The following is a 245791-nucleotide window of genomic DNA, read 5'->3' on the forward strand; positions in this document are numbered from 1 at the left end:
CTGTTTCTTTTATGGCCTAGATCAGTCTACTCTAGGCTGGTAGGCCACGTATTCTCAACAGTTCAGTTCAGGTGCTCAGTCGTATCTGACTCTTTGTGACCCCATGAACCGCAGCACACCAGGCCTCCCTGTCCATCATCAACTCCTGGAGTCCACCCAAACCATGTCCATTGAGTCGGTGATGCCATCCAACCATCTTACCCCCTTCTCCTGCCTTCAATCTATCCCAGCATCGGGGTCTTTTCCAGTGAGTCAGCTCTTCACATCAGGTGGCCAAAGTATTGGAGTTTCAGCTTCAACATCAGTCCTTCTAATGAATACCCAGGACTGATCTCCTTTAGGATGGGCTGGTTGGGTCTCCTTGCAGCCCAAGGGACTCTCAAGAGTCTTCTCCAACACCACAGTTCAAAAGCATCAATTCTTCGGTGCTCAGCTTTCTTTATAGTCCAACTCTCACATCCATACATGACCACTGGAAAAACCATAGCCTTGACTAGATGGACCTTTGTTGGCAAAGTAATGTCTCTGCTTTTCAATATACTGTCTAGGTTGGTCATAACTTCCCTTCCAAGGAGTAAGCGTCTTTTAATTGCATGGCTGTGATCACCATCTCAACAGTAGTGTGAATATTTCTTGGGGATGAAAAACAGCTCTTTTTTTCCTTAGTTTTAATTTTTTGGCTGCTCGGTATGGCATGCTCGGTATGGGATCTTAGTTGCCTGACCAGGGATTGATCCTGTGCCCTGTGCAGTGGAAGTATAGAGACTCAACAACTGGATCACCAGGGAAGACCTACAATTTAATTTCTTGAAGTATGTGTATGTATATGTGTGTGTCAGTCGCTAAGTTGTGTCCAACTCTTTGCAACCCCATCAACTGCAGCCCACCAGGCGCCTCTGTCCATGGAAATCTCCAGACAAGATTATTGGAGAGGGTTGCCATTCCCTACTCCAGGTTCTTGATGTATCAGTTCAGTCAGTCTCTCAGTTGTGTCCGACTCTTTGCGACCCCATGGACTGCAACACGCCAGGCTTCCCTGTCCATCACCAACTCCCGGAGTTTACTCAAACTCATGTCCATTGAGTCCGTGATGCCATTCAACCATCTCAGATGTATAGTGAAGATATAAATACTGGGGTTCCCAGGTGGAAGGAGATGACAACCCACTGCAATATTTTTGTCTGGAAAATTTTGTGGACAGTGGAGCCTGGCGGGCTACAGTCCATGGAGTCCTAAAGAGTCGGACACAACTGAGCGACTGAGCATACAGGCGCATAGATATAAATACAGAACTTAAACTGATACAACAATTATATCCGTGGTATTAAGATGTTATGGGGGAGCAATTAAAAATGTTCAAAAAGGATCCTTAGGAGGGCAACAATGAGAAAAAGGGTAGAGAAACACTGTGAAAGGTGTTAAGGCTTAAATTCAAGAGCCAAGAGAACAGGACAGTGGATAGGAAGGAAATGGAGGTAGCCATGGGTGGTTACTTGACTGAGAAGCAGATTGTGGAGAAGATTTCAGTCTACCAAACACACTTGGAGCATTTACTATTACGTGCCATGAGCTGTGTGAAACACTTTCACATTTGTCAGCAAAAAGCTTCTCTTTATTTTAGTCCCAATGGGCATGTTCCTTGTGAGAACAATAGCGACGTTTTCCATTGAGACAGTGGCCCACCTCTCTCCTCTCTGCTTCAGTAGCTTTCATGCTAATTAAACACTTGGAGGTAACTCATTCACATTTTGCAACATAATAAAATGAAAAACACAGCCCAGCTTGTGTTTGTAGAAGCTCCTTTCGTGGCAGCCTTTCAACCTGTTGGGCAATTTAAAAGATGCAATTGTAATCATGACTAACTCATTAAGATGCTTGAAGGAAACCTGAACATCCTTAACCTACTTTTGAAAAAGAGAGGCAAGGGAAATACAGGAGTGGGAATAATCCAAGGCAAACATTTTCAAGTCTTTGAACAAAGGGCAGACTCTGGGCCCTCCTGGGCTGGGCTTGAGGAGGCTGGGACAAGAAAACAGAATGTTTCTTAAAGAAAGCCTAGTAGTGTCTGCTTGCTCTTCTAGAGTGTGACCTTTATTTGGCTGTTTGTTTTGACTTTTAAAGTGCCCCTCTTTGTTCTCTCACTGCATTCATTAAGAATTTACCACTGAGTCCTGGCTTTTTATCCTAGTCAGATCATCTCTTTTCTGTATTCAGCCCATGTACTTGACTCCTGAGCATTCTTGCTTTCCTTCTTTCCTGCTTTTGTCCTCAGTGCTGAAGCTGGGATGGTGGTGGTGGTGGAAGGCTGAAGGGTAAAGATGAATGAGCCACAGTGTCCACTGAGAATCCATAGCCAACTCTTGGCAACTTATCGGGGGTAAATCTTGTCTTCAGCTTCTTGTTGACTTTATCACCCACTCAGCGTGCTTAACTTTGATGGATGTTATCATCAGCTCTGTTTGTTCACATTGCCAAGAACACCAGTTGAACAGGGAAATATTCAGGAACACATACTCTTTAAGTGTCAAGCTGACTTGAAAAGAAGGAACATCATTGTTTTACTGAATTTGGCATTGTTGTAGAAATAAAAAGTCATTTATATTTTGTCAAACTACTTGTGCATGTAGTCACAGTTTTATTTCTTCTTCCTGGTCAGATTTTGTACTTCAGAGGATGGAAAGGAGGAGAGGGGAAGATTTTTAAAACACTGCTTTGCATTGGGCTGGGGGTGGCCTGAGCCATGGGCTTCCCAGGTGGCACAGTGGTAAAGAATCCACCGGCCAGTGCAGGAGTTTCAGGAGACTTGGGTTTGATCCCTGAGTCAGGAAGATTCCCCATTCCAGTATTCTTGCCTAGAAAATCCTGAGTGACTGAGCATGCATGCACAAGTCTGAGCCACAGATAAAGGTATCACGTTAGGGGATAGGGAATCATCTCTTTTGGGGAGCACCAACTGATTGGAGCCATTGGCCACAGGAGAAGAGAGACAAGGGTCACTGGTGAGTAATCAAAAACAGTTTCTCCCATTCTGGGTCATTTTTACATTGTAGCCTAAATATATTTTTTAAGTTTTGTAAATTCTTGGAACATCGTATATACCCAAACAGGTCTTTCAATATAGTGGATATTTGCAGACTGACCTAGAATTTAGGACACCTTGAATTTAATCCCCGCTGTGACGCTGGCTGTGGAGAAGGAAATGGCAGCTCATCCCAGTATTCTTGCCTGGGGAATCCCACGGACAGAGGAGCCTGGCGGGCTACAGTCCACGGGACTGCAAAGAGTTGGACATGACTGAAGTGATTTAGCCCGTGACACTGGCTAACTCTGTAACTTGCAGTTATTTTTGGTTCTCCAAGATAATATGAATACACTAGTGGAAAACGCACAGGTGTTAGAATTCTTGCAACTATAATTATTACAATTGTAACAATTATTACAATCTTACCCATACCATATATTAGCTTGTTGCCTAAGAAGTTCTTTAACTCCTTTGCCTTGGTGTCTTTGTTAAATGGAGATAAAGATATCTGCCTTGCAGGTTGTTGTGAGGATCTAATGAGATCATGTATGTAAAACACCTCCTCCTACATATAGGAGTCACTAAATAAATGGCTGCTCTCATAGGAAGGTCTGTGTGGAGATGGGGAAAGGCTAGGTGACAAAAAGCATGGGTGTTCTGAGCTCATTAGCTGCTCAGTGGTTTCTTAACCTTATGGCATCATTAGAGAATGAGGAGAATGCAGCCTGGTTCCATCGAAAACCAGGCCTGTTTTATTTCTGCAGGATCTGGTCACCTCGTAACCAGGATTTACAGGAGTAAGGGAGGTAAGGAGGAGGAGAGACAGAGAGGGTGAGAGAGAAAGAGGGAGGGAAAATGGGAAGCACGGAGGAGAGCTGTGCTCTCCAAAGGCGGAGACTCTTTAGCTTTCCGTCAGCAGTGGGACCGGAATGAAAAGCAAATGGCTGACGGCTCGTGGTGTGATCACACCACGCCAACCAACCAAACTGTTTCCTGCTCAGTCTCCACAGATGTTGTTCCTTAGTCTGGATAAGTCCCCTGGAGAGTATTTTACTGAAAGGAAGAGGCAGCTGCATAACTGCCTGGTTCATGGAACTGACAAACCAGTGTGTCATCAAAGAAAGAGAGAGTCATGGGAAATAAAAGCCTGTGGTCCAACCTCCCAGTCACAGAGTCAGGTGGCTGTGAGGTGGCACGTTGGACTCTAGCTCATTAACACAGTTTCTCTGTATGTCCTCCTCCTCCTGTTTGCCTGCCTACTACTGGGCTCCACTGGGTAGGCAGTGAGTGTCTACCCCGATCACTATTTATTCAAGTGCTATGTACTTTCATTCACACACCACCGCACACCTACACTGAGTGTCTTCTATGAGAGTAACAAAATAATAAGATAGACCCAGACTGTGCACTTAAGTAGGTCCCAATATATTAATAGTGATCATATATTCAACTAATTGATAAGCGGTATGTGTAATATGGGCTTCCCAGGTGGCGCTAGTGGTAAAGAACCTACCTGCCAATGCAGGAGACGTGAGAGAAGAGGGTTCAATCCCTGGGTTGGAAAGATCCTCTGGAGGAGGGCATGGCACCCCATTCCAGTATTCTTGCCTGGAGAATCCCAAGGACAGAGAAGTCTGGTGGGCTACAGTCCAAGGGGTCACAAAGAGTCAGACATGACTGAAGCAACTTTGCACACACACACACACGCATGCGTAATGTGCAGAGATCAACTGTAGAGGGGCTCAGGGAAAGATGCAACAAAGTTGAGGAAAGCTTCACAGAGGAGGTGACATTGGAACTAGTCCTTGAACTAGCATTCCACAGGTCAAGGGGAAGACTGGTTGGAGGAGAGGAGGGAGAAAGGCCATGGCAAGCACAGGAAAGTGCAGGCACAGAGGTGAGGGGCATGTGGGCCGCAGCACTTTTGGGAACAGGCTGGTAGGTTGATACACCTGGAATGTGGGCTGTACCATATCGGGCAGCAGCAGGAGAAGAGCTAAGTATGGCTGGAATGCCAGAGTTTTCTGTGGCAGCCTGTAGAGTTTGGATTTTACTTGTATTTTGGATAGTCCTGTGGGCATCAATGCAGCGAATGAACTGCAAGAAGGCGGGACAGGAAACCGGGAGACCCGTTAAGAAATCAATTGTGTAGAGTGCAAAGTGGTCAAGGAGAATGAGATTGAAAAGAAATTCTCTGGATTTGACAATAGGTTTCCGGTGATATCTACAAGTAATTTCACTAGAAAAAGTCATGCAGAAGTCAGGTTACTCAGCCAATGGTTCACAATGTATGGTCTTCAGACCAACAATATCAGTATCACCTGGGAACTTACTAGATATGCAAATTGCCCCCCAAAACAAAACACTGGAGTCCAGAAATTTGTCTTCACATGCCCTCTGGGTGATTCTGAATACATTAAAGCTTGAGAACCAGTGGCCTAATCAAATCTTTCTTCATCTCTTCTTTAAGGATTCCCTACTAGGAATGCTATCCTTCCAATAACTGAGCTGTCTTGTCTTATTGCACTGTGTTGTATGCTTTACCATCTGTCTTCCCCAATAGATGGAAGACTGTCAGGAGTAGGGACTGCTTTGTTCATCTCTATTTCCACACTGTTTTCACATAGTAGATGCTCAGTAAATGTAGGAAGCGGAAGCTATAGTGGGTTAAAGAAGAACGAATGAAAAGGGAAAACTACTCCTTGAAGAAATTGGAGGTGAAAGGAAAGAGACCCATTTCTCACCTTGCACACTTGTGCAAGCATGAGTTAAGGCTGGAAGATTGTTGGCTGAAGGGATTAAGCCAGGAGGAAGGGAATGACGGATGTGAGTGACAGCAGGGCAGATGGATAATAAACAGCAACTTGGTCTTGGAAAAGGCAGAAGAAGATAAAATCAGTGGCCAATGTAGAAGGATTAGCATTGGAATGAAGGAATGGCTTTTCTCTGAGATACAAGAAAAGGAAGCGAAGGTAGGAACATAGGAGATAAGTTGTAGAGTTCAAGGGAGAGATGTTGGGGAATTTTTCTATACTGGCAGATGGGCTGCCAGTATAGAAATGGGGGAGGGCTAGGAAAGGTTACAAGGGAGGTGATGCCTGAGCTAGATGTCTTTAGTGAAATGGGAAGTAAGGCCTTTTGCTGGGAAGGAAACAGAGAACAGAAAGAGGCTAGAGGAGAGTGGTAAGGGCTTGTAAAACCACGGAGGTGTGGTAAGGGGTGCAGAGGCAGATGGACTGAGGTTAGAGAGCAGCAGCAAGGGATTCTTAGGGGCTGATTCATTTCAGCTGCTGAAGGGCCCACCCATTCACCCCACTGGCTTTGGCAATGGAAGCAGTATGGGTGGATTGTTTGCAGAGGCTGTTTCTGAATAGGATGGACAACTCTGGGTGCAGGTCCCAGTACTAACATAGAAAGCGTTCTAGCTCCACACGTCATCAATGCTGTAGTATTGTGCAGACAATGACAATGTTACTTGACGTGTGACAACTATGTACAACAGAGGGAGAGATTTATGGTATGTGAAGCAGCCGAGAAACTTAGAGAGATCAAGGGAACATGTCATGTGAAGACGGGCTGGATAAAGGACAGAAATGGTCTGGACCTAAGAGAAGCAGAAGATATTAAGAAGAGGTGGCAAGAATACACAGAAGAACTGTACAGAAAAGAGCTTCATGACCAGATAATCACGATGGTGTGATCACTCACCTAGAGCCAGACGTCCCGAATGTGAAGTCAAGTGGGCCTTAGAAAGCATCACTACGAACAAAGCTAGTGGTGGTGATGGCATTCCAGTTGAGCTATTTGACATCCTGAAAGATGATGCTGTGAAAGTGCTGCACTCAATATGCCAGCACATTTGGAAAACTCAGCAGTGGCCACAAGACTGGAAAAGGTCAGTTTTCATTCCAATCCCAAAGAAAGGCAATGCCAAAGAATGCTCAAAATACCACACAATCGTACTCATCTCAAACTATAGTAAACTAATGCTCAAAATTCTCCAAGCCAGCCTTCAGCAATAGGTGAACCGTGAACTTCCAGATGTTCAAGCTGGTTTTAGAAAAGGCAGAGGAATGAGAGATCAAATTGCCAACATCTGCTGGATCATCGAAAAAGAAAGAGCGTTCCAGAAAAACATCTTTTTCTGATTTATTGACTACGCCAAAGCCTTTGTGTGGATCACAATAAACTGTGGAAAGTTCTGAAAGAGATGGGAATACCAGACCACCTGACCTGCCTCTTGAGAAACCTATATGCAGGTCAGGAAGCAACAGTTAGAACTGGACATGGAACAACAGACTGGTTCCACATAGGAAAAAGAGTACTATACAAGGCTATATATTGTCACCCTGCTTATTTAACTGCTATGCAGAGTACATCATGAGAAACGCTGGGCTGGAAGAAGCATAACCTGGAATCAAGATTGCCGGGAGAAATATCAATAACCTCAGATATGCAGATGACACCACCCTTATGGCAGAAAGTGAAGAAGAACTAAAAAGCCTCTTGATGAAAATGAAAGAGGAGAGTGAAAAAGTTGGCTTAAAGCTCAACATTCAGAAAACTAAGATCATGGCATCTGGTCCCATCACTTCGTGGCAAATAGATGGGGAAACAGTGGAAACAGTGTCAGACTTTATTTTGGGGGGCTCCAAAATCACGGCAGATGGTGATTGCAGCCATGAAATTTAAAGACACTTGCTCCTTGGAAGGAAAGTCATGGCCAACCTAGATAGCATATTCAAAAGCAGAGACATTACTTTGCCAACAAAGGTCCATCTAGTTAAGGCTATGGTTTTTCCAGTGGTCATATATGGATGTGAGAGTTGGACTGTGAAGAAAGCTGAGCATCGAAGAATTGATGCTTTTGAACTATGGTGCTGGAGAAGACTCTTGAGAGTCCCTTGGACTGCAAGGAGATCCAACCAGTCCATGCTGAAGGAGATCAGTCCTGGATGTTCATTGGGAGGACTGATGCTGAGGCTGAAACTCCAATACTTTGGTCACCTCATGCGAACAGTTGACTCATTGGAAAAGACCCTGATGCTGGGAGGGATTGGGGGCAGGAGGAGAAGGGGATGACAGAGGATGAGATGGCTAGATAGCATCACCGACTCAACGGACATGAGTTTGGGTGAACGCCGGGAGTTGGTGATGGACAGGGAGGCCTGGCCTGCTGCGGTTCATGGGGTCCCAAAGGGTCAGACATGACTGAGTGACTGAACTGAATTGAAGTAGCCGAGAACGCAGGAGTGATTATAACTATTTGAAATGTCATGTGAAGGAACAACTGAATAAATATACCAAAATGCTATCAGTGGTGATATTATAGGTGATTTTCCCTTAATTTTTAAATATATATATATAGTTTTGGGCTTCCCTGATAGCTCAGTTGGTAAAGAATCGGCCTGCAATGCAGGAGACCCCGGTTCAATTTCTGGGTTGGGAAGATACCCTAGAGAAGGGATAGGTTACCCACTCCAGTATCCTTGGGCTTCTCTTGTGGCTCAGCTGGTGAAGAATCAGCCCGCAATGCGTGAGACCTGGGTTTGATCCCTGGGTTGGGAAGATCCTCTGGAGAAGGGAAAGGCTACCTATTCCAGTATTCTGGCCTGGAGAATTCCATGGACTGTATAGTCCGCGGGGTGGCAAAGAGTCAGAAGCGACTGAGTGACTTTCACTTTCATATAGTTTATAATTTTAAAAATATATGGCAATAAATAGAATTGGTTCTTTCTCTCCTGGCTTTATCTCTTATTAGGTACACATAGAAGGCAGTATTTCAGAATAAAAAGTTGTCATGTGGAACCAGCCTACATAATTGTCTGACCTTCTCTTATGTGGGAGGCAGAAGCAGGGAAATAAAGCCCTTGAGATGCCCTAGGGTTTGAGGCTGACAAGCAAGATATTGGGCATCATGCTATAGGGGGCCACAAGGGAGGTATACCATTAAGCTCTGTCTCACAAGAAGCTTGGGAGACCAGGCTTAAAATAAATGAGATGAGGACAACTTTTTCACTTCTTAAGTGGGTGGTCTGAACAATAGATGGGATTGGATCTGTCAGGCAGAGACTTGTGGGCAGGAATATATACCATGCAGCAGTCAACCATGTGCCACTGGGGGTGGCTGGTCAGCTACATGGGCTGTGCCATTGCTTGGCAGGTGTGATCCTGGGCAGATTCTCAGACTCCACTTTGTTTGTGCAGTAGGAGTAATAATGACTACTCATAAGCTGGCTGGAGCATTATAAACAATGAAGCAGGTAAGGTGCTGGATGCGGGGCCAGACTCTCAGGAAGTGCTCCATAAATGTGAACGGCTGTTATCATTACTAATGGTTGTTGTTATTACTGTCTATAAATATTTATGATGGAGGAAACTGATTTAGAGCAGGGGCACTCTGAGTTATTGGGAGGGACTTCTGGGAGGTATCCTGAGTGAGGTTCTCTTTTACCTCTAGAATGATGCTGTGGCTTTACCCCTGCCCTTTAGGAGGGAAGAGGGGGCAGAGTAAGGAGGAACTCCACACTGGTTCTTCTTTTTCTAGCGTTCGTGCTACTTCCCCACTTCTACGCAGGTGCATATTACTCCAGGGCACTCTTTCACCTTCCTCTCCCACTCTTCCGTTCTGTGTTTCTTCTCTTCAACCATTCTTACTTCCCGTTTCTTCTTAAAACCCCAAGTTGTGGACGACCAAGGAACTCTACTAAATCTTGCATGTTCCAAGTTGGCCTTTTCAAAACTTGAAATCTGTCTACTAATTCCAGTACTTGGAGCTTGCAGAAGTCAGTTTGTGTTCACCCTATCTACTCCTTCCCTTACTTACCAGTATGTCTATTTTCCCAACCATTGTCTTGAGTAAATACTCTAAAATTATAGTCATCAGTAGATAGGCAAATATTCCAGACCATAGGAGTTCAAATAAAGAAGGCTCTTTTGAGCTAACTATATCTTGCAAAAGAAACCAACGGATGTGTAAACTGTCCACAGGGCTCTTCTCAGCAATGAGGTATACTTTCCTGGACTCAGACATAGATCCTAATGTGGAAAACATTCTCTGTCTTGCTAGCATCTGTTATTTTCTTGCTTAAACTTTCAGTAAGTGTGAATACAAGGGAGAGAGTCAGCGGTTTGAAAGAAAAACAATTAGGCCTATGGTCTGAGCAAGAGAACAGAGTATTCATATTACACTGTTCTTAACAGAAATCAGAATAATTAAAAACAATAAGTTCGTATCCAGCAGATCCACCTACTGAATTCCGAGTTCACAGTCCACGCCACACTGGCAAATAATAATGATGTACTTTCGGCTTTGTTGGAAACTCTATTAGTATATTTACAAGGTCATTATCTTCAGCAACAGATACCTACTCTGAGCCCAGCAATTACCACCTCTGTCTCTGCACATATTAGCACACATACACACCACTGATTTGTACTTTCCTATAAAATTACTCTTTCCCTTTTTAATTAGAATGTTTTCAGAGCAAACCCCATCGTTAAGGCCATGTACACTTTCATTGTAAATACCTGCTGCCACCCATTAATTATCTCCTGATGAATTACTCTAGAAGGAACTTTTTTATGCTTACTTTCCTTACTCTCGATGCTCCCGTCCTCATACTTAGTTATTAACTAGTTTGAATTCCACGTTAGTGGACTTGGATATGAGCTGCATTCAGATAGTTTAAAACATTTTTCCAGACTTCAAGGTGGAAACTTTCTGTATGCCTGGACCTCACTGCTCAAGAATTTCTTGGCTAGTGAGGGAAGAAAATAAGAATACTGGGTGGAAACAACTGAAGAGTTTATGAGAACAAACACCTTAACATTTCACAAATATATCTGGAGTTGCATAACCATTTTAGTGACTGAAACACTGCAACTCATCCAATAATATTGTGGTTTGATAATTACACATTTGTGGACTTATGCTGTTCTTGAACTAGGGTGACATGCTGATACACACAGTTTAATTCTCTTTTACATCATTATATATAAAAAGTATATACTCATTTTGAAATTGAAGCATAAAATATTGATACTTAAAAGAAAATTTTAAGTCAGGGATGCTCTAAAGTGAGCATTCTCATATTAACTTTCCCGCTATCTCATGGATAGCAGGGAATTTTGGATTGCTAATTAAGTTTCATAGGTGATATTTTCATATGGTACACAGTACATACATATGTAGAAGATTTAACTATAAAAGGATAATCTTAAATTGTCCTGTCCTTGACATCAATTAAATTGAGATAATCACATTTCTAAAAGAGCAAAAATATGTCAACGAGCTCACATTACAATTTCTTAAATGACCCATTTGGGTCTATGTGCAGTTGAAGGGTCTGACTGCCTCTTAATTCTCAGAGCTAGTTTAAATCTTGAGATTAACTCCTGCCTTCTGTAACTTATCCTTTGTTTGGCCAAACTCATGGACCTCTCAGAATGCGTCTTTATTGGACACTTATTCCATGCAAGATGTCGAACTGACTACTGTGGGATTATAAATATGGATAAGAAATGGCTCTTCTGTTTATACCATTTACAGTCCAGTTGTATAGGCCACCTCAGGTCATTTCCATATTGCTGGATAGAGACAAGACGAATTGAAAGCAGCCCCAGAATTAACCCCAGTGTTCTCTACTTTCCCACAGCCCATAGCACTTTATCAGCGCTGTCATTGTGTTGTCTGTGTGTTGGCCTCCCACACTGCGCTGTGATCTCTGGAGAACAGGGACTGGTGCTGATTCCTGTCTGCACTGCCATGGAGTCAAGGACATGTTTTGCAGAGGGTAGGCTCTCAAAAAATGCCTTTAAATTAAAGAATGCCTTCACTTGCTTAGGTTTCCTAGTTATAAGTAGGTCAGCTTGTTCTGTTCCAAAATGGAAGTGATAAGAAGCTGTGTCCAGACCTCTGCCCAGAGGTCCACACCCTAAATATTATTTTGGATGTGCTTCACAGGGCTGCAGATGGGATAGTGGAATGAGACAATAAGAAATCACAAAGAGTGGGGTTTTTGTCTCAGCTCTGTCACCAATTACTTCTATAACCTCAGGCAAGACACTTAAATGCTCTATCTCAGTTTCTTCATCTGTAAAATGGATAATAATGACTGGCTTGGCTATTTCCCACGACTGCTTTGAGGATCAAATGAGATAATACACTTCCAAGTGTTTTGGAAAGCCTAAAGCACTGCACGAATGCAAGGCATTATTTTCCAAAGAAATCTTCCTTTTAATCCCTGCTTCCATAAACATTTCATTACACATTCCTGGGTTCCTGGGTTGTATGGTGAGATGTATAGAGTAGCTTGATATGTCAAGCTATGAAGTAGATTGATATATCAACCTATGCTGGATACGTACTACAGAATCTCTTCTTCAACATGTATAGTGCTTAACCAATTCAGCATTGGATTGTCCAAGACACCTAAGCTTTCTGTCAACACTGTACCTCTCCCCAGTTCATATATATATATATATATATATATATATATATACACACACACATATACTTTTCATTAAACATTTATTTAAAACATGTATTGTTGGGCACTTATGTGCAATAACTACTATAATACAAACTGGGGCAAAATAGACAAATAACACAGGATCTCTGCCATTGAGGCTTTTTTTCCAGCTTATTGGATCTGATAGAATAAATTGAGAACAAGTGCCTAATTCTGCATTTGTCTTGGGAGGCAATTTTATGTGTGAGTTATAATTAGTAAAGACATATATGTATATTTTCAGTTTTGGCAAAACCAAAACTAGTGGTGGCTTTTATTCATGTTTTTCTACTGTGGATGGTCTGTAGATTTTAGTTTGGTCTTGGAGACTGAGGTTTTCCCCTAGATGAAAGTTTGTGGGATCTCATTTTCCTGTCTATTAGTCAAGTTATAGAAATTTAAGAAATGGCAGTAACTCTGTTTAGTTACAGGACCACCTGAATATTTTCCTGCCAGTTCCTCCTATACAGTAGAATTTGCTTTGACTAGAAGCACTGTCCTTGGGGGAAGGCCATTTGCCAATCTAGTGGAGTATTTAAACTGCTGAATACATTTTGGGTTGACATCACCAGGTAGATCCTGGCATCTTATGTCCTCAGATGCACCTCAAGATGGTGGTGTTTGGAGACACCACCACAAGACCACTCGCTTCTGATACGGATCATCTAAATGCACACAGTGGAATTTAGGTTTAGCTTTGGGGAGAGACTAGTAGCAGAAAGCATATTTCACTGCAGTTCCATTTTGGTAATCAGTCAGGCTCCTCCCAGCTCTCCTTAAAGCAGTCAACAGCCATGGCTGCTACTCTGCTGAACAGTTTTCTCACTTCAGCTACGTTGCTCTTTTGCCTACTTATCTACTCCACCAAACCTCCTTTTCCTTCTCCTGTCATTCCTATATCTGGGAATAGCTCAGTATACTTCAAGACACTGAGGTCACTGCTGACTCCTTGGTCTACCCTTCCTCTCTCACCTAAGCAGTTACTGGACTTAGGAGTCAATGCTGGTCTTTTCTGTACATCTGGAGCCCCTGTCTAAGTTCTTATCTTCCTGGTGTAGGGAATAATCTCTCATCTCTATTGTCCCCCTGCCACTATGCTTGTTCCCTGTCCTTGATATAGATTAGACCTCCAACCATGAGAATTGTCTCTTCTTTACCTCATTCATCGTCTGGTCCTCCAGTTCTTAGTCCAGCTATTGTGGTCTGCCAGGAACCTTTCCCTGACCACCCATGTTCTGGGACATGACACATAGTCCCTCAGCTGTGAACTCACAACATTCCACTTGTCACATTGGATATTGTCAGTTATTAACACTTGTCTCTCTTTCTTTATCCCTCAACTCCTCCTATAAAATTTAGACCATGGTTAATATTCACCAAAATGTCAGTTGATGGGTTAAACTTACTTGCTCTCATCTCCCAGTCTTTGCTGATTTCAGTTTCTTCCCTTGATTTTTAAGCTCCCTTTTTGTTTCATTTTTGCCAGTTTATATTAATAGCTTTTTTCAAAACACATTCTTTCAAATACCTCTTCAGTCTTACCCTTCTACTTCCATTCAGAACATTTACTCTGTATTACTTTTGTCCTTATGGGGTCCTATGCAATAACTTTAACACAATAACAAATCCAACAAAATTTATATGTGAACAAAATAATTGCTTTTCTTGAAACAGTCACCTTGAGAAATCACATACTTATTTTAATAACATTGTCATAGCCACAGTCATTTCTGCAGCTGCTCTTTGGAGGTGATTACTTTTACATTCTTCTAGGTATATTTTAATAGTGACAAATCTAATCTTTGCAGGTGCTTTTGAAAATTTGTATACAGCCAAGTCATTAGGAATGGTATTTAGTGAGTAAGACAAATGATCAAACTGGTAACCCCACAGGTCAACAGCTAAAAAAGTAATGTTATCGACTCTTTCTGAACACGTTTGTAGAAGGGAAATTCCAAAACTATTTTGACTAATTACGTTATTTTTGAAAAGAGTTTCTAGCATCTCAAGCTGACTACTTTCAATAATAGCACTCACTTCTCTATTATAAAGTGCTTATTAAAATCCAGTTTGGAACTTCACAGACCTGTGATTATACTTGTTTTATTACACTTGTTTGGCATTGTTTTATTGTACATTCTAGTTCTTATGTGGGACTTCCCTGATGGCTCAGACAGTAAAGAATATACCTGCAGTGCAGGAGACCTGGGTTTGATCCCTGGGTTGGGAAGACCTCCTGGAGAAGGGAATGGCTACCCACTCCAGTATTCTTGCATAGAGGATTTCATGGACAGAGGAGCCTGGTGGGATACAGTTCATGGGGTTGCATGAGATAGGTACTGGGAATGAATAAGGCCATGGTCCCGGCCCTTAAGAACTTCTGATCTGGTTGAGAAGATAGAAATACAAATGATCTTGTGTGAAAAAATAGGTAACAGTGGAAGATAAAGAAGCAGTGCAGTGGAGGGACTGTCTGCGGGGTACAAATTCATCACAGTGTCTGTAGATCCTTTTCAGGACTGAAGGATGAACGATTAGAAGTTCACCAAGAGGAAGGGCTACAAGAGTCATTCCAAATCTGGGGACAGAAGGTACAAAGACTAAAACAAGAAGTTATGTTTGGGGGAATCTCAAGTCATTCAATACTGTTAATGCGTAAAGTTCACAGTGGGGCCGGGAGGATAAGATTTGGAGCCCAGTCAAGTAAGGGCCTTATATTTACCATTTTTAGAAGTTTGGCTCCCTATAGGAGCCAGGGAGAGGCTCTGTGGGTAAGATTCTCCTTCCCAACAGGATATAAACTCCCACATCCAATTAGTAATAGAGGTTTGCCTCCCCTCCCTCCCATTTTTTTTTCCTTCCTTTCCATTCTGGCATTTACCTCCTTACTGCAGGCCTTCATCACCCCATGCCTGGACTGTTTCACAAGCTCCTGACTAGTTCTTGGACTCCAGTTCACCTTTTGCTCCTGACAGTCAATTTTGTACAGGATCATCAAGCAACCTTTCTTTCCTTCAAGTCTCACTCCTGTTCAAAAACCTTCAATGGTTTTCTATGACCTGAGAGATAACCCTACCCTCCATCCCCTGCTTGTCAGTCAGGGACCTGCATAATCTGGTCCCAGCCTCCTCTCCCTCCTTGACTCTGGTCATTGCTAATAATGCCAGACTCATCTACTGATTCTCTTATTTGCTTTCATGATGGCTCTCCCCTGGAATGCTATGCTCACACAAACTTTTTGTTTATTTCAGTTCTTTTCTTACAATAACAAGCCCACTTGTACCCATACCTGATCACACCCTCCACTCTCCTGTCACGAAAGTAAGCATTATTTTGGTTATATTCTTTTACTATATACTTTGTGATATGCATCCATAAATAATATAGTTTTTCTTTATATCTCCTTCTTCAGTTAGCTTTTTAAAACTATCAAGATTTATCTCTATCTCTCTAGATAAACTTCATATTTATCTCTATATATGAATATAGTCTTTTCCATTGTATTACATTTCATTTTTAAAATATACCATACATTATTCATCCATTTCTTCATGGGTGGGCATTTAGTTTGTTTCCAGGTTTCAGATATTATCATCTTACAATGGGATATCCTTAGCTGATCTCCTTGTCCTATGCAAATTTTACTAACACGATTCTGCTTTCACCCCAGCTCCTTTATGAAAGAAGCAGCAAAGTCTCGGTCCTCAAAGCTAGCTTGTACATCATGTGTCTTTAGTATCAGTCCACTGTACCAGGCACACTGCAGGCACACTGCCACACAAAGTAAGGTGCTTAAGAAATGTTTGCTAAATGAATGACAGACTGAATGAATGAAGGGTGCAACACAGCCCATTCGATGGCTCTGTTCATTTTAAATGGACTTTGGCGCCGTGGCTCCCATAGCCTTCTTTGACAGCACTGGTCCTTCTCTGTTGCATTCCTCCAGCTAGCCGGGGAGTGTGTGGATGTGTGGTTGTATATAAGCGATACCCATCTCGCTGGATGATGTCTGTCTCTCCCGGAAAGTTCACTACCCTAGTGATTCAAGTTCAGAGTCCTAACACCACCCCTGGCAGAGGCCCGGCCCTGAGAGACGCTCCAGCGCCGAGTGAGTTAAGGCGCGTCCGGACTCGACGCGGGTTGGCAAGGCTGGGGGTGTCTGAGGACTCATAGTAGATCACTCCGCGCGCAGCCCGGGCCGGCGCTTCTTCCTGCGGGAAACCCCTGGGTGCCGAAGGCGGCGGGGCCTGGCCGCGGCGACAGCGGGGCGGGGTTTGCGGTGGGAGGAGGCGGCCGAGGCGGAAGGACACACGAGGCTGCTTCGCTGCACACCCGAGAAAGTTTCAGCCAAACTTCGGGCGGCGGCTGTGGCGGCGGCCCAGGAACGGCGGACTTGGGGTGCAGGCAGCGGAGACACTGAAGTCTGAGCTTCGGAGCGCCGCGCGAGGCCGTGAGCCGCGGGAGTAGGAGGAGGGGAGGAGAAAGTGGGGGCTCCCCTGTCGGGACCCCCTCCCCATGTGGATCTGCCCAGGCGGCGGCGGCGGAGGAGGAGGCGACCGAGAAGATGCCCGCCCTGCGCCCCGCTCCGCTGTGGGCGCTGCTGGCACTGTGGCTGTGCCGCGCGGCCCCGGCGCGTGGTGAGTATCCGACCCAGGGGTGCTGTCCCCGGCGCCCCGGCTCACGCCCCTCTGGCCCGGCTGGCCACCTGGGGCGACCATTCCCACCCTTCCGTCCTCCGCTTGGCGAGAAGGCCGAGCTCGGCCGTCGGCGTGCAGTGAGGCCACTTAGTTCCTAAAGTTTGGACAGCATCGGACCGCTCCCTGGGTGCGCCCCCTCCTCCTCGCCCCTCGCCGCCTGTAGCTCCCCTCCGCCTTTGGGTCCCACACACGCCTCCTCGGCCGGAGGGAGGCCGGGCAGCAAGCCTCAGAAGCTCCCTTTCTTGGAGCATTTGAGTTCGGAGATTTGGGAAATTTCGCCCATTTGGCTCCGTGTTTCCTGGGGTCGGGGGAGAGCCGGGGGCGGGCTGCCTGGGACAACCATCGCCGGCCGCGGACCGCAGATGGGCTGAGCGCAGGAATGCCAGATTCTGGCGTGGAGGGAGCGGGGGCAGGGCGTCCCAACCCAGCGGCTTGCACCTTCACAGCCAGACTCAGCAATGCTGAAGGAAGGCCCACGGTGTGAATGGGTGGGTTTGGTTTGGATGGGGACAGGCTTTTGCGGCGCGCCCGAGTTCTGACGCTCTGAGTTCCACGGTTCCCCAAGAATCCGGTGTGTAAAGTTTGGCTCGAGTCTTTGAAAGGTGGAGGCAGGAGCAGTAGGAAAACTGGTGTGGCTGCATGCTGAACCACATGATTTAAAAATCTCTACTGCTGTTATTCTTTCCGAGGCGCAGAGCTCGGGCGCAGTTTCAGAGTCTGTGTCCAGCCTCAGGAATGTGGTGTGACGATCACCAACTCCTCCAACCTGGCAGCAGCTAAGGCTGTTCTTTTGGCATGGTTGGGGGTGGGGCAGGGGCGGGTGAAGAAGAGTGGATACGTTAATTCAAAGTGGTGCCTTCTAGAGCTTCTTTTTGGTTGGATATCTGCAACAGTCTTTCTGAACACGGTTGGATCGAGGAAAGGAAATCCAATCGTATCTTACCCATCCCACCCACTATCGTAGAATCCAAATTTCTTTCCATACTGTTTCGTGGAAAGAACCTGGGCTTTGGAGCTCTGAGCTTTAATCCTGGGTTCAAATCCAGCTCGGTTGTATGAACTCACCAATAAAATGGGAATGAAATTACCCAACTAATAGGATTAATTACGAGAATGTATATTACACTAGTGGCAGTCAAAAGGTATTCAGAAAGTCCTTTGCAGGCAGGACTGTGTGTTGTTGTTGTTGTTGTTTGTGAACTCTCTGCTTCCAGTGGGATGGTGGCTTGTGCGTGTTTGTTGAACTGGAAGTGGCCCCTTCTTTTCCTAGCCTAATCTGAAGAAAGTTTTACCTTTACCAAAAAACTTGGTACTTGAGCTGTGACTCTTTGCAAAGAGAAAGTAATGAAGATGATGGGCTTTAGAAAGATTTGCTCTTTGTATATTGTTAACAGGCAGTCTACATGCCAATCACAGATGTTGAAAAGACATCAAAGTTATTTATCACAGTGCTGGGTTGTTCAACCCCAAACCTTTCTTGGAAAATTCAAAGTCCATACACCTCCAGGTCCCTAAGAATTTCAGAAGTGGACCAAGGTGCTGTGTGATGATGAACCAAAACATATGATAGTATTTTTGCCTTTCCTTTTTCTTTGAGCAAAAGCTTTAGTAAAGTGTAAATTTAGAATAGAGGAGTATAAACAATGGGCTAGTCTGAACATTATAATCCTTGGTCTACCATTAGCTTGTTTTAGTAAATTAGCTTCATGTTCTGTCATCTCCTCATCTGTGAAAGAGAACCAGAAATCACTTATTTTAGAGAGTTGGAGGGAATAATAAATATGTTTGCAAAGTGATTTGCTAAATTAAGTGTTTAATGATAAGACATGTCAGGAATAGGATAACTCTGACACACGGGGCTTCTCTCATTCTAGGACCTATACTTCTGCCCTGATGAAGTACTGCTCTTACTAGCTAGCTTTAGATGGACAAGTCTAGTGTTAGTGTTAGCTCAAAGACAGGATTTAGATATTTTGATTTCTAGACAGGTGTTCTTCAGAAGCTAAACTACATGGGAATGGAAGAGATTAAAAAGCCCTTTTCTTGGTGCAGATTTTGAAACTTTTCAGAGTCTAGTAGTGAAAGCTTCTTGAATCTTCTCAATTTATTATCATTGTGTTTTGCCAAGGTATCAATTATAACACACCCTTTTAAACTTTTGAGTGTTCCTGTATTAGTTTAGTGGCCAGTTGTTAATTTAAACATCACTGAGTTCCTGAAGCAGGGAGCTGTCAACTCATCTGTCTGATCGTCTAAACAGCTATCCAAGACCACCCCTTGCTCCTTGTTTTCTTTTGCTTTGCAATGGGAAGTCACTCCCTGGTTTTGCTGCCTGCTACATGATTTCTCAGTTGAATTCTTTTGCTTTTTTTTTAAAAAAATCACAAAGAGTAATTGTTTTTTCTTTCAGATGAAGATAAAATTTACCCTAGAACTTGTTTCTTCTTGTTCTTTCTGTTTTATTATTATTTCTTTTTGGGGAGGGAGGATGAGAGTGATTTTTTTTTTAGTTTCTCTTTTTCCTGATGTTTTTGATTTTTTAAAACTATCTACCCACATTCTTGGTATCTCTGTGCCATTCCCACTCTGCTGCCTCTTCTGTGAGCTGCTTATAGCCTAAAACAGTAACTTTGGGTTCACCTGAACTATAGTCGCTGACTTCAGGACCTTTAGAAAATGTTTGAATTCAGTGGGATATGCTTGGATGGTTCAGACCAGCCTTACAATACATTTAAAAAATATCACACCCACAGAAATTCTATTTTGCCCACAAAATTTGCATTGATCTAGTTCCCACTCTCTGATGCCATTCCTAGTGGTCTCACTCCTTACCTGGTCCACTGTGATAGAACAAAGTCTGCATCCTGGCTGCATCAACATCATCTGGGCTGCCTCTTGGCCTCAACACCCAAGGATTCTGGCACAGTAGGTCTGAAATTCCGTATTTTGAGATTCTGCATTTTTCAAGGTTTACAGGTGATTCTAATGCAGTAACTTGGTTGGAGCCCAGTCATAATTCATTATTCTCTATCAGGTGTGTACCTGGGGGTCTTCCCTTTTTAATGTTAATAATTTCCAGAACGAATGTATCCTTAATCAGCCATTCCAGTTTTTAACCCTTCTGACTTCCAAAGATTTTTGAACTTGGTGACATAAAAGCTGTAGAGTAAATAATATCTTATAATATGTAAGAAATAATAAGTACTGTTTCTTCTTGTTCATCTGAGCACAGTGGGTCCACATTGTCTCTTTAGAAGGACTTCTTATATATATTTACATGATATTATTATAAACTGGCCCCTCCCTTTCCTCTCTGTTATCTCTTTTTCTTCAAGTTTCATTCACATGTATCACTTTTGGACACATTGTCTATTGGTCCTTAATGGTTTTAGGGCAAAAAATTCTAAGCTATGATTTGAATGAGAATAGAATCAGATTTTACCTGATACTGATACTGTGCATATACTTTTAAGTGCTTCCTTTCTTGACCTCTCTTTTATTTATTTATTTATTTTTTATTTTACTTTACAATTCTTTCTTGACCTCTCTTGAACCACAACTTAACCTTTTATTTCACTCCCACTCTTTCCTTATTCTCGTTCTTTCATCTTTCCTTTCTCTGCAGATGACTTGAAGCCAGAGGGTTTTCTTCTCCTCTACTTTTCTTTCTTTATCTGTCTGCCATATGCATTGTATTTTGGGAGGTTCACTGGTCTAGGAGCCAGAAGACCAAAATTTTTCCTCCCGGTCAGCTGTTAATTAGTCTTGTGATCCTGTGGGAGGAGCACTACTTTGGTCCTCCATTTGCTTAGGCACTTTGTTTATAATCACTGAGCCCATTATGGACAAGTTGAGACAAGAATCTCTCTCCTCTGGTCCTCAGTCTAGCGCCTTGTCCACTCTCCACACCTCTTCCATCTTTTGTACAAATGAGCTCATGCACACACACATAAATCCTCAAGTGCTTATTGTTAGTGTGCCTCTTGAGGAAAAGAATTGTGTCTTTTTATTTGTGTTTGTTCTAATACTCGCACCCGACCGTGGGGTTGCAAAGAGTTGGATGAGACTGAGTCCGCACAGCGCACACAACCCTTGTACCTAGAATGGTGCCTTGGCATCTGATAGGCACTCAGCACATATTTGTTTCATTGAACAATTACTTTTAGTAGTTTTCTTATTCTGGACTACTACAATACTTCAAGACAGTTTTTTTAAAAAGTAGTATTTGCAAAAGTTATTGCTTACCTTACATTTGGGGGAAAACCGAATTTTCCCCTTCCGCAGATGTTTTATTTAAATTCGCCGTTTTGAATTTCTGTGCGTGCGTGTGTGTGTGTGTGTGTGTGTGTGTGTGTGTGTGGTGGTTTCTTCTCTCTTTTTCCTGATCACTTCTGCAATTCATAAAGGTCACTTTTACTTTGGAATTTAACCTCAAAGATGCTGGCACCCACCCTCTGCCTCTCAGTTGAGTTGCCTCTTTTGCTTCCTGTATTTCTGTATTACTATGGCAGCAATTTCTATAATTTTGTCCAGAGTTGCCACGCCCTTATTGTAATTTGGACATTTTGAGGATTCTTGGAATATATTATTTTTAAAGTTCGAATTAAAAACACCCTTTTTTATATTGGAGTATAGCTGATTAGCAATGATATATAGGGCTTCCTTGGTGGGTCAGTGGTAAAGAATTAATTCACCTGCCAATGCAGGAGACATGGGTTTGATCCCTGATCTGGGAAGATCTACATGCTGCAGAGCAACTAAGCCTGTGCACCCCAACTATTGAGCCTCTGCTCTAGAACCTGGGAGCCACAACTACGGAGCCCATGTGCTACAACTACTGATGCTGGTGCGCCCTAGAGCCTGTGCTCCACAGCAAGAGAAGCCGTCACAGCAAGAAGCCCGTGCATCGCAGCTGGAGAGGAGCCCCTGTTCTCTGCAACTAGAGAAAAGTCTCTGTAGCCGTGAAGACCCAGCACAGCCAAAAATTAATGAATAAAATTATATGAAAATGATCTATTAGTTACAGGTGTACAGTAAAGTGATTCAGTTATACCCATACAAATATCTTGTGTTTTTCAGATTCCTTTCCCATGTAGGTTATTATAGAATATTGACCCAAGTTTCCCTGTGCTTTATAGTAGGTCCTTACTGGTTATCTACTTTAGTAGTATGTATATGTCATTCCCAAATTTACGATAATTTGTTTAGATGATTTTTTTTTGAGATTTATTTCCTTGTGAGCTGCATATTGTAAACATGAACTAGACCGAGCAGATATTTACATTTAGTATATTTGGTTTTTTCCCTCCAAGAGGGTTCCATTGAAAATCACCATCACCAATAAAAAGCAAAAGGTGACACATGGTAAATACATTTTTTAGAGAACCACAGAGGGTGAGCTATCTCCAGAACGAAATTTGCTCCTTGAGGGCAGAGACCATGTCACACGCACCCCTTCCCTGGCCTGTGCCCAACATGTGGTCAGCCGGGCAGCAGGTCCTTCCTGGTCGCGGCACCTGTGACTCCTGCTCTGCCTGCCCCAGCTTTGGGACATTCTGGAAGACAGGTGATGGTGAGTCAGAGGTGTGTCCTTACAGTCCTTTCTGCTTTGAAAAGATCAGTTAAAGGTGGACCCCACCTATACGCTTTTATGCTATCTCTTTTTATTAATTAATGGGTAGTTGGAAGTTTCCTCTTTGTTGACTTATTTGTTGGGAGGAACTTTAAAAATTCACCTAGTCCTTCTATCTGTCCCATGGTGATTCTGATCCTCTTAGAACATCCTGGTTAACGTGTAGCCTGCCTTTTTTCTCCTTGATCATCTCTTCTGATAGACAGCTCCCTCTTTCTGGAGGCAGATGAGTCTAGATTTGGACAGCTGTAAATCTTTGAAAGATCTTCTTATATTCAGTTGTCATCTTCCTCCTTATGACTTGCACCCACTGGCATCTTCTTAGGAATTTGTCTCAAAGAGTCCTGAGCCTTTTGTGTTAGGGATCCAGAGGTACCCTTTTCTGAACTGACACCCACCCTTCCGTAAAAGGAAGTAAACCCAGTGAGGACCTTGAAGATGATCCCATCGTGGAGATTGCTTGGGTTAATCATTGTAGCCCTATATGTTTTGTACCACCCTTTCCAGATGGCAGTGGTGGGAGGGAAGCATTTGTTGAGCAGTGTTTCCCCAACCTGTTTTATGATAAGAACACTTGAGGTCTTCTCCTGGAGATTCCGATTCAGTAAGTCTGGAATAGTGTCTGCGAATTTGTATATTTAAGAAATGGCCAGGTAACTTTTATACTAGGGAAATTTTGGAATCACTGCAGAGAATCTAGGAAAGCTAAGGGCTTTTTTGTTTTGTTTTTGTTTGTTTATTCTTTGATAATGCTAGAGATGGGTTGCTTTGACTGTGGGTCCTGTGGTCACTTTTTTCTCCCTTGAAAGTGCCTGCTTCTTATTGAATGCCTAGCTCACTAGGGAGAAGAAAGCCACTCTTGTATCCTTAAAAGGCTAATAAAATTATTTAGTTGTAAAAAAGTGGGGTTTTTGGGCAGTCTATCCAAAGTCTTAGGACTGCCATGTGTGTGTCACGTATGACTTTGGTGGATGCCTCCTTGTTCCTCCATCAGGATATTACCTGAGATGCCAGAATACATAAAAGTTCCAGTTTTCTTGGTGTCTGTTAAGGAATTCTGACCTCAGCCCTTGTGAATGATGCTGGGTCTTTGAGGATGTCTGTCTTGTTGACCCATGAACACATATCTGGTGTCAGGGATTTCCCTCAGATATGTTAGTGAAAAAAATATAAAGGTCGTTCCTTTCAGGCAGTCCTGCTTTTGGGGTGTCTGGGCTGCTGCAGCAAATAGAATAAGGAAGGTAAGATAAAGGGGGTCTGGAGGACTTCTTGAGCAGAACTGAGTAGTCTGCAAGAAGGGGCTCAGAAGTGCGCCTCTAACAGAGACACTTGGTGTTGCTGTTCGTGATAGGAAGAAGGAAGTGGCTTCAGATCTGAAAGGATACGCTCATGGCCTCTAGATGGGACAAATAGCAGTGTTCGTTGGCAGTGGTAGGAAGTTGGCTGTAGGTCTGTTCTTTCTTTTCTCCTCCCCTGGAGAACCAGCTGTGTGACAAAAAAATACATTGTGACATTAAAAAGAATAGTAAAGCCAAGAAGCGGGAATGATACAAACCATAGCTAGGAGTGAACAACACAAAGCAATTATTGTGTTAATTTGCTTATGTAAGTAAATATATACATTTCTATATAATACTCTAGTAGGAGCCTGACTTAGCTCTAAGCTCTAAGCTGTAAGATTTATTATCTGTGTAGTTGTGCTGTCTTAGTGGTGTGTTAGGGAGGGCTGTGGTGTGTTGTCAACCTTAATTTGTGTGTTTCCCCTAGCATGGCATGGTAGGCAGTAAGGGTATTCTACTTTTCTAGCTGTGTAGGAGTCATTGACCAAATGGAAGATAGAGACCTGCCCCGGAGGAGCTGACATCATCATGAGGACAAGACAGATGAGCACACACAGTTAGGAACATGAAGTACAGTTACTTAGTAACTTATCTATACTCCTGGAGAGCAGTTTCCTGCAGTTGGGGTGACTAAGAGCTGTAGGGTCTTGGGGGAGTAAATCTAGAAGCACCAGGGAACAGCGACCCCCAGCTCACCCCTGCTGGGCTTGTCTGCTGTTCTGCTCTTTCTCTGTTGGAATTTAGAAGTATCAAAACTTGACTTGGGGGGAAGACAAAGAGCCCTTTGTTTGGTGGGGGTGTAAATATAAATTTGGCACATGTTGTGGTGTCTATTATGTCTGTTCGTGGGTTTGTGGCAAGAGAGAGGGCTGTGTTCTCAGACTTGGATGCCTAGCCCGATCTTGGACAAGTTAAGGTGGAAGGAGCTCCTTTGGAAGATCTGGTTCTCGGTGGCGGTTGCTGAAGGAGCCTCTGGTCACAGCCAGGCAGTGACTGCAGTGCTGTGTGGACACACCCCGAGTTGCTGCCTCAGGTGGCATTGATTAATCATGCTAACATCTCCCTCACCCTCTTGTGCTTGTCTTGGCAAAACCTTGTCCTACCGGCTCCTCAGAGTTTGGGCTTTACTGGATCATTGAATGAACTCTTAAGGGGTTCATTTTACTGTCTCTTGGCTCTCTTAAACTGTAGGCCAGTTACTACCGTCCAGCTCTGGAGCCCGTGATCTCCCAATCAGGCGGTGAGGGGCCTGTGTCCCTCTTCCCAGTGCACTGAAGGGCCTTCCCCAGAGACCTCTAGGGAGGGCAGTTTCTGGTCTTCAAGGCAGTTCCATCTGCAGGGTATTGGCAGTGACTCTAGTTCTTTGTATCAGCCAAACATCATGCCAAGATGGATTCATCATCTCACAAAGGCAGGTTGTATCCATGGGCGTTGCAAAACCTGTTTCTGGGTTAAGAGTAGTGCTCTCACCTTGTATATTTATTTATAGGAAGAAAGCCTGGCTATATTTCATGAGGTAAGGAAAACATGATGATAATATTTTGGTTGGAGTCAGATATTGTCTCCCTAATAATATGGTATCTTTTAACAAATAGTATCCCTTTAAAATACAGTTTTGCTTGCTGACTAAAGCAACAAGCTGTGGTTACATTCTAAAGTATACTACCTTGTTCAGAGACAGGTGCACTTTAACATTGGTATTTGCTTCTTTTTCATCTCTTTTCACTCTCTTCTCTGTTTTGTGAGGAGATTCTGGGAGGCTTTTAAGCCTCAAAGATTAAATAATCTATTTTAACGAGTACCTAACAGGGAGAGGTTGCTATGCTGGCTTACTTCTTCGACATTCCAATAAGAGAAAAATTGATACTGTTTAAGCACTAATATGTTTTGTTGAGTTTCTGAATATGAATAGTCAGAACACTAGATAGTGTTAAATTGTTTACTTCTCTAAATGGTAAAGTGGTATGCTGCAAAGAAACTTTTGTTTAATTCTCTGCTTTCATGTGCTTTTGTTTATAAAGTGTAGAGACTCACTGAAGTTTAAGGATGTGTGTATTTTGATTATTACTTTTTATTGTTTTCTTTGCTGAGAATATGCCTTTATTTGGTAGATCTTTTAAAATTGGAACATGAAGGACATTTACTTTATTAGAACATTTAAAACACTTTCTAATCTTTATGAGGATTATTAGAGAAAAAAACATGTCTGTAAATCATGCACGTTTGGGATGTTAATATATAAAGTAGTAACAATATGTCATGGTTCCTGTGACATAAACTTTTAAGATATTGAAGGAAAATCTGGTTGTAACTGAAAACAAACATTGTAACATTTAAAGGTAGGTTTACATAGCAACAGAATTATTCCTTATGTTTACATGTAATTAACTCATATTTATGCTTTGTTGATTTTCTCTGGCACCTTTACAAGAATTTTTTTGGGCAGGAGGTATTGGGCTTCCCTGGTGGCTTATTGGTAAAGAACTTGCCTGCCAGTGCAGGAGACTGGTTAGATCCTTGGGTCAGGAAGATCCCCCAGAGAAGGAAATGGCAACCCACTCCAGGATTCCTGCCTGGGAAATCCCATGGAAAGAGGAGCCTAGCGGGCTGCATACAGTCCATGGGGTCGCAAAAGCGTCGGACATGACTTAGCAATTAAACAGCTTTTAAAGTAATTATATTTAAGGGTGGTTAAGGAGTTCATCACCAGCTCGATAAACATGAATTTGAGCAAGCTCTGGGAGTTGGTGATGGACAGGGAAGCCTGGCGTGCTTCCCAGGGTCACAAAGAGTCAGACACGACTGAGCGACTAAACTGAAGGACCTTTGAAAAGTATAAAAAAAATCCAGTTACACCACTGTTAATATTCTGGTGTACATCATTTGGTCTTTTTATCAACTCTTAAAAATTGTAGATTTATAATGTATATGTGATTTTCTGTTCTGCTTTTCTTTGATTTCTCCTTTGCTTTGGTTACATATTTGTCTCCATCATTTTTTTCTTTCCTGCATAAATGACACTTTATAAATGCCAGATTTTAAATCTGGCATTTAAATGCCATTCTGTATAAATGATCTTTATACAGAAATTCCCCTCTTTAGGATATTTCTATTAAGCTAGATTTCCAGAAGAGAAATTACTATGCCAAAGAGTGATTTTTAAAAATTGGGAAATAAGCAGAAAAACATAAGAGAAAATTAAAATCTCCAATAATCCCATCACCTCCAATCAAAATCTCAGTTAATATTTTGTTACATTTCATACAGTTGTTTTTCTGTGCCTCTTACTGTAATTAAGATTTTAGCTTATTATAGTTTTACTATATACTTCTGTACCACTGAAAATATTGTAAACACTTTCCTATATATGTAAATAAATTTCTTCTTCATATTTCTTTGTTTTTATTGAAGTATAGTTGATTTGCAATCTTGTATTAGTTGGGGCTTCCTTGGTGGCTTGTTGGTAAGGAACCTGCCTACAGTGCAGGAGACCTGGGTTCGATTCCTGGGTTGGGAAGATCCGCTGAGAAGGGATTGGCTACCCACCATATTCTTACCTGAAGAATTCCATGGACAGAGTTGCCTGGTGGGCTATAGTCCATGAGGTCACAAAAAATCTGACACAACTGAGCGACTAACACTTTTGGTGTATAGCAAAGTAATTAAAAAAGAATATATATACTCTCAGATTCTTTTCCATTATAGTTTATTATAAGATGTTGAATATATATATTTCCTGTGCATAAATATTTTTTAAGAACATGGTTTTAAAGGCTGCCTACTGTTTTATCTGAAGATTCTATTATATTTTATTTAAACTGAGATCTAGTCTTGGTTTCCAGCTTTCATTGTTATAAATAATGTGATGAACATTCTCATATGTAAATAATGGTAGGAATATGTATTTTCTTAACATAAATTCCAGGAAGTCAAATTATTTTATCAAAGAAGATGGACCTTTGTGTGGCTTTTGATATACATTGCCAAATTTCTTTTCATATAGTTTGACCAAGTTATACTGTATTAGTTGAATATGAGACTGTCCATGTTTCCAACTGTCATCAACACTGGTTTTATTTTTACAACTCTTTAACAATTTGATAAGTGGTAAATGCTGCTGCTGCTGCTGCTGCTGCTAAGTCGCTTCAGTTGTGTCCGACTCTGTGCGACCCCATAGACGGCAGCCCATCAGGCTCTCTCGTCCCTGGGATTCTCCAGGCAAGAACACTGGAGTGGGTTGCCATTTCTAAATGCTACCTCATCCTAATTGGTATCTGTGCTTATAGTGGTCTTGAAAGTTTTTCATGTGATCAGTGGCCATTTCTATTGCCTTTTCTTTTTATTTATTTTGGTAAATAAATTGTGTCTTATATTCATCAAGGTATTTCGTTTTTGGTTACTGATTTGAAATATTTCTTTAAATATTAAAGGTATTCTCTTTATCTTAAATGTGTCAAAACACACACGGATACATTAAACTACATAATATCAAATTGCTACCAGTATTGATATATCAAAAATTATTTAATAGCTTTTAAAAAATCCTTTGGTTTCTAATGCACTTGGTCAACTTTCTGTATATTTGTTAACTGGTATTTTCTGTAATTACTTTAAAATTCTAATCTGACTGTATCATAAATCAACAAGCTGTCAGTTGTGTGTGCCCAGAAAATGCACGTTTACTTTAGTGTCTTATAAAAAGATACTGGAGGAAGCAAAAAAAAAAAAAAAACAACAGTCTATTCTGAAGCAAGCTCTGTTTTTGGGTGGGTGGAAGGTAGCCTGCTTCTGTCTTGTCTTTTTGGATATCGAGGATCTTGGACCATCCCCAAAAGGCGGACCTGATATTCACTACTAAATCTGGCATTCTGACCTAATTTATAGTTGTGCAGTGGTCTAGCCGCTCCATTTGGTGAGCCAACAGGATGACTAAGATTCTTTCTCCTCTCTCTTCGCAAAATTGATTAGTTGTGGGACAGAACTGACTGAATCAACCTGTTGTTTTGGCACCCCACGAACACCACCTGTTTCTTAGATTTCTCCCTCCAGCCTCCCACTGACCTAGCTCAGTGCTGTGTGCACAGTGGGTAGGAGATCCGCGTCGTTGCTGAAGAATGTTGTAATAAAGAAGAGTAGATTGCTTTTTTTCCCCATGCTTGTATGTTCTTAAGGCATCCTGCTGCTTTTGACATAAGAGTTCCAGCTGAACTGCTATATGTGGCAGCTCTGTGGGTCGTAAGTGTTTGATTCAGAGTAATTTCAGGCAATATGAATGCTTTCTTAAGTATCATTGGAATTTACTGGGCTGGTTGTTTGCCAGCTATTACCATATTTAGCATGAGGAGACCTGGAGAACAAGGACATTTCTGACCAACCAAAGAAGGAAACCTCTCTGAAGGACTGCAACTTTTTTTTTTTTAAGGCATAGGTTAAGAGTTTGTGTCCTCTGGTCTTTGATATTCTGCCCCATCCACAAAATTAACTTATGGATGGGAAGAGAGGTTTGATGGTGAAGCTCTTTCTCACCCTGAAGTCTATTAATACTGTTTCTGGGAGGAAATTAGAGAATTCTTACTCATAGACTGCACTGAGAGGCTTAATCAGCAGGTGAAGTTGTTGCTTAAAAACAGGTTAATGGGTATTTATTCTCATCTTTCTTCTTGAAGGCTTATTACTTTTCTGCTTTGTCATGATCTGAATTTATTTTGGCCCGATCGTTTTCTCTCTCCTACTTTTGAAATTATCAGCCTTCTCTCTGTGGCTTAAAATTTCTCTGCCTCAGTTTTTCCATTTTAAAGATGAAGATAGTATTTGAAAGGACCACTCGGTACAATTAACATAAAACATAAAACGACCCTAACATTTACATAGCGATGCGGAGTTTACAGAACACTCTTACACAATTGCCTCCTTTAATCTCACAAAATTTTGGTTGAAACTGAGCCTCTGAGGGGTTAGTTGGCTTGTATACCATTGTTTGGCCCTAGATAATAAGTGACGAAGCTGGGACTTAAACTTGTGGTTTGACTTTTAAAACCTCAGCTTTTTTTTTTTTCTTTTTAAATGTTTGATTCTTACTATGTGTCATTCTCTTAGGGCTTTATATATATTTTCTTGTTTAATTCACATGGCTGTCCTTTGGGGTAGACAGTAGTTAGCTATACTACAGGTAAGAAAATAGGAGCTTGGAGTCATAGCTTTGGATGTTGGGGCGAATAATAAGGTGGTTAAAGGATGGAGTCAGGATGCAGACCCCTAGCTCTCGGGCCTCTGTAGTCAACCATGGCACTTTATCCCCATTCATACAATCATGCCTCACAACAACCTTTGAGATGGGGAGGAGGGGAAACTGAGACCTGTAACTGCTCAGGATAATGGAATTAGTAAGTGTCAGAGTTGGGACTGATTGAATGATTGATTTAGTCTACTTGTCTCCGTAACGCTTGCTCATTGTATACACTCAAAATACATGTTTTTAATCATTTGTATATTGATAAGATTGTCAGCTCATTGAACATAGGAGCCAGCTGTTAGAAATCATTGGTATATTCTGAATAAAAGGATTGATTTTAGTTGGCTAATGGCCCTGGCCTTTTCTCAGTTGATTTCTGTCATCAGGACAGACAGATTGAATTTGGGTTGAGAGAAAGGGAGTTCCAATTAAGGGGGTTTAAGCCAGAATGGGCCACAGCTATGAGCTCTTCAGAAGCCTGCTCTCAAGATCAGTGGCCCAGCTCTTGAGGGCTCTGCTGGGGGACATTTTTGTGTGTTTTGAGAGACTTCTCTTTGAGAGGGAGTTGTGAGCTTAGAGGGAGAAAGGGTGGGGATAACCCGGGCTCTTAACTCATTGGCCCTGTGTCCCTGTTTCTTAAGCCACTCTGTGCCAAGATTTCATTATTTTTAAAGTGAAGGTAATAGGAGCATGTAGTTGCTAGGGTTGTTATGAGGGTTCAGTAAGTTAGTGTTACATTCATGGTGTGGTGCCTGCATATAGTGACAGAGCGGTAAATAGTAGTTATGTTGGTGATGTTATTTTGTGTTGCAGTATACACTGGCTTTTTGTTGCTTTCACTTCTTTTTAATCAAAAGTGGATGAGTGATTCAGATCCTTGGTGAGAAATAGGAGCTTCATGTTTGCAGTATGTAGATTGTTCACTGGTTTCCGGTGAGCCTATAAATATTTAGGGGTATTGTATTTGAGTCTGTTCCTTTAATGGGGTGTACTTCCAATTTGGAGAATTTGTCTACCATCCAAATTGTATCGATAGGTGCTGAATCATTTCCCCTTATTTATTAACCAGACATTTGTGGTTGGACTAGTTTAGTACAGGAACTATGATTTTTTTTGCCTGAGATACAGCTTTGAGGAGAATGTCAGGGGGACACTCTTGTTCCCCCCTGACATGATAAACATCAGCCCGTGCCATCTGGTGTCACCATGCATTCGGTGCTTTAATTACACTTATAGCACTAAAGGAACTATCTCTGTGAAATAACAGAAGTACCTCATGGTCTGTTATCACAGCTTTGTGGGCTCCCGGAGATTTTGGAATCTCAGACTGGGAACCACCCATCTAGTCCATCCTTGATTTACAGACGAGGAAAGCAAAGCCTCCAAACTCATTAGTCAAATGATGTATCTGTAGGTTGACCCTCTGTTTTTGAAATCTGAGAAGGGAACAGTGAAGCAGTGGGAAGGGTGGGGTGGGGGAAAAGTGTGGCTATGTTGAAAATGTCGGTGATAGCAGAGAAAATATTTGCCTGTGAGACCCTGCCTGTCTCTTTGGACTTCTTTGTAATGGTTAAGACAACCCAACAGGGCTGGAGTCGTTAGTGATTCAGAATTAGATTAGCCAGGACTGGTGGAGTTACTTTCTCAGAAAAGGGTTTCATATTTTAACATTTGTTTCCCATGACAGTTTGCTTATTCTCAAGTTTTGGCAGCCATGAGCAGATGGTTGTCAGGTTTTTTGTTTTGTTTTGTTTTAAGACAAAACTCCAAATTTTATTTTGCCAATTTAGTAAACTGTATTCTACCTACCACTCCTTTCTGCTCCCTGTAATTATTTCTCAAACTTTGTTTTTCAGTTGTGGAAGTACTATGAAAGGTTTTCTTTTGTAGTCTGAAATATTTATAATTTTGTGTAAGCACACTGTTTACAGGTAATCTAAGTGGTGCATATGTTAACTCAAATACCCTTAAAACACTTAAAATATTTTCCAATAACTTAAATCTCCCCCCAAGAGTAGCTGCAGCCACTTACATTAAAAGAGAGGAGGTATATACTAAGGGTAACAATTATTTGAATGTAATTAATGTAGATAAATGGGAATGTTACTTTGGAGGAACTGGAGTATTTGCATCAAAGCTGACTGGGGCATCAGTTGAGTTCAGTCGCTCAGTGGTGTCTGACTCTGCGACCCCATGAACCTCCCTGTCCATCACCAACTCCCGGAGTTCACCCAGACTCATGTGCATCAAGTCGGTGATGCCATCCAGCCATCTCATCCTCTGTCGTCCCCTTCTCCTCCTTCCTGCCCCCGATTCTTCCCAGCATCAGGGTCTTTTCCAATGAGTCAACTCTTCGCATGAGGTGGCCAAAGTATTGGAGTTTCAGCTTCAACATCAGTCCTTCACATAAACACCCAGGACTGATCTCCTTTAGGATGGACTGGTTGGGACTTCTTGCAGTCCAAGGGACTCTCAAGAGTCTTCTCCAACACCACAGTTCAAAAACATCAATTCTTCGGCGCTCAGCTTTCTTCACAGTCCAGCTGTCACATCCATACATGACCACTGGAAAAACCATAAACTGGGGCATGCTTCTTCATTAATAGAGTGAACAAAACAAAAACTGCCCTCCTGGAGCTTATAAGAAGTAATGGTAGTTTCCATATACTGAGAGTTTATTATGTGACAGATGCTTGGGGGGAAAAGTGCTTTACCTGTTTGGCTTTAGACGGCACAGTAGGTGTTATAATTCCTACTTAGTGAAAGATTAAGGCATGGTCATCCAGGTCGCCTAGTTAGTGATATAGACCAGTAGGTGGTGTGGACCAGGATCGGGAACCCCCTTTGCCTGACTCCAAAGCTCACACACATTTACTCACTGTAAGAGATGCCATTGTCTCTTAAGTGAATGCTGTAGCCCTACAGATAATGTAACTTTGGATTTAGTAATATTTTCTGCATTAAATTGACTTAAGTTTTGCTCTTCTTAACATCCTACCTCTGAATGGACATTTGCATAATGTGGAAACAAATGTCAAAATTCCATTCTGAGGAGTTGCAGTTCTTTCTAAATCTTTTTGAAAATGGGAAGGATAGATTTATATTTGTTGTAAACCAAGGAAAGTGGTTTAGAATTGCCCTCCTGATTACTTCTTGATCTTAAAAGAAATTCTTTAGTAGATTAAGACTAGGAATGAATGTGTAGCTTAAAAAAAAAAAATTTTTGGAAAACTTAGAATAGCAATTCAGAGCCATATGTGTGCCAGCCTTTTAAATTGCAGATAGTTTTTCCTTGACTGGGCACTTGTATTGTTCTTGTGTCTTTCTGAAAGGGATATAAAAGACCATGTATTAATAAACTGATTGGAATGCCTCAGCAAATGAAAGTGGACGTAACCAATTACTAAAACTGCCCAGGACTAACCTATCTTGGCCTGGGAACTTTGAAATTAACTGTGTGTACTGTTTCTACATATGTTATTACAGAAAAAGCACGGAGATAACCTTGGCTTTTCTTCTTTTCTGTGAATCTTTTCCATGTTATCTCCTTTGTCATTGAAAATTGGTGGTCATCTGTAATAACAGATGAGAGAAGTATGTTTGACATCAACAGATAATCCCAGATAATGTCTTCTGTTTTAAAATGCAATCCTAAACATGCATGCTTAGACATGTGGGTCTTTTCAGACATACTGGACTTTCTTCTTAAGATTCAATTGTGTTTAGCTGCCTGTTGAATGGTAAAGGAGAGAATGCCCAGGGATATGAAGGATAATGAGAGAATAATGACAGTAAAGATTGATTATTTATGACTTTAGATACCCTTCCAACTCCATTTGGATGTTCACTTTAGCATAGCTGCTGAGTTTTGGAACCAGGTAGGCCTCGCTCTGAGTCTCAGCTAAGAGTATTATGCGAGTCACTTCGCTTCTCTAAAGTCTCAGTTCCCAGTTTTATGTAACAGGAATGATAATAATAATTAACTTGCAGGATTGTATGTATGTATTGGAAACAGCATACTTAATTGTATTGTTCTGGGTACAAAAATCGGTGCTCAAGTGCAGGTGGCCCCAGAGTTTAAACTTGATTAGCATCTTGTCAGTTTCTCATTTGGAAGATGTAGTCTGGGAATACTTGTCTTGTTTTAATTTCTTTTAATGATTTCCTTTGCACTGTTTCATTGCCAAGGCAGGATTATGGATCACCTGAAGAACAGACTAAAGCACTATCATCTAGTAATGGAAAGTTTACAGGATTAATTGTGTAAATTAAAAGCCTTTCTAATACTTGTGTCTGCCCAGTTTACAGCATCTTGCTCCTTTCACCTCAGAAAAAATTGATTCATAGAAAAAATTGTTTAATACTTCAAGTCAGAGTCAGGGAACTCTTTCAATAAGGAGGATCTACTTGGTTGGCTTATTTGTTTCCATCTTTCACCCCGGAGTCTTCATGGAAATCAGGTTTGAAATGTTAGAAGCAGTTGGTTTTCAGCATTGGGAAAGCTTATCTAATCAGGCATGTGAAGTGGCCTATGTCAGATTTCTGTGCCAGAGAAGGTTAGGGGAGGTTTAGGAGATTATCGCTTCTGCTTGTAATTCCTGAGCATTGTTGAGACACTAGGAGAGCAGTGGGGAAATATTTTTAAAAATTGTTGAAGTTGGCTACACCAGCCTAACACACATAATAACATCCCATCCCCATTTAGGCTGGTCTCAATATATAGGTGTATGGGACCTAATTTAATCGTGTAATTTTTTATCATTTGGGGACTAGATGGTAAAGCTTTTATGTTTCACAGATTTTTGAATTTACATACAATAATATTTTACATTAAATAGTGCTTCCTGGCTTATCATCACTTTTGTAAACATGATCTTATTTGAGTCACCAATGAAATCAACTAAGGAGAAGGGCTGTTGATTTTTACAGATGAGAACAGTTAAGTCTCATAGCTTAAGGGAACTCTCAGTCACACAGTGAGCATATGGCAGAGCCATGATTCGAACCTACATCTAATTTCTAGGGCAGTTCTTGTTTCATTATAACACATTGCTTGCTCTGTAATGTTGCTAACTTTGAGTTCTGACCCCTGTGATTTGAAAGGATCCTCTTGCCTTCTGTTTGATTAGTTGTGTCAGTTAGAGCTTGACAGCAGTGAAGCAGAGGTTGAGGATTCTTTCCCCAGGTGGATCAGTTAGCTTTTCTTAAAGCTGTTCTGTGCCTGCAGTAACCATTTGTCTCTGTTGCCTGGAAAGGATGTTGATCCAAAGTGAAACAGGCTGGAGAGTATGGCTCACTCCCCTCAACCCATCACAACTTCAATATATTCTGCCAGTGAGTACATATTGTTGTGTTCCTTAACATGCATTTTATGTGTTCTGAAGTCTGTTTCTTAGTATTTTTTCCTCAGCTGTTTTTAATGTCTCAAACCTTAGTTTAGTTCTCCTTGAATGGAGAATTTTCTTGTTTCTTGCATGCTAAGCCGCTTTAATCGTGTCCGACTCTTTGTGACCCGCCAGGCTCCTCTGTCCATGGGATGCTCCAGGCATGAATACTGGAGTGGGTTGTTGTGCCCTTTTCCTTGTTGTTCCTTACAGCATGGGCTACTCCTCTATGTAATTTTATTTTATCGCTCTCGGCATTTTTCTCCTTAATCATCATAACCTTAAACAGAATGTAAATTGTGTATACAGATAGGTGTGTCAGTCTTGCACTCTCACTTATGTAAGTGCATTTTAGCATTTCTTTTTTCCTTTTGATCAAAATGAGGAAATAGAAAATGTTTTGTTATGGTAGTTTTATGCATACACCCACAAGGAAATGCATAGCCAGCTTCTGTGGGAACTGTAACTGATACATTTTAGGGAAGAAAAGGCATGATAGCTAAAATTTTAACTCTGCCAAATGGTCATGGGGAAAGAAAGCAAAATGATGAAACACATATTGCACTTCAGTTTAGCTTACTAATTCTGAGGCTAAAAACATATGAGTCTGTGACTTGTTTACATATATTTGGATATGAAAGTATGTTGGGTTTTCCACAAAAATGCATTTCACAAGTTGTACTTTTCAGTCAAGGGAACCACCCCAACAACTGCTCTTTCAGGTGTACAGTGCAGGAAAGTTTACCGCCAAGAGTGGCCGAAGTTTTGACATGTCAGTGTCAACAGACTGCCAAATGGACCATTTTGTCTCCTCCAGCAGTCCGGTTGGATATTTGGTCGTGCCCTGTGGTCAGCTGAGAGCTTCCTCAATAAAAGCCACTGTGATCCAACCACATGGGGGGTGCACCTCTTTCACCAGGATGGACTAGGATGGACTAGGAAGAGTTTGGCAGTTGTGTATCATGAGAGCTGGGATTCCCCATGCTCCATCCTCCTGAGGAGAGTGTTGATAGTAGCACTGTTTTAATTCCTGAGGCACATAGATTATTGCAAATGCATATCATTTGTTGGTAGGATATTGGGAATTGATTAATTTTTTTTAAAATTTATGTCAGATTGAAATGAGTAAGCTTGTTATATTCACTGTAGTAAAGAAATATTTATGGTTTTGGTAAAGTTTGATAACTGGGATTTTTTTCCTTAAACAAACATGCCAACTTAAGTGTGTGTGTGTATGTTGGGAGGAAGAGAGATAAACCTTGAAACTGTTTTTTAAAAAAAACTGTTTTAAAATAGTGCCTAGTCTCAATTGGCACCAGAGAATAATTATCCAGAATGCTATTCAGTTACAGTGAAAAGGTTTAGGGAAGTTGTAATGAGTTTAATAACCATCTGCACAGTGACATAGAGGGACACACCCAGTTACACAAGACCTGAGTCTGAGAACTGTTGATGTGCAGTCGTCTCATCAGCATTTGCTCATCAGCATTTGCTCATCATTATCAACAGCAATAATGGCTCAAGTATGTCTTTGGGGCCACATGAAAAGACAGTGTACTCAGAGCTGAGGGCAAATCAGACCTGACGAAAACATAGTCTTCCCTGACCCTTTGTCCTCAAACCACCATTTTGTGAGGCTTTGAAATAATTCACTTTATTTCTTGTATGGCATTAATTTTCCTTTTTAGATACTGTGTCGTTCCAGTTCAAATTTTTTCTAGAACCAGGAAGGGTAGTGTACTGTGGGTCATTTTTCTAACCCATTTCCTTGTGATAGAGTTCATGTCAGTGGGTTCATGCTGTTTTATGTGTATGAAAGTGTTCAGTATCTTTTCTAGTTTACACCTTTGTTACACCTGTTGTCAAACCACGTATGAGCACTTTCTGAAATAAATCATTTTGGGCACTGTGAGTCAGAGGGAAGGAATCAGTTCATAGGAATAAACTGGCATGTTGAGAAGATAATGTCTAATAGATTGCAAAGCATTTTCATGTGCATTATATCTTTTATAAGGTCATGTGTTCATTTGTGGAGACTGAGGCAGAGACCTTGTGAGACCAAGTCCAAGGTCATACTGTAGGTACAAGGGTTAGTTGAAGAACCAAAATCCAGTCTTCTGTCTATTCTTTGGTGTGTAACAGGGTCATTATTTTATTGACAGAAATATGGGATCTTTCTTTTTTAAAACGATACCCTTTTACCTTTGGAAGGTATGTTAGCAGTTCTTTCCAGAGCAGAAAGAAAGTAGTTAATATTTTTCTGCTTTTTGATAAAAATCACTGTTTTCTCTAAATGTTTTTGTTACTAAGAATCTTATGGCACTGCACAGCTTTTGACTGAAGGCGCTTTTTGGAAAATTAAAGTTTTATAGAAATTAATGAGCTTTTCCATGTCTTTCTGAAGGAGTGGACTCAATCTAGTGACACAAATGTATTCTTTGACTTAATCTACAGATGACAGATTTGATTTTGGTGTTCTAATGTTTGATTGACTTCATTTTGGAGCATGTATATCTGTGCACAAAATGGATGCTCAGTGGGTTCTCATTAATTTGGTAAGTGGTCCAACACAAGGCGAGTGTGGGTGGAGCAGCGCCGTGTGCCTTCAGTGCCGCGGCCACTGTGTGCATACTGGCTGTGAGACCTAGCTTATCATTTCAGAGCTGATGGAGGAGGCGTGGGTTCGATCCCTAGGTTGAGAAGATGCCTTGCAGTAGGAAATGGCAGCCCACTCCAGTATCCTTGCCTGGACAGAGGAGCCTGCCAGGCTACAAAGAGTGAAACGTGACTGAACCACTGGGCACACACGCACACAGTTTCAGGAAGCACTCTGAGCTCTGCTTCAGAAGTCCTGAAACGGGACAGTGTGAGCCTAGGGAATGTGCTTAGGTAAGGGACCATTAAGAAATAGGTTTTGCTTTGCTTCTAAGAATGAGGCCTTTGCTTCTTTGTTGAGTTTAGACTCCTATTGGTGAGCTGAGGAGAAGCAATTCTTGAGAACTTCATGGAGGTTATAACTGGCTCTAAAGAGTCTTGGTTAAACTACCTGAGTAACTAGTTCCTAGGACAAGCAAACTTTGCAGGAGTCCTTTTGGTTGTACATACAGCTCCCTGGGATTGCTGTAAGTTCCAAGTCATCCTTGTTTGAAATAGTAGTTGTCCAGCTTGAATGGGCATCAAGTTTTGGAGGGCACAGATTGCTGGGACCACCTCCAGAGTTTCTGATTGTGTGGCCTGACGTGGGGAATTGATAATTTACGTTTTTGACAAGTTTCCAGGTGATGCTGCTGCTGTTTTGGGAACAACACTTTAAGAACCATTGGCTTGTTAAAAAGAATACATTTGAATCAGTTCTGATGAGATGGATGAAACTGGAGCCAATTATACAGAGTGAAGTAAGCCAGAAAGAAAAAACACCAATACAGTACACTAACACATATATATGGAATTTAGAAAGACGGCAATGATGACCCTGTATGCAGGACAGCAAAAAAGACACAGATGTGTATAACGGACTTTTGGACTCAGTGGGAGAGGGAGAGGGTGAGATGACTTGGGAGAATGGTATTGAAACATGTATAATATCATGTAAGAATCGAATTGCCAGTCTATGTCCGATGCAGGATATGGCACGCTTGGGGCTGGTACGCGGGGATGACCCAGAGAGATGTTGTGGGGAGGGGGGTGGGAGGGGGGTTCAGGTTTGGAAACGCATGTACACCCGTGGTGGATTCATGTCATTGTATGGCAAAACCAATACAGAATTGTAAAGTAAAAAAAAAAAGAACCATTGGCTTAGAGCATCCTCAGGTGTCTGAGTTTGGGGAGCTATGCAAGGTTAGTTGGGATCTTTACATAATTCCTCCAGTGTGTGGAGGTGAGCTTCCAGGTATATTAGTTCATTCAGTAAGTGTGAATGTTTCAGTTGTTAGAGGATACTGTGGAGAAAGCGCACAGAAATGCCTCCATTGGTGAAACTTTTATGAGCGTAGGCAGGGATTAACCTGATAGTAGTTCTTCTGGTTATCAATGCTTGCAGGTGAGCCTGTTTCTCCTCCTAGTTTCCTTCTACATATTTTACTGTCTTTTGGAATTTTCAAATTTAGCAATAAGGACATGATATTAATTATCACCATCACTTTTGAGTATTTGTTCTTGTCAGATACTGTGCAGCTAAGTGCTTTTCATTCATTATCCCATTTAATCTTTAGAACAATCCTGGTGTTTTCATCTAGATCTAAAAGATGAAGAACTTTAAAAAGGTTGGTAACTTACACAAGATTATGCAGCTAGTTAATGGTGGTGCTAGGTCTGTTTGACTGCAAGGCCATCCATACTCTTTACTACCAGGCTTTTAAAATTACAGATTGTGACCACTAGTGGGTCATGAAATCAGTTTGTTAGGTCTCAAACTGCACTTTTTGGGGAAAAAATTGAGTAGAAAATTGCAAGGTAGGATAAGCATTGTTTCTTGAAATTCTTGTTTTGGCTGGGTATATACATATGTGAGTATTGAGTTCTGACTCAAGAATATATTTGTTATAGTAGATCACAGTAAAAATGTTTGTATGCTTCTGCCTTCTTGGCTACAGAACTCTATGTCATTTAATAATTTTTTAAAAACAGTAGAAAATTTAGGCCTTGGAAAAGTAATTTTTTCAAGAGCAGGAACATTAGTGGCAGCGCAAAGACAAGATGTCTTCAGTCGCTGTGTGCGTGCGCACTCAGTCTTGTCCGACTCTTTTGTGATCCCGTGGACTATAGCCCATCATGCTTCTCTGTTTATGGAATTTTCCAGGCAAGAATACTGGAGTGGGTTTCTACTCCTTCTTCAGGGGATCTTCCTGACCCAGGGATCAAACCCACGTCTCCTACATCAGTAGGTGGGTTCTTTACCACTGAGCCACCTGGGTAGCACATTTCAGCTCCTTGTCTACTGCTGTAGTCCTCACACTGTGCTGCCTCCTTAACAGTGCTCTGTATTACCTGCGAATTGGGGCTTATCTTTCCACGTGATAGCAAATGTGCCATGGAACCTTTCGAGATGTTGACAAAATCTGAAAAGGGAAGTTGAATCTCAGCCTGTTCTGGGTAGGTGACAGTTCTGCCATGGAGCCCCCAAAGTCTACACATAAAGCTTTCACATTTCTCCTGTTACTTCTGGTATACTCAATGAAATGAGGATAATAATATTAACTAACAGTGCCAGGCTGTAAGCATGTTTCATATATTAACTCTCAGTAGTAATTATTTTGACAGGGTGGCCATGGCTGGGTCATGAACTTGGCTGTTTTGAGTGAGAAGGGGCATCCTACCAGCATGAGTTAACACTTCTCTATGCCGGCTCCAGTTCCTCATTTTGTTCCTGCTGAGTTCAGAGCTATTCTTCTCATAGCTGAGCTTACCCGAGAGTGATCTCAGCTTTATCTTCTTGTTTCACATCACCTACCTTTAATAGGTGGATAATTTAGGTTCCTGTTACTTTTCCAGAGTATTAGTGCATCACTGATTTGCATCAGGGGCAAGGCTGTGGACTGTCAGCATGAACAGGTGATGGTAGACATTGGTCCCCCATGCAGAATGCTATCCCAACACTGCACGAAGGAGCTTACTACAGTCTCTCCAGGAGTACTGGGGGACACGTGGAAACCACTTGAGAATGCTTACAAACTCTTCCAGCAAACAATCCATGAAGGCTGAAGGAATGCAAAGTCAAGGCGAACCCTCGTAGGAAGGGGAGGCTAATACATTCCAGTTAGAAGAATGACATGTAGAAGCAAGTAAGGATGAGGTGGAAACCTTCAATCATGAATTATGAAATTAGAGCTAGAAGGAGCCTGAAAGGCCTGGAAGAGTGAAGTGAGTGGCAGCTTAGATGGTAGAGAGTCAGGCATGGAACCTAGGTCTTCATTCCGTGGCCCCTTTCATTCTAAGATCTGTTTACTGGATTTGTCTTCTGAAGCACCTGATTATAGAAAAGAGTGACTCTCCTTACCCTAGTGTGAATGAAATAAAGACACCAGGAACATGTACCAGGCTTATTTAGTTTCTTTGCATTTTCCCCAAATGCTGTGATCCCCCCCAGGGCTATGTGTGTCCTAGTTTGCGAAATGCTGGGGCAGAGGAACTTCAAAACTTAAAAAAAAAAAGTATGCCCCAAGAAAAACTTATTTTTTGGAGTATGGACCCTCTCCTCCATGTAAGTAAATATTTATAAATTATATTCCTGTACAACTATTAAACCATATGTGCATATGTTAATCTTAGAGTTCAGTTATATGGTTTTATATTGTGATGTACACATTGTACACATTCTAAAAGTTCTTTTGGTACCTCAGTGGATGGTCTTGTACCTCTTCTACCTCTGGGATATACAGATCTGATTTTGTAGACCACTGGCCCAGACTGAATACTGAACAGTTCAATGTCAAGACTATTGGTTCTTTCATTAGCTAGATTATTTTTCACTCCTGGTAATTTGAATGTCTCTCTCCAAAACAGTTTTTGAAGTTTTGAGTTAAAAAGCTATCTTTTCAGAGTAGAAGAGATAAAGATGGAGGATATATGTGAATTAGGTTGAATTTCTCCTTAAGAAAGATCACTGTTTTTGATCTAAGGAGATGCAGAATTTTCCTTTTTATGGTCTGTATTGGTGCAAAACCCTTCTTTGATGACATTAATTAAGCCTTCCCTCCTCACTGCTATTGCTGTTAACCTGCTTCATAGTCCATATTAGAGATTTCTTCAGGGGTGCTAGTGGTAAAGAATCCACTGGCCAGTGCTTGAGACGCAGGAGCCGTGGGTTTGATCCCTGGGTCAAGAAGATCCCCTAGAGTAGGCAATGGCATTCCACTCCAGTATTCTTGCCTGGAAAAGTCAATGGGCAGAGGAGCCTGGCAGGCTGCAGTCCATGGGGCTGCAGAGTCCAACACAACTGAGCACGCACACACACACAGTTCATAGTAAGGCTCCATAAATGTTTGCTGATTTTTTAAAACAATACTTTCAGCCTAAGCCAGTTAGAAACGACAGAGCAGTAGGATGGAGAATATACCACACTTACCTGTGGAATGCTGTTGAATACTACTGGTTGCATGAAAGGGTTGTTGATTTGTTTTAGGCCCTCTGCAATATTAGAGCAAGAAGTTGAGCAAGATTTGTAATCAGAAGTAAAGAAAATAAATTAGTTCATTTCATTTTAGAGTTTGGAAGCTCAGGACTGTGAAGATTATCAAAGACAAAGATACTTTGAGTAAATGCAGTGAGAATTAATGTTGATAATAAGAAATTCCATTTTTGTAGTAAAATAATAACACTGGTCGTTGTCTGTGGAGAGATGCTGGAGAGCAAATTAGAGAGAGGGATAAAAGTCACTGGCTACACAGCAGAGCCAGACAAGCTCAGGGGCATGTATTATGTACATGCAGATATTTCCTAATATTATTTCAGTTGTGAGGATGCAAATCATTTCAAAATTAGAGCAGCTCAGTTCACTACTGTTACTGGAAAAACGAGTTAAACCAAGCACATGTCCTACTGAGGGTGAGTCAACAGTGTCATTTTAACATAAGGAGGGATAGTATATTAAGTGAGTTATTCCAAGTCCTGTGGTTTTCCTCCAGCTGAGCAAAGAGCTGGTGTTTCAGAAATAGGGCTTAGATGAAAAAAAAATTTTTGCCCATTTCCTCTTTTAATTATAGCTGTTTAGTTCTCTTTTGCCTGAACCTTTTCAAAAACCCCTTTTCTTAGATTTTTGTCATCAGATTTCCTGAATTTTGATGGGATACTTATTTACAGAGACTATTTTATTTATTATAGACCAATTCTGGTTTAAAACTTTAATTTCTCCACCAATTTATGGACCAGGATTGGTGTATGGTGTATTGGTATATGGTGTCAGAGATCCTTTAAAAAATAGAGTAAGAGAAACAGAAAAGTAATCTATTTTACCAAGTCATTATATTCTACAATTCTTTAGTGGTATGGATATGAAGGTGCTATTTTATGGAACAAAATATCAAATTGTAGTGCTGAAAGTTATCCCTTTGGTTTTGGAAGAGAAGAGTCTTATATTTTCAGTCTTAAGGAAAAACAGTTCTCTTAGCTTTCTGAGGTTTTCTCAAGTGAGATCCAATATCACTATGGGTATGTGTCTGAATAGTTTATTTCTTGGTTTGGGAAGGTGAATTTTTGTCTTTTTTTCCTCTCAGTGGATATCTTTAGTTAGAGAGAGGGAGCAGCAGACCAGATGCGGGAAATATTCTCTCTCTTACGGATTCTTGGTTTGCCACATTAGTTATTACCCATCTTCTCTGAGTAGCAGGCCACATTTTTCCTGTTTAGTGATTCAGTTTTTATTAACTTCACTGCACATGTGTTCTTGAAGGAATTTATTTCTGATCAGTTGAATTATGGGTAGCTTCATCAAATGATGATAGGTTGCCTGCTTTTAATTGGGTCATCGTTTGTAGGAGTAAAACTCATCAAGATAAGGTGTGATCATTCTTATGATCTGGTTCCTTAATTTCCCTTTGCTTCTGTGATGCTACTCTATTATTAAGAAGCAGCATCTGGTTACAGTTTTACAAAGGAAGAACTCTATACAATTTCACCTGTTCTCTTATAGAGCAGTATGTTTTTGTCTTTTTCCTAAGAAATAGTACATGGTAGCATATCGAAGCCTAGAGTTGGCAAGTTTTCAAAAGTGGGGTTCTTTGGTTGTGGAGGTAGGAATGATACTAGTGAGTAGATGTCAGTCCTTGTTAGGGCATGTGCATGAAGAGTGGCTCTGAAAGGCAGCATTGGTGGCCCTTCTTATCCTGGGGACTCAGTCTTGCCTTTGTTTTTGACAAGCCTGTGGTCATTAGCTGATCTTTGGCATGAGTGTTCTTTGTATGTGTAGCTGGTATGTGGGTGCTTATCTACATGAAAATGTTACAGTCACACATGTGCATGGTAGAGGCTTGCAGGTTTTTGTGGGTATCCAGTTCCTCTGACTGCATTGCAACAGGTGTACTGAGTGAAAGGATGCTGAACTAGGAGGCAAAAGAATTGTGTTTTAGTCTTGGTTTGGCCATCTTGTCTTGAATGACTTTGAGTAAGTCCCTTGTTTCTTTGAGTTGCAGTTTCCTCTTCTGTAAAATGGTGTTAATAATGATTTACATACTTTCAAGATTGTTTTGGGGATCAAAAGAGATCATTTTTATGAAAATGTTTTATAAAGTAGGAAGGTTCTTTTATTAATATATTATCTTTGGCCAGTTGATCTGGGTATATTCAGCCTTCTCAGGGCTGAGAAATTGAAGGTGGGAGCTGACTTTTTGTTTGGCCACAGTGTTCACATTGGCCTTAGAGTGCTTGTAGGTTTGGGTGGGAGGACATAGGTAGAAATAAGATGAAAATTCCTGTGCTGGGATGTTAATCCTGCCTGAAGCTGTGAAGGTGTTAGTTCCTCAGTTGTGTTTTACTCTTTCCGACCCTATGGACTATAGCTTGCCAGGCTCCTCCATTGTCCATGGAATTCTCCAGGCAAGAATACTGGAGTGGGTTGCCATTTCCTTCTCCAGGGAATCTTCCTGACCCAGGGATCAAACCTGCTGCTGCTGCTGCTGCTGCTGCTAAGTCGCTTCAGTCGTGTCCGACTCTGTGCGACCCCATAGACGGCAGCCCACCAGGCTCCCCCGTCCCTGGGATTCTCCAGGCAAGAACACTGGAGTGGGTTGCCATTTCCTTCTCCAGTGCATGAAAGTGAAAAGTGAAAGTGAAGTCGCTCAGTTGTGTTCGACTCTTCGTGACCCCATGGACTGCAGCCCACCAGGCTCCTCCATCCATGGGATTCTCCAGGCAAAAGTACTGGAGTGGAGTGCCATTGCCTTCTCTGGGGATCAAATCTGGATCTCCTGAATTGCAGGCAGATTCTTTACAGTCTGAGCCACTAGGGAAGCCTGTGTTGCCAATCAATACCAACTCCATCTGTAAGTGCTTGTTGTTGTTGATGTTGAGTCCTGTCCGACTCTTTGTGATCTTGTGGACTGTAGCACAACAGTTGCTTGTTAGTTTCGTTTTACTGGGTGGTGGTGGGGGGCACTGACCAGCTAACTTATTTAGGATACAACTGGCCAGTTTCTGAAATTCACTTCTTTAGAATTATCCTTTGAGGGGTAAGGTATTGCATCTTTGGAAGGTTGATGATTTGGGGTTATTTTCTGTGGAGGGAGGTTTAAGCTCACCTGCTTTTGATAAACTTGTTCTAGTTAACAATTCTAAAGCCAGATTACGTTGAGGGAGAGGATACTGGACTCATTTGATGTTTTTAGTATAAAACTTAGAATATTTGAGACTTTGTGTGGTAACTTATATCTAGGCTTACTTCCAAAGTGATTACAAAGCCTTGGTCTTAATGTTTTCGATGAGGTAATGTGTGCTTTGGTGGGGAGGAGGAGAGATGTTATTTAATCACCAGCAAACACTAATACACTAATAACTACATTCACTAAATCTTTTGTGCCTGTGCCTGAATTGAGGGTTACTTGCTTTAATGCTGGTTTTCCGAAAGACTTAATCCTATTAATGTGGTGAGGTGATGGTGAGAAGGGCATTTTCATTAGGCCTGGAGTGGTATAACTGGTAAAACTCCCTTTGTAAATCTCTCTTGTTCAACCTGAGTGTCACTCCCATGTTCCCAAAGTGGAATGAATTTTTATTGAAAAGAGCATTTTAAGAGTGATAAACAAAGAGATTAAAATATCTCCTCTGTCAGGTCATTGTGACCTTAGAAAGCCAGAACAAGCTATCGTTTTGCAGATTTTAGTTTTGTCTTCTTTTGTGGGAAATTAAGGACTTGTTTATGTTCCCTTCGAGGGAGATAGAAAGCGACTGCCCTGATTTTCCAAGCATTTTCCCTGTGCCTGGCATCATAGCTGGGTTGAAGCTAGGTAGAGCAGACAAGGTGCAGGTGTTGCCCATTCTGGAGTCTCTCCTTTGCTGAAACTCCCTTGGACTGAGTGCAGCAAAGCAGATGAAATGAGTGGTAGGCCAGGGCATCTACTTAAAAAAAATTCTTCTAGGAATTTATGACTCATTTATGAGAGTAGGGGAAGCACTGAACTCCAGAAAGTCAACACCCCTTACTGGATTTACCCCTCAAATTTTAATTTAATACATTGGAGTTTAGATCATTGCTTTTGCTTTTTCTGAGAACTCTGGACTGAAACTGGGACAAGGGGAGTCTTTCAGCCTCTTTAGAACCAAGAAAACCTTTGTTAAAGGCAGTGTAACTTTTGCCAAATCAGATGTTGCTGCAGATAGAGAAACCTAGATTTCCTTCCCTTGTTTGAAGACACAAACAAATTTTGATATGGTCACTTACGAATATACAGATATACCTTGGAGATATTGTGAGTTCAGTACCAGACCATCCCAATAAAGCAAGTTACATGAATTTTTTGGATTCCAGAGCATGTAAAAGTTACATTTATACTATTCTGTAGTCTGTTATATGTGTAATAGCATTATATTAAAAATACAAAACTTAATTAAGTAATACTTTGTTGCTAAAAATGCTGACCACCATCTGAGAACTTCATCAAATTGTAATCTTTTTGCTGGTGAAGAGTCTTGTCTCAATATTGGTGGCTGCTGACTGATCAGGGTGGTGGTTGCTGAAGATTGGGATGGCTGTAGCAATTTCTTAAGATAATGAATTTTGCTGCATTGATTGACTTTTCTTTTTGTGAACAATTTCTCTGTATATTGCTCAATGCTGTTTGATAGCATTTGACCCACAGTAGAACTTTTTTCAAAATTGAAATCAGTCTTCTCAAACTGCTGTTGCTTTATCAATTAAGTTCAATAAAATATTCTAAATCCTATGTTGTCATTTCAACAGTCTTCACAGTATCTTCACTAGGAGTAGATTCCATCTCAGGAAACTGCTTTCTTTGCTCATCCGTAAGAAGCATATCATAATCATGGTATGATTGAGTTAAAGTTTTATCATGAAATTGATCAATATAACCACATCTTCAGGCTCTACTTCTAATGAAAGTTCTCTTGTTATATCTACCACATATGTAGTTATTTTGTCCACTGAGGTCTTGTTGTAAGATTGAAATATAGTTAATACACAATATTTTATTAGTTTCAGGTATAATACATAGATTTGACATCAGCATACATTATAGAATGGTCACCATGATAAGACTAGTAACCATATGTCCCATACAAAGTTTTTGCAGCATTATTTACCATATTCCTTATATTACATTCCTGTGCCTTATTTATTTTATAACTGGATGTTTATACCTCTGAATCCCCTTCACTTATTTTGTTTTTACCTCATCACACTCTCTCCTCTGGCAACCATCCGTTCTCTGTATCCGTGAGTCTGTTTTCATTTTGTTTTGTGTTTTAGATTCCATGTATAAAGTGAGATCTTACAGTATTTTTCTCTCTCTAACATTTCACTTAGCATACTACTCTCCAGACTGATCTATGTTGTTTGCAAATGGCAAGTTTTTTTATGGCTAAGTATTATTCTGTTATTATTATTATTATGAGTATTATTCTATTATTATTCTGGGCTTCCCTGATAGCTCAGTTGGTAAAGAATCCACCTGCAATGCAGGAGACCCTGGTTCGATTCCTGGGTTGGGAAGATCTGCTGGAGAAGGGATAGGCTACCCACTCCAATATTCTTGAGCTTCCCTTGTGGCTCAGGTGGTAAAGAATCCACCTGCAACGTGGGAGACCTGGGTTTGATCCCTGGGTTGGGAAGATCCCCCGGAGAAGGGAAAGGCTACCCACTCCAGTATTCTGGCCTGGAAAATTCCATGGACTGTATAGTCTGTGGAGTCCCAAAGAATTGGACATGACTGAGCAACTTTCATTTTCTGTTATATGTTTATATATACCACCTCTTCTTTATCTGTTCATCTGTTGATGGACACTTACATTGCTTCCATATCCTGGCTATTGTAAATGTTGTTATGAACATTAGTGTGCATGTAACTTTGCAAAGTAGCATTTTTGTTTTCTTTGGGTGAATACCCAGAAGTGAAATTACAGGATCATACGGCAATTCTATTTTTAGTTTTTTGAGGAGCCACCATATTATTTTCCATAGTGGCTGTACCAATTTATATTCCACCAACAGTTTATGAGGGTTCCCTTTTCTATACATGCTCACCAACACTTGGTATTTGCTGTCTTTTTGATGATAGTCATTCTCACAGGTGTAAGGAGCTATCTCATTGTAGTTTTGATTTGTATTTCCCTAATGATTAGTCTTGTTGGGCATCTTTTCATGTGTCTGTTGGCAATTTATATGTCTTTCTCCAGAAAAATACCTATTCAGAGTCTCAGCTCAATTTTGATAAGAGTTTTCTTTTTGTTTGTTTTTGATGTTGATTTATATGAGTTCTTTGTACGTTTTGGATATTCAGTCCTTATCAGATATATCATTTGCAAATATTTTCTCCCATTCAGTAAATTGTCTTTTTGTTTTGCTGATAGTTTCCTTTGCTGCGCAAAAGCTTTTTAGTTTGATATAGTCTTATTCGTTTATTTTTGTTTTGTTTCCCTTGCCTGAAGAAACAAATTCAAAAAAATATTGCTGAGATCAGTGTCAGAGACCATATTACCTATGTTTTCTGTGTTTTCTTCTGGGAATTTTATGGTTTCAGGTCTTACATTTAAGTATTTCATTCAGTTTGAATTTGTTTTTGTATATTGTGTGAGAAAGTAGTCCAGTTTGATTATTTTGCAGGCAGTTGTTTCATTTTCCCAACACCAATTATTGAAGAGACTGTCTTTCCCCTATTGTATATTCTTATCTCCTTTTAATTGACTGTATGAACATGGGTTTATTTCTGGGCTTTCTATTTTGTTCCATTGACCAGTGTGTCTGTTTTTGTGCCATATCATACTGTTTTAATTGCTACAGTTTGTAATATAGTTTCAGTTTGGGAACATGATATTTCCATCTTTGCTCTTTCTCAAGCTTATTTGGCTATTGAGGGTCTTTTGTGGTTCCATACAAAATTTTTAGGATTATTCATTCTGGTTCTGTGAAAAATACCATTGATATTTTGATAGGGATTTTCTTGAGTGTGTAGATTTCTTTCTACAGTTAGGACATTTAAACAGTATTGCTTCTAATCCATGAGGATGGTGTATCTCTTCATTTGTTTGTATCATCTTTAGTTCCTTTCATTAATGTCGTATAGTTTTCCCAGTACAAGTCTTATATCTTTTAGCATTATTCCTAGGTATTTTATTCTTTTTGATACAATTGTAAATGAGATGGTTTTCTTAATTTCTCTTTCTGATTATTATTAGTGTATAGAATTAGAGCAGTTTTCTGTATTTTGTATCCTGCAACTTTATTGAATTTATTCTAATAGTTTTTTTTTTTTGGTAGCATCTTTGGATTTTCTACATATAGTATAATGTAACAATGATATATAGTATAGACATATAGTATAATGTAACAGTATCTGCAAACAGTGATTGTTTTACTTCTTTTAATTCCTTTTATTTATTTTTTTTCTTGTCTGATTGCTGTAGCTAGAACATTCAATACTATTTATATTGAATAAAAATGGCAAGAGTGGGCATCTTTTTCTTGTTCCTACTCTTGGAGTAAATGCTTTCACCTTTTCACCATTAAGCTGAGGGCTTGTCATATATGGCCTTTAGTATGTTGAGGTAGGTTCCTTCTGTCTTCATTTTTTGAGAGTTTCTTTTATCATAAATGGATATTGAATTTTGTCTAAAATTTTTTTCTGCACCTATCAAGATGATAATATGATTTCTATTCTTCAGTTTTGTTTAATTACTGATTTAGTTTAAATTCTGGGAATCAGTCTGGCTATATTTTGTACTTCCTGATTCAATTTTTGGGAAATTGTACAGTTTTAGGAATTTATCCATTTTTTTCTAGGTTGTCCATTTTATTGACATAATTACTTGTGGTAATATGGTTCTTTGTGTTTCTTTGCTGTCTGTTGTAACTTCTTTTTCATTTTTGATTTTGGCGATTCCAGTATTTTTCTTGATGAGTCTGGCTGAAGATCTATCCATTTTATTTATTTTTTCAAAGAACCAGCTCCTAGTGTCATTGATCTTTTCTATTATTTCGTAGTCTCTATTTCACTTACTTCCACTCTGATCTTTATTGTTTCTTTCCCTCCATTAACGGTGGATTCTGTACGTCTTTTCCTAGTTCCTCCCAGTGTAAGGTTAGGCTCTTTGGACTTTTCCTGGTTCCGAGGTAGAGCTGTATCACTGTAAACCTCCCTTTCTGAACTGCTTTTGCTGCATCTCGTGGATTTTGCTCATTGTGTTTCCATTTTCATTTGTCTCTCGGTATTTCTTTATTTTTCTCTTTGATTTTTTCAGTAACCAATTTATTGTTTAGTAGCATGTTGTTCTGGAGAAGGCAATGGCAACCCACTCCAGTATTCTTGCCTGGAGGATCCCAGGGATGGGGGAGCCTGGTGGGCTGCTGTCTGTGGGGTCACACAGAGTCAGACACGACTGAAGCGACTTGGCAGCAGCAGCAGCAGCATGTTGTTTAGATACCATGTGTTTGCATGCTTTCTTAGTCTCTCTTTTTTTTTTTTTTTTTGGTAATGGATTTCTAGTCTCATACTATCATGGTTAGAAAAGATGCTTGATATGATTTCAGTTTTCTTAAATTTACTGAGACTTGTTTTATGGCCTAGCATGTGATCTTTCTTAGAGAATGTTCTGTGGGCACTTGGAATGAATTATATTCTGCTGTTTTCGAATGAAGTGTTCTATATATATCTATTAAATCCACTTGGTATAATGTGTCATTTAAGGCCAGCATTTCATTCCTGATTTCTGTCTAGTGATCTGTGCATTGATATAAGTGGAATGTTAAAAGTCTCCAATTATTGTATTACTGTCTTTTTCTCACTTTGTTTGTTAATATTTTCTAAATACATAAGGACCTAATATAGCTCAGCTGGTAAAGAATCTGTCTGCAATGCTGGAGACCTGGGTTCGATCCCTGGGTTGGGAAGATTCCCTGGAGAAGGGAAAGGCTACCCACTCTAGTATTCTGGCCTGGAGAATTCCATGGAGTGTATAGGCCATGGGGTCACAAAGAGTTGGACACGGCTGAGTGACTTTCACTTTCAAGGACCTAATACATAAGGACCTAATACCTACCTAAGTATTTAGGTCCTCCTTTGCTAAGTGCACACATGTTTACCGTTGTCATACCTTCTTCTTAGATTGCTCCCTTTATCATTATGCAGTGTTCTAATCTGTCTCTTGTTACAGTCTCCAAAGTCTGTTTTATCTCATGTAAGTATTGCTACCCCAGCTTTCTTTTCATTTACACTTGTGTGGAATATCTTTTTCCACGCTCTCACTTTCAGTCTCTGTGTGTCTTTAGATCTGAAGTGACTCTCTTGTAGTCAGCATATATATGGGTCTTGCTTTTGCATCCATTCAGCTACTCTGTGTCTTTTTATTAGAGTGTTTAGTCCATTTACATTTAAAGTAATTATTGATAAATATGTTTTTATTGCCATTTGTTAATTGTTTTCTGGTTGTTTTTCTATTTCTTTTTGTTCTTTTCCTTTAAAATTTGACCAGTATCTTTTGTATTGTATTTGGACTCCTTTCTCTTTTGTTGTACATCTATTACAGATTTGTGATTTGTGGTTACTCTGAGGCTCATATACAACAACATAGATATCTATATTTTTCACTTCTTTTGTCTTTTAACCTTTATACTAGCTTTATAAGTGGTTGATCTACTACCTTTACTGTATTTTTATCTTTACCAATGAGATTTTTTCTTACATAATTTTTACATTTTTAGTTGTGGCCTTTTCTGCTTAGAGATGTCCATTTAACCTTATACTGTGAAGCCTGTTTGTGTGGGTTAGTTGCTCAGTTGTGTCTGACTCTTTGCGACTCCATGGACTGTAGCCCATCAGGCTCCTTTGTCCATGAAATTCTCCAGGCAAGGATACTGGAGTGGGTTGTCATTTCCTTCTCTAAAAAGCCTGTTTAGTGGTGCTGAACTCTTTCAGCTTTTGCTTATATGTAAAACTCTTTATCTCGCCTTCAAATCTGAATGATAATTTTTTTTGGGTAGAGTGTTCTTTGTTGTAGGTTTTCCCCTTTCATCACTTTGAATATACTGTGGCACTCCCTTCTGGCCTGCAAAGTTTCTGATGAAAAGTCAGCTGATAGTATTATGGGAGTTTCCTTGTACTTAATTAGTTGCGTTTTTCTTCCTGCTTTTAAGATTCTGTCTTTTTTTTTTCCCCACCATTTTAATTATGGTGTGTCTTGGTGTGAACTCTTTGGGTTCATTTTGTTTGGGGACTCTCTCTGCTTCCTATACTTGGATGTCTGTTTCCACCCTCCGTTTAGGGAAGTTTTCAGATAAGTTCTGTGCTCTTCTCTCTCTTTTTTCTGGGATGCCTATAATGCAAATATCGATATCCTTGATGTTGTCTCAGAGGTCTCTTAAACTGCATTTTTAGAAGTTTTTTCTTTTTTCTGTTTAGCTTCAGTGATTTCCACTACTCTGTCTTCCAGATTGCTCATCTGTTCCTTTGAATCATCTAATCCAGTGTTGATTCCTTCTGTTGTATTTTTTATTTCAGTTGTATTCAACTCTGCTTGATTTTTCTTTATATCATGTAACTTTTTGGGTGAAATTCTCCTTGTGTTCATCCATTCTTCTCCTAAGCTTGTTGAACATCTTTATGGTCATTACCTGAGCTCTTTATTGGGTAGATTGCTTATCTGCACTTTTGGAATTCTTCTTCTAAGATTTTTGTCTTGTTCCATCGTTTGGAACATAACCCCTGTCTCCTCATTTTGCCCAATTCTCCATGTTTATTTCTCTGTGTTAGGTAGGTCAGTTATTTTTCCCGATCGTAGAGAAGTAGCCTTAAGAGATATGCCATTGGGCCCAACAGCATGCTCCACTCTGATCACTGCAGCTATATATCCTGGGGTATCACCTGTGTAGGCCGTGTCCACCCTACTGTTGTATCGGGGATAACTCTTATGCACAGGCTGATTAGTGGGGCTGGTCCCTGGCCTGGCTGACTGCAAGGTCATGTCTCATGCAGTACATGTAAGCCAGCTTGAGGGCAGGTTAGGGTTCCCATGCAATTGACTATGTGACCTGGGGGCTCTGAGGCTGGCACTGGCTTGCTGGAGGGCAGGGCTTCCACTGAAGTCTTGAACCTCCCAAAGTCATCCAAGAGGGTTTGAATCAGTGTATTCCAAACTCCTAAATGTTGATATTTTGACCTCTTCCCATGAATCACAGATGTTCTCAATAATATTTAAAAATGGTGAATCCTTCCTAGGTGGTTTTCAGTTTGCTTGCCTAGATCCATCAGAGAAATCTCCATCTAAGGCAGCTGTAGCCTTACAAAATGTATTTCTTAAATAATAAGACTTGAAAATCAAAATTACATACTGATCCATGAGCTGCAGAAAGGATGTTGTGTTAGTGCCATGAAAACAACATTAATCTCATTGTACATGTCCATCAGAGCCCTATGGTAACTTCAGATGAATTGTCAATGAGCAGTGGTATTTTGAAAGGACTTTTCATCTGAGTAGTAGGTCTCAATGGTGGGCTTAGAATATTCTGTAAGCCATGTTGTAAAGAGGTATACTCTTATCTAGGCTTTGATCCATTTATAGGGCGTAGGCAGAGTAGATTTAGCATATTTCTTAATGGCCCTAGGATTTTTTGAGTGGTAAATAAGCATTGGATTCAACTTAAAGTTAGCAGCTACTTTAGCCCCTAACAGAATAATCTGTTTTTTGAAGCTGTGAAGTCAGATATTGACTTCTCTCTAACTGTGGAAGTAGTAGAGGGCATCTTCTATATAGGGATGTTTCATCTACTTTGAAAAGCACTTTTATTAATTATCTTAGCTAGATTTTCTGGAAAACTTCCTGTAGCTTCTACTTAGCACTCTGTTTTTATGTTAAGAGATGACTTCTTTCCTTAAACCTCATGAACCAACCTCTGCTAGCTTCAGACTTTGTTTCTGCAGCTTTATCACTTCTCTCAGGCTTCATAGAAATGAAGAGAGTTAGGGCCTTGTTCTGGATTAAGCTTTGACTTATGGGAGTATTGTGACTGCTTTGTTCTTCTTGTCCAGACCACTGAAACTTTCTCTATATCAGCAATAAGGCAATTTTACTTTCTTATTCCTCATGTATTCACTGGAGAAGCACTTTTAATGTCCTTCAAGAACTTTTCCTTTGCATTCACAGTTTGGCTAAGCATTTGGTGCAGGAGGCCCAGCTTTCAGCCTATCTCAGCTTGCAACTTGCCTTCCTCACTAAGCTTAATCATTTTTAGCCTTTTTATATAAAGCCAGATGTATGACTCTTCCTTTCACTTGAACTCTTAAAGGTCATCGTAGAGTTATTAAGTGACTCTTATTAACAATGTCACTTTTGTTATGTCTCAGGGAATATAGAAACCCAAAGAGAGGGAGAAAGATAAGAGAACGGCTGGTTAGTGAAGTAGTCAGACCACACATATTTATTAAGTTCACTGTCTTATATGGGGACAATACATGGCACTCCAAGACAATTAAAACAGTAACATCAGATCACTGATCACTGATCACAAATCAGCATAACAAATACAATGATAATGAAGAAATTGGAAATGTGAGAATGTGTGTCTCAGGGTACAGAGATGTGAAGTGAGAAGTAGTAGCCTTTGGAAAAATGGCACTGACAGATTGGTTCCATGCAGGGTTGCCATATACTTTCAGTTTGTAAAAATGCAGTAAAGTGCAATAAAGGAAAATACAGTACAACAAGATAAGCCTGAGTACAGAATTTTGTGTTTGCTGTCTTTCTGGCTCTTGCAGAAACAATTAGATGAGCAAGAATGGACACAAGCACTTGCAGGCCAAATGGTGACTATTAGTGTGCTGGGCTGTTTTTATTAAAATGCTTGGTGTGACTCCACAGAAATCTAAGTAATCTTAGAGATAAATTCTTGCTTATACTCACAGTAAAGAAAGAGTATGAGTAGATGAAAGTGTTTTGGAGTTGAAGGACTAGGATTTTTCAGACAAATTGATTGAACTTTGAAATTAGCAGCTCTTCATCAAATATTTTTAAACATGCATTATTATTATTCTTTTCTGTTGATTGTGGAGCCAAAGTTTTGTTTGTGTGAGTTGACATAGATTTGTGTTTGAAGAAACAAAAGAAGGGAGAGACTGAAAATAAAAGTAAATAAAAGTAGAAATTTGGGTCTGTGTTTCATGTTTTCATTTCCCCTTGACATTTAATAAAGACTTTATATTTTCCTTCTGTTACCTGTCCCTGTTCCAAGATTGTTGCCCCAGGCATGTTCTCTGGAAATGGGAATGATATGCACTTATCATCTCCAGACTTAGATATTTTCCTTGCAGTACTGGTTTGTGGGCTTATCTGGAATATTTTGGGTATGAACCTATGGTTCAGGACCTTCTGAACTCTTGGGTTTAGACAATTCTCAGTGAGGTGTGAAGGAATTTTGAGTTGAATATTGTCCACAGGTGAAGAGGGTTTAGTTTTGGCTGTAGATATAGGGCCTCTGTGAGCCAGATAATAATAGAGAAATAACCGAAATGTTAGGAATGTATCCTCTGCAAACCCTGACTTCAGAACGTTTCGTGGGACTTTGTATAAGATTCAGACCTCCTATTATGCATTAGCATAATACACTGATTATAGTGTTCCAGTGATTGCTGCCAAACGATTTTTAAAAATCCTTCATGTGAGGAGGGATGCCCATGGGGAAATCTGAAGCTGTTCTCTGGGTTTTCCCTGTTTGGTTTGGGGAAGTTTCCATAATTCTATATAATAACATATACAGTTTAGGTTTTTTAATTTTCATTTTTGACATAATTTTGTCCCTCATTTCTTTCTTTTTAGGATATACCTCTAAATTAACAAACAGTAGGAATTGTCTACTCTGTTTAAAAAGCATTCTGAACAATTTAAGCTAAAAGGATGCTTTGTTTCTTTTGGGTGGGTAGCAAGAAGATTATATGTATTTATAAAATTCTTTTCCAGCAAGGGTAGTTAAAAGCATGTATTTAGAATTAAGCACTTTTTGAAAAATGAACTGTGCTTAACAAAACAGTCTTTTAAAAACTTTAAAATGGGAGTGTTTACTGAAAGTACAGGAAATTGGTGACAGGCAGAATTTGTCTGTGATAACAGAACAGATAGAGACCATCGAACAGGAAAGATGATAGAGGAGATGACAATGGAGTAATACCTCAGCTGGCCTCTTTTACCACTAAGGAATGCAAAAATATTTAGTCCTTTGTGTAGAGAATAATTTTATTCCAAATATGATATAACTTCTTACCCTCTGTTGGGTTTTATTACACCAAGATCCTGATTCTTTTGGACATGAAAACCTGGCAACTGTTTTGGTCAGTGACATTTTACAAAAAGATACCAGGTGGTGCTAGTGGGAAAGAATCCACCTGCCAGTGCCAGACCCAAGAGATGTGGTTTCAATACCTGGGTTGGGAAGATCTTCTGGAGTAGGAAATGGCAACCCACTCCAGTATTCTTGCCTGGAAAATTCCATGGACAGAGGAGCCTGGTGGGCTATAGTCCATGAGGTCGCAAAGAGTTGGACATGACTGAGCAACTGAACATAGCACACAGATACTTACAGTGAAGAAATACATTGGAGCTACTTTGGACCATGTTGGTGCTTATTGTTTTGTGGGTGTTTATCAGTGAATCCGGGCATCCCAGATGGCGCTAGTGGTAAAGGACCTACCTGCCAGTGCAGGAAGTGTCGGAGACAGAGGTGCGATCCCTGGGTTGGGAAGATCCCCTGGAGGAGGGCATGGCAACTCACTCTAGTGTTCTTGCCTGGAGAATCCCCCATGGACAGAGGAGCCTGGCGGACTATGGTCCATAGGGTTGCAAAGAGTCACACATGACTGAAGTGACTTAGCACACGTGCAAATAAGTGAATCCAGTCATGGGGAAAATGGTACTGGAAAATGGTACATGTATCTTAGCTTAGCATTCACTTGGAATTTTTTATAACTATGTTTTTCTTCATTTGCCATTTAGATGTAAATTATTTGGCTTCCATTCAAACAATTTAAATCAGTTCTTACCGTAATACACATGGCTTAAGATTCATGGGTGAGGGTGTATCTTCATTCATGCAGATTTTAAGACAGGAACTTCCAAAAATGTTTTAGATTTGTGAAGATCTCTCTCAATTTTTCATCCCTGTTAAAGGTCAGAAAATTTGCACCATTTTTTCCTTCTTCTTTTACTTTTCTACTCCTTATACAACATGAAGTCAGAATTAGTCAGCACAGTATCCCTACACTTACTAAAATTGGAGCTTTAGAATGTTTAAGACACATAAACCGGTGATTGAGTTTTTAAATAGGTTTTGTCTGAGTTATAGTTAGTTAGTTCATTGAATATCTTATGAGTGTTGCGTATACCTCCTACGGTCCAGACACTATTCTAGGTTCTGGTTATACAAAGACGAGCCAATCATGGTCACTGCCTTTAGGGAATTTGCACAGAGTTGGAGAGAGATTGGTGAGCCTATACTTATAATGCAACTGCCTAAGATGTTTAGGGGAGTACAGAGGAGGGACATATAGATTAGACTGGATGGACATGTAAATCAGACTGCAGGGTCTCTGAGGGCTTCTTAAGGAAGGTAACGGTTTATCTGTGATTTGAAATATAAGTAGGAATATTCAGCATTCTTGCCAGGAATTCTCCAGGCAAGATAGAAAAGGAAGAAAGGAATGAGAAGTGTTTTCCAGGTGGAAGAATGTGCATGTGTGTAAAGATTATTAACAAATTGGCTACATCTGAATTAAAAGTATATATCTTGCATTTCATATGGAAGAGTAAAGTCCCTTTTCACCTGCAAACTAAGAAATTAAAATTTAACTCATAAATTAATTTTTCTGCAGTCTTAAAAAATACAGCAAAACAGAACAAAAAGGAAAAAACATAGCGTGTAGCATATGTCATTATAGCACAGCAAGTGTTAATGAATTTGTTTTTGCAATAAATCCAATATTATAAAATAGAACAAAACTGGAATTTTTAAAGTCAAAGATTATTCAAGATTCATCAACTCACTGGGATGAATATCTTTATAAAACAAAAATGCTAGAAATAATTTTAAAAATACCTTTATTTATAAACTCAATTTTTCGTTGGTTATATTTTCTTAAATCAAGACATGTGAGTGTGTGTATGTGCTCAGTGGTGTCAGACTCTGTGACTCCGTGGACCACCGGGCTCCTCTATCCATGGAATTTTCCAGGCAAGAATACTAGAGCAGGCTGCCATTTCCTACTCCAAGGGATCTTCCCGACCCGGGAACTGAACCAGTAGTCTCTTGTGTTTGCTGCATTGGCAGGCAGATTCTTTACCACTGCGCCACCTGAGAAGTCAGATCAAAGCATCAGTTCAGTTCAGTCGCTCAGTCGTGTCCAACTCTTTGCAACCCCATGGACTGTAGCACGCCAGACTTCCTTGTCCATCATCAGTTCCCAGAGCTTGCTCAAACTCATGTCCATCGAGTGGGTAATGCCATTCAACCATTTCATTTTCTGTCATCCCCTTCTTTTCCTGCCTTCAATCTTTCCCAACATCCGTGTCTTTCCCAGTGAGTCAGTTCTTTGCATCAGGTGTCTGTTGCATCGCGAAGTCAATACTTTGCAAAGTATTGGAGATTCAGCTTCAGCATCTGTCCTTCCAATGAATACTCAGGGTTGATTTCCTTTAGGATCAAGGCATACCAGTTTTTTAAAAGTGGAAATATTTTGCTATGAATCTTACATCTTAAGTCAATTTCTGTGGGTCTGGTATCAGTAACTCTTAAGTAGAAAACAAATGTCCTATTAGCTATACCTGTAAGGGGCATAGAAATCCTCAAAATGCTATCAGGGAAAGAAAATTAGTATCTCCCTTGTTGCATTTATGTGCCTTTTTATCAAGGCAGATTTCAAAGAGGAAGACAGATGTTTCTCCACTTTGTTTTTATTTAAATGTACTACTTGGGATTTGAAGCTTCTGCACTTCTTCTGTTTGTTTGGATTTTTTTTTATGGCTTGATCCCAAAAAAATGGAATGAAAAATTTAGTGAAAGCTTTGTTGTTTGAAATTGCAGGGTGCTGTGAGACTTACTGCAAATCCCTGATGTCTCCCTGTCTGCCTTCAATTCTCCTATTTTTGGTAATAATGCAAGCAGTCATTTTAGGAAACTTTGCTTTGTTCATTTTACTGAGCCTCTTCCAGACACCATGTGCCTGAAGCAATAGTAGCCAGCCAAGCCAAGGTCTTAGGGCGTAAGCTCAGACTTCATCTTTCTCAAATGCTGCCACTTGAAATTTGCATAAATGTTGAAAAGAAAATTAAAAGGGCCCTCTATACCTCCTCTTCACATATTTTAGGAACCCCAGCCATTCAAGGCACTGAAATGTCTTTTGAGTCATCTGTGGATATAAAAGCACAAATAGATACCATCCTGCAGATAGAGGGAGCAGGATATGGAGAAAAAAAAATCATGTGAGACAGACAACAGACAGGCTTATTTGAAGAGGCTACAAAGCAGCAAGTAATGCCAATTTAAAGCGATTACACGTTAATACAACAAGTGAAACACATTTGAAGGCTGCTCAGATTACACTGGCTGGGGTGCAGACTTAATTACTCATGTTAGAGATTCTGAAAACAAAGGGAGGCTTTTAGACCAGTGATACGTACCTGACATGATACTGAAAAGCCTTGGAAAAACTTAGGTAAATGCCTAGAGAAATTTTTAAGGATGATTCCAGTAAGTTGGATACCTGAGGTCTGTCCCTAAATGGGTAAATTCCTGAGGCACTGGAACTGGTTAAAATCAGTGACAGTTCATTTTGTTGTTTGCTGTATTTATATACAAGTGAGTCTGATAAACATGAATAAATACTAGAACCTTGTCTGGACTGAGTTATACTTAGAGTTAAACAACAAAGGTTTGTGTTGTATTTCTTAAAGGTTCTTTCCGGAGTGATTCTGAAATTGATATTGAGAGAAGGCCTGCCAAAGTATACAAGAAAAACAATTTTTATTTCATTTCTATTTATCTTAGAGTAATTTGGGCAGGTCATATTCTGTCTGTCCCTACTCCTAACTTCCCTCGACTGTGTGGGCTGTGAGGATAGGAATTTTTTCTCTGTTTGACTTTCTTGCAATGATTAGTAATGGACTGTGCTTAAGAGTAGTTGTTTAACAAATATTGAAAGCACCATATTAAAACTAAATGACATTTTTGCTTATATATAGTGTTAATTTACCTTTCATGAATCACTTCTCCTCAGGCTTGCAGTGCTATACCTTTTTTTTAAAGCAATGGGTGACTGGTTTTTTTTTTTTTTTTTTAGATAGTAGTTTAGTATCTCTTTTATTAGACCTTAATTGGTGACAGCTGGGAAGAATTTATTCCATTTATTTATAGTATGACCTAAATTTCTTAGGACTCTTGATTTCTCAGTTTGTTTAAAGTAGAGTCTGATTGACACAAGAAGTTCCTTTAAAGCCACCATTTATCATGAAATCAATTTATAAAGAATTCAGCTACCTACTATGTGAAAGTAAGTGAAGTGAAAGTCGCTCCTTGCCACCCCATGGACTATACAGTCCATGGAATTCTCCAGGATAGAATACTGCAGCAGGTAGCCTTTCCCTTCTCCAGGGGATCTTCCCACCCTGGGGATTGAACCCAGGTCTCCCACATTGCAGGTAGATTCTTTACCAGCTGAGCCACAAGGGAAGCCCAAGAATACTGGAGTGGGTACCCTATCCCTTCTCCAGGGGATCTTCCCGACCCAGGAATCAAACTTGGGTCTCCCTGCATTACAGGACTCCTACTATGTGAGCAATCCTTTTTTGAGTTCTTACTATGTATAAGACATTGTTCTAGGCTCTTTAAATGCATTAATTCAGTTAATTCTTATCAGGGCTCTGGTAAGAAATGAAAACACAAAGAGGATAAGAGATAGTAAATGGGGGAGCTAGAATTCCAGCTGAGATCCTGATTGCAGCATTTTTGCTTCAATCACTGAACTAGATTGCCTCAGTCATACAGAAGAGAAGTAGTTTAAGACAGTACAGAATTAAATGCTAAACTTCTTAGCATTTATTAGTGAGTTATTAGTGTTAAAGAGTAGGGGTTGGCCTGAGAGGACAGAACTGTCCAGGGGAAGCTTTCTGGGCCAGGCAGGAGGCGAGCTGGGCTAGGAGGAAGGAGCAGAATTTAGATACTAAAGGGGAAGTAGCAACCAGAGGAAGCTGAGATACTAGTGGAGGCAAGGAACTGAGTTCATGGTGATCTATTTGAGCTAAAGTCTGCATTCAAAGCGGTTCCTGGTAACGTTGGACCCACTGTGGGCTGTGATCTTGAAGGCACAGGTGAGGGCTTAGACTGGAAGAATTAAGAAGTGACTTGTCCCTGGAAGAAAAAATGCCAGGCTTGGCACTGTATCCACCCAAGGAACTGCACTGACCTTTCAGCGGGTTCTTCTGAAGCCAAGCTGAGAATAACTTCTGAGAATTGAATAAGAACTGAAAGCCACTATATGTAGATGGGCAAGTGGTGGAAGGACACGTTGCAAGTGATACTTCTGGGAGGTTAGAGGTGATTAAAATAAAATCCTTACCACTTGGGGGGAGCTGAGAAAACGGGTAGCTTCAGCCTAGTCTAAAAAGGAATACCTTGCATAAGCTTATATCAGAAAGGAAAAAAAAAAAAAAAACCTTCATTACACTGGAGCACTGAATGGTCCTGAGTTTTTCAAACCCAGATTTGGCTGTATTATTTTCCTTGCTTAGGGCAGCCCAGTAGTCTGTGCTTACCCCTAAAGTAGAAGCTGTAGTCTAACCCTTGCCTGCCTTCCTTGCTATCTCCTGTTAGTCTCCCCTTTGTTTAGTAATTTCTAGCCTTGCAAACATGGAATACCAGTCTCATTCCATCTTCGGGCTTTTATACTTGGTTTCCTCTTTTTGGGATCACTTTTCACCTGTATCATCATGATACTTGTTCTTACCACCTGAGAGAGGCCTTGCCTAGTCACAGTATCTAAAGTGGGTCCCTATACCTCTGGCCTTCCTGGTTATGTTGTATTCCAGAACTGGGTTCTGCTTCTAGTAGAATCTATCACTTACTACTGTGAGTGAACTTTATTCATTCATTTATTATGTCTTTGCCTAGTAGAAATAAGGTTCATGTGGACAGGGACTAATAAAACATGATTTTTCTGACACCACGGCCTGCATCTCACATAGTAGATACACTGTAAGTATGTTTGTTTCTTCATTCTTCCTTCCTTCCTTTCTTTCCTTTTCTTTTTGCTTTTGTGGCTTTCGGGATCTTAGTTCCCTGACCAGGGATTGAACCCATGCCCTGGGTGGTGAAAGTGCAAAGTCCTAACCACTGGACCTCCAGGAAATTCCCTCTGTGTGTTTCTGAATATTGGAAAACTAGCCCTCAAATGGAGAAGGCAATGGCACCCCACTCCTGTACTCTTGCCTGGAAAATCCCATGGACGGAGGAGCCTGGTAGGCTGCAGTCCATGGGGTCGCGGAGAGTCGGACACGACTGAGCGACTTCACTTTCACCTTTCACTTTCATACAGTGGAGAGGGAAATGGCAACCCACTCCAGTGTTCTTGCCTGGAGAATCCCAGGGACGAGGGAGCCTCGTGGGCTGCCGTCTATGGGATCGCACAGAGCTGGACACAACTGAAGTGACTTAGCAGCAGCAGCAGCAGTCCCCAAATACACAGAAAACGTGGGGACTTCCCTGGTGGTCCACTGGTTGAGAATCCACCTTCCAAAGTGGGGGATGTCGATTCAGCCCCTGGTCAGGGTACTAAGATCCCACATGCGGCAGGGCAACTAAGCCCTCGCACTACAACTAGAGAAAAGCCCAAGAGCCACAAAATTTAAAAAAAAAAAAAAGAAAAGAAAATGTGTGAAATTTAGCATCTAGATGTTGTGTCACATCGCCGAGTGATGCAGTGATGAAATTGGAATCTACTGCTGCTTTTTGTTTTTGCCTTTTTTGGGGTAGGGGCATGCAAATACAGATACACAGTATATGAGATTGATATTTATCAAGCAGCTCCAACCAGTAACACTGAAGAAGCTGAAGTTGAATGGTTCTATGAAGACCTACAAGACCTTTTAGAACTAACACTCAAAAAAGATGTCCTTTTCATTATAGGGCCCTGGGATGCAAAAGTAGGAAGTCAAGAAACACCTGGAGTAAAAGGCAAATTTGGCCTTGGAATGTGGAATGAAGCAGGGCAAAGGCTAATAGAATTTTTCCAAGAGAACGCACTGGTCATAGCAAACACCCTCTTCCAACAACACAAGAGAAGACTCTACACATGGACATCACCAGATGGTCAACACCGAAATCAGATTGATTATATTCTCTGCAGCCAAAGATGGAGAAGCTCTATACAGTCAACAAAAACAAGACCAGGAGCTGACTGTGGCTCAGATCATGAGCTCCTTATTGCCAAATTCAGACTTAAATTGCAGAAAGTAGGGAAAACCGCTAGACCATTCAGGTATGACCTCAATCAAATCCCTTATGATTATACAGTGGAAGTGAGAAATAGATTTAAGGGACTAGATCTGATAGACAGAGTACTGATGAACTATGGAATGAGGTTTGTGACATTGTACAGGAGACAGGGATCAAGACCATCCCCATGGAAAAGAAATGCAAAAAAGCAAAATGGCTGTCTGGGGAGGCCTTACAAATAGCTGTGAAAAGAAGAGAAGCGAAAAGCAAAGGAGAAAAAGAAAGTATTCCTGTCTGAATGCAGAGTTCCAAAGAATAGCAAGAAGAGATAAAGCCTTCCTCAGCAATCAATGCAGAGAAATAGAGGAAAACGACAGAATGGGAAAGACTAGAGATCTCTTCAAGAAAATTAGAGATACCAAGGGAACATTTCATGTGAAGATGGGCTTGATAAAGGACAGAAATGGTCTGGACCTAACAGAAGCAGAAGATATTAAGAAGAGGTGGCAAGAATACACAGAAGAACTGTACAAAAAAGATCTTCACGACCAAGATAATCACATTGGTGTGATCATTCACCTAGAGCCAGACATCCTGGAATGTGAAGTCAAGCGGGCCTTAGAAAGCATCCCTACGAACAAAGCTAGTGGAGGTGATGGAATTCCAGTGGAGCTATTTCAAATCCTGGAAGATGATGCTGTGAAAGTGTTGCACTCAATATGCCAGCAAATTTGGAAAATTCAGCAGTGGCCACAGGACTGGAAAAGGTCAGTTTTCATTCCAATCCCAAAGAAAGGCAATGCCAAAGAATGTTCAAACTACCACACAATTGCACTCATCTCACACGCTAGTAAAGTAATGCTCAAAATTCTCCAAGCCAGGCTTCAGCAATACATGAACAATGAACTCCCTGATGTTCAAGCTGGTTTTAGAAAAGGAAGAGGAACCAGAGATCAAATTGCCAACCTCTGCTGGATCATGGAAAAAGCAAGAGAGTTCCCAGAAAAACATCTGTTTCTGTTTTATTGACTATGCCAAAGCCTTTGACTATGTGGATCACAATAAACTGTGGAAAATTTTGAAAGAGATGGGCATACCAGACCACCTGACCTGCCTCTTGAGAAACCTATATGCAGGTCAGGAAGCAACGTTAGAACTGGACATGGAACAGACTGGTTCCAAATAGGAAAAGGAGTACATCAAGGCTGTGTATTGTCACCCTGCTTATTTAACTTCTATGCAGAGTACATCATGAGAAACGCTGGGCTGGAAGAAGCACAAGCTGGAATCAAGATTGCCAGGAGAAATATCAATAACCTCAGATATGCAGATGATACCACCCTTATGGCAGAAAGTGAAGAGGAACTCAAAAACCTCTTGATGAAAGTGAAAGAGGAGAGTGAAAAAGTTGGCTTAAAGCTCAACATTCAGAAAACGAAGATCATGGCATCTGGTCCCATCATTTCATGGGAAATAGATGGGGAAACAGTGGAAACAGTGTCAGACTTTATTTTTTTGGGCTCCAAAATCACTGCAGATGGTGATTGCAGCCATGAAATTAAAACACGCCTACTCCTTGGAAAGAAAGTTATGACCAACCTAGATAGCATATTGAAAAGCAGAGATATTACTTTGCCAACAAAGGTCCGTTTAGTCAAGACTATGGTTTTCCCAGTGGTCATGTATGGATGTGAGAGTTGGACTGTGAAGAAAGCTGAGCACTGAAGAATTGATGCTTTTGAACTGTGGTGTTGGAGAAGACTCTTGAGAGTCCCTTGGACTGCAAGGAGGTCTAACCAGTCTATCATAAAGGACACCAATCCTGGGTGTTCATTGGGAGGACTGGTGCTGAGGCTGAAACTCCAATACTTTGGCCACCTCGTTAGAAGAGTTGACTCATTGGAAAAGACCCTGATTCTGGGAGGGATTGGGGGCAGGAGGAGAAGGGGACAACAGATGGCTGGATGGCATCACCGACTGGATGGACATGAGTTTGGGTGAACTCCGGGAGTTGTTGGTGGACAGGGAGGCCTGTCGTGCTGCAATTCATGGGGTCGCAAAGAGTCAGACACGACTGAGCAACTGAACTGAAGTGAACTGTAGCTTAAGATGAAAATTCTGGAAAAAGTTACTCCTTTTGTGAGTGACTAGTTTCTCTGAGTCTCTTAAAACAATGCTTTAAGCATGATTTCTTTGATTAGTATGTTTGAACGTTTCACTTTCTACTCTACAGATATAAAGCTGCTTTAAGTTTTATGAAGTTTAACTGTTTTACATTGGTAAAAAGTAAACTGAATTTTGAAATGAGGTCTTTCCCAATCTCACCGTCATGGTTTTGAGTTATCAAAGTTTTAACTTCTGTTTTTATGACGAATAATCACAGTATTCTTTTAGGAATAACCCTGAAGAAACTAGTGTCCAAATTTTACTTTTTTTTATTGGTTGTTCCTTCCTTCAGGCCCTGTATTGCCATGTGCCTCATCCGAGACTTCCAATGTATTATACATTCTTAGGAGAGTCCTTAAAGTGGACTGTCATGCCTTAATACAGCCGTTGTCTCCAAGTGTGGTTCCTCAAATTAGCAGAATTAGCATCACCTGGGAATTTGTTAGGAATGCAGATTCCCAGACCTGCTTTAGACTGATTCCCTCTCAAACTGTGGGAATGGAGTTGGACAGTTTGTGTTTTAGCAAGCCCTCCAGATGATTCTGATACCCACTAAAGTTTGAGAACTGTGGCTTAGTAAATGTTAAAAGTTCAAGGTAGCATGATCCTGCAGATCGGTCACATAGCATTAATTATTAGCCTTGTAAGCCCACCTCCTTTTTGGTCACTGAATTTGATTGGTTCACTGAGACTAGGCTATAAAGTTATTTTCTATATTGATTGCCACATATTGACTTTAGGTTGTTTATATTTCTGTGAACCTGTCAGTGTAATGATTTGCCAGGACACTTAATAGGAACAGACTGATCTTTTTTTTTTTTTTTCTTTCTTTGCATCCATGGCTTTCTGAGTCACAGGTGCCTGGCTTATATCCTTCTGGATAAATCTTTCTAGGCACCAGACGTGGCACTCATGTTCTGTTAATGAGGGAGCTGTCACTGTTGGATCACAGGGGACCCTGCAGGAATATTTAGTTCACCCCGATTTGGTTTACAGGTTGGGAAATTGATCCCCCATGAGGTTCTGCTTTTCTTGCAGGGGTGCAGTTCATTTGTGTTCAGGACGGGGTTTCAGGACTTCTGACTCCCTCTGCTGCACCAAGATTCCTGTAGGGGGAGGACAGAGCTGTGGCTTGCTCTGTGCCTGCAGGACATTCCTTTCCTACTATGAGGTTGCTTTTTTTTTTTTTTTTTTTTAAGAAAAAAGCAAATAGAAAAAAAAGCCAGGAAGTTCTCATTGAAACTAATAAAAGTGTCTAAAGAGAATAAAACAATCAGTTTGAGAACTTTGGTATGGAGGAAATAACCTGACATTAACTGTTTTAATTATAGTTGTTGCATCGGGCTTATCAGTGTGGGAAGAGGGAGCATTTGAGCCCTACAGGGAAGTGGGGTATGGACAGCAAGATGACCCTGTTCCTGCATGTGCCTGTTCGGACTACAACCTAGTGACTGCTTGTGTGATCCCAACAGCTGTCACGGAGATGGGGCTGGATTCAGTAAAGCCCTGCAGTGTCATTGCTAGTGCTAGGGTGGAATGCCCCAGGAAGTGGTCTCTCAAGCTCCTTGGCCTTCACTTTCCAATATGTGGGTATAATAATACCTGTTCTGCCCAGCTTGAGAAGAAAAATGTCATAGTAGGGAGCAGCATATTACTGTGTTCAGAGGATGGACTCTCTCATGAGATCCAGACTCCGTAGGTTCAAATCTTGGCTCTTTAACTCACGGTTGTGACAATAAGTAGGTCACTTATGCTTTCTGTGGAAATGAGTTTAATGAAATTAACTACTTCATAGGGTTGTGGGGAAGATTTAATTAGTCTGTGTAAGTGCTTTAAACAGTATTGTTGTGTGTTAACTATTGTTGTTACTAGTTTTAAAAAACATTATTACCTTAACAGATGAGCTTTTTATAAACTTTCATCAGTTTGATGTTGATAACAGTAGTGGGCAAGCAAAGGGTTCTCATGCAGTAATTGTTAGTAGAGGAGTTGTTCTGATATCTAGCTTGTGCATGGGCCCTGCTGTGAGAAGAGCTGGTATCTCCCAGAAGGGCAGACCTAGAGCCTCTGATGTTGTAATTTATTCATAGAGTGATATGCACAGAGGAAACTCAAAACCAGGGCCTTCTTGATTTTGCTTTCAGGTATTTTTACATGAACCATCCTAGGAGATGAATATCTTTATAATCTTCCAGAAAATGTTTCATGGATTTCCACTTTGGTTTTTTTTGTTTGACAAGGTTTCTTTCTGTCTTGCCTTTCTAATTGTTACTAGGATTCTTGATAAGCATTTTGGTGATGAAAATTCTAACTCTAAAAGCTAAATGATCAAGGTATTGTAACTATCTAGCAAACAAATGGCAGCCTTTGGGTAGACTTCCTCCTCTTTCGGCTGAAACTCAATGAAAGTTTCTACTATTGCTGTTTATTTCTGAGCAGTCTCTTTTGGGAGGGAATTAGGATGGTGAAGTGCCTTTTTACTACAGGAATGAAGATTCAAGAATTTGAGAATTATTATTTTATATATATATATATAAAATTAACTTTTCATTTTCTTTACTTTGATATCCCCCCTCGTCTACAAGCTCTATTCATGGTCTGCTTCCCATCTTTGTGTGAGCCCCTTGAAGTTAGTTAGAGATTATGTTTTATTTATTTCTCTATGTTTTCTATTTCCGCCTTTTCTTCTGGATCCTAATACAGTATGTGCTACACATTGGTGGTGGTGGTTTAGTCGCTAAGTCATGTCCGACTCTTGCGACCCCATGGACTGTAGCCCACCAGGCTCCTCTGTCCATAGGATTTTCCAGGCAAGAATACTGGAGTGGATTGCCATTTCCTTCTCCAGGGGATCTTCCTGACCCAAGAATCGAACTCAGGTCTCCGGCATTGCACATTAGGCTCTCAAATATAGTTTATTGAATGAATATCATTGATGTTCCTAGTTACTTCTTGAAGTGGCATGTTTTGAAACTTAACGTGAAGGCTTAAGTAATTCATTGATATCGTGGTGACCTAGTATCTACGGTCTTCCTGAATATTCGTCGATGAATCCTTACATTGCTTATCAGAAGTATCCAAATCCCAAGATGCTTGTGGTATATTGTGGATTGGATAGCATAACTTTAATTCTCTTAGTATCATTGGGAAAGGGATGTAGTAGCCTAGAGAGATAGAAGCACAGAGAATTAAGAATGCCATTCAGGACCACAGAGCAGTTATTATGGGAAGAGACTCTTGGGATAAGCTTTTCTATGACCCCAGAAGCCAAAAGATAAAAAGATGCCCTGAATTGGTTGTTTCTTTAATGTCTAAGGGTTATGATTAGTGACTTATTTCTAATGTGCGTTTGTTTTTATTTTTAGCATTGCAGTGTCGGGATGGCTATGAGCCTTGTGTAAATGAAGGAATATGTGTTACCTACCACAACGGTACAGGATACTGCAAGTAAGTTTTTCTGTTTGTTTTTTTTTTTTTCATTTTCATATATCTTATTTTTCCTCAGTAGGAAATTGGGTAAAATTTGGTTCTACCATCCTATACTTAATACTGCTGTGAAATGTTACTGGTTCACTAACTTTCCTGATGTAGTTTTTTGGAAGATGAGGATTTGGATGTCAGATAAATGGTTAATAAGAACTTACTGTCTTACCCTTATCTTTTTCATCATGATAAAGGCTTTCAGTGAGTAGCTCATGTGTGTATGTGTGCTTAGTCATGTCTGACTCTTTGTGACCCTTTGGACTGTAGCCCACCAAGCCCCTCTGTCCATGGGATTTTCCAGGCAGGAGTACTGGAGTGGGTTGCCTTTTCCTCCTCTAGGAGATCTTCCTGACCCAAGGATCAAACCCATGTCTCCTGTGTCTCTTGCATTGCAGGCAGATTCTTTACCCACTGAACCATCAGGGAAGCCCAGAGAGTATATTCTTTAACATTTTTCAGTTTAATCGTTAAGAAATCTTTCAGTTAAGAAAATTTCAGTTTTCAGATTAGAATCGATTCTCAATGTGTTAGCTCTGATCTTGTTTTTAAGTTAGACCAAATGCATGTTAACTTTAATTCTGCCTACCATAGGTAAATATTATAGCCATGTAACACTTTTTTTCCCCCTAATGTAAAATATCCAATTCTGAAGGAGAGTCTGTGAGAGAAGAAAATACACACATGCCTGTAGGGATGGAGTAGGGATCAGGGGCTGTGGGTGAAGGTCATTATATGGATTTAAAAGAATAACGGTTAGGGTTAGGAAATGGCAGCCCACTGCAGTATTTCTTGCCTGGAAAATTCCATGGACAGAGGAGCCTGGCGGGCTACAGTTCATGGCATTGCAAAGTGTTGGACATAGCTGAGCATGCACACACTAGCCACACTAGAGATGAATTAGGATGAGGAATAGGTCTAGGGAGTAGAGGCCAGTTCTCAAGAGTGTTTCTTTTCTTCCTGTCTAATCGTGAAGTGTAGCCATACTTTTTGTTTGAGGAAGCCTGTGAGGTATTCTTTTAAATTGCTTCTCTAGATTTCCTATGGATAACTTCCCCCGCTTATACTTCAATTGAAAATTTTTGATAGAAACATGTATCCATTCTATTTCCTTAATAGAAAATAAGATTTGGTAATATGACATTTATCTTCTTTAATACTTTTTTTGGGGTGTATTTGTTCTTTACTTTGGTAGAAGTATGTGCTTGATAAGCATTTTAAGTGATTTTATCTAACATAGTTTTGTTTCTTTTCTGGATATTTAGCTGAATAACTTAACTGTAATAATTACATTTGTTCCAATCAAGTCTATTCTGACACCAGGATTTAAGTTCTTTAATGTTATGAACAAGAATTTTTCCAAGTCAGAAAAAATTTTCTTCACCAAAGTGAAAATATTTTAAGCTGTGATGACAGTAAAGCTTAACAATAGGTTATTTGGATTGGAATAAAGATAACATTGGAAATGAAATTTTTTATGTAGCTCATTATAGGCTGTTCACTTAGTTTTTCTAGCTGGGAAAAAAATCCAACCAAAAACATGTGATGTAGTCTCCTCTAAGAATGGAAACACAACTGGAGATAATAAGGAAAGGAACTTAATACGTTAGAATTGGCCACTGAAATCTTGTTTAGTCTCTTTTTGGCATCTGATGTCTTAGTTACTTGCTTCATTCTATTATTTAGCTATCTTGTGGTAGTTAACCCATTATATTATGATCATTTGCTGATAATATTTGTTTCTCCCACTAGAGTATGAGAGGTCCTGGTCTTGTGCATTTTCAGTCTAGTATGTAGCTAGTGCCCAACAATATGTTTCTTGAATCAAAAAATGCTCAATAGGTATTATCATTCACTTATTTATTTATTGAAGGATAATTGCTTTACAGAATTTTGTTGTTGTCTGTCAAACCTCAAAATGAATCAGTCATAGGTATACATATGTCCCCTCCCTTTTGAACCTCCCTTCCATCTCCCACCCCCATCCCACCACTCTAGATTGATACAGAGCCCCTGTTTGAGTTTTCTGAGCCATACAGCAAATTCCCATTGGCTGTCTATTTTACGTATGGTAATGTAAGTTTCTATGTTACTCTTTTCATACATCTCACATGTTTTTAAATGTATTTGTCTTAAATAAGTAGAGACTGGACCTTTCCTCAGAATTTTGTTTGCTTCATGTAGTGTTCAGGATGTCGGTACCATACAGAGAGGCAATTTAGTTCTATTTAGAGATAATTCAACTTGGTGACTTATGTAGGGAGAATTTCAAATACGTTCCAAGTGTTAGCCTACATATTTGTGGTCTGACATGGGGAGAGAAGATTCTAGAGGAGACTAAACTCTGAGCATATACCAGGAATGGACACTAAGGGTCATTTTGGGAGAGAAAACAGATCTGTGAGTCTCAGGCTCTCCAACCAAGGTGAGAGACACAAAGTTGCCCCCAGTTTTTGGAAGAAGCATTGCTAGGAAACAGGGGACTCACTTTGTGATTGACAGAAATGGAGCTGCCAGAATTCTGTTGCTGAATACTTGCTAATTATTGATGGTGTGGATTGCTTATGGATATGGGTCTAGACATAGTTCCTAGACATCCCTTAAATGGCTTCCAATCCTGTTGTGAGGGAAACAATCTTCTAGTGAAAAGCAGAGTAAGGGGAAAAATAGATAAGGCCATCTTCTGGGGAGACCAGTGTGGATAACCAAGCTTATAAAAAGTGATTGTTTCTCTACTTCAGTAAAAGTAATATTAGCAACTTCGGGAGTAGAAGAATCAACATAAGTGGACACAGGAATGCAAGAACAATATCAGGGGTGCCGGGTCACCCGTCTGCAGTGGCACCCCAGCCAACACCCACAGAATGCTAAGCAAAATTTAAATAAAAATAACATTCACTTAGCAGACCTTTCGGTATATCTTCACCACCTTTTATTTTTTTCCCCTAGGGAAAGAAGTTACTCCCGCTTGCTCAGTAAATATTATTTTCACAAAATGGTATATGAATATTAGAACATGTAGAAGATTTATAAAAATCACATTTATAAAAATCATATCAGATATATAGGACTTAATGACTGTCTTTTTATTCATGAGATTGCTTAGTGGATTAAGGAAAGAGAGCTGAGGCCAAACTTCTTTTACTGGGGTGAGTGGGTGGGAGTTAATGGAAAATGTTTTAAAGTAGAAGGCAACTGACTGTCTCTTTAAAGAGCATAATGTTATTGACTTAGCTAAATTATAATGGTTGTTTATGGAAATTATAGAAATCCTTGATAAGATCACACTGACAGATGAGGACAAGTACTCTTAAAGGTTAGTTTTGTATACAGCTCAACTGTTTTTTTCTAACTGTTAAGTATTCTATCAGTCTATGATTAGATTGGGAGCTAGACAAGAAGAACCTGTGTAATCTTGCATAAAACTCAATTATTGCTCCTAAATAGTTGTTGTCAGCTCTTAATAAAGCCCTCTCTCACTACACAGAGGTAAGACATTTCATTCTCTCCCTTGTCCTACTGGGAGGTGTAAATATATAATTAAGTTTGGCTGTCATTAATCACTTTCACGTTGTTTTCTCAGGCTTTCAAATATAAACCACTCCAAATCCCACTTTGATTAAAACTCATGGGCAACTCAAGTTCACTAGAGTGTTGGGGGTGGGTGAGGTTACAATTTGCAAAATTCACAAAATGTGTATTTTTAAGGACACAGTATAGTTATTTAAAGTCCTTGTCTGCCAGTTTTTAACATATGGGGTGTCTTTGGGTGTGTTTCCATCAATAGCTCTTTCAGTTACCTTTTACTTCATGTTTATGGTAGTTTTATTGATTTTTGGACATTGCAAGTGATGCATTTTAAAATTTATCTTCTACTAAAGAATGTTACTGGAAGATCAGTTTTATGCTATGGAGGCTTGTATTTAGGTTCTGGTATGGTGGGTCTGTTTTGCTCTTAGTATGATCGTGTGTCTTAGTCAAGACTTGGAGTCTGGATACAGTCCTTATTCCCAAAGTATGACCCTTCAGTGAATTCAGTGGAAAGCAAGAGGTGTTTACTACACACTGGGGTGTATCTCAAGCCCCTCTAATTTGGTAGGACTTGAATTCAAACCTCTGACTCCCCAAAACCGTGCTCAGCTTTTCAGCCTTCCAGCGCTTGCTTTCTGTTGTGTTCCTCATATCATTTTGTTGTGGAGTTACATGACATGTTTTTTAACATGTCTGGTTACAAAACTGGTTCTGTCTGGTCCAGGATTTCTCTTCCTCAGTTTTCAGAGGAATTTTGACAATTCCAGATACCTTTGACTTCTTAGCTCTTGCAGGACTTCCTTTCACTTGTGCTTCATGAACTGGGGAATACCTTCAGGGAAAAAGGTATATAAGTGTAGGTTTCATATATGTAGTTTGTTTTTTCCTTTGAGGCTAATATCTCTTCTAGTTTCTGCCTGCTTTGATTGCTCTCTGGTACCTTTTAATATTTTGTCTGAAGTTTATAATAATTATAAATGAGAGAGTTGATCTAAGTTACTCTGCCATTACTTCATTGGAAGGACTGATGCTGAAGCTGAAGGTTCAATACTTTGGCCACTTGATGTGAAGGGCTTACTCACTGGAATAGACCCTGATGCTGGGAAAGATTGAAGGGGGCAGCAGAGGATGAGATGGTTACATAGCATTACTGACTCAATTGACATGAATCTGAGCAAACTCTGGGAGATAGTGAAGGACAGGGGACCCTGGCTTGCTGGAGTCCATGGGGTTGCAAAATATCACACACGACTTAGCCACTGAACAACAACTCTGCCATTATTTTTAACAGTATAAAATAAAATTTTAAGAGTTTCCAAAGTTTTCTACATATCACTTAAGAGGTAACTAGCACAGTATTTTTGAAATAATAGAAAGTCACCATGAGTTATATAGCTTCTGTGAATGGTTGATTACTTTTGAGAATCTCTACTTTTTGCCAAAGTATCTAAGTAGAAACATTTTAAAGTAAATTATTATAAATAAAAAATGTTATAAAACATAACTGTCACATTTCACCTAAAATTTATCTATTAATGCTAACAAACATTAAACTTACCTAACAGTTTTCCTTGCCAGGATTAGGAAGGAGTGTTGGTGGTCCAGGCCTCCAAAAGCCATCCAAGAAAACCAGAGCCATTGCCTTCTTCATCCTCTTGAGAGAAGGAAAGAGCAACCCACTCCAGTATTCTTGCCAGGATAATCCCACGGATAGAGGAACCTGGTGGGCTACAGTCCATGGTGTTGCAAAGAGTCGGACATGCCTGAGCAACCAGGAATAGAGATACTCAAAATATTCCAGAGCCTGACTTATAGTATAGGATGCATCACCAGTGTGTTGTGGTGGTACTGCCCTAGAAAGGCATTTTCAAAAGTCATGCCTGACTCAGCATTTTCCACTTTCACTCACCTTGCTGGTGCACTCAGTGCTGTTCAGGGGCAGTATCAGATCAAAGAAAGGCACTGGGAAAATATCAACTATTAAATCACTTTCTCTTTTCCTGCTGAAACTGGTTTTGTCAGCAAGGTTCCTTCAATCTTGATAAATAATATTTGAAGGCAATAGTTCAAAATTAATGCAAAAATTATGATTAAAGTATGTACATTTAAAAAAGGATGAAATCAGAACTGTTGATTTTTTTTTTTTTCTGCCCCAGGCTCCTGTATGGTTAGTTTGGCTCTGGTGAGTAAAGTAACATATTTGAAAAAGCCCTGTTTGGTGACATGGAAAGGACAAGTTTTCATGTCAGATAGACGTGAAGTTAAGCCCCAAGCACTGTCAGTAACTAGATCTTTGGCAAGTTAAAGAGTATTATACTAGCTAACATTTATTGAGCATTTATTACTTACTAGCCTCTGTGCTCAGTTAAGCTCTTTACATGTATTTTTCTAGTCCTGAGCATGCTGTCGCTCAGTTGTGTCTGACTCTGCGACCCCATGGGCTGCAGCCCCCCAGTCTTCTCTGTCCATGGAATTCTCCAGGCAACAATACTGGAGTGGGTTGCCATTTCGTCTTTCAGGGAATCTTCCAGGCCCAGGGATTGAATCTGTGTCTCCTGTGTGTCCTGCATTAGCAGGTAGATTCCTTACCACGGAGTCACATGGGAAGCCTCCTCATGTAAGGTAGATAATTTTAATATCCCTGTTTTACCAGTGAGTATATGAAAATTCAGGTTAAATATTTTGCCCAATATCACATAACTCTTTAAGTATCTGACCTGAGGTGTGCTGTTTGAAAATGTACTGTTTCTCTGAGTCTTAGTTTGCTTATCAGTAAAATGGGACAAAATTACCTATTTTAAAGTGGCAGTTTAAACAGGATCTTCTGAAAAGGCGGTGTGGAACATTTGAAAGTGCATGAAAGGTAGCTTTTCAGATCAGGATTATGACTAAAATTCCATATAGTTTCCTTTAAAGTAGAGACCTAGATAAGGCCTGGGTAGCTCATAATATTGGGTTGGCCAAAATTTTGTTAGGGTTTTTCTGTACCATCTTATGGAAAACCCCATATGAAGTTTTTTGCCAGCTGAATACGTGGGCCAGGCTTGGCTAATGCTGCGTTTCTGAGAAGTGGCCTTGACCATGAGAACTCAGTGCAGTTAATGCAGATGAAATATAAGAAGAGAGCAGTGCAGGTGGGGGTGGAGGATATTGTGTGCTAACATGCTTTTTAGTAGAAAAAATTAAACTTAAAACCTTAAAACTTCTCCCTTTTTTCCTAATGGAAGATGAGCAAGTCCAGACAGATTTTATGCAGCTGTGAAACTGAGACAGGTTAAATTCTACCACTTCTGATAAATGATGCTGCCATCACAAAAATCACAAATTGTTAAATGCACAGCCTTATGCTTGCAGTGTGAGTTGTAGACATATAGATGTGTGTCCTGTGAGGCTTTCTTTGTTTAGGACTTGGGGTCTGGACCTTTCAACAGAACCATTTCTAAGCTGTTGTTCTTATTAACATTTATGTCCTTGAAAAAATCCTTTAAGAAATATGTTGTGTCCCTGAGGAATTTTTCGTGAGGTATGAAAAATTGATTAATAGCTTCTTATCAATATATAACAGCAGAATTCCCGTGTTCTGTTCAACTGATCTTTATATTCTTTAGGTTAGAAACTTTACAAACTTCGGTGTTAGGTGGAGAAGTAGAAAAAGGTGGTTCTTAGGCTCTGCTTGTATCCTTTTGCCTGTCTTGGGTCATTGCCAGTAAGTTAAACCAACTAATCTTGGCCTGCAAACCTGGCACAAATAGTTAGGAGTTTAGCTAGGCTTCTTTCAACACAGTCCCCATAACACAGGTTAACCATAATCCTAAGTAAAGTTTCTTTCTCATTGTTCCATTGTGGCATGTCAGCACCATTAATTTCATGTAGTAATTCCTTTATCCCCCTTTTGTTTTGACTAAGCAGGATGAGAAATATTTCTCTTTCATGATCTGGAGTAACTTAATTAAATCCTTCATTTAAAATTTTGGCTATCTATCTTTTATCAAGGCTAGCAAGATTGAATACAAAGGGTTTGAGGAAGTCAGAATGTGATAAAAATGTAATTATCTAAAAATTTCCAAGTACTTTTTTCTCTGTTAAGCTAGCTTAAATGTGTGGGTGTGATGAAGCTTTTCATTAAGCCTCCTTCTCAGCATCCTGAGCTAGGAATTTTGTAGCTAGGAATGAAGTTTAGTGTTTCCTCTACCCCCATCCCTGTGTGTGTGTGTGTGTGTGTGTGTGTGTGCGTGTGCGTGCGCATATTTTGTGTTTTGTTTTCATAGTTTTTTAGTTGTTTTGTTTTACATCTCACTGTCATTTATAGTTTCTCTGGGGCGTCCCGAAGTTTTCTATACGTTATTCACTCATCATCCGTAATCTTCACTAGCACTTCATCCTCTGTGTCTGAATATGTATTACTGACTCTCATAGTGATGCCTTCAGTCTTCTCTTATTAATGCAGCTACCTTCTTTTTAAACTGTTCTTCTCCTAAACAATCTTCTACTTGGATCCAGAAGAAAAGGCCTTTATGGAAAGAAAGTGAAAGCAAAGACTAATAAAGGCGTTATTTAAATAACAGGTGGCATTACTGAGGATACATATCCAACTGGAATGTTATATACATTTTTTCTTTACATAAGTTTGAGGAGAAAGTAGGTGTTAATGAGAAAAGAGGCTGATTAAACCTTCTGTAGAATAGTAGCATTTAGGGCACGGAGTCTATGTGGATTCAGGCTACTTTTCAACAGGTACTATATGTATAGTCCTGTATCCTCAACCCTGAAAGTCAGACTCTAAAGACACTTTTTAGGATCATCACTGTTTGTCTTAGCCAACTCAGGCTGCTATATAACAAACTGCCAAAGACCAGGTGGCCTAACCAACAGACATTTATTTCTCATAGTTCTGGAGGCTGGGAAGTCCATGATCAAGGTTCTGGCTTCTTCAATTCCCTGTGAGGACTTCCTGCTTTGTAGCCAGCTAGCTTCTCACTATATCCTCACATGGTGGTACTAATCCCCTCATGAGGACCCCGCCCTCTTGACTTCATCTGCTGCGTTATTTCCCAAAGTCCCCAGCTCCAAATAACATTACATTGGGGATGAGGGTTTCAATATAAGGATTTTGAAGGGGTGCACTCAGTCCATAGCCCTCTTCAAAGGGAAGTTTAATTTTCATCAAACTGGTGTTTATTGGACTGGCTACTGTGATTAAGCACTGTGCAGGGTATTGTGATCAAACATAAAGGCTGAGGAGACCTGTGCTCTCTGACTTTCTTATTCAGAAGTAGCTAGACCTCAGGGGTGTCTGCTAATGAGTGTTGTGTTTCTTGCATAAGACATGGTGGCAGTTCTCTGATGTCTTGCCATCTTATTGGGGAGATGAGGCATACACATACATACACATATATGTATACATATATACACACACATACATACATACATATATGTAATATATGTATGCATATGAACTGTGGAGATTGAGACAAGGGAACGACTGCTATGGAAGACTAAAATCAGAGAATATCTTGTGGTTCACTTATAATCTGAGAATAAATCTGAGAATATTGACTGTGTCTTAGGAAATGGATAGGCAGAAGGATGGAAATAGAGAGACTGAGGCGACTAGAAAAGGCTGTGTGTGATTAACTGAAATAATCATTACCAATATTGTCACTGTTTTTTCCTTAATGACATAGTTTTAAAACTTTTTTTTTTTTTTTTTACATCGTGGGTGTTCTGTGTCTGTACTTCAGTTTGTGTGAGGTTTTGCTCAACTAGCTTGTGGATTTTTAATCTGTTTCACAATGACAGCTAACTGATTTGAAAAATCATTCCTTTAGCACATGTTGGCTTGAATGCCTGAGATAGGCTGTCTGGATTAAGGCATGAGGAGGGAGACCCAAGGACAAAGAAGAGGGGGCAGCTGGGAGCAATCATCTCTCCTTCCCTCCGCCTTTTGGCCTTGACTGTTGACTCTTGTGCTGCTTCCAGAACAGAGTGGCCAGGTAGGCTTGTGGACATCATTTACAGGGAAAGTCAGAATTCAAAATCTCTGAGGCAAGAAAGAAAAAAAGGGTTAGGAGGAGTGATGGAAAAACAGAGATGTCAGGAGCAGGATCAGTCTTCATATAAGGCATAGTGCATTCTTGATCTGAGGCATCCTAACCTCAGATCTCTTCTGTCCAGCATATCATTGTCCTGATCCAGTTCATTTCAGGGATCCAGCGTAAGCAAGCATCTGGTTACCCCAAATTAGCTCGTGTCCTTTTCTGCTTGTTTCCTCTGATTATATAGTACACATCCAAACCCTCAATTATACAGAATAAACCAGGGATGCCTATTCTGTGTGGAAAACATTTAATAGTGGTTATGATTCCTTTGCCTAGACCATGCCAGTGACTTGGCCATTTAACCCCCTGTCCCTTTAAAATTTTGAAATGCTGGTGGTTATTGTGTAAGCCAGAGACATCTCCTTAAGGAATTATTTTACTGGGCAACTTGCCTCTTCTGAAATCTTACTCAGCCTGAAAAGTACCTCAGGAACCTTTTTGACTTTAATTTTCCTCTTAGCTGCATTTGTAAGTAATATTTGTGGTGTCTCATTCTCTGTCTCATGTTGTTAAAACTCATGGCCTTGAATTTCTGGGTCACTCTTAAAAAATGGACAGAACTTGATTACTAATGAAAAGTTGACTCATTTCCTCCTAGGCAAAGGCTGACACTGACAATCAGAGTTTACAATTAGTTTTTAGAGAAGCATACTCTCTAATTATGGAACATCACCTATTCTTTCTTAAATTTTATAAAGATTAATGAGAGCATTATGAGTTGGGGAAATGAGTAAGATAGGTACTTATGCTGTATTGAGATGATGTATAAAAAATTATGTATAAAAAGGTCCTACATGAATTTAATTAAGTGGTTGATTCCCCACAAGCTTAAATTTGGTATGTCTCTTCCCAGACACACACAGTCATTTTTAGTCTTGTGTGACTTGTCAGTGGATCAGAGGCCATAAAGGGAGGGACTGCAGTGTCTACCACTATTCTGTGCTGAGGAAAACAGGCTTTCATGTTGGCCACATGACTTGGGGAAGAGGCCTTTCTTTCCCTTTTAGGCTCACGGTTCCTCTTAATTCTTCATATCTTGTTTAAATATATCGCTCTTTCTCTTTTGCTTATTCTTTGCTTCCTTATGCTTCCTGCAAGGGGTTAGCTGAAAGTGTGGGTTGTGCAACAGTTCCTTTATACAAGTGTGTATTGAATTGTCTGTGTGCTTAGAAGGGTGAGAGTTAGGTAGCATGAAGAATGTAAAAGAAGAGACGCAGGCACAGTTCTTGCCCCAGGGAGCCCCTGCTTAGAGTGGGTTGATGGTCAAGACATACACAACCACTGACCCCAAGCATTACCATCAGCAAACATCATTGCATTCTCGGGCAGTATTGCTGAAGAAATTCAAAAACCAAAATTGTAGAGTCATCAAACTCAGGAGGTGGAAGGGATTTTGTCGAGCACCTTTCCCACTCATCTTGTTTTATAAGATGAGGAACCCAAGGCTTAAAGTGGCCAAGTGACTTGTCCTGTATTACATAACTGATGGGAAGGTAGAGTGGGACTGAAAGCTGCTTCTCAGCCCCCATTAGGTGACCTAAAGATTCAGCACTTTTTCTTTTCATTCTTGGTACCAACTCTCAAGGGACTGCTGTTCAGGGTGAGAGCAGAGAAGGGGAAGAGGGAGAAAAGCAGAATTAAAAACAAGCAACTTAGGGCTTTTATGAGGCAGTTTGAAAGTCCCAGAATTTTAACTCTAGCTATATATTTTATTTTTTTAATATTCCATGAAACAAAACAAGGTGGAAATTCTTTTGAGTTCCTCCTAAAGTAGGTCTTTAATCCTCCTAAAGGATATTAATATCCATGGGGGCTATAGAACATACCTAAATGGAATCATACAATTTTAGAGATAAAGGTATTATTAGAGGTTATTTGGCCTAACATCTTGTTTTAATACATGAGGAGACTGAGGCTCAGAGAAGTAAAGTAGCTTTTTCAAGATTCACACCTAGTGGAAGAACCAGGGCTTGATACAGAGGAAAGGTCTGTGGGGAGACACTCAATCAAAAGCTCTAAGAACATGCTCCAGTCTTTGGTGAGAGTTTTTGTAAAATAATATACTAGCTACATTTTTATTCTCATTCAGATAAGAAACAGACTCATTACATATCTATCTACCTACCTGTCTTCAAGTATGCCCTGAGTATGTCTCACCTACCAGTAGACATGGGCTTTTAAAGCAGAATGATGCAGGAGAATGTGGCCACATCAGGTGCGGCTTTGCCTTGCTTCCATTTAATAAATGCATCCTGAGAGGCACTTCACTTATCTTCACTTTGTGTGAACTTGAATGCGTACTTTCAGGATTCTTCTTTGATATTCAGTTTCTTTGGTTTGGAAGGTCACAAATCATCGTAATAACTTTAACTTAAAAAAATTTTTTTTTGACCCTTTGAGCCTGATCCCATCTTTTAAGGGAAGTAGTAGTTTTTGTCTTGAGTCACCATATTTTTAAGTTTGTACACTCTAATTCTTTTCCTTAATGTCTGTTCTTTTTGTTATTATTGGTTCTAATTATGCAGAGGTATAACAATTGACAGTGATGATTCTCTGATGATTGGGTTGCCTTTCTGAAATTAAACATGGTTCTTAACAAGTGCTCCTAAAGTGGCAGACTTCTAATAAACAAAAAAAAGTTAACCTAAATTGCGAGCACATGTTTTGAAGGTGTTTTTAGCCTCTGTTCAGTTCAGTCCCTTAGTCATGTCTGACTCTGTGACCCCATGGACTGCAGCATGCCAGGCTTCCCTGTCCATCACGAACTCCCAAAGCTTGCTCACACTCATGTCCATCAAGTTGGTGATGCCATCCAACCATCTCATCCTCTGTTGTCCCCTTCTCCTCCTGCCTTCAATCTTTCCCAGCATCAGGGTCTTTTCCAAGGAGTCAGTTCTTCGCATCAGGTGGCCAATGTATTGGAGCTTCAGCATGAGTTCTTCCAATGAATATTCAGGACTGATTTCCTTTAGGGACGGATTGGGACTCTCCTATGTACACTTTAATATTGTCCTGGCCTTAAAGCAGGCATCAGTGAACTTTTTTCTTAAAGTGCCAGATGATAAAGGTTTTAAGCTTTGCTGGCCAAGAAGCAAAGTAAGGATATGATGTACATACCTATATACCTCTTTAAAACATAACCATTAAAACATGTAAAAGCCAGTTTTAGCCCCTGGGCTGGAGGTACAAAAACAGGTGGCCTGTAGATTTTGCCTAGGGCAGTATTTGCTGACCTTTATCTTAGAGTAGCCATTTGAAATGCTTCATGTCCTTGGATGGCATGAGATATGGAAGAACCATTCTTTGTGCTAAGCTTTTTTTTTTTTTAATATACAAAAGGAATTCTTAAATCAGCTGTTGCTGAAATTAGAACAAAGAATTATATCTGAATCTTCTTATATCAGTTTTTAGTTGATACGAGTTTTCTAGTTGAGATGATCTATACTGGAGGTCTGCAGCAAAGCCAAGATCCTGTTAAATAAAGAATGTTTTTAAAAAATAAATAAAAATTTACATTTTTTTCTTTGACAGTAACTGTTCTCTTATTGTCATAAGAGTAATAAGTGTTGTGAGATGTCATTAACTTCATGAGTTATCTTTTGTGTGGAAAATTTTGGGGGGTGATTATTGTGATGATGATTTTAATAATTATCTTTGTTCTCAAAAGCTTATAATCTAGAGGAAAACAGATAACAAACCAAATCCAGTCCCAGCTGTTAGTTGTTGATAGAGCATGTTTCCAAGTATAGACACCACTAGGCTAAGACTTTCACATGTACTACCAGCATCAGCCATGTAGTGAGGGATTGGAGGTTTTGCTGTTTTTGTTAAAGAATGCAAGAGTACATAAAATAATGATAGCATTGTATTTTTAAAAGAATGGTATCTGAATGTATGGTATATAAATCTTCTCATTAGACCGCTGTTTAGCTTTGCAAGATTTCCACTTTGTCCCTATGGAAGCATAAACTTTGATTTCATACAGCAGATCAAGCATCAGTTCAGTTCAGTTCCTCAGTGGTGTCCGACTCTTTGCGACCCCATGAACTGCAGCATGCCAGGCCTCCCTGTCCATCACCAACCCCCGGAGTTCACTCAAATTCATGTCCATCAAGTCAGTGATGCCATCCAGCCATCTCATCCTCTGTCGTCCCCTTCTCCTCCTGCCCCTAATCCCTCCCAGCATCAGGGTCTTTTCCAGTGAGTCAACTCTTCGCATAAGGTGGCCAAAGTATTGGAGTTTCAGCTTTAGCATCAGTCCTTCCAAAGAACACCCAGGACTGATCTCCTTATGATTCCAAAGCTGAGGAACAATTTTTTATAAGTCATGTGAGTTTGAATATATACAAATATAGGCAGCATTTGTAGGAAACTTTTCTGTTTAATTCAACTAACATTTATGAGTGTTATGTGTGCCAGATACTAAGCTAAAAATTACTTTATTTGGATATGCTATCTCAGTGTTTCTCAACCTTTTTATCTTTATCACCCCCTTGCCCCAAAGGAGCATTTTTAGAGTTTTTTCCCCTAATCTCTCTACCCCAACCCCATGCAATTTTAATACCATAGATTATGATGTATCAGTTTATCTATCGTAGCCCTTTGGAAGATCATTATAATATCTAAGGTTTTTTTTTTACCCCCAAGAACCATTATTTTTATGCTTTGGGTCACAGCCCTATCTTTTATGGGAACTAGTGGTTTTGGTCTTGAAGTAGGATTCAAGGCACTGTTATTTATTTCCTCATGCTGTCCATTATTTTTATTACCTGTGGTTCTAGTCTAAGTCAGGCCATTTAAATGAGATTTTATAGTGTTTCAGGGCATTTTTAAATTATATTTTTCTATATATTATATATATTTAAATATATTATATTATTCATTGAATGGTCTTGCATACCTCTACATGTGATTATTACATTTTTTGGGAGAATGATGTATTCAGAATCTACAAAGAAATATTTTTTATTTCTCTTCAAACTTATCTCTCAAAGTTCGAAAAAATTCAGGTTTTTCTCCTGCCTACTCTCGCATTCACGTTTGGTTTGATATGATTTGAGTACAGTTATTTTTCAACTAGGAATCCTTTTAGGCCAAACTATAAGCTTTTGGAACTTTCTGCCTTCAGATATTTTTTGGACTTCAGAATTTTACAGGTGGTCATTTCCTCATGTTAGAGAACAGAAAGCAAACACACTCAGTTTTTTTTCTCTGAAATTTTGTTTAATTTTTACTGCTCAGTGTCTGAATAATCTAGCAGTTTATGCTACTGAGGCCACTTTGTAGGATGTTCTATCACTCAGGATCCTGGTGGTTCATGTAGTCACTGTTTTATTAAAGATTAATAAAACCACAAGAGAAAATGCAGACTGTGAGAGAGAGAGAGAGAGACAGAGAGGAAGAGAGTGTTCTTATTTGGGGAGAAAGTATGATTTATAAAGTCTACTCCATATAGGTTTGGCTGACTCACTTTGAATGATTTAGAGGTAAGTGAAGGTTAAAAAGTCCTGTATGTATCAGGAATCTTAATTAGTATTGATAGTCCTTTGGGTAAACAGCTCAACCTAGTGGTTCCCAAACTTTGAGTATAATTAAAGTCTTTTGATATTGAAAAGCAGAGACATTACTTTGCCAACAAAGGTCCGTCTAGTCAAGGCTATGGTTTTTCCAGTGGCCATGTATGGATGTGAGAGTTGGACTGTGAAGAAGGCTGAGCGCCGAAGAATTGATGCTTTTGAACTGTGGTGTTGGAGAAGACTCTTGAGAGTCCCTTGGACTGCAAGGAGATCCAACCAGTCCGTTCTGAAGGAGATCAGCCCTGGGTGTTCTTTGGAAGGAATGATGCTAAAGCTGAAACTCTGGTACTTTGGCCACCTTATGCGAAGAGTTGACTCATTGGAAAAGACCCTGATGCTGGGAGGGATTGGGGGCAGGAGGAGAAGGGGACGACCGAGGATGAGATGGTTGGATGGCATCACTGACTCAATGGACTTGAGTTTGAGTGAACTCCGGGAGTTGGTGATGGACAGGGAGGCCTGTCGTGCTGTGATTCATGGGGTTGCAAAGAGTCGGACACGACTGAGCAACTGAACTGAAGGTGTAAGGATTCTATAGGCCCTTGCATTTTGCCTTTTGGCTTTGGTTAAGAATATGAGCACTGAATAGTTGAATGTCTTCTGTACACCAGTTCCTGTATTAGGCACCATGAGTATAGTGATAATAATTCTCAATCTCTTGGGGAAGAAATAAATAATCATAAGATAATGAATGATATATGTTAGGGTTATGGGAATATACAGCAGGGGGCATCAAGCCTATTTCTCAAAGGAAATAAAATTTGAGCAGAAGCTTAAAGAAATTTTAGGTCTTAACTATGAGAAGAGGGCAGGGAAAAGTGTTTGGACTGAATGAACAGCACGTACAAAGTTCTGGAGGTGCATTAGAACATGTTCTAGGAACTAAAGAAACTGAGCCTAGCGAGGGTGTGAGGAATGAAGGGATGATGTTCTTGAGATGAAGCCAGTTCTCAGTCTCTTGTTTGTATACAATGCATAATGTCAATATCTACTGAGAATTCAATAACCCTTTATAATGAATGTTTCCACATTTTAATAACTGTAACAGCATTTACAGTCCATTTCATGTGGAGAGGACATTATTTAATAGTCTAGAAAGTGATTTATAAGCATTGCAAATTCCTTGCAGTAACTGTACAATGTTTGGAGACAACTAGCTTAACTCATTTGTTTTTGCCTATTACTCTGAAGGGTGCTTTTTGTAAACTCATGTGTTTAGAATACGTTTGCCATATTTTAATCACAAGTGGATGCTTTCTCAGGGTCCACTCAGTGAAATATGGTAAAGGTACAGATTGTATGCTAGAAGACAGGAAAGACCACCTTCTGTTATGGCAGCAACAGAAGTTTTCCAATGCTGTTTGTGTGCCCTTGTTCACTCTTTCAAGTGATGATTGAAGAGGCTAGGCACTCAGTTCAGCTTTTGAGTTCTGATAAATGAGCCCAGACTATAAACTGGAAGATAAGGGTGTTTGCAAATTCTTGTGTAAATAAAGCATGGTTTCCCATTGCAGTGGTCACTGATTTCATAGTTTCTGATGAAGATGAACAGTGCTATGAATTAACAGTTTTGAAGTGTATACCACGGCAGCTTCTTTCTGGTTTGGATTTATTAAAATCAGTGTGTTTATTGCTTTATTCATATGGGGGGTAGTGTTGAAAAACCTAAATGCATGGAAACCAAGTGAGGTGGAGCTTCAGAAGATAATTCCCAGCCTCACAATTCCCCGTGAAATTCTTTTCCTGTGGGAAACTTTTAATTTGGAAGCATTCAGCCTAATGTGGGAACCAAGATTAACATTTTCTGAAATACTACAAGAAAAGCAGAAATGTTCTGCTCAGGAAGCTGAATTTACATAGTAGAAAAATGGGCTGTCCTACAGTATTTTGTAGTCTTTATTAGTTGTGGTAAAAAAAAAAAAGTGCGTGTGTATGAGAGAGAGGAGTGAGAGAGAGAAAGAAAATGAGAGAGAGGAGGGAGAAATTGATTGTATATTGGTCTTTTGTTTCCTTTACATCAAACCAGCAAAGCCCTAGAAAGTGTATTTTACCACAGACAGCCCAGCACTGAGCCCTAACTCTGTACATGAATATATTTTTAGTTCTTTTTGTTTTTCTTTCTTGCTGAGTAAGCTATAGTATTTCCTTTTTTTTTTTTTTTTTTAATTTTCTCTTTCTTTTCTGGGGGAAGGGAGGTGAGAAGGGTAGTGGAATGGCAAGAAGAAGTCAACATCTCAGAACTCTTCCCTTTCTCCCTCTTTACCAGGAAGTTAGCAAGATGTCTTCCTGAACCTTTTTTTTTTGGTCAGTAATTAGCATAACCCAGTGGTTACCTTTACACAGAGTTACAGAATCAAAAAGCTGACAGCCTGATGAGATGTTCAACTTGGAGGTACTGAGAGGAGGGTGACAGTGAGGTTAGACTAGTAGGCTGGGCCTCTTGAATTCCAATCCGAGAATTTAGACTTGATTCTGGAGACTCTCGGGCATCTAGGAGCTTGTAAGCCAGGACCTTGGGATATAGGAACTTTAACTGGTTACAGTTAGCTTTAGCTGTTAGCAATCATTTTTATCTACTTTAACAGGAGCCTGGGGGGCGGGGAGGGGGCAGGAAACTAAGCTGGCGTTATGGTCACAGGAAAGAACAGACTGATTTGGGACCTTTTCAGACTGCAGACCTTTGTTACTGACCAATGCTTAATTTGGTTTCTGGGGTTTGTAATCTTTTTTCCCTCTGCCCTTACCTCATTTACCTTAACAACAGCTCCCCCCTCTCGAGCTCAGCTAGGGCAGGCTGCCACTGCGGATTGGGGGGCCGAGAGGCCTAGAGCAAGAAGAAAGTGGGTTGAAAGCAGAGTTCTGTTTAAAGAATTTTCTGCTGGAAACCAGCCCAGAGGGAGTAAAGAGGAGCTTTAATGAGGAGCAGCTGCAGGGCCGACGCAACCCACATGAGACATTTTTCCCCCCTCCGTTCCACATTCTGTGTAGTTTTTAAAAAATCATGATTTTGAAATAGCTGTTTTGTAAAGCACGCCTCTCTTTTTCTTCTTCTATGTGATGGTGTTTTGCTTTGTTGTTTTATTTTTTTAATGACCAAATCCTCACTAAAAGAAAGCTGAAGCCAGAGCTGCAGAGAAGCCCTGGGTGCCGCTTGGGCTCACCCTGCTGATACAGAACAGTCTGTGGAGAAAACAAGGAGAGAGAACATTGGCTTTTATTTGGAAAAGGGGCTTATTTCCTGCTCAAACTTTGGTCATCTTGGAGCTGACACAAGCTACTACAGTATTTTAAGCTTTTCTCTAGACGAGTGGCTATTCACTTAGGAAACTTGAAAGAACAGTTTTTTTCTGTCTTGTATTACTAGGGAGACTGATCCTGAATCACAGCCACTGCTAGATAGATTGGAATTGCTATTCAAATCCCAGCTTCGTTGAAATCTGTAAAGTGGCTACATGTAAACGAATCCAGGCTGCTGGTGACATGTGAGAGTTGGGGTCTGGTTTTCATCTGTTTCATCGAGAGGGGACTTACGGGCATCCATTCAGTTGGAATGGTTTCTAGTTCCGTTAGGAGGAATCCCCTGCTTTTCCCTATTTTCCCCTCATTTGTCCCCTTCACTTCGTTCCCCACGTGTCTGTTTGAATAGTAACAATGAAAGAGTGGGCCTCTTCGTGTCAGAAATGGCAGACTTTTTCAGAAAAATGCCTGACTGTATGGAGCTGATAAAGTTCAGATTAGTTTATGAAATTGTTTTACAGGGAAAAAGCACCCTCCCACAAAACTTTCCCTGTACTCAAAGCATCCTCTATGAACTATGTTATTTCAGAGATCCAAAGCCAGAGAAGAGAAGAGACTAGGAGGAAGTCACTGAGAAAACTACTTAAATAAATTATAAATTTCCTCCAGAGGAGGGCATTCATATAGTTTCAGGAACCAAATGCAATTTTTAGAGGGTTTTTTTTTTTTGGTTATATTTTTAGAAGATTTTTTTTTTTTTAACATACACCTTTAGTTCAAGATATAGGCTATTTTCCAAAAATGGTACTGGGGTAACTTAATAGAACTATAGATTTGTAAGGGAACTTGGATAATAAAGTCAACTTGAGCCATCTCGAGAAGAGAGCTCTTTAATCTCTTGTTTTCAGTGGAGAGTCCCAGTTCCCACTAACAGGGCATATGGCGTACTCCTATTACAGTTGAATGTGGATTTGCAAAGTTGAAAGATCTTCTGTGTTAGGAGATGGGGTACTTTATTTCTGGCTGTCTCACTTACCCATCTCTCCCTTTTCTTCCTATGTCCATAATTTCTTCCTGTGTCCATATTCACCCCTGAGCTGTGAGGGATGACCTTGAACCCCAGGATGGTTTTTTTGGTTGCCTTGTGTTCTACCAGGCAGAGCCCCACGTGAGGTTGAGAGGGGATGTTGCAACATAGGTGGTCATGGTGTTCAAGCCAACCGCCCCAGGGTCTGAAGACTTGCTCTTCCCCACAAAAATATCAGTTTGAAAGAGACACAGGGAAGACCTCACTATGGCTTAATGAAGAAGAGCCATATTGGTAGAAATAATGTAATATGTAACATGGAGTACAACTACTGTTAGATCAGAGAAGGGTGAGATGGTTTGGAGAAAGCTTAGTAAAGGATATAGGTTTTGAACAGATCTTTGAAACAAGGATAGAAGAAAGGAAAATAAATTAGAGACATATCAGATGGTAAAATGTGGTACCTCTCACTGGAGATTAGTTAGAAGATTTTTATATAAGGAACAGTAGACCTGAGTATGGAAATAATCTGGAGTGCTTAAGTTATGGGTCACTAAGGAGTAGACTGGATGATAGGAGTAGGGCAGACAAATAGGCCATAAGAAGGGCTGGGCACTGAAACTAGCTTCTGAGCAGAAAAGTGAGTGACATGATCAAAATTATACTTGAGAAGGATCATTCTTTAAGTAGTGTGCTTACTTTCAGGGAGCAATTTTCTCCCTGAATTTAATGAAGAGGTGTAGACAGAATGCTGGTGTAATTGCGATAATAGAACTGACTGAATAGGAGCCAATCTTGGGGTAAGACTCCATAGAATACTTTCAGTTAAGTGATGCTTTATATTTTGATAAAGACTAGGTAAAGATAGAAGTACAGTTGTAGGTGATCCAAAACTAGGGGAAATTGCTGGGTCTACAGACAAACTTGCGGCAGGTCAGTTTGGTGTCCTTATCGGTACAACAGAGGTTCAGACCAATTGACTTCTGAGATTTGGTGCAGTGTTGAAATTCTGTGATTATATGAATAAAGTGTAAAGTTATCTAAATAAAGAAAACTTGGGGTAAAGATTCAGCATGTTGAAAAGAAAGAAATTACAGGACCAATTATTGCATTCAAAAAACGTGGTGTACTAATACAGGATGGGCTGAATATGGCATAAAAGTAGTTCATGTGGGAAAAAAAGTGTGGACTTTTTAACTGAATCTGGATTTTGTAATTTTTATAAAAGTGAACCCAGCTTTAAGCAGCAATAGTAGAAACAATAGTGTCCAACTCTATGCTATAGTGGTAAGGACATATGTATTATGTGGGTTCCCCCCCCCAATTTTGGGTCCTATCTTTTAAAGACGTTTTTGATGAACTAGAATCATCTAGTTGGGGGTAGGCAGATAGCCCAGTTTTGAAGTATGTGGGCTCTGGAATCATACTTGCATTTGAGATCTGCCTCTAATATCTACTAGCTCTGAAATCTTCATCTTTCTAAGCTTTAAGGTCCTCACATACAGAATGGACATAATGCTATAGCATAACTGTTAGAGGGAGTAATAAAAACAAAATGCTTAGCAAATACATAATACATAGTAAGTTCTTCAAAAATGTTGGTCACTCTTATTATTATTACTATTGTTGTCTGAAGCATAGGAGAGCCACTAAAATGGTGAAGAAGTCTGGAATAGTCCAAAGCATTGAATCCTGGAAAAAGAAAACAAAGAGAAAACAAAATAATTACCTGTAAATTCTTGAAGGGCCACATGTAAGAGAAGCTTGTTCCTTTTTGTTCTAGAGGACAGGCATAGCCAGAAATGGAAATTATAGGGAGGCAGAATTATTTTTTTAAATAAGATATAACTCACATACTAAAATTTTTTTAATTAAAATTTTTTATTGAAGTATATAGTTGATTTACAATGTTGTGTTAGTTTCTGGTGTACAGCAAAGTGATTCAGTTATATATATATTAATATATATATATTTTTATCTTGTGGTTTGTTATAGGATATTGAGTATAGTTCCTTGTGCCACACAGTAGGACCTATTATTTATCTATTTTTATATATAGTAGTTTGTATCTACGAACTCTATACTCTTAATTTATTCTTTCCCCACTCTCTTTCCCTTTTCATTTGTTTTCTACATCTGTGAGTCTGTTTCTGTTTTGTAAATAAGTTCATTGGTATCATATAATAAATTCCACATATGAGTGATATCATATGGTATTTGTTTTTCTCAAACTTCACTCAATATGACAATCTCTAGGTCCATCTATGTTGCTGCAAATGGCATCATGTCCTCCTCTTTTATGTGTAACATTCCATCATGTATTTATATATACTACGTCTTCTTTATCCATTCATCTGTTGGTGGACATTTAGGTTGCTTCAATGTCTTGCTGTTGTAAATAGTGCTGCTATGAACACAGAGGTACATATATCTTTTCGAATTACAGTTTTGTCTGGATATATGCCCAGGAGTAAAATTGCTGGATCATATTGCTCATCATATTGCTCTATTATTAGTGTTTTAAGGAACCTCCATACTGTTTTCCATAATGGTTGCGCCAATTTACATTCCCACCAACAGTAATTCATATACTATTAAATTGACCCTTTTGAAATATACAATTCAGTGGTTTTTAGTATATCCACAGTTAAGTGTAACTATCAGCATTATAGAATTTCAAAACATTTTCATTACCTTCCAGAGACTCTCCCTGTTCTTTAGCAGTCCCTCTCCAGTTCCCCTCTTCCCAGCTCTTGGTAACACTAATCTACTTTCTATCTCTATAGATTTGCCTGTTTTGATCTTTCACAAAAATGAAATTATACAATATGTGGCCTTTTGTATTTAGCTTCTTTCGCTTAGCATGATATTTTCAAGGTTTGATACATATCACAGCATGTATCAAATCTTCATTCCTTTTTATGGCAAATAATATTTCATTGTATGGATATACCACATTTTATTTACCCATTCATCAGCTATGGATGTTTGTGTTGTTTCCACTTTTGTTATTATAAATAATGCTACTACGAACATTCTTTACAAATTTTTGCATTGATTTACATTTTATCCTTTTTGGTATATACATACCTAGGAAGGAAGGCAGAATTTGAAGACATCAGAAAGTAAGGCTGCCGGACAATGAGGTCTACCCACACTGAAGGCAATTCTGTTGTTGAAGTAGTGAGCCAATATTTTGTCTTACTTAACAAATACTTGGCATTTACTATGCACTAGATAACTGTTCTAAGTGCTTTACAAGTATTTTAAACCCTACAAGGTAGGTACTGTTATTAACTTTTATTTTACAACAAGGAGGTTTAATAACTTGCTCAGGATCACTCTCAGAGTAAATGAGATTGAAATCCAGGTGATCTAATTCTAGTGTCTGCACTTTTAATAGTAGAAAGAAGATAACTTCAAGTATTTATTAAATTCTGTTTCTTAGACATCACACTTAATTGCTTTTATTCACATAGAGGCTGTGATCATCTTTCAGGGATATTTTAGAAAGAATTATCTTTTTGGGTAGAAATTACATTAGGATGTCTTGAATCCCATGGTTCTCTTATTATTATACAGTGATAGATGGAAGTGGGGGGAAAAGCCAGTGACAAGGTGTCTGACCTGAGGCTTTTTAATTAATCAGAATTTTTATCAGAAAGGAGACAGTGAGTGTCTATGATAAGTACTATAGGAATTCAGTTTAACAAGACTTCAGAACGTAGTCATAAGTTATGTATAATGTAAAAGGATTAACCAAAAGTAACTTTTGAGATGGTGAATGGAAGCCTTAGAAAAATGGAGAAATTAAGTTTCTTGAAAATATGACTGTACTTTTGAAATGTAGTTTCAGGTATTGGCAGGATATGTTAGGGTAAGTAGATGACTTTTAGTAAACTGACCATATGAAACTGGCACTTGATACACGAAGGTAGTTGCTTTAAACTAAATGAACAACAACCAAAATAACAAATGCATAAGGGAGGAAAGAGCAGTCCAACCCAGACTTAAACTTCAAGTGGCCGTAAATTGATGGGGAGGAAGAAGAAGAGGATTCCAGAATCTAAATTAAGAATTTGCCCGGCTTTGAAGTACAGAGGGAGTCACAGAAACCAAATGTAAACCAGTTAGAGTGATGGAGGTATGGCCAGCAATGCTTCCTCTAAGAACTTCCTTATGAAGAAATCTCAGGTGAGACCACTGAACTGGACAAGGGAAAGGTCATTGCTCTTAGGACATGTTTTCTGGCCAATAAGAAGAATGCAAGTTTTACTGCAAAGGAACAAATAAGATGGAAAAGAAAGGGAAAATAGCTGTGAAATTAGGCGATAGTTATAGAAGTTTGTTTGTGAAGGAAGTATTTAGAAAGGGAAATGAGGCTTAGTGAAAAATGGAGATTAAAAGAGACTTGTACATGTTTTAAGGTAAAAGAATAGGCTGATGTCTAGCTATCTAGAACATTTTAAATAAGAAAGTCTTTATTATTATATCAGAAGTGAGTCTAGCTTCCCATAAAAATAAGTTGTGTTTCTATAGATGGATTTCAGGAGAATAAGTCAGTTGTACATCCTGTCTTAGTATTATCTCATTTAGAGTAAGACCCTGACTCCTTCTTTGCAGTGGCCTAAAGTCTCCTCATGATCTGCCTCCTACTTGTAACTGTAATCTCTTTTCTGCTACTCTTTCTTAATCCCTTTGGTCGAACCACAGAGGTCTTCTGGCTATTCCTCAACCATGCTAGGACTGTTCCCTATTAAGGGCCTTTGCATTTGCTGTTCTCTCTGCCTTTAACATGCTTTCCCTAGATACCTCCTGAGCTATCTCTTCCCTCGTTTAGCTCTTGACTCAAATGTGCCTCTCAGTGAGGCTCTCTGCTTTTCCTATTTCTAACTGAAACACCTCATTTATGTACCTCTGTTATCCCGAATTCATTACCTTCCTATGCCTCTTTCTTGTTTTATTGTTTTTCTTAGCACTTAACTCCACGTAGCAAATTATAGATTTCATTTATTAATTTTGCTTTTTGTCTTCTCCTACTAGAATTTAAACTCTGTGAGTTCAAGAATTTTCCTAGCTCTAGAACAGTGCCTGATACTTAATAGGCACTTAGTAACTGTTGCATGAATGAACGAGTGTAATATTCTTTGTGGAAGCTGATACGAAAATATGTTCATCATCAACATCATTATTAATAAGCATTTTGAATGCTATATATAGAATTCTGCTGCTGCTAAGTTGCTTCAGTTGTGTCCGACTCTGTGCGACCCCATAGACAGCAGCCCACCAGGCTCCTCTGTCCATGGGATTCTCCAGGCAAGAATACTGGAGTGGGTTGCCATTTTCTTCTCCAGTATATAGAATTAGCCTTCATATATTCTGTTATTCAGGAGTTGGCAAACTTTTTCTGTTAAGCATCAGATATAAATACTTTTTGGAGCCATATGGTTTCATCACAACTACTCCACCCTGTTATTATAATGCAGAAGTAGCCATAGACGGTCCCTGTATGAATGAGTATGATTGTGTTCCAACAAGAGTCCATGTGTGGACACTGAAATCTGAATTTCACATACTTTTCATCGGGCTTCCCTGGTGGCTCAGAGGTTAAAGCGTCTGCCTGCCATATGGGAGACCTGGGTTCGATCCCTGGGTCGGGAAGATCCCCTGGAGAAGGAAATGGCAACCCACTCCAGTACTCTTGCCTGGAGAATCCCATGGGCGGAGGAGCCGGGTGGGCTACGGTCCACAGGGTTGCAAAGAGTCGGACACCACTGAGCAACCTCACTTTCACTTTCACTTTCAAATGTCATAAAATATTATTTTCTTTTGATTTTCCCCCCAACTATTAAAAAATGGAAAAATCATTTATAGCTCTCAGGCCATAAAAAAGAACAAGCAATGGACCAAAGCAGACTCACAAGCGGTAGTTGTCACCTCTATTTTTACTGGTTTCTTAAACATATCTTAGTTGAAACATTTTTCCTTTAGTGGTAGGAAGCAACAATGTAGATTAAACCTTAGTAACAGATAATTTGGGAATACTTTTGTTTGGCTCCAGAATCTTGTCTGGTGGCTCAGATGGTAAAAAGACTACCTGCAGTGTGGGAGACCCAGGTTCGATCCCTAGGTCAGGAAGATCCCCTGGAGGAGGAAGTGGCACCCCACTCCAGTATTCTTGCCTGGAAAATCCCATGGACGGAGGAGCCTGGCAGGCTGCAGTCCACGGGGTTGCAAAGAGTCGGACACGACTGAGTGACTTCACTTTACTTTAGAATCTTCCATATTGCTTCATTTTTGTTTCCTGGGAACCTTATGCTTTCGTTATGTTTATGAAGCTAATATTTAAGGGAATTTGTGTTCTCTGAGCAGATGCCACATGATAGTGTTGGGGAGGTGGTGATGATGGTAGCAAAGCTTGGGCAAAGCCCACCCAGGCTTAAAAGTTTGTCATTATTTATAAGGTAAATAATTCCCATATGGGAGAATCAGAAGTTGTCAGCCAAGCCTAATGCCCAGAGGACTGTTACCGTGAATGAGAATTGTGTTGCAGTTTTAACATCATCCATAACAGATTTCTCAAATAAGTTGCAAATGCTTTTAATAATATGGTTAATTTTAGCTATACTACATTGGCAATTTTTGCTGCTTTACTAAAAAAATAATTAGAAAATAACCTATTCTATTATAAAATCAAGCTGTGATTTGAATAAAGCATTATATTTTCCTCAGTAAGTGCAAAGAGAGAAAAAAATGTTTTTCATTAGCAAAACTTAAAGTTTTTCACATACTTTGTTCAGTTCTTACAAGAGACTCATGATGGAGGTAGCTTTATTAACTATTTAAAATGTGAAAGAGCTGATAGTGAAATTATTTATTCAAGGTCATAGCACCAGGACTCCAGATAGGCCTTCTGATGATAGGAGGTGGATACTCCTCACTGGAAACTTTAGCCATGCTTGGTTTCAGTGCTGTGCCCTTCCCTCACTGCCTCTCATTCTCTAGCTTTACCTGTTCCCAAGGATGCTCAGAGCTCTAGCTGCTCCTGGTTCTGCTGTGCTTGCTGTACAGAGCTCTGAGAAAAGATTGAGGAGGCTGGGACTCTCCATCACTGCCACCGAAGCTACTTACTAGCGCTCTTTCCTCTTCCGTTCTGTCTTAGTCCCCAGATTATTAGTCCCCACCAGACCATTCTGTCTGGTCCTCCTTCTTTCCTCAAAACTATGACCTCTAAAGACCTTATGTGGTCAACCAATGGCTACTAAACATTGTGGACAGGTTGGCAAAGACAAGAAGGAATGAAACAGAACCCCAGGGCTCAAAGTCTGAGTGGTTGGGAGAGTCAAGACACAGTGACTGAGCTTCGGAGGATGCAAAAGGAGCTGGTTTTGAGGGGGAGAATTTAGTTTGGTTTAAATGTATTATCTTCAAGGTAATGGTGGAACAGCCTTGTAGTTAGTTTTCTATCCTCCAAAAAGTCAAATGGAGAAATAGGTTGAACCAAGTATCTGGGGCGACAGCCAAGTGGCAAAATAGTTAGAATCAAAGACTTTTTGTTCCTTTTAAACGCTTCTTAGAGATCCTGTTTATCATTATGAAAATAGAGACTTTCTATGCCTTTTTTATGGTGTTTGGAGAAAACTCTTATAAATATTACACACATTTTGGGATGGTTGTGCATCTTATAAATCAGTGGTGGCATGTAAAAAGATTTCTCAATATGTGGGACATGTTGTAGACTGTTGTTCTTGAATTGTTTTCCCTTCTTCACTTTGGTGTTTGTGTGCTGCCTTACATATTTTTAATGTTATTTTAAAGTTATGCTTTGCTTTTTTGGTTAGGAAAGGTGCTTGCTACCAATATCTTTGCAGATTTAAGTTTCTGAAAAGTCTCTTGAATTCTTCCCCATTCCTGTACCTCCTTTTCCTTTGTCACAGTCTTGACCCCTTGAACATGATCCAGAAGTCTAGATATGGGCCAACTGATGTCTCAGTGGAAATAAGAAAAACTTATTATTCCTTAGTGCTTAATTGAAGCCACCCGATATTTTACAGATTTTAAATTTGAGAGGGTAAGGGGATCAGTCCATGCATTATCATGCGTGTCTTAACTCTATCAATTGACTTAGTCAAAAGGAGAAAGTTACTGAATTTGAAGACAAGTCTCCACGATGCTAAACAAAACAGTGCAGTTACCGCCTACCAGCCTGCGCCTACATGAAAAAGGCTATGGTTGCATTTTGCCTCTGAATAAGGATCAAGGTCAAAAAGACATGAGAGTATGTGGTTAAGTACTAAACACTTCGCCTAAAGTGAGACAGTCTTATAGATTGTGCCTTCAGGTTTCTCAATTCACAGTCCAGTATTTTCTTGAATGAACTGCATTATCTTGTAAGTTTGTGGACTTATAAGAAGTCCATGTTTTCATGGACTCCTCTCTTTTCCATATAGATGTCCAGAGGGCTTCTTGGGAGAATATTGTCAGCATCGAGACCCCTGTGAGAAGAACCGTTGCCAGAATGGTGGGACGTGTGTGGCCCAGGCTATGTTGGGGAAAGCCATGTGCCGATGTGCCCTGGGCTTCACGGGCGAGGACTGCCAGCACTCCACTACTCACCCCTGCTTCGTGTCTCAGCCCTGCCTGAATGGAGGCACCTGCCACGTGCTTAGCCGGGACACCTATGAGTGCACCTGCCAAGTCGGTTTTACAGGTAACCAGTGGGACTCAGGCCCACATTTTCGTATTCTCAGCAGGTACTTCCATTTAGTGTCTTTTAGATACTATCATCTGGTCCTTTAGGGTCTCCCTCTATAGTACATGTTTATCATTATGGGAAGGAACTGGAATGTTCCAGTCAGCTATCCTTAACTTCCTTTTGAAAGGGGAGAAAGAGAAAGCAAAAGGGTCAAATACTCCGCAGTGGCTGACTGAAGTGTATATATCAGGACTGGGGATCATAATTACTGCCCTGTCACTGGGAGAAAAGTTGTTAGTGTTACTGATAACTTATTTCTTAAAAACTCCTCTCCCCAGACGTTCAGGGCACTGGCTTTTCTGGTTTTCTAAACCGGTTGTTTCTTTTGCTTCTCCGTTGTCTTGTCCTTGTCCTCATGCATTTAATTTTTGTTCTTGGAACTCTGTTTTGAGCCCTGTTTTGAGCCATATGACAGCTTTCCCCAGGGAATCTCGCTCTCTCCAGTTTCCTCAGCTGTCATCATCTTCATCCCCTGCTGATGACTCTCACGATCATCCTTTTTGCTTCACACTGACACTGACATTCAGGCTCGTATTTCTAACTATCTATTGCATATTATCCTTGGAAATTCAACAGGTACCGGAAACTCAACATGTCGATATAGATAGTGACACCAGTGTACCCTCCAAATACCCTAAGCTAGAAACTCCCTCTCATTTATCTGTACCCCATGTGGACTCAGGCATGCATTTTAATCTGAGTTACTTCTCACCTGTCTACTCCCCTCCATTTCCTCTTCTGCTCTGTAGCTGACATTCATGTCCTTTCTCACCTGGACTCCTGCAGTTGTTTCCTAATTGGTTTCCTCACCTTTACTTTCTCCCCATCTTGTTTACCTGTCACATTGCCACATCTTTAATTATACATGCAAATCTTCTCACAGACCTACCTGCTTACCATGCCTAGTGACTTTCCATCATCTGCAGAGTAAACTGCAGACTCTTTTACTTGGCTTTCACAGCCCTTCACAGTCTAGGCCTTGCTTCTTTTTATAGCCTCACCTCCCCACAACATCTCGCTTTAGTGACGCCAGCGTTCTCATCATTTCCTGAAAATGTCATACTTCCTGTTGCCTCCATGCTATTGCATACCCCTTTGCTGGAATGCCCTTTTCTACATTTGGAGATTGCCTAATGTTATTGTAACCTCTCAGTGACCCTCTCATGATTCCTTTACACAGTTAGTCTCTGTGTTCTATTATTTTATGTGTCATAGTTTGTTGTAATTAATTTTTACGTGTTTCTCATCTGACTGTATTATAAGTTCTTCACAGGTGGGTCTGAGCTTTATTCAAAATTAACCATAAGTGTTTATTAACTTCGTTGTGAAAAGGAGAACTATTCACTGTTTTGTCCTCCAGTATATCAACAATTCTGTAAATCTAATTAGAAAATGAAAAACACACTCAGAAAACTAGACTGATTCATTCAGTTTGGAATGCTTGTTCTATTGGTTTTTCATTAAAAGGTGTTACAGTTATATCTCCATCATGACTGTGACAGCATTGATACTGTGAGTCACTGAAGAGATTGGGTGGTTGAGAGAATAATTTTTCCTGATTGTCAGTTTCAAGTTGTTTTGCTCCACAAGGCAAGGGAGGGCATATCCACTTAAAAGATTTTAATCCTGACTAGTGGAAACGGCAGTGATACCTTCTTCATAATTAAAACGTTATTCTGAAATAATGCTCAAATTAAAGTGGATTCCTTGCTATTAAAAAGATCTCTTCTTGGTGGTCCTCAGGGTGCTAATCATCTTTATACATCTGCCACTTCCATCTACCACTTTAGGAACCACCACAGGTCAAGCTTACCCTTTTAGTTTAGGGATAGCTCACTACCCTACCTCATCAGACCTTATGAGCTCACATCACTCAGATGAAAAAAAGAGAGGCAGAAGGTTAGTGCTTGTACAAAACATATATGGGAAACCAAGGTCAGCAACCTTCTTGTTTCAGTTGGAGGCAAATACTCTGAAATACACTGTTGGCAGAAGTAACCATTTTTATCTGTTCTCCACTGTAGGTAAGTACTCTCAGTAGAACAAAGGAAAATAGAAAAATGAAGGTTCCTTCACTCTGTCTTCCCTGAAGTATACATGCTGTACCTGGATTTTTGGTTCACCTTTTCCCTTTGATTTGATATTCCTGGTAGACAGAGAGTACTTTTGTGTACTCATGTGTCACCTTTCTCCCTTTTAGAGAATCTGTCATGACTCTTACTTGCTTTGCTATGGGGAGGTGGGGTCAAAGATTTGGATGTTTACCTAGACAACCAATTGGAGTATTAACACATTCAGGGGATTCTCAGATCTTTAGTTTTGAAAAAACTCGAACTCATGAAAATAGAAAGCCATGAGAATACCGAATTTACCAGTAGCATAGGACTATTTTTTTCCCCCTCTCTCTCTACCTCAGATAATCTGTTTTGATTCCTTGAGATCGAATACTGTCTTCCTGATTCTTTCTAGTGCTTTCCTACGTGAGAGAGTCCACAAGAATTGCCTTTCTAGATCTTTATTCTTATGACAGCTTCTAGTTTTTTTTTCATGCTTAAGAAGCCAGAGATTCTTCATCTTCTTCAAACACATCCAGCACTATTTTTGTCAAGACCACAATTAACAAAATGTTTCCCGGAATACGTGTGCGTGTGTGTTGTGTTTAAGGGAAGCAGAAGTCATATTGACTTGTTTTTATCATCTAAGAGGTCTGTTTAGTCACAGTGTATTGTGGAAAATATCAGTACACTTTATTTTCATTCAAAAGACATGATTTGAGAGCCTACTCTAGGGATCGGAGCCCTGCTCGTGTGACAGGTGACAATAAAAGAAAACAGCAAACTTGGGGTATGTGTTTGCATGCGTAGGGGTGTGTGTTTGAGGGAAAGGGAGCGGGGGGGGGGTTGGGTCCCTGAGTCGAGCATTAAGGATGACTTTATGGCAGTGGTGACTTATGAGTAGAGTTGTCAAGACAGTGGAGCCCACTGGGTGAACAACAAGGAAGACGGCCTTCCAAACAGAGGAGTATCTTAGGCAGAAATAGAGGTGTGAGACACTAGGTGGATCCAGACCCTTCTGTGCTGCAGGGATTCTTGTAGCTGCCTGTGATTCAGCTACAGTCACTCCTGTGCTTCACTGAGTCTTTGTGTCTCAGCTAAGGGCCCTGGAGAGTGCTCCTGTCCGATGAACTTGGGGAGGCTCTGATACGGGCTCCTGTACAGTTCAGAGAGCTTAGGGATTCTCCATGCAATGGCCTTAACGTCGCCTGTTGGGTGGGAGATGGGGGGTGGGATGGGGCTGACACCCATTTCTGTGGGCAGTGCTTACTTCTGTTATCTTTCCTGTAGGTAAACTGTGCCAGTGGACGGATGCCTGCCTGTCCCACCCCTGTGCAAATGGAAGTACCTGTACCACTGTGGCCAACCAGTTCTCCTGCACGTGCCTCGCAGGCTTCACAGGGCAGAAATGTGAGGCTGATGTCAATGAGTGTGACATTCCAGGACTGTGCCAGCACGGCGGCACCTGCCTCAACCTCCCAGGCTCCTATCAGTGCCAGTGCCCCCAGGGCTTCACAGGCCAGCACTGTGACAGCCCCTACGTGCCCTGTGCACCCTCCCCCTGTGTCAACGGAGGTACCTGCCGGCAGGCTGGTGACTTCACCTTTGAGTGCAGCTGCCTTCCAGGTAAGGAGTCTCCCTGGCGTCCTGGCTTGGGGGTGCACCTCCAGCGGGAAGGAAGGGGATGGGGTGTGGTTCAGCGTTCCTTGAGGAAGTGTCCTTCCCCGCGCGGAAAAGGGGAAGTGAGACTGTTGTGTGGGGTGGTTTGCTGGTGAGAGAGGAGTTTTATGGGCCCAGTGTGGTCCATAAACTGAGCAGGGGGTAATTTAACATGTCAGAGTTTATGATGATGAGTGACTTGGAAATTGTTTATTGTCCTTTTTGGAGGAACAGTGAGAAATAAGAGAAACAGAGCTCTGGGAAAAGATTGATAAGTCTATAGAATGGAAAGGAACATAAGGAGAATTAGACATTGAAAAATTAATATGTGTGATTAATAAAATGCTTCAAACTGAATTGATAGTAATAATAAATGATCAACTTTCTTATATGCTTTTACCTCTGATGGAATAATGGATTATTTTACTAGTTACCTGATTGCACCCCCCTACTCTTTTATAGTTTTCCTTGAAATTCTGGTCTTTAGAACCCTCTCTAACTTTGGGGTAGCCCTACCCAGACTTGAAGCTGAAGCCTTTTGCAGCTGGCGTGGTGGTAGTGCTCTGTTAACGAGTGAGCACTTTTTGATGAGCACTGATAGATTATGTATGGCACAATGACATATAACCCAAGATGGAAGCAAAAGAGGAGTAATGTGTGGGAACTTGGGGCCCATTGTTCCATAGGATGGAAAAAGGAGCAAGGCTGGCCAGTTCATTAAACTCCTTATAAAACTGATGAGGAGGCCAAAAACTGAGAATTTTGATTGAGAACAGAGCACAAGTGGCTGGAGCAGATGAATTACTAAGCAACAAAGATTCTGTTTTTATACAAATATCCTTAGTGCAAAAACAAAAGAGTGAAAAACCGTAGGGGGAATAACGTGCTGAGTAAGCAGAATTGCCTCAAAAAGCTGTTCTAGCCTCTCTTGGAGTAGGAATCTTAGATTCTGGTGTTGTGGATATGCGTCACATGTAGTGGGATCGTGTGTTTTCTCTTTTGAGGATTAAAGGTCATACATTGGTCTTCAGGATAAAAGCAAATGGTAATTTATTCATTTCATTCAGTTAAAATTTTTTGGCTGCCAGCTATGTTCTAGGCACCATCCTGTGTACTTGGAATACACAATACAAGACACTGCCACCTAATAGAAAAAGATACCACTTAACCATAAGCCACAAAAACAAACTGTTTAATTGCCTTGCTTTCAGTTTCTCTTTCAGTGAAGAGTAGATACTGCTGTCATTTTAGACACAAAATATTTATTTACCTAATATTACTGTCATCCACATTATCTTGTAGAAGGAATAACTAAAAGGTATCTTTCTTCACTCCTGCTTTTGTTTGCATTTTAAGGGTTAAAAGAAGGAAACAGAAATGTAAACAATTTAATTTTGTGAATATTCTAATAGTCTGGTATTCTAATAGCCTAAGTGGCTAGTAATTGAGGTTAGTGCGATTTATTGCTGACCACTAAACGTGTCTTTTAGTTTCAAGAAAATTAGTTTTAATAGTTGCCTAGGACAGGAGGTTGATTTGGCAGCAGAGTACTAACGGGAAGTTAGAGAAGTCAATAAAGGAAGTTTTTAGCTGGGAGAGAGTGATTATTCACTCCCATAGCCTCTGCATTGTTATCCATTAGCCACGATAAGAACCTTAGGGAATTCTGAGAGTGTGTCCAGGAAAGGATCTGTCAAACCAGAATAGTATCTCCTCCTTGAGAAAGGAAATAACCAGGGATTCCACAGCTAGAGGCTGCCAGGGCTGGTGGGATGGAGTAAGGACGTCTTGGCTGTCTCTTATACTCCACTTATAGTTTAAAGCAAGACTTTTTTTTTTCTTTAATATACTGATGAAGTGTGTGTATGTGTGTGTGTTTGGGATTGGGATGGGGGTGCAAGGCTGGGGGCAGAAGATTTGGCAAAGAGCAAACTGACATTTATTTAATGCCTTTTATAAGTCAGGCACTGTGCCAGGTACTTCTGCAGCCATTAGCTCTAGTACACAAAATCGTTGGGGATAGGTATTATTGTTCAAGTTTTCCCAGGTGAAACAACTCAAGTTTTGAGATGTGAAGCAGTTTACCCAAAGTTGTACAGATGACATGTGGTTAGGCCGAGTCCTGAAATCCAGGCAGGTTGTTGCCAAATGTTAACTGCTTGTCTGCCCCTGAAGGTACTTTGAAATGTCTTAAGACTTTTTGTTAAATGTTTAGGGATGTATGGGTTAAAAAAAGTAGGTTCATGTTAAAATAAAAAGGACATACTTCTAATTATGATCGATAGTATTTGTTATATGCCACCCTGTGTATGGGCTTCCCAGCTGGCACAGTAGTACAGAATTTGCCTGCCAATAAAGAAGACACAAGAGATGCGGGTTTGATCCCCTGGAGTAGGAAATGGCAACCTGCTCCAGCATTCTTGCCTGGAAAATTCCATGGACAAGCGAGCCTAGTGGGCTACAGTCTATGAGGTTGCAAAGAGTCGGATATGACTGAGTGACTGAGCACATGCCTACAGGCTGCGTATGGCATCATGCAGATATCTAAAAATAGTAAAGTAGGCTAGTTGCTGCCTTTCAGGGTCTCATGATCTGAAACAGATGATGTCAGCTTGGACAATATATAGAAGGAAATTAAAAAAGAATTAAAACCAATAGATGATGCAATAACACTGTGAATAAATATGTATTTATAAAATGTGTAAGATTTTATGCTCATTGTTTTTATGTCCCAGGTGGAGTTTGCAAAGTATTAACTTTATTTCCACATAGGGAAATATGTCTGGAGATGATTTTCTTTTACAGAGTCCTTTTTATAAGGAAATACTATTCTCTGTCCCTCCTGCATTGCCCCCAACACTAGTCAAGAGACTAAAATGTTACTTAAAATAGCAATCACTATCTCAATGTAAATAGCACCCTTATTTGAAGAGAATCATTATTTCCATTCTAAAGATGGAGAAACCAAGCCAGTGACAGGTAAAGTCACTTTTGTCCAGGTTCTGCAATTCTCAGATGGTTGCTTCCCACCACATTTCAAATCTTGGCAGTTTTAACTGAGGCCTGCCCTAATCACCCTATTTCAGATTGTAACCTTTCCCTTCCGCCTTCATCTCTGGCCTTGGTGTACCTTTTCTTTTTTGGTAACGCTTGTCATCTTACTGTGTAATTTTCACTATATAATTTACCTCATTATGTCTATTGTTTATTGTCTGTCTTTCCAAATTCTTCTGCCTCTTCTCCTCTCCAGAGTAAAAGCTAGGATCTCTGTTTTTGTTTGGTGATGTATCCCAAGCACCTGGAAACCGTGGCAGGTATATAATAGACACACGCCTTCTGACTTTACAGGCCGAGTTTAGTGTAGTACGGTAGTACTGAGAGCATAACTTTGGTCTTATTTTCTTCCTGGTAACATATCTGCTAGACTTGGTCTAGCTTCTCCTTCTGCACTGGTTTACACTAGTACTGAGTAAAAAGAATTGGAATTCTTTTCAACTCTAAAACTCAGTGAACCCCACATAAGTTAGTGATTATATTTGAATGGTTATGATATAGTTCTTTTCCTGCAAAGGGCACTGTAGTTACTGAGATGATTTTAGTATTATTTTAAGATTGATGGGGGAATTAAAACTGTAAATATGACTCATCCTGAGTAATAAAGAAAGAAATGTTTCTCAATAGAAGGAAGAAAAAAGGAATATATTCAAGAGGGAGCTGATAGAATGAAACCAAGGAACTGTATTTCATCTTTTCCTTGGTTCAGCAACTGTTAATAACCCAGATCCTTCCATTAGGTAAAGCTTTTAGCAGAAACTGTAAGGAGGAGTACTCAGCTAGAATAATTTTAGCTAAAGAACAAAATAGAAGATACATACTTGAATCACTGACTCCCAGTATTTTGGGGTTTATGAGTTAAGCTGATTGTATGCCTGTGGATATATTAAGAAATAGCAGTGTGCTGTTTGCATCTCCTGGCTTTGCCTGCGAGTTCACAGTTGGACTGGACAATCCCTGATGGGCTTTCCCTTTTTCTTTCTCTCCTGTACCTCCTTATTCCTTTATGATTTTTAAACTTCATAAAAAGCTGCCCAATCTGTTCTCTCCAAACAAAGAAGGTTTATCCTTTGTAAATCACCCCTATACTTTACAGGCTTGATTATATGTAATATCCCTATATCATTAAAATAAAGCTTAGCCACATTCTGTGGCTTTTGTGTCTGCTCTGCAGTTGCTGAGCTTAAAAACTCTTAGAAATAATTCCCTCTTGCATTCTCATATGCACAAGGCATGTGACGTTCTCTGGGGTATTATACTAATCATATTCTGGCAGATTTCTCTGGAGCAGATGCAGAAATTATCATACCGTTTTGCAGGGCGCATTCTTTTAGCCCCTTTAGTTTGGGCCCTGAGTCCAGTTTTTCTTGATGTTCCTACAAGTTTTTCGTATCCTCCCATGCTTGACAGTTTTGCCCCTGCTATCTCCTAAGCCTTCTATCACTTACCTCCCCCTCCCACCCTGCCTTTTTGTATAGAATTTATTCCTTGTGATATGCCAAAGGCATCTATTTCACTGAAATGCCTTCTGTATTCCCCACCCCTGGGGGGACTAGAGACTCTCTTAAGATCTTTCACAACCTATGTACCTCTAGCACAACACTTAATTAAACTGCCTGTTCATCCTTTCTAGTAGATATTCTCATCTTAACTACCCACCCCAGTATCCAACCTCGTGCCTGGCACAAATTGAGACTCAGTGAATATTTGACAAATGAATGAATTGGATGTGATAGAGAAGAGCATTCCTATATTCTGTAATTAAATAAAAAAGTTTAGAAATTATTTCTTTTGAATCCCTTTACTCATTTCTCTGACTTCTTAGGTGGTAAAGTTAGAAAGGAAAGTAGAGCTCATTTGGGAGATACAGAGGGAGGTGGCTAGGAACAGCAGCCTGGGTGGGTGATGGGGCTAAAATTCACGGGCCACCCATGGGGTCAGTGAGCTCACTGGAGCCCATTCAGAGGATGGATGAAGTGTGCCAAGGAAACCAGTGGGATGGAATTGGAACCAATTTGCTCTTTTAACAGGCTTCTTTCCAGAGAGCAGGGAGAGAAGGTAGCCTGTAGCTGTTTACCTTTGGTGCCTTTGTCCAGTTTCAGGTATCCCTGGGTTTTCTTCACTCTCTTATCCCTGTGCACGGAAGCTCTTCCTAAGGACCTTCAGCCTGGCCTGGGAGAATCCCAGTTGTGTCATCTCAGCTTCCCCCTTTCTGCTCTCCTCTTTGAGCCTCTGCACCAAGTCTTTCCACTGTCACGCCTCCTAGGGACTAAAAATGAAAAGATATGGAAGCACTCTTGAGAGATGCTGCTATCTGTGTGGGATGACAAGTTCAAAAGACACTTTTCTGCTCCCCACCCTCCCTGTCATCGTTTATCAGTTATGTGGCCCATGGTTTTAGAACAGCACAGTCTTAAAAATGTTCCTTCCGAGTTTAATTTCTTTCTTTCTGGCCTTTTAAGGATGTGAGTTGGCTTCGGGCAGCAGACTCCTTTTAGTACAGTCATGTGAGCCTTTCCATAAGTCAGCTACACCCATCCCACCCACAGGTCTGGAGACTTGTCTGCTTCCCTTTCCCTTAAAACCTTCGAACATTTTAAAGAAGTGATTGCACTGTAACTTATTCATTTAAGCCACATCCATCTCTGCACCCCCTTACCCCTACGTTGGGTAGACTTTTTATAAGAATTTGCTAGTTATTTCCAAAAAGAGCCCTGTATCTCTATTTTTAAAGCATAAATCTTGTCTTAATTTTCAAGAACTGATTTGGCTAGAGTTTTCTCAGATACGGGAACTTTTGACCCAAGGTCAGTTTTTCAGATTTTTGGAAGAGAACTTTGGGGTCCCAGAGACCATACTGACAAAATCTAGGTAAAGTTTCTGGTTTAGGACTGACTCCTGCCTCCTAGCCATGTACAGTAAGTCAGCCATGTGGCCCTTCTTCATCTGTAACATTAAAAGGATTAGAGTAGATAATCTCTGAGATGCTTTGATCCCATATATAATAGTATTAGCTAATATGTATAAAACACAGTGCATCAGGCATTGTTTTAAGTGCTTTTCCTTCTAATATAACAGTTTTATTGAGATACAATTTTCATACCATGTAATTTTCTTTTAAAGCACACTATTCAGTGGTTTTGAGTATATTTACAGATATGTGTAACCATTACCACAATAAATTTTAGCTCATTTTTATATGACTTCAAAAGAAACTTTGTTCCCGTTAGCTGTCACTCCCTAACCTGTCCCCCACCCCCCCACCCCATACCAACTCCCTCCCAGCACTAGGCAATTACTCATCTACTCTCTCTATAGAGCTGTCTATTCTGGACATTTCATATAAATGGGAACACATAGTATGCTTCTTGTTTATGCATTATATTCCATTATATGGATTTACCACTTTGTATTTATCCATTCATCACGAAATAGACATTTGGGCTGCTTCTGCTTTTTTTTGACAATTAAGAATAATGTTGCTCTGAACATTCTTGTACAAGGTTTTGAATGGGCATACATTTTCATTTCTTTTTGGTTTTACTTATGAGAGGAATTGCTGGGTGGTATGGTAACCCTATTTAATCTTTTCAGGACTGCCAGACTATACCCCATAGTGGCTGCACTATTTTATTAATACATTCCAACCAGCAGTGTATATGCTATGCTATGCTAAGTCACTTCAGTCGTGTCCGACTCTGTGCGACCCCATAGACGGCAGCCCACTAGGCTCCCCCCTCCCTGGGATTCTCCAGGCAAGAACACTGGAATGGGTTGCCATTTCCTTCTCCAATGCATGAAAGTGAAAAGGGAAAGTGAGGTCGCTCAGTCGTGTCCGACTCTTAGCGACCCCATGGACTGCAGCCTACTAGGCTTCTCCATCCATGGGATTTTACAGGCAAGAGTACTGGAGTAGGGTGCCATCGCCTTCTCTGAGCAGTGTATAAGGATTCCCAATTTCTGTATTACCTCACCAGCACTTGTTGCTATCTGTCTTTAAAATTATAGCTATTCTAGTGGGTGTGAAGTGATAGCTTATTGTGGTCATGATTTGCATTTTCCTGATTGCTGATGCTGAGCATCTTTTCATGTGCTTATTGGCCTTTTGTATATCTTCCTTGGAGAAATGTCTATTTAGCTCCTTTACCCATTTTATAACTGGATTATTTGTATTATTATATTATGGATGTTGTATTTTAATTTTGTTGTAAGAATTCTTTGATCTCCTAGATATATGATTTGCAAATATTTTCTCCCTTTCTGTGGACTGTCTTTTTACTTTCTTGATTGGCGTTCTTTGAAACCCAGGTGGTTTCAATTTTGATTAATTCCAAACTGTCAGTTTTTTCTTTTGTGACTTGTGCTTTTGGTCATGTGTAAGACATCTCTATCTAGCCCAAGTCTCATTTCCTCCTATGTTTTATCCTGAGAATCTTATCATTTTAACTCATACATTTTTTAGTTCATTTTTGTTTATGGGATGAGGAAGGAATCCAACTTTATTCTTTTGCATCTAGATATTCAGTTGTTCCAGCACAATTTATTAAATTGTTTTTTTTTTTTTCTGTCTAACTCATCTAATTGTTAAAACAACCTTTCAGGTAGGTCCTGTTAATTAGTCCAGAGAGGAAAGTTTAACTATTAAGCATATATAATGTCTTGCCCATGTTCACTCAGCTACTGCATGAAAAGTGTGAGAATTGAATCTAGGCAGTTTAACCCAGAGGCCATACTTCAACCATGAATTAACTCTTTCACCTATTTGCCTTTCTGCCTAAATAACTACATAGTGACAAGTAAGAACTATCTCAAAAATAGTGATGAAAAGAAAACATTTTATTTCTTATATGTTATGGTTATGTTGAAATGTTTCTGCTTTCTTAATTTGTCTGTGGTTGGTGAATTCTGTTCATTGTAACATTGGCTAATATAAATTCAAATAGTTTGGCTACAAAGGCTTCATCACCTCCTTGACACCTTAGCCAACCATATTTAGCCTTGGTCACCAGGGAGATCAAGTTGGGATGGCCAGTATCAATTCTAGGACACCACCAAACCACACGGGTTTCTAACAGTGGTGGGCCAGGACCCATTTCTCTCCCACATTCTGAAAGTATCCAACTTTTCCAAAGAATGTTTCCATTTAAGAGCACTACACTAGAAACAGGGACTTCAGTTGTTGTTCAGGGCCGGTACGTTGCAGCTCTATAGATTTGCTCTCACTTTATCATAATTTTGGGTGGGCTTAAGCAGTTCAGCATTTACTGCCTCAGTCCATTTGAAGGACTGTCATATGATTAAACAGATAGGAGTGTGTGCTAAGTCACTTCATTCATGTCCAACTCTTTGTGACCCTGTTGACTGTAACCTGCGAGGCTTCTCTATCCATGGGACTTTCCGGGCAGGAGTACTGGAGTGGGTTGCCATTTCCTTCTCCAGGGGATCTTTCCAACCCTGGGATCAAACCCTCATCTCTTATGTCTCCTGCACTGGCAGGCGGGTACTTTACCACTAACACCACCTGGGAAGCCCAGAAGATATTTGAGAAATATGATTAATTTTTTAAAAATCTGAGTCTATAAATTTTTTCATAGTCTTTCTCAAGCTTACTTAATGACTCATCTGCTTGCATGGACTTCTTACCAAATACCCAGAGAAATAGAATTCTCTTCAGTCAAGCGTCCAATTATCTCTGTCTTCTACAAAGTGATTTCCTTTGGTCTCTGGGTAATTTTTTTGGTTACTTGGTTCATACTCATGTACATGACTGCAACTGTATTCAGAGAAACCGGCTATGTTCTAGTGTAACGGAGCAGATGTAGAACACCACAGTAGCTTGTGCTAAGGAATGAAGAAAGCAAGGTGTGACTGATGTCTGCCTACTCACCAGACTGCAGTGTCCTGAAAGCAGGAACTCCTTCTTTTACTTAACTATACCAGTGCCAGTATAAGACCCAATATGTGTTTTGAGTAAAAGAGAAACTTAAGGGACATTCTGAAGAGGTGAAATACTTAGTATTTCAAATAAGAGAATGTTCAGTAAACTTCCTCTCTTGTCTTAAAGCTGATAGTCTTCCATTTTAATAGTTAAGAGATTTGGTAGCTAGGAAAGAGAAAGAAAAAAGCCCAATGTATAAATTATATAGGACTTCCCTGGTGGCTCAGATGGTAAAGCATCTGCCTACAATGCGGGAGACCCAGGTTCAATCGCTGGGTCGGGAAGATCTCTTGGAGAAGGATATGGCAACCCACTCCAGTATTCTTGCCTGGAAAATCCCATGGACAGAGAGGCTACAGTCCATGGGTCACAAAGAGTCGGACACGACTAAATGACTTCACTCACTCATAAATTATATAGGGGAACATGCTATGTGCAATTAAGATGAAGTTTGATGTGCTAGTTTCATTTTTCATAAACGGGAAAAATCAAGAGGAAGGAAGCAGTGCTAGAAGTGTGAAAAGGAGGATGAACAATAAGAGCTGGCAAGTTTGGTTAGTAATAATGGCACCCCATATTCAGATGGCTTTTTATATTTATATTGTGTTGTCCTTACGATGTGGCGCTTATAACAACCTCGAAAGACAGGCTGGGCCGGTGCAGCCAGACTTATTTTACAGATGAGGAAGCTACTTTAGAGCTTGTAATTACCAAGTATTAAATGGCTTATAAGCAGTGAGGTTAGAACTTGACCCTTATCTTCAGACTTTCAGTTCAGTATTTTTTTGTCTCCCTATTCTCCCCCATGATTTTCCCAAGAAAAAAACAAAAAGGAATTTAAATTTAATTAGGTAATCTTTTATTTGTTCTTCCCATTAATCTAGCATGGAGCTGGGGAAAATATAATACCCTTTTTTTTAGAACCAGCTGTCCTGAGTAGACATTTATCTTCACTGGGATTTTATTTCATGAAAACACTTTGAAATTCTTGTGAGGTAACTATGAAGGCATGTCATTGGCATAATGATTCGTGTTAAGAAAAGACAGAAGATTGGGGGATTTTTATATGGTGAGTCTTGGGTTGACCATCTGCTGTCTGTTGAACTGTAATAATGAAGTCAGTCTGTTCTGATGACCATGTCCTGTGGAGAAGAACAGATCGCATCATCTCTATGAGAATGTATCATTTCTTTTAATCCTTCTCTTACTAGGTTTTGAAGGAGTCACCTGTGAGCGGAATATAGATGACTGTCCTAACCACAAGTGTCAGAATGGAGGGGTTTGTGTGGATGGGGTCAATACCTACAACTGCCGCTGTCCCCCTCAGTGGACAGGTATGTATGGTGTGACAAACCATTCAGAATGGGGCGTGGGTCAGTAAGCAGAGGCAGGTTGTTATTGAAGTGGGCCCCTTTTACAACAGTGTCTGTGCTACGTCATTGGATATAGTGCTAACTGCATATGTCCCCCTGGGTTCACTTAAAGAAATATTCTCACGGACATTTATTGGGCAGATGTTCTGAACTCAGTACCATGCTAAGTGCTGTAGGACAGCTGTCCCTCACCTTTCTGGCACCAGAGACTGGAAGATCTCTGGTGGAAGTTTTTTCCATGAACCAGAAGTGGGAGAAGGATGGTTTGGGGATGATTCAAGCATATTACGTTTATTGTGCACTTTATTTCTATTATTATTACATCAGCTCCACCTCACATTTTCAGAGATTAGATCTTGGAGGTTGGGGACCCTACTGTAGAAAACAGGAGAAAGAGCATTACTGAAAGACTCTAAAGTTATTATCTGGCAAAGCAACACACTGCCTGGAACATAGTAGATGCTTATTAAATATCTGAGAGGAAAAGAACATAGTTAAATGCAAAAATATAAATATTCTTACCGTATACAAATAAAAAAGGTTAACTGTGTGAGATAATGGATGTGTTAACTGATCTTATTTTGGTAATCATTTCATATTAAACATGTCTATCAAATCATCATGTATATACTGCTTAAACTTACACGTGTGTTATATGTTAAATATAGCTCAATAAGGCTGGAAAAGGAAAAGAAACTACAACTTGTCAAGTTTCAGTGTAGTATCAATGAATATTCTAAATTATATGAAAAGATTATTAGAATACTCTTCCTTCTGCTCTTCTGTTATCAAGCTAAAAAAAACCCTGAAAATAAGTTGTATAGACGGGGAGAGTTCAGAGGTTATTGTCTGTACACAGATATCTGTCTCATCTTATTGTTATGACATAATTATGCAGAAGGTTGGGCAGGTCCTCTTGAAGACATTATTTTTATGACACCTGTCTACATTTCTGTATTTTCCTTTTTTTGTATCTTTTTGCACATAGATTCTTCTGCCTCTGACATTAGAAGAGTAGATTTGCTTAAACTGACAACCATTTGGAAGTTTATAATATTGTCTTCTTTTCTTATTTTTGAAATTGAGTCTGTATAGACATTTAGTTCCAGTTTCTGTTTGTATGTATTTATCTAACTGAAAATGGAGACAAGTAAGAACTGATTAAGCAATTAAGAACTGGGCCTTTTGGAGAGAAGTTGTTTAATATGGAAACCCAAGAGCAAGCTAATGTTATTAGGAAGAAGCTATAGTACCAGCAAAGGATTGCGTCCAGCAAAGAAGTCCAGATCTTATATTGCTGTTGTTACTACCTGATATTCTTCAGCATCTCCAAGTTGCCTTCCCTCATCTAAAGCAGCTAATTATTTAGAGTACTCTTTAGAGCTGTAGCCTATGAATAGAAAAAGACTAAAAGGATTTAGAACTCCAGTAACATGATTTCCTGGAAGGGCTTTTCTGCTTTTAATCCCCAAACTGTCTGTTTAAAAAAATACTTTCCCACTGGGTTTCCCTAAAGTTGGACTTCCCCTAGAATTTCTTCTTGGTATCTTAATCCTAGGACTTCACTCCCAATGCTCTGGTCTTGCTGTCATATTCTCTCTTCTCTTCAGATTTTGCCATTTCTGTGGTGTTTTTTTTTTTTTTCCCCCATAGGCCATTTTTTTTTTTCAACTTAAAAAGATTACTCTGTGATGACCTAATGGGAGGGAAATCCAAAAGAGAGGGGTATATATATATATATATATATATATATATATATCTGATTCACTTTGCCGTAGGGCAGAAACTAATATGCTATACGTTAATAAAAATTAATTAAAAATAAATAGAAAAGATTACTGTAAAGTTAATTATGTGACAAATAGTAACTGGACATATTTAATTTTTCTCTTTTTAATGATCCTCCCAGAAGTATTAGGCAGGATGAGATACATGTTAGGAACTTGACCTCACTCTAAGTCTCTCCCTTGCCCTGTGGGAGAGAGTTGCTCTGTGTGGTACCAAGGCTTCTGATGCCGATGAAGATTAAATGATAATTGTGATTTCATTGTTGATTTTTCTTTGATACCACAAATACCCTTTGAGTTCCTGCTTTGATATTAATTAGGAAAGCTCAATCTTGGGGAAAGGTTTCCCAGTGAAATTACATTTTACCAAAATTTCTTCCCCCAGGTTGTTTAATAGATACCTTTTTTCCCTATGAAAGTCCTTAAAAGATGTTTCTTGTTTCATGTATTTTTGTATTGTTTTTCTAGAGGGGATGGCAGAGATGATAAATATGTTTGGTGTGTCATTATTTATTTCTTTTGACCTGCTGTCATATAAGGTACGCTTATAGTCTTTGGTTTCCTACCAGTTTCCTTCCTCTTTTCACTGATGCCAGTCTTTGATTTCCAGTTGACAACCTTGTTTTTTCGTTTGTACCACATCCTATGTCTTCGCTTGCACCGTTTCCTTTTTAATACTCATTTATTTATTCGCTTTTGCCTAGGCTGGTCTTCGTCCATACCATTCCCTTTTTAATATTTATTTATTCACTTTTGCCTGGGCTGGGCCTTTGTTGCTGCATGGGCTTTCCTCTAGTTGCGACGAGCGGGATCTACTCTCTAGTTACAGTGCACAGACTTTTCATTGCAGTGGTTTCTCTTGTTATGGAGCACAGACTCTAGGGCGTGTGGGTGCCATAGTTGCAACTTCCAGGCTCTGGAGCACTGGCTCAATAGTTGTGGCACACGGGCTTGGTTGCTGTGTGGGCATGTGGGATCTTCCCGGACCAGGGATCGAACTGTGTCTCCTGCATTGGCAAACAGATTCTTTACCAGTGAGCCACCAGGGAAGCCCCACACCACTTCTTATCTCTAGATTTCCTTCTCCACTCCTTTCCCTATAGTCCTCACCAGTTTTGCCTGCCAGGAGCAGATTAAATGGTTACCTTCTTCAGGAAGCCCCCCATGCCCTATCTCTAGGCTAAGCTAAGTGTTACCTCCTGGGCTGCCTTACTACCCCCTACATTTCTCTGTGATAATGCTCACTGCATTAATATTGGCATTATTCTAGGCTTGAGGTAATGGAATGGGGTCATTGAACTGTTGATGACAGCAGATACTAGAGCTCTTTACAGATCTTTGCTGTCAGTAGCATATAGCTGAGTTCCTCATTATCCCAGCCCCAACATCATTCTGAGAAGAGTAGAAAAATTGGGGATTGTAGGGTTCCTATTTATATTGGTATTAGAGCTATAAATAAATTCACATAAGTATTTTCTGCTTTGTCAAAATTAAAGAAATTAATGTGGCTAGGGGCTGAGAGTTAACTGATGATTATTAGCACCTAAATAATGTGCTGATTGCAATATTTTATTTTGTGTAATCTTTGCAGTAACTGTATGAAGGATAGAGTTTTAGCTATTCTTTTTACAGATGATAATCGATATTCAGAAGGGTTAAACAATTTACTCATGGCATATAATGGTTGGATTAGGGTTTGAATCTAGGCTTGTTGAACTCTAAGTCTGTGCTCAAATCTATGGTCTTTTTTTTTTTTTAACTACAGATTGACTGACTCTATGAGTTATCTTTAAAAATATTTTTATTAAGGGCTTTGAGTCTTTTTTAATGGATTGAACATTTAATTCATAGTTTTATTATTCTAGGTAGGATATTCTGATTTGTTCTTTCTGTGTGTGTGTGTTCCTGGTTACTTAGAGATTGGAAGTTAATATTAAGTAAATGTTTTATATTTAATCTGGTGGTTTTTTCATTATATTTCAAAGGCTTATTGCAACTTTGTTCAGAATTCCTTTTACAGTTTTCAGCTGCAGAGTTGAGGTTTTCAGCTGCAGAGTTGAGGTATGAACTGTTTGTCTGGCTTTTGACAAAATTGAGAAGGAAGGGTTGGAGCCAGCTAAGAGAGGAAATTTAGTTGCCAGCTATCTGGAAAGAAAAAGAAAAAAGGTTGGAATTGTGTAGTTAAAAAAACCTAGGTATCAGTTTGAAGTAAATGGAGATTTGGGAATTGGCCACATTTTTAATGAGAAGAGCCTGATAGGTACCATGTTATTTTAATAAGTTCACCTACAAAGGCAGTTTTGATCTTTCGTAGCAAGTTCTAGACTTCAAGATGACCAGGAATTTTTTCCAAGTTGACTCATGGTTTGATTTGGAATAAATGAGTCATGTTGCCTTTCTTCAGAAACTTTTATTTACTGTTCACAGAACTGCTATCTCTTAGTTTCTTATTGAGGTACTGGGAAAACAAATGGTGCAGTTAAAAAGCTTTTTGAGTTTTTCATTTATTTAGCAGACAGTTATCACGTAAGACATTTCAGGTCCATGCTGTTTGATATGGTAGCCACTAGCCACACCTTGCCATTGAGTATCTGAAATCTGACTGGTCCAGACTGAGAAGTACCTCAACTGTAAAACACTTGATTTTGAAGACTCAGTATGAAAAGTAAAATGTCTCACTAATAATGTTTTAAATATTGATTAGATGCTAAAATGATAATGTTTCACATACATTGTTAGATAAAATATAATATTTAAATTAATTTTACCTTGTTTTCCTTTAAGTTCTACCAGAAAATTTTATTTATTTTTTTTTTTAAGATGTTTATTTTTATTTTTATTTTTTTTTAATTTATTTATTTATTTTTAATTTTTACTTTACAATTCTGTATTGGTTTTGGCATAGATTGACATGAATCCACCACAGGTGTACATGCGTTCCCAAACATGAACTAGGGATAGTTCTATTTGACAGCATTCCTTTGATGCAGGGAGGTTTTATGCAGAAGCATCCTCTTTGATCCTGAGTGGCAGAGGGAAGGACATGAAACTATCCTCAAGGGGCCCTTGTATTGGCCTCACTATGGGGAAAGTATGTTGGTTTCCACGTCAGGTGTGGACAGAACTGTGTCCAAGCTCTGTCCAGAGCGCTTTTACCTGACGTGTTGTCTAGAATAGTACTAATTTGTACCTACAAAGGTTACTACTGTTCCAGACAAACTAAAGTCCAGGTGGAAGAAAGAAATTGATGTTGGGAGTTGGGCAAATGGTTTACTTTATAGAATAGGAATCTGGTTATAGAGGTAAGTCAGCAGTTAGATGTTTCTTTAGGAAGTAGAAGTTTACCTAAGAATTTGATGAAGCCTGAGCACCAGTATCTATACTGTTACCGCTTTTGGCTCCAAGCCATCTTACGAGAGCAGTTCTGCTCTGGCAGATATCCACTTAAGAAAATATAAAAGGCCCCCAAGTTAATCGAAGCCGTGTAGACTGATGTTTTGTCTGCATAGGTTGTTATTCGAATTTTCCTTTAAAGGTTCATTTCCTTCAGAATTAAAATTGACTCTAAACTCAACTCACGAATTCCTCTCTGGCAGCTTTTGGTTTTGGGTTCACTCCTAGGGCAGACGTGATTTATTTTCCTGTGCTTGTTATTAACCCAGAAATGTGATTTCAACTTGGGCTTGGAATCGTGCTTTGGGACACTAAGCAGAAGTGAACAATGGAAGTTAGGTGGACACGAGTCAAATAAAACCGACCACATTTTCTCTCGCCTCTCCTTTATGGCATGATGAGCCTAAAGTGTTAGTTAAGATTCCCTTTGCTGTCAGTTGCTCCAACTTCAGCAAAAAACTTTTGGCATGAATCAGAAAGTATACATACTGCCAGAGATGGTGTCTGGGAATGGAGTCTTTTCATGCTATATTTTTATTTAGAAATCAGTGCTCCAAAGCTGTTCTCCAGAATAAGGCTTTTCTCCAAACTAGTTTTCTGTGTTTTTAATACTATAGAAATGGAGCTTTTTGGTTGAGAGTGGAAACTAAGTATATCAGGGATTGCAGACATTTTTTTCATTTGTATTCTGCATGGAGGAATGGAAAAATGCATCTCCCATTACAGTTTTTCTGCTGTCAACTTGATTGTGGGGACTTGAAATTAAGCCTGGTTTTTGGAATTCTGCTTCCCCTCCCAATTTCAGTGTGCTATCAGTTGGGCAGACTGCCAAGAGTGTTAACCTGAGGCACTTTCATCCCAGAGGTCTCAGAGCTGATTAATAGTCATGTTAGTGGGAACAGGGCTGAGTAGTTACTATAACCCAACACAAAATGCAGGGGGTGACACTGAGGAATCTTTTCTGTCTTCATGTCCATGACTCACTGTCTGACTTTTGCTCGATCCCAGAAAAGATCCAGTTTTTACTTCATGTTATAAGGTAGCTTCAATAACAGATATTTGTTGAATAACTAACAGTTATATCCAGTACACTATGCTAGATGCTATGAGTGAGTGAAGTCGCACAGTCGTGTCCTACTCTTTGCGACCCCATGGACTGTATCCTATCAGGCTCCTCTGTCCATGGGATTTTCCAGGCAATAATACTGGAGTGGATTGCCATTTCCTTCTCCAGGGGATCTTCCCAACCCAGGGCTATAAGAGACACAAAGAAGAAATAAATCAATTCCTGTCTTTGATAAATGGTCACATTCACTAGGAAGAAATAAGAAAGTCTACACATAGCCACAAGAGAAGTTAACAGGTAGGAGTGATCATAAATTTGAAAGAAGCATGGATAGGACTTGTGGACCATCTGAGTACTTGGCTGGGTTAGGGGGAAGATTGAGAAGAGCTAACATCTATTTTCAAATGTGAGTAATGGGAGAATATGGAGACCTTTGACAGAGATAAGGAAATAGGCTAGAGATGATGATGAGTTTGAGGTGAGTTTTCCAAGTGAAAATGTTCAGCAGTAAGACCTAGGCAATCAAAATAGAGGTAGGGGTTAGAGATTGAGACTTTTGAGTCTTATTTTTGGTTGCCTGGGAAGTCTGTAAGGAAAGTGTGTGGGCTGAGAAGGCCAGAGGGTTTGGACCTGTTTGGATCTTAAGTCTACACTTCAGAAGTGAGGAAAAGGATCTAAAGAAGGAAGGTGAGAGAAGGGAGGACTGAGAGTTCAGAAGAAGCTCTGCCATTATAGCATCACTGAGTCAGGAGTGCATTTCAAGACTATGCCTTTGACTCAACTCTATATGCCTCTGTTATAGCACCTGCAATGTTATACTGATCTTACTTATTAATATACTTAACTCACATAATACACTCTTAGCCTCTAGAGAATTAGGAACCTGTCTTACTTATTTTGGCATTTCTAAGACCAAGTTTAACAAATGATGATAATTGAAAGAATGGCAACCAGGAGACTCAAATATTAATGTTAATTGCAGAGTTAGACAGAAATTTTGAGGTCTTTAGAAATCTTCTAAAATGGAGTTTCCCTGTAAAGGAGAGAAGAAAGCCAGATTGCAAGAGGTTAGAGAGAAACGTGGGTGTTGAGGGAGGAGAAAAGGGAGAAGTGGAATAGATCACTTATTCAAATTTTGTAGGGGTAAAAAAGGGAGGGAGAAAGAGAGAGAGGAGTACTGTGCAGTAGCTTCAGGGGACAGAAACTTCATTCATGTGACCAACCCTAGAACCTTGGCTAGACTAAGAGTTAAGGCAGCTAGGAGGGGTTGGTTAATGAAGTGGGTTATTTAGGAGTGCTTTACTCTTTCCAGGGCTTTCCTAGTGGCTCAGACAGTAAAGAATCCACTTGCAATGCAGGAGACCCTGGGTTCAATCCCTGGGTCAGGAAGAGCCCCTGGAGAAGGGGATGGCTGCCCACTCCAGTATTCCTTCCTGGAAAATCCCACTGACAGAGGAGCCTGATGGGCCGCAGTCCATGGGGTCACAAAGAGTCAAACATGACTGAGGAACTAACACTTTTCACTTTTCACTTTACTCTTTTGAGTTTTTGTGGGAAAAATTAGGTGAACTGGTTATTGGGAATGGGAAAGAAGGGTGATTGAAAGTTATAGTCAGAGAGTGGAAGTACCGATTTGGGATCTTGGAGTTGAAACAATGAGTATCTTCTAATGAGATCTGGAACGTGAGTCTGTCTGTGATAATGAGTAGATGTGGAGGTCTGTAGAGTTGAGGAAAGTGAGAACTCTTGGCTTAGGTGACCTTATTGGTCCTCAACCCAGATGTTGATTTCATGGGAGATGGGAGAGCAAAGAATGAGAAGATAAACCATGTGTTTAAATAATTCAAGGACATAGAAATTAGTCCTTGAAGACAGTAGAGGTGAAATGATTTGAATTATATATCATGTTTACTCAGTTGCTTCAGTCTTGTGACCCTATGGACTGAAGCCTACCAGGCTCCTCTGTCCGTGGGTTCTCCAGGAAGAATACTGGAATGGGTTGCCATGCCCTCTTCCAGGGGCTCCTCCCAACCTGGAGATTGAACTCACAATGCATATTCTGCGTCCCCTGCATTGCAGGTGGATTCTTTACCCACTGAGCTACCTGGGAAGCCCATATAGTGTTTAGTGCTTTTTAGATTTTAAAAGGTATACATGTTTAGAATAATTTTGATTTGAATCCATCTTTCTGCTTTTCTCTATCCAAAATGAAACTATATCCTCTTTTGTAAGGTAAGGAATGAGCCTACTTTTACTTCTTTTAATCTTCTCTTAACTCTCCGGATTTTGTTATAGGATCTGGGATTTTAAAATTTATTTTATAGTATTATTATTACTCAAACTTAAAGTCTTACTCATGTTCTTTAACATGACTGCTATTCATACTGTTTTAAAATTCCGTTTATAAGACTTTAGACTTAGTTATATGTGTAATTTGTTCTGTGTTAACTGGTAGTGCATTTATATCACAGCCTTCTTACAGAGCTCATGAATATTTGAAAAATATTTTTTAACATAGTTACCTTCGTACACAAATGGCATCATGTATAGATATTGAACTCTTGGGTCACGAATTATATTATGAAGTTCCTAGACGTTATTCCTTTGCTTCTTGTAGTGAGCATTACAGAGAAGTCCAGTGTCTTCCGAGTTATTCTGTCTCCCTCTCTTTCTATCTCTCCTCCTCCTTTAAAATCAGAACTTTAACCAATATTAGTATAGGCATGTTTCCTGTCATTTTTTTTCCTAGTCTTTTTTTGAGTTCTTTGGCTCTGCAAACTTAGGTTCAGTCTCATCTCAGAAAAGATCGTTTCTCATTTGTTTTTTGTGTCTTTAGGAATACCTTTACACTAGGTCTTCATTCTTCCCCAGAGCTAAAATCTTTTCTCTCGATATTTTAATCTTTTTTCCTTTGCATTTCATAAGAGCTTCTTAAGCTTTTTTTTTTTTTTTTGCATAACTGATTTGTTTTTCTTCTTTGTCAGCTCTGTTGTTTATAGTTGCCAATTCTGATTTGTGTTTGAACTGCATTGTTATTTTCTGATAATATTTACTCATTCTGTCTAGGTCCTCTCTATTTTTGCCTTTCTCTCAGCCTGCCCCATTTTATCAGAGCGTCTTAATTTCTTTGGAAAGATTGTATAAACTGTATACAGACACTGCATGTGTGTAAGATTCTTGAGAATATAGAACCAATTCTTTCTGTGACGTACTCGTTTCAGGAAGTGTGTATTTTTCACTTGTATGCTTTTCATCTACATTTCACTTGGTATATCTACATCTTTCATATTGCAAATGTTCTAATGAACACCAGGTTGCTGTTTGTTTGTTTGGCTTACTCATTCTGCTCATTAGTAATGCCTTGCCATAAATAGAGTAGTCTGATTCTCTTTGGAATCCCTGGTATAGTTAGTTTTTGCTTCCAGGGAGGTGAGGGGCTCTGTCTGTAAACCGTTAACAAGCCAGCAGCCCAAAGAGGTGGGAGAGAGCCAGAGTGTGTGTTTTTCCTCCTGGCAGGAATGCAAAAGCCTAGCACCATTTTTTTATCTGGGTAGAGAAGCTTCTGTGCCAGGTGTCCGTTCTCCATACAGTGGCTGAGCCTGATTGCTCTTTGGTGCTGTTGCATCTGGAATTTGCTCCAAAAGTACCATAGACTTTTTTGATGCTATAGAGACCATAGGAGCCCTGGAACTCCTCAGTGCTTTAAATTGCTATTGACCTGGAATGGTGGAATGGAGTTCAGTCCATTCTTCCCACAGGAGCAGGGTGGGCTTTCTGAAACACAAATTGGATCATGTTATTTCTTTGCTTGAAATGATTCAGTGGGTCCCCCTTGTCTTTGGATAGAGTTCCAAGGCTCTGCACGTAACTACCTGTCCAACCTTATCTCCACTGATATGTGCCTTATAATTAAACCACAGTGGGTTTTTTCATTGCCTCAGGTGAGCCATATTTTACCTTCTATTCAAACTTGTACACATACACTTCCTTCTGCCTGAAGTACCCCACACCATTCTCCTACGTTCCTACACAAACTGGTTAACATGTAGAGTCTTTGTCTCTCTCTCTCTTTCAACAGTAATTTACGATTTATTCAGTTGTAATGTACTTATTCTGACTTTAAGGTGGCATCACATGGCATACTTTTGGGTCCATTCCAGAGATTCCTGAGGTCACTCTTTATTTATCTCTGTCATTTTATAGATTTGTGCAGTCCCTGACACTCAGGAGTCATCTGGGTTTGGAAGACATAGCATTGAACCAATGGATAAAAAAAGAACTTCAGAAACAGTTGAAGCAGGAGGACATTGTGATCTTAGAATATCAATACATATGCTGCTATTACTGTTAATATTTGGATGATAAACTCTTGTAAATGCAACTTTAGGTGGTTTGAAGGTGGAATCTGTAGGAATATGAATTTTCAAAATACACACAAAAATACTGCCTTGATGCAGGCTGCCATTAGGCCATAATCTTGGCTTAATCTTCCCCCACTTGACCTGCAGGACATAGTTCTTCTGTGTTCTCTTGCTCTGTTGTCCTGAGGCAACATGTATGTATTACTGCACTTCTCACCCTCTGTTATAATTATTTGATAGGTTGTAAAACCCTCTTTTGTCTGTATATTCTGGGTAGAATCCACAACTGCTTGTTTACCAGTTTGTATAGGTCAGGCCTGGCACATAATTTATACATATTTGTTCAGTGAATGAATGGAGCATTAAATTTTCTCATTGTTCTGGCCCAACATCATGCCTCCAAATTCAGGGCTATCCCTGGGTCCTGTCAGGGTCTCTTCTCCTTACTTCCCTGAGATATATTAGTATCTTTCTTTATCGTGGACCAGGTCTGTGCTGTCTGTAAATCTGGACTAATTTTGTATGAGAGGATTACAGTTGACTATCATTGTAAGCACTCATCACAGTGTCTAGTACCTAGAAATAGCTGAATAAGTCTAGTTTTACTATTTGAAGTCAGTAGCACCACTAGGAAATAAAAGAGTGGCTCTTTGCCTGTTTACCTTCATGCAGATGGAGGCAACTGGAAGAGGAGGGTTGCTGGCCTACTGGGATGGAGTCTTTAGGGAAATCTTAAGTTTCAATTGAAGAAGTAAGGTACTCCAACAATGTAGAGTCACTTCGAGACATAGTTGAGGGATTAAGGTCAAAAGGCCAGATAAATTTGGTGTGGTATAAACGAGATGGAGTTTAGCAGCTAAGGAAGAGAGTGGAATGAGAGACGTGTGTATTGATGGGGGGATGTAGATAAGGGGATGATGAAAACTTTGGCAGTATGAGTAGAATAGAGACACCTTGTTCTACTAGGAATAGGAGTCGAAAGATGACTATTGAGTTTAGAATGATCTGAGTGAGGGGGAAAAGAGCAAATAAAATTTGTTTAAACAAATATTTTGATTACTTCTCAAGAAATACTATTAGCAAGGCACTATGCTAAGTGCTAGCAGTTCACTGATGAAGTAAATGGTACCACCCATTTCTCCATGGAACTTGGAGCATGTGTCTAGCATATGTTTAGTGAGGAACACAGGCAGAAAGCATGTGATTATCTATAAGATTTTGAACTGTAATGAATATCTAGTGGGAAAAGTAGAGGTTATTTGGAGAACATATTAACAGGCTTCAGAACTATCTGAGTTTGGAGTCAGCATGTACTGTCTTTCAGCTGTGGACAGTGGGTATGGATTATTAGGGGATCATTGAGCCTAAAATGCTCCAGGTGCAGGGTCCTGGGCAAAGACCCATAGTAGGTAAAGATTGTGATCATGTTGAGAAATGATGAAAAAGCCAGAGTGCCCAGCACTAGTCATATTTCAAGGGGAAAGACTGGAGTGGTAGGCAGAAAATGTAGAAAAGATTTAGAATTTTATCCTAAGAGTAATGGCTTGCCTCAGAGGGTTTGAAAAGGCAAATGGCACAATCCATTATCCATGGTGAGGTCAAGTTGGTGATCTTTAGATACTGTATTGATCATGATGCAGGGAAACCAGGCTTTTGAGGAGTCTGGCAAAGATGATGGTGTCCAGGGTTAGCAGGAACATTCACCGAGATTCTTGCATTTATCTGCCTGTGTATCTCCTATGCCTATCATACCTACAGGATCTTGTTAGACAGTTGTTGCCCCAGCCTCACAGGCACATTTGTGTGCTTGCACGTTAGTGCATGCACACAGTCTCTCATCAGGCAGATCCTGTAGACTCCAGTGTTTGTACAAAATGTTTCAACCATCTTTAGCCCTGGGAGGTTGAAGAATAGTCAAGCTTGTCCTCTGCCCTTTCACTTTAGGAGAGGAATAGAAAATCTCCTGTGTGTAGAGGAGAAGGTTTGTAGGACAGAGATTAAAAGAATGCCCTGCTATGATAGGAAGAGATGAAACTCCACATCTCAGGAGCCTGAGCGACTGCTGGCTGGGAGGATATATTGGAGACCAGACTCTCTTGATTTAACCAAAGAAGAGGAGGTAGAGGGTCAGGGCAAGGGTCAGCCAAGCTCATTTTTTACATGTTGTTCATATGGTGACTGTTGCAAATGAGAACTGACCCTTAACAGGGCCACTGATGTGGTAAAAGTTTTTCCCACACACTTCACACTTGAGAGATGACTAGGAAGGGCCAGGGCTTCTTCCAAAAGTGCTAAGGCTCAGTGATCATTTCTTTTCTTTCCTTTCCGCCCTTCCTCCTCTTGTTTCCCAGTCACTTGTAACTCAAGTCAGATTGATGTTCTGCTTGTGGTGTCTTGAGAAAACCATAGTGAGCTGTCTGTATCGTCATGTGTTGCAGCTCATAAAATGGTGTCTTGTGTAGCGGTCCTCAGGTCACATGGCCAGAACTTGATGCTAGTGAGGCTCAGGTCAGTTTCCACTTCAGTACAGTCCTGTTGGGTTCACTCTATTTTCTGCCACACATGCTGCTCCTAATCTTACTCATTCATCCTTTGCTTTTAAGACCATAGATGGCGGCAGTAAGAAAAGATCATTATGAAAGTGACCCCACTCCTACAAAATCAATATAGTGTACTCTTTTTTCTTGTTTTCCTTTTATAAAATTTATTTTTTGATTGTAGTACATTTATAATTTTGTGTTAATTTCTGCTGTACAGCGATGTGTTACAGTTGTACATATGTATACATTCTTTTCTAAATTCTTTCTCATTATGGTTTATCATAGGATAATTGAATGCAGTCCCTGTATTATAGTAGAACCTTGTTTTATATCCATCCTGTATATAACAGTTTGCATCTGTTAACCCCAGACTCCCTTCCCCACCCGCCTTTCCTTTGTCGATCACAAGTCCCCCTCCTGGCCACATATTCAGAGAAACCATAATTTGAAAAGATACATGCACCCCAGTGCTCATTGCAGTACTATTTACTATACCTAAGTTCTCTGTGTCTGCAAGTCTATTTCTGTTTTGTAAGTAGGTTGATTTGTGTCTTATTTATAATTAAAGTGTAGTTGACCTACAATATCATTTTGGTTTCAGGTGTAGAGCACAGCAATTCAGTTATGTATGTGTATACACACACACACATATGTACATATTCCTCTTCAGATTCTCTTCCCTTATAGGTTATTACAAAATATTGAGTGCAGTTCTTTGTGCCATACAGTAGGTCCTTGACATCACTAATTATTAGAGAAATACAAGTCAGGACTATAGTGAGGTACCACTTCACACCAGTCAGAATAGTCATTATAAAAAGTCCACAGATAATAAATGCTGGGGAGGGTATGGAGGAAAAGGAACCTCCTGTACTGTTGGTAGGAATGTAAATTGGTACAGCCACTGTGGAAGAGAGTATGGAGGTTCCTTAAAGAACTGAAACTAGAGCTACCATATGAGCCAGCAGTCCCACTCCTGGCCACATATTCAGAGAAACCATAATTTGAAAAGATACATGCTCCCCAGTGCTCATTGCAGTACTATTTACTACACCCAAGACATGGAAGCAGCTTAAATGTCCATCAGCAGAGGAATGGATAAAGAAGATGGGGCACAGGCATCCAGTGGGCTGTTACTCAGCCATAAGGAAGGAAGAAATAATGCCATGTGCAGCAACACAGGTGGGCCTGGAGATTAGCATAGTCAGCCAGACAGTTGTTGTTCAGTCACTTGGTCGTGTCTGACTCTTTGCGACCCCATGGACTGCAGCACGCCAGGCTTCCCTGTCCCTCACCGTCTCCCGGAGCTTGCTCAAACTCATGTCCATGGAGTTGGTGATGCCATCCAATCGCCTCATCCTCTTTTGGCCCCTTCTCCTCCTCCCCTCAAGCTTTCCCAGCATCAGGGTCTTTTCCAGTAAGTTGGCTCTTCATGTCAGGTGACCAGAGAAAGGCAAATATCATATATATCAATTATATGTAGAATCTAAAAAAGTATGAATGAACTTATTTGTAGAACAGATATAGAAAACAAACTTATGTTTACCAAAGGGGAAAGGGGGATGGGGGAGATATAAATTAGCAGGTTGGGATTAACATACACACACTCCTATATACAAAATAGCATGCTTGTTTTTCTAATGGTGGGTTAGTAGTAGTGTCTGTAGTTGAAGTACTGCTTAGATGTTTTGCTCTTCCTATACATTTCTCAATCCTGTTCTTCCCTCAAGATAGTTTTGAAGGCTAACTTGAAATGTTGTAATCACACACCGCAGTGTTCCTTTTCAGCACTCGCTTTCCACTTTTAAGTTTGTCTGTTTCTTTTTATAAAAAAGTTACTTATTTGTTTTTGACTGTGCTTGGTCTTTGTCGCTGCTGGCTGTTCTCTAGTTGCAGCGTGCGGGCTTCTCATTGTCCTGGCTTCTCTGGTTCAGAGCACAGATTCTGCGGCACGTGGGCTTCAGGAGTTGTGGCCGGTGGACTCAGTCATTGCGGTTCCCAGTCTCTAGAGCACGTGTCCAGTAGTTGCGGTGCACAGGCTTAGTTGCTCTGCAGCACGTGAGATCCTCCTGGACCAGAGGTTGAACCTCTGTCTCCTACACTGGCAGGGTGATTCTTTACCACTGAGCCATCAGGGAAGCCCAAGTTTGTCCATTTCTAATTCTTTTTCTAACTAGCTGTGTAAACGTGGATAAGTCACTATACCTCACTGGTCCTAGTTTTGTTTGTAAAATGAGCACATTAGATTGAATCCAAGGACTGTTTCATCACTGATGCCAAGTGTCTGGTACAGCAGCTGATATATAAACTGAGGTGAATGACCAACAGAATTCGTGCTTTCATGGAACTTTTAGTCTAACAGAGACTGTAAAATATAAATGAATATAAAATTACACCATTTGATAAATGACAAGATGGACTGATCAGAGTAGATGCAATGAAGGAGAAAAAAGATGAAATGTGAGCTTGAAGATCTGCCTAAGTTATGAAGAAGGTCAAGGTGGTGGTGGTGGTTTAGTCACAAAGTCGTGTCTGACTCTTGCAATGCCATGGACTGTAGCCTGCTAGGCTCCTCTGTCCATGGGATTCTCCAGGCAAGGATACTGGAATGGGTTGCCATTTCCTTCTCCAGGGGATCTTCCCAACCCAAGAATTGAACCTGGTTCTCCTGCATTGCAGGCAGATGGTTTATCAACTGAGCTATGAGGGAAGGCTGAAGGTCAAGGTATGAGAAGTTAATTAACCATATAAGTAAGAGGAAGAATATTTAAGGTGGAGAGGACAGGCTATGCAGAGGCTCTGAGGTAGGAAAGAACTTGTTTAAGGAACCAACAATAAGCCATGTAGCTAGAATAAAATACATGAAGGAAAGATAGACTTGAGATACAGTTAGGAGGCAAAAGCTATCACCCAGAGAGTTATCAGTATATACTAGTGGCTCTGAGTGTTTAAGGTGGCGCTAACAGTAAAGAACCCACCTACCAATTCAGGAGACATAAGAGATGTGGGTTTAAGGGACACAGGTTCGATCTGGGTCAGGAATATCCCCTGGAGGAGGAAAGGGCAACTCGCTCCAGTATTCCTTGCCTGGAAAAATCCCATGGACAGAGGAGTCTGGTGGGCTACAGTCCATGAAGTCGCGAAGAGTTGGATACGACTGAGCGACTTAGCATGCTAAGTGTTTAAGGTGTCAGCCTTCATACCAAGTTAGTCCAGGTTTATATGGCAGTAGAGAAAGTAGTTTTTAGAAACAAGTTATTTCCTTTCTAGTAGGAGATGGTTAAAACCTAATAGCCCACTGCCTTAATCCCAATGTTAGATACCAGTAGCCTGCAATAACTGGCAGGTGAAATTAGTAAGAGGGATAATTGATGCCTTCACAAACTTGCCCAACCGAGCTTTGTGCAACTTATTTTGGGAGTTCACCATCAAGGTTTGTGTGCTGGCACAATGATGGTACATGCTGAGACTTGTTTGGATTGAAGGTATAGTGGCCAGGTAGGGCATGGAAAGAACGCAGCTCTGTCTTTTCACCAGGGGCTTTTATATGCTAGGTAGCTAGCTCCTAACTTAGTGCTTTCTCCTTTTCTCCCAACTAACACAAAGTCATTTGCTTTTAGTTCACGTTATATTCTACTGACAGACTAATGTTCATATGCAGATTTGATCATATCTTCCCTCACCTGTGAGCCTGCAATAATTCTCCTTTGTCATATCAAGTTCAAAATTCATATAAGAATTCAGAGCCTCAAATGATCTCCAGCCTTTTCTTGTTTTAAACCCATCTCAAGAATATACTCCAGTCCCTTTGATATGTTCAAGATCTAAGCCCACAAACCTGAGTGAACCTTCTTCCTCCAGCCCAGGCAGATGCTTTTTTGCCATGGAGTAGTGGGAAAAGCTGAATGCACCCAACCTCTCTAGAATACCACCAAGAAACTTTACTGTTTCAATATTTAGTGACTTTTTTTCTTTGTCAGTTTCTACCAAGGGTCTTCTTTTCTTGACTCATGCTTCCATCCCTTTTAGGTGTGCTTTAAGACCCTAGAATCAGGGACTTAGCCTGTAGGTCTTATTGATCAGACCCAGAGTTGGATAATTAACTCTGCTGTAGTGGAAAGAACAGTAGTTTTAGAGTCAAACTGATCTGGGTTTGAATGACAGTGTCTCTGACTTACCAGTTTTTGGCTCTGGGCAGGGGTGGTAGGGTCGGTGGTTACTTAACCTTTCTGAGCCTCATGTTTCTTATTTTTAGGCTTTTGCATTGGTTTTCTCCTTTGCCAAGAGGGAGGTGACATGAAAGAAGTGCAGTATGTTAGTAGACTTTCCATTGGGAATTTTGGAACAAGCAATTTTGTGGTACCCTGGTCACTCTTCTAACATTCCAAATGTAATAACTGGTTGCTGGAATTGGAATGAGGAAAAAATTCTGGCATAAATATGCCTGGGAGGGGTTTTGTTTTGTTCTGGAGAAATATGCCCGAACCTTAGAGGAAAATGATCCATTCTATAAAAGATTACGTATAAGCCAGGATTCTTTTGACTCTCCAGATTTGATTTCTCTAACAGTATCTGACAGCAAACACAAAACGCCTTAGGTATTTGACCTTCAAAAATCAATCTCATTGGAAAAATAGTCAGCTGTACTCAAAAAATACATTTGACTTTTGGATAGTAATTTGAAGTCATAAGTTTTTCCAGTAATCCGATCATATGAGTCATGATTTTAATCCTCCCCTCCCCCAACCTGTCTCCTTCCCCATGCCTCTGTGTGCTTGGGAAGACTGAGATGCAGAGAGGTTGTTTGGATGTGGTGAGATTCACACCTTAAGTCTTTGTCAAGGATTTTAGAGTCAGCAGCTCTAGTTCAGATCCCAGCCCTCCTGTACCCCTCGCCTAATGACAGGTGAGTTATGTCACCTCTCTGAGCACGTTTCCTCAATGAGACAGTGATTGCAACACCTCAAGCCCAGTACGTGGTTCACAGTAAGCCATTAGTGACTCTTGATTTCCTTTCCCAAGAGTACAAAATTTTTATTCCAAACATTATTTCATTAACCTAGCCTGTCTCACTATAATATTTAAGTGTCTGGGTGTTATATAATGTATATGAAATATATTTGAGATTTATATATATGAGTACAGTGTCTTGTACTCAGAATTATCATGGAACCAATAAGAAAAACAACTTCCAAATTTCTCACAAGCAGCAAGTCTTGATGGTAGCATAGGTATTTTGAGTTAGCATTAGTGTAAGAGACAAGACTCTGAGGAATTCCCAGGTTGCAGAAACTCTTCACCTGCTTCTTGGTTATGTTTTCATTTCTATATCCCACCTGCATCTTAACGACACATCTGCCATTACTCTGAGGTAGCATTTCTGCCAGAAAAGTAAGGGAGCAAAGCTTTCTATACTGACATCATCTACCCTGGGGGAAATGATTGCTCCTACACTTCCTCCCTCCCTCTGTACTAGTAAATGCTGTCGGATGCAACAGAGAGATCCCCATCTCAAATTAGGGAAACCTGCTGGAAGGGACATCTTTCAGACTGGCTTTGCTCGTAAATAGGCTTAGAAAGAGCCAGTCTTTGTGAACAGCTGAAGCTAGTAACTTGAATGTCCCGGATTCTGTTTTTCTTTTTTGTGCACTTCTGTTCATTAGTATCACACCATGTGTAGACTGGTCACATTTTTGTTTTAGTCCATGTGGCAAAGGGTCCCTAGTCCAAAAGTTTGGAACAGAGACACAGTGACAGAGCTTGTATCAGATGTCCATCCTGGATCAGGAAGGTGTGATCATGGGAATACGTGGTGGCTCCTTCAGGTATTATACGGATGAAGTGGAGGGAGAAGAGCAGCACAGAAGGAGGGGCCCTGAGCACAGAGTTCCGGAGTTGCCCACACACTGCCATCTTAGGCAGTGGGATCTTAGCTGGGAATATGAAAAATGCTCCTGAACTGAGTTTGCTTGCAGCCCAGTGATGGGAGATGGATGTACAATCAAAGTGCAGTGGAATGATGTTGGTTCTGTAATAATGGATGCATTGGTTAAATAGGAGTAAAGAATAGGTGGTCAGTTAGGTTGGCTCAGACACAGAAGCCCCTGTTGGCAATGATGGCTGCACAGTTGGGCACTTTGCAGACTTTGAAAGTCCTTGAGCCAGCTGACTTATTATCTGGGGACTAGGTATAGCCCTGGCGTTTTCTAAGTATGAATGCCCTGTGCTTTATCGTTAAGAGGCCTCTGCATCAGAGTGCCTCTTTGAATTATTCAGTGAGCTTTTTACAAAGAAAGAATTAAGGATATCTTGAGGGTTTTGTCATGTTCTGTTTTAGAGAGTTCATATGATCTGAATATTCATTCCCTTTGGTAGTTTCTTAAACCTATTGAAAGACAACTTATTATAAGACAGATTCATCAACTTGTTTTACAACTCAGGTAACCTGGCATTTAACTGCTGGTCAATTACAAATCCGTTGCTTTTAAGTAGCTTAAAAATAACTCCTATTCCCTGTCATGAGGCCGGAGAGTGTTTGCCACAGTCCCTATCCTTTGCTGTTGCGGTGACCTGTGGTATATCCATTGATGGTCTCATGTTTATCATCCTTTAGTTTGCTTCCTCAGGCAGAACAAGCTGATCCTTTTCCATCTTCTGCTGCGTGAGGTCAACTTTCTACATCTTATTCCACGACTCCATCTTTGGCTCCAGTCTCTTCATCTTGGCTTTGTGTTTCACATTTATATTCTACCATGGCTTTTATTGTCCTTAACTGCTTGATTTTTCTCTCTGCCCTTTGTTGCTCTTGCATATATTTTTTAATTAAAGTTTCTATTTTGAGATCATTGTAGTTTTGCAGAAATTTATAAGTATTAACAGAGGAATACTGTTTACCTTTAACCAAGTCTTCCCCAATGGTAACATCGTCACTTGCAAGACTACTATCTAATATCATAATCAGAATATTGACATTGATATAGTCAAGATACAAAATGGTAGCCTTAACATTTTGATTTTTAAGGTTGCTTCTCATCCTTACTCATCTCTTAGACCCTTCTCTCCTTGCTCTTCTCACATTCATTGTCCTGGGAATTTAACCAAATCTGATTTAAGGCTCTTACAAGACTCAATTTTCTCTCTGGTAGGCTGGCTAGACTTCATGCTGTCAGAGTTTCTAGGGATAGAACTTGCCTTCCCTAAATTATCTGCCTAGAATTTGGATGTCTCTCTCTGCTCTGCTAAGTCACTTCAGTCGTGTCCGACTCTGTGTGACCCCATAGACGGCAGCCCACCAGGCTCCCCCGTCCCTGGGATTCTCCAGGCAAGAACACTGGGGTGGGTTGCCATTTCCTTCTCCAATGCATGAAAGTGAAAAGTGAAAGGGAAGTCTCTCAGTCGTGTCCAACTCTTCGCAACCCCATGGACTGCAGCCTTCCAGGCTCCTCCGTCCATGGGATTTCCCAGGCAAGAGTACTGGAGTGGGGTGCCATCGCCTTCTCCGTTGGATGTCTCTAGGTGGCCTTAAAAGTCATGTGAGAACCGGGTTTGTCTGTGAGTTAATTTTGCCATAAGTTCACGCAGGTCACATGAGGGTGAAGAACGTGTGGGGGTTGGTATGGTACTAATCCTCTGAGACTCAGAGCCCTAAACAAAAACACTTTTCCCCCCAAAGGACAGTTCTGCACAGAGGATGTGGATGAGTGCCTGCTGCAACCCAATGCCTGTCAGAACGGGGGCACCTGTACCAACCGCAACGGGGGCTACGGCTGTGTATGTGTGAATGGCTGGAGTGGGGACGACTGCAGTGAGAATATCGATGACTGTGCCTTTGCCTCCTGCACCCCAGGCTCCACCTGCATCGATCGTGTAGCTTCCTTCTCTTGTATGTGCCCAGAAGGAAAGGCAGGTAAGGCTGGCAGAAGAACAGAGCTGAAAGGGTGAAAGGGCTGGTGAGCATTCAGGACTTCTGCCTGCGTCTCTTTCATCCCTTTTGGGGTATGTCCTTTTAAGTTTCATCTTTTGGAACATGGCACCCAAAGCTCTTCTTCTGGAAATGTAATTGGTAGCCAAAGTGCTGTGAAGTTCGTCTTCTTCTGTAGGACTTTTAGCTCACAGCTCCATGTACCTCAGTGTTTCATCCACCCAAAATGAAAGTAACTCTTGCCTTGGAAACATCTGTTACCTCCATAAGATTTTAAACTAAAAGACAGCTCAGAAATTAAGGTAAATTTCTCAGAAATTAAGACAAAATTACTCACAAATAGAGGTAGGTACTTAATTTTAAGAAGAAATAATCCATTTACTCAGAAAAGGTTAGCAAGAGGGAAACAGTGAAGTGTATTCCAGCTCTCAATATTGCCCTATAGGGGAAGGTTTTCACCAACTGCAAAGTTAACATTGCTCTAGCCTCTGAGTTTAACAGTTCTGGGTCTAGGAATAGAGCAGTGAGAGGAGGAATGTTACAGAAGGAGATTGCTTAGCGATAGAACTTTGTGCCCAGCAGTTTTGAAATGTTCCTGTATCTATGCCTTTTCAAAAGCCCCGCCTCCAGCTTTGTAGAAGAAGCCTTAGTCACCTCTTCTTAAGCTAATTGCAGACTGGAAAATCCAGTTCCCATGTGAACTATGCAGAACATGGGGCCTAGTCATGTCTTCAGAGTCCTGAGGGCACTTGAGCCAGGAATGTTGACACTATTAAAAAGCTGCCCAAGTATATGCTGATGATGTTCAGCTGGGTTTGTTTTTTTTTTTCTTCTGAGGCTAATGAAACACAGGTGGCCCCAAGATCATCAGGTAGCATGATCTTGGGAAAGTGGGTTGCCAGTTAACATATAGGATGTATGTAATATTTGGGACATAGAGTAGATAATTATTTGTTGTTTATCTGGAATTCAGATTGAACTGGGCAGCCTCCGTTTTTATGTGTTAGACATGACAGCCTAGTGGGAAGGATATCTCCCTTTTCCTGACTCCAGCATCCAACCATCTCACAAATCCCTCACATTATCTACCCTTGAGGAGGGGTCCAGCTGAAGGCTCAGATTCAGAGTGTAGAGAGAGGTGTCTGCAGAAGCTTCTTGCTTTGCAGTTAGCTGCAGCATGTCCCTAAGGCAGGATCAGGCAAAGGGGAAACTGCCTCTAAATCTTCACATTGGCTTCTGACGTGCCAGTCCTAAGGTGTTCAATCCTCCATGAAAGAGAAACTCATTCCCCAGGTAAGGGGCATTTTCTCTTTCTTCTCCTTTCCCCACCCCTGTGACAGGTCTCTTATGTCATCTGGATGACGCGTGCATTAGCAACCCCTGCCACAAGGGGGCGCTGTGTGACACCAACCCTCTGAATGGACAGTATATTTGCACCTGCCCACAAGGCTACAAAGGGAGCGACTGTACAGAAGACGTGGACGAGTGTGCCATGGGTGAGTACACAGAACCCTTCCTACTCCTGTCGGTCGGGCTCAGCGGACACTTCCGCTGAAGCACGCTTCACTCTGCATGCAGGTTCCATCCAAACCTCAGGCCTGTTACATGCCCTCTGTTTACAGCTGACCTTTCAGTGTGACCATATAGTCTATCCTGGGAATTTAAATATACAGGAGGTTTGTGCTTGACTTGTAACATGGATCCCTACCTTAGCGACTGTTTGGGCATAAGAACAGCAGAGACACACAAGAGTTGAGATGGCCCTCGTTCGTCTTTCTTTCCCTATTTCCTTCCTTCCTTCTTCATTTAATTATTTATTTACTTACTTTCTGATTGATTGATTAGAATGACGCAAGAAATTGAGAATCAGATTATTAAAGGACTGGCCCTAGTGCTACTAATCTGACCCACTTCTGTAGTCCACGTTTGTGGAAGCTCCATCGAGTGCTTTGATCCTGGTTATGGGTGCTTGTGTCTTCCAGCCAACAGCAATCCTTGTGAGCATGCAGGAAAATGTGTGAACACAGATGGTGCCTTCCACTGTGAGTGTCTGAAGGGCTATGCAGGACCTCGTTGTGAGATGGACATCAATGAGTGCCACTCAGACCCCTGCAAGAATGATGCCACCTGTTTGGATAAGATTGGAGGCTTCACGTGTCTGTGCATGCCAGGTACATGGGCCGTCGGTGTGTGGGGTCTAGACCAGAGACCTTGCACTGTGCTTGTCTTAGGCAGAGCACTCAGTACAGTGTGGCATTTCCATAAGCTCTGTTGGCATTTAATCCCTAGCCACGGGACCCTTAGGGCTTCCCTGGTGCCTCAGTGGTAAAGAATCTGCCTGCAGTACAGGAGCCTCTGGAGACATTGGTTTGATCCCTGGGTTGGAAAGATCCCCTGGAGGTGGGCATGGCAACCCACTCCAGTGTTCTTGCCTGGAGAATCCCATGGACAGAACAGCCTGTTGGGTTATAATCCATTGGGTCGCAAAGAGTCGAACACGACTGAAGCGACTTAGCATGCACATATGCAAGGGGACCCTTAAGGACTAAGGCCCATGTTAAAATTCTTAGATCTATGGAAGACAGTCCCATCATGTCAAAACCCAGATACTTGTGAGAGAAAAATTCAGAAGATTTTTAAAATGCAAGTATACTTTGATTTAATAAAGTATTTATCATAAAAATTCTTTAAATAGCAAGCTTTCCTTATCCCCTGATATATTATAAATAGCATACCATTCCATTTATAGAAAATAATATTACCCATAATTGTATAGGAACTTGCTGTTTATCTCATGGTGAGATACACATGCTATGTTATATCTTGGAACTCTTCTGCAGAGACCTCTGCTTGAATCCTTAGAGAGCACAGCTGAACTTTAGCTTAAAATGACAGCTGTCAGGGGCTGCTTGGCCTGATTAAGGGTGCTAACCACTCTAGCCGTGGCAGGCCCTCCTGACTTTGACTTCCACCCTGAGTACAGCAGCATCTCTGATTCATTCAGCTGGTCCTTAGGACTGGGGACCCTGTGGGTCTGGCACTGTCCTGGAAGCAATGCCTGGACTGATCCGAGAATGTAGTTCAGTCTTTGTTGGCATGCTAGGGCTTACCAAGGTCTTTGGAGGTAACCGCTTCTCCGTCTCCACAGTGACATGGATATCCCAGACTATGCCCGTGTCTGACTGATGCTCACAGTGACTGTTTTCAATCATGGCATAGTCCTCTTTTCCCTCTGCAGAAATGTTCATACGCATAGAGGATGTAGTCAGCTTTATGAATTTGTGCTTTCTTGGCTAGAATATGCCTTTGTCTTTTTCTGAGCCGCTTGTGTGGTCCATTTTGTTCAGGTTTCAAAGGTGTGCATTGTGAGTTGGAGATAAATGAATGTCAGAGCAACCCTTGTGTGAACAATGGACAGTGTGTGGATAAAGTCAATCGCTTCCAGTGTCTGTGTCCGCCTGGTAAGTGCCCACCACCTGCCCCTGTTTTCTTTGAAAGCACAAAGCTTCTGACCGCAGGGAAGAGAGGAGGGAGAGAATGTGTGTGGGCTCTACATGAGGAAGTCATTAAAGTGAGCGCTTTGGGGTAGGAGTGTGTGTGCACAGAAGTGGGGGATTTGCTTCAGCTAGTATAGCTTCCAAATCCTTTGTGGCCAGAAGTCCAAGTCTGTTCTGAATGGCCCATGACCTCGCCGTCTGTGTGTACATTTCAGAAAGTTCATACCTCACGGAAGCCCTTAGTTCTAGGTTATTCAGGATTTTATTTTTTCCTGTGAGTCATATTCTTGAAACCTTTCTCTGAGATGATTATTTTTAGACATTTCACCCATGGGTACATTAATAGCACAAGTCAGTTCTTTCCAAAGAATGCTGTGTCTCTCCTTTTGCCCCCCTCAGCCATTGTGGAAGACATGCTGAATTTTCTGCCTTAGGCTATAGCCTCTCTTGTTTCTTCAGAGAGAAGGTCCCAGTTCCTGTGCAGCTACATTCACTTCTTAGGGGGTTCTGTCTGTATGCATTCAGTTCCTACTTTAAGTTGAAGTGAAATCTATACTGGGAAGAAAAAGAGGTGAGAGAGACACCCCGGGGCCTCTGATGCCCTGAGCCTCACCCGTTATCCCAGGTACCTGTTCAGGATAAAAATTCTCCATGTGCTGATCCAGGGGTATAAGCCTGCCAATAACAGCCCAGCTCTTCCTGGGCATCACTCTGATAGTGAGGAAAACATAAGATAATCCTTTGACGTGTGTCATCATGTGCCCTTTTAAGGATTCACGGGGCCAGTTTGCCAGATCGATATTGACGACTGTTCTAGTACTCCGTGTCTGAATGGGGCAAAGTGTATAGATCACCCGAATGGTTACGAGTGCCAGTGTGCCACAGGTAAGACTTTTTCACTTCTTATTCTCCTGGTAGGTCCATCTGCACTAAATAGGAGACTGTCCTCTTCTCGCTGCCCTGCCAGGCCAGTCTACTAATGGGCTGCTCTGTGTTTAGAAGGGGCTTCTTCCAGCCTCTTTCTTGCTGCTCTCCCTGTTTCCTTCTACAACACCTGCTTCCTTCACCACAATGATGGCCTGGCCTGGACATTTCCATTTGATGTCCCCGTCTTTCTAGGGCAGATTTTGGCAATGGCGAGTTTCCAGCTGGCTTTGCCTTACTCCTCTGCAAAAGGGAAGGATTCCAGCTGAAAACTATTTGTCATTGGGGCTTCTCAGCAGGAGGCCCGTCTCTGTGTTTCTTGAGGCAAGGGATCGAACAAAGGCTCAGAAATGCAGTGGTGGGCAAGTGCAGAGATTTTCTGCATAAATATGATTGATGCTTTGAGAGTCAAATGTGTATCTGGACAGGGGAGAGAGCTCTATCTGGGAAAGCTTGGGTCCTCTTTCCGGACTCCTGCTACTAGAATCAAAAAGAATGTTTACAAATATTCTACATTTCTGATCTGTGGCGACATTTCTAATTTGGGAGTGGATTTGAATAAGCCAGACATTTCTTGTTACACATTTGCTTCTGCACAGACCATTATTGTGTAGAGAAGGATTCGAAATTATTAGAAAAGATAATTTCCCAGTTTCTTTTTTATCTGACTGTTTAAGAAAGAAGTTATGAATATAATTCAGGACATTTTTTTCTTATTTTAAAAAATGGATTCTTAAAAGATTTTAAGCATCATGTGCATGATTTTTTTTGTGATCACAGAAAAGCAAACGAAGTCATAAACATAAACAGAGAACTACTGTTCCAGTAGTATTCGAATATTACCACTTATTAGGCCTTCTCAGAGTGGGCCCTGTCAGATGAGCCACTCAGCTTCCTTTTCTTTTCACAAACTCTGGTCTCTGTTGGAAAAGTTTCAGGTTAGGTCTTCTCTGGCTAAGATTATGCTTATGGAGTATAACCTTCACTGGAGAGAATTTAAACTTTGAACTCATGTTTAAAAGGGAGGAGAGTCCTTCCAAAGTCTCTTAAAAAGATTTAAGGTTGGATAAAGAAACTCTTATTTGCCCCCTTTAACTGTCTTAACTTGGTCATTTTATTTAACAAGTATTGGTTAAAAACTTACTATATTTGCATAGATTCCTGGGAGGTTGGGAGGAATAAAGAAAAGTTCTCTGTCCTCTCAGGTCAGAATTGGAAAGATATGGTACATGAAGTCATTCATTTAGTACCTATATATGCAGACTGGTTTGGGAGGAAAGGCATATAGAGATAAATACATTAAGGAAAATTATAGAGAGCTATTCCCCACTGAAGTCCAATATGCAATTAAGATGCAGTTAAAATGTCTCTGCAGTGAAATTATTGATCATTTAGAAAAAGCTATTTGAATTCTACAGATCTGACTTGAACAACTTCGTTTTAAACCAAACTCTAGGCTTGCCTTATGAATGGTGCAGATAGTCAGTTCCCATTGCTTATGGCCCACAGTATGAATTGTTTACGATATGGGATGTGTAGGATTAAGAGGACGCTGGAGCTACATGTCTGCTCAGGTGTGGAATGTGCACCTTGGGTTTTAAGTATCTTGGGTACAATTCCTTCTAAGGATTCACTGGTGTGTTGTGTGAGGAGAACATTGACAACTGTGACCCTGATCCTTGCCACCACGGCCAGTGTCAGGATGGCATTGATTCCTACACCTGCATCTGCAATCCGGGCTACATGGGCGCCATCTGCAGTGACCAGATAGACGAATGCTACAGCAGCCCTTGCCTGAATGAGGGTCGCTGCATCGACCTGGTGAATGGCTACCAGTGCAACTGCCAGCCGGGCACGTCAGGTAAGCCCACTCTTCACTGCCTTTGGAGTTTTCACCGTTTCTGTAAAACAGCTTACACCGATGTCTCCGACTTTCTCAGCACATGCTTAGGTACCAAAAATACAGTCTTGATTCTGAGAAGCACAGCCAAAGCACAGCCAGAAACATCTCAGGGGCAGATAGCTCTAGCCAGTAGGGAAGTCAAAGACAATAGCTTCACAGAGGTGATGATTCTGTATATGTGGTTTTTTTTTATCAAAAGGAGGCATACCACTTCAAAAAATTGAAATTATTATGGAAAATTGAAAACCTTCTTACTTTTGTGGCTCAATTGGACTGTCTTTTTCACCTTCCACCTTACTCAGATTAATGAAGTTGGTCCTTCCCTCTCCATCCCTCCTGTCCTTCCAGTAGTTTTTCCTCCCTTTAGAGTCCAGTATCTTTAATGGAGAAGGAAATGGCAATCCACTCCAGTATTCTTGCCTGGAGAATTCCATGGACAGAGGAGCCTGGCAGGCTGTAGTCCATGGGGTCATAAAGTCGGACATGACTGAGCAACTAACACACCACCTTTAACGGGTCGTCTTTCTTCTGCTGTTTTTCTCTGCTGGGCTTTGGGCATTTGGGGGACTAAGAGGGAGAGGAGAGACACTGCAACATGTCTGGGTTATTGTCAATTAGAATGCAGAGCTGTCGTTTCCCATCCCCAGTTCATGGCTGTTTCCTGCCTCCAGTTGAATGACGGCTTGTTAGTTGTGAGGGCATGCTACTCCTTGCTGGGGAAGTGTTGAGCTGTTTTCTCAGGCAGCAGCATTTCACAGATTTCAGTGGATTCTGTTTTACTTATTCGAGGAATAATTATGGTCACAACTGTGGTTAATGGACAGAGAAGTTCTGTGTCTCAGATCAAAGGAAAATGTATTAGTGGAAGATTAACTAGTGTGTGCCTTTGTTAGAAGGGAACCTGCCAATACAAGGAGTGATTTATTGAGAACTCATTCTCCATTTAAGGAAAATGGCCTGTGTAGGGGGCAAAGGTGGGGGAGGCGGTTAGCTGCCCTCATTTTATTTTGTTATTTCCAAATCCATTTCTTCAAACTTGTCAAAGGCCCTGGTCTTCATCCAGGAACTCGTACATGCCAAGTTTGAAAACAAAGTCCTTTTTGAGTTGCTCAAGCATACGAAAAACATCCCATTCCTTCCCAGTTGAAAATGCCTTCCCCCTCCCCACGTTTAGATAACTCTCTAAAAGAGCTGAATAGATCTTTGTGAAACCTTCCAAAAGCAATTTGCTTCCGGGCTGGTCCCCAGACATGAGAAATTGCAGTACGAAAAGAAATTTGAGAGATTTACAAGCAATTGAATGGATGCCTTTAGAATGGTGGGGCTGTTTTAGGCTTTGCTATCGTTCCCATTATAAAAAATGTACTGGAAACCTGGGTGAGTGGTGGGCTGGCAAGTATTTTGTTTTCTTTGGGATTATATTATTATGCCAGGATGGATCAGGTGTGTTCCCTGGGGAGTACAGAGAAGTCAAGGTGGAAGTAGCTGTCAGTGAGAAAGGCAGGTAGTAAATATCAGCGGTGTGCAGGCAGCATAAAGAAGGAAGGCACAGGTTCTTTCAGAAAATTGCCAGATTCATTCCTATGACTGGAGAATTCACGCAAAGAGATGCAGACCACATAAAGAGATCTTGGTCTGTAATGTTTGCAGAAGGACCTGGCACGTACAGGGAGCCTGGGTGAAAGGATTCACTCAATTAACCATATGAGTAGACTCTTGAGTTGCAATCTAAGAATCGACAACCCATTCATAACATAATCTGAGTTGGTAGCTTGGGGTTTGGATGAGTATATGGATAGAAGGGATACTTTACAATCTGCAGGTTATAATTGTAGTTTCTCACTCACTAAGTACTTAAAGCACAGTATACTACCCAGAATCACTATTAATGCCTTTTTTCACCTGTGATCTTAAGTAAGTTTGGGGGACGTTTAAAGTTATAGAAACTGCATTGACTAGCTAAAAGAACCATCAGCAAACAACAAATACAAAACAGACAAGCAGAAGGAATTCTGTGAAAGCACACAGAAGCATCTTACAGATTCCAAGTGAGAATTGAATAATGAGGCTTTGGGGGGATTAGCGGGCAGTAGGGCCACATGCAGACCACAGGTCACCCAGTTCATGTTCCAGTGTTCCAATGAGATAATTTCATTGGTCCAGCTTGAGCTGAGTGTCTCTTCCTGCTAGAATACAACATGGACTTGGGGGCAGTCTCATTAAACTGCATGGCTTCCTGGGGCCTGCCTTGGTTTGTTGTGGATTAATTGGGATTGTCAATCAAGGGCTAGACACATCTCCTAAAGGTATCCATTTGTAATTAAGGAATATTGAAACCTTTGCCTCATCTGTGGCTAGCAAGGCAGCATAGTCACATTAATCACAGTGACCAGTGTGGTGCGGTGAAGTGTATAGAATCCAGAGAGCTGGGTTCACATCCTAGCTGTGCTGATGTAATTGTACAAGTGCATGATAAAATGGGTGTAACACAAATTGGTTTGGCACTGAAGTGAGAAAATAAAGTTATATCAAGTGGGAAGCAGAGTATTTTGCTCACAATAATGACTCGATACATTTTCAATATAGTAATTATTAATAAATATTCACATAAAGTTTGAGTGAATAAATATTAGGCATTTTGTTGTGGAAATTTCATTTGTTAGTTTATATCCTAATTATCAGGCTTAATTTTTAGACTTTTTAAACTGCCAATATATTCTTTTATGATATCCAAATTCATCACTAAATTCATGTTAAGTAATATAACTGAGTATTTTTACAGAATAGTGGTAACAGTAGGGATTGGTGTATCTCTACTATTTAGTTACCTGTATCTATAATTAAACTTTCCTGAACATAGTCAAGCTCTGCCATTCATCTGGGGAATATACCAGGAGGAAGGCAACATACTCCAGGAGAAAGCTATGACTCTGTACGATTTGTCCTGAACTTTAGCCCTTAATAGTAACAATCAGTATCAAGCTTATAGTGGTAGATACAAGTCCCAAAATTCTAAGGAAAGCTTAAATTTTACCTCTGGAGCACAGTATTGCCATAGTTGTTTTCCTTGAAATGAACGACAGGCTGTTTCTTTCACTTAACTATTTGCTAAGTACTTAGGTCTGAATAGTCCTGGTTTGTCTGTCAGTTGCTCTGGGATTCTGTGAGAAAAGTTGCAGTTTCAGTTCAGTACTCAGTGACACAACTGCTTTTCCTGGAGACTGCTCTGTATGTTGGCATGCCACAGAATAGCTTTATGTGTATTTTCTATTTCATCACACAAAACAATAGAGGTATACTCAAGGGTCAAGGTGTAATCAAATCGTAAAGTTAATACTTTTGGCAGCTTCATCAAAGTCATTCTTAAGTGAAACTATCTTTTTTGTATTGTTTTAACTGAGTACATGGAGGTGAAGAATAAAAACACTAGTACAGTACAGTTTGGCACTTTCTGGATTCCTGCTAAGATGCCAGCAGTCATACCTCCATTGCTCTTTATTTTTTTAGTAAGATATTTATTGTAATCTAAAGCCATAGCTTTATCATCAAAATGGAAATATGGGAACTGGGTAATAATTTGGTTGGGTACAGTCTGATATTCTAAAGCAATCATGTCCATGGAGATCAATTAACAAGACCTACATAAGCAGTTAACGTTTTAAATTCAAAGATCCAAAATCAGAATTTTTGTCTTCCAACACCAACTCCACTCTCTCATTCACGACATCTGTCAAGAGTATTATATTTTCCTAGACATCCAGGTATGGTAACTCTGAATTTCCATGACTTCGCCTTTATTCTCTTCCTTGACTCAGTTTCTAAGTGATAAAGACTGTAACTCTTATGACCTCTCACATTCATCCTTTTGCTTTCATTCCTACTGGCATGTCCTTGGCCTTGGGCACCATTTCTTTAAACCAACTCCGTGTCATGGCCTGCCCAGTGTTCTTCTCACATTAATCCATCCCATACCCTTCACATTGACCTTTCATGCCACTCCAAATCATTGGCTTGTTAACCAGGGCCCCTTCATTTATGGGGGTGTCCTTCATTATGGGGTCCTTCATTTATGATTCTCATCTCACCATTTGCCCATGTGTCCCACCCCTGGGGTTAAACAAATCAAAGTACAGCTCTTACTGTGCCTCCTGCTGGCTGTCAGCTGCCTTGCAGATTTCTTCAGTGCTGAGCTACACTTTTTTTTTTTTTTAAATCTTCAACATTTCTGAAATTAGGAAGCACCTTATATTCAAGGTCATAGAAAACTGTCAGCCTCAGAATTAAGGCAGAAGTGATGACAGGCTCCTTGCTGCCTGTGACTGAGGATTGTTCAGTGTGTAAAAGGGATCAGTTCATCTAATTGTCATTGCAGCTGTATATTAACTTTGGATTCCTAATTTGTACTTAAAATGAGGCAACATATGCTATAAACTGCTCTGGATACTTGAGGCAAAAGAGATAAAAATCTCTGCCTTGATGGTGCATACATCATGAAGAACTGTTGCCAAGTTCTGAAGACTCTGTCACAGGGTTTGGTGGACTTTTTTTTTTTTAATCAATGAATTTAATTGCCTCCATTGCTTTTGTAACATTAGTGCAAATGCCAACACAATAAAAAAGACAAATAGTGGCTTAGTGTGATTAATACAGTCGTTTGATACCTTTGACAAGGTCTGGAAGACTGAACTTTCAGAAATGCTACATTCCTGTATTCAAGGGTGGCTAGATACTCATGAGATTTCCTAACACCCAGCATCACAGAGATCATTGGTGTTTCTGTGCTAATATTGCACGATTTCTCTTTGCTTTCATCTTTGCAGGTGTTAATTGTGAAATCAATTTTGATGACTGTGCAAGTAACCCATGCGTCCATGGTGTCTGTATGGATGGCGTTAATCGTTACAGCTGTGTCTGCTCACCAGGATTCACAGGTAATGGTCCTTTTTGTTGGGAGACTCCTCCTTCAGCCCCCTCACTTTGGGAAAAGGGCATCTAAAGGTTAGTTACTTTCAAATATATCTGACTTCTTCGTCTCTTGGAAGGTTAGAAGGCTGTTTCTCAGCTTCTCTGGCCCAGTTTTCAGGCCTTCCCTGAACTGTAACATGAAACTTTTCATTAGTTAGGGTTTTTAGGCCATGTGTTTATAGCTACTTAAAAAGGGTTTCTTTTCAGACCATGAGTTTCCATCACTGAGCTTAAGTTATATAGCTTCCATATTTTTCTATACTTAGTGGTGAATGCCTTCTAGAAAGGCATGGCCAAGGTAAAATTCTGTGAACACCTTATATGATTTTTTCTGAGTACTTCCTCTTATAAGTACTTGGCTAAGGTCAAAACTTAGCAAAGCAACCTATTTTTGGCTAGCATAGTGGGTTTTATTTTCTCTCCAGGAGGGAGAAAGTAAGTGACTAAAATAAAACTGGTTATAATTCTTAAATTCTTCTTAATTAAACCCCCCAGCTAGAACATTTATATATGCACCATGTGTATACACACACAAACGCACATACATCTTTTCTCTAATCTTCTTTTGTTGCTAATAAGATTACCTTTACCTTTTACCTTCCTGATCAAAAAGTACTAGGAGCTACTGAGGAAATATGAAGCCTGTTTCTGATACATCTGTTTGTCAAAGGCACCATCAGAGGGCGTGTAATGTGCCAGTCCCATTCTTGCTAGACAATGCCACACACAATAAGGCGCTTACATCATGATGTTACCATTGCATAAATACCATGTGGTCATTTGCAACCAATGTGAGAAACTTCCCACAGAGCTTTTTAAACTATAATGTCAAAAAGCCAAGAGATGCCTCTTTCTTGCTGGGAGCTTAACTCTCTCTGTATTTCACAATCCTTTGCACTGCTTGGTGTGATTGTGGACACGAGAGAGGAACGTTTGTGGCCTACATGGTCACCGTAATCTCTTCTCAGTGGAATATCACTCAGAAGACCAGGATGATGAGAGTTCTTATATCTAGTACCCAGCACTGCTGGTGTGGAACCAGATGTACTTCTGTATCCTGATATATGTTACTCCAACATTCAGTGACAGCCAACTGAATTTCTTTCAGACAGAATGGCATATGTACTTGTTTACATAGGTAATAAGAGGAGAATAGCTGCCACTTATTAAGGCCTTGTTTTGAGGTAGGCATTAAATCAAGTGCCTAGTCTCATTTAGTTGTCATTACTATTATTATTTCTACAGTATTGATGAGAAACCCTGAATTCAGAGAGCTTAAGTGGCAGTGCCAGTGCACTAGGGCCAGCATTCCACCCCGGGGGGTTCTGTTATAGAGTTCATACTCACTGCCACGTGACTGGACAGCAGAAGTGGGTGCCTGCTGTGGTTTCTTTTTAGATATATAAGCCTTAGACTCAACTTAAATTTTTTGGAAATGTCAGTGAATCATATGCTCTCTCTTTTTAACATTTAGCAAATCAGGAAGGTCATGGAGGGAGGACATAGGCTAAAAATATTCTAAAATAAACTTAAGGTGTAGCATGAAACTGTATAACCAAGGAATGGAATGTTTTGGTTACTGGGTGGTACCCTGTTCTTGGAACTGTTTTCTATGTCTGTTTTTTCTATTTGTTTTTTCAAGTCAGTTGCTGAAAATATCAGAGGCAACTGTGTTATATGCTCATGACCCATAAATATAAGGTGTTTTAGTCTTGCCTTTATTTAATACTGTTAACTTTTTACAATTTTAATAACAGCTTGAACAGATTTAAGGGAATATTTTTTCAGACAAAATTCTCTGTTCTCCACAGACCACTTTATACTTACTGATTGAATAGGAAAAGTAAGAAATCATGTGTCACTTCAGTAGACTACTTTTCAGTAGTATAAACTACTTTTTCAGTTTCACATTCATGTCCATTATTTTGCTGACTTCTCAGAACAGTCCATAAAAGTAGATAGGTTGTAAATGAAACCAAAAGCACAAGTAACAAAAACTAAAATGAACTTCTGAGGGGCAAAAAAACAATATGTTGAAAAGCTAACCTACAGAGATGGATGAAAATATATGTAAAATGTGTGTCTAACAAAAAGTTAATATCCATACAACTCAATAGTAAAGAAGCAAATAATTCAATTAAAAATTGGACAAATAACAAATTAAGTACAGTGACAGATGTTAACTAGACTTATTGTAGTGATCATTTTTCAGTATATACAAATATCACATCATTATGCTGTACACCTGAAATTAATAATGTTACATGTCAATTATACAACCTACTCCAGTATTCTTGCCTTGAGAATTCCATGGACAGAGGAGCCTGGAAGGCTACAGTCCATGGGGTGGCAAAGAGTCGGACACAACTGAGCGACTAACACTTTAAAAATGAAAACACGTTAGTTAGGAGTTGGAAACCCAATTTTAGAAAATATTACTGGAAAATTCCCAATAATTTCCAGATATAAGATACTGGTAATGTTCACTCTAGTTCTCAGAGCTACATGATTTAACCACATTCTGATTATATTGTTAGGCCGTAAATCATTATTTATATTTTGAAATCCAGTATCAACTGAAACAGGTAAAGTTTTACAAGCTTTACAATCTATGATGAGTAGCTAGCAATATAGCTAATCCTCATCACAGTATCATTATGCAGCTGTATAAAATCACCAAATTCAATGAAAAAATAATAGATTCGAGGTTTGCAACCTCGTCTTTCTTTCAGTCTCTTACGGGATTTTCTAATCAGAAGTAAAGTGAATAAATATTTATAAATTATAAATTTATAAATGTTGAACACACAGTTGTTTTTGGTTCTCCAGCCATTAGTGAAGGCACACTGCTAAGCACAGAGGAGTACTGGGTTATGGGGAAAGTGGTAGACAGTGAGCTCATGCCTTTAAAAGGATTTAAGGTATGATCAGGAACCCAGACTGCGTACATCGGAAGATGACTAAAGACTAGGGAAGTAGTTAAAAGCAAGGTATACACATTCAGAAAAGTATAAGCGATGAAGGAAAACAAATGTTTAGAATCAGGGGGAAAATGGGCAAAGGACATTCTTTTTCCAAAGAAGACATATAGATGGCCAACAGGTACAGGAAAAGATACTCAGCATCACTAATCATTGGGAAAATGAAAATCAAAACCATAGTGAAATATCACGTCACACCTGAAAGATTGGTTGTTATAAAAAAGATGAGATAACAAATGTTTGTGAGGGTGTGGGAAAAGGGGAACTCTCATGCATTGTTGATCTGAATGTAAAATGTTACAGTTATTAGGGAAAACAATATGGCAGTTGTCAAAAAATTAAAAATTGAACTACCATAAGGTCCAGGAATTCTACAGTTGTGTATCTAAAGGAATTGAAATCAATATTTCAAGAGGAGTTTGCATTTGCACACACCCATGTTCATAGCAGCATTATTCACAATAGTCAAGATATCAGAACAACCAGAGTGTCCATCAAATGGATGAATGAGAGTAAAGGATACCTTGTATGTATACCATGGAATATAATTCAGCCATGAGAGAAGGGGAAATCCTGACATTTGTGATGACATGAAAGGAACTTGAGGACATTAAGTGAGATAAATCAGGCAGTGAAAGACAAATACTGTATGGTATCACTTAATGCAGAATATTAAAAAGCCAAACTCATGAAAGTAGAGAGTAGAATGGTGTCTATCAGGGTCTAGGCTGGGAGGGTAGGGGATTGGGGAGATATTGTTTAAAGGTACAAATTTACAACTACTAGATAAGTAAATTCTGATTGAATGCATAGCATAGTGATTATAGTCAGCAATACTGCATTATAAACTTTCAAATTGCTGAGAGAGTAGATCTTAATTGTTTTTACCACAAAAAGAAGTGATGGTTATGTGACATGATAGAAGTGTTAACTAACTGCGGAGGTAATCATATTGCAATATATAAAATATATCAAACCAACACATCATATACCTTAAACTTACACAATGTTATATGTCAATCATGTCTTAATTTTAAAATTAACAAAAAAACTTAGGGAATTTTTATTATCCTCATTTAACAAATAAGGCAACTGAAAGAGCTTAATGTGTCCATGGTCTTTAGCTAGTGAGTCTCACTGTTAGGACTGCGAGTTCCCAGAAGGCAGGCACCTCCCTAATTGTCTTTTTAGCCAGCATTTTCTAAAACTGTGTAGCACTCAGGGAGCACTTAGAAAATATTGCTGAATGAATGACCAGCACTCATACATGGAACCTCTGAAATCCAACACTAGACTCTGGAGTCTGCACTGTACCATGCTTCCATTCATTAAATACTAATTTGTTAGGCATCTACCTACACGATTAGAAACATTGGCTAATTTCTCATTCAGTAGTTACTGAGCCCAACAAGGTACATAGTCTTGTGCTGGGAGTTCATGAAATGCTAGGATTTCCGATGCTACTTAAAGGATGAGAATTTGCTAGTGAAGCAGCTGCAGCTCACCAGGTAGACTACACACAGAGGCACTTAACCCTCTCAGCTAAAGATGACTTGAAAATGGATTCTGCTGAGAGCTTTAAAAGCAAGTAAAGAAACTGTGAGGAGTGTGATTTCAGAGAATATTTCTCCCAAGAAAAGACAGAATTGAAAAAGCTTTTTCATCTCATTCTCCACGGGATTTCAGACAGAGGATAGTGCTGTAGTTGAAGACTTGTGGCTCTTATCTCGGTGCCAGTGGCAAACATCTAAAAAAAAATCAGAAGTTGAAGCTAGAAAGTAGTATTGTAGAATTGGTTATTAATAAAATACTTAAAAGGAAAACAGCAACTACTATCAGATTATGGGTTTTTTACCACACGAACCACCAATAATGGTTTAGAGAGTAGCAGAGAGTGAAAAAATGTTAATACCCATACTTTAAAAGGGTGTGTATCTATTTCATTTGGAATTTCCTGTTCTAATTGTAGGGTTACTCTTTCTTAAATAAAAATGCCTGGTTTTATGTGAATCAGAAAATTGTATTCTTTGAAATTTATAATTCCTTCATAGTAGTTGCTTGTCACCACTCATTTACAGAATTATGGGTTATTTTAAAATTTTATATCATTTTGGAATATATAGTTAAATCTCATTTATTCAAAACTTAACAAAGCAAAACTCATATGTAACTGGCATACTTTATTCCACTTTATAGCAGACATCTTTTCAAAGTCCAATCTTGGGTATGTTTTAGAGGAAGAACATATTCATTTCAATTTCATATATTCTGAACATTTACATTATAACTTGATGAAATAATAATTGTCTACATCAGAATTTCTCAAAATGTAGTATCTGAAACACCTACATTATTTGAAATGTTACTTTGAAGCAGTAAGGATCTTCTTTAAAAACAAGTACTTTTAGCAATCCTTGCACATTAAAATTTAAGAACTACTGATCTATATTGAGAGACCCTGAATTGTTTTCTCAATGATCAGAGAACAATAAAATTACATTTAGGTTTCTCTTCTTCCTGAGCCAGAAAATAGATTACTACAATTACAAAAGTTAAAACAAATGGCTTTTCTTTTTAAGCAACTTAATCCTTAATAGTGATTCAGTGTTAATCACTGAATATTCCTGTTAATTGAGATTTACCATATATAGAAATGCAAAAGATTGACTAACTCTTACGAGAATGAAGGCAGTAAACCAGCTGACAACAGTGATAAGAAAAGCTTGAGAGTTCTCCGAACAGCAGGAAGAGGAGCAGCCAACTTTGATCGCATTTGATGTTCTCTTTTTGAATATTTGATGTAAAGTTTCCCCGTTTCTAAACTGGAGTGAAGAAACACATGTCGAAACACTACAACACCGTTCCAGTATTTTGTTAACTTTGTTAAATTATCAAAGTACAATGCTCTCTGCTCCTTCCTTGCATGGCACTAAGTGCTCTTGGATGTCTTATTCCTTAAGTCTTGACATTTGGTGCCCACAGCATTTTATAGCCTAGGCAGGTAAAGGTATCTGCACAGTAGATCTCATGGTCCTGGGTCTATTCCCTAAGCATTTTGGATATGACAGACACTGTCCCCCTTCTCTACAGGGCAGAGATGTAACATTGACATTGATGAGTGTGCCTCCAATCCCTGTCGCAAGGGTGCAACGTGCATCAATGATGTGAATGGTTTCCGCTGTATCTGCCCTGAGGGGCCCCACCATCCCAGCTGCTACTCACAGGTGAACGAGTGCCTGAGCAATCCCTGTGTCCATGGAAACTGTACTGGGGGCCTCACTGGGTGAGTAGCTGTTGTGTGTTCATCATTTCTTATTGACCCGTGTCGAGCCAGTTGAGTTTTAGTACTGGCCATACCCTGTAGCAGTTAGTCAGGACTTGAGCTGAGACTAGGCTGAAGAGGTCGGTAATCCATATCATAGTCTTCCAAGTCACCACTTCTTCCCTGCCTTCCATGACTGAGTAGATGGAAAGTAAGGAGGAATGTTTCATTCCTCATGTGGGTAGTCAGCACATGGGAGGAGTCCAGGGTTATTTTCTGAGTCTTTAGTTGTTGTGCTTTTAGTACTAACTGCAAGATTGCGTTCTGAGGGATATTCTGTTTGACTTAACCTCCTGCTCAAGGAAAACCCAACTCTGTTTCATAATGATGCCAGTGGGTACCACTGAAGTAGAGCTGGTCTCAGCTAGCTAGAGTCTTGGCCCTGATGAAGTGTTCACAGCTGGCAAGCCCCTGAGAGTTGTGTAATGTGTTGGCAAGTAATTTTCTAGAATCACAGAGTGTGACGTTTGGTTCCATGAGATAGTCCTGTGCTCTTGCTATGCTTGCCAGAGGACGGGACTTTGGCCAAGACTTAGCATTTGCCATGCTTACAACAGGTGAAAGAATGAAGAGTACATTTAGAGGTAAATGGGAAATTAAGTGATTTCTAAGCTGAATTAACTCAGTATTCCTGTTTCAGAGTATAGCGGCCTTCAAAGCATCCTAACCCATTTACTTTTTTTAAAAAAGAATCGCCAGACAAGGAGGCTGTTATCTCCCGATATTACATTCTAAGTGCTAATGGTGTCCAAATTGTGAACAACATGCAGACATTTCAGATACCTTCATTTTTGTTTCATTTCCTGCTCAGCACCCTTGGTGCTTTCTGGGGGCAGGGTTGCAGGTCAGAACAAACCATGTCTCAGAAGTCAGATGTTCCAGGAGCTCTTTGAGGTCACTTAGAGTCTCTGATACTACCCTGCTTTCTGAGTATCTGTTTTACACCAGAAACAAGTGATCTAAGGTTTCTTTACATTTATTTAGCAGAAAAGAAACTGCAAATTTATCAATGTCAATGTGTCTTTCAGATTGTCCCAATCTGTTGTACTCACCACTCTTTACATATGAAAGCCCACTATACTTAATTTTTCCAGCATTTTTGTGGGCCAGGAAGCTGTGTTTACAGAATACTCCAGATGGGCCCACATGATTCACAAGGTAACCCAAGTGTAGGTTTGAAGAAGAACAGAAATGAGCTTAGCCCACCCAGGAGCTCCTTGATCCTTCATTTCTTCAGAATTTTGCATTTCAACTGTGACTTAATTGTACATTCATACCACAACTGTAACTTATTTCTGTCTTCTTTCAGATACAAGTGCCTCTGTGATGCAGGCTGGGTTGGCATCAACTGTGAAGTGGACAAAAATGAATGTCTTTCTAATCCATGCCAGAACGGGGGAACTTGTGACAATCTGGTGAATGGATACAGGTGTACTTGCAAGAAGGGCTTTAAAGGTGATGCAGAAGTGCATGTTTTTATGTCCTTTTTCTGCCTTTTTGTTGGTACATACAGCTTGACTCACTTCTTTCTTTCCCCTTTTCCTACTCATTCCTACTCATTAAGCAACCTTCATTTGAGCACTTATTATTTATAGGGCAGTTGGAGAATAAAAACATAAATTTAAACATGGATTCTATTTTCAGACTAGCAGAGAGGTGAGCTCTTGAAACTACCGTTTAAGGTGAGCAACTAGAGCTCCACTCATACAACTTTGGACATTTTAATTAGGTATTCTAATTGTAAGCTCCAGTGTAGGCTTGATTCTGTGATAATTCAAAAGAGATATTGGTAGAATGAAAATCTTGTTTTACTGTAATTGTAGCAATAATATCATGGGAGAATCCATGTATTTAAAACCTTTCCAACAAGTTCTATTAAACATTGAGATATTCTTAGATGATACATAGTCACCTATGACCTTCTGGAAAAATGCATTGTAGTGAGTATTGTGTAAAATCACTTTTTGAGTTGTCTCTGTTGTATTTCTCCTGTCACTTTTTTCTTTAACCCTTGAGAGAGAAACCTGTGTGTAAATCATGCATATTTGTACTCCTTGATCCATATAGTCATTTATTTCACAACTCAAAGTTGTGCCACGCTACTGTGATAGGTCAGTATATTTCAGTGTCACTTTATTTGATAACTTCACATTTTTCTAAGATCATATTTTAGTCATTAACTTTTTGACATTCAGATATATATTATCTGTAAAGAAACTTACAGATTTAAAAGCATTTTTATTCCTTTGTCTCTTTGAGACTTGCTGATTGACAAAATAAATATCAAAATAGTTCACAATCATATGTCTAGTGATTAACAGAGTACAGTTTGAACTCAGACCTCTGTACTCTTAGACCATTATTTTCTTTTTATACATGGCTATAGTTCCTCAGTTTTAAGACTCTGTGTCAGGCCCTATTGCAGGTATAAAGGTGGTGGCATTTGGTAATATCCTGTCCCCATGAATGCTTCCTTACTTTTCTCTTTTTTCATAGTGGGAGTAGATTTTGTGTCTTGGATCAGGGGGAAAAGCTTTGTGACTTCCGAAAACACCACCACATTGATGGTAGATACTGTGCATTTGAAAAAGTGGGCATAACTCAAGAAGCTTTGATTAACTGTTCAAATATTTTATCCCTTGATAATTTCTAGCCTTTTTTAAGCCCTGACCAGATACTTTGTATAGAAGCCTCTATTTAGATATAGCAATAGCTTTTTACCCTAGTGAACTTCTTGGTCCATTATAGAGAAATTACTTGTATTTGGACATTCATTAAACTTTCAAGCTATTAGAATATATTGTTCTTCTGTTCATTTTTTGATTAAGCAGTTTTACTGACTGACTGCATGTCGGGGACTTTACACTGGAATGAATGAACAGGTGTTTCAGTGGCTTGAAGAAATTAACGCAGTTTCTGAGGCGTTTAATGTTTACCCCTGAGAGCATTGCTTAGTAATTGAGATATTGAGGAGGCTAACAGAAAGTTTCACTGTCTTTGATTTTCCCCCCTTTTTGTGTACAGGCTATAACTGCCAGGTGAATATTGATGAATGTGCTTCGAATCCATGTCTGAACCAAGGAACCTGCTTTGATGACGTAAGCGGTTATACTTGCCACTGTGTGCTGCCCTACACAGGTGAGTCCTGGGGTCCAGGGGCTGGAAGGGATGCTCGGTCTTGTCTTGTCGTTCCAAACCTCGGAGTCTCAGAGATGGGGTCTGTGGGGCCAGTGATGCTGCCTTGAGGAATCACTCCCTGATCACCTTTCCTGCCCTCGCTGTCTAGGTCGTCCACTCTGAGAAAACACTGTGGCCTCTCTAGATGCACGTGGTGGGGATACTTGTTTGCCTTTATTTTTTAGGGTTTGAAAAAAATTGTTTAATTATACTTGTCTTGAATTGATACATAGCTGATGGTTTAGTCATTATCTGAATGGACTGTATGGCCTGTCCTCTTGGTCTTTGTTTTGCCAACACAACAGTTACCACTTATCGGTCCTTTACTAAATGCCAGACACTTTATATATTTTGGAGTATTTGCTCCAGTGCTCACAGTAATTCTATAGAGTAGAGGTTCCTATTCCTGTCACCATTTTGTACATGAGGAAGCTGAGGCAAAGAGAGGTTACTTGCTGAAGGTCACATCGGTAAGTAGTAAATCTAGGATTTGTCCCTGAGTCTTTGAATCCAAAGCTTGTCCTCTTAACTGTCATTCCTCTCCTCACATTGATTGCCACTGCGTCCTCTGCAGAGAGGCACTGCCCCTTGGATGGCGATCACACACAGAAGACATGGATGTAACTTCATTTCGTATCAGGTGACTTTGTTTCAGGTGGTGTTACAGGAGTGTGCTTGGACGTTTCTCTGTATTCTCCCGCCTCATTACTGCCGTCTTGGGACTGGTTTTGTTCGTGTGGCTCGCTCGCCTCATGTCATTCATTTAATGGCTTTGCATGTTTCTCCAATGCCGTGCATGCAGGCAGGAGCATGGCGGAGCTCTTACTCCCTGGAGTCTTGGCCTGTTGATAGTAGCTGTTGCGAGTGACTCTAGGCTGTTTAGAGTGGCCGGATGCATGACTCTCTTTCCTGAAAGACTTGATACTACATTGCTGTCTTTGTCACCTCTTTAGAAGGAACACTCATGCAGACAAACTGCATTTAGCCATCCTGACTGAAAAAATCATAGTTACTGGAGATCCATAGCTATCCCCAGACAGTCTAAATAATGTCATTCCATAGCAATAGCAGTCACATTTGTTGGAACCGAGCAGATCATGTCATTTACAACCATAAAGACTGAGAATTGATGGTAGTAGGGAGATATAAGCAGGTGTCATTATGCTTTGACACATTATAGGCTTATCTGAATGTGACTAAGGTACATAGCTCATTGGGAGAATATTTGCCTTCTTGCTATTCAACACTGTAAGAATATCTGACTATATGCTGGATGTTGGTTTTTCTACATATTAGGATCTTATTAAAAAGAATTTACCATGTGTGACCTCTGGGAAATTATATTAGATATTACAGATTAAAATTTCAATGCTGAGTGCCGTTAAGGGTTCTGAGTGTCATTGAATTTGGCCAGCATGAAGGGAGCTAAGCAATGGTGCCTTTCCTTGTGAACCACTGTTCTGACCAGACACATTAAGAACTTGTTAGGGGAACTTCCCTGGTGATCCAGTGGTTAAAACTTCATATTCCAGTGCAGCAGAAACAGGCTTGATCCCTGGTTGGGAGCTAAGATCCCACTGCCTCATGGCCAAAAAGCCAAAACATAAAACAAAAGCAATTTTGTGACAAATTCAATAAAGACTTTTAAAATGGTCCACATTGGACTTCCCTGGTGGTCCAGCAGTTAAGAATCTATTTGCCAACGTCGGGGACACGAGTTTGATCCTTGGTCCAGGAAAATCTCACATGCCTCGAGGCAACTAAGCCCGTATGCCGCAACTTCTAAAGCCCATACACATAGAGCCCGTGCCCCCCAACAGGAGAAGCCCTGCAATGAAAAGCCTACTAATTGCAACTAGAGAGTAGCCCCTACTTGCCACAAGGCCCATGTGCAGCAACAAAGACCAGTGCACCCAAAAATAAATTAATTCTAAAAACGGTCCTGGGACTTCCCAGGTGGTGCCAGTGGTAAAGAACTCGCCTGCCAGTGCAGGAGACATAAGAAACACAGGTTTGATCCCTGCATGGAGAAGATCCCTGAAGAAGGGAAAGGCAGCCCATTCCAGTATTCTTTCCTGGAGAATCCCATGAACAGAGGAGCCTGGTGGGCTACAGCCCATGGAGTTGCAAAGAGTTGGACACAACTGAAGCGGCTTAGCAGCCGCACAAAAAATGGTCCACATCAAAAAGAACCTTTTGAGAAAAGAAAAAGTGGTTAGAGACATTGATGAAAATTTGTGGTAATATTTTTTTCTTTTTGAATGCAAAGTTTTAAGATAAAATTTTAAATTGAGTTAATTGTAACTTGACCTTATTTATTTTGTTGCAACATTGTATTAGTTTCAGGTGTACACTATAGTGATTCAAATATTTAAAGATTATACTCCATTTAAAGTTACTGTGAAATAATAGCTGTATTCCCTGTTCTGTATCCATGTGGATTATTTATTTTATGCCTAGTAGTTTCTCTCTCTTAATCCCCCACCTCTACCTTGACCCTCCCCCTTCCTTCTCCCGCTAGTAACCACGGTTTGTTCTCTATACCTGTGAAGCTGTTTCTATTTTATTATATTCATTTGTCTTTTTTAGACTCCACAGATAAGTAATAACATACAGTATTTGTCTTTTCTGTCTGACTTGTTTCACTAATCATAATACCCTCTAAGTCCATCCATGATGCAGATGGCCAGGAAAATCTCACATGCCTCGAGGCAACTAAGCCTGAATTTCATTCTTTTTTATTTCTGAGTAATATTCTTGTGTGTATGTGTGTGTGTGTGAGAGAGAGAGAGAGTCACAAATCACATCTTTATCCCTTCATTTGTTGATGGATACTTAGGTTGCTTCCATAGCTTGGCTATTACAAATAACCTAATGCTGATTTGAATGGACTTCCCTGGTGGCTCAGACGGTAAAGTGTCTGTCTACAATGCGGGAGACCCGGGTTCGATCCCTGGGTTGGGAAGATCCCCTGGAGAAGGAAATGGCAATCCACTCCAGGACTATTGCCTGGAAAATCCATTGAGATGCATATATCTTTTTGAATTAGTGTTTTCATTTTCTTCAGATGTATACCAAGGAGTGCAATTGCTGGATCATATTTTAGTTCTGTTTTTAGCTTGAGTGACAGTTCACTGTGATGGCTGTACTAGTTTACATTCCAACCAATAGCATCAAGAGTTTCCTTTTCTTCACATCTATACCAGCATGCTTTATTTGTATACTTTTTTGATGATAGACATTCTGACAATTGTGAGTTGTAATTTGACTTCCAAAACAACTTAATCTCCCTTTTTAAAAAAGTTTTTATTGGAATATAGTTGATTTACAATGTGTTAGTTTGAGGTGTACAGCAAAGTGAACTCTTTGTTTGTTTTTGAACTCTTTTTTTAGATTCTTTTTCCATATAAACCATTATAGATTATTGAATAGAATTTCCTGTGCTATATAATAGGTCCTTATACAGTAGTGTGTAGTCTCTAATTCATCCCTCCCCTCCCCTTGGTAACCATAGGGTTGATTTCTACATCTGTAACTCTATTTCTGTTTTGTAACTAAGTTTATTTGTAAGCTTTTTTAGATGCTAGCTATAAGTGATACCATGTGGTATTTGTCTTTGTCTGACTTATTTCACTCTGTACAACAATCTCTAGGTCCATCTATGTTGCTGCAAATGGCAAATGGCTTTATTTCATGCATCTTTAAGGCTGAATAATATTCCACTGCATATATATACCACATCTTTTTTATCCATTCCTCTGTTGATGGGCATTTAAGTTGCTTCAGTGTTTTGGCTATTACAAATACTGATGCGATAAACACTGGGGTACATGTATCTTTTAGAATTATGATTTTCTATGGTTATATGCCCACGAGTGAAATTGCTGGATCATATGGTAGCTCTGTTTTTACTTTTTTAAGGAACCTCCATATTGTTCTCAATAGTGGCTGTACCATCTTACATTCTCACCAACAGTGTTGGAGTGTTCCATTTCTCCATACCCTCTCCAGCATTTATTGTTTGTAGATTTTTTGATGATAGCCTTTCTGACAGGTGTGAGGTGATGCCGCATTATAGTTTTGATTTGTATTTCTCTAATAATTAGTGACGTTGAGCATCTTCCGATGTGCTTTTTTAGCCATCTATATGTCTTTAGAGAAATGTCTCTTTAGATCCTCTGCCCATTTTTTGATTGCAGTGGGATTTTTTTTTCTTTTTTTGATTGAGATGCATAAAGCTGTTTGTATATTTTAGAAATTTGCCCTTGTCAGTTGCTTCATTTGACAATATTTTTTCCCATTATGAGGGTTGTCTTTTCATTTTGTTTACTGCTTTCCTTTGCTGTGCAAAAGCTTTTAGGTTTAATTACACCCCATTTGTTTTTGCTTTCAGTTTCATTACTCTGGGAAAGTGAAAGTGAAAGTCACTCAATCGTGTCCGACTTTTTGCGACCCCATGGACTGTATAGTATAGTCCATGGAATTCTCCAGGCCAGAATACTGGAGTGGGTAGCCTTTCTCTTCTTCAGGGGATCTTCCCAACCCAGGGATGGAACCCAGGTCTCCCACATTACAGGTGGATTCTTTACCAGCTGAGCCATAAGGGAAACCCAAGAATACTGGAGTGGGTAGCCTATTCCTTCTCCAGTGGATCTTCCTGACCCAGGAATTGAACCAGGGTCTCCTGCATTGCAGGCGGATTCTTTACCAACTGAGCTATCAGGGAAGCCTTACTCTAGGAGGCGGATCAAAAAAATCTTGCTGTGATTTGTGTCAAAGAGTGTTCTTCCTGTGTTTTCCTCTAAAAGTTTTATAGTATCCGGCCTTACACTTAGGTCTTTAATCCATGTTGAGTTTATTTTTATGTATAATGCTGGGAGTGTTCTAATTTCATTTGTTTACATATAGCTGTCTAGATTTCGCAGCACCACGTATTGACGAGACTGTCTTTTCTCCATTGTATATTCTTGCCTCCTTTGTCATAGATTTGGTGACAGTAGTGTGTGGGTTTATTTCTGGGCTTTCTATCCTGTTCCATTGATCTATATTTCTGGTTTTGTGCCAGTACCATACTGTTTTGATAACTGTAGCTTTGTAGTATAATCTGAAGTCAGGGAACCTGATTCCTCCAGTTCCATTTTTCATTCTCAAGATTGCTTTGGCTATTTGTGGTGTTTTGTGTTTCCATGCAAATTGTAAATTTTTTGGTTCTAATTCTGTGAAAAATGCCATGGGTAATTTGATAGGGATTGCATTGAATTTGTTGATTGCCTTGGGTAAAATAGTAATTTCCCAGTCGAAGAACATGGTATATCTCTCCATCTGTTTGTGTCATCTTTGATTCCTTTTAACAATATTTATAGTTTTCTGCATACAAGTCTTTTGCCTCCTTAGATAGGTTTATTCCTAGGTACTTTATTCTTTCTAATATAATGGTAGATGGGATTGTTTCCTTGATAATGTTTCTGAGCTTTCTTGTTAGTGTCTAGAAATACATAATTCTGTGTATTAATTTTGTATCCTGTAACTTTACCAGATACATTGATGAGCTATAATAGTTTTCTGATAGTGTCTTTAGGGTTTCTTTATGTATCATATCATGTTACCTGCAAACAGTGACAGTTTTACTTCTTTTTTTTTTTTTTTTTTAGTTTTGGTTCCTTTTATTTCTTCTCTGATTGCTATGGCTAGAACTTCCAAAACTATGTTGAATAAAAATGGTGAGAGGACATCCTTGTCTTATTCCTGATTTTAGAGGAGATGCTTTCAGTTTTTCACCATTGAGAATGATTTTTGCTGTGGGTTTGGTGTATATGGCTTTTATTATGTTGAGGTGGATTCCTGTTATGCCCACTTTCTGGAGAGTTTTTGTCAAAGGAATGTTGAATTTTGTCAGAAGCTTTTTCTGCAGCTATTGAGATAATCTTATGGCTTTTATTCTTCAATTTGTTGATGTGGCGTATCACGTTGATTTGCAGATATTGAAAAATCCTTGCATCCCTGGGATAAATCCCATCTGGTCCTGGAGTTTTGTTTGTTGAAAGATTTTTAATCACAGTTTCAATTTCAGTTCTTGTGATTGGTCTGTTTATATTTTCTGTTTCTCCTTGGTTCATTCTTGGAAGTTTGCTCCTTTTTATGAATTTATGCCTTTGTTTTAGGTTGTTCATTTTATTGGTGTATAGTTTCTTATAGTAGTCTTTTATGATCCTTTGCATTTCTGTGGTGTTCGTTGTAACTTCTTTTTTTTTCGTTTCTGTTTTATTGATTTGAGTCCTCTTTTTTCTTGGTGACTCTGACTAAAGGTTTATCAATTTTGTTTATCTTCGCAGAGAGCCAGCTTTTAGTTTCATTGATTTTTGCTGTTGTTTTCCTTGTCTCTATTTCATTTGTTTTTTGTCTGATCTTTATGATTTCTTTCCTTCTACTTACTTGGGAGTTTATCTGTTCTTTTTTCTCTAGTTACTTTGTGTTGTGTTTGGAAAAGATGCTGGATATTATTTCTGTTTTTTTAAATATACTGAGGTTTGATTTGTGACCGAAGTTGCTATCTATCCTGGAGAATGTTCCCTGTGCACTTGAGAAGAAAGTGTGTTCTGCTGCTTTTAGATGGAATGTCCTATAAATATCAATTAAGTCTATCTGGTCCAATGTGCCATTTAAGGCTTATGTTTACTTATTAATTTTCTATTTGGATGATCTGTCCATTGGTATAATGGGTGTTACAGTTCCCCACCATTATTGTGTTACTGTCAATTTCTGCTTTTGTGGCTGTTAGCATTTGCTTTGTATACTGAAGTGCTCCTATGTTGGGTGCCTATATATTTGCAATTGTTATATCATCTCGGATTGATCCCTTAATCATTATGTAGTGTCCTTCCTTGTCTTTTTTAACAGTCTTTATTTACAGACTGTTTTGTCTGATATAAGATTGCTACTGTAGCTTTCTTTTGATTTGCATTTGCATGTAATATCTTTCTTCATCCCATTACTTTTATTCTGTGTGTGTCCTTAAGTCTGAAGTGGGTCTCTTATAGACAGCATATATGTGGGTCTTGTTTTTGGCTGCCATTCAGCCAGTCTGTGGCTTTTGGTTGAAGCATTTAATCCATTTACATAAATATTGATATGTATATTCCTATTGCCATTTTTTAAATTTGAGGGGTGTTTTTTTAGGTCCTTTTTTTCACTTTCCTCTTTTGTTCTCTTCACTTGTGTTTCCTGCCTAGAGAATTAATTTCCCTTAGTATTCGTTGTAAAGCTGGTTTGGTAGTGCTGAATTCTCTTAGTTTTTGCTTGTCTGTAAAGCTTTTGAGTCTCTGTCAAATTGGAATGAGAACCTTGCTGGGTATTCTTGATTGTAGGTTTTTTCCCTTTTGTCACTTTAAATATATCATGCCACTCCCTTCTGGCCTGCAGAATTTTTGCTCAAAAAATCAGCTTATGGGGATGGGGATTCCCTTATATGTTATTTGTTGTTTTTCCCTTGTTGCTTTAAATACTTTTTATTTGTATTTAATTTTTGTTAGTTTGATTAATGTGTGTCTTGGCATGTTTCTCTTTGGGTTTATCCTCTATGGGACTGTCTGTGCTTCCTGGACTTAGGTGACCACTTTCTTTCTCATTTTAGGGAAGATTTCAACTCTAATCTCTTCAAATATTTTCTCAGGTTCTTTCTCTTTTTCTTCTTTTTAGACCCCTATAATTTAAATATTGGTGCATTTAATATTTTCCCAGAGGTCTCTGAGACGGTCTGCATTTCTTTTTAAAAAAATATTATGTATTTCATATTGACATTTTTGGTCCACACCCTGCAGCATGCAGGATCCTGGTTTCCGAAGCAGAGATTGGATCTTTGGCCCCCTGCAGTGGAAGTGTGGAGTCTTAACCCTGGGCTGCCAGGAAAGTCCCTGTCCTCATTTCTTTTCATTCTTTTTCTTTGCTCTGTTTCACCACAGAGATTTCCACCGTCCTGTCTTCCAGGTCACTTATCCCTTCTTCTGCCTCAGCTCTTCTGCTGGTGACTCCTTCTAGAGTATTTTTCATCTCAGTTCTTGTGTTCATCTCTATTTGTGTGTTCATTAGTTCTCCCAGGTCTTTGTTGAACATTTCTTGTATCTTCTCGATCTGTGCCTCCATTCTTTTTCTGAGATGCTTGGATCATCTTTACTATCATTATTCTGGCTTCTTTTTCAGGTAGATTGCCTAATTCCTCTTTATTTAGTTGTTCTTTTAGATTTTTATTTTGCTCTTCCATCTGCTAGATGTTTCTTTGTCTTTTCATTTTGTCAGACTGACTGTGTTTGTGGTCTCTTTTCTGCAGGTAGCAGGATCATAATTCCTCTTGCTTCTGGTGTCTGCCCCCCAATGGGTTAGGTTGGTCCCGAAGCTTGTGCTGTTATCCCCTTGAAAGGGAGTTTGATTGATGCTGTGACTAGAGCCTGCACTGGATATTGAGCAGGGCCTCCCCTTGCTCTGTGGTTGTCACTGCCCTGTTAGAGACAGGATCTGCTCTCTATTTGTTGGAGTAGAAGCCCCTAGATCTGTTTCTTAGCTGTGTTTCTGATTTGTGATATGAGGATTGGAGCATTTCCACTGGAGAGAAACCACTGAGTATTCTTTCTCTGGGGCTGTTCACCTGTGAATGTGCTCTGTTGTGTCCCTTTTTGCCTGTTGTATGGGCTCACAAAGCACAGTATTCTTGGCACTGCACTCTGCCCAGGTAGGAGGGTGCTGGGTAGGGATTGGAACATGGGTACCCTTCAGGTGGCGATAGGGGTGAGCTGGTCACATGGTTTGAGGAGAGGAGCAGAGGAGGCAGTGACAGGGACGTGCAAGCCAGCTCCAGTAGGAGCCCTCCCTAGCGCTCTGTAGGCAGGGGTTGGGATATGAGGAGAGAGCCTACAATGGCAACCCCACCCCTTGTGCATTACTCAACAATGCAGCTTCATTTCTGTGGTTGTCCAGGCTTCCTCCACAAGCATTCTCAGTTGCAGAGTTCTGCAACCCCAGCCTCTCAAGTTGTCTCCTCATAGCCATGTTTTGCCAAAAGTTAAAATTTCACCTTAGGTTCAAAACATTTGTTAACAAAAGAAACCACTCGTTATACATAAATAAATAATTTCAGTAACTAATAGAGAATTACCTATCTTACTTTTAACAAACAATCATTAAAAGAAAAGAAAAGTAGAACAGTAAAGAAAAGTAACAGTCCATATATCACCAAATTGGGTTTTGACTGATATCCAGACTCAAACAGTGCTGGGAAGTCCTGTGTGACAGCAGTCTGGAGCCCCAGTTGGGAAAAGGTCTCAGGCAGCGCATCTGCTCCATAGGTGAGACTTCAGAATTGTAGGTTGGGGGTTCCTGCTTTTAATCCCAGGCCACAAACTGATATTGTCATCAGTCTGAGAGCAGATTGCAGCTCTGGTTTAATCTTTTTTTTTTACAGTGCCATTTGTTTTGTCTTGTAAATCTTGGAATGTTATTAAGTCCCTGGTATGGTTGGCCAGACCTCCTCCAGGGGCTCAACAATTCCAGGATCTGCCCCCTTCTCATCTATGGCGCCATGCAACTTGCACTCACCACAGGAAGGTAGTCCAGGCAGGTCAGAAGCAAGGTCAGAAGCCTGCTCTGCTTTCTTTGTCTCTCAAGCCTGAACAAGACAAGACTACTTCCATTTAATTTCCCTAACAAACCAACAGCAGGCCCCTCCCCAGATCTGCTCTCCAAACCACACGTTCCAGCACCCAGCATCCATGCTCACTGGCAAACACCTGTCTCAGGCTGGGGCATGCAGGGCCGTGGCACGGACCATCTGTGTAGGTCTCACTCTGTCCTGCCTGTCACAGACCAGTTACTGGACTATCCTCTGAACCCCCAAGGCTCCCCTCTGCTCCAGCTCATCTCCCTGCTGGTAAGAGGCCTTCCCCAGATGCAGGGACCTCTCTATACCTTCAACTCCCCACGAGGGGTGCAGGTATCATCCTGCTTTCTCTCCTCTTCCTTGCCTTCTTTTTTTCACCCTACCCATTGTGTGGGGATCTTTCTTGTCCTTTTAGGTGTCCAAGATCCTCTGCTAGTGTTCAGCAGGTGCTGTGTGGGAACTGCTTCACGTGTAGATGTATTCTTGATACATTTGTGGGGAGAGAGAAACTCCATGTCCTCCTACTCCCCCACCATCTTGGAAAAAGCCCATCTCCCTTTTAATAAAAGTATTCTTTTATTTTTTTTCTGGAATCTCATATTCAGTATACTAAGGTAGGAAATGTTGGTGGGCAACTATTAATGTCATGTTTTGATGTTGAAATAAGGAGAGATGTTACTAGACAATTGGTATAACTTCACTGGTTTCCACCTCTGATGGCCTTCTGATCAACCCCATTGCCTTCTGGAACAGGCCTACAGAGGTTTAAGAATAGGAGGCTGTGTTGTTAACTCTGCAAGGTGGATCTATGTTGCTAAGCTCCAGCTGAATCTTAGCTACGAAGATGCAAAAACTCTCACACCTGATTGATGTCAGTTTCTAAATCCACATAACTGCTTGTGACAATAACGTGAAGATAACAGGAGCCCAGCAGTTGTTGAGTACTTACTCCATGTGCTGGGCCCTATGCTAATAAGAACTTTGTAACCATTTTTTCATTTAATCCACAAAAAGCCTCTATGAGTTACATACCATCCTAATTCCCATCTTGTTTATGTGGAAGCTCAGAGAATGTAACTTGCCTGAGATCACACTGTGAGTTATCACATCAGATCCAAGACACAAAGGTCCGTAGGTCTCTCAGATCCCGAAACTAATTCATTACATTAGATCTGAATTCGGAAAGCATCCTTTGGTATAGAATTTGGGGAAATCTCAGTTCCTTGGACTTTTTCTCTATAATAAACTCTGTCATTTGATTTACAGGCAAGAACTGTCAGACTGTATTGGCTCCCTGTTCCCCAAACCCTTGTGAGAATGCTGGTGTTTGCAAAGAGGCACCAAATTTTGAGAGTTACTCCTGCCTGTGCGCTCCTGGCTGGCAAGGTAACAGCGTCGGAATGTAGAAACCAAGAGCATTTAACAGAGTGATCTGGTTATTTGATGACATGGAGAATCTATCTTTTGAGGCTTGCCCTTTTTTGTCAAGAACCCAGGCCTTGTATAAAAGCCGAAGCTGCTAACGAATGTTTTAGAAAGACTTTCCATTTTTACGTGTCTTTGCTGCCCCCTGGTGGCTAGAAGACTCCCACCAGAGTCTGAAACTATGATGTTCTATGTAGAATTTTAGCATCTGGGCGGCAACTTGTTGGGGGAACAGAAACCTGAAGGGACTTCCCAAAGCAGGAGGCCAAACAGCATATCCTTGCAGTAGCCCCACCCACCCCAGCTGAAGCTCAGCCTCGACATAAATTTCTGCGTGGAAATCGATATCCAAAGACTGGACCGTTCATTGCCCCTTTGTTTCCAGGTCAGCGGTGTACCATCGACATGGATGAGTGTGTCTCCAAGCCCTGCATGAACCACGGTCTCTGCCATAACACCCAGGGCAGCTACATGTGCGAATGCCCTCCAGGCTTCAGTGGCATGGACTGTGAGGAGGACATTGATGACTGCCTTGCCAGTGAGTGCGCCAGCCTGCTCCTGAGCCCCTGGGGGAGAGCAGAGCCACGGGAGCAGAGGAGGACTTGGTCGGGCACTTGCCTCGGCGCTGAGGCTGCCCATCCAATAGTGGATCACCTGTCTTTAATTTTCGTATTTTAAAAATCATTTTGAAGCTAGTGGCTTTAGGAGTTAATACACGGGAGTCACTTTTAAGCATTGCCTTACTAATTTTTGTACATTGTCAAAGTGGGGACAATGCTATGAAAGCTTCTAATAAAAAGCAGATCTCTTGAAGTATAATTAAGTATACAACATACTGCCAGTACTTAAATGAACCAGTCCAGTAAGTTTTGACGTATGACAACTCAAAACAGTATTTAAGATACTGATCACGTTCATCCCCCTGAATGTATTTCACCTCTTGTAACTTAACCCTCCTTTCTACTTTCCTGTCTCAGACAACTAGGGATCTACCTCTGTCACTTTAGATTTGTGTGAATTTTTTTACAATTTTATTTTTCTCTGAGAGCTCTGCCTGGCACTGTACATCTTAGGGGAATCTTTCCATTCTGACTGGTATGAATGTGAACTGTGCTCAGCCTAGTGTAAACTTTAGGGATTGTTCTGCCTACTTCTTTCTAGTGGTTCTTTACCCAGCTTCAGCAGTTTCAACACATGAATGTGATATACTTATCAGTACAGTCATCTCTCAATATCTGAGGGTATTGGTTCTAGGACCCCCTGTGGATACTAAAATCTGCAGATGCTCAAGTCTCTTATATAAAATAGTGCAGTATTTGCATATAACCTATGCACATCCTCTTGTATACTTTAAATCATTTCTTAATTACTTGTGATACCTAATGCAATGTAAGTGCTATGTAAATATTTGCGGGTACATGGCAAATTCAAGTTTAGCCTTTTGGAACTTTCTGGGATTTAAAAAAAATTTTTTTTCTGTCCTTGGTTGGTTGAATCCATGATTGTGGAACACATAAAAATGGGGGGCCGCTTGTATTCAGTTACTTGTGTGGTGATTAAATCATTAAACTTCAAACAAGCTTATGATAGTGCATCCAGAATAATGGCATCTTATTCACAGCATGTATCATTTCAGATTATCATATGGATGCCACTCTTCTAGGGGCTGACAGCACCAGTATAAATAAAAGCTTACATTTATGAAACTCATAGTCTCTCAGGAAATACAGACAGTTAGACAAATAATTCCGACATTATATGACTAATGGTGAAAAAAACATGTTCAAGGTACAACTGATGGAGAAATTTAAGGGAGTGGGATCAAACTATTTGGATTCCTTTCCCACATTAATTAGTATATCAATCAAATTTCTACTATTTAAACATTTTTTCCTATTTGAAGTAGGACTAACAATATTTGCAACTAGTTTAAAATTAGTGAATTACTGTGAGTTGCTTGAAAGGTGCTATGGAAGTTACAGTAGCTGTGTAGTATTATGTATAAGAAGGGATAATATGACTTCTAGAGTTGTTCCAGTAGAGACCGCAAGTGAGCCTTAGAATGAACTTAGCCTAATAGATGACTAAGGTATAAATATCTCTCATAAAATAAGGGCTGCATTACCCACCTGGTGTTTAGTTTTCTCTTTATGTTTATGACCTGTCTTGTAATTGTATTTCAAGTTCCTTAAGACCAGGAGCCACATCTTACTTTTCTTGCTCTGATTCGAGTGCCATCTGTGTTGCAGAGGACTGTGCTCTGATAATAGCTCAAAATTTCTTGAGTAACTGCTATGGCTGTAAAGTGTTCTCTAAGATCAAACGACGTGATGTTTAAAATTTTTAAATGCTCATTTCCTAGTTGTATGTAAATCTAAAAAACAACAAACAAAAACAAGAAAGGAAAGGAGAAAGGGAAGAAAGGAAGAGAGGGAGGGAGAAGAGAAGGTTGACCAGCACACGGGGACTAATTGATATCTATCCCATCCCTGGTTTTATGAGTATTAATTTTGCAAAACAGTGATGCATGTAAAGTTCTTTCCAGCTATTAAACAGACTCTTACTAAGAATCTCAGGCAGGTGTTACTACATTCATTTTTGTAAATGGAGGAGTCAGGGCAAAATACATGTGAAGAAAAGTCAGAATTGTTACTGTTGTTAGTGTGGCTCAGTTCAGGGTACTCACCTGTTTGACTCTAAGGTTAAATGGATGCTGCTGTTCAGAGTTCTAATTCTTGTGTGCAATGGCTTAGATCCTTGCCAGAATGGAGGTTCCTGTGTAGATGGAGTGAATACTTTCTCCTGCCTATGCCTTCCGGGCTTCACTGGGGATAAATGTCAGACAGACATGAATGAGTGTCTGAGTGAGCCCTGTAAGAACGGAGGGACCTGCTCTGACTATGTCAACAGTTACACCTGCAAGTGCCAGGCGGGATTTGATGGAGTCCACTGTGAGAACAACATTGACGAGTGCACTGAGAGGTGAGCAGCCCGTGTCCTCAGGCAACAGTGTCTTACGGGAAAAGGGAGAGAGGGGAGGAACCTACCGAGTACTATACTGGGATTGAGGGGCCACATAAGGCATCGCCTTGGATCCCACCACACAATCATCTCCTATTTTCTAGTTTCTAATTCCTTGTGGACATCTAGTTACAAGTTTAAGGCAGAGGGTGAAAAACTTAGTGAGATGTTCAGTTCAGTCGCTCAGTCGTGTCTGACTCTTTGCAACCCCATGAACCGCAGCACGTCAGGCCTCCCTGTCCATCACCAACTCCCAGAGTCCACCTAAACCCATGTCCATTGAGTCAGTGATGCCATCCAAACATCTCATCCTCTGTCATCCCCTTCTCCTCCTGCCCTCAATCTTTCCCAGCATCAGGGTCTTTTCAAATGAGTCAGCTCTTCACATCAGGTGGCCAAAGTATTGGAGTTTCAGCTTCAACATCAGTCCTACCAATGAACACCCAGGACTGATCTCCTTTAGGATTGATTGGTTTGATCTCTTTGCTGTCCAAGGGACTCTCAAGAGTCTTCTCCAACACCACAGTTCAAAAGCATCAATTCTTCGGTGCTCAGCTTTCTTCACAGTCCAACTCTCACATCCATACATGACCACTGGAAAAACCATAGCCTTGACTAGACGGACCTTTGTTGCCAAAGTAATGTCTCTGCTTTTTTATAGTGAGATGAATCATCATTTATTTCTTACATAGGAAACAGAAAGAGCTATAATTTCTATATCATCTCCTTTTGGTCTCTTGTAAATTTCAGTTGACAAAAAAATCCTAACTTATTTACAGATTTGTCATCCCTCTTTAAGTAATCTCTGGGAGGTTTGATTCTTTTTTTATTATCAACAAATCTGTTCTGTTTCTCTTCCATAAAGAAATATAGAATCAAGAGCTATTTATTTGATATGTTCCTTATAAATTAAATTGACTTAGAGATAAAATGAAATGTGATACATGGAGAGCTACAGAAGGGCTAGGTAAAACCTGGACGCCTTCACTTTCTCTTGGAGTCTCTAATAAGCTCAGACTTTTAAATACTCCTCGGATCTTTTTGGTTGTGGACAGGAAGCTGAGACTCATGCTGATTGGTGCCCATTCTAATTTGGAAAAAGGTAAAGTTTACTGGATATAGGAGTTTGGGGTGCTCAGGAGTATTTCCTTCTGTAATATCTTAGATGTGAGGAACCTCACTTTTAAAATAGCAGGTCAGAGGATCCAGATTATCTAGCTGATGTTGTTCTTCCTGTGTGCTTCTCAGCTCCTGTTTCAATGGTGGCACGTGTATCGATGGGATTAACTCCTTCTCTTGCTTGTGCCCTGTGGGCTTCACTGGTTCCTTCTGCCTCCATGAGATCAATGAATGCAACTCTCATCCATGCCTGAATGAAGGAGTATGTGTTGATGGCCTGGGTACCTACCGCTGCATCTGCCCATTGGGCTACACTGGAAAAAACTGTCAGGTAATTAGATTTCATCCCATTCATTCAGCTCCCACAGAATTGTTGAGTGTTACACCTGTTTCTTTCCTAGGCAAAATAATCCCCGTCTAAAAGAGAAAATTCGGGGTCTTAGGAATGTACTCAGAATAAATCTGGACAGCTTCCTAATTATACTTCTAAGATAACTAAGTTAATCTAAGTTCTTAGATAACTTCTAAGAACTACGAACTTCTTAACCTGGTAGATTTCAAAATGGTGATACTGGCAAGATTATATGGGTTAACACACATAAAATTGTTACAGCAGGCTAGCCTAGAGCTGCAGAAAATGCATATGGGAAATAAGCACATTGATATCATTTAGGAAATACAAAAAGGGAGACAAAGAACAATCAAAATAAAGTTTATAAAATTCAGATACAACATCTGAGGGGATAATGATAATTATGCCCTACAGTGTTGTAACAGTCTCAAAACCAAACTATTCACATGTCTTTCAAATTCAAATATTTAATATTCATTTTCATAGACTCTTAGGATGGAACGACCCCTCAGAGCCTACTAGTCTAGCCTTTCATGAAAGAATAAATTGAGCCCCAGAGGGTCAAAGTAACTTTTCTAAGGTTGCACCCCAAGCAGCATTGTGTTTAATTTTATGCAGTTTTACCTCTCAAACAATGATGGAATGATAGAATATCATACCAGCAGTCCAAATAATTCAGAAACAAATGCCCAAATGTAACCAGCCTTTCCGAGTACACTTCAGTGGCGCTTTGGCTGTACTGGACATGCAGATAAGCACCTCTGCGTATTAAACAGCTTGCTGCTGATCCCCTGGATCAGGAGACTATTCTTCGCCGGGCTTCTGCCCTTCACACGGTGTGGTGGCCCTCTGCCCTTCCCCTCTTTCACAAACGGTCAGTGTTGTGAGTACGGCCTTCCTCTCCCCAGGAGTCAGGCCACGACACGGGAGTTTTGGAAAAGGTGCTCGTCCACTTGCACCCTTTGCCTCTTGCTTTTCAGAAGCCTGAGTTTCTTCCATCAAAATACATTCTTTGTTTTGTGGATGGGTTCATTTGTGCCGTGTTTTGGATTCCACACGTGACAGCATGGTTTTCCCCTTTCTGACTTGACTTAGTATGATAATTTCTGGTTCAACCCATGTTGCTGTAATGGCCTGATTTCACTCTAGTAGGAGTCCATTTTATGTGTGTGCCGCATTTTCTTTATTCATCTGTCAAGGGTCATTTAGGTTGTTTCTGTGTCTCGGCTGTTGTGAATAGTGCTGTCAACTTATAGGGGTGGGTGAACAACAGGGTCCTGCTGTACAGCACAGGCAGCTGTAGGCAGTATCCTGTGATAAGCCATAATAGAAGAGATTATTTAAGAAAGAATGTCTGTATGTGTATAACTGAGGAACTTTGCTGTGCAATAGAGATTAGCATGGCATTGTAAATCAACTGTACTTCAATAAAAAAGTTTTTATTTTTTATTTTTTAATAACAGTAAAAAAGTAAGCTTTGGGACAGTTTTTAGGTTTATTAACAAGCGTTAAGCCTTTAAATCCTGAACGCTTACTCACCACAGACAGATTTGATGAAGCCCATGTGATTTCTCACTCAGGAGTAGCACATGGAAGCTGTAGACCTATCTGACAGCTTTAACTCTTTTCTAGCCCTACAGGGTGGCCGTGTTTCTAGACATAAGCGTGATATAGGGAATAACTTAACCAATTAAGTTCCTCAAATTCTTAAACTTATCTGGTAAGAATTTTTGAATAGCAGAGCTAAAAGAATTAGACTGTATAAAATGATTAGCTTATCTGGGGACAGTGAATCTAAGTTTAAGGCTTGGGTGAGGGCTCTTTTTTTATTAATTAGTGTGCTTTCCTTTGAGTTTTTAAAATGCAGTGTAGCTTTTTTTCATTCCTGGTGTCTGAATGTTGATATATGTGCCTGCCTCTGTTTCAGACCCTGGTGAACCTCTGCAGTCGGTCTCCATGTAAAAACAAAGGTACCTGCATTCAGGATAAAGCAGAGTCGCGGTGCCTGTGTCCATCTGGATGGGCTGGTGCCTACTGTGATGTTCCCAGTGTCTCCTGTGAGGTGGCGGCCTCCCACAGAGGTGAGCTCTGCCCCCCGAGACTCAAGGGTCAGTCCATGAAGTACTGACTAACGAGCAGCACTGTAGGGCAAGAGTTGTTATTGTGGGAGGAGAGGGAAGGGCAGACAGGAATGAATGGGCAAGGGTCTGGAAAAAGGGTCTGAAATGGAAGGTGAAGGGCAGGGGAGCAAGTCTAGAGATTCCAAAAAGGAATGTACTTGACGTGGAAGGAAGGCATGTTCCACTTTCAGCACTTGTTTATTTTTTTTAACATATTTATTTTTAATTGAAGGATAATTGCTTTACAGTATTGTATTGGTTTCTGCCATACACAACATGAATCAGCCATAAGTATACATATGCCCCCTGCCTCTTGAACCTCTCTGCCACCTGCCACCTCCCTCATCCCACCATTCTAGGTTGTCACAAAGCCCCGTTTTGAGTTCCCGAGTCATACAGCAAATTCCCACTGGCTACCTGGTTTACACATAGTAGTGTTTATGTTTCCATGCTTCTCTCTCCATTTGTCCCACCCTCTCCTTCCCCATTACTCCCTGGCTCTGGGTCCATAAGCCTGTTCTCTATGTCTGCATCTCCACTGCTTCCCTGCAAATAGGTTCATCAGTCCCATCTTTATAAATTCCACATATATGCAGCACTTATTTATTTTTAACACAAAACAGATCCTGAGGGTTGTGAACTAGACAAGAATAAAATATGATGTGTCAACCAGCTTAGATTAGTTCAGCTGACCGTGACGTGTTGTGTGCTGTTCCGTGATGTTCCTTCCTCCACTGGGTTTCGCAGGGGTGCCTGTTGACCGCTTGTGCCAGCACTCAGGCGTCTGTATCAGTGCGGGCAACTCGCATCACTGCCAGTGCCCTCTGGGCTACACCGGGAGCTACTGTGAGGACCAGCTTGATGAGTGCTCGTCCAATCCCTGCCAGCACGGCGCCACCTGCCGGGACTTCATTGGTGGATACAGATGCGAGGTGAGTAAGAGGAGCAGGCAAAGTCAGAGGCCTTCCAGAAGATGGCACGCCGCTTACAAACACGGGCATCCTGAGTTTAGCTGCATATGTCTGATTCTCACAATTTATAGATTTCTTTTCTTTTTGCAAATCATGATTGCGTTGCTTTCTAATCACTGTTGCTTTCGGTCCCCTGTGCATTAAGTTAGAAGAGCTCTGGTAAGCTGTTTTCACAGAAGTCTGGAACCGTCTTGCTTCCACAGGATTGCTTCCAGAATCCAGAGCTACAATACTCTGCCAGGGTGCATTTCCCAGCCTACCCAGCCCAGTGACCCCTGGTACTTCTCTGAATAAGCAGTTGAGATAGGAGAAGCCACTTTGAGGAGTGGGCCTTTGACCCGTCATGTTTGTAAACCGTCATTGGTCAATCGACTAATAACTCTCTCAAAAAAAATGTTACCCAACCTGTTCTGTGTAGCATCATACTGTTACATGTGTATATTTGAGGGCATATGTATCTTTTAAGGGACTTATCATGCTGCAGTCCATGGGGTCACAAGGAGTCAGACACAACTTAGCAACTGAACAACAATAGCAACAACATCATTGTCTTAATGTCTGGGCTGATAGATCAAGATGTTGACAAAATACCAGAGACATGAATTTGATACCAGTTTAGGCCACCAAGCAACACCGAGAAAAACTCTGCTTCTCTGCTTCTCAAAATGAGCCAAAGATGGCTTCAGGGTATTGGTCCCTGTTTCTTATTTTTAGTTTGAAAGCCACTGGTACCATTTTTTCTAAACATGGCCCTAAGAAGTAGAATTTATTCACTTAGGGCCTGCCGCTTTATATGTTCTGCAAAACTGCACCTGGCTCTGCTAGCCACAGGTAAGATGAGCCCCAGGATGTGAAGATACCAAGCCCCTGCTGTCCGTCAGAGCTCTGTGACCCGGAGACTCTGGCCTGGCTGCTGAGTCATATCACCAAACATGTCAGCCCCCTCTCTGTTACCCTCTTCCCTCTGAGTTCATCTGCCCTCCTCTTCTTATCCTTTTTTCTCTCTCTATGAGTCACATCTCTGTTAAGGTTTGCATGAAAAGTCCAATGAAAGATGTTAAAGTTATTCATATGCAGTTTGCACTATGAATTGAACATCTTTTTATTCAGCCTAATCACAGATCTTTGTTTTGAGCTCTCAAAAGTACTTAGACAACATTTTGTAACTGCTGCTGTTGCTTTATAGGTTCACCAAAAATGTCATTAAAAAAAAGAAAGGAGATGTTGCATAGTTTTTAAACCAGAAGGTGGCACTTCATACATATAAAATTCGATAGCTATACTGGGAAGCATACAGCAATCAATTACAGTAATTTTGCTGTGAGGGACTCAAAGCATTGCCCAGATAGAGCCACTTCATGGTCAGTATTTTCTTCCTTGATCAGCCCTGAAGGCCCTAGAACGCCTACATCTAGCATAGCTAGCTTGCCCACCTCTGGGTGCGCCCACCCCTACATCAGCCAGTTTCTCACACATAAACATGTAGTTTCCTGAGCATGGGGATCAGTAAATACACACATTATCTTTACTACCATCCACATGTACCATTTCTGTGAGCCACCGGGTCCTCATCACATACAAAGGAATGAATGTTTTAAAGATGGGAAAACCTGCACACAGAAGGGACAGAAGGCTTTTGCACAGGCATCATTTGAGATATCCCTCAGAATATTCAGTCCTTGCCTTCCTTTTCAAGTGGCTTTTTTGGCCAGAAGTGATAAATGCCAGTGAGCTGTGAGTTGACTCTGCACGAGTTGGTGAATAAGGAGAGTGATGATACCAGAGAGGCGTACAAGAGCTGGGTGGGGTTTGGCAGAAGAGGGTCATAGTAACTTACCCGATTTCATTTGCTCCCATGATATGCATCCAACAATAGTCCAACATTTCTTGTTCTTTTTGCTTTGCTCTTGGCAGTGTGTCCCTGGATATCAGGGTGTCAACTGCGAGTATGAAGTGGATGAGTGCCAGAACCAGCCATGCCAGAATGGAGGCACCTGCATCGACCTTGTGAACCACTTCAAGTGCTCCTGCCCACCAGGCACACGGGGTATGAACTCAGCCTTACCTATCTTCCATCCAGGGCATTCTCTAAGTTATAAATGCATTTTTAGTCTCGTGAAGGAATTTTTAAAACAAGATTCAGCATTATTCTGAATCTTAGAGATTCAAGCCATTTCATTGCTCTCTTGCCAAGCTCTGGTGTTCTGACGCCTGTTCTCAATTCTGTCTGGTTGTTGTTAAAACCCATGAAACACAGAATGTGCAAATGACATAATGTTGCAGCAAAGTTAATCTGGTTAGCAAGATCTCTTGGTACTTTGAGGGAAAACAACCAGTAGCCTCTTGAATAAATTATTTGTATTTACCAGCTCGTGTATTTTTCTAAACTTCAAGTCTTACCTCCATAAAGTGGGAAAATGAATGAAATGAAAACATTTGCCTGTTTTCCTAAGCCCAAGGGGAGAAGGTTGATGGTCCAAGAATGAAGTAAGAATTACAATAAGACCTAATGAGATGCAACCCTAGATGGTGGATGGTGGAACCATCATTCCACCAGGGGCATTCCCTTGCCTGCAAACAATCTCCTGGAAAGAGCTTGGAGTATTATTTTTTAGAAGAGATATAGTTATAATGGTGCCTGCTCTGAGCAGCATGTGAAAAGGAAAAGCCATCCACAATGGTGGAAAATTGATTCTCATCAAAGAGAATAGAATGTTAGAGAAATATTTATACTGTCTTAAACCTTTGGGTCAGTGGATTTTGGCTTTCCTTCTTGAGTTCAGAGTTGGCTAAATTAGAGTGGAAAAGTTCCCCAGTAGTAGGCTAGTTATTGAGCAGTGAGATTAACAGGGAAGTCAAAACTAAGGAGAAACAGCCTTTAAATATTTGAAGATTCGTTCCACTAAAGGAGAGTTGTTTTCTGCTCAGTACTTGAAAGAGAAGTAGAGGTTAATTTTAATTACTTCTAGAGGTAATATTATCCATTAAAAATCCTGTTACTATTTTTATTGAGGTCACATTAAATTTATGAATTTGTATAAAGAAGACTGACATCTTTAGCATGAGGAGTCTTCCTGACCATCCCATTGTGTCTTTCTGCTTATTCAAGTTTCCTTTTGTGTCTTTTAGGTCTACTTTAAAGTCTTCATGTAGGTGTAGTGGATTTCTTGTTAAGATTATTGTTAGATATTTTATCTTTTGCCTAGCATGCTGCAGTTCATGGGGTTGCAAAGAGTCGGCCACAACTGAGTGACTGAACTGAACTGATTGCTGTTGAAACTGAGGCCTTTTTTAAAAAAAAACATTTTTCTTTTCTTTCCAATAGTCTTGCTATTACAAGTGGTAAGAATACAGTATTGTTTTTCTTTCTTCTGTAATTTTTTTGAATTGATCATGAAATCACTTCTAGAATAGTCATTGATTTCTTTTGTTTCTTCCTCAAAAATATGTACGGATGTTCATACTTGATGGGCCTTTTACATCTATAGCACATTAAATAAGTTCTGTTTTAAATGGAATAACCTTTGAGCTCTCAACAGGATATTTCCCTTCTATTTTTTTGATAAAAGATATTTGTGCACTTACACTATTTTACAGAAAAAGTCATTTGTGGGATTCAAAATTTACTTCCAATTCTTACCAATGATTACTTGTAGTCTATTTATTTATAGTTATATTCTTTTTAACTGTTTTTATATTTTAAATCAAAATGAATAAATTAATGAAAAGTTACCAAATCTCTCTTGAGTTCCAATTTCCTCACCTTTCAAGTGGAAAAATAATACTAGCTATGCCCTAAGGGATTGCTTCATCACTGGGTTGTGTGGGGAGTACATGAGAAGCCCTGAGTACATCCTTTGCTTACTGGTGTCCAAGAGGATAGGCACACTCCTGGGTCAAGCGTGTGTTATGCTCTGCCTGACCAAAATGGTTCCAGCCTGACTAATTGTGGAAATGCCACCAGGGCTGGTTTTCCGTTCCTGGAAAGCAGCGTTCCAAGAACTGTCATAATTTTCTCTCCCTCCTCTCTCTCCTCCAGGCCTGCTTTGTGAAGAGAACATTGACGACTGTGCCAGAGGTCCCCACTGCCTTAATGGTGGCCAGTGTGTAGACAGGATTGGGGGCTACAGTTGTCGCTGCTTGCCAGGCTTTGCTGGAGAACGCTGTGAGGGGGACATCAACGAGTGCCTGTCCAGCCCCTGCAGCTCTGAGGGCAGCCTGGACTGCATTCAGCTCACCAACGACTACCTGTGCGTCTGCCGCAGCACCTTCACTGGTGAGCTGAGCACCTTTCCAGCTTCCCCAGCCACTCTGCCTCACGGTGGGGTGGGGGTTTCAGTGAGGAAACTGGGCCCTGCATGACACATCTAGACCCAAGGGAAGCTTTTCTGGCCCATAGACTGTAGCCCCCCTGGCTCCTCTGTCTATGGGATTCTCCAAGCAAGAATATTGGCGTGGGTTGCCATTTCCTTCTCCAGGGGATCTTCCTGACCCAGAGATCAAACCTGGGTCTCTTGCATTGCAGGCAGATTCTCTACCATCTGAGCCACCAGGGAAGGCCACAGGTAGTCGTTGGCGAGCTGTATGTAGTCTAGGCTGCCCTCAGAGGTGCAAGGGTGAAAATCTAGACTAGCTTAATTCAAGGGCCCAACTTTTTCCTAGGCCTGCACTCCACAGATGTTTGTGTTTCCTGAGAGATCCTATCTCTTTTGTTGTATATTAATTACATCTTATTGTAGCAGAAATATGAAAAAAAGAAATAGAATGTTGGGAGAAGTTGAGCAAAGTAACATTTTTAAATTGAGGTAAAATACATATAAATAAAGTTTACCATCTTTACCATTTTTAAGTATGCAGTTCAGTGGTATTGAGGATATTCACATTGTTATGCTGCCATCACCACCATCCATCTCTGGAATTCATTTCATCTCATGTTCAGGAACCTTACATCTAACTCTGGTTTTGTCACCCTGCCTCCTGTGGCATGGTTGTTGCCGCCATAGTGGACTTTCTACCTTCTGGGATCCAAAGAAGTTTAGGGTCTTCTTGGACGATTAAAGGGAATAGATCCAAATTGGGCTGTTTAACCAAAAACCAACTGATGAGGGTATAAACAGGAAAACTTCAGAGGTCACAAGCAGGGCCTGCACGCTAAGACTTGGCTGTGTTCATCACAGATTACAAAGATGAGTGAGTCCTGCCTCTGAATAGGGGTTTTATCAGAGACAGTTACTAATTATTTCTGGAGAAGGGCAACTTGGTGACTTTGGGGGACTAAAATAGCTGTTTATATCTAAATATGGCAGTGCCATCAGTTACCCGGAAATCTGTCTTGCACTCTGGGGTCAGCTCAAATCTTTTGCTGTAGAAGTATTCTTTGGAAGTCAGATGAGAGTCTGCATTAGTCTACTTACTAGTAATCTGGAAAGTTGAACTCTGCTACATTCTGGGCTTATTATATCCAGACATCCCCCCCTTCCAGTTTTAAAGATATATTACCTTTAAGAACTTTGGAATTTTATTTTAAAAAAGGGGGGGAGGTGGATTTTGAAATATGGAAAACACCTAGGTACAGCATCAAAAGAGAAACAATCCAATACGAATGTCATATGTTTGAGGCAACCCTGGACAGAAAGACTGTGAACAAATCTGTCGTCTCACACTGGTCATGATATGCTTGAGAACTACAAGACAACTGACTCCTGTTCCTTTCATTACCTCTGAGGCTTCCTTTATCTGGAAATGCTGATGAGTCTTAGGAAGAAAGAAGGAAATAGGCGAAAGGAGTGGAGACCCCCTTGAATTGGGGTCCCATAGCCAGAAGTGGCGGAGAAGGCAATGGTATCCCACTCCAGTACTCTTGCCTGGAAAATCCCACGGACGGAGGAGCCTGGTGGGCTGCAGTCCGTGGGGTCGCTGAGGGTCAGACACTACTGAGCGACTTCACTTTCACTTTTCACTTTCATGCATTGGAGAAGGAAATGGCAACCCACTCCAGTGTTCTTGCCTGGAGAATCCCAGGGACGGGGGAGCCAGGAGGGCTGCCATCTATGGGGTCGCACAGAGTCGGACACGACTGAAGTGACTTAGCAGCAGCAGCAGCAGCCAGAAGTGGTGTTTCTACATTTTCCACACCTGTGAATTAAAAAATACTTTGACTCTCAATCACAATTATGGTGGGAGTGTTAAGCTGTGGGGGTTTTTTTGTATGTTTGTTTTAAATTTTTATGGGAATATAATTGCTTTGTAATGTTGTGTTAGTTTCTACTAACACAAGCTGTGTAGGTAATGCTAACATAAGCTGTGTTTTAAAACAATGCCAATAAGGTTACAGAAAGGCTGGAACATTTTAAAACAGATGTTACTGATGAAAATTCAATATAAACTGCAAATCAACATTTTTAAAAATTAATTTATTTTAATTGGGGGCTAATTACTTTACAGTATTGTGGTGGGTTTGCCATACATTAACATGAATTAGCCACGGCCCCTGTCCCAAAAGTTTTTCCTTTTAATTTTTATTACAATATAGTTGATTTACAATGTTGTTATTTTCTGCTGTACAGCAAAGTGAGTCAGTTATACGTATTTATCAGTCCACTCTATTTTAGGTTATTTCCCCATGTAGGTCATTGCAGACTACTGAGTTAAGTTCCCTGTGCCATACAGTAGGTTCTTATTAGTTATCGGTTTTATCTATAGTAGTATATATATGTTAATCACTGTTTTAGATGTATTGGCCTGGTGTAGCCTGTCCAGGCTACGGTAACCCCACTCCAGTACTCTTACCTGGAAAATCCCAGGGACGGGGGAGCCTGGAAGGCTGCCATCTATGGGGTTGCACAGAGTTGGACACGACTGAAGTGACTTAGCAACAGCAGCAGCCTGTCTTATGAAGTAGACAGTGTTAACAAAATGCAGTGAATTTTTGCTAAGTGTTTTTGACTTACGAAAGCTAAAGTGCCTTCAAAAGAGCTTAGGTGTCATTTTCTTTCTTTTTTTTTTTTTTTGAGGGGTTAGTCATTTTTTGTACACATCTTGTTTTGTGAGTCACTTCAGTCATGTGCCATTTGCACTTATTGCTGTAGATAAGACAGATGAGGGAACTGTTCTGAGTGGGTGATGGGCCAAGGATGTTGGGATCTAGCGTGTGCCTTCCTCATCCTCTCATGTCCCCTTAGGCTTAGAACTCAATTCTCACACCTCTTGCTCCCTCTCTAATCCTTTGACTAGCTCACATCCCAGTAGTATCCTGTTCAATAACCTGAGTTACTGCTTCCACCTTTTAAAACCCCCTTTCGTTTTCTACTCTGAGGTCGTCACTGTGAAACATTCGTCGACGTGTGTCCCCAGATGCCTTGCCTGAATGGAGGCACTTGTGCTGTGGCCAGCAACATGCCCGATGGTTTCATCTGTCGCTGTCCCCCGGTGAGTGCCACAGTGCCTACTGAATTCCATATAGCCTGTGACAGAGCCGAGACGAAACCTGGCATTTCCGAGCTCGGTGGGGAGCTTTCTTGGTGGGGACGTTTCTTAATGTTAGCCTCTTTAGGAGAAAATGCTTCCGTTTTCCATTTAAAACTATTAAAATACTTCCAGAAACAGTGAGCTCCCTGATCTGCGACTGTCAGTCCTCAGAAGCACTAAGGGCAGTGGGATATTCCCTTGGGAATAGGGCTAGTGTATTTGGCTTCTGGGTCTTGTGCTGGAGGGTAGTCTTGCTGCCCAGACTGGGACAGAGTAATTGGAAATGCTACTCTGCTCACATCCCTCGACAGCAGTTATTTGGGAACAGACTGCTTCTTCAACTAGAAGGAAGTCTTAATGTTAGCCATTTGCTCTGCAAACACTTTTGCTCCTGCCAGAGGCTAAAAGCTTCCTAACAGATGAGTAGAGGGATATCAAAAGAAAACCTGTCCAGTAACCTTGGCCTGGACTGAGCCAGACGTCCAAGAACGAAATGACATAGGCAAGTCTTTTAGACATCTGATCCTCTGAAGTGTGTTTTTTCCCCTGTAAAGTCACTGTATGAGTGATCTACTGATGATTTGGAAAGGTGCTAATAGGTTCAGGGTCACCTTATCCTAACGTGAACTCCAGACTTCATTTCTAGAAGCAAGCTCTTAGAGTAAAAAAGTTCTGTATTCATCCTGGAACCACCACCCTGACCTGTAGGTTGACTTGAAGAAGTCTCTTCCTATAACTCGGTCCAGGAGGCTACCTGGAGGGATCTTAGCCAAGAGCCTAGTCTTCACCTCCCTAGAGGTGTGGCGGTGAGGGGCCCGGGGGGAGAATGGGGCCTGCCCTCACGGGTCACCTGCCATCCTCACTCGTTCACTGATTCCCACAGGGCTTCTCTGGGGTGCGGTGCCAGAGCAGCTGTGGACAGGTGAAGTGCAGGAGAGGGGAGCAGTGTGTGCACACGGCCTCGGGCCCCCGCTGCTTCTGCCCCAACCCCCAGGACTGCGACTCGGGCTGCGCCAGTAGCCCCTGCCAGCATGGGGGGAGCTGCCACCCTCAGCGCCAGCCTCCGTACTACTCGTGCCAATGTGCCCCGCCCTTCCGGGGCAGCCACTGTGAGCTCTACAGCGCCCCCACCAGCACCCCTCCCGCCACCTGCCTGAGCCAGTATTGTGCCGACAAAGCTCGGGATGGCATCTGTGATGACGTGTGCAACAGCCATGCCTGCCAGTGGGACGGGGGGGACTGTTCCCTCACCATGGAAGACCCCTGGGCCAATTGCTCCTCCCCGCTGCCCTGCTGGGAGTACATCAACAACCAGTGCGACGAGCTGTGCAACACGGCTGAGTGCCTGTTTGACAACTTTGAATGCCAGAAGAGTAGCAAGACATGCAAGTAAGCGCCCAGGGTCCCCAGAACTGAGGGGCAGCGCTGTCACTAACTCACCTCGGTCTCTTGTTCTTTTGCTGCTAACCACTCCAGTGCTTCTGCCCAAGCCGCCTCTGCCTTCTGGACTGGCACCAGTTGCCCCCTTCTCCCTCGTGCCATCCTGCCCCATCACACGCTACCCTGTGCTCTCCCTTGCTGACCAAGGGGCAGAAACGCTCACTGCACAGCCACTCTCTCTCTGCCTGTCTCTGCTTCCTCGCCTGCTGCTGTCACAGGTTCCCAGGGGAAGTGACTTTTGGAAGTGTTACCACTGTCAGGCAGCCTCTCACATAATCTGCCTGCAGCATGGTTGCAAAGGTCTGTACCCCTCTCTATTCATCCCGTGCCTTTCCCTAAGACTGGGTTTCCCCTCCAGATTTATCGGGAAGCATCTGCTAGATTAGTCAGCTTAACCCTCCTGGTCTTCACTGCTGCAACTATAGGGGGCTTTGTGGGTTACTTAATAGCTTTCCATTTAGTCATCCCATTTGGTTCAACCCTGATTAATTCTCAATCTTGTGAGGCATAGATGTTGTTAATGGCCTTTAACAGGCCAGGGAAGGGAGACTTGGGAGGTTCAAGAACTTGCCAGAGCAGATATAGCTCCTCCTGACTCCTGATCTCCTCACTGAGCTAGAGTGGCAAGTTGGACCAGGTGGTGTAACCATCAGGGATGGGAGTGAGGAGGGAGAAGGGGTGAGTGGAAATCAAACAATTTTTGCATCAACGGGCCTTGGGAGTCAATTTCCATTTCCCAATGTTTGAAAGATGCTGTACGAATTAGATCTGGTATCCTGTGTGGGACACACTTCTCGCCACCTACCTTCCACAGTGAAGATTCAGTCTTGATTAGAAAAGAAATGGGCCATATCAAATGGGCCAAAGGTCAACTGTACAGCATCTCTTATTGGTATGGGGCTACTTTCCAGTTTCTGCAAGCACTCTCTAGAGTCTTGTTTTACTGCTGGAAGCCCAGAGGCAATGGATATAAAAATAAAGGAAACATGAACCAGGTATTTTTGTTTCAGATTTGTTTACAAATCTGATTTAACATGATGACAAGCTGCCTAGGGGCCCATGAGTTTAGTGAGTAGCTTTGTTTCTCATTCAGAGAGCACTCACTGATGCTAAGGTGTGTAGACTGTATATACTCTAAGAAGTCAGGCACGGAGAGTCACAGAGGCTTCAGAGGACATTCAGGATCTAATCTGAGCCGTAGAAGATGGGTAGGAAAATCCACATAGTTCCAAGTGGAAAACAAATAGCGCTCCACTGTGATCTTACCATATTCTCTGCCTCCCTCTGCCTAGATATGACAAGTACTGTGCAGACCACTACGAAGACAACCACTGTGACCAGGGTTGCAACAGTGAGGAGTGTGGCTGGGATGGGCTGGACTGTGCTGCTGACCGGCCAGAAAACCTGGCAGAGGGCACCCTCGTCATCGTGGTGCTGATGCCACCTGAACAGCTGCTCCAGGATGCCCGCAGATTCTTGCGGGCACTGGGCACCCTGCTCCACACCAACCTCCGTATCAAACGGGATGCCCAGGGGGAACTCATGGTCTACCCCTATTATGGTGGGAAGTCAGCTGCCATGAAGAAGCAGAGATTGACACGCAGGTCCCTTCCTGGAGATGAAGAACAGGAAGTGGCTGGGTAGGTGTTTAATTTCTGAACTTAAAGCTTAATTTTATCAAGCTGAGCACTTTGATACACAGATATCTTAACTACAACTGCACCTATAAAGATGAAAGGCCAGAAAACAAAACAGTCAACTGAATAACACAAGCCTGTAATCTCAGTCTTTAAGGTTAGTGCTCAAGGTTTGCCTTGATCTTGGAATCCTGAAAAGTGGGCTGAAGCAAGTCAAGTGGCAGGATGTCAGAACGGGCTCGTCATGTGCTAGAATCTCTAACCATTTGCCAGAGTTGGGGTAAATCCCTCTAGTGATGACTCCTCTTTGTATTAATCCTGGGCTTCTTTTCAAGGCCCTTCATTTCTGTCTCTTTGACAAGGGTGATGTTCTGCATATATTATGTTATCCACACTGAGGATTTCTTGGTATCTCACAATGTTCAGCTTGCTAGCTAGCTCGAGTACAGATGCAGAGAGAAACGAGAGTAAGGAACAAAAAGCAAAAGGCAGGGGTGTGTTTTTAGAGTAGCTGTATGTACCGTTGAGTACACCGGAAGGGGGAAGGGGTAGAAGCAGCCCACCAAAGGCAACCTCACCCCATTTTCTCAATGTGTCTTATGTTGCCGAAAAGTCAGAACACTTGGATGCAGCCAAACCAAGAACATGGAAGTGTTAGTCACTCAGTCGTGTCCGACTCTTTGTGACCTCATGGACTGTAGCCCACCCTAAGTGAGAATTAGGAGGTAAACCATATCTTAATTTCTGGGATCTTCCTGGAGACAGCATCCCAGAGGTAGAGGGCCCAAGGCTGAGGGTGAGGAAGTGGGTCTACCTCAGATTCCTGGGTTGACATTTTCTCACCATTTCTCCTTGGCTCCCCTCAGCTCTCAGGTATTTCTGGAGATTGACAACCGCCAGTGTGTTCAAGACTCAGACCAGTGCTTTAAGAACACAGACGCAGCAGCAGCTCTTCTGGCTTCTCACGCCATCCAGGGGACCCTGTCATACCCACTTGTGTCTGTCGTCAGTGAGTAGCTCTGAAATGAAGGGGAAGGTGTGCTGAGGAATGCCACTTGCAGGCAGAGAGAATGGGGCACAGCTTAGTGTGCAACGCTCTGTTTCTCAGGGCTAGCGAGGTCAAAGTTGTTCTCTGAAGGAGTTTAGTGGGCATATTGAGAGGTGGATGTTTTGTTCACCACTTTCCCTATCTCTCTGCACTTTCAGGTGAATCTCTGACCCCAAAACCCACTCAGCTTCTCTATCTGCTTGCTGTTGCTGTTGTCATTATCTTGTTTATTATCCTGCTGGGGGTTATCATGGCAAAACGAAAGCGCAAGCATGGCTCCCTCTGGCTGCCTGAAGGTTTCACCCTTCGCCGTGACTCCAGCAACCACAAACGTCGTGAGCCAGTGGGCCAGGATGCTGTGGGACTCAAGTAAGAGTTTGTCAACAAGCTACTATTCATGATAGTAACAAGTATGGATAAGTGGAAAATCAGATCTTGTTGAATCATGATTTTAAATTCAGAGTTCTGGCCATGCCATGCTACTATACTTGACCATGATGCTGAATGCCTGCTTGTGGCTATAAAATAAGAATCTGGATGCTTCAGTTCTGTACGTATTATCACAGGGATGCTCAGCTTCTGTGATGAGACACGCCTTTGTCGTAAGCTCTTGCTTAGTGGAAAAGGAAATGATATTTACTCAGGCAATGGGATGTAATATTGCCCATTTTTTCCCTGGGTCCTGAAAGTCTGACTGTAGCCATGAGAATGTGTGATGGCAGAAAAATTATGAAAATTTCTATGTTCTTTTATGATATAACCCTGCTCTTATTTTATACCTTCATGATTCTGTCATGTTAGAAATCTCTCAGTGCAAGTCTCAGAGGCTAACCTAATTGGTTCCGGAACAAGTGAACACTGGGTCGATGATGAAGGGCCCCAGCCTAAGAAAGCCAAGGTAAGCTGGCCATGGTCTGCTCATATTTCACGTTTTTGTCCTTTGGTATCTAGAGTATCATGAATGGGAGAGAAGGGTGGTAGTCTGTACATGTTGCCCAGGCCTTGACTATCCTAGGTTGTTTCAAAAATCAGGAATATTTAGGTCATTGATGGCCTTGGGTTACTATGTAAGTTTTTCAGAAAGAACTCTTTAAAAATAATAAAACAAACATGCTTCCTTCCTCAAATGTCAGGTTGATGGTACTTGAATAAGGACTATTATGTGTAAACACCAGTTTCTTTCATAGCCAGATCTCTCCCTTATTCTCCCTGGATACTTCAAGGGAAGGTGGAGTTAGTTAGTGGAGGAAAGCCGGTGATCACTGAGTTTGGAGGCTTTAAATCTTGATCCCTGGAAACAAAAGCCATATAGCAGTAAGAGGTACATTGGACTGGGTCTGACATGAAAAAGGAGACCATTCACCCATAGGCATACACGGCTGGGATATGCATGTATTCCACGGATATTCTGAGGAAATAAACTTGAGGAAAACAGGCATGATGGTTAAGAAAATTACTACAGTCAGGACTGGATTCAAGTCCCAAACACTGGCACATTATTTAACCTCTTTATATTTACTTATCCTTAATCTGTAAGATAGGGAAAATAATAATGATTCTTTCAATATGGGTGAATTGCCTTACCTGTTTTCTATCACATACTGAATATTCCGTAAAGGTCAGCTGCTTTTAAAAGTATAATAATTATCCAGCAAATACTTCCTGAATGCTGGCTCTTTGCTGGGCACTGGGGTGGATACAGGGTACAAGGAGGCAACCTTGAACAAGGCTTGCTCCCTGTCCTGAGGAACCTTTCAGGTAGCAGTGGGAACTGCCATGCAATGCTGTGTAAGCACCTAACGCAACGCTTCATTAAGGAGAGTGAGCAGCGTGTTAAAGTCTGCTCTCTACTTGAAGGGTAGCTAGAAGTTAGTCAGTCAAAGAATTGGGAGAGATCCTGGGGGCGTACCAGAGTGATCAGGAGAGTTTACCTCTTCTTTCAGGCTGAAGATGAGGCTTTGCTCTCAGAAGAAGATGACCCCATCGATCGGCGTCCATGGACACAGCAGCACCTGGAAGCTGCAGACATCCGTGGGACACCATCGCTGGCTCTCACCCCTCCACAGGCAGAACAAGAGGTGGACGTGCTGGATGTGAACGTCCGCGGCCCAGGTTAGTGCCTGCGAGCCTTCTCTCTTCACTGTGCCATGCCCACCCCCTGGTTCCACCTTATCCCTCTGTTTGCCCTACTCAGTGATCGAGGAAATCAGACTGGAGATCAGCTTGAGGAAATGAATGTCTAAGGAAAACAGGCTTGCAGAAATTATAAATTTGTATGAGAAAAGAGGCAGGATTTCATTTTGTTTCACCTTCTGCATGCATACATGCTCAGTTGCTTCAGTCGTGTCCGCCTCTTTGCGACCCCATGGACTGTAGCCTGCCAGGCTCCTCTGTCCATGGAATTCTCCAGGCAAGAATACTGGAGTGCTTTGCCACGCCCTCCTCCAGGGGATCTTCCTGACCGAGGGATCAAACCCACCTCTCCTGCATTGCAGGCAGATTCTTTACCACTGAACCACCAGGGAAGCCCTCACATAATGCGTTTTCATCAACCAAAAGGCTGATTATTTGGGATAGATTTTAGTGGGATAAAAAAAAATAATATCCCAAAGCAGAGGAATAGAGAATTTGTTTAGTTCGTACCTTAGTGTATATAGTTTATTAATACTGGATATTTTAAAATGTCCAATTTAAAAAAGCATAGCACTTAGAAACTTGAATAGATAAGCTTGTTTAACTTAGAGACTAGCTCCTCTTTACAGAAAGGATACTACCAAGGGAAAATCAATTGCCATTTATCACAAGAAGCACAGGGTTTTTTCCGAAAAGAATAATTTTCTTCAAATTGAGCTCTTCCAGCACTAGGGTTAAGTGAACATGAATGTCTTTCCCCTCCTTGAATACTATTTGGAATTTCCCTTTCCTCCAGATGGGTGCACCCCACTGATGCTGGCTTCTCTCCGAGGAGGCAGCTCAGACATGAGTGATGAAGATGAAGATGCAGAGGACTCTTCTGCTAACATCATCACGGACTTAGTCTACCAGGGTGCCAGCCTCCAAGCACAGACAGACCGGACGGGTGAGATGGCCCTGCATCTCGCGGCCCGGTACTCAAGGGCAGATGCTGCCAAGCGTCTCCTGGATGCAGGAGCAGATGCCAATGCCCAGGACAACATGGGCCGCTGTCCTCTCCATGCTGCAGTGGCTGCTGATGCCCAAGGTGTCTTCCAGGTAAAGATCACGTAAAGAGTTGATTCCTAAGGAATCTAGAATATTTCCCCTTCATTAAGACACGTAATAACCCATTATATTTGTCCAGTGATTCTTTGAGAGAATAAGGCAGATGATAAAGTCATGCTTGCTGGATAGGAAAGCAGGAAAGGGAGGCAGGCAGGCAGAGCTGACCATATACAGCTAGCTCATGGTAAAGCAGGTACCACCAGTCTTCTGATTGTTCATCAGCGCTTTGTTTTTTGTTTGTTTGTTTTGTTTTTGATGAGGCAAAATAACCTCCCAAATGAAAAGATCAGGTGCATGACACCTGCCTCCGACTAGTGTCTGTCAGCTTCTCCCTCGAGATTTATCTGACTCTATGGGCTTCCAGCTGCTCCTTGGTGGTTTTCCTGACCTGAGTTCACAGTGCACACCTGATGCCCTATTATTTTAGCCTTAAGAGGAAATTGAAAGCAATTCTGTACCATCTTAACTTGTACACCACAGTTGAGGTTGTGGTATTTTCCCACATTCCCTCTTCTTTCTTTAGAAAGCAGAGGTGCATTAATTTACAAGGCCACTGTAGAGCTTGAGCACCTGTTTGTATATTCATTCATCTTATTCCTTTATTCATTCAGTCCACAGAGATTAGGTGACTGACCCTAGCAGAACCTGGACACGAAGATAGCAAAACATTCCCTGCCCTCCAGGAACTTACTGTAGAGCCTCGACTCTGATGCTTTTATGTCTGTCTTATCTCAGCTTCATTATCTTTTGTATTCAGCTGAGTCTCTTTTCTGTACTTTCTCATATTCTAGATCCTGATCCGCAACCGAGTAACTGATCTAGACGCGAGGATGAATGATGGCACTACACCCCTGATCCTGGCTGCCCGGCTGGCTGTGGAGGGAATGGTGGCAGAACTGATCAACTGCCAAGCAGATGTGAATGCAGTGGATGACCACGGTAGGGATGAGCAGCAGGGATTCAGATTCCTACCTGCAAAGCAGGCCTCTAAGGAAAGAATTATTGCATGATCCCTAAAGAGCTGTCTCAGATCCGAATCCACCGAAGATTCGTTCATTCATTCCATCTTCCTTTTGCAATATTGACTTCCAAGATCTGAGACAGTGCGAAGTCCATAGATGAAGTTGGGAAGGGACTTTTAGTGAGAGTTCTTGGACCTAAGAGCAGGTCTATGAGAGTTTTCCTGCGTAAGTTCCCAGGTATACCACTCTTGTTATGAGGATATGAGAGCTGACTTCATGGAAGGGGTAGGGTGGTGAGATATTCTAACTGTATATCCTGGCATGTAATAAAAAAGCAGGTTATTGTCTTCAGCATGTGACAGGGTAGATTCTGCCACACAAAGGATGTGGTACCGTAGACAGATGATCCTTTTACTTAGAGGTCTTCTGAAAGCTAGGCAGCCTGTACCAAAGTATTTCTAGAATAGGGGAATATGAAGATAATCTTTGGTTTTTCCTGTGGGCCCCCAGAGAAAACTGGCTTCTAGCTGTTGTCTGAGAAGTTCAAGGTTTCCTTGTACAACTCATAACACTTCCCGATGGGAGGGGTAGGACATGACCTCTTACTCAGTCTGCTTATAAAAATGTTTTTTCCTGCAGGAAAATCTGCCCTTCACTGGGCAGCTGCTGTGAATAATGTGGAGGCAACCCTTTTGCTGTTGAAAAATGGGGCCAACCGAGACATGCAGGACAACAAGGTACAGTCTGGGCTCTGAGCTAGGGGCAGGTGCAGCAGTGCCTCGGATTATGCATGAGGCCGTTCCTTTTCTCCTGTAGCTGCTCTGTAATAAGGATAGGCAAAGATGGAAGCAGACTGGGCAGGAAATGGGTCCAGAGTGCCTGAGTGCTTGGGCTTATCCAGTGAAATGTCAGAGTTGACCCTTAGCCTGCTCACTCTGCACCAGGCTGTCCCTTTGATAACTTTGGTGTAACCTTTTCTGCCTTTCTCTTCTTTGACATTTCCCTTTTTCCTGGTCTCTGTTCTGTTCACACACACTTCCTTCCTTTTCACTTGTTTGTTCTTACTTGTTTTCCTGATGCTCCGCGTCCCCCAGCCCTGCCCCGTTCTTGGGCTCCATGATGTTTTCCTGCTTCCTCTGACTTCTGTGTCATGCGTCCCTCTGTTGTTCACCTTACCTTCTCTTGTTCATTTCCTCTTTTCCATTATTTTGTTCTTTGTCTCAGATGTTTTGTCTTTCTTTCTTTCACTTTCCCTTATTTTTCTCTACATGCTTTAGCTTCTTCCCCTCATACCTTTATTTCTGTTACGCCTTTTAGAACCCTATTTTGATAAGCTCAGTGCTCTTGCAGGTGAATTTATGGCTCAGGGACATGCTTTATTTCACACTTTCCCCATTAAGAAAACATAGCCCTCAGTAGGGCAAAGCTGGATCTTGGGGAGAAGTAAAATAATTTTTCTTTATGTATAAATTACAGATAGCCATTCAGTACATAGGTAGGTGCACACTTTTTATCTGTGGTATTAAAATTTCATGTGGGAAGGCAGTTAGGAAAAAATGTCTAAAGGAGTGATAACAAAAAGATTGAGAAACATGGCTGTATTCTCAGGAGTGTTATTAAAATGCACTCTGCATGGGCTTTTTCTTTCTTTCTTTTTTTCTGTAGGAGGAGACACCCCTGTTTCTTGCTGCCCGGGAGGGGAGCTATGAAGCAGCCAAGATCCTGTTAGACCATTTTGCCAATCGGGACATCACAGACCACATGGATCGTCTTCCTCGGGACGTAGCCCGGGACCGCATGCACCATGACATCGTGCGCCTGCTGGACGAGTACAACGTGACCCCCAGCCCTCCCGGCACAGTGCTGACTTCTGCACTCTCACCTGTCATCTGTGGGCCCAACAGATCTTTTCTCAGTCTGAAGCATACCCCAATGGGCAAGAAGTCTAGACGGCCTAACACCAAGAGTGCCGTGCCCACTAGCCTCCCTAACCTTGCCAAGGAGGCCAAGGATGCCAAGGGGAACAGGAGGAAGAAGTCTCTGAGTGACAAGGGCCAGCTCTCCGAGAGCTCAGTGACTCTGTCCCCCGTCGATTCCCTAGAGTCTCCGCACACATATGTTTCTGACACCACCTCCTCCCCAATGATCACATCCCCTGGAATCTTACAGGCCTCACCCAACCCCATGCTGGCCACTGCCGCCCCCGCTGGCCCCGTCCATGCACAGCATGCACTGTCTTTCTCTAACCTTCATGAGATGCAGCCCTTGGCTCATGGGGCCAATACCGTGCTTCCCTCGGTGAGCCAGCTGCTGTCCCACCACCACATTGTGCCCCCAGGCAGCAGCACCGCAGGGAGCGTGGGTAGGCTACATCCAGTCCCTGTCCCGGCCGACTGGATGAACCGCGTGGAGGTGAATGAGAGCCAGTACAACGAGATGTTCGGTATGGTCCTGGCTCCAGCTGAGGGCACCCACCCTGGCATAGCTCCCCAGAGCAGGCCGCCCGAAGGGAAGCATTTAACCACCCCCCGAGAGCCCTTGCCCCCCATTGTGACTTTCCAGCTAATCCCCAAAGGCAGCATTGCCCAACCAACTGGGGCTGCCCAGCCTCCGTCCAACTGCCCTCCAGCCGTTGCAGGTACCCTGCCCACCATGTATCAGATTCCAGAAATGGCTCGCTTGCCCAGTATGGCTTTTCCCACTGCCATGATGCCCCAGCAGGATGGGCAGGTTGCTCAGACCATTCTCCCAGCCTATCACCCCTTCCCAGCCTCCGTGGGTAAGTATCCCACACCCCCATCACAGCATAGCTATGCTTCCTCCAGTGCTGCTGAGAGAACACCCAGTCACAGTGGTCACCTCCAGGGTGAGCATCCCTACCTGACACCGTCCCCAGAGTCTCCTGACCAGTGGTCAAGTTCATCACCCCACTCTGCTTCTGACTGGTCAGATGTGACCACCAGCCCCACTCCTGGGGGTGCTGGAGGAGGTCAGCGGGGACCTGGGACACACATGTCTGAGCCACCACGCAGCAACATGCAGGTCTATGCATGAAAGAATCTGCCTCCAGCCTAGACACAGAACTCCTCTTGTAAATGCTGCTGAGGAACAAATGAAGGTCATCCGGGAAAGAAATGAAGAAATCTCTGGAACCAGCTTCTGGAGGCAGGAGAGAGGAGAGGCTCTTATCTTGTAGATAACCCGAAGAAGCGAGTTAATTAGCTTCACTGAGCATCTGCGGGGTTTGGGGAACATGGAAGGGACAAGGCTCCTTGTAGTCTCTTGCCCGTCAAGTCCCCAAGTTCACAGAACTGCAAGATGAATACAAGACTTGGGACCACATTTCCTCTCTTCAATACAGAGAACAAGATGGATGCCTGTTGTAGACATTCTTGCAGCCTGGAGTGCATTTTTCAGCCTTGGGGGCTTCTGCCATATCCATGAGAAGATTCTGCAGTAGACTCCTCCTGGGAGTTGTGCCCTGGAATTCTGCCAGATGTGACCTGTCTCCTGTTCTCATCCTTGGAAAATTCTTTTGACTTCATTTGGTGCTTTAATTGTGCACCTGTCTGTGGCTGGAACCCCACCTGCCTGTTCCAGGGCAGAACCTTTGTGCTTTGAATCATGCCTGCGCTGGAGGCACTTGCAGCCTCCCTTTTCTCTCCTGTTTTCCCAGTGTCCCTAGGAGCCTCACAAGGTTTACCTTTATGGTCTCAGCAGAAACCTTTCAAGTATGTTTCTTTAGAAAATGGACATAGTCCTTTCTCCTGCATATCATTCCTAAAAGAATAAGGGGAGCAAAATATTTTCCTTTGAACCCATTTAGGGGACCAGAACCCCCTTCAAGAAGCTGCGCCTAAATTATCTTGCCTACATGCTGGGTTCCTACAAACCTTAGCAGGAAGAAGAGTAAGGATCTTTTTTTCCATGTGTCCGCCTAGTAAGTGTGAAGGTTTATCCTTGGCAGTGTAGCTAATGTGACCCCTTTTAAAAAACCCAAACAGACCAAGGTTTGGAATGTTGGAATGACCAAGAGAGCCAAGAGATAAGCTAACTCAGGCGAGAAGCGATGACCCGCTAACCAGTCCCTGCCAGGCACTCTGTTGACTGCAGCATAAACACATTTGTCACACGTGTTAGAACCCTTGGCCTGCTTCACTCACACATCCAGCAGATGGAGACTGTTGTAGTTGCTGAGCCTTCAAACGACGTTCCCTTGCCATTTAGAAGCGACCTTTCATCTGCTCAAGGGCCTCCTCCCCAAGCCCAGTGACAGTCGTCTTCCCCTGGTCAGGTGGTCACAGTCTCTACTTCCTGACATTCCTTCTGATCCCAGGCCCCTTCACCTGTCTTCCTGCCACACTTTGTGGTCTGATTACTGGTGCACCCAGTAGGTCCTCACCGAACACCTGGGTTTTCTGTGTTCAAGTGTGGGAACTAGAATGCTGGCCTAGTTTCTGTGGCCAAAGCCAGTCTTACAAGAAGGTCGGAAAGGGAGGAATTATGAGGTAGCCTTTGCTATTTTTTGCTCCCAGTTCCTTCTCTTTCAGGCAGTCATGAGATTCCCCATTAGGCAACTAACAGACACTTATCAGGGATATTTTCCTCTCATAGAGTCACTTTCTAGATGATAATGGACAAGAATAGACTTACTGTCTTGTCATCTTCACGTTCAGAGTGTGATTGCATCTCACCCAAGTCTGCTTCCTGTATTTGTGGTCTTGGCGACTTTTTTGACCTTCTGTCAAGGACATGCATTCTATCCAACACTATAAGGAGGAGAGAAGTAGTTTTCCTTCTCTTCTCCCTGAGTCAGCTGACAACTGGTTCTGCCTTCACGCTGTCACTGTTGCCTGGTGCTATGACATCATGACAGTGGAAAATGAGTTCTTCTGGGAGCGTCTTGCAGATATTAATATGTGGTCTGCCCACTCTGTGTTGGCTTCAGTGATAGTTTTCCTTACTGCCTTGCCTGAGAGTGTTCATCATTTCTTTCCGTTTACCAGATTTATCTGTCTGTGGCTTCATGTGGAAACCCTATGTGTCTGTTAGCATGGAAGTCTACAAAGAGTTTTTCTAGTCCTGCCCAAGTTCACTGAACTAAAAATACAATTCATTTTCCCCTGATAGAAGCAGATTATTTTTTCACTCTGTATTTTATTCTCTCATGTGGCAACTCTACCAACCCCTTTCATAGTGTGAAGAATTTTCTCATTCTGAATGGTGATTCTTTATCCTTGGACCTATTTGTTGATTCACAGATGGGGAGGACCCATCTCCATGGACCACTGTGGACCTCACCACATCTACACTTCTCTGTCATCCCATTCCGGCCCCTCTTCTTCAGAGTGTCAGCTCTGATCCAGCAGCTTGATCCCTTATAGCCTCCTCTGTCTGTAAGCACACTGTGGGCCTAACTTGTTTATTCCCCTTTGGGATCCTTTGGGTCTTGCAGAAATAAATATGAAGGCTGCCATTACAAACAACAGGCTTCAGTGATAAGGAAGAAGACACTGCCTTTCAAGCATTTATCAGTCACTTAGATTGTTAAGAACCTGTAAGTTGTATTGAGTAAAAGAGAAAATAAGATGAGGAATCACTTTCTCAACTGGGTTCTGAAGTGGAGACTTAAGTTTGTATGGGAAACATCTTTTATGACAGGTCTATGTCACCCTCTTTGCCCCTCACATTCCTGTTTTATCTTTATAAATTCTTCCTTTGAGTCCTGTTCTATCTGCCTTTGGGGATATATTTTTTGTTTGTTTCTTTTGTATTAAGTATCATTTTCTGATTTACATGTTGGTGAGGGAGGGAGAGGTTTGAGAGAAAGAGTGAGAGTTAAAGATTTTATGTAAGCAATCAGCTATGATGCACAAGTCCATTCTCATCATTATTAAGGTTGCTAGTTCATAATTCTTTCATAAAAGAGAACCAAAGGTGTAATATTCCATTGGCAAGTGGTTTGGGGATTTTGGCCTTAACTAATATATGGAATGTATGATGACTGAGAGGACAAGTTTATATGCCCAGAGGCTCCCACTCATAACTGGTACTGTGGCTTCTTACTTGTGTACATTTCTCTTAAAAGTGATATGATATCTGTTTGTATGAGAAAGCCAATAACCAATAAAATGACTGCATATTCCTAACTATACATGGTAAGGAAAATGCACAATTTGTTTTTAACTTTCAAAGTTTCATTCTAAAAGTAGTTACGACAAAATTTATATGGAAGCATTTTTATCACAAAATAAAAAAGTTACATGTCAAGCTCAACAGACATTGCAGTTTTTATTTTCCATTCTTCATCCCTACTTTGCAATGATTTAACTCATGTCATAATTTGCTGAGAGAGAAAACATTTTCTTTTCATTCTGAATCCCATATAGCCTAGCACTAGTCTTTTTTCTTTCTCCAAGTAGTAGTAGTTCAGTCACCCAGTTGTGTCTGACTCTGTGACCCATAGTCTGCAGCACACCAGGCCTCCCTGTCCATCACCAACTCCCAGAGCTTGCTCAAACTAATGTCCATCGAGCCGGTGACGCCATCCAACCATCCCATCCTCTTTCGTCCCCTTCTCCTCCTGCCTTCAGTCTTTCCCAGCATCAGAGTCTTTTCTAATAAGTCAGTTCTTCACATCAGGTGGCCAAAGGATTGGAGTTTCAGCTTCAGCATCAGTCCTTCCAATGAATATTCAGGACTCATTTCCTTTAGGATTGACTGGTTTGATCTCCTTGCAGTCCAAGGGACTCAAGAGTCTTCTCTAATACCATGGTTCAAAAGCATCAGTTCTTTAGCGCTCAGCTTTCTTTATAGTCCCACTCTCACATCCATACATGACTACTGGAAAAACCATAGCTTTGACTAGATGGACCTTTGTCAGCAAAGTAATGTCTCTACTTTTTAATATGGTGTTTAAGTTGGTCATAGCTTTTCTTCCAAGGGGCAAGCATCTTTTAATTTCATGGCTGCAGTCACCATCTGCAGTGATTTTGGAGCCCAAAAAATAAAGTCTGTGACTTTCCATTGTTTTCCCATCTATTTGCATGAAGTGATGGGACCTGATGCCATGATCTTCATTTTTGAATGTTGAATTTTAAGCCAACTTTTTCACTCTCCTCTTTCACCTTCATCAAGAGGCTCTTTAGTTCTTCACTTTCTGCCATAAGGGGCTTCCCTCATAACTCAGTTGGTAAAGAATCTGCCTGCAATGCAGGAAACCCAGTTCAATTCCTGGGTTGGAAAGATCTGCTGGAGAAGGGATAGACTGCCCACTCCGGTATTTAGGGGCTTCCCTTGTGGCTCAGCTGGTAAAGAATCCGCCTGCAATCTGGGAGACGTGGGTTCGAGCCCTGGGTTAGGAAGATCCCCTGGAGAAGGGAAAGGCTACCCACTCCAGTATTCTGGCCTGGAGAATCCCATGTATAGTCCATGGGTTCACAAAGAGTCAGACACGACTGAGCGACTTTCACTCATTCTTTCTCCAGGCAGAGAATAAATAAATAGCTTGATGCTAAATAGGAAGCATCACAAGACTAAGTTACTTTTCCATGCATTCAGTGGACAGTGGCTCAGGAAGAAGTGCCTTCTAATGGAAATGTAGAATATCTGCTAAAGCAAGTATTGAGATTTGGGATATAACTAAAAAAACTGATAACTGTTAGTGCTGTTAACTAAACCATTAATTTCCAGTGTTATTCATCTTTAAATTTTGTATACAGTTAACATATACAGCTATAAAATATTTTGCATATATACTTCTGTATATATATACACAGATGTATACATACACACATCACCAAGTTCTTTCATACATTTACTTGTAAAGGCAACCAGTGAGGTGTTTGAACACAAATATTTGACATTGATACTATATTTTAAACACTGTTAGTATCATATTGAGGTTATCCTGAGTGCTATAATTTTATATAAAATACACTTGAGTCTTCATGTTGGGTTTTGAAATGATGTAAAAGAAAAATGAATTTGAGAACTAAGGAATGTTTTGCCCAACTCTGGTTCTCTGCAGGCTGGCTTCTCAGAGCCTTTCAGATTCTGTGGCAATGAAAATTTGCTCCATGGAGCTGTACTGAGTGGATCTGGGCTGTGCATCATATCCTGTTCCTGCAGCTGGAAGTATAGAAACCTAATGCTTGATCATGCAGCGACTATCCAGGGCTTTCCTGGGCATGAAATGCAAGAAGGGAGAGCAGGGCTGGACATCGTGGGCTGCTTTATCACACAGCTAGACCAACAGACATGGACCCTAGGCCATGGTCACAACAGAGGAGGGACTGGGCTTCCCTGTCATGTAGCTAAAAGGCCTCACAGCTAAAGGAGGGGCGGGGAGTTCTTTTCCCAGAACATCATAATTGAACAGTCATCTTTAATGTCTGCACACTTCCCATGATGTGATGGGCACTAGGCAATCTACAAGCCTGTTACTGCTTCTGCTTCCAAGTTCTCCCAATAAACACTTTCTCAGGCATGCTGCGTGGTGGTTGGGTAATTCACCTCATTTGGTGACAGTATTTTTCTCTTTTTTTAGGCCGAGCCACGTAGCTTGCAGAATCTTAGTTCCCCGGCCAGGGATCAAATCCAGGCTAGCGCCAATGAAAATGCAGAGTCCTAACCACTGGACTGCCAGGGAATTCCCTGGTGATAGTATTTTTTAAGTGAAATATGAATCAAGTGCTTGCAAAAGTCCTAAAGAGAGATGGTGCATGTGAAGTGTGTGTGTGTGCGTGCACAAGTATGTGTGGTTGTGTGTATTTGTAGCTGTGTGAATGTGTGTGAAACAGAATGAATGTAACTTTTCCTTCTTTTGAAATGGACCTTAACAAGACACATTTGAAATATTTGCACCAGTCAGGTCCCAACTGCAAAGTGTGGGCAAACTTAATTGAAGGAGGGCTTATTTACCAAAACTGATGCATGTAGGGTTTGGGGGAAGCCTAAGGGGTGTGTGGGATGGGGTCGGGTGTTGGGGAATCTAAGGGGTGGTGTAAAAAGTCCTGGTTATCATCAGCGTCTATTACCACTCCCAGGTCCAAAGCAGGAGAAGGCTGGGAGAGGTTACTGAAAACTGGAAGGAAGGAGTCCTATAGAATGAGTTAACTCAAGGAAAGCTGTGAGTTCTGTCAGGGTACCATGAGCCCCAGACCCCCTCACTACAAGGAAGCCAAGAAATAAACACCCTGATCTCATTCCCCACCCTGGACTTTCTATTTGCTGAATCCATGTGGAAGTCTGAACATATAGGAGTTTGTTGGAATTGAACTGTTGATACAGGTCAGCTTTCTGGAGGAGAGATCTTGGTGGAGAAAGATCTCTTAATTCAAGAAGGGCTTAATTCAAGAAGAAAGGAAGAAAGGAGAAAGGAAGAGAGTGGATCTGGAAGGTGAAAACATAACAGTATCCAAAAATTTTCCTTCCAATGATTACATTTTTTATAAGAACATAAAATGGAAAATTACTCAGCCTTTAAAAATGAAACAATGCCATTTGCAACAACATGCATGGACCTAGAGATTGTCACACTGAGTGAAGTCAGAGAAGGAGAACTGTTGCGTGACATCTTTTTTATATGTGGAATCTAAAATGAAATGATACAAATGAATTTGGTTACAAAACAGAAACAGACTCAGAGAATGAATTTATGGTTGCTGGGGAGAAGGATGGGAGGGAAGGGTTAGTTAGGGTGTTTGGGATGGCCATATACACACTGCTATACTTAAAATGGGTAACCAACAAGGACCTACTGTATAGCACAAGGAACTCCACTGAATGTCATGTGACAGCCTGGATGGAAGGGGAATTTGGCAAGAATGAATACATGTGTCTGTATGGCTGAATCCCTTCGCTGTTCACCTGAAACTATCACATTGTTAATTGGCTATGGATGTTAGTTGCTCAGTCGTGTCCAACTCTTTGTGACCCCTTGGACTGTAGCTCACCACGCACCTCTGTCCATGGGATTCTCCAGGCAAGAATACTGGAGTGGGTTGCCATTTCCTTCTCCAGTGGATCTTCCCAACCCAGGTCTCCCCCAATACAAAATAAAAAGTTAGAAGAAGAATATATATTTATTGCTCACATGGAAGCTAACTTCCTGGTAATTGAATTAATTACCATGTTCCAATGATAACATCTCTAAAATACTTCTACTGACAGCCTGCCATTGACATGTGAAGGCAAGAAACACAAAGTAAAAGACAATCATGACTTAACTTCTTTTCCTGGTCAACTAGTGTGTTTCTTCACCACTTTGTCTTTGAGTACCCAAGCTGAACACAGTTAGGTGGATAAATTATGGTCCTGTCACTCTATTGGAATACTACCGCAAAATGAAAAAGAACAACATGCAGCAATATGAAGAGCTGTCATTGACTTAATGTTGAACAAAATAAGCCAGACACTAAAAATACATTCTGTATAATTCCATGATGTAAGTCAGAAAAGCAAATAGCTCCTAAGGATCTGAAGAGTGGGTACTTTGGAGGGACAGGGGTCTTGGCTGAGAAGATGGTAAGAAAAGTCTATTTTGGAGACTAGAAATACCTTGACTTTGGTGGCGATTTCATGAATGTATACATATATAATATTTTATGTAAAATTTACTTAAGATTAGTGAATTTTACTATGGTGAGTTATACTTTAGTAAAATGTATCTACAATACTGACAGAAATGTATCTACAATACTGACAGAAATGTATAAACACCTAATATAAATATTATAATATATAACTATGATTTTACATTACAAAATTATAAAACATTAATATTTTCTATTTTACTGTATATGGCTATATTTCCTCACTAATTCCATTTGCTTCCCTTTCTTCCTCTCTCCTTCCTTTTTCAGTTACTCAGTTCAGTTCAGTTCAGTTCAGTCGCTCAGTCGTGTCTGACTCTTTGCGACCCCATGAACTGCAGCACGCTAGGCCTCCCTGTCCATCACCAACTCCCAGAGTTCACTCAGACTCACGTCCATCGAGTCAGTGATGCCATCCAGCCATCTCATCCTCTGTCGTCCCCTTCTCCTCCTGCCCCCAATCCCTCCCAGCAGCAGAGTCTTTTCCAATGAGTCAACTCTTCGCATGAGGTGGCCAAAGTACTGGAGTTTCAGCTTTAGCATCATTCCTTCCAAAGAACACCCAGGACTGATCTCCTTTACTCTCAAGAGTCTTCTCCAACACCACAGTTCAAAAGCATCAATTCTTCGGTGCTCAGCTTTCTTCACAGTCCAACTCTCACATCCATACATGACCACAGGAAAAACCATAGCCTTGACTAGACGGAACTTAGTCGGCAAAGTAATGTCTCTGCTTTTGAATATGCTATCTAGGTTGGTCATAACTTTTCTTCCAAGGAGTAAGCGTCTTTTAATTTCATGGCTGCAGTCACCATCTGCAGTGATTTTGGAGCCCCCAAAATAAAGTCTGACACTGTTTCTACTGTTTCCCCACTATTGCCCATAAAGTGATGGGACCAGATGCCATGATCTTCATTTTCTGAATGTTGAGCTTTAAGCCAACTTTTTCACTCTCCTCTTTCACTTTCATCAGGAGGCTTTTTAGCTCCTCTTCACTTTCTGCCATAAGGGTGGTGTCATCTGCATATCTGAGCTTATTGATATTTCTCCTGGCAATCTTGATTCCAGCTTGTGTTTCTTCCAGTCCAGCGTTTCTCATGATGTACTCTGCATAGAAGTTAAATAAACAGGGTGACAATATACAGCCTTGACGTACTCCTTTTCCTATTTGGAACCAGTCAGTTGTTCCATGTCCAGTTCTAACTGTTGCTTCCTGACCTGCATACAGATTTCTCAAGAGGCAGGTTAGGTGGTCTGGTATTCCCATCTCTTTCAGAATTTTCCATAGTTTATTGTGATCCACACAGTCAAAGGCTTTGGCAGCATAGTCAATAAAGCAGAAATAGATGTTTTTCTGGAACTCTCTTGCTTTTTCCATGATCCAGTGGACATTGGCAATTTGATCTCTGGTTCCTCTGCCTTTTCTAAAACCAGCTTGAACATCAGGGAGTTCACGGTTCACGTATTGCTGAAGGCTGGCTTGGAGAATTTTGAGCATTACTTTACTAGCATGTGAGATGAGTGCAATTGTGCAGTAGTTTGAGCATTCTTTGGCATTGCCTTTCTTTGGAATTGGACTGAAAACTGACCTTTTCCAGTCCTGTGGCCACTGCTGAGTTTTCCCAATGAGCTGGCATATTGAGTGCAGCACTTTCACAGCATCATCGTTCAGGATTTGAAACAGCTCAACTGGAATTCCTTCTCCTCCACTAGCTTTGTTCATAGTGATGCTTTCTAAGGCACACTTGACTTCACATTCCAAGATGTCTGGCTCTAGATTAGTGATCACATCATCATGATTATCTGGGTCATGAAGATCTTTTTTGTACAGTTCTTCCGTGTATTCTTGCCACCTCTTCTTAATATCTTCTGCTTCTGTTAGGTCCAGACCATTTCTGTCCTTTATCAAGCCCATCTTTGCATGAAATGTTCCCTTGGTATCTCTAATTTTCTTGAAGAGATCTCTAGTCTTTCCCATTCTGTTGTTTTCCTCTATTTCTTTGCATTGATCGCTGAAGAAGGCTTTCTTATCTCTTCTTGCTGTTCTTTGGAACTCTGCATTCAGATGATTATATCTTTCCTTTTCTCCTTTGCTTTTCGCCTCTCTTCTTTTCACAGCTATTTGTAAGGCCTTCTCAGACAGCCATTTTGCTTTTTTGCATTTCTTTTCCATGGGAATGGTCTTGATCCCTGTCTCTTGTACACTGTCATGAACCTCATTCCATAGTTCATCAGGCACTCTATCTATCAGATCTAGGCCCTTAAATCTATTTCTCACTTCCACTGTATAATCAGAAGGAATTTGATTTAGGTTATACCTGAATGGTCTAGCGGTTTTCCCTACTTTCTTCAATTTAAGTCTGAATTTGGCAATAAGGAGTTCATGATCTGAGCCACAGTCAGCTCCTGGTCTTGTTTTTGTTGACTGAATAGAGCTTCTCCATCTTTGGCTGCAAAGAATATAATCAATCTGATTTCGGTGCTGACCATCTGGTGATGTCCATGTGTAGAGTCTTCTCTTGTGTTGTTGGAAGAGGGTGTTTGCTATGACCAGTGCATTTTCTTGGCAAAACTCTATTAGTCTTTGCCCTGCTTCATACCGCATTCCAAGGCCAAATTTGCCTGTTACTCCAGGTGTTTCTTGACTCCCTACTTTTGCATTCCAGTCCCCTATAATGAAAAGGACATCTTTTGGGGGTGTTAGTTCTAAAAGATCTTGTAGGTCTTCATAAAACCGTTCAACTTCAGTTTCTTCAGTGTTACTGGTTGGGGCATAGACTTGGATAACTGTGATATTGAATGCTTTGCATTGGAGACGAACAGAGATCATTCTGTCGTTTTTGAGATTGCATCCAAGTACTGCATTTCGAACTCTTTTGTTGACCATGATGGCTACTCCATTTCTTCTGAGGGATTCCTGCCTGCAGTAGTAGATGTAATGGTCATCTGAGTTAAATTCACCCATTCCAGTCCATTTTAGTTCGCTGATTCCTAAAATGTCGACGTTCACCCTTGCCATCTCAGTTACTGGTTTTCATTAATTTGTGGAGATTATTTCATGCTGAACAACATTGTTATTTACAATAGATACTCCATGAAGCACATATAGTTTCAAATTCAGTTATATAAATTGTGGAACTGAAGAACTGCAAAACTGCAAAATGACTTAAGTGAGCAAGGCAAGTTGGCTGTTGACTAGTGGGCAGGAGTTCTGGATAATTAATACTTGGCTGCTCTTTGGCACAACGTGGTGCCAGGCCGCCCTAGCATAAGTTGTTAGCGTTGAATCTAAGTTCTGTAATTAGAGATTTGCAAGTTCTTCATTGTAAATCATCACCTACTTCTTATGTCTATTTCAGACAATCTAGGCCAGCAAATACTGTGATGTAAGGACCCAAGTTATGTCTTTCTGTAATACTTGTCCCATGTTTCTCTCTCCTCTCTCTCTCCTCAATTACCCCTTTCCCTTCATTCCTGGAAAAAATTTAACAACAAGGACATGGCAAAGGATGAACACAAAATAATAATCATGTTATATCAGAATCTTATCACTATGGTTATTACACCACATTATATAGAAGAATTGGAAAGGAGGAAGAGACGGTGTCTTCCTCTGAGATTAATGACTGTATACCTAGACAATCCAAGAAAACTGACTAAAAGCCTAACCTAAACCATTAGAAATTCAGTGAATAAAAACAGTGTAAAATTATAGAAAAACTTTTGTTGTAAACAAAATCCAATTTGAGGATTTTAATTAAAGAGAAGAGCACATTTACAATAGCAAACACACACACACATACCTCACAGCAATAACCTTTAAAATAATTACTAGTTGCAGATATTAACAAATGCCCAGACTCCTGAACTGAAGTCATTGCTGCTTGTTTATCAGTTAAAGCCTTCAGTTCAGTCACTCAGTTGTGTCCGACTCTTTGTGACCCCATGAACTGCAGCACGCCAGGCCTCCCTGTCCATCACCGTCTCCCAGAATTCACTCAAACTCAATGTCCATCGAGCAAGTGATGCCGTCCAGCCATCTCATCCTCTGTCATCCCCTTTTCTTCCTGCCTCCAATCCCTCCCAGCATCAGAGTCTTTTCCAATGAGTCAATCCTTCGCATGAGGTGGTCAAAGTTTTGGAGTTTCAGCTTTAGCATCATTCCTTCCAACGAAATCCCAGGGCTGATCTCCTTTAGAATGGACTGATTGGATCTCCTTGCAGTCCAAGGGACTCTCAAGAGTCTTCTCCAACACCACAGTTCAAAAGCATCAATTCTTTGGCGCTCAGCCTTCTTCACAGTCCAACTCTCACATCCATACATGACTACTGGAAAAACCATAGCCTTGACTAGACGGACCTTTGTTGGCAAAGTAACGTCTCTGCTTTTGAATATGCTATCTAGGTTGGTCATAACATTCCTTCCAAGGAGTAAGTGTTTTTTAATTTCATGGCTGCAGTCACCATCTGCAGTGATTTTGGAGCCCCCCAAAATAAAAGTCTGACACTGTTTCCACAGTTTCCCCATCTATTTGCCATGAAGTGATGGGACCAGATGCCATGATCTTAGTTTTCTGAAAGCTGAGCTTTAAGCCTTAGTTCTGCCCTATTCTTCTCACCTGCTAGTAAAAATCAGGAGTATATCTGATTATGCCTGTAACTTTGATAATGTTCATTAACACAGTGAATTTTTTTAAACCTGTCTCAATATCAACTATGTGCTTATGCGTGCACAGTTGCTAATCATGTCTGACTCTTTTTGACCCCATGGACTATAGCCCACCAGGCTCCTCTGTCCATGGGATTTCCCAGACAAGAATACTGTCATGGGCTACCATTTCCTTCTCCAGGGGATCTCCCTGACCTAGGGGCCAAAACTGTGTCTCCTGCATTGGCAGGCAAATTCTTTACCACTGAGCCAGCTGGGAGGCCCAATATCATCCCCTAACACAAGAACAAATCCCATAATAAGCAAGCCCTTCCTAACACTCACTAACTGAGATACCACCTCTCCCCTTAGTGTGTAATTTTCCCTGTAGCAAAAAGCATCAATGAATCCATCTTTGTTTGACTCACTGGGATGCTCCTTGTGGTTTGACTAAGGGACATCAACAGAGGCCTGTGCTGACACTCCAAGACAGGAAGAACATCTTTTTAACACTGTGTTATATACAGAGTGAGACTTTCCTGGTGACTCAGACAGTTAAGAATCCACCTGCAATGCGGGAGACCCGGGTTTGATTCCTGGGGGGTTGGGAAGATCCCCTGGAGGAGAGCATGGCAACCCACTCCAGTTTCTTGCCTGGAGAATCCCCATGGACAGAGGAGCCTGGTGGGCTATAAGTCCATGGGGTCACAAAGAGTCAGACATGACTGAGCACTGACTGTCTAAATAATAGTTAATGAATTTTCCAAGAATATCTGGAACATTCATAAAAACTATACCTACATAAATCCATCATAAAATCTTAGTATAGTTTCAAAGAAACAATAGCAAATAGAGAGCTATCACTGAACATCTGTCAAATTAGAAACAAAAATTAAAATCTAACCAATACCCTTGTATCTGAAAAATTATTAAATAAATCAGTTATTAATAAAATATGCTAGAAGGTATTTAGTAACTACACAAAAATTCTTATTAAATACTACCACAATTTTTTAAATATTTATTTTATTATTTATTATGCTGTGCCAGGTCTTAGATGTGGCAAGTAGAATCTTCAGTGGCAGCTTGTGGGATCTAGTTCCCTCACCAGGGACTGAACTTGGGCCCCCTGCATTGGGAGCACAGAGTGTTAGCCAGTGGACCACCATGTAAGTCCCACTACTACTATTTTTGAAATACTAATTATTAGAACTATGGAAAGAAAGCAATATTTTAAAAAAGTTTTTTGTCAGGGCATAATTGATTTATAATGTTATATTAGTTACAGGTATACAGCAAAGTGAATCAGTTATGCTATACATATATCCACTCTTTTTTAGATTCTTTTCCCATATAGTCCATTACAGAATATCAGGTAGAGTTCCCTGTGGTATACAGTAGGTCCTTATTAGTTATTTATCTTATATATAGTAGTGTGCATATGAGGACTTCCCAGCTGGCACAGTGGTAAAGAATCCACCTGCCAATGCAAGAGACTCAAGAAATACAGTTTCAATCCCTGTGTTGGGAAGATCCCCTGGAGAAATCAATGGCAACCCACTACTGTATTCTTGTCTGGATAACCGCACAGACAGAGGAGCCTGGTGGGCTATAGTCCATGGGGTCATAAAGAGTTGAACACGACTGAGCAACTGAGCACACACACATGTTCAGTTCAGTTCAATTCAGTTCAGTCGCTCCGTCGTGTCCGACTTTTTGCGACCCCATGAATCGCAGCACGCCAGGCCTCCCTGTCCATCACCAACTCCCGGAGTTCACTCAGACTCACGTCCATCGAGTCAGTGATGCCATCCAGCCATCTCATCCTCTGTCGTCCCTTCTCCTCCTGCCCCAATCCCTCCCAGCATCAGAGTCTTTTCCAATGAGTCAACTCTTCGCATGAGGTGGCCAAAGTACTGGAGTTTCAGCTTTAGCATCATTCCTTCCAATGAAATCCCAGGGCTGATCTCCTTCAGAATGGACTGGTTGGATCTCCTTGCAGTCCAAGGGACTCTCAAGAGTCTTCTCCAACACCACAGTTCAAAGGCATCAATTCTTCGGCGCTCAGCCTTCTTCACAGTCCAACTCTCACATCCAAACATGACCACAGGAAAAACCGTACACATGTGTTACCCCCTGGTAAACATATGTTTGTTTTCTACATCTCTATTTCTGTTTATAGATGTTTATATTTTTATAATCTTTATAAACTTTTTTTATATTCCACATATAAGTGATATCATAAGATACTTGTCTTTCTCTGTAAGACTTACTTCACTTACTGTGATAATCTCTAGGTCCATCCATGTTGCCTCAAATGGCATTATTTCATTCTTTTTTATGGCTCAGTAATATTTCAGCATATATATGTACCACATCTTCACCCATTCCTCTGTTGATGGACACTTAGTGGAAAGCAACCAAAGTTTTTAACTAGAAAAACTCTTGTCTAAATATTTATACCACAGCAGAAAGGCTGAATCAATAACCTAAGCATACTGTATTGAAATATTGTTAACTTACAATGTTGTGTTAGTTTCAGGTATACAGCAAAGTGATTCATATACATACATACTCTTATAAGATATTGAAAATAGTCCCCTGTGCTATATAGTATGTCCTTGTTGGGCTTCCCAGGTGGCACAAGTGGTACCGAATCCTCCTTCCAATGCAGGAGATGCAAGAGATGTGGGTTCTATCCCTAGGTCAGAAAGATCCCCTGGGGAGGGCATGGCAACCCACTCCAGTATTCTTGCCTGGAGAATCCCATGGACAGAAAATCTGTCGGGCTACAGTCCGTTGGGTCACAGAGTCAGACACAACTGAAGTGACTGAGCACACACACAATGTGTTTATGTTAATCCTACACTCCTTCCCCACCCATCTATCCTCCTGGTAACCTTAAGTTCATTTTCTGTGTCTGTGAGTTTTGTAAATAAGTTAATTTGTGTTATTTTTTTAGAGTTCACATATAACCACATCATATTTATCTTTCCCTGTCTGGCTTACTTCACTCAGTAGTATGATAATCTCTAGGTCCACCCATGATGCTACAAATGGTCTTATTGCATTCTTCTTTATGCTTAATATTCCATGAGATCTATCTATCTATATATATCACATCTTCTTCATCTGTTCATCTGTCAATGGACAGTTAGATTGCCTCCATGTCTTGGCTATGATAAATAATGCTATGAACATTGGGGTACATGTATCTTTTAGAGTTTTCTCCAGATTATACCCAAGAGTGGGACTGCAGGATCAGATGGTAACTCTTTTGTTTTTTAAGGAATCTCCACACTATTCTCCATAGTGGCTGTACCAATTTACATTCCCATCAACAGTTCAGGAGGGTTCTCTTTTCCCCACACCCTCTCCAGTATTTATTATTTGCAGACTTTTAAATGATGACCATTCTGACTGGTGTGAAATGTTTTGATTTTCATTTCTCTACTAACTAGCAATATTGAACATCTTTACATGTGTCTGCTGGCCTGTACAGAAATTTCTTATTAGGACTTTTGCCCACTTTTTGATTCAATTTTTTTTATATTAAGCTGTATGAGCTGTTTGTATATTTTGAAAATTAATCCCTTGTCTATAGCATCATTTGCAAATGCTTTGCTCCATTCCATGACTGTCTTTTCATTTTGTTGATTGTTTCTTTGTTGTGCAAAAGGTTTTATGGGATCCCATTTGTTTATTTTTGTTTTTATTTCCATTACTCTAGGAGATGGATCCACAAAAATAATTGTTGTGATTTATATCAAAGTGTTCTGCCTATGTTTTTCTCTAGGAGTTTTATAGTAGCCTCTGTTATATTTAGGTCTTTAATCCATTTTGAGTTTATTGTCATATATGGTGTTAGAGAATGTTCTAATTTAGAGAATGTTCTAATTTTCTTGTTTTACATGTAGCTGTCCAGTTTTCCCATCACCATTATTTAAGAGAGTGTCATTTCTCCATTGAACTTTCTTGCCTCATTTGTCATAGATTAACTGACCATAAGTGCGTGGGTTTATTTCTGAAGTCAGGGTGTGTGATCACTCCAAACCTATTCTTCTTTCTCAAGATTGTTTTGGCATAGCATTTTGTTTAAGAAACTAGACAAACAACGACAGACTAAATCTAAAGAAATACGAGGTAAAAAATAATCAATGCAAGCAGAAATTAATGAAATAACTAAAGAAAGTAGTAAAAATGTTTAAATAAAAGTATAAGAAAGCACAACTAACAAGCATGAGGGAAATGATAGTAGAATCTTTTGGCAGATACAGTAGATAAACATGAACACAAACAAACTTATTCTAATATGTTTTGAAATAATTAGTCCCGGATGCTATAACAATAACCTGAACTTTAAGAGAACAGACAGTGCCATCGTAAACCTTCCATATAATTAAAAATCACTCCTCAACTCAATATATGCATCTATTGTAACTCTGATAGAAAAACCCTACAAGGGTAGTACAAGTAAGGAAAATTATAGATCTAACTAACCTAGAAACATAGAGACAAAAATTGTAAATCAATTATTAACAAACTGAAATGAGCAACAAATTCACAATGATGAATATAAGCCCACTATGACTAAATTTTTCCTCGGGAAAGAAAGGATGGTTAACACTTAGTAAATCCATTGCTAGCTGTCACCACCACCTTAGGAAGACTTGTACAATCATTTCAGTAGAATTAACAAAGTATTTGGTAAAACTGAATCTTCATGATAAAAATTATGAACTATAACAGCAAATTAGAAACCAAGATAGAATAAACTAAGAAACAGAAATAGAGACCTAAAACTAATAAAGTGTCTACATTATATAGAAACCATAATACTTGATGATAAACATATAAATGTATTTTCTTTAAAGTATAATACAGATGCCAGCTCTCATATGGTCTCAATCTCAAGTTAATCTGGAAATCCTATTCTAGCAAGGAAAGAAAAAAAACACTATTATTGCTTATAGACCACCTGATTATATACATAGAATGTCCAAAGTGAAAGTGGAAGTCGCTCAGTTGAGTCCAACTCTTTGCCACCCCATGGACTATATAGTCCATGGAATTCTTTAGGCTGGAATACTACAGTGGGTAGCCTTTCCCTTCTCCAGGGGATCTTCCCAACCCAGGGATCGAACCCAGGTCTCCTGCACTGCAGGTGGATTCTTTACCAGCTGAGCCACAAGGGAAGCCAAAAATGTCCAAAGGCTAATATAAATTTTTAGAGCTTGTTGCCATTTAAAAACCAAGAAAGCTTTTTAAAGAAATCAGAACATTTTCTATTGGTGATTAGCTGAATTCAACCAGACGGTGAAGGAAATTACATGTATTCTAGCCATAGTGTTCAGGAATCTATCTACCCAAGTCAGCTGAGGAAAAACTGGGTAATTGAGGCTATGGGTTAGAAGAACTCTGTGGATCAGATGGAGAACATTGATTGGGGAAAATGGGTTTGGCTCTTTCATTTGTGCCTCAGGAAGAATCATCCTTAAAGAGTGCCATCCTCACAACTGGTCCCAGCCTCAAATATCTGGGTGAGAGCAAATAGAGCTTTAATTTGAATTCTGTAATCTTGTCTTCGCTGACTTGTTGTTCAGTCACTAAGTCTTGTCCAACTCTTTGTGACCTGATGGACTGTAGCCTGCCAGCTTCCTCTGTCCATGGAATTCTCCAGGAAAGAATACTGGAGTGGGTTGCCATTCCCTTCTCTAGGGGATCTTCCTGACCCAGGGATTGAACCCACGTCTCCTGCATTGCAGGCAGATTTTTTTTTTTTTTAAACCATCTGAGCCACCAGGGAAGCCCAATATTCTTCAATCAATATTCTTTAAAGTTGTCTTTACATGTTAATAGCCAGTCTCTAGTCATTCCATTCTCTTGTTACAGTTAATAATTTTTTTATGTTACATTTTCCTGTTTCAATTATGGTAGAGTTTCTTTCTACTGATTGAACCCAGACTGACAGATGGTAGCTTTTTATTTATTTCCTTGCTTATTATTTTTGGCTGTGCTGGATCTTCACACTGTACACGGGCTTTCTCTAGTTGTGGTGAATGGGGATTGCTTTCCATTGCATTATGCGGTGCTTCTAATTGCTGTGGCTTCTCTTGTCTCAGAGCACAGACCCTAGGGTGCAGACTCAGTGTTGTAGTTTACAGGCTCTAGAGCATTCGGGCTTCAGTAGTTGTGGGGCATGAATTTAGTAGCCCAATGGCATGTGGAATCTTCCTGGAGCAGGGATCGAACCTGTGTCCTCTGTGTTGGCAGGTGGATTCTTAACCACTGGATCATCAGGGAAGTCCCAGAAGGTGACTTCTAAGAGAAATAAATGTTGCTCTTGTTGTGCTTCAGTTCAGTTCAGTTCAGTCACTCAGTCATGTCCGACTCTTTGCGACCCCATGAATTGCAGCACGCCAGGCCTCCCTGTCCATCACCATCTCCCGGAGTTCACCCAAACTCATGTCCATCGAGTCAATGATGCCAATGATGTCAATGAAGCTCAACATTCAGAAAACTAAGATCATGGCATCTGGTCCCATCACTTCATGGCAAATGGATGGGGAAACAGTGGCAACAGTGTCAGACTTTATTTTTTTGGGCTCCAAAATCACTGCAGATGGTGAATGCAGCCATGAAGTTAAAAGACGCTTACTCCTTGGAAGAAAAGTTATGATCAACCTAGATAGCATATTCAAAAGCAGAGACATTACTTTGCCAACAAAGGTCCGTCTAGTCAAGGCTATGGTTTTTCCAGTGGTCATGTATGGATGTGAGAGTTGGACTGTGAAGAAAGCTGAGTGCCGAAGAATTGATGCTTTTGAACTGTGGTGTTGGAGAAGACTCTTGAGAGTCCCTTGGACTGCAAGGAGATCCAACCAGTCCATTCTGAAGGAGATCAGCCCTGGGTGTTCTTTGGAAGGAATGATGCTGAAGCTGAAACTCCAAAACTTTGACCACCTCATGCAAAGAGTTGACTCATTGGAAAAGACTCTGAGGCTGGGAGGGATTGGGGCAGGAGGAAAAGGGGACAATAGAGGATGAGATGGCTGGATGGCATCACTAACTCGATGGACATGAGTCTGAGTGAACTCCGGGAGATGGTGATGGACAGGGAGGCCTGATGTGCTGTAATTCATGGGGTCACAAAGAGTCGGACACAACTGAGTGACTGAACTGAACTGAACTGGAAATACAGTATTGTACTCCATACAAAAAATCAGAGATGGACTAAAATAATTTGTTAAAGCACATATTAGACAGACATTTTTACAATTATAGGATGAGGAAGGACAAAAGTATGGCATGAAACCCACAAGGTAGAAGACCTTTAAGTGTGGTGGATGAAACTGGAGCCTATTATACAGAGTGAAGTAAGTCAGAAAGAAAAACACCAATACTGTATATTAATACATATATTTGGAATTTAGAAAGATGTATGTAAGACAACAAAAGAGACACAGATATAAAGAACAGACTTTTGGACTCTGTGGGAGAAGGTGAGGGTGGGATGATTTGAGAGAATAGCACTGAAACATGTATATTACCATATGTGAAACAGATAACCAATCCAAGTTCAATGCTTTAAACAGGGCACTGGTACAGCCCAGATGGATGGGATGGGGAGGGAGGTGGTGGGGGGTGTTTAAGATGTGGGGACCCAGGTACACCCACAGCTGATTCATGTCAGTGTATGGCAAAAACCACCACAATATTGTAATTAGCCTCCAATTAAAATAGATAAATACATTTTTTAAAAAAGTTTTTACATGGGAGAAAAGGATAGCTATGTGTAGTGGTGAATATTAGCTAGACTTAGGGTGATCATTTAGCAATATATAGATATAGTAGTCCTCCATTATTTACAGTTTCACTTCCCATAGATTCAGTCACCTGCAGTCAACTGCAGTCCAAAACTACTATAGTTTGTCCCTTGGTATCTATCCATGGGGAGTTGCTTCCAGAATCCACTACATACTCAAATCTCTGGATGCTCAAGTCTCTTAGTCTGCTCTCTGGATCCTTGGTTCTGCATCTGTCACACCAGTGGATTCAATCACCACAGATCACGTAGTACTGCATTTATTTCAAAAATCTTGTATTAGTCAACAATTCAAAAACGTGTATTCAAGGGTCAACTCTAAAGGAAAATTCCCTTCAGAATGCCTACACCATCCATCTCACTTCATCTCACTGGGTCAATATTGCATCATCTCATATGTTCAGCTGAGTACAGGAGAGTAAGATATTTTGAGAGAGGAGAGAGAGGACCACAAAGCTTTCATATATTGTTGTAAGTGTATATTATAACAAGTATATTGTTGTAATTATTTTATTTTAATATTACTTGTTTTGGTTAATCTTTTATTGTGCCTAATTCATGAATTAAAATCATAGGAGGAATGTATAGGAAAAAGCATAGTATATGCTTGTTACCATCTGTGGTTTCAGGCATCCACTGCTGGTGTTGGGATCTGCCCCCCATACGTAAGTGGAAAGTATTGTTTAGAGAATCAGATTCTTTACCACTGAGTCACCTGGGACACTCATCTTTTTCTAATGAGTATTAGAGAGTTGGATATTAAATACTGCTAGAAAGTAGAAAATTGAGCCTTTTATAACTGTGCTAGCTAATATGGCAGCTAGTAGTAACATTGGCTGGAGAAGGCAATGGCACCCTACTCCGGTACTCTTGCCTGGAAAATCCCATGGACAGAGGAGCCTGGCAGGCTGCAGTCCATAGGGTCGCTAAGAATCAGACACGACTGAGCATCTTTACTTTCACTTTTCACTTTCATGCATTGGAGAAAGAAATGGCAACCCACTCCAGTGTTCTTGCCTGGAGAATCCCAGGGACGGGGGAGCCTCGTGGGCTGCCGTCTATGGGGTCGCACAGAGTTGGACATGACTAAAGCGACTTAGCAGTAACATTGGCTATTTAAATTAACCAAAATTAAAATAAGTTTGACAATCAGTTGCCCTGACACAAAAGTCACATTTAATAGGTCAATAACTGTAGAGGGTTAGTGACTACATATAAAGACTCCACCTAGGGCTTCCCAGGTAGCTCAGCGGGGAAAAAAAAAAAAATCCACCTGCCTGTGCAAGAGACATGGGTTCAATCCCTGGGTTGGGAAGATCCCCTAGAGAAGGAAATGGTAACCCACTACAGTATTCTTGCCTGAATAATCCCAGGGACAGAGGAGCCTGGCAGGCTACAGTCCATGGGGTCACAAAGAGTCAAATACAACTGAGACTGCAACATTCACTCATTCACTCAAGGAGACAGAGAGGACCCAGGGAGAGGTCAGCTGGGATTGCAGCAGCCATTGTTGGTACTTGCTCAAACAGTATCATAAAAGCAGCCCTGACTTCTGACAGCAGCCCAGATGGTTCAATTCTAACTGTAACACTGGTATCCCCAGGCCCAGGTTAAGGAATGCTCCAACCCTGTCCACTTCATGGCACAATGTTGCACTAATTCTGGGAAAGCCACAACAGAGGAAAAGACTCGACCTTGAGTTGTGTCTGAGAAGAGTTGTAGACACCTGCAGACCACATGTTAGGCCTTGACAAGTGCACAGGCACATGAAAAGATGTTCAAAATTGCTAATTATTACAGAAACACAATTCAAAGCCATAAGACACCACCTCACACCTATCAGGATATTATCAAAATGCCTACAGGCAACAAATGTTGGCAAAGATGTGGAGAAAAGGGAACATTTACACACTGTTGGTGGAAATGTAAATTAGTGCAAACACTATAGGAAACAGTGTAGAGGTTCCTCAATAAACTAAAAATAGGACGACTATATACTCAAGCAATTCCACTCCTGGGCATATGCCTGGGATAAATGAAAACACTAATTCCAAAAGAACATGGGCCTCAGTGTTCATGGCTTCACTATTTACAATAGTCCAGACATGGAAGCAACCCAAGTGCCCATTAACAGATGGTTGGCTTATGAAGATGTGGGATATGTACATGCAATGGAGGGTTACTCACCTGTTAAAAGGAATGAAATCTTGCCATTTGCAGTGAGGTGGACAGATCAAGATAATACTATTCTGTGTGAAATAAGTCAGAGAAAGACAAACACTGTATGCTATCACTTATATATGAAATCTAAAATATAATACAAATAAATATACATTTAAAATAGACTCATAGATATAGAAAACAAACTATTGTTTACCAAAGAAGAGATAGAAGGGAGAAGGGGGTAAATCAAGGGTAGAGATTCAGAGTTACAAACCACTATATATATAAAAGGAGATAAGCAACAAGTGTATATTGTACAACACATGGAATTATAGCTGTTATTTTAGCTATGGACAACTATTTAGCTATTGTACAACACATGGAATTATAGCTGTTAATGTACAACACATGAAATTATAGCTGTAATAAATTTTAACGGAGTATATTGCATAAAAACACTGAATCACCATGCTGAATACCTGAAACTAATATAATATTGTAAATAAACTCTACTTTTCAATTAAAAATTTAAACTATATGAAGGAAAACAAGAAAATCCACAAATATGTGGAAATGAGACCATGCACTCTTTAAAAGCCAATAAGACAAAGAAAACATTATAAGAGAATTTGGAAAATATCTGCAGATAAATGAAAATGAAGCCACACAATCCCATCTCATGGGATGTAGCAAAAAGTATATAAAGAGAGAAATTTATAAAAGTGAACACTTACATTAAAAAGAAAGCAAGATCTAAAATAAATAACTGTACCTTACACTGCAAGGAATTAGAATAAGAGAAAGAAAACCAAACCCAAATTCTGCAGACAGAAGGAGAAAATAAAGATCAGAGCAGAAATAAATGAAAGAGAATAAAAAATAGTATTAAAATAAACAATGAAACTGAGCTGGTTTTTAAAAAGATCAATAAAATTGACAAACTTTGAATGAAAATAAGTAAGAAAAAAGGAAGACTCAAATACCTAAATTTAAAAATGAATGAGAAAACATTGCCATTAATGTTACATAAGTAAAAACTAAAAAAGACTACTATGAATATGCTAGCAAATTGGATAACTTCAGAAATGGATAAATTTTTAGAAACAGAAAATCTATCAAGGATGAATCACAAAGAAATAAAATGTATACATATGCCTATAACGAGAGAAGATTGAGGACTAATTAAGAGACTGTCAACAAAGAAAAGCTCAAGATTAGAGGGGTTCACTGGAGAATTCTACCAAATATTTAAAGAATAGTTAGCATCAAGACTTCTTCAAGTCTTTCAAAGAATTGAACAGGCAGGGACATTCCCAAACTCATCCTAAGAGGCAAGCATTACCATGATATTTCATTTCACCATTCAGTCGCTCAGTCGTGTCCGACTCTTTGCGACCCCATGAATCGCAGCACGCCAGGCCTCCCTGTCCATCACCAACTCCCAGAGTTCACTCAGACTCACGTCCATCGAGTCAGTGATGCCATCCAGCCATCTCATCCTCTATCGTCCCCTTCTCCTCCTGCCCCCAATCCCTCCCAGCCTCAGAATCTTTTCCAATGAGTCAACTCTTCGCATGACGTGGCCAGAGTACTAGAGTTTCAGCTTTAACAACATCATTCCTTCCAAAGAACACCCAGGGCTGATCTCCTTTAGGATGGACTGGTTGGATCTCCTTGCAGTCCAAGAGACTCTCAAGAGTCTTCTCCAACACCACAGTTCAAACGCATCAGTTCTTCAGTGCTCAGCCTTCTTCACAGTCCAACTCTCACATCCATACATGACCACAGGAAAAACAATAGTCTTGACTAGACAGAACTTTGTTGGCAAAGTAATGTCTCTGCTTTTCAACATGCTGTCTAGGTTGGTCATAACTTTTCTTCCAAGGAGTAAGCGTCTTTTAATTTCATGGCTGCAGTCACCATCTGCAGTGATTTTGGCACTAGTCAATCCCAAACGCCCCAGAACTCTCCAGCCCCTTTTCTGTTTCTTTCCCCTCTGTCACATCGAACTTCTTGAATGTGGTCTAGACTTCCAAATCCCCATTTCACATCACAACCTTTTGGTATGTGTATCCTCGGCAGTTCCTCCACCGTTCACACTAAAGTCTCCATGGCTTCCTTTTGCTAAATGGAGCATTTCTTGAACACTGCTCATATTTCACCTGTTGACCCAAGGTGCTACCAGGGGTGGGGGTGGGAAGGCAGTGTCTCCGCTCATTTTCTCAGGCTCTGGTGCTACTCTGGCCACCTCAGATGCTCTTTCCTTTGGCCGCAAGTGAGCCCACCAGAAAAGTGGAATGATGAAGTAGTGCAATGATGAAGTGGGCACAGCAGCCTATGAAACATCCAAATCAACACATGGGAAAATCGAGTGTATCCTAAAGTCTATAGAAACAAGAAATGGCCCAAGACACAATGAGCCTTTAGCAAGTTCTCTGTTGTTCCTCTTATTCTTTAGTCCTTTTCATTTTCTCAAGCTGCTCTCTGTCTTCTCCAATCCGCATGCAGACAGTCTAGCTTTTCATTTTATTCTCGCGCACCTTCCTTGGATTCTTCCACGTGCGCCCAACGGCACCGCCCAGAGAACGAACTGGATGCGTTGGGCGGGGCGTGCAGCTGCAGGAGAAGTCAGTAGCCTCCTCCTGACCCAGCTTGGCCCAGGGCTGCGCTCCCAAGCACTTGCGAGCTCCGCAGGGCACGCACTGCTCCCCGCGCCTCTAGTGGACGTCCCTGGAAGGCTGACTCTCAAGGCCACAGTGGCAGGGACTGACTCACTGGGGAACAGGCTGTGTCATGAGGTCAGTGAGGACCTGCCTCTCCCCAGGTCGGTCGCTAGTCCTGGCGGTGCTCCTGGTTGACTCTCTTGGCAAGGATTTACTTTTTCACCCAGAGTGGGGCTTTGACTCCTATGAAATCACTATCCCCAAGAAGCTGAGCTTCCGTGGAGGGGAGCAGAGAGCAGCCAGGCACGTGTCCTACCTCCTGCAGGTAAAAGGCAAGAACCGTGTCCTTCATCTGTGGCCCAAGAGGTTTCTGTTGCCTCGGAATCTGCAGGTTTTCTCCTTCACAGAACAGGGGAGACTCTTGGAAGATCACCCTTATATACCCAGTGACTGCAACTATATGGGCTTGGTTGAAGGAAATCCGGATTCTGAAGCTACCATAAGTACATGCATGGGAGGTCTTCAGGGCATCCTGAAAATTGACGCCAATCATTACCAAATTGAGCCCCGCAAGGCTTCTTCCAATTTTGAGCACGTGGTGTATCTCATGAAGAAAGAGGAGGAATTTCCTAATCAGATCTGTGGCTTAACTGATGATGAAACAGTAGAGCAGATGGCCCAGCGTGAAAACATAGCTAGGACACCAGACTTCACTGACTTATATACACATCAAATGTACATGGAAGTAGCCCTGGTCTTTGATAACAGTAGGTATTTATTTTCAAACTCCAATCTTACTCAAGTTATAAATGATGCCATTCTTCTGACCTCTATTATGGACTCTTACTTCCAAGATATCCGTCTAAGAATACATCTATTTAGTGTTGAAGTATGGACAGATAAGGACAAAATTAGAGTTAATTTTTCAAAGATAGAGCAAGTTTTAAGCCAGTTTTTGGTATACCGAACAAGTGTACTAAATACTCGGCTTTCAGTAGATTGGGTACACCTATATCTTAAAAGAACTTTTTCAGATTTACTTGCACAGTCTGGGGGACATGTGTGTAACCAGTTTTATGCTGGATCTGTAAGTGTTTTTCCAGATGTAAATATCCTTGCACCCGCCACTTGGTCCACTCATGTACTGGGACACAGTGTGGGAATGCTACATGATGAAGCATTCTGCCAATGTAAGGGAAGGTATAGCTGCATCATGGGTACTGGGCGATATGGGTTTAGTAATTGTAGTTATGCCCATTATTTTGCATACATGTATAGAGCTTCAAATGCAAGGTGTCTAACTAATCTCCCAGGCCTAGGCTATGTGCTTGAGAGATGTGGAAACAAAATTGTGGAAGAGAATGAGGAATGTGACTGTGGTTCGACAGAGGAGTGTGAAGAAGACGGGTGTTGTCGACCAGACTGTAAACTCAAAGAAGGAGCCAACTGTAGTGTTGGACTTTGTTGTCATAACTGTCAGTTTCGTCCATCGGGATACATGTGTCGGACGGAAGAAAACGAATGTGACCTTGCAGAGTACTGCAACGGGACCTCAGCCTTCTGTCCAAGTGATACTTATAAGCAGGATGGAACCCCTTGCAAGTACGAAGCCCATTGTTTCAAACAGAGTTGTCAATCCAGGTATATGCAGTGCCAAAAAATTTTTGGACTTGATGCCAAGGATGCTCCTCATCAGTGCTATGATGCAGCTAATTTATTAGGTGACCAATATGGGAACTGTGGGATTTCAGGGCTTCGTGAATTTAGAAAGTGTACCAAGCGAAATTCAATATGTGGCAGGCTACAGTGCATAAATGTGAAAACCCTCCCTGATATGCCAGATCACACTATCCTAATATCCACTCATCTGCATGAAGAAAACCTCATGTGCTGGGGCGTTGGCTATCATCTAGCCATGGTACCTATGGGGTTACCTGACCTGGGCGTGATAAATGATGGTACCTCCTGTGGTAAGGAGCGGGTGTGTTTTAATAGATACTGTGTGAATAGCTCAGTCCTGAAATTTGACTGTTTCCCTGAGAAGTGCAACCGCCGAGGAGTTTGCAACAATAACAAAAACTGCCACTGCATGTATGGTTGGGCCCCTCCGCTGTGTGAGGAGGTAGGGTATGGAGGAAGCATCGACAGTGGGCCTCCAGGACCACTAAGGAAGGAGGTGTCTGCCTCACTTCAGGTTGTGATTCTAATATTAACACGCCTTGTTTTCTTAATTATCTCAGTGATTGTTGTGTTTTACAGGAAAATCATAGAAAGCGGATGAATCTAAAAAGAAACATCACTAATTAATTCTGGAGAAGAACAATTCAAGACAAAAACATGTCAAGAAAGCAAAAAAGTAATCAGGCAATCTACAGTCACTATTTATTACACAGGGTCATAAATTGAACAAGCTTCTCCTTTATCTATAGTTCTTCCTTCTTCCTACTATTCCTTAACCTAATTTTCTTTGAGGTTTTGATCAGCAAATAAAAGGTATTCTTAGTTTGGAAACAAATCAGTGCATTTTACTTTCTTAGCTTTCTTGTTTTCGTTCAAGTTTTGAATATCCTGAAAAGAACACTCTAATGGCTTTCTGAATACTAGAATTGTGAGTTTTATAGAATTACAGTGGATTTCAGGGTAGAGTCCTGTGTCTGTTTTCAGCAAACAAAGTCATTGTCTCCCTTTCCCTCTGACTCCCTCAGGATCATCAGTGACATCATCTGTGTCTGTGCTCTATGCTGATCTATAATGGTGGCTACCACATTTTATTAATATATAGAAAGCCATAGTTTAAAAGGCTCAGACGGTAAGGAATCTGCCTGCAATGTGGAGACCCAGATTCAATCCCTGGGTCGGGAAGATCCCCTAGAGAAGGGAATGGCTATCTACTCCAGTATTCTTGCCTGGAGAATTCCATGCTCAGAGGAGCCTGGCAGGCTACAGTGCATGGGGTGGCAAAGAGAAACAGCTGAGCAAGTAACACACACACAGTTTACAAGGGAAGTGCCTCAGTTAAGGACCTAGCCCTGCTATAGTCACTGTGTGGGTCACTGTAGCCCTGTTTACATGTGGTCTCTGACTTAATGTTTGGATTGACCTCAGTTGGGTGGGGGGCTTCCCAGGTGGCAACTGTGGTAAAGAATCTGGCTGCAATGCAGGAGATGTGGGTTTGACCCCTGGGTTGGGAAGATTACCTCAAGAAGGAAATGGCAACCTGCTCCAGTGTTCTATCTGGAAAATTCCATGGACAAAGGAGCCTGGCAGGCTACAGTCCATGGGATTGCAGAATCAGACACGACTGAGTGACTAAGCAGCCGCACTTTAATCTACCGTAACTCCTGAAGTGCACCACAGTCTACCAAGGATGACAAGACCTGGCAGGGTCCTGGTGGAAGAATCCTGTGCTTTGGGTTTCTGCTTGCAGGGAAAAGTCTCTTGTGAATGCGTGCTGGGGGACATCTGGCCTTAGGTTTGCCACACTCCTAAAGAGAGCAGAAGGCAGTGAGGAACACCATTCATCTTAAGTACACCCATGTCTGCTTCCAAGTACCCTTCTGCCTGGTGCTTTGGCTGGAAGACAGGAGGATTGAGTGGCCCCTTCAGAGGAGTCAATGGCCATATCTTGTTCATCATCCCAGCCCTGTGACAGCCCAAGCGTTTTGGTCTTGTTCTGGGCTGAACCCTCCTGCTGTTCCTGAGTTTCCGCGGGGCTCCTCCTTCCCCAGGCAGCACAGCAGGTCAACTAAACCCAACTCCAGACTCTTCTTAGCCATGCAGTTCTTCTAACTAAAGAAGCTGTGGGAGGTTCATGATAAAGAGTGTCCCCTTTGACTGTTTGGGACCGATAAAACTATGGCTCTAGTACTGATAATGTTGGCTACCATTAACTGAATGTTCACTCTGGCCAGGCAATACTCCACACATTTCACCGGCATCAATGTGCATATTCCTGAAAGTAACTCTGTGAGGTAGGTGTTTTCATTTTCTCATTTTTCAAAGCACATTTGAGGACAATGAGTTTAAATAAAATGCTCAAGATTGCATAACTAATAATGACATTATTCAATGTAGCTTTATATGAATATTAGGAAATTGAATTTAGGGAGGAGAGTTCATTTAAAAACTTAAGGTTGTTTAAACATGATTTTAAATTGTGATAAAAATGTACAAATATATAAAGGATACTACATGGAAATTTAATATACATAAATGTTTTAAAATTTTTCATTGTGATAGAATGTACAAGTATATTAATTTAAAGTATACTGCATGAAAATTTAATATGAATAGATTGTAGAATTACTACTAAGGACAAGATAATTAACACATCCATCACCTTGCTTGGAAAGAACCAATAGGATAGTCCCTCTCATAAACCCCCCAGAAAATTAAAAATGAGGAAAACACACCTCAGTTCAACTTATGAACCTATTATGACTTTGTCAGTAAAATTCCTACAGGGACAGCACAAATAAGAAAAATTATATCTCATCTTATCTATAAACATAGAGGGAAATGTATAAATCATTTCCAAGCTGAAACTAGCAATGAATGTTATATAAACTCATCTGGACCAGGACTTTTCTTCCTCAGGAATAAAAGAATGGTTAACATTAGTAAATCAATGAATAGATGGCATCACCTTTGGAAGATTGATACAATCCCGTGGATAGACTCAAGACAGTAAGAGGTAAAATTAAGTCTTTGTGATAAAAATTATTAAATCACATCAATTTAGAAACAGAGAGGAACTTCCAAAACTAATTAATGGTATCTACCACCATCTATAGCAAAATAATAATGATGAACTTATAAACAGGTATAAAGCAGATGCCAACTACATCTGTTCTATTCAACTTGACCTGGAAGTCCTAGTTTTAGCCCAGAAAACAAAACAACAATGACAATTGCCACTTATCTGGTCATATACATAGAAAGTCAAAGAGATAGTATAGACTATTAGAAGTTTCTGCTGTTAACAAGGAGAAGTTTAAAAATTGTGATCTTGTGGTGTTTAGATAAATCCAAGTAAGCTCTGAAGGACATTACATGTGGCTGTGGAGTACTGGCGGAGAAGGCATTGGCACCCCACTCCAGTACTCTTGCCTGGAAAATCCCATGGACGGAGGAGCCTGGTGGGCTGCAGTCCATGGGGTCACGAAGAGTCGGACACGACTGAAGCGACTTAGCAGCAGCAGCAGCAGTGGAGTACTGGAGTCTATCTACCCACGTCAAGTGAGAAAAACTGGGTTTTTGAGGGGTATGGATTTGAAGATCTCTGTTGACCTAGGGAAGAACAATGATGGAGGGAAAAAAAAATGAGTTTCAACTGTTTCACTTGTACTTCAGGAAGAACTACCCTGAAAGCATGCAGTCCTCATTCCAGCCTCAAATATTTTTGGTGAGAGCAAATTGAGCTCTAACTTGAATTCTGTAATCTTGCCTGTCCTGACTGGCAAATATAACTCTTCAGAGCAGTTTGTGTAGATTATCAAGTTATTACCAGTTAGCTCTATTATCACCCTTTCTGCCTATTCTGTGCAAATGGATGTGGGCCTTTAAATATCTTAGCTTTGTTAGCTGGCACTATGCTATCCTTTTTCAGGAGAGGGTGCTGGAGAGAAAATTTAAGAGAGATTTGCTTTCTGTGCTCCAGTGACTCCCTACACAGGCTCCTCTGGCCAAGTAAGTAGGTTCCCAAGTGCCAGGAACCTGACGTGTAGACTGCCTCTGAAGTGTCCAGAGTCTGCAGTGTAGGCAGCCAGAGGTATCCAGCAACTAGTATTAATAGCAATTCCAGGGACCCACATTTCCCCAGGTGGTTCTGTAGTAGAGTGTGTTGGAATGCCTCGGGGATATACCTCTCCATGAACAACTTTCTCCAGTGCCCTGCAGTGTCTCAGTGAGACCCTTTCCTGTGAACAGCTTTCCCCAGGACCTTAGAGGTTGGACTTCCAGAAAGACCCACCAGAGCGGTTCTGTGATTTCTCTGCTGTTCAGTTGGGCTGTGCCCTCCAAGAAGATCTGGATCTCAGCCCTAAGAAGAGGTTAACTCTTCTGGCCCTGGATGCTAAAATTCACCCCTATGGGTGGTGGCTGTATCATAAATCATATATTTTATCATCAGTATCATTTATGCATTGTATCCACTACTGTTACTGAACTCAGGTCCAGCTTCTTGCTGCTCAAAAATCAATACCTAAAAGAGAGGCAAATGGTGGTAAAAAGGAACACTGCTTTTAATCAGAATGCTGACAGTCTTGGGACCACGTCCCAAGACCAACTCCAAAGAGTCTGCTCAGCCATGAAAGGTTTTAAAAAGGAAAAAGGAAGTAATCTCATTTAATCTTTGAGGTAGGGGTTCAGAGTCATCACCAGCCCCTTGTATGTGCAAGCTTGTTGACTTCTTGTGATCTTTCCTTAGATGAGAGTTTGTTCACAAGTTTGCTGAGGGAGAAACTAGGGAACAAAACTGGTCATGCTAATTACCTATTCTTTATTTCTACTTCTTTGATCTATGGAAAGAACCAACAGTTAGGCAAAGCAATCTGTGATCTAAAGATTGGAAAGACTAGGGCCAGAGATAAGCAGAGCATGGCTGCCTAGTTTAAGATTATAGTGACAAGATGAGAGGGGCCTCTTTCAGAGAGCTCTTTCCTGCAAAGAGCTCTTTCTGAGCAAAAGCTGCTTACACTATTACAAAATATTCAGATTTTCTTCATATTTTAATAGCTAACCTCTTGTTATTCCAAACTCCTGTTATAGTTAGTAATTATTTTTTCCTCCTTTTTTCTTTCTTTTTAACTGCTGTATATTCGGTGTGAAATATTATGCAAGTTTCAGGCATACAACATAGAGATTCACAATTTTTAAAGGTTATAGTACATCTATGGGCTTCCCTGGTGGTTCAGACAGTAAAGAATCTGCGTACAATGCAGGAGAGCCAGATTCAATCCCCAGGTCGGGAAGATCTCCTGGAGAAGGGAATGGCTGCGCACTCCAGTACTCTTGCCTGAAGATTTCTGTGGATAAAAGAGCCTCGTGGGCCACAGTCATTTGTAGTTATTAGAAATGGCTATATTTCCTCTGTTGTACTACATAGTCTTGTAGTTTATTTATTATATACATAGTAGTTTTTACCTCTTATTGCCTGTCCCCAGTCTCACCCCCTACCACACCACCAATTTTTCTTTTCCCCGGTGGTAACCTCTGGTTTGTTCTCTTTATCTGTGAGTCTATTTCTGCTTTGTTTTATTCACTATGTATATTTTTCAGATTCTACCTATAAGAGAACATCTTTTTCTGACTTATTTCACTTAGCATATTACCTTCCAAGTCTATCCAGGTTGTTGAAAATGACATTTTATTCTTTTTATGGCTGAGTAGTAGTCCATTGTATATTTTAATATGCATTTTTGTTTTTGTTGTTGTTCAGTCTTAAGTCATGTCCGACTCTTGGCAACCCCATGGACTGCAGCAAGTCAAGCTTCCCTGTCCTTCACTATCTCCCAGAGTTTGCTAGAACTCATGTCCATTGAGTTGGTGATGCTATCCAACCTTCTCATCCTCTGTCACCCTCTTCTCCTACCCTCACTCTTTCCCAGCATCAGGGTCTTTTCCAATGAGTTAGCTCTTCACATCAGGCAGCCAAAATATTGGAGCTTCAGTTTCACCATCAGTCCTTCTGATTAGTATTCAGGGTTGATTTCCTTTAGGATTGACTGATTTGATATCTTTGTAGTCCAAGGGACTCTCAGGAGTCTTCTCTAGCACCACAATTGAAAAGCATCAATCCTTCTGCACTCAGCCTTCTTTATGGTGCACCTCTCACATCCATACATGACTGCTGAAAAACCAATAGCTTTAACTATACAGACCTTCGTCGGCAAAGTGATGTCTCTGCTTTTTTATATGCTGTCTTCGTTTGTCATAATTTTTCTGCCAAGCAGCAAGTGTCTTTTAATTTTATGGCTGCAGTCACCATCTGCAGTGATTTTGCAGCCCCCTAAATAAAATTTGCTAGTTTCCACTTCCTCCCCCTCTATTTGCCATGAAGTGATGGGACCACATGCCATGACCTTAGTTTTTTGAAAGTTGTTTCAAGCCATCTTTTTCACTCTCCTCTTTCACCCTCAGCAAGAGGCTCTTTTGTTACTCTTTGCTTTGTGCCAGTGGAGTGGTATCATCTGCATATCTGAGATTATTGATATTTCTCCCATCAGTCTTGATTCCAGCTTGTGATCCACCCAGCTCAGCATTTTGCATGATGTACTCTGCAGAGAAGTTAAATAAGCAGGGTAACAATATACAACTTTGATGTAATCCTTTCTCAATTTTTCACCAGCCTGTTGTTCTATGTCTGGTTCTAACTGTTGCTTGTTGACCTACGTACAGTTTTTTTCAATAAGGTAGTCTGATATTTCCATCTCTTTAAGAATTTTCCACAGTTTGTTGTGATCCACATAGTCAGAGCCTTTCCTGTAGTCACTGAAGCAGATGTTTTCCTGGAATTCCCTTGTTTTTTCTATGATCTAATGGATATTGGCAATTTGATCTCTGGTTCCTCTACCCTTTCTAAATCCAGCTTGTACATCTGGAAGCTCTTGGTTCATGTACTGTTGAAACCTAGGGTGAAGGATATTGAGTATTACCTTGCTAGCATGTGAAATGAGTGCAATTGTATGGTAGTTTGAATATTCTTTGGCATTGCCTTTCTTTGAGATTGTGATGAGAACTGACCTCTTCCAGTCCTGTGGCCACTGATGAATTTTCCAAATTACCATGTACATCACATCTTCTTTATCCTTTCATCTGTTGATGAATGCTTGGGTTGCTTCCATATCTTGGCATTTGTAAATACTGCTGTGGTAAACATTGGGGTGGTTGTATCTTTTCACTTCAGTCTTTTCTTTCTTTTTAAAAAGTAAATACTGTAGATAGAAATCTACAGTGGATGGTAGGTCTATTTTTAGTTGTTGGAAGACCCTGCACATATTTTCCATAGGGACTGCACCAATTTACATTTCCACCAACTGTTTAGGAGAGTTCCCATTTATCCTATCCTTGCTAATATTTGTTATTTGTGGTCTTTCTTTTTATAACGGCAAATCTGACAGGTGTGGCATGATATCTCACATAGTCTTAATAAGAAATATCTCTGATGATTAATGACAGTGTATGACTTTCATGTGCCTATTGGCCATCTGCATGTCTTCTTTGGAAAAATCTGTCTGTTCAGATCTTCTGGACATTTTTTTATTGGGTTGTTGGTTTTTTGATGTTGAATTTTATGACTTGTTTGTGTACTTTGGATATTAACTTCTTCTCAGTCTCTCATTTGTAAATATTTTCTCCCATTCAGTAGGTTATCTTCTTGTTGCTGTTTCCTTTGCTGTGCAAAAGCTTCTAAGTTTAATTAGGTTCCATTTGTTTATTTTTGCTTTTATTGTCTTTGCTTTAGGAGACAGTTACTAAAAATATTGCTCATTTATATCAAAGAGTGCTATGCTTGCGAGTTTTATGCTTTCTGGCCTTAGATTAAAAGAGGTTTTTAATCCTTTTTCAGTTTATTTTTGCATATGGTATTAGAGAATGCTTGAATTTCACTTTTTTCACAGGTAACTGTCCAGTTTTCCCAATATCACTTATTGATGAGATTGTCTTTTCTTTACTGTATATTCATATATTCATAATATGGTATGTTCTTTTTTATTGATCCCTTGATCATTAGGTTATGGCCTTCTTTGTCTCTTTAACAGTCTATATTTGAAAGTCTGTTTTGTCTGATATAAATATTCTGGCTTTCTCTTGATTTCCATGTGTGTGGAATACCTTTTCCATCCCTTCCTTTCAGTCTGTGTGTGCATCTTTCTTTAGACCTGAAGTGAGTCTCCTGTAGGTGGTATACATACAGTTCTCAATTTTGTATCTATTCAGCCACTATATTTATTTTTATTAGAACATTTAGTTCACTTTTATTTAGTTATTAATATGTATGTTTTCTTGCAATCTTGCTGCCATGCTTAGTCGCTCAGTTGTGTCCAATTCTTTATGAACTCATGGACTGTCGCCTGCTGGGTTCCTCTGTCCATGGGGATTCTCCAGGCAAGAATACTGGAGTGGGTTGCCATGCCCTCCTCCAGGGCACCTTCTCAACCCAGGGATCGAACCCAGGTTTCCCACATTGCATGTGGATTCTTCACCATCTGAGCCACCAGGGAAGGCCATTGAATGAATACTGGAGTGGGTAGCCTATTCCTTCTCCAGGGGGTCTTTCTGATCCAGGAATCAAACCGGGGTCTCCTGCATTACCTGGTGGATTCTTTACCAGCTGAGCTACCGAGGAAGGTAATTGTTTTTTAATTGTCTTATTGGTCTTTTCTGTTCATTTCTTCTTCTGTTGTCCTGTGATTCAATGACTCTGTTTAGTATTAGATTTTTATTGTTGTTGTTTTGTGTATGTACCTGTTATAGATTTTTGGTTTGTCATTACCATGGTGTTACTATATAGCAATCTGTATATACATGTGATCATTTTAAACTGTGGATCTCTTAAAGATCAATCGTAACAAAACATAGTCAAATGTCTTATCTTAGAAATAGATTTTAAAAATTGTGATTCAACTTTTTTGACTGTGAAATATAGTATGTACAGAAATGAGCATAAAGGGCCCTGGAATGGTGTAACAAATGTGTACAGCAAAACTAGTGCTTCAGAATTATATTACCAGCACCACAGTCCCCTGGAAGCTACACAAACCATAACCTGCCCCTCTACCATCCATTCTTGATTATATCCCCTTGCCTTCATCCTAGAAATATCAACTCTCCTGACAGTTCTCATCATCACTTCATTATATTTATCAGTTATGTATGTATCTCTAAAAAATAAAGTTCAAGTTTACCTGATTTAGTCCTTTTTCTTTTGCTTTTGTTTGTAATATTCATCCATGATGTGGCATATAACTCTGATTAATTATCTCCATTGCCACAGTCACCTGGTGGAATTTAGAACTGTTTCCAGTTTGGAGTGTATTGCTATGTCCATGTATACTTCTGTACAATTGTACACATTTCTGTTGGGTATATACCTGCGAATGGAATTTCTGGATCATAGTGCTTATTTTAAACTATGTAAGCTAATGACAAACATGGTTCTAAAGTGGTTTTACTGATTTACATTGCCACTCTAGGTAAGAGAGTTACTATTCTACAGCTTCACCAAGACTTCATATTATTAATTTCTTAAATCTTTGCTAACCTGATAGATGTAGCCTCAGATAGAAGCTTTAATTGGCAATACTCTTTTCAATAATGTGGCTGAGAATTTTCCATTTACTTTTTTTGGCTCCCTGAATTTTCTGTGATGTATCTATAGAAGTTACCTGCTCATTTTTTTTTTAGATTATCCTTCTTTTTCTCACTGATTTGTCAGAAGTATTAATATTTATAGTGCCCTGTGTTGATTATAGGATTACTTAATATTTGATTCAGTGATAGGACAGAAAGACAGCACACTTGGAAGACAGTGTTGTATTTCCTACAAAAAAATGAGAGAGGTACTAAGCGGTATTTATAAAGTGCATATTGCACAGATATTTTTACAATCATAGGGTGAGGAAATTGCCAGAGTCAAACTGCCAACATCCAGTGGATCATAGAAAAAGCAAGAGAATTCTACAAAAAACATCTACTGCTTAATTGATAACACTAAAGCCTTTGACTGTGTTTATCACAACAAACTGTGGAAAATTCTTAAAGAGATGGGAATACCAGACCACCTTACCTGCCTTCTGAGAAATCTGCATGCAAATCAAGAAGCAACAGTTAGAAATGGACATGAAACAATGGTTCCAAATTGGGAAAGGAGTACTTCAAGGATATATATTGTCACCTTGCTTATTTAACTTATATACAGAGTACATCATGCAAAATTCTAGGCTGGATGAAGCACAAGCTGGAATCAAGATTGATGGGAGAAATGTCAATAACCTCAGATTATGCTTCCCTAAGTGACTCAGCTGACAAAGAATCCACCTGCAGTGCAGGAGACCCTGGTTCAATTCCTGGGTCAGGAAAATCCCCAGAGAAGGGATAGGCTACCCACTCCAGTATTCTTGGGCTTCCCTGGTGGCTCAGATGGTAAAGAATATGCCTGCAATGTGGGGGACCTGGGTTTAATCCCTGGGTTGGGAAGATCCCCTGGAGGAGGGCATGGCAACCCACTCTAGTATTCTTGCCTGGAGAATCCTATGGACGAAGGAGCCTGGCGGGCTACAGTCCATGTGGTCACAAAGAGTCAGACATGACTGAGTGACTAAGCACAGCACAATACACAGCATGCAGATGACACCACCCTACGGCAGAAAGCAAAGAGGAACTGAAGAGCCTCTTGATGAAGGTGAGAGAGGAGAGTGAAAGCTGGCTTAAAACTCAGCATTCAAAAACAAAGATCATGGCATCCGATACCCATCACTTCATGGCAAAGAGATGGGGAAACAATGGAAACAGCGACAGACTTTATTTTCTTGGGCTCCAAAATCACTGCAGATGGTGACTGCAGCCGTGAAATTAAAAGACACTTGCTCCTTAGAAGATAAACCTAGACAGCATATTAAAAAGCAGAGACATTACTTTGCCAACAAAGGTCCATCTAGTCAAAGCTATGGTTTTTCCAGTAGTCATGTATGGATGTGAGAGTTGGACCATTAAGCAAGCTGAGCACCAAAGAATTGATGTTTTTGAGCTGTGGTGTTGGAGAAGACTCTTGAGAGTCCCTTGGACAGCAAGGAGATCAAACTAGTCAATCCTAAAGGAAATCAGTCCTGAATACTCACTGAAAGGACTGATTTTGAAGCTGAAGCTCCAATACTTTGGCCACTTGATTCTAAGAACTGACTCATTAGAAAAGACCCTGATGCTAGGAAAAATCAAAAGCATGGGAAAAGGGGATGATAGGATGTGATGTCTGGATGGCATCATTAACTCAACTGACATATGTTTGAGCAAGCTCTGGGAGTTGGCGGTAGACAGGGAGGCCTGGCGTGCTGCAGTCCATGGGGTCACAAAGAGTAGGACATGACTGAGTGACTGAACAGAACTGAACTGAGGGTGAGGAAGGAAAGCAAAATGACATGAAACTCAGAAGCTAGAAGCTTTCCTTGAGTGCCAAGACCAAAATACTTTCTAGCTTATAAATGTTCTGTATAATAAAGGACACTCTGAAAAGTAAAGCAACAAATAACAGATTGGCCGAATTGACTTCCAGTTTATAAGTAGCCCCATTAAATTGAAAAGCAGAGCAAAGTTTGTAATAGAAGAATGGGCAATGGATATGAACAGAAAAATATAAGAATTATTGAGTAATGTATTGTGTATTGAAAGTGGCTAAGATAGTAAATGTTAAAAGTTCTGATCATAAGACAAAATATTATAATTATGGGTGGTGATGGATGTTAATTGTATTTACTGTGGTGATGGTTTTACAATATATACATATATTGAATTATTATGTTGTATGCCTGAAACTACTATAATGTTATACAGCAGGTTTTACTGAATGTTAAAGAAACTTAAGTGGATTGGTTGAGATAGTATATGTTCAACCTCACTAATAACCAGAGAATGCAACTGGGCTGTCTTTTTCTAAAGTGAGTCTCCAAATGAACTGGATAATAAACACTACTGGAAATGTTGTAGAAATAAGGCCTTCTTGAGCTGTGCTAATACGGCAGCTAGTAACCACATGTGGCTATTTAAATTTAAATTCTCTCAAATTTCAAATTGAGTTGAAATTCAGCTGTTCAGCCATATTTCAAGTGGTCAATAAACATAGGTGGTTAATGGCTACAATACTGAACAGTCGTAACATTTCTATCATTGCAAAAAGATCCCTCCAAGAGACTGTAGTCATAAATGAGATGTCAGACTAGAAAGCCCTGACACTGCGTCTTCCACTACAAACCAACAAAATACCTCTGTGAGGACTCCAGAGCACAATCAAAAACATCTGCTCCCCAGATGAGCATGAAGTGAACTGCACAGATGAAAACGGGATTTGTTTCATCACTATTCACGTTCTCTCATCAGAGAGCTTATCCTTCCAAAATTCTCAGCCCCCAGAGCAACCACCACGCTTATACACATGATGTCTTCTATTTGGAATAAAACTCTCAACTACCATCTTTTCTTGGTATTGTGGGGAAAGAATAAGTTTGTTGAAATCACATGTAGGTTGGAGATAAAGGAAAGGCTTGCATTTCCTACTCTATGTCACCTAGAATTGTTTCCACCTTTTACAATACATACGTATAATTTTGTAAATAAGAAACAGGACAAAGCAGGCGATTTCCACAAAGCTTTTTGTTAACAGATGTTGCAGAGGTTAGCTCTAAGATAATACTATAGCAACAGGAGCTTCAGAATTAGTGTTTCAATCAGGAAATACTCCAGTGCTCTAAAGGCAAATGGTATACATATGAAAATGATGATAAAATAGAATGAATATAGAAGATAGCTCTCAACTGTCCTCTACAATTTAGGCTGATGGGCACTTAAAAATGTCAACCAGATTGACAGACTGAAGAAACTGTGATTTTTGGTTTCCAACCTGAATTAGGAGCTCAACACACTAGGTGAAACTTTGATTTATCCAGTCAGTTCTCTGCTGAGTTCTTCCCTTCTTCATGTACTTTACCTCCACTGCCTCTCAGCTCAGCAACTGACTTGACCGGAAATCTAAACCTCTAGACGGGCCCTCCCTTACTGTCTGCTAATTATACTCAGGGCTTTGCCTGCCGACCAGGTCATCTCCACAGTACACAGGCCTCCTCCTTCACCACCCCCCGAGGGTGGCTGTTTCAAGGCATTCCCCATTCTCTGCTAGAAGCCAAGCAGGGCTGTGTTCTGGCGCTTTCTCACAGCACAGGAGAATGGCACCTTAAAAATCTCCATTTCCTGAGAAGAGCTTGTCATATTTCTCCTCCGTAGGTAAGTCGACTTGTTTTGATGTTTTCTTTTTCCTTGAGGGTCAAGACCAAAATACAGAAGCCAGAAATGGGAATATTCTTTTTAATTCTAGCTTCTTTCATTTAGGAGGATTCATTCAATCGTATAAATCAAGCAGCCAATTTTTTGAAGCTGTCCACTCCTGTCCCTCCCCAGAGTGACAGCAGAGGTAAGTGGTAAACATTGTGTGCTGTGTGTTGGTCGGGAGGACCAGGTTGTGGGTGGCAACAGTGGCACACAGTAACACCATCAGAGCAAAAGTAGAGTTTCAGTTCCCTCATGTCGGAGGAGCCTGGTGGGCTGCCGTCTATGGGGTCGCACAGAGTCGGACTCGACTGAAGTGACTTAGCAGCAGCAGCAGCAGCATGTGTGAAGTCTGGACGATAAGCGTTATCATTATCTGCACACTAGGCATTTTTGTGAAGAGTTAATGGACTGATTCATAAAAAGAGCTGAGAAGAGTGGAGGGTACACAATAAGCTTTCCAAAAATACTATGTATTTTATGGAACTGCATGCCGTTTTCTGTTCCATAGATAACATCACTTGCCTGGATTGTTACAAGATCGTCTTAACTAGTCTCCCGGATACAAGCCCCGTCCTATTTTTTGACCTTTCCCTGTAATACAACTGGAATTGATTTTAGTCTTCGTGGATTCTCCTAGGATTTGACTGTTTCTAGATTCTACATCCAAAGCACACTCACACCAAAAAGCATGCCGATCCCTGGCACCCTAAGGACACACAGCAGAAAGAACCACCTGGCAAAATGAACTTAGAAACGTCCCCTTGCCTGAAGCCAGGTGGGGGGTGGGGACACGAGTCAGCTCTGTTTTTCTCAGGCTCTGGTGGTCCTCTGGCTGACTCCAGGAATCCTCTTTGCTGCAAGAGACTCCCCGTGAACACTGAAAATGGTGTAACGGTGAGGTGGGCACAGCACCTGTGAAACAGCCGCATCAGCCCATGGAAAAATTAGGTGTGTCCTGAGGCCAGTAGAAACAAAAGAAATAGCCCAAGACACAGAGAACCTTGGTCAAGTTCTCTGTGTTCTTACTCTTTAGTCCTTTCCCCTTTCTCAAGCTGCTCCCTGCCTTCTCCCGCAGCCTGCAAGCAGCCTCGCTTTTCATTTTATTCTCGAGCACCTTCCTTGGATTCTTCCACGTGCGCCCAACGGCACCGCCCAGAGAACGAACTGGATGCGTTGGGCGGGGCGTGCAGCTGCAGGGGAGGTCAGTAGCCTCCTCCTGACCCAGCTTGGCCCAGGGCTGCGCTCCCAAGCACCTGCGAGCTCCGCAGGGCACGCACTGCTCCCCGCGCCTCTAGTGGACGTCCCTGGAAGGCTGACTCTCAAGGCCACAGTGGCAGGGACTGACTCACTGGGGAACAGGCTGTGTCATGAGGTCAGTGAGGACCTGCCCCTCTCCAGGCCGGTCGCTAGTCCTGGCGGTGCTCCTGGTTGACTCTCTTGGCAAGGATTTACTTTTTCACCCTGAGTGGAGCTTTGACTCCTATGAAATCACCATTCCCAAGAAGCTGAGCTTCCGTGGAGGGGAACAGAGAGCAGCCAGGCACGTGTCCTACCTCCTGCAGGTAAAAGGCAAGAACCGTGTCCTTCATCTGTGGCCCAAGAGGTTTCTGTTGCCTCGGAATCTGCAGGTTTTCTCCTTCACAGAACAGGGGAGACTCTTGGAAGATCACCCTTATATACCCAGCGACTGCAACTATATGGGCTTGGTTGAAGGAAATCCGGATTCTGAAGCTACCATAAGTACATGCATGGGAGGTCTCCGGGGCATCCTGAAAATTGCTGCCAATCATTACCAAATCGAGCCCCGCAAGGCTTCTTCCAATTTTGAGCACATGGTATATCCCCTGGAGAAAGAGGAGGAATTTCCCTCTGATTTCTGTGGCTTAACTGATGATGAAACAGTAGAGCAGATGGCCCAGCGTGAGAGCATGGCTCTGATACCGAAATTTACTAATTCATATATGCACCAAAAGTACTTGGAATTAGCCCTGGTCTTTGATAACAGTAGATATTTATATTTGAACTCCAATCTTACTCAAGTCATAAGTGATGCCATTCTTCTGACTTCAATTGCAGACTCTTACTTTCAAGATGTCCGTATGAGAATACAACTATTAGCTGTTGAAGTATGGACAGACAGAGACAAAATAAGACTTAATTTCGGACAGCTATCACAAGTTTTAGGCCAGTTTGTGCAGTACAGGTCACGTGACCTACGTCTTCGGATTCCGGCAGACTGGGCACACCTGTATGTTCACAAAAAGTTTAAGGATGCACTTGCTCATCACTGGGGGAGTGTATGTAGTATGATGCCTTCTGGATCTACAGGTTCTATGCTAGACAGAAGCATCCTTGGCCCCGCCACTTGGACTGCTCATGTTCTGGGCCATAGTGTGGGAATGACCCATGATTATGAATTCTGCCAGTGTAAGGGTAGGCATAGTTGTATCATGGGCACCGGACGAACTGGGTTTAGTAATTGTAGTTATGCCGAATTTTATTCACATGTAAGTTCAGGATTAAACTGTCTAAATAATCTCCCAGGCCTAGGCTATGTGGTTAAGAGATGTGGAAACAAAATTGTGGAAGAGAATGAGGAATGTGACTGTGGTTCAGGAGAGGAGTGTGAAGAAGACGGGTGTTGTCGACCAGACTGTAAATTCAAAGAAGGTGCCAGCTGTAACGTTGGACTTTGTTGTCATAACTGTCAGTTTCGTCCATCGGGATACATGTGTCGGATGGAAGAAAACGAATGTGACCTTGCAGAGTACTGCAATGGGACCTCAGCCTTCTGTCCAAGTGATACTTATAAGCAGGATGGAACCCCTTGCAAGTACAGGTCCCGTTGTGTCAGAAAGGGCTGCCGATCCAGGACTATGCAGTGCCAAAACATTTTTGGGGCTAATGCTTTGGGGGCTCCTCATCAGTGCTATGATGCAGTTAATGTAATAGGTGATCAATATGGGAACTGTGGTATTTTAGGAGTTCATGAGTATGAGCAGTGTCCCAAAGAAAGATCCTTATGTGGCAGGCTACAGTGTATAAACGTCGAAACCCTCCCTGATATGCCAGATCACACTATCCTAATATCCACTCACCTGCATGAAGAAAACCTCGTGTGCTGGGGCATTGGCTATCATCTAGCCATGGTACCTATGGGGTTACCTGACCTGGGCGTGATAAATGATGGTACCTCCTGTGGTAAGGAGCGGGTATGTTTTAATAGAAAATGTGTGAATAGCTCAGTCCTGAATTTTGACTGTTTCCCTGAGAAATGCAACCGCCGAGGAGTTTGCAACAGTAACAGAAACTGCCACTGCATGTATGGTTGGGCCCCTCCGCTGTGTGAGGAGGTAGGGTATGGAGGAAGCATCGACAGTGGGCCTCCAGGACCACTAAGGAAAAACATGCCCATCTCTCTTCAGGTTGTGATTCTTATATTAATGCGCCTTATTTTCTTAATTATATCAGTGATTGTTGTGTTTTACAGGAAAATCATAGGAATCTAATCCAAAGGGAAAGAAATACCACCCTTTAACCCTGGAGTAGAACAAGGCAGAAAAAGAAAAAAACACCAAAAAAGTAATCAGGCAATTGACAGACTACTTTTATTACACATGGTCATAAATTGAACAAGCTTCTCATTTATCCAAACCAATCTTCATTCCTCTTTCGATTTATCTTAATTAATTCTTTGAGGTTTTGATAAGGAAATAAATGGTATTCTTCATTTGGAATCAAATCAATGCATTTTGCTTTCCTATTTGACTTTCCCTTTAGTGTCTGTTCAGGTTTTGAATATCCTTAAAAGAAAGCCCTGGGAGCTTTTCTGAACACTCACATTGTGAGTTTCATAGAATTACAGTGGATATCAGGGCAAAATCCTGTCTCTCAGTTCCCAGCACACAAAGCCATTGTCTCCCTTTCCCTCTGCCTCCCTCACTGTCTTCAATAAAAATCACCTGTGTCTATGCTCCACACTGATCTATAAATATTGATTGCCATATTTTATATATGCTGCTAAGTCACATCAGTCGTGTCCAACTCTGTGCGACCCCATAGACGGCAGCCCACCAGGCTCCCCCGTCCCTGGGATTCTCCAGGCAAGAACACTGGAGTGGGTTGCCATTTCCTTCCCCAATGCATGAAAGTGAAAAGTGAAAGTGAAGTCACTCAGTCGTGTCTGACTCTTAGCGACCCCATGGACTGCAGCCTACCAGGCTCCTCCGTCCACGGGATTTTCCAGGCAAGAGTACTGAAGTGGGGTGCCATTGCCTTCTCCGATATTTTATATATATAAATATAAATATATAAAGTGATAGTTTACCAGGGGAGTCCCTCAGTTAAGGATCTTCCTCTGTTACAGTGACTGTGCGGTTCGCTGTAGCTCTTTAGAAATCAGGTCTCTGACTCAGTGTTTGGGTTGGCCTCAGTTGGGTCAAGGACTCTAATCTATCATAACTCCTGCATTGTACCACAGTCTACAAATGATGACAAGAGCTGGTAGTATCCTGTGGGCAAGACCCTTAACGGAAGTCTGTGCTTTGGATTTCTGCTTGCAGGGACAAGACTTTTGTGAATGTGTGCTGGGGGACATCTGGCCTTAGGTTTGCCACACCCCTAAAGAGAGCAGAGGGCAATGAGGGACACCTTTCATCCCAAGTACACCCATGTCTGCCTCCAAGCACCCCTCTGCCTGGTGCTTTGGCTGGGAGGAGAGGAGGACTGAGTGGCCCCTTCAGAGGAGTCAGTGACCACCTCTTGGTCATCATCCCAGCCCGTTGACAGCCGAAGTGTTTTGGTCTTGTTTGGGGCTGAACCCTCCTGCTGTTCCCTTAGCTTCCATGGGGCTCATGCTTCCCCAGCCAGCACTGCAGGTCAACTATACCCCACTTCAGACTCTTCTTTTCTTAGCCACATAGTTCTGACTTAAGATGTCATGGGAGGTTCAATGGTAAAAAGTGAGCCCTGACTACTTGGGGATTCTTCTTACTCAGGGGAGAAAGATCAAGATAACCCCATTCTTGTGATTATAATTTTAACATTTATCAAGCTTGGCCATCAGAAAACGTCCTTAAAAAGCAAGTACTTCTAGTTATAGTTGCAATACTGATAATGGTGGCTACCATTTATTGTGACTTGACTGTGTGGCAGGCAATGTTCTTAGCACTTCATCAATGTTAATGTGGATAGTCCTGAATATAGCTCTGTGAGGTAGGTATTATTATTTTACAGTTTTCCAAAAAACAAATTGAGGGAAACAATGTTGATGTTTGGTTGAAACCAACACAATTTTGTAAAGCAATTATCCTTCAATTAAAAATAAATTAAATTTAAAAAAGAACTTTTAAAATATTACATAACAGATCTGTAATGACATTATCAAGAGAGTATTATGTGAATATCAGGAAATTGAATTTAGTGAGAAGGATTTATTTAGAAACTATAAGGATATTTTGTTGCTGTTGTTTTAATTGCTAAGTTGTATCTGACTCTTTGTGATCCCATGGACTATAACCCACCAGATTCCTCTGATCATGGAATTTCCCAGGCAAGAGGAGTGGGTTGCCATTTCCTTCCCCAGAGGGTCTTCCCAACTCAGGGATAGAACTACATATCCGCCATTGGCAGGTGTATTCTTTAGCACTATACCCTAGTAAATTAAAAAAAATTTTAATTGTGATATATCATATTAACCATTTTTCCTACCATATTGAGGAATAATTGACAAATATAATTGACAAATATGATTTGGGAGAATGGCATTGAAACATGTATAATATCATATATGAAACGAATTGCCAGTCCAGGTTCAATGCATGATACAGGATGCTTGGGGCTGGTGCACTAGGATGACCCAGAGGGATGGTACAGGGAGGGAAGAGGGAGGGAGTTTCAGGATGGGGAACAAAATTAAAGATTTTTTTTAAAAAAATTGACAAATATATTAACATATATTTATGTTGTACAATGTGATGATTTTATATGCATAAACATTTTAGAATAACTACCAAGATCAAATAATTAATACATCCATCATCTCACATAGTTAAATTGTTTTAAGGGAGTCTGAATGCCTATAAGCAACTCAGCAAATATCAATTATAAAATACTGTATTATGAAGTATGTTACCATACTATACATTAGATGTTCAGAACTTATTTTAATTATAACTGAAAGATTATATTCTTTGACTTATATCTACCCATTTTCCCCTCTACCCTGCCCCTGGCAACCACCATGCTATTTGGTTTATATGACTATGGTATTTTGTTTTGTTTCACAAATTAATCATACTGTATAGTGCTTGTATATTTCTGTGTTTCTTTTCACCTAGCATAATGCCCCCTAGATTCAGTCATGTTTTCCAAATGAAGGATATCTCTTTCCAGTACTTTATTGTTGGTGTACAGAAACACAACTCTTTTTTAGAAGTATAAAATGTCCCAGTAAATACAAATAGGGACCCAAGTGGCTAGGTGGTAAAGAATTCACCTGCAATGCAGGAGACGCAGGTTTGCTCCCTGGGTCAGGAAGATATGCTGGAGAAGGCAGTGGCAACCCACACCAGTATCCTTGCCTGGGAAATCTCAAGGACAGAGGATTCTGGCGAGCTACAGTCCATGGGGTCTCAAAAGAGTCTGACACGACTTATCAACTAAACAACAACAACAAATACAAAGGAGAAAAACTTGGTGATTTGGGGTTAAGCAAAGATTTGTAAGACACTACACCAAAAACATAAGCCATAATAGAAAAATAATTTGAACTTTGTCGAATTAAAAACTTTTATGTTTCAAAAAAACATTATGAGAAGGAAAATACAAATGACAGACTGGCAGGAAATGTTTGCAAACCATTTATCTGATAAAGCACTTCTATTTACAAATATAAAGAATTATTTTAACTCAATGATAAGGAGCAACCCAGTTTTAAAGATCAGCAGAAGGCTTGGATAAAAACACAAGAAAAGGTACTCAATATCATTAGTTATTGTTGTTGTTTTTTCACGTTTTAAAATTTATTTTGAGCCTCACTTTTTTGAGTACTTTCTCAAAATATGGTAATCACCCTGTATGTGTACCACTGGGTGTGCTGTCTGTTGTTTATTACCTATTTTTTTTATTCCATTTTTTTTTTAACTTTACAATATTGTATTGGTTTTCCCATACATCAACATGCATCTGCCACGGGTGTACCTGTGTTCCCCATCCTGAACCCCTCTCCCACCTCCCTCCCCATACCATCCCTCTGGGTGCACCAGCCCCGAGCATCCTGTATCTTGCATTGAACCTGGACTGGCGATTCGTTTCACATATGATTTTATACATGTTTCAGTGCCATTCTCCCAAATCATCCCACCCCTCGCCCTATCCCACAGAGTCCAAAAGACTGTTCTATATATCTGTGTCTCTTTTGCTGTCTCGCATACAGGGTTATCGTTACCATCTTTCTAAATTCCATATATATGTGTTAGTATACTGTATTGGTGTTTTTCTTTCTGGCTTACTTCACTCTGTATAGTTGGCTCCAGTTTCATCCACCTCATTAGAACTGATTCAAATGTATTCTTTTTAATGGCTGAGTAATACTCCATTGTGTATATGTACCACAGCTTTCTTATCCATTCATCTGCTGATGGACATCTAGGTTGCTTCCATGTCCTGGCTATTCTAAACAGTGCTGCGATGAACATTGGGGTAAACGTGTCTCTTTCAATTCTGGTTTCCTCGGTGGGTATGCCCAGCAGTGGGATTGCTGGGTTTTAAGGCAGTTCTATTTCCAGTTTTTTAAGGAATCGCCACACTGTTCTCCATAATGGCGGTACTAGTTGGCATTCCCACCAACAGTGTAAGAGGGTTCCCTTTTCTCCACACCCTCTCCAGCATTTATTGCTTGTAGACTTTTGGATCGCAGCCATTCTGACTGGCATGAAATGGTACCTCATTGTGGTTTTGATTTGCATTTCTCTGATAATGAGTGATGTTGAGCATCTTTTCATGTGTTTGTTAGCCACCTGTATGTCTTCTTTGGAGAAATGTCTGTTTAGGTCTTTGGCCCATTTTTTGATTGGGTCGTTTATTTTTCTGAAATTGAGCTGCAGGAGTTGCTTATATATTTTTGAGATTAGTTGTTTGTCAGCTGCTTCATTTGCTATTATTTTCTCCCATTCTGAAGGCTGTCTTTTCACCTTGCTTATAGTTTCCTTTGTTGTGCAGAAGCTTTTAAGTTTTATTAGGTCCCATTTGTTTATTTTTGCTTTTATTTCCAATATTCTGGGAGGTGGGTCATAGAAGATCCTGCTGTGATGTATGTCAGAGAGTGTTTTGCCTATGTTTTCCTCTAGGAGTTTTATAGTTTCTGGTCTTATGTTTAGATCTTTAATCCATTTTGAGTTTATTTTTGTGTATGGTGTTAGAAAGTGTTCTAGTTTCATTCTTTTACAAGTGGTTGACCAGTTTTCCCAGCACCACTTGTTAAAAAGCTTGTCTTTTCTCCACTGTATATTCTTGCCTCCTTTGTCAAAGATAAGGTGTCCATAGGTGTGTGGATTTATCTCTGGGCTTTCTATTTTGTTCCATTGATCTATATTTCTGTCTTTGTGCCAGTACCATACTGTCTTGATGACTGTGGCCCTGTAGTAGAGCCTGAAGTCAGGCAGATTGATTCCTCCAGTTCCATTCTTTTTTCTCAAGATTGCTTTGGCTATTCAAGATTTTTTGTATTTCCATACAAATTGTGAAATTATTTGTTCTAGCTCTGTGAAAAATACCGTTGGTAGCTTGATAGGGATTGCATTGAATCTGTAAGTTGCTTTGGGGTAATATACTCATTTTCACTATATTGATTCTTCCGATCCATGAACATGGTATATTTCTCCATCTATTAGTGTTGATTACAATTTCAATTTTCGTGCTTGTGATGGGTCTGTTAAGATTTTCTATTTCTTCCTGGTTCAGTTTTGGAAAGTTGTACTTCTCTAAGAATGTGTCCATTTCTTCCAAGTTGTCCACATTATTGGCATATAATTGTGGATAGTAGTCTCTTATGATCCTTTGTATTTCTGTGTTGTCTGTTGTGATCGCTCCATCTCTTCATTTCTAATTTTATTGATTTGATTTTTCTCCTTTTGTTTCCTGATGAGTCTCTCTCAAAGAACCAGCTTTTGGCTTTGCTGATTTTTGCTATGGTCTCTTTTGTTTCTTTTGCATTTATTTCTGCCATAATTTTTAAGATTTCTTTCCTTCTACTAATGCTGCGGCTCTTCATTTCTTCCTTCTCTTGTTGCTTTAGGTGTAGAGTTAGGTTATTTATTTGACTTTTTTCTTGTTTCTTGAGGTATACCTGTATTGCTATGAACCTTCCCCTCAGCACTGCTTTTACAGGTTTGGGGTTGTTGTGTTTTCATTTTCATTCATTTCTATGCATATTTTGATTTCTTTTTTGATTTCTTCTGTGATTTGTTGGTTATTCAGAAGCATGTTGTTCAGCCTCCATATGTTGGAATTTTTAATAGTTTTTCTCCTGTAATTGAGATCTAATCTTACTGCATTGTGGTCAGAAAAGATGCTTGGAATGATTTCAATTTTTTTGAATTTACCAATTCTAGATTTATAGTCCAGGATGTGATCTATCCTGGAGAAGGTTCCGTGTGTGCTTGAGAAAAAGGTGAAATTCATTGTTTTGGGGTGAAATGTCCTATAAAGTTTGTGTTTCCTTGTTAATTTTCTGTTAATTGATCTATCCATAGGTGTGAGTGGGGTATTAAAGTCTCCCACTATTATTGTATTATTGTTAATTTCCCCTTTCATACTTGTTAGCATTTGTCTTACATATTGCGGTGCTCCTATGTTGGATGCATATATATTTATAATTGTTATATCTTCTTCTGGGATTGATCCTTTGATCATTATGTAGTGGCCTTCTTTGTCTCTTTTCACAGCCTTTGTTTTAAAGTCTATTTTATCTGATATGAGTATTGCTACTCCTGCTTTCTTTTGGTCTCTATTTGTGTGGAATATCTTTTTCCAGCCCCTCACTTTCAGTCTGTATGTGTCCCTTGTTTTGAGGTGGGTCTCTTGTAGACAACATATATAGGGGTCTTGTTTTTTTATCCATTCAGCCAGTCTTTGTCTTTTGGTTAGGGCATTCAACCCATTTACATTTAAGGTAATTATTGATAAGTATGATCCCATTGCCATTTACTTTATTGTTTTGGGTTTGAGTTTATACACCCTTTTTGTGTTTCCTGTCTAGAGAAGATCCTTTAGCATTTGTTGGAGAGCTGGTTTGGTGGTGCTGAATTCTCTCAGCTTTTGCTTGTCTGGAAAGCTTTTGATTTCTCCTTCATATTTGAATGAGATCTTTGCTGGGTACAATAATCTGGGCTGTAGATTATTTTCTTTCATCACTTTAAGTATGTCCTGCCATTCCCTCCTGGCCTGAAGAGTTTCTATTGAAAGATCAGCTGTTATCTTTATGGGAATCCCCTTGTGTGTAATTTGTTGTTTTTCCCTTGCTGCTTTTAATATTTGTTCTTTGTGTTTGATCTTTGTTAATTTGATTAATATGTGTCTTGGGGTGTTTCACCTTGGGTTTATCCTGTTTGGGACTCTCTGTGTTTCTTGGACTTGGGTGATTATTTCCTTCCCCATTTTAGGGAAGTTTTCAACTATTATCTCCTTTCTCATGGTCTTTCTTTTTGTCTTCTTCTTCTGGGACTCCTATGATTCAAATGTTGGGGCGTTTAACATTGTCCCAGAGGTCTCTCAGATTGTCCTCATTTCTTTTAATTTGTTTTTTTTTTTTTCCTCTCTGATTCATTTATTTCTACCATTCTATCTTCTACCTCACTTATGCTATCTTCGGCCTCTGTTATTCTACTGCTGGTTCCCTCCAGAGTGTTTTTGATATCATTTATTGCATTATTCATTATATATTGACTCTTTTTTATTTCTTCTAGGTTCTTGTTAAACCTTTCTTGCATCTTCTCAATCCTTGTCTCCAGGCTGTTTATCTGTGATTCCATTTTGTTTTCAAGATTTTGGATCATTTTCACTCATTATTTGGAATTCTTTACCCAGTAGATTCCCTATCTCTTCCTCTTTGGTTTGGTTTGGTGGGCATTTATCCTGTTCCTTTATCTGCTGGGTATTCCTCTGTCTCTTCATCTTGTTTATATTGCTGTGTTTGGGTTGGCCTTTCTGTATTCTGGCAGTTTGTGGAGTTCTCTATTGTGGAGTTTCCTCGCTGTGGGTGGGGTTGTATGGGTGGCTTGTCAAGGTTTCCTGGTTAGGGAAGCTTGTGTCGGTGTTCTGGTGGGTGGAGCTGGATTTCTTCTCTCTGGAGTGCAATGAAGTGTCCAGTAATGAGTTATGAGATGTCAATGGGTTTGGAGTGACTTTGGGCAGCCTGTATATTGAAGCTCAGGGCTATGTTCCTGTGTTGCTGGAGAATTTGCGTGGTATGTCTTGCTCTGGAACTTGTTGGCCCTTGGGTGGTGCTTGGTTTCAGTGCAGGTATGGAAGTGTTTGATGAGCTCCTGTCAGTTAATGTTCCCTTGAGTCAGGAGTTCTCTGGTGTTCTCAGGATTTGGACTTAAGCCTCCTGCTTCTGGTTTTCAGTCTTACCTTTACAGTAGCCTCAAGACTTCTCCATCTCCTTTTGAAGACAATGGGCTGTTTTTCTGGGTGCCTGGTATCCTCTGCTGGCATTCAGAAGTTGTTTTGTGGAATTTACTCAGCGTTCAAATGTTCTTTTGATGAATTTGTGGGGGAGAAAGTGGTCTCCCCATCCTATTCCTCTGCCATCTTAGGACCGCCTGTTGTTGTTTAGTCACTAAGTCATGTCTGACTCATTCACAACCACATGGACTGTAGCCCACCAGGCTCCTCTGTCCATGGGATTTATCAGGCAAGAATACTATAGCAGGTTGCCATTTCCTTCTCCAGGGGATCTTCCTGATCCAAGGATCAAATCCATGTCTTCTGCTTTGCAGATGCACTAGTTATTAGAAAGTAAAAATTAAAATCACACTAAGATATCACTTTACATCAACTAATGGGGTTATGTTTTTTAAAAAGACAGACAATACCAAGTGTTGCTAAGAATATGAGAAACCAGACCCTCATACATTTATGGTTGGAATGTAAAATGATATATCCACTTTGGAAAACACTTTGACAGTTTCTTAAAAGTCAAATGTAGCCTTACCAAATGACCTAGTACCTCCACTACTATGAATATCTTCAAGAGAAATGAAAATATAGATTCACACAAGATTTGTTTGGGAATGTTCAAAGAAGTATTATTCATAAGAGCTAAAAACTGTAAACAACTCAAATACCCATCAACTGATAAAAGGATAAGCAAATATGGTATTTCTATACAAAGGAATTCCTCTCAGTAATAAAAAGCAACAAAATCTGATACAAGTTAGAACATAAATGAATTTCAAAAACATTATGCTAAGGGAAAGAAGCCAGTTGTAATAGAATATATATTATCTTATTCAATTTATACAAAACATACAGAAAAGCTTTATAGACAGAAAGCAGAGGTTGCTTGAGGTTTAGGGAAGGAGTAGAAAATGACTGCAGAAAAATCAAATGAGGAGGGAAATTGAGGAGGTAAGGAAAATATTATAAAACTGGACTATGGTGATGGTTTCACAACTCTATGAATTTACTAAAAGTCATTGAATCATACGTTTATAATGAATGAATGCTGTTAAATGTATATTTAAATTTAAAAAGGACCTATATATGAAAGCAACTTAAGTATCCATCAACAGTTATATAGATAAAGAGGATGTGGTACATATACATATATAATATGTATACATACATATACATAGATAGAATGAAATATTGCTTAGCCATAATAAATGAATATTTGACATTTGCATGTTCTGCTGAGAGATGTATAGTCTGCTGAAAGACTTACTTTCAGTTTCAGGTTCAGAGGATTGGCTGGAAAAATAAGCAATCTGCACTTTAGTAAGTAAGAAATAAGGAGGTTTATCATGCTAATAGTAAGTTATAGTATGAGGACAAGTAATATAGTCAGAGATACATATATACATTGCCAAATTGAGTAAACAATTCCCAAAGTAGTATTTGTTGCAATTATTCAGTCGCTCAGTCATGTCCAACTCTTTGTGACCCCCATGAACTGCAGCACACCAGGTTTCCCTGTCCTTCACCAGAGTTTTCTCAAATTCATGTCCATTGAATCTGTGATGCCATCCAACTATCTCATCCTCTGTCATCCCCTTCTCCTCTTGCCCTCAATCTTTTCCAGCACCAGGGTCTTTTCCAATGAGTTAGCTCTTTGCATCAGGTGACCAAAGTATTGGAGCTTCAGCTTCAGCATCAGTCCTTCCAATGAATATTCAGGGTTGATTTCCTTTAGGATTGACTAGTTTGATCTCCTTGCTGTCCAAGGGACTCTCAAGAGTCTTCTCCAACACCAGTTTGAAAGCATCAATTCTTTGGCACTCAGCCTTCTTTATGGTCAAATTCTCACACCCAAACATGACTACTGGAAAAATGTAGCTTTGACTATATGGACCTTTGTTGGCAAAGTGATGTCTCTGCTTTTAAATATACTGTCTAGGTTTGTCATAGATTTTCTTCCAAGCAGTAAGCGTCTTTTAACTTTGTGACTGCAGTCTCTGTCCACGTGATTTTGGAGCCCAAGAAAATAAAGTCTCTCACTGTTCCCATTTTCCCCCCATCTATTTGCCATGAAGTGATGGACTGGATCCCATGATCTTAGTTTTTTGAATGTTGAGTTTTAAGTCAGCTTTTTCACTCTCCTCTTTCACCTTCATCAAGAGGCTCTTTAGTTCCTCTTCGCTTTCTGCCGTTAGAGTGGTGTCATCTGCATATCTGAGGTTATTGATATTTCTCCCGGCAATCTTGATTCCAGCTTGTGTTTCTTCCAGTCCAGCATTTCTCATGATGTACTCTGCATGTAAGTTAAATAAATAGGCTGAAAATATACAGCCTTGACATACTCCTTTTCCTATTTGGAACCAGTCTGTTGTTCCATGTCCAGTTCTAACTGTTGCTTCTTGACCTGCATACAAGTTTCTCAGGAGACAGGTAAGGTGGTCTGGTATTCTCATCTCTTTAAGAATTTTCCACAGTTGGTTGTGATCTATACAATCAAAGGCTTTAGCGT

At 40.7% G+C, this 245791-nt stretch overlaps 3 protein-coding genes and 1 pseudogene across 3 annotated transcripts; 3 read left to right on the top strand and 1 right to left on the bottom strand.

Annotated features, from left to right (window-relative positions):
• Positions 1 to 16844: 16844 nt before the first annotated feature.
• NOTCH2 (notch receptor 2) lies at positions 16845 to 194949 on the top strand. Its single transcript, XM_040230917.1, has 34 exons — positions 16845 to 17171; positions 69972 to 70053; positions 98006 to 98265; positions 101655 to 101990; positions 112227 to 112349; positions 133208 to 133441; positions 134797 to 134952; positions 135439 to 135627; positions 136804 to 136917; positions 137725 to 137838; positions 139505 to 139738; positions 144601 to 144711; positions 150817 to 151009; positions 152358 to 152503; positions 154073 to 154186; positions 165138 to 165257; positions 165682 to 165834; positions 168050 to 168278; positions 169566 to 169767; positions 171716 to 171869; positions 172656 to 172840; positions 174794 to 174926; positions 176919 to 177155; positions 180195 to 180307; positions 181230 to 181735; positions 183079 to 183426; positions 184290 to 184432; positions 184630 to 184840; positions 185273 to 185369; positions 186415 to 186583; positions 187401 to 187702; positions 188503 to 188650; positions 189313 to 189410; positions 190339 to 194949. Exons 1-34 carry the CDS (start codon positions 17099 to 17101, stop codon positions 191725 to 191727), a joined length of 7416 nt encoding a protein of 2471 aa, XP_040086851.1. The 5' UTR covers positions 16845 to 17098; the 3' UTR covers positions 191728 to 194949.
• LOC120855993 lies at positions 122688 to 123181 on the bottom strand (annotated as a pseudogene).
• Positions 194950 to 216697: 21748 nt separating the features above from the next.
• ADAM30 (ADAM metallopeptidase domain 30) lies at positions 216698 to 218848 on the top strand. The gene has a single exon (XM_040229922.1). It carries the CDS (start codon positions 216698 to 216700, stop codon positions 218846 to 218848), a length of 2151 nt encoding a protein of 716 aa, XP_040085856.1.
• A 14122-nt stretch (positions 218849 to 232970) lies between these two features.
• On the top strand, positions 232971 to 235255 carry LOC120855994 (disintegrin and metalloproteinase domain-containing protein 30-like). Its single transcript, XM_040230918.1, has one exon. The coding sequence runs from the start codon at positions 232971 to 232973 to the stop codon at positions 235110 to 235112; it is 2142 nt and encodes a 713-aa protein (XP_040086852.1). The 3' UTR covers positions 235113 to 235255.
• Positions 235256 to 245791: the final 10536 nt, after the last annotated feature.

Source organism: Oryx dammah, unplaced genomic scaffold (assembly GCF_014754425.2).
Source record: "Oryx dammah isolate SB20612 unplaced genomic scaffold, SCBI_Odam_1.1 HiC_scaffold_28, whole genome shotgun sequence".
NCBI lineage: Eukaryota > Metazoa > Chordata > Mammalia > Artiodactyla > Bovidae > Oryx > Oryx dammah.

What these genes read in the sequence shown, in the direction of transcription:
- LOC120855994 (XM_040230918.1), top strand. Translation starts at nt 232,971, where the DNA reads ATGAGGTCAGTGAGGACCTGCCCCTCTCCAGGCCGGTCGCTAGTCCTG.
- NOTCH2 (XM_040230917.1), top strand. Translation starts at nt 17,099, where the DNA reads ATGCCCGCCCTGCGCCCCGCTCCGCTGTGGGCGCTGCTGGCACTGTGG. An exon ending in CTGCCAGCCGGGCACGTCAG is followed by an intron (nt 139,739 to 144,600) that starts GTAAGCCCACTC and finishes TCATCTTTGCAG; the next exon opens with GTGTTAATTGTGAAATCAAT. An exon ending in CTGCCGCAGCACCTTCACTG is followed by an intron (nt 177,156 to 180,194) that starts GTGAGCTGAGCA and finishes TTCTACTCTGAG; the next exon opens with GTCGTCACTGTGAAACATTC.
- ADAM30 (XM_040229922.1), top strand. Translation starts at nt 216,698, where the DNA reads ATGAGGTCAGTGAGGACCTGCCTCTCCCCAGGTCGGTCGCTAGTCCTG.